This window comes from Thamnophis elegans, chromosome 6 (assembly GCF_009769535.1).
Source record: "Thamnophis elegans isolate rThaEle1 chromosome 6, rThaEle1.pri, whole genome shotgun sequence".
In the NCBI taxonomy this organism is placed as follows: domain Eukaryota; kingdom Metazoa; phylum Chordata; class Lepidosauria; order Squamata; family Colubridae; genus Thamnophis; species Thamnophis elegans.
In genome coordinates, this window is record NC_045546.1 from 72310801 (window position 1) to 72599158 (window position 288358).

At 39.2% G+C, this 288358-nt stretch overlaps 1 protein-coding gene across 1 annotated transcript; it reads right to left on the minus strand.

The window, feature by feature from the left end:
* Window positions 1-5879: 5879 nt before the first annotated feature.
* On the minus strand, window positions 5880-200736 carry RALGAPA2 (Ral GTPase activating protein catalytic subunit alpha 2). Its single transcript, XM_032219499.1, is given in 44 exon segments — window positions 5880-7801; window positions 18046-18085; window positions 28264-28385; window positions 72232-72359; window positions 81149-81307; window positions 89294-89449; window positions 90583-90706; window positions 92162-92233; window positions 96424-97195; window positions 102030-102213; window positions 102677-102814; window positions 103133-103201; window positions 105441-105551; window positions 106500-106608; window positions 107074-107132; window positions 109598-109723; window positions 111520-111648; window positions 129536-129691; window positions 132515-132613; window positions 133589-133782; window positions 134596-134754; window positions 134917-134989; window positions 138292-138383; window positions 139571-139738; window positions 150839-151003; window positions 152300-152537; window positions 154906-155017; window positions 158321-158469; window positions 160308-160341; window positions 160343-160397; window positions 160400-160433; window positions 166141-166277; window positions 166280-166313; window positions 173051-173263; window positions 174573-174723; window positions 174725-174770; window positions 175931-176069; window positions 176550-176662; window positions 181985-182162; window positions 186470-186513; window positions 187931-187988; window positions 189115-189164; window positions 192764-192877; window positions 200472-200736. Coding segments are annotated over 43 exon segments (5574 nt in total). The 5' UTR covers window positions 200578-200736; the 3' UTR covers window positions 5880-7801; window positions 18046-18080.
* Between the last annotated feature and the right edge of the window lie 87622 nt (window positions 200737-288358).

Here is a 288358-nt window from a genome sequence, read left to right on the forward strand (position 1 = left end):
TGTCAGGCTTAGCAATAAAACATCTCTTGACTTACTACAGCTGAACTTGGCCCTTCGGCTAGAACTTGCAGAAATATCCAGATTGCACCTTGGCTATGTAACAATTTCAATCGTAAAGAAGAATTAATAGAACAGTTGATTCCCCCTTAGCAGTATAAGGATGCAGCATGATTTACACTCATTGCTTTTATATCTTGCTCTTTCCATGAATTAATAGCTACTTTACTTAGTCCTTGGTGGCCCTGAAGCTAATGGGTTATTGAATGTTTACCTAATTGCAATTTTTGCTTCACTATTTTTGTCTGTCTTTCACTCTTGCAGATGACCAATTGTTCTGGCCTTCCACTGCCTTACCTTATATTTCTTTGAAAGGGATATCCCTTCAAAGTTTTAACAGGCTGCTGGGACCCATGTAACATCTATGTGGCTTCTAATTCCAACTGGAATTCTTCATGATTGCTGTTTCTATACTTCCAGGCAGACCTCTACCAATGTATCAGCATTCTTCATAGGTGAGCAACGTTCAGTTAAAATCTTATTAGATGTCCCACTGGATTAACCTCAAAATGAGAACAACTTTTGACTACCTTATTTATTAATCAGTGTCAGAGATGGACTGATCCAAAGGTATATAAACTTTAATGCTGTATGTAGTGTCTCATGCAATGCAGGTAAAATTATAGTAGTTTACAAGGTGGTTCCTAGATTAAAGGTCCTTATCTTGCATAAATAGGATGCTTGCGATAAATTTGTTGTACTTAAAAGTATGTTGTCCAAAACATACCCCAACTGCCTAGCACTCTTTTTACTATTAGCAGAAATACAAAGGGCACTTACTCTTTGGGGGAGGGGGGAATCTGGAAAGTCCTTAAGAATGTGGTTCTGTTCCAGGCCAGAGGTTAATATGTGCATGATCTGTTGGTGGGGCTTCTCGTATTTTTTATTTATTTTATGTGGTCCATAATTGCTTTAATCTGGGCTGCCTGTCTTTGTGGGTTTTTACTGTTTTATCTGTTTTAGTGTTCTTTGTGGATTTCGTAGGCCCAGAGTCTTTTGGAGAAGGCTCCTATATTATTATAAATAAATTCAATTCAATTAAAAACAGGGAATGCTGCATGTGGCATCAGTTTGATTAAGGCTGACAACTTATGAATAAAAGAAAAATAGATATGATTTATGTCTATAAATCTAGGAGAAATGAGAAGGTAGAATATATCTGAACATAGAATCATAGAGCTAGAAGGGACCTTGGAAGTCTTCTGATTCAACTCCCTGCTCAAGGCAAGAATCCTCACACCATATTGGATAAATGGTTGCCCAATCTTTTCTTGAAAACCTCCAGTAAATGGAGCATTTTCAACTCCAGGAGGAAAGCTGTTCCATTGCTTAACAGTTCTTAATGTCAGAAAATTCTTCCTTATTTCCAGATTGTATTTCCCCTTGATGAGGTTCCACCCATTGCTTCTTGTACTACCTTTAGGTGGTATGGAGAGTAAATAGATGCCATCTGCCCTGTGACAGCCCTTTAAACTGTTATCATATTTCCCCTCAATTTTCTATTTGTTAAGATAAACATACTTAGTTCTTTTAGCCCTTCTTCATAGTATTTAGCTTCTAGGGATGTCAAACTCAACTTCATTGAGGGCAGCATCAGGGAGGGCGGCTGGGGGAGGGGCCTGCCCAAGGGTGTGTGGCTAAGGTGGGCATGGCCATGGGCGTGGCACGGCACTTGAGGGGGCACCTGTGGTGTCCAAGTGCTGAGACCCTCCCTCGCTCTCATTATACAAGCAATCCCCGAGTTATGAATGTAACAGGGCCTGCCAATTACATTTGTAACCTGAGGATTGGTTTGATTGAATCATGTTAAATGAATGTGATCATTCCCTGCTTTCTCAAATGCATTTGTTAATTGAATGTGCAGGTCACTAAATGCACACGAGGTATCTCAGAATAGGGAAGAACATGCAGGGCCTGGTGCTGCAAGCAGGCCATCCAAGGCCTCCCCCAATGCACTGAGATACCTCAGGTCCCCCTGGGTCCCCACAATTGCTTTCTCTCCATTCCGCCCCGCCAGGTCTCCACAGACTGATGCTTTGCTAGCATCCCAGATTCCACTTACTTCTCCCCACCCCATTTCCTGTGGATTACTTACTTTTTGAAGATCTCCAGAGCTCCACAACAGGCTTACCCCACTGGCAGAGAAGCCAAAGTGTTTTATTCAGATGATTGCAAAGCTGTAAGAACATGAAATCTACGGAAAACATTTTCACCAGCTTCTGAGTAAAAGACTTCGGCTGGTACCATGTGACCAGCAGGCCTAGACCTGGACTGGGCCACAGTAGGGTTAGGATCTGGCCCGCAAGCCTTAAGTTTGACACCCCTGCCTAGAATATCTTATTTTCGATCACTATTAGAAATCTTTGAAGTGGTGTGAGAAGAATTTATATTATCTAAAAATTCTGAATGGCCATTGTTTAATTAAATATATATTTGTCTGTGCTATTTGGGCAGGAGACATTATCAGTGCCCTGAATTCTCGTTGGAAAGAGTTTTGGAAGATTTTTTAAAAAGGTTTATAAAATGTACGAGTAAAGAGTATTGCAACTATTTGCGACAGGTAATTTGCAAGATAGTTGGAATGAGGAGTTGGGAAATTTTATTTTAGTAAGTTAGTGAACTATCCTTTTGCAAATATTAAATATGAATCTTTCATCTACCCTATTATTTGCTATAGTAAAAAATATAACTATAAGAATGCTGAAATACATAGTTCTGACCCGAGGGAATTAACCATGAAGATGTTTCCTATCTTGTGCTGTCTGGTTCACTTCCTTCCTCTGCAACTGCTCTCAGTGTTGATAGGAGGAGAGATATCTAGCCCTCGCCCACTGCTTTGCGGGGTTCCGTAGGGCTTAATACTCTCTCCGCTCCTGTTCAACATTTATATGAAGCCGCTGGGTGAGATCATCCATCCCCATGGAGAGGTATCACCAATATACTGATGATACTTAGCTGTATGTCTCAGCCTATGGTAAGTTAAACGATGCCATAACCTCTCTCTCGCAGTGCCCAGAGGCTGTTAGGGGATGGATGGAGAGCAACGGTTGAAACTAAACACTGGCAATCTGAGTGGCTCTCTTTGGGGTTTGTTGGCTCAGGGAGAATTGCCACCTATGGTCTTGGATGGGGTGGCACTACCCCAGACACACCCTGTTTTAGGGGTTTTCTTGGACTCACGACTCCTGCTCAAAGAGCAGGTAGTGGTCGTGGCCAGGAGGGCTTTTGTGCAGCTGTGGGTTGTGTGCCAGTTACACCCTTTCCTGGATCAACAGTCCCTACTCAGTAACTCATGCCCAAGTCACTTCCTATCTTGACTATTGCAATATGCTCTATATGGGGCTGCCCTTGAAGAGCATCCGGAAACTCCAGTCGGTGAAAAATGCAGCAGCCCACATGGTTTTGTGGAGACCCTGGTGCTGATTTGCTTCCAGGTGCAATTCAATGTGCTGGTTGTCACCTTTAAAGCCCTTCATGGCTTGGGACCAGGTTATCTGATGGACTATCTCTTGCAGGTCACATCTATCTGACCCATCAGAGCGAGGAGGCAGGGAATGTTGCGGGACCCATCTCCTAGGGAGATACACCTGGTGGGACCCAGAAGGGTCTTCTCCGTGGTGGCCTTCTCCCTCTGGAACATCATCCCCTCCAGAGATTAGAATGGCCCCCACTCTAGCACTCTTCCAGAAGGTGCTGAAGACCTGGTTTTACCAGCGGGCTTGGGGAAAACATAGTAGTTTGGAGAAAATATGTCTACAATCAATGGCATTTTCCTTTACATGCTGCAGTGGTGTCAATATGTGATGACATATACGTCATGATGTCATTTTGCAAGGAACTTGGAAGTAAGTGCCAATAAATAAATATTTTTCATCATAAAATAATGCAGTTGCTGTGCTTCTCCCCCTCCTCCCCAAATCTCTTTAGGTTAAAGTCCTGCTGATGTCATTCTGGTCCACTAAGTATTTATAAACTGCCTAGTCACTTAGGTGAGATGGGTAGTGTAGAATTTTGATAAATAAATAGTACATGTAACCAATAATACTATGTGTTTTTGAAAAAAATAATCTTAATCTACTTGTAATTATAATTTATCACATTTTATTTATTAATTATATCAAAAAATAAATCATTTTATCAAGACAAATTAATTCTAGGCTATTTTGTTTAGTAATGAAAGACTTTATTAATCATTAAACATATTCAGTTGCTTTTAAGTAACTTTATTCCCTGAAGCCAACATATGGTTTGCTTTTTATCCCCTTATGTAGTTACAGTCAGTAAGCTACAATGAGCATATGAGAAGTTTTAGAGCAGTGTTTCTCAACCTTGGCAACTTGAAGATGTCCGGACTTCAAATCCCAGAATTCCCCAGCTGCTGGCTGGGGAATTCTGGGATTTGAAGTCCGGACATCTTCAAGTTGCCAAGGTTGAGTAACACTGTTTTAGAGTGTCCCAAATATCATTAAATGCCTACAGTTTGCTGGAAGGATGTGAGATTCTTAACCACTTAAACCTTAAACTGCTTTTAGTAGATTGTTGCAGTTTGATTCTGTTTGGTTTAACATATATACAAGACATTCACAATTCTACCTCTTATTTTACATGCCAAGCCAACTTTCATAATATGTTAATATATTTCAAAGATTCAATGCATAATTGAAAAAGTATTTTTGGGACAACCATGACCTGCATGACTGAGAATCTCCATAGACAACCATTGACCATTAATTAATTCATGATAATTGGCCCAATTCAAACCTCAGTCTATGATGACTACAACTTAGTACAGTAGTTATGAATTAGGTTTGTTATATCCAATTCTATGTCAGGAAAAGGGCTGCATTAATTGCAAATAGCACCAGAAATAAAATAAAATAAAGCTATGCCTTCAATCGTTTTTTTTTCTTCACTCGGTCCATTCCCACCAACATTGTTCCCAAATACTGTTGCTTCATCTAAAAGCTTTTTTGCCTGTTACCTATCATATAGATTAAAAAAACTACATGCTGGATTTTGACTTTATTGTAGATCCATATAAATTAATGGGGATTTGGGTGACTCATGTTCCCTCTTCTATCTTTATGGTGTTTTCCTTAAATCTCCTCTGAAACGCATTTAAAGAAAGGAGCAGAGAGAACCAATTTTGAGGACAGAACAAGAAAGAAGTATCCATCCTATCAGATTCCATGATATCAATATTGTGCAGACGCCAAGAGGAAATCTGCAGCAAACAAAAACTGATAAAATGACTGAAAAAAGAGTACCTTAAAAACTATTACTGCAGACATAGGCAGAGGTGGGTTCCTACCAGTTCGCACCTATTCGGTAGAACCGGTTCGTCAAATCTACCGAACCGGTTAGAAGAGGTTCCACCAGTGGACCCGGAAAGCAGGCCACACCTACAGAAGAGGTTCCAAAATTTTTTGAAACCCACCACTGGTCCTTGGATATGATTATTCTACACTATCATGCTCCTATTTATAAAACTCAGTGCCTCTGTGAAAGGTAAGGATGACTACTGCGTTTGTGGTGCAATCAGAACATTGCGCGTGTTGAAGTTGTTTTAATGCAAACCAAAGATGCCTTTTAAAAAACAAGTTTACATCATATTCTTATGCATGCCAGTGCTGTGTGTGAGGTAATTTAAGGTGGTTCTGACAAGTGTCATCGGCATCTTCATATCCGGTCACATGGGTGGCAAGCCACTCCCATCCGGTTACATGGGTGGCAAGCCACTCCCACAAAGGAGGCCACACCCACAGAGTAGGTTTGAACAATTTTTGAAACCCACCACTGAGACATAGGGAACCTTTTCATGCAACTGCAGTGTTTTGAAAACAAGATTTTCATAAGTGAGACCAAAAGAAATGATTTTACAGATAGGGTATTTTGTCGCTCAGGTTGAATTGCGGGGTCCTTGGTATTCTGCTCTCCAAATTGCTCTCTAAGCTTGTGGTACCACCAAGTTCAGAAAACACAAGACTCCACAAACAAATGTTTGCTACTCTCTTGCATTTGAGTAATAAAACTTGGTTGTCTTCATTGTAGCTATGCATGGTTGGGACTGATTGCTATTTGAATAGGAAACAATCAAGAAGTCCTGGGTTTGGAAGTTTTGCTGGGAAGTCAAAAACCACCCCGGCAGAAGGGAAGGGTCAGCTATCTTCTAATCAGGTAATAAAAAAAAAAATTCCTGCATGGATGTTTTCAATAAAGTCCTCAGACTTTAAATTTAGTTTGGAGACTTTTTCTACTTCGGCAACTATATTCAGCAAACATCACAGAAAAATAAAAAAAAGGTAGCCCGTGTTCATAAGTAAGAGGTATCTGATTACTAACAGTGTCTATTGTGCAAGGACTTTGGTAGTTTGCACTGATATCCCAAACAACACTTTACAAAAAAGGCTCTGTATACCTGAATCAGATTGATTCCTCTTCATATAGAAATTATTCTGCTTGTAAATTCTGAGTGGTTTCATACCAGGAAATGTGTCTTGTGTAAACCTCAGGCGGTATCATGAGTTTATGATTCACTGTATATTGCATGAATCCAGGCAGATGGATTGAGCAAACCATAAGTAGCGTGCAGTATGAAATGAGTCATTATATTGATCCATATTTCCCCAGGTGATCAGTTAAGTAGCTGTTCTGTGTTGATAAAGTAGCCAGTATTCATAATAACAATGAATTAAAGGATTTACGGTACTTGGTAGTTTTGTCAAACAGAACAATCAGAAATAGGAACGTTGAATTGGCACGAGCCGCTGAACTACTCACTGTAAGATTTAAATGCCAAAGGTTCACACTATATATCTTGCATATGAAATAGTATTTTACCAGGCAATTTAAATGTAGGTTTTACTACTGTTGTATTTATTTAACTATATAAATATTTAAAAGCGCTATTGATTGTTAAGTAGGAATTCTCGGTTATATGCACAACAATAAAGTTTGGAAATAAGTAATATAAAATGATGTTATATTGGAAAAGATATTTTAAAGGCATAATCACTTATCATCTATATACTACGTATATAGTTTGTAGTTTACAGCATTTTTTATTTAATATAAAAAGGAAATTACTAGGCAAAAGTCCTTCATTTTGGTTAACTGTGGCTCTCCATCAATGAAATAAAAAGTACTTTCTTCTAGTAAATTTTAAATCACGCTGAGATTCCAGGGGCACGATGGCTCAGCGGTTAAAGATGCTGGAGCTGATCAGCTGATTTACCTTTACAATGATATTATTAACGTTACATTTAAGAAATTTTCGAGAGGAAGGGCTTTCAGTGACTGTTCTGAATTCTTTAGGTGACATATAATCGGCAAACAAAAATTAGATAAAGCAAGTATTTTAGCATAGAAAGATGGACTTCAATCTTTCATAGCAGCAAGTTATTAACTGAGTTCCAAGAACTAATGTAGGAAAATATCAAAAAAAATTAACTTTGAAATTTAAGGAATAATGATTTCATAGCAGAAACAGGGAAAAAAAAAACACCTTCATTTATGCAGTCTTCAAAATTACCACCTGGAAAGAGAGCAGATCAACATGTAGATTTCTTCTATTATTTCAAATTTCCAAAATGTTTATAGCTTGAAGATTTACTGAGAGTACTGGTGAATAAGTATAACCTCCAAGAATTATTTTTTTTGACACTTGCTGGTATTGGTGAAATCTGCTTTGTTTATTCGGTCCATCAAGGTGCAGTAAAATCATCAGTCAAACATGTAGTAATGTCTGCAAAAACGAAGAATATATTAAAACATTTACTAAAGAACCTACAACATAGGACACTATACATTTATTGGTTAAAAAGATTCTACCATGCATGGAAGTTCCAGGGGCTGAAATAGAAGCCACACAAGATTTAAAGCTGATCAGCTTGCTTTCCTATACCACCTCTTATGCCCAGTTTCTCCCTCTACAACAGTGTTTCTCAACCTTGGCAACTTGAAGATGTCTGGACTTCAAGTCCCAGAATTCCCCAGCCAGCGAATGCTGGCTGGGGAATTCTGGGACTTAAAGTCCAGACATCTTCAAGTTGCCAAGGTTGAGAAACACTGCTCTACAAGCAGATGGAAAGGGCTGTCAGGGAAGTGATATAAGACAAATGATATCTAAACCTGTTGCCCAGCTGGCACATCACTTTGCAGACTTTCAAACTGTCACCAAGGCTGCAAACTGAGGACCTTAAAAACAATTGTACACCTCCATGGACAAAAAGGCCAGATATTTTTCTCTCTCTCTTCTACAATGTCTTCACAAAAAATAAGGTTTGTGCTTCTGCTGGCAGCCCTAAAGGTCAGATTTCAAAACATCTTTTATGATAAATGAAATTATCCTCATGGATTAGGAATAATAGAAAATGCTATTTTATTCATATGACTTTCTGTGAGGCTAGGAGCTTGCATTTTTTTTGCAGAGACAATATAGCTAAAATTGGCAGCTAAACGTGATATAAAGATTGCCAAAATTCTCTCTGGAAGAAAGACAGATCTGAAGTTGTCCATATGTATTTTAGACAGCATTTTTGTGAGCGGACGGCAGAAACATTCATTTTGCAGCCACTGGAAGTGGCAGTCCCATCATACTCTGTTTAAATGTAGCCTTTCAGGATTCAAGGTTTGACAAAACTTCATCTTTTTATCTTTAAAAATTTGGAATTTTATCTTTAAGTTCGAAAAACCTTCAGAACCACGAGTCTACCAGTTGCTGGATGGGATTCTTCATCCCATCAGTTTTAAAAGAAAGAACAACAGCTTTGCAAGATCTTTAAATTTCTTCTAATATATAGGTTCTATCAAGAGTTGTTCCTGGGAAGCTTCATACATTGCTAAGGTTTGTGAAACTAACTTAAAGACAAACAAGAAAAACAAGAAAAAAAGTTTGCCTCTGCCTCCCAGCATCCTTTTGTTATTCATCTGGCTCATGTCCTTGCAGCAAACAGCAAACAGCCTGGTCAGCTTCAGCGCGTTATCAGAGCCCCAGCATGTGGCTCGTCAGGGCTCCGCTCCATTATGCCACCAGTGGTCAACTGAGCTGAGCTGCTCCTACCGCTGGGGAACACTGGAGCCCTTGCTGCTGATCAGCTGTTGGCAGTTGGATCGGCCTCCCAGAACACTGCCGATCAGCTGCTCTAGATGACGGTGATCACCGTCGTCATTCACTGCCATTGTTCACCACAGCCACATTTGGTGGTGGTGATTAGTGGCGGCAGCAATCCCTGCCGCCTAAAACAGTTGATCAGCGGTATTCCAGAAGGCCGATCCAACCGCTGCTCAGCAGCAAAGGCTCCAGCGCTAGCAGTGAAAGACGATGGCGAACAGCGCTTCCATCCCACCCCACCCCCTCACCCAACCACAATATTTGCTCTTTAAGATGCACAGACATTTCCACCCATGGGGGGGGGAGAATGTGTCTTATAATGTGAATAATATAATACTAGAATTTTTTTACAGGAACCAAAAGTTACCACTGAAGATGAACAAATCACTCTGGACATAACTAAAATGGATCTAGGGTGGATTTAAAGTGATAACTTATAAGACAAAGATAAGAGATATTGGATTTACAAATGTAATTGGGCGATCATTTAAAAACTGAATAATACATTAACAACTATCCTTTTAAACTGAAATATAATAGAATTACTGGAGTCAATTTCTTGAAATTAAAAATGGGCTTGAAAGCTAATAAGAATTTTGAGAAAAAAGGAAAAGATATTAAAAGAAAACAAGGGTTAGGATTTTATTTATGTGATCAAAGAGTAATTGGAAGAAGGAATATGATTAAACAATGAGTTCTTATTTTTGATTATGCTTAATGGTTATTTGAATTGGATAATTTGTCTTTTGAAAATGTTTAATGGTATAATGGATTAGTTTTTGATATCTAAATAAAAGAGTTATTATTTTGGTAATGTTTAGTAGTTTTTAATTCTTTTCTGCATGTTTAAGTGTTGAGAGAGGGAGGAAGGGAAGTTAGATTAAATGAAAAGGAAGATTATATACCTCCATTATTAGGCATTTTTGTTTATTTTTATTGGATATTTGCTGATTTCTAAGGAGAACAGAAGATTTAGATATTTTTATAGAAATTAGGGGGAGGTATGGAATGAAGAGGTATTTGACTGTGTTTTGAGAGGCACTGATAAATTATTAATGTTGAATATATATCTGTTGGGTATAAAATGTAAGTTTTTGAAAGTGGGTTCTGCGCTTTCTAATTTTTCTTCTTTTATGAATTATTTTTGTATTGCTTTTATATTTGTATTGTCTGTTGAATATAATCCATAATAAAATTATGTTGAGAAAATGGTACTTTAGGGTACCTTTTACAGAGACCTCATTACACTCACCCTTTTGAGTTTTCAAGGTTGATCACAGCAATTTTGTAAATTCTGATAAAAATCTTATTACATATAACGTCACAAAATTCCGTGCAATAGCACATAGAGCCTGACATGAGATACAACAAGGCCACTTTTGTGAATTTAATTTTGTCATATCAGTCTTGGAGCATTTTAGATTTTAAATGTTTTTATGTAGGTTGACTACACTGGTCAATTCTCTAACAAATAACTTACTGTACAGACTTACAAACAACACAATTGCTTAGTCATTATGCATTCTATCTTGCTTGCTTTGGCTATAATTTCTTTCTTTCTATTCCTTCTTGCTTGCTTTGGACTAAATAGTGGATTAGAAAAATTCATGTGGCTTGTGATTCTGAGTATCTGAATGAATTCATTTAAAGTTGATCACTGAAAGATGTACGAATTCTCAGTTACAAGAGGGTAATATGTATAATATGTGTATGTATTTGAAGGGTTTATTATAAAATTCTTCATTTTTCTTAGGTATTCTGATGAAATCCATATTCAGAAATGTATACACAATTGCCTTAGGACTATCTCATTTCAGATGGCAGACAGAATTGTATACCTCCCTAGATCTTTTTAGAAAATCCATACAAATAAAAGGTATATTCTAGGCTGTTTCTAGGTACATTACATACAACTACATATCACTTGATGATCATCACAACTGAATGTGTATTGTTATTTTAAAACGATTGAATCTGATGGAGGGCATAAATGTTCTTGCTAATATGTTCACCAACATGACTAATTATCAGATGTTGACAAGCACTTTGCATTAATTCAGGGCTAGAATCTTTGTGATTGACTTCCTTGCAGGGAAGTGCAGATTTTAGTAAAGTTTACATCTGGTGTGATGGAGGTCTTGTTGGTGACTTCGACTTCAGTGTTCTATATTGCATCTGTGCTATGGCTGGGCCACCTTCCTCTGATTCTTGGGGGCAAAGTGTGCTCTCCAAAGATTTACTTATTTAAAAATGTCATCAATTTTCCTACTTTAAAAGCATGAGTGAATTTTATGCTATGATCTCGGAGTGGTGTTGGAAAATAAGCAGATATAATTAATATTTTAATAATAAAATATGTAACATTTATTTATTCAACATCAAGGCTAATATATGTATTTGTAAGGCTAATATATGATAAAGGTAATTTAGAAATCTTTTAATAAAGCAAGATTCCTTGGCTTCAGATACTGACATGAAAGTTCAAAATCTGGAGTGACAAACACAGCAAAGGGGTTTTGGGGTAAGACAAAGAAATGAATGCCATCCATTTTATATTTTTGTATCAAAATACAACTGGCAATAGTCCTCAGATAGTTTGGGAAATTATATTGGCAGCTATTCCAGACAAACATGAAAACGTTAAGAAGAAAAAAAGGAAACTAGCTGCTACTACATGATGCAATTCCTAGAAGAGTAACATGCCCACACTCATAACAGAGACAGCATCACCAGCAAAATTAACAGTTTACCTGTGATGTGTGTCTCTGTGTCTGCCAGCTGTAAAAATGTTTGGATCCAGGTGAGCAGTAGTAAATTGATAACAGCTTCTGAGTTGGATTTTTTAAACAAATACTTCGGAAGGGAACCTCCAGGGAAACATAAAATAGCTATGATACTTCTAATAGTTATGCTTCCCATCTAGAGCTTTTAGTTTCTATTTTCACTATATTGTTGATCCAAGAAATCTGTTTTTTCTGTTTACATGAACATTTACCTAAAGTCAAATAAACTTACAGTCACATAAACAATTTGTGCTGATGTAAGTTCATAATCTTAGGATGGAGGATAAATGTGAACATTATGGAATAACAATTGTTCCTTATGTTCTATTTAAGATGTATATTCCTCTATATATAAACAGTTCATTTTTATATAATACTAATTTTCTGAAAGAGATAAAGCAGTTTCTGTTTAAATTAATATTTCTCTTGTACAGACATAATAATTTACAATGTCTATTTATTTAGAAATACATTCTAGGCTATTTAAAATGGCTGAGATTTGTATGTAGAATTTCAGCTAAAAATTGCATCTCTTCTAACTGAAGAGAAAAAGTTACTTAATTCAAAGGCAATCAAATTTATTTAAAGCATATATGTGCATGTACATAAGACAATGAGGATGCAAGATCTCTAGTTAGTTCCTTAGCATAATTATCATCAATGCTCCCAGGAACAGAGAAATGCATGTTGCAATCAAGTACAGTTGTTGCTACTGTGTCTTTCATCTGCCCCATGAGACTTTTGTAAATGCAAATGCCATTTCATCAGCTCTCTCCTAGTAAAGAACTTTTAAACAACGTTATCCATTTCCTGCAACGTCATGTGTGTGTCTGTATATGCCAAACGCAATATACACATTCTTTTGAGAATACAGTTAGTTGTGTGACTCCCATAAACAGAAGAAAAAGATGGACAAATTTGTATCTAACACTGCTGGTTCCTCTGGTTTTTTAAAATTATACACAGGAAAATGCATTCTTAAGTGAAAAAGTTTGCATTGTACATAATGCTTCATCTTGATGGAATGACCAAAGGAAATTTATCATCAGAGTGGAATAGTTTTCAAAGTGGCCTTACATGTTCCTCTGATACCACTTTAAGCAGAACGGGCTGAATCATTTAAACAGAGCTGCCCATCCAGTTCTCTGGGGATGTGACAATCTACATAATCGGTTCACACAATCCATGACAATCCACACATCAGCCCATTTTCAGATAAGCCAACCCTCACACTGTTGGCATTTTGGTTAAAAATGTGAATTTCAGCTTATCTGCAGATGGATTATATCTGAGTATATACGGAGTATTATCGTATATACTTGGAGATAAGCCCATATGTAGATAAGCTGAACTCATCATCTAAAATTCTATAGACTTATCTGCAAGTATATATATATAATTATATCTTGCCATTCTTATCAACCACAAAAAAATGTTAATAAAGAATTTTAGCTATGCTCAATTGAATTTGTTCTTTATTCTTTTCCAGGGGTACAGTACGCATGCTTTATCTTCCGGAGTGCCTCTGAAACCTTGGGGCTCACGAGGATCCACATGTATTGGGGGTCTGCACAATTGTGATATGACCTGAGCCCAACATCACCTCTGCATTCTGGACAGCAACTATGGCCTCCGTTGATTTGTCATCAAAAACAGAAATAATCCCAAATTCCCTTTGGAAGTGAGCAAAACATCAAGCACCCGGGATAAACTGATTGAATAGGAGATTCCTCTATTACAGGAGTCTGCTCTCCCAAAACACCAACTCTCTCCCACTTTTACCTATCACATCCTCACGTCAAAAGGCTTCATCATGTAACACAATCATGGAAAAAATCTATCTAAATAAGGCCAACAATCAACTGACATACTAAGAGAGGAGCAATTTTGCTCCCAACACTATCTCCCAACAGTGGCACTTATTGCCAATATAGCTGAATCCAGCTAGTGTGCACCTGGCCATCCTCTTCTTTTTCTTTACATTTTTCTCAGGATCAAAGCCTTTTCTAGGGATCTAAGTCTTTTTATAATGTGTCTGAAGTAGGATAATTTGAGCCTGACCATTTGTACCTTGACTAAGAATCTGCGTTAATTTGTTAAATAATTATGATAATGTACTTGCTAAGAATCAATATGAATTTGAGAGCACATAATCAACCAATTATTGGGATTATTGATTCTTATGTCTCTTATGGTATTAAATTTTATCTTGGTATTTAAATTATTGATTATATATTGCTGCCGCTTTGTTTGTTGTTGTTTGACAAATTACTGTGAATCCATAGATAAAGATAAAAGTTTCCCTTGTTCAACTCGTGGGGTGGTGCTTATCTCCATTTCTTAGTTGAGAGAACCAGCATTGTCTGAAGACACTTCTGTGCCAAATGGCCAGCATGACTATATGCCAAAGGTGCATGGAACCCTGTTATCTTCCCACTAAAGTGATACCTATTTATCTACTCACATTTGCATGCTTTTGAATTCCTAGGTTGGCAGGAGCTGGGGCAAGTAATGGGAACTTACACGCAGCACTTGGGTCTCAGCACTCGGGTCTCAAACCCGGGCTGTCAGCTTTTCATCTGACAAGCTCAGCATCTTTAACCTGTGAGCCAATGCATCATTTCTGAATCCATACTAGCTGTCTAATAGTAAGCTACTCCTCCACTATTAGGAAGGAGAGAAGGTGCCACTCAATATACACCTCTGAATGTCTGAAAAAATATAATTGATAATTCATGGCATCCACTCAAAGCAAATTCTAAGCCAAGGCACTTTGTTGCCCTGTTTGTTGATTTAATAATAACTTGAGACAGCCTCCTGATTGTCATGGATTTCATTAAATTTGGGTTCACCTTCATCTTCAGCATGGATGTTAAAATTTCCCAAGAACCATAGTCCTGGCAGTTCTGCACCATTGGATTAGCTCCATATAACGCAGATGCAGTGCATTATGTACGACAAGTATATCTGTCATGCTTTTCTATGCATGGTGCTTTGCTTGGATATAATTTTTTTTTAATGAAAGTGATTATTGCTTTTGAACAAGCCTATTATTGATCACCATGATGGCCAATGTTGCAGGTATCCAGTTTCTTCTTAATCGATATATCACATTGGTTCTCCTGTAGGTTTGACATTATTTATGGCATTTGGGCCATCTGGTTACAGCCTAAATATTTCAATTATTTCAGATAAGCAGGGAAGTGTTTTTGCTATTACTGCTCTTTATAAATGTGTGAGGAACAGAGATTGTGAAGAAATACTAAAACAGACTATTTAATTTGCTCTTCTGAGGATTCATCTCCAACCTACTCTACTTTCTTATCAGATGTTCTACAGTTAAACTACCTTTATTTCAGTTACTATGAAAGCAAATCAAATGGGAATTTATGTTGTGACATGTTTGCTGGTGAAGAAATTGGGCTATTTCCACCAAAAATTATTTTGGGACCAAGTTCTCTGTAGATGTGCAAATACAAATCTGTGAATGTGTAAATGATATTGAAGCACAATTCAAGGCTAGTAGTCGGTTGCTAGTTCTTTTGCATTTTTTTATCCTGAAACTTCTTTGTTGCAGATGTGTTAATTTAAGCAATTTAACATGGAATACTTTTTTGTGTTTGAACATTTAGATATTTCATAGAATTAGAAGAATAATTTCAATTCAATCTAGTAAATGCAAGATGAGTGGTAGAGAGTTAAAACAATACTTTTCTCCCTCCAAGTAAGGAAACTCAAGCAAAGCTCATTCAAAAATCTGGCAAGAAAAGTTCAACAAATATGGAAAATATTGCAGAACAAATAAGGAAAGATGGCCACAAATGAGACATTCCATTCAGTCATAAAACAGGCCAGTCACATGATTTCACGGTCTTTTTTGGAGCAGTTGTTAAGTGACTGCAGTGGTCGTTAAGTGAACCAATGCTTTGCACCGGGGGCAATTTTTGCTGAAAACCAGGAATAAATGCTGGCTTTTGGCCAAACCATCATAAAAAGCAGATCGTGTGACAGTGGGACCCTGCAAATGGCTGTGAACGCAGCTCAGTTGCTGAATGCTATGTTTGGTCACATGATTACAGGGAGCGGGGGACTATTGGAACTTAGAACGGTGTTTCTCAACCTTGGCAACTTGAAGATGTCCGGACTTCAACTCCCAAAATTCCCCAGCCAGCGAATGCTGGCTGGGGAATTCTGGGAGTTGAAGTCCGGACATCTTCAAGTTGTCAAGGTTGAGAAACCCTGACTTAGAACCTCAGTCATAAGTAGACCCAGGTAGGTCCATTGCAAGTTAAGGACTGCCTGTATTTCAAAAGCAGACATTTAATCAGTCAGCATTTTCTTGTGTCATGTTAATAGGGAAGGGTGGCCTAATCTGTTGAATTTGATTTTGCCTACTTTCTTATTTTTTTCAAACTTAGCGCCACAGTCTCCTGTTTAATTCAACTATCCTTTTTCAAAATTCATATGTAAAGGTTCTCATACACATTTACATATCACTATATTTTTCCTAATGAACACTCTTACACATTGTGCTTTCCTTTCATAATGCACTCTTGTACTGTTTTCACTTTCCACACATTTTGAAATATTACTTCATTCTGTTTTGGAAAACGCAAATACATTTTCCCATTTGATTAACGTGTATGAAAAAGTTGCAGAATTTAGAAATAAATGCAAGTAATGTAGCCCTGTTATATAAATATTTCACCTATAAGTCACATGGCACAATTTTCAGCTGCTCAGTTTTTTTCCTCATCATTTGGAATGGAATCTTATTCATATTCCTTTGTCACTATATAGAAAAGAATAGTGCAAATACTATTCCCATAAAATAATTCAAATGTTACAGTGAGAGATTATTATAGTAAGAGGCAGATAGAATGCATTTTTGCCTGGTGCAAACTATGTAAACCATTAAAAATGTATTTGGTTGGAAAGTATATCTCAACATCATTCATCTTTGAATAATACAAGACACAGTCTCCAAATAAAATATTAGGAAATTGTCTGATTTAAATGGAATCACTTCCAAGGAAGGCAAGCAAAGTTAAATCGATGAACCATTTATAGATATGCTATTCCCTGAAACATAAATGGCTTCCTTTCCTTGGGGATTGTTCATCATAGAAATTTGCTAAACGAGTATGTAACTCTGATACAGAAGGCTAGTTTTCAGTTGAGGCAGGGATATAATGCTGACTCATTGACCAACCTGAAGAGTTGGCCATTTAGGTTCTTTGAAAACTCCGTTCTCTTTATCCGCAGGCTGGTTTTGCAAGAGTTAAATCAATGTCCCAGCAACCCATTGAGTGCATCTCTCCAGCAATGCTCTGCTGCCCAGCAGCTTCCTCCTTCCTTTTCAGGATTGCACTGGAAATTGCCCAAACAAGCAGAACCAAGCAGACTGCAAAGGTCACACCTGGCGTGTGGCCAGCTTGCTCTCCGGCTCCAAAACTGTACCCCCAATTGCCAGGTTCAGGGCAGCCTATGTTTTCCCTCTTTTGTTTCCCTTTTCTTCCCCCAGCTGTTCCATTCATAGGCCCGAGCTCAGCAATCTGCCCTTCCCAGAAAAAGAGCCCCTTATTAAGCTGAGCTAACTCAAAGGGCCAGCACAGCACGTGCCACTCCTTATCGGCACCATCTCAAGATCCTATTCCATGGTGCTTAGGCAACAAAAAAAAGTAAATGGTTTTAACTCTCATTGGCTCCCCTGCAGCAATTCAAACAAAAGTGGAAAGCAACAAAGACATTTTCCACCATGGCAGGTGTTGGTGTCAAATTCTGCCTGAAGCAAACAGGCGCAAGAAAAAGAAAGAGAAAGAAAGAGAGAGAGAGAGAGAGAAAGAAAAGAAGGAAGGGAGAGGGTTTTTCTAATAAAGCTTAGACATTCAGGGCCAGAGGGCTACGAATAATATTCTTCTTAGTACTCCTTAGCGAACCAGACATAAACAAGAACCTTTTGATCTTAGAACAAACCCAGTGGAAAAGCAAGAGACCAATCAAAATTAAATGACAGCTATTTCAGCTTCATGCAAGCAACAGAAGGAATCTAGTTAGTAAATTGAGAATGACGCCATGTGAGCAAACTCTTACCTTTCTCAATTACCGTAACGAGATCATTACATATTTTAATCTAAAGGGAAAGAACACAAATGTATGTAAATATGGGAATAGTGCACCTGCTGCTCTGATGACAGTCTTATACACATATTATTACAGAGTTATTAGAGGAGAGGAGGACACAAGTTGGAAATAAACCTAATGAGCATCAGCAACATTATGAAATAAGATGTAGATAGTAATAATTCTACAGTGCTGTTTTTGCTTACTTGAATACATTGTCTAACACAGTTTATTAAAAGTTTGAAAATTGTACCTGGAGTTATCATGCAAATAGAGTAGAATATTGGTATATTCAGCTTTATTACAATCTTCCTCCAAAACTCAGAGTAATGTTTCTCTTTATACAGTTGTGAACTTGTAAATAAATATTTAGAATAAATGGATATTGCCCAATTAAACAAACAAATCCCTCCTTACTGTTTTGTTTTTACAGAATGGTGGAAGTTTGTATTTTTGACAAATACGATAGAATATTGTTGTACTTGTTATATTTTCCCATCCCCTCAATTTTTAAAGGTTTTACAGGTGGTCCTCAAGTTACGAATATAATGGAGTCTGCCCATTCCATTAGTAACTCGAGGATTCGTGGGGGTAAATCTCATACCGTGAACGTGATCACTTCCTTTTGCTCACACATTCTGTAATCAAATGCACGGGGTGTCTTGGGGTGGGAAAGGCCATGGGGGGGGGCTAGTGATGGAACAGGCCACCTGCTTCAGACCACCCAAGGACTCCCCGACCCACAGATACCTCATTCTCCATCTCTGGGGTCCCCACAATTGCTCCCCCCTATTTTGCCATGCCAGGTAACTTACCTGATGAGGTTCTGTCTCCTCTCCAGCTTCTTTCTTTGCCTGCTCTCTCCTTTTTCATCACCAAAACCTTCCTCAAGCAGTTTGGCGGCAAGAAAGGAGGCCTGGAAGGGCACGCATGCCCTTCTGGGCCTTTCTCACTGCTGAAGCACTTGAGGATGATGTCGGTGATGAAAAACGAGGCCCAGGAGGAGTCCCTGTGAAGACCTAGCAGGGGGGTGAATAGGCAGGGCAAATGTTGCAGAGCCTCCGCGGTTATTCAAAAGGGTGAACAACTGCCATGGTGCTGCAGTATTACTAATTTCAGGATTTGTTCGTAAACCCAAGGGAGCGCTTATCGCGTAACTTCGAACGTTCACTAAGGGAATGCTTGTAGCCCGGGGATTACCTGTATAAACTAGGTTTTATACTAAACAATCTAATTCAGAATGAAGTGTTTCTTTACCACTTGATTTTTGAACATGTTCCATGACATATAATAACTTTTAGAATTCTGAATTTTGATGAACTAGCAAATCATTCAAAGGACGTAGCTTGGCCCTCTGATAATCTTACGATATGGAAAGTTATATATAGAGTTTAGAAGATTAATAAAATACATAATGTGGCACACAATCACATTTCCCATACTTTCTATTTCTCTAGCTCATCATTTTCAATCTTTTGGGTTATTAGCAAATCTACCCTTCAAGACACAGATGGCAAAACATTACAGTGTGTCAAAATGATTACTCTTTTGCTCATGATGTTATAAATACAACGTTATAAAGATATCAAGGCAGGAGTGAGACATCTTTAACTCTCAAAGGAATGAAGTATAAAGGGAACTGGTTGATATCCTTTTGTAATTTAATAATCCTAATATATTGACTGAAGAACCATTTGGCACTATCAAATCCCATCCATAACAGTACAGAAGATGCAAGGCTGTAACAGGTTAAAGCATAATGTAAACATTTTCTTTGGACCATTTTATCATTGTAGCCTGCACTAAGTATTTTTGAGGACTCCAAGAGCTTGAGACATGAAAAATAACTCCAAAATATATAAATATCTAAAATCCCCCCCTTTTTTTGCCAATTTTGTCCTGGTCTCTTTGCAAACCCTCCACTGGTGGAGGATAGTTAATAACCAGGTTCTCATCTACACAGTAGGAAATAATGGCTCCCAAAGTTCTTTTTATCCAATACTACAAACTGAAGTTCAGCAACAGCACAATAAAAGATTTACTTATTTGATTTTGCAGATGAAATTCCTTTATCATGAGTCCCTGCACCAAATCGTTAATAAAAATTAGGAAACATTGGATCTGGAATACAAGCTTTAAGACAGGAACTAGGGTAGGCAACTGCCCGTTGCTATTGTTGCATATAGATATCTTCATGCAACATCTAAAATTAATACCAGAAGCCTCTGATCCACGATCTCTCTTCAGAAGCTTATTCCATCAAAGAACTGTAGAACTGAAAGCTGATTCAAATTTTACATTTAAGATTTTTCAAGGTGCGTGTTTGTGAGTGTGTACACACAGAATATTTATTTATTTATTTATTGGTCTTGTATGCCGCCCACTCCCGAAGGACTCCGGGCGGCTTACAATAAACAGAGGAAGGGGATAAATAGACAGACAGACAAACAACAGTTTAAAATACACAACATTCATAGTTACAGTGGGGCTGGCTATTTCAACAGCCCCCACAGCCTGCCGGAGCAGCCAGATCTTAGTGGCTTTGCGGAAGGCCGGGAGAGTAGTAAGGGTCCGGATCTCCACGGGGAGCTCGTTCCAGAGGGCTGGAGCTGCAACAGAGAAGGCCCTCCCCTGGGGAGTCGCCAGCCGGCATTGGCTGGCAGATGGAATCCGGAGGAGGCCTAGTCTGTGCGATCTAATCGGTCTATGGGAGGTAATTGGCAGGAGGCGGTCTCTCAGGTACCCAGGTCCGATGCCATGTAGGGCTTTATAAGTAAATATATATACTGTATGTTGTAAACCTGGACACTAATCAGTTGCAACTAACAGGCCTGGTCCTCAGCTAACATGTTCTGCACAGATATTCTATGAGTTACATATAATTCCTTTACAAAAGTTACATTAGTCAGTTATCTTGTACTACCAAGCAGCCTATTTGGTGAGACCCTATTGTAAACATCTGGTTGATTGCGGTGGGGGGAAAAATCAGCTGTGGGGGAAAAAAAGAGAGCCAAAAGCAGCCCCTGAGCTACAAGCATGCCTTTTGCCTTTGCTGCTTTTGCATTTTTTGTTTTTGAACAGTCCCCGCAGCCAATCCGGGCATGCCTTGACAGCAATTGGATAAAGACACCAAAGGTCAGTTTTTGGTGAAGCACAGGGCAACAGGGGGTCAAAAGGGCATAGATGGGGAGGAAGCTAGGTAACTGGGGGGGGGGGAGCTGAAGTGCCTTTGTAAGTGTGTTTGGACTGCCCCGTATCTGAAGTTCGATCATATATTGGGGGTGCTGGAACAGTCATAACTTTGGGCACAAGCTGTAAGTTCCTTAAGAGCTGCTTAACTCATTCCTTGCATCAGACTTCACACAAAAAGAAACAATAGCCCAGCCCAGGGGTCACCCACTTTTCGGACTTCAGAGACCACTAAATTCATAATTTTAAATCCTGCAGGCCACTAATATGATTTGCCTAATGACCGGCTGGGTGGGCGTGGCCAACTCGATGCACTCATGTTGAGGGGGCACCTTGCCAGCCTCTACTCACCACTCCTCACCTGCCCACCCGGGCTCCTTAGGGCCCCAACAGGAAGCAGTTGCTGGAGCTAAGCAGCCACCGTGATAAGCAGTTGGAAAAACAGCTGGCTCAATTCAAATTGGATCTGACTGAGAAGGAGGCTCAGCAGAAGCACCTCACTGAGGATTACGAGCATAGGCTTTCCAAGCAGAGGGAAGACCTGCTGGAGTACAAGGCCAGGTACCGGCACTTGGAGGCTCAGTGGGTTGAGATGGTCAGCCAGTTCCAGGCCATGATGCTGTTCCCACTGGAACAAGGCCCTCTTCGCCACCAGCGGCACTTCCCTTCAGCCTTCGCCCAAAGCCCCACAGCAGGAGGCTGAAGCAGACCCCAAGTCTGGGTCTTTTTGTGCTGCTCCCCACAGCACAAAAAGACCCAGAAGGGGAAGACTCTTTGCAGCAACACGAAGATTCATTGCACATATTTGGCTCAGGGGCATAGTTTGAGGACCCCTGATTTAGTGCAATATAGAAAAGGCAAACAATTTTTCTGTGGACCACCGAAATTTTCTCGTGGATCACCAGTGGTCCATGGACCACCGGTTGGTGACTATTGGCCCAGCCTACCAAAAACAATTACGTAAAAGACGGACTAGAAATAAAAATTAAAATAAGCAAGAAAATGGAAAGAAAACACCTGTCTGATCTTGATGAATATAAATCACCAGGACTTGATGTATTACATGCCAGAGTTCTGAAGGAGCTAGCAGATATTTCAGAACCATTGTACCACATCTTTCAAAAATTTTGGCGCACTAGATAACTAACAGGATTGGAAAAGAGTTGATGTGGCTCCCATCTTCAAAAAATTTGTGTGTGGGGGGTGGGGGTGGGAACAGTCCCAGGAAATTACCAATGAGCCTAATATCAATACTTGGGAAGATACTGGAAAAGGTAATAAAAAAACATCTGTGAATATCTAGAACAGGGGTGTCAAATTCGCAGCCCCCGGGGCAGAATGCGTCACATGCCAGTCTTGCCCACCCCCGGTTTAGCGAAGGGGGAAAAAAGTCAAGATACGTCACGTGATGACAACGTGACGACACAAATTTGTCAAACTAGAAACTAGATCGTGATTATGATTAAGCCCAATTAGAGGACTGAAATGATATAGTTTCCAACATCTCTATCAAAGTGGCAACAAGAAATTACATTTAGTATACAGACTTTAGTATCACAGAAAACAGTATGCTACAGAAGTAGGACTGGATAAAATGTTAGGAGGCAACACAATAAAGCTGATATTTAATTACCCTTTTTGTCCCAACATGGCGTGGAACTATATTGTAATAAATGTTAATAAGGACTAGGATCAGGGTGAGGCCGAATTTTGTCTAAATATGATACCAACTGTTCTAATCCCTTTGTGGGAGATGTATAATGAAAATTAGATGGGTGATATTTTGCTATATCTCATGAATCTCTTGGTAGCTTTCAACACCATTAACCACAGCATCCTGGCTTGTCTTGTGGGCACAGGGCTTTGGGGGAGGGCATCCTTTCAGGAGATGGTGGTGGAGGATGTCTCTGACATCTCAGGTTTCTGTCTTGTCTTCTTTGCTTTTTAACATCTACATGAATCCAATAACGCAGGTCATTTAGGGCTTTGATACAGAATGCCATCAATATACTAATGCAGCTCTATTGTTTCTTAAATCTAATTCTGAGAAAACAATCACTATCCTTGAATGTTGCTTAGATTTAATAATGGTCTGGGTAAGGGAGAACAAGCTGAAAATAAATTCAAGTAAGATTAGACAACTCATGACCTGTTCAGTCAGAGATATTTCCTTTCCAGATTCCTCAATGCCTTCAATAATGGCATTGCTTCTAATCCACTTTAAAAATAAAAAAAAACAGGCCTTAAAAATTCAAGGACATATTCAGAGATGTATCTGCCTTGAAAGTCGGAATGGTATAATTTGCTGATGCCACCTCGCCACCACCTCACCTCCATCATCTAGCCATGGCCATCTCGCCACGGGACCTCAGCCAGGCCAACACACTGTGGGGAACAACTTGCTGCAATCCTGGCCCTTCCACTCTGGTTTCCAAAGCCAGCCTGGTTTAAGGGAAGCAAAAGTTCCAGCTATCCTCTAAAGGCTCACTTTCCAGCAGCCATCAGCAAATAGCAGGCTAAGTGGGAGTTATTGTCCCATGCACACATACACACACCACTCCGAGCTTGGGGCCTTTTATCCGCACCCGAACTGGATCCTGACGGCTCCCAGGCAGGGAAAAGGGCAAACAAGGACAGTGATAGGACCACTATACCTGGAACAATGACTCCCACTTAGTCCACCTTTCCCGGTGTGCGCATGAGCCCGTGCACTGGTAAGTGAGGTGAGGAAGCCTTTGGAAGAGTGCAGGTGGGCCACGGGAAAGTTATTGTTCAGTCTTTGCAGCGATGGCTGTCGGGAGTCAGTAACCCTATTACCGTCTCTGCTTGCCCCTCTCCTCGCCTGGGAGCCATCAAGGTCCAGCTCAGCATGCTGAAGAAGAGTTTCTTTTTCCCAAGCCTGGGCACAATTGGCAGCTTGGCAGCTTAGATGCTGATAAAAGTCCCCAAACTTGGAATGGTGAGTGTCTACGTGTATGTGGGGGACAATGAGTCCCACATATTTGCCTTTTGCTGTTTGGAGGGAGTTGCCCTGTCACCATCCCTGCTTCATTCTCTTCCTGCCTGGGAGCTGTCAGGGCAGCACACCAAAGGAGAGTCCTTCTCCCCTAGTCTGGGCAAGAGTGCCAGCTTGCCAGCTTGGATGCAGATAAAAGTCCTCACCTGAGAATGGTGCGTGTGTGCAAGCACACGGAATCATGACTCTTCCTTAGCCTGCCTTTGCAGGGGGACTCTGGAAAGCGAGTCGAGGGAACCTTCAAAGAAGGAGTGGGAAATTTTGCCTCTCAAGCTGGGTCAGCTTTGAAAACCAGGCAGAAGGCTCAGACTTGCAATGAGTTCTCCTAGTGGCAAGTTGGCTGGGAGAGGTGCCAGGGCCAAGTTGTCACAGACCTCTTGAAATTAGCCCATATTGAACTGTATAGCCCACTGAAATATCAGGATTTTCCCCTAGGAAATATGTTATGACATTTGTATGTCATAATATGTTTTATAAAATTTGTCAAATTTCATTTTTTTCATGGGACTAATGGATCCCAGATTTTGGTTGCATACTGCAAATTAGCCTATTTGAGGTATCTTGGTTAAAAAAGGTTTCACATTATAATGCACCATTTCACCCTATTAAAGATTACAGACATGAAGGTTTTAGTAATATATGGCTAGAGATGCTGTTGGTAAGGAGACAGGACTCAAACACTGAGATAACCCCTGATTTGATGAGGTTGCACTCTTCCTGCATGTACAAGTTTTTCGTTTGGGACCACTCTAAACTTGCAACTTATTCCTCCTGCTTTTCTCTTTTTTAAATTCTCTCTATTGCATTTTTTAAATGTAATATTTTAGTATTTAAAATTTGCTAAACTTATTTGATTACTGTAATGCGCTCTACATGGGGCTGCCCTTGAAAAGTGTTCGAAGACTTCAGCTAGTCCAGAATGCAGCCGCGCGAGCGATTGTGGGTGCACCTAGGTACACCCACGTTACACCTATCCTCCGTGAGCTGCACTGGCTGCCCATTGGTCTCTGGACTCGCTTCAAGGTGCTAGTTATTACTTATAAAGCCCTGCATGGCATCAGACCTGGGTACCTGAGAGACCACCTCCTGCCAATTACCTCCCAAAGACCGATTCGATCACACAGGCTCGGCCTTCTCTGGGTTCCATCTGCCAGCCAATGTCGGCTGGTGACCCCCCTGGAGGAGAGCCTTCTCTGTTGCTGCTCCGGCCCTCTGGAACGAGCTCCCCGTGGAGATCCGGACCCTTACTACCCTCCCGGCGTTCCGTAAAGGTACTAAGTCCTGGCTGTTCTGGCAGGCTGAGGGCTGTTAAAGTATCCAGCCCCGCTTCAATTGTGATTGTTGTGTATTTTAATATTGTTCGTATTGTCTTATTTATCCCCTCCCCTGTTTTATTGTGAGCCGCCCGGAGTCCTTCGGGAGTGGGCGGCATACAAAACCAATAAACGAAACGAAACGAAAGAATTTTGTTTTAGTCCCTTTTTCTTTCCTTATCAACATGTATAAAACACATATATCCATATTCATTCATACACATACCCCCCCCCCCAGTAATAACACAATGTAGATTAATATAAAGTTTTTTAGACTAGGACATACATCATTATTGGAAAATAAATATCTCGATATATGTTTTTTCCTTAATTTCTAAATTTCATTTCAAATGTTCTACTTAATTTTGAAAAAGTCAAATAATCATAATATGTGTAATATTAATATTCACAACTATAATATTGGTAGAAAATCTACTTTCTCTTATCTGTATACATTATTTTAAGACACATAATTGAACATTAAGAATCTAAGTATCATATAAATATCACTGTTGAAACAACATATTTCATTTAATTTGAATCATGTACATCCATTTATTCTTTATTACTTTTGTCAGCCAATCTTCAACTCCATATTAATCAAGGCATTCTATTATTCAATTCAATCCAAGTTTATTATATCTTTTTTTAACTCAACAATTGTAAAATAATTTCATTCTCGCGTTCATGAAATTTCAGTAACCTGTTGAAGAGCAAAAACCTAGTCTGACATCCTCTGCCCAGCATAAAACTGCACTGATCTTTCCAAATTTTGTCCATTCTAGTGCTTGTATTCTTTCAACCAAAATTCTATCAGACACTTTCCCAGCTACACTTAATAGATTTCTCTGTAGTTTTTGCATTTTTTCTAGTACAAGGGAATACAGCATGGACACACCATAAGTACACTTGATCTTAGCCAAAAGGCTGAGGACCAATGACAGGCCATAAATAAATCACATCCATATTTTAACTTTTTCCCAATTACATCACCTGTACCTGCAGTCTTACCATTAGGCATGGTGGATATTATCTCACTGTATTTAACAATGCTGGTTGAAAGGGAGAGAGATTTGATTGGCTCATTAAATTGAATTTTATGAGATTTACTGCCCTCCATTTAAACTGACTAATTAACTTTCATATCTAAATTGCTGGGAATGTTTTCTCCCCGTTCATTACATGCATGAATTCCAGAATGTCCAACTAGAATTATGTATAAATCACATGTATGTATCTACATTTCAGCTAGATGCAGGCTGAATCTCAGTTCTCCATAATCTAGGGACACTGTTTCATAAAATTTAACTTTCATGAATGGATTTTTAAATGTATTCTTTGTAATCATTCTACTACTATTGTTACATAAACAGTTCAGTTGTTCACAATGCTCAAACCATAAACTGTTCTATAAAATTATGAAACTCTTTCATAAAACAATGACAAATAATCTGTGTTTGATAGAATATATAAATATATACAAATCAATTCACAGCTGCACATTTTAATAGAGAAAAGATTAATCAAAGCTTTATTTATAAGCTTGCCTAGTGTTGTTTAGTATTCCAGTTCAACAAAGATCAATAGAGGCCATTCCCGTCTCTTGACGCCTCTCCAGGAAACAGAGGTGCGATTATGTAAATAGCACTAGTTCCTCTATACTTCTGCCAGCTTGCTTATCTCCAAAGCCTTCTGCCTGCTGCCATTGGCGACCAATACAGTATGTGCATCTATCCCATATCTCTTAACAAAGCTCGGGAAGTACGGCTAGTCATGTTAAACCGTGATGCATGTCTGGTTTTATTTGTAAAGTGATTCATTTCAATACCTTTAATCTCTGTTGTATTTAGTTCATATATAAAAAATAGCTGATCAGTTAGAATAAGAAAGAAAACAGATGCATCCAGGCATTCACTGGTGCTAGGGATAATCCATTGACTTAACAATGCAACACAGCATTGCAATATAATTAGGAAATGTCAGTGTCAGAAGATGGACACTGACTATACGGAATAAAGGAATGTTCTTCTAGAACGGCACCTGGTTGGCTTGCTATTCTTTGCAAAACAGCAGTAAATCATAAATTCAAAATAAAACAATTATGTTTTAAACACTACACAATAATTAAATAAATTTATCTCATAATAAAAACAGGGCTGCAATAAATCAAACATCTAAGCACTGATATTGCCTGACAAAACATTGTATTTATCTTGCACTCTCCTAGCCTAATCTCCATTTAACATTACTAGCAATGGCTCCTACTGTGAAGGAGTGCTTTTTTTATAAGAATGCACTGATTCTCAAATAGCTTTTGCACAACGTATTCTCAGCTCAGCAAGAAGTCTACACTCTTGAATGAACCAGAACACATTAGTGAGAGAAAGTTCATTAACCTTGCTAGATTCAGAGGGTTAACATGGTACTGAAAAAAGGAATTGAGTGAAAAGCTCTGTTGCAAAACAAATTAAAACGAATGTCATCATTCCTTTTGATATTCATTAGCTAATTCACAGGGAAAGTGGGTTTTTTTTTTAAAAAAAATGCAGCTATTTATCAGTGAAAAACAGGTGTACACCTGCTGTTTAAGTTGTTCTTAGTAATGATAATGATAATAATAGTAATAATAATAGTAACTGCAGTACTAATAAATACAATATAGAGACTTACCGCATCCACTATGGGAGTAACTGGGAGAAGGGGAGAAAACCTGGGCAGCAAAATCTTCAAATGACAGTAATTCTTTATGATTCCGGATTATTTCATCAAGATATATTGCTCTTTCCTCATAACTGTTGGAAATAGGCTAAGGAAATACATTCTGTTACCAAGCCTTAGCTATTCAACTTTGTATTTAATAAATAACATACAGAAAGAAAAGTGTACCACGGATGCTATGGTATATTTCCAAAGCCACAGAATTCTAAGTGTTGCAGTAATTAACATTTAGATTTTTTCACATAAATGTAATAGTTTCAGTATTAAGCAAATTATAGTATTACAAACACTGGTTTTCAAATTAAATATAATGGGTCTTTATCAGTGATAAATTGATAAATTAAAATTATATAATAGTGAGGAAAAGTGTTTTAGTAGAGATATACATGTAGACATACTCTACCTTAATATGAATATAGACATGCACATACATTTGAGATACGACACGAAAAGAATTAGAAATGTTAATTATTTAAATTAAGAATATATATAGCTATCAATTATATTCTTAAAACATGCTAATGTTTCATTCCTGAGATTTTCCAGAAAGATTGGCTAGTCAATCTTTAAAATAGTTAGTCAAAATTTTAAAATAGAACATGTGTACCCTTTAGTCTTAAGCATCAAAATTAAAGATGTTGCCTTTAATTAAAAATCAGCAACCTGGAACACACCTCGTATAAATGCATAATCAAAAGCCAGTCACCAATAAAGCTTACAAGCATAACAAGCAGAAGCAACTTTCCAGCTGTCTTAACAGGACCCCTGCTTGTGATATCTTTTCATAGGGAAGACAGCAAATCTCTCTCTTTGTGTGCAGTTTCTAATTTCTTTGATGATGAGTATAGTATTTTGTACATATCTGGTGCAGACAAATTTATCTTATATTGGACTTTATGACTTCAGTGGTAAGTCATTATGTGGTCATATATATATAATCATATATATATGATTATCATATATATGGCTATTCAGATTGAAAATATGTCTTCAGTTGAAAAATGAGAAAATTGCTTACTTTTGTAAGACTCCTTCAGGGGTTGGAACAAATAATAAACCTTTTACTACACTCTTATCTGTGTATTTGTTACTCCTTAATATTTTACTCCTTAATATTTTACAAATGTGTTACTTACATAGCACATTTCACTTTAAAAATACAACAGAAGCAACTTGTAAACTCTTTCTAAAAGGAGGGAATAACTTCTTTCTTGGTCATTATTGTTGAAATCAACTGATTATCACATAAAACAAAACAAGGTCAACATGGTTTTTAAAGGTTTTTTCCATCTCTCTGAGTCATTATTGTGCAGTGATAGAAACTAACTTCACACTGCATACCTGTTTATTTTTATCCCATTCCTCTGGTTTATCTATATGCCATTCCTAGGTATAGTTAGATACGCATTTCTGTTATACGCTGAATTGCTGATGACTCGATGCCAAGCTTCCTAGGAGAGAGCGCCATACGCCTAGAACCTATTCTAAAGGGACTGACGGATGCCATTCACTTCTCATTATGAACATGCTTATTCTGCCTGGTGCTTGGCTGTTGCTAGGGATCTCAATTCCACCCTGACACAGCAAGTGCTGGTCCTGAACAGCAGGATGTTAGGCCTGAGTGGCCGTCTGGTGCACAGACTTTCTGACACTAAGCTGGCACGTGCTGGCGCAGCAGGGGAAAGCCAAGGCGTGACAAATTACTGAAAGAGCTAAGCTAAACTTATGGTTGAAAACCACCTGAGCCTGTGGACCTCTGTGGGCTTGCCATCTCTTCTCAGTCCCTTTCCCCTTCACCCTCTAGGTCCATGGTCTCTATGCGGCCTCACTTTTGTGGAAGCAGTTAAAATGAACATTTGCTTCCATGCTATGTCTATAAACATAATAAACGGAAGAGAAGACATAACAATTTGGAAGGAAGGCGGGGATGCTTGCATATCAGAAAGTCTGATTAGCCAATTATTTTAAACAATGAAATCAATAATAGTACCTCACAGGAGGATAAATATTCACCCAATAATAACTGCCAATGATTAGCGACAACATCTGGAAATTATTAATAGATTTGCAAAATAATATGCCCTCCCCTGCCCTGGACATACACCGGGACAGGCAAAGATGCCCTTCAGTGGAGTTAATGTCATAAACCGCCAAGCTCTATTCCAAGTAGTTTTATTGGTAACTATGTGGAAGTGTTATTGCTACTGTCATCTGATTTACATTTAATTTTCTCAGTCTAGCATACAACGATTGTATTTCTTAGTTAACTTTCATCAAACTAAATTCTGCTCTGCTTAGGCAGTTTCAAAATCTAAGATCAGCTAAGTATTTCCAGTGGTAAATTATCTGAATAATAATAAACATAATATATTTTAAAAGTTTCCTTAAGTGTAATATAGGGGAATTTTCTAATTAGACGGTAATTAGAGAATAGGTTTAAATCGGTATTCCCTGCATATTGAAAAGGCAAGAATGTAAAAAATATAGCTACATTTACTAGCAGTGAAGCCAACAAAATTTAAAATCCCTGTTCATTTTTTATCCTAATTTTAGATAATTTATAGTATTCTTAGGTTATTCTAGATCAGTGTTTCTCAACCTTGGCGACTTTAAGTCCTGTGGACTTCAACTCCCAGAATCCCCCAGCCAGCAGCTAGCTGGGGTATTCTGGGAGTTGAAGTCCACAGGACTTAAAGTTGCCAAGGTTGAGAAACACTGTTCTAGATGAAGTAATTAAGTAAGACATAGGATAATAAAGTTTAGTTTGCTTTCATTTTAATTAAGTCAATTTAATGTTAAATTTTTAGGGAAAGTAAGATTTCAGTGTATTTGGTGTAGTAGTTAAGGTACCAGTCTAGAAACCAGGAGACTGGGACTTCTAGTTCTTTACAAAGACAACTGGATGATTTGGACCAAGATTTCAAGGCTCCTCATAAAATTATGCCCAATTTGGCTAAGTTATTTTTTGAGTGCAGATCAATGCTAGTGATTTAGAACTGACTGCAGTGTGGATGCTGCCTGACCAGGCATATCTTTTAGTATCTGAGAACTGTACTTGGAAATCACTACCTGTCTTTTGGACTCACTTCCTTTCTGGTTATTAAAAACTGTTAAAAGAATTACCTTCGTCAGGGACGGATAACTTTTTTCGGCCATATTTTTTATTTGCATTCACATGTGTATAACATCCTAGGAGCTGCGTGCTAGGAATGATTAGTATCTAAGCAACGTTCTGAGTGGCTCTTTCTTTCTCTGACAGCATTAGTCATTCACAATTTCCCTGGAATTATTTGCTGCCTGCCAGGAAAAGAAGCAGAGGGGCTTGATCATAGGAGTATTCTAAAACAAAAATGGGCAACCTTTTTTAGTTACCGCAGCTGAATCAGTTGACAGATTGATGACAGTACACATGTATGTGCATCCATTTTCTCTCTCACTCATTCACCACTGCATTGCCCTTCTCTTTCCAACAATCTTGATAAGGGGCATTAGGAGGAAGTGGGGAGAGTTATGTATTTTTGATTTATTAGATGTACAATCTATGTTTTGTTTGGAAGTCAAGGCAGCCAACACCTTCATCACTACACCATGCTCCACTGGTTCTCAGTGGTGAATAAGGAAAAATTCTCCCTTCAGGTAGCTGACATCATGTTGTAGGAAACCAGTGATTATAAGTCAGATAGCTGGAAAGAGGGTATTTGTATTTGTATTGTATTTATTTGTCTTGTATGCCGCCCACTCCCGAAGGACTCCGGGCGGCTCACAATAGACAAGGGAAGGGGGAAGACTAGACAAAGACAACACTTTAAAAACAAAACCACAACATTCACAATTTCCGCGGGGCTGGATGTTTCACAGGCCCCCCGGCCTGCTGGAGCAGCCAGGACTTGGTGGCTTTGCGGAAAGCCAGGAGGGTCGTAAGGGTCTGGATCTCGACAGGGAGATCATTCCAGAGGGCTGGAGCTGCAACAGAGAAGGCTCTCCCCCGGGAGGTCGCCAGCCGACACTGGCTGGCGGATGGAATCCGGAGGAGACCTAACCTGTGAGATCTGATCGGTCTATGGGAGGTAATCGGCTTTATAGGTAGCGACCAGCACCTGGTGAACTCCCCCCCCTCGTTTTGTGAAGTTTTGCTCAAAATACACTGAATACCAGTAGCAGCAGAATCAGCATTCTTGCATAAGGATACAATAGGGGGAAGCAACAAGTTTCCCCCTAACATCCTATTTAACATTTCCTATTGTCAATAGCAATTGAAAATGAATGATCTATTCTTTACTGGCGCCTATATTGTTGGATTGCAATACTATCTTTGATGTTTTGAAAAGATTTACACAAATAGAACGGATCATTAAAGTTAACATAATACACATCATGCATAACAACAAAACAGCATACACCTGCAAAGTTTTTGCTTTATTGTTTTGTGATAGTCTCTACCATCTTAAGCAACATCTGCCCTGGGCACCCTTCCATATGAAGCACCATGGCAGTGTCTTTTTCCAAAACAGCATTACTGCTTACTAGGCTTACGATAAACAATACTATATGACAGCTGCAATATTCAAAATATGAGCACAAGTTATACATTTGTAATTGCAATATTATTGATATTTTGCTGTAGGAAACTTTTTCTGAAGGTTTTTTCTGGGGAGCAATGAAATATTGTTAGTGATTAACACCACTGTGGTTGCAAACCCTCATTACTGTTATCTATGAACATGAGTAGATTTTCAAAAATCACTTCAGGTAATTTAAATTTTGCAAGCATATATTACCTGCAAACTCAGTAACTTCCATAATGTTTCTCAATGATTGTGTTCAGATAACCTAGCTAAGCCATTTTCTGTATTTGTACAATACTCTGAATTATAAACAAGTCAGATGAACTTGGCTTGCAAAACCAAGTGTTATAAACAACAGCAACAACAACAACAACCCTAAGGTTAATACCATCAAAATCTAATATGTACAAATCTAGCTGCTAGGTTTAAATTGATCTGGTTAGTATGTTGTGCAAACATAGCCAATGTCTACAGAAAATTTCCTATAAAAACAATAATAAATCTTTATAAAAATCAAAATGTTGAAGGCATGGGGAAAAATATTGTGGAAGGAAAACACTGCCACAATGACTGGTTAGAACCTGTATTGCTCTAAGTGGAAAGTAATGCTAACACTGATAGGATATTACTCCCTACAGATCCAACTTACAGGTGAAACTCGAAAAATTAGAATATCATACAAAAGTTCATTTATTTCAGTAATGCAACTTAAAAGGTGAAACTAATATATGAGATAGACTCATTACATGCAAAGCAGAGGTGGGTTCCTGCCAGTTCGCACCAGTTCGGTAGAACCGGTTCGTCAAATCTACCGAACCGGTTAGAAGAGGTTCCACCAGTGGACCCGGAAAGCAGGCCACACTTACAGAAGAGGTTCCAAATTTTTTTGAAACCCACCACTGACAGACAGACAGACAGACAGACACAGAGAGAGAGAGAGAGAGAGAGAGAGAAAGAAAAAAAGAAAAAAAGAAAAAAAGAAAGAAAAAGTGAGAGAGATATGAAAGAAAAAAAGGAAAAAGGGACAGAGAGACAAAAGGAAGGAAAGAGAGAGAGAAAGAGAGAGAGAGAAAACACATGGCCGGCAAGCCACTCCCACCAGGTCACATGGCCGGCAAGCCACTCCCACAAAGGAAACCACGCCCACAGAGTAGGTTCGAAATTTTTTTGAAACTCACCACTGATGCAAAGCAAGATAGTTCAAACCGTGATTTGTCATAATTATCATGATTATGGCTTACAGCTCATGAAAACCCCAAATCAACAATTTCAGAAAATTAGAATATTACATGCAATCAATAAAACCAGGATTGTACATAGAACAATATTGGACCTCTGAAAAGTATATAAGCATGCATATGTACTCAGTACTTGGTTTGGGCTCCTTTTGCAGCAATTACTGCCTCAATGCAGCGTGGCATGGAAGCTATCAGCCTGTGGCACTGCTAAGGTGTTATGGAAGACCAGGATGCTTCAATAGCGGCCTTCAGCTCTTCTGCATTGTTCTAATCTTTCTCTTGGCAGTAGCAATAGCAGTTAGACTTATATACCGCTTCATAGGGCTTTCAGCCCTCTCTAAGCGGTTTACAGAGTCAGCATATCGCCCCCACAGTCTGGGTCCTCATTTCACCACCTTGGAAGGATGGAAGCTGAGTCAACCTTGAGCTGGTGAGATTAGAACCAATGAACTGTAGATAACAGTCAGCTGAAGTGGCCTGCAGTACTGCACCCTAACCACTGCGCCACCTCGGCTCCAATGCCCCATAGATTCAGGTCATCTCTGTCCCCTGCCTTTTATCCCCAGAGCTAGCGTGGGGCTTCACTAGCAACGGTGGCTCTTCCTTCCCCAGGATCGGTCCGGGACTTTCCACTGCTCTCCTCTCCTCGGCTTTCTGTGCAGCCGCACATCAGGCACTAGACCCAGCTGTTCCTCCTCTTCTTCATCAACAACAGGGGTGGGTTTCTCGCCCCGTTCCAACCGGTTCGGTTGGAACGGGGCCAGCGGCGGCGGCGTGCACGCGCGCGGTGCACGTATGCGTACTAGCGTCTGTGCGATGCTCCAGCTGCTCCTGGAGGATCGCGCAGGCGGTGTATGCGTCCTGCGCATGCGTGGAAGCGCAGAACTCATCAAAAACAGGTAAGGACCATGGGCGGGCGGGTGGGCCTTTCGCCGTTCCCGGAAATTACTTACTTCCGGGTTCGCCGACCAACCGGTTCACAGGGACCGTCGCGAACCGGTTGAAACCCACCCCTGATCAACAACCTCCAGACCTGGGGGCTGGTGACTCTCCATCTGAGGGCTGATGGCTGGCCCAGGCTCCGCCTCTGTCTCTCTCTGCCAGCTCCATTCCCTCTTCCCCCTCGGAGCTCTCAAGCTGCCTTGATGCTGACCCTGACTACCATGCCTCCTCTTCTTCTGATTCGGCTGCTGGAGGGGCCAGCAGCTGACAGGTTACAACACAGTGGAACAGCTTACCTCCAGAAATCGTGGGTTCTCCATCACTAGATGCTTTTAAGAAGAATTTAGACACACCCTTATCTAAAAGGGTAGAGGTTCTCCTGCTTGAGCAGGAGGCTGGACTAGAAGACCTCCAAGGTCCCTTCCAGCTTATTCTATTCTAAAGAACAATGTCAGAGAGAGTGTAGACATTATTTCTATATTGTTTTGTAGCTAATCAAGAGATTTTCATCTCCTAGGTCAGTGTTTCTCAACCTTAGCAACTTGAAGATGTCCGGACTTCAACTCCCAGAATTCCCCAGCCAGCGGATGCTGGCTGGGGAATTCTGGGAGTTGAAGTCCGGACATCTTCAAGTTGCTAAGGTTGAGAAACACTGTCCTGGGTAGTTGAGATGTGAAATACCACATATTATTATAGCCACCAAAAACTATAGCTATATAATTTTAAAAAATGATGTAAACAGAATTATTTTCACTGCAAAACAATTGTTACTTAAGAAATGCATTTCCAAAGGAGTCTGCAAAGGAACTACTGATCAAAAATCTAAACTTATGTAATTACATAAAACATTAAATATGTACAGGCAAAATTAACATCATGAAGTTACTGTACATATCAGCATTTTACTATAATTTGCTGCAGATATCTGTAGTTATATCTCAACTGACTTAATCACTGCAATGGCACCCGGCATTGAGGTAATGCTTTAAAATGCTTTCAACCAATTACTGTAAATCGATAGCACAAGATTAATACATTAAATTTATAATCCATTTCCATTACCTGGTTTTAGATTTTTCTGCCGTTACTGTATATGCTCCTAAAATCTGCTGATGCAGGCCTACTACTGCAGGAAATAAGAAGAAAAGTGTGCATGATTTTAGAAGCTGTGAATGACTTTGATATACAGGTAGTCCTTGACTGATAACAGCTCAGTTAGTGACTGGTTGGCACAGAAAAAAGTGATTTATGACCATTTTTCACACAATCATTGCAGCATCTCAATGGTCACTGTCAGGCCTGCAATTATATTCCTTTTAGAATTTTGGCCTGCCACACTTTCTCTTATTTCAATATGCTGTTTCATTAGTATAGTCGATGGGAGGGGGGACTAGACAGGAGTAGGATTGTGGAATGTATTGTTTTCATTCCTTTCTAGAAGCTCAAGGTCATCTTTTGTCTCTGTACTTTTACACCTGGCCAGAAGTAGTTGGCCGTAGGTGCTAGCGTGGAAGAAGAAGATCCATGTGATGGATTGTGGGTGTGGGGACAAGACCATGAACTTTTAACTGGGTGGAATTCTGATGTTATTTCCAGAATTGGGATTAACAGAGATGTGCTAAGATGTCTGCTTTATTAAATTGGAACTTTAAGGATCGTTTTGCCTTGGACTCTGATTTAATTCTACGTGATACTTGGAACACTGACAGTCACACGATCAAAATTCAGGCACTTGGAAATTGACTCATATTTATAATGGTTCAAGGGATCATTTGTCACCTTTTGTGAGTTTCTAACAAGCAGTCAATGAGAAAACCAGATTCACTTAACTGTTACTAACTTAACAACTACAGTGATTCACTTAACAACTGTGGCGAGAAAGATCGTAAAATGGAGCAAAATTCACTTAACAAATATCTCAACAAGAAAATTTGGGGGCCAATTGAGGTGGTGAGTCCAGGACTCCCTGTATAAATCATTATTTTTTTATTTGGTATAGTTCCACTTAATGGGTTTGGTGAACTTGACTTTCTTCTATTATTGGGCTCATAAGCATAGAAAACTTTCTCTTTCTGTTTGGTGCGTACCAAAACATCTGCACTTTTCTTTTGGTAACTTATAATTGAAAAGTGAAAGGTATAATCTTGCTTGTATAAATCCTGTGTTTGCGTGGCTGAAATTTGGTAATGTTTATACAAATACAAAATAGCAATTCAAATTCTGAATCTCAACTAGGTTTAGACGCACTTTCCTAAAATTCTCCTACCACGTGTGCAGTATGTCTCACATGTTGAGCTACGTTTAATCACTGGAGGGGTTTAAATTGTTCAAAAGAAACAGACCCAGTAAAAGAGGAGATAGAGTTGCATTTTAAGAAATAATACATCTGTATAAAAATGCAAAAAAAAAGTACACAAAAATCTTATGTGCATATAACATAAAAGGAAAAAGGAATGACATCACCTTAGGTGTATACTGCAGGTCACACAATCAAACAGAATAGATGAAAAATAGATGAAATTTTTGCTAATGAGTTAGCTAAGTTGTGCAGGAAGCAAACTTCAATAGTAATGGGAGAGTTTAACTACCCTGACATCAACCTGGAAATAATCAGTTTTGGTCACCATGATACCCAAAAATATGTTGCGACTCTAAAAGAATACAGAGAAGAGCAACAAAATTGATTAGAGGATTGGAGGATAAAACATATAATGAATGATTTCAGAAAATGAGGGGTGATTTGATAGCAATCTTCCAATATTTCAGGGGTTGGCACAAAAGGGTTGACCTATTCTAGAGGTTTTTAGCCATTTGTTCAGAATGGTATAGAGTTTCCTGCTTGAGCAAGAGGTTGGACTAGACAATCTCCCAGGTCTCTTCCAACTCTGCCATACTGTTATTATGTTAAAAGAACAGGATTGTAAGGTTCATAATGTCCCCAATTACTGATTCCAACAGGGAGTGGCAACTCCATTGCTAAGCAGCATGATAGTTAAGAGTGATGTCATAAGACCACATTGACTTATGTTAGTTCTGTCAATTCTGGTGCTGTCATCAAGCAAATCATTGCAGGTTGTTAAGGATAATGTCATGTAACCACAACTTATTACTTCCTACTAACTTCCCTATTGACTTTGCATGGTGGAAGTCAGCTGTGAAAGTTGCAAATAGTGATTACATGATTGCTGGATGCTACAACTATTATAAATGTAAGTTGGTTGCTAAGTACTCACATCATGATCAAGTGACTGCAGGGATGTTGTGATGGCTGCAACTTCAAGGACTGGTTGTATGTTTTATTTTTCAGTACTGTCACTGTAAATGGTCACTGAACAAATGGTTGGTAAGAGAGGACTACCTGTATTGAAGTACTCTAAGCATGAATTTACTGTTAATGCTTGTAAACTAGTTAGTTGTTCTTACAGGTAGATCTTGACTCACACTATAATTAAAAGTGGAGTTTTTGTCATAAGTCATTATGGTCAGAAGTTGAGTCATCACACCAGAGGTGGGTTCCTACCAGTTCGCACCTATTCGGTAGAGCCAGTTCGTCAAATCTACCGAACCGGTTAGAAGAGGTTCCACCAGTGGACCCGGAAAGCAGGTCACACCTACAGAACAGGTTCCAAAAATTTTTGAAACCCACCACTGGTCCTTAGATATGATTATTCTACACTATCATGCTCATATTTATAAAACTCAGAGCCTCTGTGAAAGGTAAGGATAACTACTGCGTTTGTGGTGCAATCAGAACATTGCGTGTGTTGAAATTGTTTTAACGCAAACCAAAGATGCCTTTTAAAAAACAAGTTTACATCATATTCTTATGCATGCCAGTGCTGTGTGTGAGGTAATTTAAGGTGGTTCTGACAAGTGTCGTCGGCATCTTCATATCCAGTCACATGGGTGGCAAGCCACTCCCATCCGGTCACATGTGTGGCAAGCCACTCCCACAAAGGAGGCCACAACCACAGAGTAGATTCGAACAATTTCTGAAACCCACGACTGCATCTCATGACTATCCAATTTTACAACAATTTTTATGGCAGTTATAAATTGAGTCACTGTGATCCTAAATTGAGTCGTATATTCCTAAGTGTGAATCCAGCTTAATCAAGACTGTGCTTTTCTGGAAACTGGCAAAAAACATTGCAAATTGTGATTGTATGACTATGGGGCATTGGATGTAAATGTGAGTCAGTTGCCAAGCACCTGAATTGCGATTATGTGACCGTAGGAATGGAGTAATGGCTGTAATTTTTATTTAAGTTGTGACTTTTTTCATGATTAATTTAAACTGCCATTCAGTAAACAGGTCAAAGGCCACATAGTTTTATCCCAAATATTGGCAATGAGCTAACTGCAATTATATTTTATTTATATAGTCAGTAATTAAGGGACAATATAAAGTGTGATTAGGATTAACACCCCAATTATCTAACTGATATCCTATCTGTAAATAGAGCCCTCAACAGAAGGTACTATTAATTATAGGTAAGATTAAGTCATGGAACTAAGAGAAGACAACTTTTATACCTGAGAGGAGGAAAAATAGGAGGAATGAACAAATGTTTACAGGTGATCTGTGGATAATCTTGTAGACAGAGAAGGATTTCTTTTTTTATAATTTGTTAGTAATACTAGTGGTAGAATAGTGAGTTCCCCTCTCTACCAATTATATTGCTGAAATAATTATAGCACAGATGATAGGTAACAAAAATGCAAGATTTTGTTTTGCTTTTGTTCTTCTATGGAACACTTCAGGGATGTGCAGTCAGGGGAGGCAGGGCCTCACCACTGTCATCATGAAAAGAAAAAAAATTAAAAGGAAAGAGGCTGAGGTAGTTGCTGCCAGAGTCACAGTGGATGACTCTGCTTAGTGCTTAACTGTTTAAAAAAGCCTCTAAAAAAAGTGCCCTCTGCAGGAGGAGGCGAGAGAACCACGTGCCTCATTTAGTCTATCTTTATGATCACTTGAGCAGAGTTAAGCAAGGGTTAAAAGGCGAAAAATTCCTTATGTAGATGAGACACGTGGTTCTCTCGCCTCCTCCTGTAGAGGGCACTTTATTTACTTTTTTTAAACAGTTAAGCAGAGTCATCTATTGGAGGCTCTGGCAGCAGCTAACCCAGCCGGGCTGGGGTTATAAGTGCCCCTGTATTCAGTTAAAACAGTATAGCTTTTGCACTAGGGCTCTCTTTCACGGGATTCATGGCTGTTCCAACAAAGTTGATCCTGTGATCCATAAGGTTGCCTACTGTTGATAAATGGTTAAGACTGCCGTCTTTCTCATGGTAACATCACAGATAGGTAATTACTAAAATAGCATGGACCTCTCTAAGCTTTACCAAGCAGATGTTGACTCCCAACTAGGGCTTGAAAGGATTCCATTGTAATAAAGAGGCTCTATCTGACTTCATCTAGATAATGTAAAATAAAAGCAAACTAAATATAAATCAATGTATTTACAGCAGCTGCTGCTTGTATTCTGCAATTACAGACAAATCAAACTAAGTAATTATAATTTTATAATTGCATGAAGATAGAAGACATATCACACAGTAGCCAATATTTATTCCTTGGCTGAAAAAAAAATCTGATCCATTGAACTCCCAGTGAGATAAGGCAAGCTAGTGCCCACATTTTCTCTGCTCCATGCAGATTGCAGAGGCATTTCAGTGAAAAAGGCAACTGGATGTAAGATCTGCATTGCTGAAATTCTCTCTGGAGGAAGAGAGATCTGGAGATTGCCCACATATACTTCAGACAGTTGATTTTTATGAGCAGACCACAGAAACCATCATTTTTATAGTCGCTTGTGATCAGCCATAGTTGCAGGTTCAATTATGCTCTGAGCCATATATGCAACCCTAACCCTTCATGGACACAAGGTTTGATAAACTTAACTTTTTAATCACTCTGGACTTTGTTTTTTTGTACTGCCTGTTTAAGATTGAAAAAACCTTAGGAACTACAAGTCTACAAATCAATGGATGTGGTTCCCTTCAGTCCATTTAAAATAAGAAAACTAGTCTTTTCAGTTTTTTTAAGTGTTTTGGGGATAATGTTTTGCAATATACAGCAAAGGAATGACTTGAATTATTTCTAAACAGTTTACATGCTAAAGCTCTTTGAAACTAATTTAGATATTTAAACAAAGATTTTGAAATTAACTAAAATCCCCTCATGTGAGAAAAATCTGTTTTGTTTACATTTCAATGCAAAACAAGACTCTGAAGTTCAGTTCTAAGACATACTATATGATGGCTATCTTAAAGGAAACCTTTGATCTATGGGTATATGAAGTGCTTGAGGTGTTTTTTTTTTACTTTACTGGAACTAAAAGTTGTTCTGGAACAGGAAAAAAAATCTTTTGAAAATGACTAAAATTGACTAAGGTGGATTCCATCGCCATTTGTCTTTGAGTTCATAGGAAATGATACTGGTATGAAATCTGCCGCCCAACAGACCAACTTTTTCTGTCATAACACAAGTTTAATGTTGTTTTTAAAAATAACCAAATCAGAATAATAAAATGAGTCCCTTGTGATATATTATAAGAGTGTTTTTTTGTCACATCATTTTACTGTTCAGCCTTGCACATAACTAATAAGGGCAAAGAAAAAGTACTCACAATTCCCATCTTACACATTTGTCCCAAAATAAATAATTCTAAAGTTCTCTCAAATAAGATATATGTCAGGCCACCGAATTGCATTCTAATGACCAAATGGCTGTACCCTGATATTTAGATTAAGGGCATGATTGGGAGGGAATAGAGGAAGTGTTCTGATCTAGGCTTCCCCAAAAAGCACGAAGCAGATTCTTGGTCCCAACAAAATCCCTTTTAAGGGAATTCCTCTTATTCACATTCAGCAAAGGCCTGGTAAACAGTCTTTCAAAGGTGAATTTATGATCACAGATTTTATCTAGCTTGGAAAGCTGCCATGTAAATATTTTCCAAACACAGTGCTATGCAAGGAAAGACTTGGCACAGAGTCTCTGAGATTCATGGACAGATCTTCACACTCCTGAAACGAACGAACAAGTTGTTTCCTGCAAAAGCCACCACCCCTTTCTCTCCTCTTTTATTTCCTATGGGAGTTGCCATTCACCATCCACCTGTGGCTTTACTCCCAAGTCGACCCTGATTCCTTAGCTGTTCTTTTCTTCTGGCAGCTCTGCACATGCGCACACTGGGAACAGGCTCCAGCTGTTCCTCTGCCTCACTGCTGTCTAGCGCTGAAGGCAACTGAGAACTGCCAGACGGCCTTGGCCCCATCTCTGCCTCTGATGCAGACCCCTCATCTGAGCCTTCCCTAACCTCCAGGACTGGCCCATGTTCCTCCCCAACCTCCTCATTGTCCGACTCTGCTGCAAGCTCCACTGGCTCCTGCCAGGCCACAACAGGAAGAAATAGTGACCTGAGATTAGTAATCTTACTGACAAAAAGCAGACACAGATTAAGCCCTTAACCTTTGATCTATACCATACTACCCTTACAGTCGATAGATTATGAGATGCTGAAGAATCAGTGCTGAAGTCACACTTTCAACTAATCTGTAATTTACATTTTATCAGTTTCCTCTGCAGATGCCCATGATGTTATACAGACATCCCACCCACCCAAAACCACCTTGATTTTGCCAGGGCGTAGATGGGCAAGGAACTACTTAAGGGCATAGCTTTAATATATGATGCAATTTCATTTGTCCTCAGGTAATAGATGGACGATTACATATAAGAACAAGAGAAGAGAAAAAATAATTCACATATAGTTGCATCTTTCATTTGAAAGTGGGAAACCCACATCTACTCTGCAATAGAAAATAAAATAGCTCATAAGAATGCAAAAGTAGCATGTTTACTTCCCTGTAACATTCAGTGAGGCCTAGGAGAACACCTGTACTCTCATATTTAATGGCTTTTTGTGGTTGTGGCTGTGGCACAGGCTGTGGCTGCATTTTAATTATATCTGATACTCATAAACAAAACAATAAATTCTCCAAGAATGTTTAACTTTTATTCATTATTGAATACTTTAAACTATTGCTACTCATTTGATAGTATGATTGCTAACAGGTATAAATAACTATCACAATGTACCCAATCTTTACTATAATCAGATTTGAAAAGTTAATCTTTTATAGATTTGCTTATGGATAAGGGATAGGAATGTGAGATGAAGAGATATTGATAACCTTATATAGGCTGAAGAGTTACTAGCTTCGCCCTTTACTTGTTATAATGAAGGTTAGAAGTAACTTCTTTATATTAAAATTCCCAATAAAAATTATAAATAGAAACTTTATTTCTATTTATAGAAATAAAGCCAAATGCCTGGGGGCAAAGAGAGTTTATCCACCACCAGAAATATTGAGCCCTTATAGATTGATGATGGGCATGGGGTTTCCTTCTAAGTTACTTTCCCCTCTGTCTCCATGCAAAAGGGAAAATTAAACTATTAAAAATAAACATACATTTGATTGCTATGAATAGGCTGCCTGTAACATTACAAATTAAATGAGAATTGCTGCTATATCTTTGATTCATATTTGACATACATCAAAACTTTCGGAAAACAGTACTAAAATAATTTTGTTTTGGGCTTAAGAAGGTTCTCCTGAATTAATTTCCTAGCATGAAGCACATTGGTAAGAGGCTATGTGCTGTATTATTTATAGCCTGGTCAACATGATCTTATTTTATATAGCAGGAAAGGATGATAGTTCGTGTGCAACTGTGCAAAAAATAAAACTGTAATTGCTGTAACAGTACTTACGCTTGTATTGTTGGAAGTAAAAGCCATGTTTTATCCATATCCATTAAGCAAAAGATAAGCCATGCATATAGCAATCCTCTCTTGCAAAGACTCACTTTCTTCTCCCCCCCCCCCCCTTGAACACACAAACACATAAATCCCTGAAAGAGATGAAGACAACCAAAACAATAAGAATGCCATGTGGAAGGAGAGCTGACAAAAAAGCATCAGTGTCCAGGATGAACTTTAGGAATGCTGCCCATCTTTCGCCAAATACTTTAGGACAATTGTTACTATTAAGCCAGTGTACTTCAGAGATCTGTTGTGAGGATGGAAATGAAGGAGAGCTTTTGTTTCCCCAAGAAGATGCTGGATACAAGCATAATAAATAAATACACTATGTTACTGAAGTTCAAAGTTGGACTGATTGGCATTTAAATTGCCAACTATATAAATCTGATGTTTAGAAACAGCAGCTTGAGAAACACCTCGTTATAGAATGGGTGGCTTCGGAACATCCACCACTTTCCTTTGGGAAGCTGTCAGCTGTTTACACTCCATCAGAGCAATCACCATTGTGTTGCATTTGCTTGATAGCAAGGAAAAGCAGATGGACAACATTTCGGTTAAGAATGAAATGGGGGGAGGGAGAGATAAAGATTCCTCCATGTTCACCAGGTAACACAGAAGGAGTCAGAAAAAGGGATAGGCTAAAGTGAGATGAGAAAGCAACAGGTCTTGTTGAATACATATCATCTGGCAGGTTATTTATTTTATTTGAACGGACATGGATAGCCACTGGCTCAGTATTAGAGACAGAAACCACAAGAAGAAAGCTGGCTTCCACTTCCACATTTCATTCTATAACTGACAGAACGTAAATCGCATGGCTTCAACATCAACCACCCCTCCATAGCTTATATTATCCATCTCATCCTTTCAAAATAATTCAAACAATTTCACATTATTTTCTGACACTCTGATTAGCTTAATATGGAAATAAGCAACCTGAGCTTTAAATAGCTATACGGCAGGGCTGGGTTTCGACCGGATCGCACCGGTCCCTGCGATCCGGTTGGTCGCCGAACCCGGAAGTAACTTCCGGGAACGGCGAAGCCCCCCCCCCGCGCCCGCGCGCGCCCGCACACCCGCGCCCGCTCCTTACCCGGTTTTTTTGAATTTCGCGCTTCCACGCATGCGCAGAACGCCTGCGCGATCCTCCAGGAGCAGCTGGAGCATCGCGCAGACGCTAGTACGCATGCGCGCGCGCACGCGATGACGCGCGCGTCACGTGCGTGCGTGCGGATGCCGCATGCGTGCGCGCGCGCGCCGCGTGCGTGCGTGAGGACGCCGCCGGCCTCGTTCCAACCGATCCGGTTGGAACGGGGCGAGAAACCCACCCCTGCTATACGGGTTGTTTTTTTTTTGGTAATATAATATAATCATTCAAAATTGACAATATAAAGAAACGTGTTGTAACTTATAACATTTTCAATTTTCTTGACATTTCAAGGCTCAGGCAGCATTGCTTCCAACAACATCCCCTATCAAGGATGTTCTTTGATTTGTACTTTTGTGTTCTGGCTACTATTTAGTGCTAACATATTCAAAGATTAACTAGGATCACACATTTATATTTTGCCAAGCTCAAGCAAGAACTATTAAAATTAGACCAACATTTCTATATGGAGAGACAATCTTCAGATCAAAACCAGGATGGGCAGTTCTCAATGAAAAGAGTGAAAGTGAACATTAGCACATCAAAGGTACTTGTCTGTAAAAATAAGACATGACACACACTTTAATCTTTTTTGACAACCTATTCATGAATGGAGAGACTTCTGACAAAACTGTGAATGCAAGGGAATCTTTGCCAAAATAAAGGTTGTGCAGAGTCCTACAACTTTCAAACAAGTAAGACCACAGCTTGCAAATACCCCAAATTAAAAATTATTTAATTGCAAACATGTATCAGAAATTTCAGTTTCCTTAATAAAAATATGCAAAAGACACAGAAACATACAGACACACACACACACGTATTACAACTGCATTAGTATGATTAAATAACTCGAATACATGGAATTAAAAGCTCAGCAATAGATTTCCTTTCTGTGTTGCCAGGATCGATATTGTACACTGATCATAAACACAAGATTCCTTCCTAGTATGCCTGCTCATTTCCCAGAAAATTATTGCCCTGTGATTTGCTCATACAACAATGCTTGTTAGACAAGCATGAGAAAATAACATATTTATTTGGAGTATTAATCTTTTTATTTCAGTCATGGTTGATTTAGTGCTTTTATAAATTGTTACATTTTCTTAATTTTTTTAAAAAATATATTGCCATACTTTGATTTTTATATTACTGCTATCATGGCAGAAAGTAAAGTTTATTGGCAAGTCTTCCAAATTATTTGCTGTTGGTTCTTCTAGTAATATCAGAAGTTTTATTGTGCTTATGGCACATACACTGACATATAATGTCAGCCAAGGTGGCGCAGTGGTTAAATGCAGCACTGCAGGCTACTGCTAGATCAGCAGTTCAGCGGTTCAAATCTCACCGGCTCAGGGTTGACTCAGCCTTCCATCCTTCCGAGGTGGGTAAAATGAGGACCCAGATTGTTGGGGGCAATATGCTGACTCTCTGTAAACCGCTTAGAGAGGCCTGAAAGGCCTATGAAGCGGTATATAAGTCTACTGCTACTGCTATATAATATTTCTGCAAAAGAAACAAAGATATTCATTATTTACCAAGTATTGTGTTTAAATGGTTAGTTTTATAACCGGTGCTAGTAGCAAGTATAAAGTCTTTGCTTTATAATGAAACTGTGTAATAATAGCTTTGGAGATAATTTCTATTTTTATATATTTAGGATTTACAAGATGAAAGCTTGTACTGAAGCAGAGTAAATATCAACAGTTTTTTAAAATATGTAATCTAAATTCACAATTTTACTTAATCATCTTCATTTTGTTCTTAGATCTCTGAATTGTCATGTAGGGTGGTATCATAGAACATGGGTAGGCTCTCCCCTCCCCCCCCTTTAACTTCAATAGGAAACTACTGTTGAGGAACCCCAAAGACAGAGCCAGAAATAGAAGCACTCTTTAAATATTGTATTTATGTAATTAACCAACATTGATTGCATAAATATTTAAATCACTATATCTAAAACAGTGCTTCTTTATCTGTATTAAAGTAAGGCTTTCCCAATTAAATCCCAAGATGTAGTATTAGCAGACTTTGACAAGTAATACTTGGCTGTATTATTAATCATCATTACAGAGATAATGCTGTCTGCAGAATGTAGCTACAGAATTTTGTATTCAGCTTTATATACAAATTCTGAAGATTGAAAACCAATTATTTTTGGTCAATAGGAAAAATATGGCCTACTTCCTATGATACATACTATTGGATAGTGTTTATAGGGAATCAAGAGTTGACATACATAAGACAACCCAGTTGCCTTTCATGCTTAAAATGGGCCTACAATTCAATCTCCATGTTTCTCACCCAGCACTTTAACCATTATGCAAAACTGGCTCTCTTCCCAAGAACCTAGGATGTTCTAACATTGGCGTAATATATGTGTGGATTCAAGCACTGTGAACTAACAGGTGGAAATTTTGCCAATGTGAATATTTTCTGGATGCCATCCAAGATTTTTGGATATGGCACCCAATGTGCTGATAACCATTGGGACCACCATGTTGGTTTATGTCATAATCTTTCAATTTCTATTTTCAGATCTTGATACTTTTATGACCTTCTCCAACATTTTGTCTTCCATTCTACTACCTCTTGGCATTATGTTTATCTACTAAGGATTTTGTCTGTTTTATCAGAAGCTGACTTAGCAGAATTATGATATAAAGGCAACAGATGCCTTTAGGTTTTCATGCAATGGAAGCCGTATTAGATAGGGCAAGATATTGTTTCTTAATGACCTTTAAGAGCCAATGAAATGGTTGGGATAAGAATCAATGTAACAGATGAATCCCAATATTGTGCCACCAATTAACTGAGATGTGACTTGTAGTTTTTGAAAAAACAGGGGAGGGGAGAGATTAGTAAAAAAAAATCACCAGATGTAGACCCAGTAGGAAATATCAGCAGAATACTGAATTAAGCAGAGTTCTCTCAAAACCATTGTCACATATTGGTCCTGGAAGGTGAAAGGGATTATTGGACACTATTGTTCTGGAGTGCCATTTCTGGCCAGAGGGAGCCCAGAATGCTTCCTATTTTTGAGAAGATATGTGCAGTGAAGCAGACTGATAGATTATTAAGAGTGCAGGTGGCATAAATCATGCAGCAAATACAACCGAGCAGAAGTGGGAGTGCATAATCATATCTGCCACATGGCAGTGGAAGTACTTAAGAGGGCTGACTTCTATAGTATTACTGCATGCTCAGTGAACTGCCCAGTAGTGCTTTCTTTAGTGGTGGATAGCTAATCAAGATTAGGTTAATCCAAAAGCAGCTGTCTACTTAATTAAAAATGCAATAGACAGAATGCTTACCTTCACACCAAATCAATTGGCACACTTCATACAGAACATGCGGAGATCATGGAGATACTACTAGATTTGACTCTGGAACAGTTTGTTACTGCTGCTTAAAGAACGGGGCAAGATGCAACTTAAAGAACGGGACAAGATGCTGAGGTTGGTGGTCTATTACCTGATCCTTTGACCAGCTTTTCTCAAAGCTATGTGTCATTCAGATGATTGCTTATAAACTTTAACTCCCATAATTTTCAGTAATGCCCATTCTGGCAAGGAAATTCCGGAAGTTGAAATTCACATGTCTGGAGGGCTCTAGGTTGGGGTTCCACCACAAAACCGCGTTCGACTAAAGAGCGCTCGACGAAACCGCGTAGCTGACGTCATCAATAGGGCGACAACAGCGCGGAGACAGAAGCACGCTGTAAACGCTAAACCTAAAATTAACCCCTAAACCTAAACCTAACCCCCCCTAAACCTAACCCTAAACCTAACCCTTAACCTAACCCTTAACCTAACCCTAACCCTTAACCTAACCCTAAACCTAACCCTAACCCTTAACCTAACCCTAACCCTTAACCTAACCCTAAAGCTAACCCTAAACCTAACCCTTACCTTAAGTTGAATCGGCTTGCTTTCAAAGTGCTATTTAAAGCGCCCTTCTTTCTCCGCGCTCGCTGTTGTCGCCCTGTTGATGACGTCAGCGACGCGGTTTAATCGGGTGCGCTTTAGTTGAGCGTGGTTTTATCGTGCCACGCTAGGTTGGGGGGCAGCTACTTCAACTCTTACTAATAAAGAGTGGTAAAATGAAACAGAAAGGGTTTAACTGTGTGGATCTAGATAGATTAGCATTGGCTGATCAGTGACATCTTTAGAAGAAGCCAATTTGTAGTTCTACTTCTATGTGCTAGAAGGAAAGTGTTATCTACAATTAAAACAAACAAACAAACAGACATAAACATAATAATAATAATGCTCCAGAATGATATCCATCTATCATTGCCAAGATTAATTTCACTAATATTGACCTACATCTAATGAATTAATGATTTCAGAAAGTAGCTCATCATCTCCAGAGAATTAAATGAAATGGAAAACCAGATGTGAATTTTCTCCAAGATGATACCACATACTTCCCTCCATCTGAAAAAGATTTAACTCTGGATAATGTTAAAATGGCACAAACCCTCAATGATGGCAAAGATACTTGGAGAACTATGAATGATACCTGCTAGTGTTTGAAGAAATTGGTGAGGGAACATACACCTACATAAATTGTTTGTAATTTTTAAACCACGGATGTATAAGTATAACATATTAAATAGTCTATTTTTTTAACATGACGCAACTTTACCATATCATCCTCATTTTTCTACGGTGTAGCCAGTTAAACATAAACAAGATTAATATTCCTCTTTCTCTTTTGGAAAGGGACTATCAATATATAAAAGGAAATATATATATATATAAATTTGAACTTTTAAAATCTTCAGTATGGATCAGAACAATTATCCATTTTCATTCATGCCTCTCTTTCTCAGTAATGACCATTTATTGCAATGTCAAATTATCATAAAGACAAAAATAAGAACATAAGAATTTACATTGGTGTGTTCATGCTAGAAAGACTTCAAAAGATTGCTTTTTCAATAGAATTTGCAGCAAAATATGACTATAAGTATTTTTAAAAAAATCTGTACAAATGTTCGCAAGCATGTTCTGTCTAACAGTTTTAAATAACATTATATGCCTTTTACAGTGTTCAGGAACATTTAAGAATTTGTTAATTAAACTGCTCATGGAACAGATGGAATGGTTATTTGTGATCTAATTATGTTAAGTTGTCCAGAGTTTGCAGATTTTAACAAGCTCAATAAAATGAATGATTACATATCAATCACAATTAGAGATACCAATAAGATAGACTGAATAATAATGGTAACATGTCAAGCATGGAAACACAAAGAACAACAGGCACTGGAAACTCTAATTAGGAATTAAACAACCCATCTTTACCCCTGGGAAAAAAGACTGAGGATATTTGCACAATTTGTTTCATTCCATGTATGTGGATCAATTCTTGCATTTCCCCTCTTCCATTATTTTATCCATAACCTGAATCCACCTGCACAAATGAACAGACTGTCATTTTTTTAAATCAGCATTAAACATATTGAATATACTGGCTAGTAATTACCATCTGACTTCTTAAAAGATTATGTTTCATAGGTCTAAAAAGGCCAGTGTCAGTCAATTATCACTTTTGGGGGAGCCCTTGAAGAGCATTCGGAGACTTCAGCTTGTCCAGAATGCAGCCGCGCGAGCGATTGTGGGTGCACCCTGGTACACTCACGTCACACCTATCCTCCGCGAGCTGCACTGGCTGCCTATTGGACTCCGGACGCGCTTCAAGGTGCTAGTCGTTACTTTTAAAGCCCTACATGGTATCGGACATGGGTACTTGAGAGACCGCCTCCTGCCAATTACCTCCCTACGACCAATTAGATCCCACAGATTAGGCCTCCTCCAGATTCCATCAGCTAGCCAATGTTGACTGTCGACCACCCGGGGGTGGGCCTTCTCTGTGGCTGCTCCGGCCCTCTGGAACGATCTCCCCGTGGAGATTCGGACCCTCACCACCCTTCAGGCTTTCCGCAAAGCCGTCAAGACCTGGCTGTTCCAGCAGGCCTGGGGCTGATGAGTTCCCAGCCCCACTCAAATTGTTGTGGCTGTTGAGAAGTTTTTTAACCTGTTTTCTGTATTTTGTTTTTTTGTTTTGTCTGTTTTTTTTTTTATTGTCCCCATTCCCTGTTGGTTTGTTAGCCGCCCCGAGTCCCTTTGGGAATAGGGCGGCATACAAGTTTAATAAACTGAACCGAACTGAACTTTTACTCGTGTATTCTGGTATATGTTTAGATACGCTAAACTCAAACTAATCTGCTTTAATATAGGTTTTTGATATCTGGAAATAATGTGAACAGTGACTAATGATAATCGCCTCATTGAAGACAGGTAGGTCCAGTTACTTTCTATTTAAAAAATATGATTTTGAAAAATTGTATGCAATAAAATTTAACTTATTCAATTTAGGTGCCATCTGACTTAAGACAAGTCTGGGTAGCTCACCATGTAACAAAAGATAAAAACGCAATATGAATAATCAACGACAAAAGAAATAAATATAAGTAAATAAATAAAACACACTAGGAACAAAATGGTGATTGGCAACCACTCACATAATACACTCCACAAGGGCTCCATCTACTGAAGCTCAATGCTGGGAAAACAGCCATGCCTTTAAGGTCTCCTGGAACACCATCAGGGTGGGAACTACAAAAATTTCCAATATAGTTTTCAATTCTATTGTTAAGAGTTCAGAGAATAATCAAAAACTAAAAATAACTTTATAGCAAGAGTCTAAAAAAAAAGTGTTATAGTATTATGATATGTGCTGTTTGTGAAGAGTTAATATAATTTTTTTTAAAAAATTATTCTATAAGCCACAGCCTTGAATATCTAATGTCACAACAGTGCTGCCTTTCTTTATTCCAGCCATTAAGCAACATGGCTTTAAAGTAGGGCTTGGTTTGCTACTTTACATGAATGAGACACACATGGTCTTAATACCACATTTTGTTGGCCCTTATGATTGGAATTCAACATTACATTAACTGGTTTCCACTAACACTGATTATTCTTTCTTTTCTTCCATCCTGCCCATTCTCAATACTGAAAGTGCAAGAGTATGTGTGTGTGTGTGTGTGTGTGTGTGTGTGGGGAGGTGTCAAGGTGGTAAGGGGCACTGCCCCCTCTTTTCTGTCAATTAAACCTTTCCCATTACTGGAAACATGGTATTAGATTTTATTTTTAATGTTTAAACATCACAATAAAACTACATTTTTTTTATTTGTATGTCCTCCACTTTTTAAAGAATCTTTCTCCTCTCTCAACTGTGTCTATTCTCTATTCTGTCTCAGGAATTAACATGCATATCCCCAGATTAAAAAAAGCTGTTAAGATGCCTCTGTATCACCACTTCAAAACACCAAAATGCAGGCAGTGCCGCTTGTCCTTCCTAAGATATGTACATAGCCCAAGGCTCAGAGGAACCTTTGCCCTCGCTCTTACTTTGCCTATTGTTTTACAGCAAGCCCTTAGAAACTCTTTCTCTCTGTGTTTAGGGTAGTTATATGAAAAAAAAAATTAAAACATCCAGGGCATATTTCGGACATATGGTTAAACTATGCATTGTGAATTAATTTGCTTACATATAGTCCTCAGTTAAAGATCATTCATTCAGCAAGTGTTCAAACTTCTGAAAGGGCTTAATGAGTAGTCCTCAAGAATTCCCATCGCCCCAGCAGTTCCAGTCACATGATCACGATTTGGGAGTTTGGCAAACAGATGCACTTAACAACGGTTGCAGCATCCCATGGTCAAAAGGTTTGCCATTTGTGACTTTCCCTGTCAGCTTCCCACAATCAAAGTCAATGGAGAAGATGGCAGGGAAGACTTCAAGTGCTGTTAAGTCACACTCCTGCAGTCTTTTCTCCTGATCAGCTCCGCTGCAGAGTACAATATCAGCACACAAACCACAGCAACTTTCTACCTGTAGCAGCCACCTGCGCAACCCTCCCTCACTTGGCTGCAGCCATCCCTGGCTCCACTGCACTGATGCCGCGGCAGCCGTTTAATTGCCATCGGCTTGCTTGCGAGCTCCTGGGGCTTGCAACTTTCTGCCAGCTTCCTTGTTGACTTTGCTTGTTGGAAGTTCTAAGGAGTTCCTCACTTAATGACAAGGACTGCTATCACTAATTCAGTGCTTTATGACCGGATTGCTTAACAAAGAAATTCTGGTCTCAATTACCACTGTTAAGAAATGACTATCTGTATTGTTTATGTTGTATATTTCAGTTGTTAATGATAAAATGGTTTGTTTTCTTCACTTTTAAGGACAGATATTGAGCAATGATGGCAAAGTATGATAAATGGCACAAGCTTAAGATTTTACACTACACTATTTGGAAGCACTTGACTGACTGCAGGGAGTTATTACTATCTAAATGTATTGTCTGTTTACTAACCTGCACTAAAACAATTTTATTCTAGAACTTGTTATTTTTGAATGCTGTTTTTAGTGTTCACATAAGCATGTCATACAAGACTGAACAACCTAACTTTGGTTTAAAAGGGCTAGGCATCCATCATGTCTAACGTTCTGGTTTTGCAACTATTGATAATGACAAGCTATTTCATTTCATATTGATTATGCTTTTGTGTATTCACCGTTGTTCGGATGCAATTTTAAGTGGCAGAATACTTGAACTTCTGCAGACATAAAAACAAGGATTTTAGTATGCATTTGCATATTGATCTGAAGGCTGTTTTAAGCAACACTGACTTTTCAAATCCCAATTACTGGTAGTTCTTCATTACTTTGTATCGGGTGTATGCAAAGCCTTTTCCTATTAATCAGAACAGAATCATTTTAGATAAGACTGCAATATATAAGAATTCAATTAATTACCCAAGTCTAACTATATTGCTGAAAACCAGACTTTTAACAAATTTATTTTCAAATTTATTTTCATTCATATATTATTCCACTCAATGAAATTTATGGTAAAATATTTCTCATACATTTTAATCCACATTTTGTCTCAGAAGTTATTCTTTAGATTTCCAAAGATCTGTGACTGAAGCAAAAGATTTTCTCCCCGAGGGGCTAAAAGTATGGGTGTGGAAGAGGGCTTTTGTTTGAAAAATTAGCAATGCTATGAGTCATTGTGCATTAGTGCTAGAATAGTTTTGCATCTTGTATGAACCCAGACACCATATGTCATGCGAGGACCTATTACTTTATTCGGTGCTGTTGCTGACAGGCAGACACGTGGATATCCCCAATGGAAAGACTGTCTCTTCTCTGTAGTGAGTACAGGAACCCAGTGATCTGAACACATCAGACATTGTAACTAGCAGCAGGAACAGCTGGTAAGCTAGGAAGAAGCAATAGCAATACCGAACTAGAATGTTAATGAGAATGTATGAGCTAAACCACAGGGCTAGCCTCAAAGGGGGAAAAGTCAAATTCATTTTATGTTACTTGTTCATGTAACATAATCATTTGGATTTCTCTATTTTTGAAAACATACTCTTCCATTCTGATTAAAGCATTAGTTCATATGGTTATAAAACAGGTAAATTATTAGTGAAGATTCTCAAGGCATCTTTAAATGTACTAAGTTACATTTTCCTCTAAAAATAGGAAGGTACTTTCTGAAATGAAGAACATAGCTTATTTGTTTTCAACATCACAGAACCAACACTATTTTAGCTTAGCTGAGTAAATATCAACATGACACTAAAGGCTGCTACAAGTAGAAATGCATTTCTGAATTCATTTATGTATTTATATAATTAATATAATTATTCATTTGGAACAGCAATGCTTGACTATTACTAACTTTATAAAAACCAAAGGATAACTATTTCCTTTATATATGTTCCTGTGCATGCGTGTATATGTTAATGTGAGTTACCTGCTTTGTAACAATAAGCCCACTAGTGTTTTCTCAATAATTTGAGGTGGAAGAACTTTGAACTGCAGTTTCCAATAGAGAAACCAGTGGCTCAGAGACAGAAAAAATATTAATTCAAAAACACAATACAATACAAAGAATAGTGTATTTCAAGCCAGGCACATTGTTTGTGACAAACAACGGCCCCTGCATTCTATAGGGCAGTGGTCTCCAACCTTGGCAACTTTAAGACCTGTGGACTTCAACTCCCAGAGTTCCTCAGCCAGCTGGCTGAGGAACTCTGGGAATTGAAGTCCACAGGTCTTAAAGTTGCCAAGGTTGGAGACCACTGCTATAGGGCATTGCCATTGAGAAAGAGAAGTTGCAGCAGACCTTTTGAGTACTGTAACGCGCTCTACATGGGGCTGCCCCTGAAGAGTCTTCGAAGACTACAGCTGGTCCAGAATGCAGCCGCGCGAGCGATATGGGGTGTATCTAGATACACCCATGTCACATCTATCCTCCGCGAGCTGCACTGGCTCCCCATTGGTCTCCGGATGCACTTCAAGGTGCTAGTCATTACTTTTAAAGCCCTACATGGTTTAGGACCTGGCTACCTGAGAGACCGCCTCCTGCCGCTTACCTCCCAACGACCAACAAGATCACACAGGTTGGGCCTCCTCCGGGTGCCGTCAACCGGACAATGCCGGCTGGCAGCTCCCTGGGGGAGGGCCTTCTCTGTTGCTGCGCCAGCCCTGTGGAACGATCTACCCGCTGAGATCCAGACCCTTACCACTCTCCCAGCCTTCCGTAAAGCCGTCAAGACCTGGCTGTTCCGGCAGGCCTGGGGCTGTTGATTGATATCCAGCCCTGCTTAGATGGAATGGATGATGTGGAATTTTAATATTGTATTTTCTATTTTTAAATTTTAAATGTTTCTTGTCTTGTTGTGAGCCGCCCAGAGTCCCAATGGGAGTGGGCGGCATACAAATTTTATTAAACTTGGAAACTTAAACACTGGGAAAATGAGGTAAGGGAGCATTCTTGTCCCCCTGAAAGTGCAGGGGTATACAACAAAGAAAAGAACAGCAGTCAAAATAGGCAGAGATGTTAGGTGACACAGGCTGGAAAGCTTTACATTCAACTTGGAGCAGGAAAACGTGGGTGGATGGCTGGAAGTGAATAGAAAATGGCAGGGTCCATTCCTGTCCTCAAGAATGTTGGGGAGGCCATGATGGAATAACCTGGCAGTGTGTTCATATGCCTTGCTGTAGGAACACGGAAGTGCAATATTTATTCCATTTTGCCTATTGGTATTTTAAGGGAAAAAGAGTAGTTGAAAAAAAAAATAAGCCTCACTATTACATAACTGACTGCTATGGCCTGGCAGGAATGCATCTCCCAACCACGGCTGAATGTAGCAGCCAGGCTCTAACTAATGGTGCCTGACTGATTAATGGGGAAAGGGGGTTTGTAGTATCACAAAGCCTTGCCAGTATTCCCCTGGTGCAAAGACTCATTGGGTACTAGGCACTTCCCTCACAATCCTCTCTGTTATGAGCATCCATGCCCTGCTGCCTTTGCTGCTCTTCCATCTGTACTCAACAGAAGTAGCAGCAAAAAAAATGGGCATTTGAGGAATAAGGTTGAAATTTTCCATCTGCTGAAGCTCTGCCCTGAAAGTGGAAAAAAGGGCCTGCTTAGCAAACTTTCAGTAATTCAAGATCTATTGCCTCATTCTAAATTAGCTTATCGTTATATAAGCAAACCTAATTTGTTTCATGCTGAAGTATTGGCTGTTTCACTATATCATTCCTGATTGGATAGAATTATCAACATTATTTCTAATGTTTGTAAAAAAAAAAATGGCACTAAAGCAGCAGCAAGAAAATAACAATTTAAAAACATGAACAATTGCTCAACTTATTTTTTCTTCTCTGAAAAGATTTGTGCTTGGACATGAAGCCATACAGCCATAATAAAAATGCTTTAATATCAGGGGAAGACAATATCGCTTTTTAGGGAGAGTACTACTACAGGGCCTAGGTTTTCTTTTCCTGGGTCTAAACAAGTGGTCCCCAACTTTTCCGGCTTGGTGGCCTGATGGGGAGGAAGAGGAGAGGGTTCCATGTGAGTGGTAGACACTTGCAGAAATGAAACTGCGTGTGTGAATGCTCACACTCACTGCTTGCACAAGTGGGGCTGCGAGTGTAAGCTTGCCTACAACTTCCACAGCCTAGTTTCAAATGGGCTGCTGTTTTTAATACAATACAATAGCAGAGTTGGAAGGGTCCTTGGAGGTCTTCTAGTCCAATCCCCTGCCTAGGCAGGAAACCCTATACTGTTTCAGACAAATGGCTATCCAACATCTTCTTAAAGACTTCCAGTGTTGGGGCATTCACAACTTCTGGAGGCAAGCTGTTCCACTGATTAATTGTTCTGTCAGGAAATTTCTCCTCAGTTCTAAGTTGTTTCTCTCTTTGATTAGTTTCCACCCATTGCTTCTTGTTTTACCCTCAGGTGCCTTGGACAATAGTTTGACTCCCTCTTCTTTGTGGCAACCCCTGAGATATTGGAAGACTGCTATCATGTCTCCCCTAATCCTTCTTTTCATTAAACTAGACATACCCAGTTCCTGCAACCGTTCTTCATATGCTTTAGTCTCCAGTCCCCTAATCATCTTTGTTGTTCTTCTCTGCACTCTTTCTAGAGTCTCCACATCTTTTCTACATCATGGCGACCAAAACTGAATGCAGTATTCCAAGTGTAGCCTTACCAAGGCATTATAAAGTGGTATGAACACTTCACGTGATCTTGATTCTATCCCTCTGTTTATGCAGCCTAGAACTGTGTTGGCTTTTTTGGCAGCTGCTGCACACTGCTGGCTCATATTTAAATGATTGTCCACTAGGACTCCAAGATCCCTCTCAGAGTAACTACTATTCAGCAAGTACCACCTATACTGTACCTGTGCATTTCGTTTTTCTTGCCTAAATGTAGAACCTTACTCTTCGCCATTAAATTTCATTTTATTAGATAGTGCCCAATGTTCAAGTTTGTCAAGATCCTTCTGTATCTTAAGCCTATCTTCTGGAATGTTGGCTATTCCTGCCAACTTGGTGTCATTTGTAAATTTGATGAGTTCCCCATTTATTCCCTCGTCCAAATCATTGATGAAGATGTTGAAGAGTACTGGGCCTAAAAGGAAAGGAATGCTGAAAGGAATGACAAAGTTTTGGTGCCTCATTGCAAAACTAGATAGTTGATACACTGTTGCAAATTTTCACAAAATATCTGGATGCCCCAATGTTCTACATTCAATGGGAGTGGGCATGGATGTCATGAACGTAGGTAGTGATATCTGCAGTAACTTCCAATTCTGGCTCTAGCTGCTGCATTCTGTAGCCCTGTCTAAGGATCTTATTAGCATAGTTTAAACATTACTCTAAAAATATTACAGAAAAATATTCTCATGGAAGCTTGACAACCTGGCATAAGCTTTTCAGATTGCTCATGGCAACAGATTTCTAAAGCAACTGAAATTGAGAAACAAATTATACATAATTCTAATCATGTGGCTGATTCCCTTGAGTGCAGTATTTTCTTTTTTTGCTCATAATGAAAGCAGCTTCACTATCTGGAGGACCACATTTTTCTACCTTTCAACAAGAAAATAAATTTTTTTTCTCTGTCATTCTCCTTTGAGCACATTAACAGTTTGTACCTTTTAGTCATCCAGAGAAAGAATCCAGGCAATTGATTCAGCCTAGGCAGCACTGGGCTGGATTAGATAGCTGAGATGAATTGATGGACATTGCATGGAAATGAATGGGAAGAATGTTTGAGATGAGATAGATGTAGCAAAAGAAGGAAAGAGAACATAAGCAGAATGAGTGGAAGATGTCCACAGGTGGTAGAAATGCTGACAGACTTGTAAGAGTAAAGTGAATGAGAGTCGGATGAGGAGGAAAAGTCAGAAGACTGACACCAAACATGAAGTCACAACCAGCAAAATGATGAGGACTAACAGGAAAGCTGGGAAGAATTGCTTTTGCTACAATTTGGTGGAAAACTGTTGCAGGATTAAAGTAGAGTGAAGTCTCTATTTTACTCTACTTCTGAGGCTATGAGAATCAACATGGGTCATTCATGCCTGTTTCAAGCCCTGAACTCCTATCACAGGTTCCATGTGAGCAGTTTTGACATTACAGGACCTGGCTAAACAACATAAGAAGTATGTACCAATCAGTGGTGGGTTTCAAAAATTGTTCCAACCTACTCTGTGGGTGTGGCTTCCTTTGTCGGAGTGGCTTGCCACCCATGTGACCAGATGGGAGTGGCTTGCCGCCCATGTGACCAGATATGAAGCTGCCGACGACACTTGTCAGAACCACCTTAAATTACCTCACACACAGCACTGGCGTGCATAAGAATATGATGTAAACTTGTTTTTTAAAAGGCATCTTTGGTTTGCGTTAAAACAACTTCAACACACGCAATGTTCTGATTGCACCACAAACGCAGTAGTCATCCTTACTTTTCACAGAGGCACTGAGTTTTATAAATATGAGCATGATAGTGTAGAATAATCATATCCAAGGACCAGTGGTGGGTTTCAAAAAAATTTGGAACCTCTTCTGTAGGTGTGGCCTGATTTCCGGGTCCACTGGTGGAACCTCTTCTAACCGGTTCGATAGATTTGACGAACTGGTTCTACCGAATAGGTGCGAACTGGTAGGAACTCACCTCTGGTACCAATCTTCCTTAGAGGTTGGGGATAGTGTTACCATGTGATGAAGACACCTACTTGTGGAGAATGGGAGAGGGTAGCCTGGGCTCACTTTTCTTCAGTAAGGAAGAAACAGTTGCGGGAGGGTGGGTGGGAGAAGAAACAGGAATAAGGAAAAATAATTGGGATGATGGGTGAGGATGAGAAGCCAGACACAGAGGAAGATGATAGAATGGCTATGATGGACACTGTGTCTGAATGTCTAAGAGGCTGTACAGATGAGGAAAGGATGTGATAGGAATGATTATAAGCTATAAGATCTGGTTGCAACTGTCAAACCTGGAACAGGAGTCTCAGAGATAGGATATTTATTCATTGCTTTTATTATTATTTTTAATAAATTAAAGTGCCAAAAATACATAATATTCCTTCCTCCTTCTATTTCCCCCCCAACAACTTTATGAGATATGGCATATTGTTTAAGACAAACCTATTGATGTAGTAACAAGTCAAGAAATATAATGATGTGAGAAGTTGGACAGGCCATTCCAGAGAAAAGAGCTTGACAATTTGATTCCTATCTCCCCTTCTTGGCCAATTATTTCAACGCAACAGCATCACTGGCATCAAATTACTGCTGTTAAATGCTAGATTGATGTGAAATAAGATCAAGTAGTGTCCCCAATTTGGCCATTATCCTTAACTGGGAAAAGGTAGCATATGTCCTCTTTCAAATTCAAATTCAAATCAAATGAGCAAGGCAGGATCCCAAAATGATTCTGCACCAGACATATTCCCAAGGTAGGGAAAGTAGAGGACAAGATGTAAATGTCTGTGATATTGGGCCACAGGCACAAGCCCTGGGATCCTCCTTGGGAACTCTTATTCTCCTAGACCTCCTCTTGGGAGTGGTGGTGGAATATTCTTTATACTCTGGGGGAACAGTCTCTGGAAAAATCTCTTCCCCCAGAATATAAAAATAGAATAAAAATATATAGATAGTACATATACAATGAGAGTTATTCTAACAGAACACAAACTTTAATATATACAACACTTAAAAAATTCTACTGCTCTTTCAGCACGAAGCCCTCAAAAGGAAAAAAAAACCCATATCCATGACCTACTTTGTTTTTGAAATTTCTCATATTTTTAATTAAATATGAGAACTTTTATTATATATATATATATATATATATATATATATATATATATATATATATATACACACACACACATATATATACATACATACATACATACATACATACATACATATATTAGATTTCTTTTACAACCCCCAGTATGCCCAAATATGGAAGATCACTACTTCCATTCTCTGTCCTTCGGGTCGTCACAACAGACCATCCAGGCAGAAACCCAATATTTTTACTGTTGCCTTTTTGTTACATTTTGTTGTGTATGTATGTATGTATGTATGTATGTATGTATGTATGTATGTATGTATGTATGTATGTATATATATAGCATTTGTGCTGATAAATAAATAAAGGGAGACTAGTATAGATCTATTTCAGGCTATTTAGCTCTCATCAGCTAGCCATATTTTTTATTTATCAGCACAAATGCAACACAAATGTAACAAAGGCAACAGTAAAAAATAATGGCTTTCTGTTGTGAAGGTCTCTTGTGATGAGCCGATAGACAGAGAAAGGAAGCAGTATGTTTCCTCCCATATTTGGGCATACCAGGGGTTGTGACACTATATGTATGTATGTATGTATGTATGTATGTATGTATGTATACACACACACACACACACACACACACACATAAACAAAATCTTGTGGACACATGGTACCATAATTTCAGAATTCACAATTAAGAACATGTAACTAAGGAGAAAAATCTAATACATTCTGTAAAGTTTATAATTCGGCTGCATGAGATTCCAAAGTCCAAAATGGAACAGAACTTAAAATAAGAGCAACTAACATGTATAATAATAAAAGGGCTTCATATCTCTGAGGGATATTAATTTCTTTATGGTACCTATGAAATATATTAATTCTTTGTAAACCTATATCACTCACAAATAATAACCCAATGTTAATGCTGCTCTGAAAGCTTCCCATATTATTTACAGGTTGGAAGAGATTACAGCTATTGATTTCTGCCTAGAGAATGTTCTTTCTGTGAGAAGCCAGGCACATGGAAGTGACAGTCAGCTGAGCTATTGATCTACTCCAACAAAGAAACTGCACTCCAAAAGGAGGACAGTACTTCTTCACACCATTTATTAAACCTTCAATAATACTTATCAAGACACTACAGAGATTGGTATGATAGGACTGAGCAATCTTAAGCCTAGCACCTTATAAGTACCATTCAGAGTTTTGGGCTGACAAGTTCTATTTCTTTTCCTTTGGTGAGATAAAACTAATAATTTTGAAAGACAAAAAACTGAGGCTATTTCAATGTGCTGCATGGGAAAGGTGAATGCAAAATTTTACAACTCACAAAAGAATTATGAAGTTTTTATTGTCTCACTATGTTAATGTATTTTTGCCATAAAATTTATATTTCATAATTTCAATCAATTCAATCCTTGAAGCACAAAAGTCTACATGGACCATTTATTATAATAGCCTGAAATTCTATAGGAACCAACTAACTCCACTGTTCTGTCCCCCCTTCTCCGCTCGTTAACAGACGACAGGTAAACAAACTTAAAAGGAACTCTCTTTATCAGTTCTCGGCTCAGACTGGCTGCGAGCCCAAAAATAAACAGAAATCAAGTCTCTGACCAGAAAACAAAATACAAAACAAAAACTCTTACAAAGCAATGCACTTCTCCAAGTGCCTCCTTGAATCGGGGTTACACAAAGCAAATCACTTCTCCAAGTGCTCTCAAATAAACCACGATCGATGATCAATGAATGTTAACCGAACGAAGGAACGTTGACTCCTGCAACCAGGGCGTGGCACCATCTGTCCTTTTATCCCCAGAAGATGCCCCTAATGAGCCCCAGCTGCATTGTTAATCTTGCATCCCGAAAAGACTCACAGAAGACTGCTGCTGAGTCACAACACTCCACCAACTCAGAGCCTTCCCAGAAAGAGATCAGGCAGACCATGGGAATAGCAGTAGACTTAGCAGTAGACTTATATACCGCTTCATAGGGCTTTCAGCCCTCTCTAAGCGGTTTACAGAGAGTCAGCATATTGCCCCCAACAATCCGGGTCCTCATTTTACCCACCTCGGAAGGATGGAAGGCTGAGTCAACCCTGAGCCGGTGAGATTTGAACCGCTGAACTGCTGATCTAGCAGTAGCCTGCAGTGCTGCATTTAACCACTGCGCCACCTCGGCTCTTATTAATATTAATAAGATTAATATAACCACACCGTAGAACCTCTTAGGATATATCTAGTAGGTTAGGTTATAACTACAGTTTGGCAAGATTCCGTCCATTAGGTGCAATCAAATAAAGAGTTAAACTCCTCTGCCTAAAGACAGTGGATCTCACTGTCTAATCTCTGAGCTTGGGCCTGACACTATCCCATTCTTCCTGCATACACTGGACCTTGGAAGGCCTCCAATTATCAGGTCCCTGTTGAAAACTTACTTCTTACCTTCTTTATGTTGAATAGCTTACACAAGGCCTTTACCAGTCTTGCCCACTCCAGAGAGGTCATCTCATTCTCAATCTTATTATTATTTTGTAAAGTTTTCTTTTTTGCTCAGTAAAAATACAGTATCTGGGTGAAAAAGATTGCTTACATTTCTGCAGAGAAATATTAGCAAAAACCTCTAAGACGGGGGGTGTCAAACTAGTGGCCCATGGGCCAGATGAGTCACACGCAGGCTACACCCACCCCGCTCCATAAAGGGAAAAAGTCGTGAAACGTCACATGAAGGCAACATGATGCCGTGAGTTTGAAACCTGTGCTCTAAGATCAGGAACCTCAATATGAACTACAGGAAGTGTTGCTTTTTTGTTGTGGCAAAGAGATCCATATTTTTGTAGCCTTTGAAATATTTAGGATCCATTTGATATTTAATTCCTGAATGGCTCTCTTCCCCAGTTCCCAATGTTGTAGTTTCCTTGCTGGTTTTCTACTTTGATGGGCAAGTGATAACTTTTTGCCTATTCGTATTTCCTTGTTCAAGAAACTGGATTTTTTTTTTGGGCCTAATGATTGACATAAGGCTTCACAGAAATATAGTATATCTGAAGGAAGACAACTCAGAACTGACTTTAATGGCACTTTAAAACAAATTCATCCCTTTACAGCCAGACATATTATAGCCCTGATTCTGAACTAGGTAATCTTTAGAAAAGCTTACAGATAAGATGAAGTGCCAGAAAATTGCAGAAAAGTGAACATACTTTCAATATTCCAAAAAGAGAAGAGAAAAAAAACACAGGAAATTATGGACCAGTTTTAAAAGAGATTACTAAGTAGAATGCCTGCAACTTGTACCAGGAACCAACATGAATCTGTCAAGAAGCTATGCCAGAGCAATGGTATCTCCTTTATGACAGAATAAGATAGACTAAGAGAAAATTATAGATATAAATACCTTGATCTCAATAAAATTACTATGTTTTTCATACTATCCTTGTGGACAACATGGATAAAAGTGGGGTAGAAGATAGTGTGGTCCACTGGATTTTCAACTGCTTCAATAATCACACCCATGTTATAAATGGCTCTACATTGAAGAGGATGAAGTACTGAGTGAGCTCCCCAGTTCTCTGTGACATGGAGACAGCAGCCAGACTGTCCAGTGACCAATTGGACTGAGTCTACATTTGTGATGTCATCGAACCCTGGTGACTTCTCCCAGTTTAGATGAAGTAGACTATAGACTCAAGTGAGAATTGTGAAACAAAAAGATAACTACCAACTGCATATTCTCTCCTCCGCACAAAAATGTCCCGTTCAGAGTGACTTACACTAGGGTGGGACTGGCTGCTGTCTCCACGTCACAGAGAGTGAGCGTATCAGGTAAGGACCAACGACCATTCTCCTATGATCATGGAGACAGCAGCGAGACTGGGACATACCAAAGAAAGGGCTGTCCACTAGGGTGGGGACAATTGAGCAAATATTCTTAAGGCACATGTACTTGTTGTAGTACTTTGCGGCCAAAAGCTGCATTAGCTGATCCATACTTGTCTAAATGAAGGCCGTGGGAGATGTCCAAGTGGCTGCCCAGCAAACTTCCTCCAAAGAAGCCTGTGTAGACCATGCTGCCGTAGTTGCCGCACTTCAGGTAGAGTGGACTGTAATGTCCCGTGGAACCTGTAAAGACTGGAGTTCATATGTTAATTTAATACAGGCTCTGATCCACCGGCTCAGACTCTACAATGAAGCCTTGTTTCCCAAGGACGCCTGGCGAAAGAAGACAAAGAGAGATTCCGAATGGTGCAGCGAAACAGTTGGTCGAGATAGATTTTAAGAGCTCATCGTACATCAAGGGTGTGCCATTTGCGCTCCCGGTTGTGGCGAGGAGCTGGACAAAAATCAGGTAATGTCAATTCTTGGCCCCTGTGAAACCGGCTGTCGACTTTGGCAAGAAGGTAGGATCAAGGCACAATACAACTCAGTCTGGGTGGAATTTGCACAGATCGTACCTCACAGACATGGCCGCCAGGTCTGAAATACATCTGGCAGACGTTATAGCTACTAGAAACAAAGTCTTGAAAGAGAACAATTTCAATGTCATGGACCTTAATGGTTCAAATAGAAGAGAAGTGAGAGCCTCCAGGACCCGTGGTAAATCCCAAGTCGGGTATCTATGGATGACAGGAGGTCGGAGGTTCGAGACATCCTGGAGAAATCTCCGAACCAGAGGGTGAGTTGAAAGATGCTCTGGGGATGAGCTGTCTAGGACGGAAGACAAGGCAACCACCTGTCGACGTAATGTGTTTGGGGTGAGACCCTGATCTAGCCCTCTTTGTAAGAAGTCCAGCACTTGAGAAATGGAAGCCCTGAGTGGATCAATAATGAGGGTAGAGCACCAGAGAGCAAACGCTCGCCACATGGCATCATAAATACGGTTCGTTGAATTTCTACGAGATGCCTGAATAGTAGCAATGACATTAGGGGGGGATGTTATCAGCTGTTAAGGGTTGCTGCTCAATCGCCATGCAGTTAGTTGTAGCCACTGGGGGTCGGGATGTAGGATTGACCCCTGATGAAGAGAAAATAGTGACCGTGGAATGTGCCATGGTGGGGAGATTGACAGTGTCATGAGGTCGGCAAATCAAGGTCTGCGCGATATTTTGGCTCGACTCAGCCAGTCCGCCTGGACATTGGAGATGCCCGAAATATGTTTTGCCTTGAGGGATGCTAGATGAGATTCCACACAGTGGCACAATAGATGGGTTTCCTGCATCAGCGGCCAGGACCGTGTCCCGCCCTGCCTGTTGATGTGTGCCTTGGTAGTGGTGTCGTTAGTCAGGACGAGTATATGGTTGGAAGTGTATCAGGGCAAGGCGGACTGCCCGCAGTTCTAACCAATTTATGCTGTTTTGGCTTTCTTCTAACGATCACTGACCCTGTGCCATCAGATTCTGCATGTGTGCTCCCACCCTGTCAAGCTGGTGTCCGTCGTAAGAGTGAGACAGCCCAGCTCTTTGAATAACATCCCCTGCAAGATCACTGGGGACTGCCACCACCTCAGAGATTGGGTGACCTGCCTGGGGAGAAGAACTCTGGGGGGGGGATCAGCTCCTGTTGTTTTTCTGGTGCGAGAGCATGAACCACTGCAGGGTCCTGCTATGAAACCTGGCCCACAGTACTACCCCAAAACAAGACACCATTTTCCCTAATAACTGGTACAGCAGTAGAATGGACACTTTGAGTAGGCGCAGGACCCTCCTGAATATCTCCCTGAGGCTGAGAATGCGGTCTTGGGAAAGAAATACCCTTCCTGCCCCGGAGTCCATGACGACTCCGAGATGTAGAATGTGAGTCCCAGGAACAAGGTGGCTCTTCTTGAAATTCCGTGATCTCGCAGAGTCTCGATGGTTTGGGTTAGATTCTTCTCCGCTTGAAGGGGCAACCAGGACAATAGGAGAATATTGTCCAGGTAACAAAGGATCCTGATGTGTGACGATCAGATGTGGGCGGCTAGAGCTGCCAGCACCTTCGTGAAGACCCTGGAGGTGGAGGAGAGGCCGAACGGGAGAGCCCGGTACTGGAAGTGCCTCCCCCCATAGGAGAACCGGAGATATCTTCGGTGATCTGCGAAGATGGGAATGTGAAGATAAGCTTCAGTCAAGTCTACTGAGGTGAGGAAATCGCCCTTTCTGACTCCCTCCAGGATGGTGCAGAGGGAGTGCATTTTGAACCGCTGATAAACAATGTGGTGGTTCAATGACTTTAGATCCAGGATCACTCTCCAACCCCCAGAAGCCTTTGGTACCACAAAGAGGTGAGAATAAAAATCCTGACCCCTCTGATGCGGAGGGACCAGTTGGATGGCCCGAATCTCTAGGAGATGCTGTATGGCTTGCTCCATCAGCAGCCTCTTGCGAGGGCATTGGGACATCAGGCATGGCACAAAGTGCTTCTGAGGGGTGGAGAGGAACTCCAGAAGAAGGCTGAATTTGATTGTTTTGATTACCCAATTGTCTGTCATGGTCTCCTCCCAGCGGTCAGCGAAAAACACTAGGCAGCCCCCTATTGGGAGAGAGTCCATTTAATCACTTTCACTTTTGGAATTGGCGATTACCTCCCACCCCTGATAAGACTTCTTGGAGGGGAAACGCTGGGTGTTTCTATTAGACCTGTCCTGATTGGATCCCTGTCTGGGTGGGAAGGACTGGCGTTGTGGTCCTTCTATAGAATGGAGAAGGACGGTTCTCCAGCTTCTTGTATATAGAGGAAAGGACCTTGTGTTTATCCTTAGATTCCATGAGGTAAAGATCCAAGGGAGCTCCGAAAAGCTGAGTGCCACTAAATGGGGAGGCTGCAAGGCGCCATTTGGTCTGGACATCCGCCTGGCAAGGCTTAAGCCAAAGCAGGCGCCTGGCCATGACCGAATTGGCCATGGCTTTTGATGCAAAATGGGCTGCGTTTAAGCAAGCATCTGCTGAATATTCAATGGCCGCCTTAATTTTGTTCAGATCTTTGTGTGACCTAGTATCAGTGGTTGCTGCCCTGGAGAAAAATGAAGTGGCTGTGGAGGCCCGTACTGCCCAGGCACGTGCCTGGTAACCCTTCACTAAGGTTTGATCTGACTTTTCTCCTCAGGCTTGAGGACTTCCTCTGGGGCTCCAGAGACCACTGCGGGTGAAGACAGGGCTGCAACCAGCGCGCCCACTGGAGGTGTCTCAAGAAACTTGGTGAGTTCTGGAGCGATGTTGTAGAGGCTTTTGTCCAAGGTGGTTGGCAGGGGACCTGTGTCAGGGGAGGCCCACTGTTGTTGAACCACATTCCTAAAGATCTTTGGAGATGGGATGACCTCCTTTTCCACTATATTGTAGGTTCAGAGAAAAGAGCATTAGGACGGTCACTCGAAGTTGACTCAGCAGCCTGGGTCTGAGTAGACGAAGCAGAGGAAGAAGAAGGTAAGCCGCTTTTATTGCTTTGAATAGAAGAGATTTAAAGCGATCAGTTTTGAAGCAGGGGCATCTGGGATGATGCCCTCATCATCTGATAGATCCGAATCCGAGGGTATCTTGGTCCCCAAAGATGGAAGCCTGACTGACTGAAGGAGAAGGTGTAGTTTGCCGAGTGCCCCTTGATGACTTATGCCTGTGACCGTGGGATGACCTAGATGATGGGCGCTGCTGAAGCCCGGCAGCAATGCCTTGTTTTATAGCTTCTGAAATTATGGCAGCCATCTCTGTAGGACAGGAGATTGAGGTCTGGGGCACCCCAGTGTTCTGAACTGGAAGGGGACCAGCCTGTTGAGGGGGACATCAAAAAAAATTCCCCTGGTGTCAGACTCTATGGAAGACAATGAGGAGGAGAACAACTCCCCATCTGATTCATCTAAAGATGGACAAGGCCCAATAGGTGGTAGTTCAGTGGGTGGGTGGGTGGGTGGTTAGGTGAGGTAGCTTGATCCTCCATGGGAGGGGGAGGAGAGGCCTGGATGTTCTGGCTCACCTGTTTTTGGGCCTGCTGAAACTCCTTTTCCAGGGCCTTTTGTCTTCTTTCCTCAGCTCTGAGAGAGGTTTTAGAAGCTTTAGTAGCTTTCCCTGTGTCAGGAGCCTCCTTTGTTGTCCTTTTGCGGCTGCTCCTTACCCCTGGTGGCCCTGCCTCCAATTCCTTGTTGGGAATAGCCCCCACCATTGAGTGTTCAGCCATGCCTGCCAGAAAGCTAGACCCCGAGCTGAGAAGGGATTGACAACGATCTCACTGTTACAGTCAGAAGGAGTGCCGCTGCAGCCTGGGACGTTGGTCGGCTCAGCGATTGCCTCCGCAACGCTGGGCACCCAAAATGGCGAACACTGCTTCTTCGCACGCTTTTCCAAGCTGCAAGATGGCCACCGCTGGTCTTTGCATGCTTTTTATGGCTGGCAGACTCATAAAATGGCGGCTGCTTCTTCCGATGCCAGCCGGGGAGCGAAATGGCTGGTCGTGAGGCTTCTGAGACAGCAGTCACTTCCAAATGGTCAGGGGATGGATGCAGCACGCTTCGTTAAAATAACCCCAGAGCTGCAGCTTGTGAGCTGAGGAGTCAGCGCCGCGCTGACTGCGGCTGGAATGCGTCCCGGAGTGAACTCGTGCTTGCAAGACAGATAGGCAGCTGAGGTGAAGACCGAAGGTTGATTTTTGAATCTCCCGCCCAAATCAGAGCATGAGACAAGGAGAAAATATTCCAAACAAAAAATTTAATTTTGAAAAATGCCAATCTAATAAAATAGCAATAGCAATAGCAGTAGACTTATATACCGCTTCATAGGCCTTTCAGGCCTCTCTAAGCGGTTTACAGAGAGTCAGCATATTGCCCGCAACAATCTGGGTCCTCATTTTACCCACCTCGGAAGGATGGAAGGCTGAGTCAACCCTGAGCCGGTGAGATTTGAACCGCTGACCTGCTGATCTAGCAGTAGCCTGCAGTGCTGCATTTAACCACTGCGCCACCTTGGCCAATTTAGAACAATTTAGAACAATTTAGAACAATAGCAAGGAGGAGAGATCAATTCTCACAGCTAGTCCTAGATTGGACTGAGTCTAAACTGGGAGGAGTTACCAGGGCTCGATGACATCACAAATGTAGACTCAGTCCAATTGGTTACTGGACAGAGAAGCCCAGTCTGGCTGCTGTCTCCATGATCACAGGAGAAACATATGGCTGCTTTAACAGTTTGAAATGTTATTCATGAAAACACACTATACAATGCAGCAGCTAAAAAGATCAATGCAATTTTGTGCTTTATTAACAGAAACACAACATCCAGCTCATGGGACATAACCGCCAAAGTGTACTCAGTTACAACATAGTTGTATCTAGTTCTAATTACCAGAGTAAAAGTGACATGGGAAAGCTACAGCAGGTTCAGAAGAGAGCTACCAGGCTAAATAAGGGACATATAAATCAATCCCTTTGAGAACTGATTAAAAGAGCTGAGCCTGTTTAACCTGCATATTAGAAGGCACGATAGCAATTTACAAATATCTAAACAGTTTTCATGTATAAAAGGAGGCTGGCTCCTTGTTGAAACTGAAGATATTCAAAGCTCTAAGAGTCTGAAATTAAAAAGTTTAAAATTAAATTTAGAATTAAAGAATAGAAATTAAAAGGACAAGATTAAAGCTGAATATTAGAAGGAATTCTCTGATGGTACAAGTTTCTTTTCTTTTTTTTACATTAGCAATGGATTCGTTCTCACTGGAGGTTTTCAAGTAGGCTGGATGACCACTAGGGATGGTTTAGTAAATTCCTTAAGTAAAGATGACTTTCAAGATTCCTTCCAACTTATTTCTATGATTTGATCATGGCAGATTACTCTAATATATAATCTTTAATAGTTTCTACAGCTAACTCAATGGCTCAAAAGTTTAGCCATTTTCTGGAATTCATGTACTGTATGTGCCAGTGTAGAAAATCAATGATACCCTTGAAGAAATTAATCAAGGCTGTTAGAAAAAATAATTTAAATCCAGAAGATGAAGAAAATGATAGAAATTCAAACAATCTTTCCCTTAACTTTCTTGAGCATAAGAAGTAGAGAGTTAGACTTTCATATACTGTTAGGCTTTCAAAATTATATATTGATGATGTTCCACTCATTCTTATGGAGTCTTGTTTTCTGATCTGGCTACCTTTAAGAGCTTATAGCCAAACATCTCGATCATTTTGTTTCAGAGAAAAGTTCATTATTTAAAAGATTTTGGCGTTCAGCTGTAATCATCATCACTTGTAATCTATCACTTGTGATCTATGATAAACAAATACAAACATCAACATAGCTCCTGCATGATTATAACTGGATTTGAAGAGAGCAGTGATATGTTATTTTTTCTGATAGGGAAGAAGACATCAAGTCATGAAGATGATGGCTTTTCACAAGACAAGGTATCGGGTTTTATAGATCCACAATGTGCTCATTGAATTGGAGGAAATTAGGCTAAGAATCCTTATTCTCCTGTTTGAGCAAAACTCTAAACCAAAAAATGTCCAGAATTACTTCCATTTGTTTGGGGGAGGGGGTTTCTTTGTATTTATGATAATGTATTTCAATGTTTAAACAATGAATTGAATACTATTCAATACAGGAGCCGAGGTGGCGCAGTGGTTAGGGTGCAGTACTGCAGGCCACTTCAGCTGACTGTTATCTGCAGTTCAGCGGTTCTAATCTCACCGGCTCAAGGTTGACTCAGCCTTCCATCCTTCCGAGGTGGGTGAAATGAGGACCCGGATTGTTGTTGGGGGCAATATGCTGACTCTGTAAACCGCTTAGAGAGGGCTGAAGGCCCTATGAAGCGGTATATAAGTCTAACTGCTACTATCATGACATGATTATTCAGGAAAAAATTTGATTAATATATTAATCAAATATGAAATATGAGAATTCCCTGCAATAATAGATAAGCTTTCAAGCAATGACTTCCTTGAAGTGAAAGTTTGAGTGTCCAAACTCCTGCATACATTTTCTCTCCTTCTAGTGAAGGAGGGAAGGAAAATGAAATAATTTTGTTTTACAAGTATCAGAACAAACTAGTGTTGAAGCCTTTGGTTTGCTATCTGATTTTCAGAGGCCCATGCCAGATTCTGGGTCTTAGTTATTATTAGGGGATGCAAACAGGAATATATTAAACTGAAAAACTCTCAATGATGTTCAGAGCCTTTTGACTCCTAACCAGAGACTATATGTATGTCAAATATACAAACAATAGTGACACTGTTACATTGTTACCAAAAGTGATTCACACACAAATTTGCATTGAGAATTTTGCCAGATTTCTTTCCCTTCCACATATCACCTACATATTTTTCTTCAATATCAGCTTACCAGTTTTGAGGAAACTTTGTAATCTTGAATTCAGCTATGTTTTTGCATTCTTCATCCTTTATGCATTAAATGTATCAGTAGGTTTAAACTTGAATGAATCTAAAAATGCTGTTATTAAAGAGGTTGATATATACCATATTTTTCAGCACACGTACTCCAAAGATAGATGAATTTTTCCATCCTGATATAGAAACAAGTGAAAAAGGATACAAGCTCTGATAGAGAGTTATAAGAGATTTCACAGCTCTGCTGGCATTGACACATGTGGCCCGTATAAGATTTGGCAACAGTTTTCCAGTCACAATTGCTCCATTAAACAGAGGGCCAAAAAATGGGACCTGTCAATAAACAAACAACATGAATATAAAGCATTAAAGAAGTGAAATAAATTCCTGTGGAAGAATTTGTATTATATTTGAGTTTTTAGCAGCAAAAGTGTAACACCTATGTGCACACATACTATGTAAAAGTTTAATTTCTGTATTTTTGGTGGAAATCTTTGTTAAACTTGACTGCTATTACATAAATCAACCAATATTTACAGCATTTAAAAAAAATCTTTAAGAGTCTCAACAGAGTTGCCTCTATGTACTAGTTTTAAAGCAAAATCATTATGTCAGAAAGAACGAATATAATTATATATTATGGTAACTACATAGCCCATTAAATATGAAAACATGAATTCTGAATTTAGATGAAACTACATCTCTTAATAATCATTTTCAACTTTCGACATGTGTGCTAGATCAATGAGAAAAATGTAAAAATCGAGTTTCCTGTAATTGAAGACATCCCTTTCCCTCCTTAAATTTTCTAAAATGTTCCACATATGTTCCAAAATATATCTGAGAGGAATTTGAGATGGTTTTCCCTTTGCTGCTTTTGAAACTAAAACAATTTTATTGTATGGCATATATTAAAAAAATTTTTTGCAGAATGTTTCCATTCTCAAAATTACATGAGATAAATCTTTTTTTTTGAGGGGGGGGAGGTGTTATTCATAATATGTGAAAATAACTTTTTGGATGCTATTGGTAATGGATTTAATGGGCTAGGATATTTCAGGATTTCAAAAGCAGTGCTTCTAGCAGCCAATAAAATGTACAGATATTTGAGTTTTCTTCAACATATTATTTCTATTTACATATGTGAATATATTATATGTAGTATATGTAGTATATGTATTATATGAAAAGCGGAACCGAAAACCTGTGGTGACAAACCACCTGAAGGTTACAAGCAGATTACAAGCAGTTTGGTGTCGAAACTGCCCTCTAAATTCTAGGGATGAAGTCACAGTAATTAAAATAACTAGGAGATTTCAGTTTGACAATCCATCAGATAAAATGGACCATGTTTAATAAACTTATACCATTAAAACATATATGAAAAATATGAGAGTGTCCTATAGATTTTCAAAATTCTTGTGATTGTAAAGCAATATTATCTTCATTTACATTTTTGCTTAGTTGGTAATTATTGAGCAAAATGAAGTAGTGCTACAACTCAATTAAAATACAGTTCAGTTTAAAACAAAGCATTTTAGTTCAGAGACCTATCTTTGATAGTAAGCAACATAGTTTAAAAGCTTGTGAATGAGAGAATTATTGTACCAAATGGCTGAGCATTAATCTCTGATGACTGGCTTCAATATAACGAGGCATCTGTGTCCCAGGGACCTCTCAGTGTTTCCCTGGTGGTAGGCACACTGTATTGAGTCTATGGCATTCTTTGTCTGCTTTTACAGGCAGCTTTCCCCCTCATTGTTTAGAGTATCTTAATGCATCTGTGATGGGTGGTATGCATTCATACTAAAAGACCTACTATTGTTTTCTCTCAGAGGCTTTGTCGAGCAAAAGACTTGAATCATAGTTCCCAATAATTATATTGGTTAATTAAACAGACAAAAAAGTTTGTTAATCATTGCATGGTTACCAAACAGGAAGATAAAAGTGAAAACAATATAAAGCTGTAGCAACAACAAAAGTAACAGTTACTGCATCAGAGATTCTTATATTATGTAGTTATTAATGCAAAATTGGTAAATGTTAACGTTACTCCAGGTGTCTCTACTTGGATGCAAACAAAAAGGCTAACATTATGAATGTAAAAGGCCAAACGTTACCATGGATCCTGGAAACCTGAAAAAAGAAACGACAGCTTTTTCATTTGATTAGAGAACTCAGTTTAAATACCAAGAATTGCAACCAGCCAGTATTTATCTCTACAAGACACTTTCATTCATTCCATGGTCAGTAGCTGATTGACCAAAGGTCGGTCACATTTGCCCCTGAAATGTGTTGAATAGTTGATTGTATCACTATAATTATATTTTTAATAGACAATAAATTCCATTTTGGTCTTATTTTTTCCAGAGGATTTTTAAAAAATGCTTAATGCATAACTTAAACAAGCTTCTTCCTATCATATATTTGCAAATACATTTTAGATTGTACTTAAAAGTTGCTTTAAGAAAGTTGCCTAGAAATTGAATAACAGCAACCACTTTTAATATAAGCATTACAAAAGACATGGTGTTAGAGGGGGAGAATCTAATATTGAACTATTCTCTTCCAACTGGTTCCTTCCAAGAGTGAGAAATCCCAATGTTGGAATATTAATATTGAGGGGTCCTGGGTGAATTGAATTGAATTTACTTTATTTGTATGCCGCCCTTTTCCCTGAAAGGGACTCAGGGCGGCTCACAATTCAAGGGAGGGGGAAACAAACAAAGTTACAAAATATAAAGACCACACACAGTTAAAAAACACAACAATCATACCATTCGAAGTGGGGCTGCAAGTCTTTAGCCCCAGGCCTGTCGGAACAGCCAGGTTTTAAGGGCTATGCGGAAGGCCTGGAGGGTGGTGAGGGTACGAATCTCCACGGGGAGTTCGTTCCACAGGGTTGGAGCAGCCACAGAGAAGGCCCTCCTCCGGGTAGTCGCCAGTCGACACTGGGCGGCTGATGGAATTCGGAGGAGGCCTAGTCTGTGGGATCTTATTGGTCTAGTGGAGGTAATTGGCAGTAGGCGGTCTCTCAAGTACCCAGATCCAATACCATGAAGGGCTTTGTAGGTGACAACTAGCACCTTGAAGCGCTCTCTAAGCTTGATTGTCTTCTTGCTGAAGTTTCTTTACCCAAACTAGATAACATCATCATATTTTGAAACATCTACAAGAAAACAATCAAACTCAGAGAGAACCCAGGACCCCTCATTTCAACCCTCAGCTACAAATATTCTCCTTTATTGACATTGATTAAAATATTGGAATGAGATGGGAAAGAAGAAATTAGATTCCGAGAATCTATACCTCTCACAACCCTATACAAATGGCCTTCACTTAGTGACTGCCTTATACAACAGCCATTTGCAGGTATAAATATGATCACTTACCGCCAGTCCTAGAACTGACAACCTTCACAGGTTTATAAAGGAAAGCTGAAGGAAGATTGCAAGCACAGTTGCAGTTCACCAACTAATTACTTAATGAACAAGTTTCCAGTCCCCAATAAAGGCTACCTACATCAAATTACTGGTTTATAGAGAGGTAAACTGCAATAAAATAAAATGCATATGCTCTGGCAGGGCAACATACTATGTATACAGAGCAAAACTTATACTAACTTGGGTACTTGAGAGACCGCCTCCTGCCAATTGCCTCCCATAGACCCATCAGATCCCACAGATTAGGCCTCCTCCGAATTCCATCTGCCGGCCAATGCCGGCTGTCGACCACTCGGAGGAGGGCCTTCTCTGTGGCTGCTCCGGCCCTTTGGAATGAGCTCCCCGTGGAGATTTGGACCCTCGCCACCCTTCAGGCCTTCCGGACAGCCGTTAAGACCTGGCTGTCCCAGAAAGCCTGGGGTTGAGTTCCCCCACTCTACTCGAACTGTCAGGCTTCAGACCTGGCTGCAGCACAGAAACCGCTTTGGTCGCGTTGACCGATGATCTCTGGAGAGCCAGGGATAGAGGCCATGCCTCCATCCTGGTGCTCCTTGACCTCTCGGCGGCTTTCGATACCATCGACCATGGTATCCTTCTGCGACGACTGCGGGAGGTGGGGGTGGGAGGCGCTGTTTTACAGTGGTTCTCCTCTTACCTCTCGGACAGGTCGCAGTCGGTGTTAGTTGGGGGGCAGAGATCGACCCCTAGGCCCCTAACGTATGGGGTGCCGCAGGGTTTGAGGACCCAGATTGTTGGGGGCAATATGCTGACTCTCTGTAAACCGCTTAGAGAGGCCTGGAAGGCCTATGAAGCGGTATATAAGTCTACTGCTATTGCTATTGCTATTTGGTCCTGTCCCCCCTTCTTTTCAACATCTACATGAAACCGCTGGGTGAGATCATTCGACGGCACGGGATAAAATACCACCAGTATGCGGACGATACTCAATTGTATCTGTCCGCCCAGTGCCAACTCAACGAAGCGATGGATGTGATGAGCCAGGGTCTTGAGGCTGTTAAAGACTGGATGGGGGTCAACAAGCTTGTGCTCAATCCAGAAAAGACCGAGTGGCTGTTGTGTTTCCCTCCCACGAATTGGCCAAGTGTTCCATCTCTCAGTCCTCCTGGATCCACAGCTGACCTTCGAACATCATTTGTCAGCTGTGACCAGGGGGGCATTTGCCCAGGTTCGCCTGGTGCACCAGTTGCGTCCCTACCTGAACCGGGAGGCCCTCACAACAGTCACTCGTGCTCTTGTGACCTCTAGGCTGGAATACTGCAATGTGCTCTACATGGGGCTGCCCTTGAAGAGCATTCGGCGACTTCAGCTAGTCCAGAATACGGCCACGCGAGCGATCGTGGGTGCACCTCGCTTCACCCACGTAACACCTATCCTCCGCGAGCTGCACTGGCTGCCTGTTGGTCTCCGGGTGCACTTCAAGGTGCTACTTATCACCTACAAAGCCCTTCATGGTACTGGACCTGGGTACTTGAGAGACCACCTACTGCCAATTACCTCCACTAGACCGATACGATCGCATAGATTAGGCCTCCTCCGAGTTCCATCATCCAGCTAGTGTAGACTGGCAACTACCCGGAGGAGAGCCTTTTCAGTGGCTGCTCCGACCCTCTGGAACGAACTCCCCGTGGAGATCTGGACCCTCACCACCCTCCAGTCCTTCCGCGCCGCTCTAAAGATCTGGCTGTCCCGGCTGGCCTGGGGTTAAGATTCTAACCCCACTCGAATTGTGTGACTGTTGTGTTTTCTTTTTAATATGTTGTATTGTCTCCATGTTGGAAAATTGTTTGTCCTTCCCCCCCGCCCTTTTTTGAACTGTAAGCCGCCCTGAGTCCCCCCAGGGAAAAGGGCGGCATACAAATAAAGGGAAAATGAAAAAAAATGAAATGAAATTGTTGTGTTTTTTAAATTGTTGTATTACTGTCTTGTTTGTCTTACTTTTCTGTATTTGTTCCCCTTCCCTTGGTTTTTTGTTCAGCCGCCCTGAGTCCCTTTGGGGAATAGGGCGGCCTACAAATCGAATAAATACCAAATACCAATACCAAATACCACTGATGATTTACCCAATTGAGCAATGGAGGTCTACAAGCAAGCAACTAAATTCAGAAAGCAACTAGGTAAGCAGTTACACTGAAATCTCCTGAAACCTCTTCACAAAGAGGTCTTCAACAAAACTTTCAGCAAGTTAAAACTGAAATTCGATTCTTCTGCTTAAAAGCACAGTATTCTCTCTCTTCTTTTTTAGTGCTAGATTTTTTATTGGTCAAAACCAATCTTTTTAATCAAGTTATACACCTGAATTTTAATAACATAAAAGAGGCTCTGGAAACCCCCTGCTTGAAAACAGGGCAGGAGGTTCAGTTTAAAAACCCACATGACAAATTGATCAACTTTAATATTAATAAACTTAATCTAAAAGTGTTATGTAAAATACATTTCAATGAAAGAGATTTCATTACGGAGTGCCAAAACAGATGCTTGATTTCAACAAACTTCAATATGTCGGATATTACTACTCTTCATTCTGATGCAAATTTCTAACTGCAAAATGTCTTTTAATTCTCTACACGTCATCTGCTTCTGAATCTGAGCTCTTTTTCCTTTTTTTCTCTGAGTGCTTTAGTGCCTCAGGGTAACAGCAAAAACTATCCCAGAAGGCTGACTCAGTGTGCTATTCTGACATCATCTTAAAATGAATTTATTAAGCAGCTGAACATTTCTCCCACACCAAACAGTGCCACAGGATGACATTAATAAACACACACTGAAAAATTTGTGTAAACTGTGAAAAATTACAGCAGCTGAACAGGTGAAAATTAGATTCATCAATTTTGCTACTGGATATGATTGAAGGCATTAAAGATTAAAGAAAGAGAAGGGAAAATAAGAGCACATGATCATTTTTGCTCATTGTCATTTGATATGAATTCTTACATCAGATCTTTCTAAGAACATAAGCAGGCATTTTGAGGTTATATAACCATGTATTATTCAATCAAAAATAAAACTAAATAAAAGCACAAGTTTTTCTCTGAATGTTACCCCCAAACTATGGAATGTTCTTCCTTTTTTGTTCCTTTTTATTGAAAATTAAGATAAAAATGAATACAGAATTAAATGGAAAATAAAAAGCAACGGCAACTCTCTCCCCAAAAAGGAAAAAAAAGAAAGAAAATAAAAAGAAAACATCTTGAATTTATTTTTGGGATTCATTATAGCTGTGAAGGGTTTTTTTCCCAAAACCTTTTGATCAGAATGAATAATTAACTGGGCGATGATATGCTATGTAAATTTGCTTACTGCCAATACATTGTAGAAAGGTTCAATTTAATGCATTTTAATGCCACATTTGGATTATTTTCATAGATTTAAATGACTTAATGAATCAATTAAAAACAACACTATGCCACGAAGACTTCCATTGAGTTTAAATCCCACACTCTCATTTTTTTTCAAGATTTCCAAAAGAACCTGTCATAATTGATATATGGATTTTATATAATACTGAAAAGATTCTCTTAATTTTAAAAGAGCTGGATGTGTATAACTCTTCAAAATATGTTAATGGTTGTAAGTTATGAGTTTTAGCAAGCTTAAAAAAGGAATGATAGAACTTGACTCATCTGAAATAAAGCTGAAACATGACTAATGCTTTCGCAGAACAGATTTAACAATATGAATGTTCATAAATAATTAAACGTTTAATTCTATTTAATTCACTTCCTTTTATTAAATATATCTGCCTTTACAAGAAAACTATTAAAAAACAGGAACAGAAATCAGGAGAGCTTTCATTTTTCAGCTGTCCAAGTTTTAACTATCAATGAAATGACTGCCTAAAAGCAGTAGTTTTTTTAATTACTAAAAGGCTGTTGAATATTTTTATTTCATCAGATCTTTGAGGCTTTAAGGATCCCGTGAATACCATGGCTTTTTATTGTTTATTCAATTTATTTTTATACATTAAATGCATTTATTATTATAACACACAGCAGTACTGAAGGACAATAGAAGGAAGATAAAATCGTAGTATAAAATGCAGATAGCACAACTAAATGATAAATGGTATAGTTCTTATTCTCCAAATACTGCTGGAACAGTTCAGTATTTAAAACTACCATTCTAACTGGGGGGGGGGGGGGAGGCATCTCATAGTATAGGGGCAAAACTGAAAAACATTGATGTCTCCTCCCTCCGCTTTATTTACTTCATGGACTGGGACTCATAAGCCATTCTGAAGAGGTATATGCATTTTAAATGGGTTAAACGAGCTGCTTCCTTACAGAGAAGGCAGCCTGTAAGCATCTGTCAGGGGAAGAAGACAGGCAGGTGGATGCCAGATTCCCACAAGGAAACTCAATGTAGAAGCCAGGAGAAAGTCACAATTTGCTCCTTCTTTTACTGCTTTTCTGTCTGCCCTTGGTCATTCTGTTTCTCTATTTAGCTAAGGAAGTATCTCTGAAACAATGATCCAACAGGTCATGGATTGTCTAGGTTTTTTAAAACAACAAATCAAAGAAACTTCACATCCTCGCTTAAACCATGACTATGGTTTTGATTGCCCTGCGTTTTCTGTGAAAGATATGTCAGAAACTTTCATCTTAGCTCCCATTTCTGCTATCCTTAACTACAAGGGAACTAGCTATACAGTCCGATCTCCATTTTCATCAACTATACCTGGTCCTTACAGCCACAGTAATGATAGCATCCTTTCACCTCATCTTCAAAGAGGTGAGAATATTACCAGTACTATCTTGGACAGTTGGCCCTGAAGCCACTTCTCAGAATTTTAGCTGGCTTTTTTGTCCCAATATAACTGAGGTTTCATTGAGTTAAATCACTCCATACATCTCCATTCTATGATTTGTATTTTAATTTCTTAATTTGTTCCTGAATAAAACAACCCCAATTTTCTTATTCCGAAGGAACTTTTCTTTTCTGGGTAATTCTAAAATGACATGCCAATTACAGGAGATAAAAACCAACACAAAGAGAAGGCAAAATTTGATTTAGCTACAGCACTTACAAGAGTAGTAAGAATCTTTTGAAGAAGTACAGTATAAAGACACTGGAAAAAATACTGTGCATCAATACTAGTATGAATGTAAAAAAATGCCATGAGATGTTAGTTTCAACTACAAAAAGAATTCAATATCATTTTAAACTCATTTTAACATCAAACCTAACTTTTGCATTTTTTTATTTTTAATCTGATTTTACTTTTGTAATTGCTTTAGATTCATCTTGGTGAGGAGAAAAAGCAGGAATATGTTATTAATTTAAAATTTAAATGTTGAACTTCATTTTTTGTACACTTTGAAGCCATATATATACATTAAAGGAAGTAATTTTATTCTACTTTCTCTCATTTTTCTACTGTTCCTGAATGACTTCATAATAAATGAATGCATGTACGTGTATATGTATGTGTGTATAACACACATACTTTTTTCTGCAAAGCTTCTAAACAAGTACAAGTTACACATCTGTCAGTAATTAAATCAATTCACCTCCACTTATAAATATGCCAGACTACTTAACATGAAAGTTTCCATTTCATTAAGAGAAAAAACATTTTTTAAGAATAAATTTTCTTTAGAATTAAGAATGATTCTACTATTATAAGAACCTGACCTTGTTATATTGAACTTCAGGACTTACCTGTGGTTTCTTCATAATCTCGATATAGAACATACGATTCCTCATTGGATAAATAACAATTAAAACATCACCAAAATCTGTTGGTATAATGCCTCTGCGATAATTTCTGGTGTGTTCAGACCAGATAACATGAACTTCATCATTTCCCAAGTGACGAAGCTGTAACAGCAAATGGATTTGCTATTAATCAGAATGACAGAAGAGTTTGAGGATGTAGGCTATAGGAATGAAATTATAATGCCAACAGTGTATCTGCTTCATCAGAGAAAATTGTATAAAAATTATTTTCTGCATGTTAAATAACTTCCTTTTTTCAAATATCGTGGGACCTCACATGGATTACCTTTTTGTGACAAATGAGTAAAAACATATGAATGACTGGAACATCAAGAAAATGGGACGAGCTTATAAGAGATAATTCACAGTAGATATGCTTTGTATCCATGGCAATTCAATAATTTTCATTAAAGTTTTAGTAGCTACATTCAATTAATCAAAGATAAAATTAACGAAGTGGACATTACAAAAAGAGTTTACAATTTCAAAAGCTGTGGCAAAACCAATGTCCTCTAAGACTTACTGTATTTTTCGGAGTATAAGACGGACCTTTTCGGCATGCCTTTTTATGGTACAAGGGAACTAAAACACAGGGGTATTTTAGAAGAAATTACCTATGGGAGGCTTTGCTGCTAAATTGGGAGAAAATTAAAAGACAATATTGTTTAAAAATTCCAGTCTGGCTATCAACTATCGAAGCCTTTTCATACGCAATAATACACAAAAAGGAACAAACAGTTAGATATGGTGAAATATTGAATACAGAGGTGAACTTAAATCTATGCAAGATCTGGAAAAGGAAGGTATAAAGATGAACTGGTTTTCATATGTGCAAATACAATCTAGATATGACAAGGACCGTAAAGAGGAAGGTTTTTATGATAAAATGACTGAGTTAGATAAAATTTTGGTGGGTACTGATGAAAAAGTAATTAAAAAACTTTATGGACACTTACTAGAGGTTAAGTTAGAAGAAGAATAAGTTAAAGGAACTATGATAGCTTGGGGGGGAAATTTTGGCCATGAGATTAATTTAGAGAAGTGGCAGAAATTGTGGTCTCAAAATGACAATGTCAACAGCATATAAAGAAAATTTGTATAAGGTGTTTTACAGGTGGCATCTACCTACGATGAGAATAGCAAGAATGTTCAAGAATAAATCAGAAAAGTGTTGGAAATGTCATCAGACACTGGGTTCATATTACCATATTTGGTGGACTTGCGCCGAAGCTAAAAGATATTGGACCAAGATCCACACGTGGTTGGAGAAAATGGCACAAAAACGGTATAGACTTTAAACCAGAGACTTTTTTATTGGAAATTATACCAGAAATATATAATAGAGACTTGAAATACTTGATTGTAAATGTTTTAACAGCAGCTAGAATTGTATTTGCAAAAAAATTGGAAAAATGAGAAAATATCAACGCAGGAGGAAACTATTCAAAAAATTATGGAATGTGCAGAAATGAGTAAATTGACATTTGAAATCAGAGAACAAGAAGATGAACAATTTTACAAGGTTTGGGATTTGTTTTTATTAATGGTTAGATAAAAAATCATGGTAATGGAAAAAATGGGAAAACTTTTTATATTTTAAGAATAATAAAATGATATATGCAATACTATAAGGGTTTAACACTGTTAAGCAGATTAGAATGATGTAATGGAATAATGTATGTATGATTTCAATATATAGAATATTTTGTTTAAAATGTAGGAATAATAATTGGAGTTGAACTACTGAGGCAAAATGATGTTGTATGTATGGATTCAATATTCAGAAAATCTTGTTTAAAATTAAGGAATAATAATTACAGTTGACATTTAATAATAATGTACTTATGTTTATCTAATGAACAATTTGTGATTCAATATATAATTGTAAGTGGTGACCATGTGAAGGATGCACAAAATCTTGTAACCAAACGACACGCTATATGAAATGGAAGGAGGTTGTATGTGTTTTATTTTTTTTGTTCGTTTTTGTTTGTTTAAAAATAAAAAAAAATATTTTGAAAAAGACAGACCTTGCCCCCCCAAAAAAGTGGGTGAAAATCTGGGTGTGTCTTATACTCTGAATGTAGCTCTGCTGGCCCCCACCCTTCAGGCATTTTCAGCCTCCGTGCGTCATAGTTTCGGGCAGTTCCAGGGGGCGGGAATCCTCACTTCCACTCGGATTTTAATAATGAGCAGCACAGGTCTTTTAATCCATTTAAAACAAACCCTATCACCCTACACGCATTTAACTGGAGCGGGTGGGGTGGGGTATGATTTTCATGCGGGAAGAGGGAATTGATACCGAAGGCTCCACTCCCGAGATGCTCCACTCCCGAGATGCTCCCCATCTTCCAACAAATAGCTGTCAACATTGAAAACCAGTTTTCTTGCAGCAAAGCCCGGTAGACATGCAGCACTTCAGTCCTCCTGGATGCTGTCATCTTGTAAACAGGTTGCTGGGCTTCCCAGCAAGCCCCCCTGTGCCTTTGCTGCCTCGGTTGGAGCCTGATTCCCAAAGGGGCCTTGGGAGTGTGGAGGCTGGGACTCTGTTGGTGAAGCGGACACTGCGCAGGAGGTGTAAAGCAAGGTGGCTCACCGTTCTGCCTGCCCCTTTTCCAGCCAACCCAGGCGGAGGGTGGTTGGCTTCTGCTCCTGGCCCAGGAGACAGGTCTGGCCAGGAGGAAAGAGAAGGTGAGTCTGCAGAGAAGAAGGGTGCATGGCTCTGCAATGTGCAACGGGGGACGAAAGCATTTTTGGTGGCGGTGCCAACTACACGGCCCATTTTTGGAATCGGGGAAGGGATTGTGGAACTGCCACTAGAAAATGCTTTCCTCCCCAATTCCAAAAACGGAGGCCAAAAAAGTGTATTGCATTTCAGGCAACAGATGGTTCCAGCCTGCATTGCAGCCTGAATATGCCTCCTGGTGAGATCTGCTGCTCGAAATGCGATGCACTTTCATGGCCTCCACACAACCTGTTTTTGGAATCGGTGAGGAAAGCGTTTTTGGGCAGCAGCACCATGATCCCTTCCAAAAACGGAGCGTGTGGCTGGCACTTCTACCAGAAAATGCTTTCCTCCCCCAATACTCATCGCAGAGCCTCCTTCTCCACCTTCCCTTTCCTCCTAGCCAAATCCATCTCCTGGACCAGGAGCAGAAACTGACCACCCTCCACCTGGGTTGTCTGGAAAAGGGGCAGGCAGAGTGGTAAGCCGCCTTGCCTTATACCTCCTGCGCAGTGCCTGCTTCGCCAACCAAGTCCCAACCTCCGCACTTCCCAAGGCCGCTTTGGGAATCAGGCTCCGACCGAGGCAGCAAAGGCGCAGGGGGCTTGCTGGGAAGCTGGGCAACATTTTAACGAGATGACAGCACCTAGGAGGAGTGAAGTGCTGTGTCTCTACCGAGCCTTGCTACAAGAAAGCTTGGTTTTCAATGCCTACAGCTATGGATAGGAATTTTTTTTTAATGGATAAAAAGTTCTGTGCTGCTTGCTATCAAAATCCGAATGGAAGTGAGGATCCCCGCCGCCTCAAACCACCCAAAAATGCGAGGCACAGAGGAGGCGATGGTCTGTGGCAATCCCTGCAGCCTGGAACATCTGATTGGGGGGTATTCCACCTGCCAATTAGCTGCTCTTGCTGAATTAGGCTGCAATAACGTGCTAAAGCTGAGCAGGCCATTTGCTGTTTGCTTCAAGTATGCTAGCCAATGGATGCTGGCAGACAGAGGCAGAAACTTTTTCCCCTGTTTTCCTCCCCAAAAATTAAGGTGCGTCTTATACTCTGAAAAATATGGTAGGTTAAAATGAAAGTTGGGTTCTTTCTGAAAATTATTTATTTATTTATTTGTGCAGCTACAATCTGATTTTCACTTACTTAAAATTAGTCTTACACAATGGGACTTAACGTAAGTAATCGTATATATTCTTGCATAATGACAACGGCAAGTAAAAAAAAACCCTACAATTAATATTCAATTATTAACTTGATATACCGTATTTTCCGGAGTATAAGACACACCTTTTTTCCTCAAAAAAGAGGCTGAAAATCTGGGTGTGTATACCCTTATGGAGGCTTTCAGAGAGCTCTTAGGGAACGGGGAGGGCAGAAATGAGCAAAAAAAATGGACCATTTTTGCCCCCCGCCCCCCAGCAGCACTCTATAAACCTCCTAAGACTATGCATGCAATTTGTTTGACAAAAAATGGCCCATTTTGGTGAAAAATGGACCATTTTTTTTTGCTTGTTTTTGCCGCCCCCCCCCCCCCGGAGCATTCTGCAAGCCCCCCCAAGGCTATTCATGCCTTTTTTAAAAAAGAAAACAGGCTTGTTTTTGTGAAAAATGGGCCATTTTTGGGAGGTTTGCAGAATGCTTTTTTCCCCCTTTTGGACAGCTCTTTAACTGAGTGATGAGAATTACATTGATCAAGTGCTGTGCCAGCAGAAACAAAGTCTTATGTGCTGCAGATTGTCAGTGATTTCCTTCTCCAGCACATGGATAAATACACCTGGAAACATTTACCTACCTACCTACCCTCTCTCTCTCTCCCTACCTATCTACTATATTTCTCTCTCTCTCTCTATCGCTCTACCTACCAATCTACCTACTCTCTTTCTCTCTCTCTCCCTACCTATCTATTTCTCTCTCTATCTCTATTTCTCTCTCTCTATCCCTTTATCTATCTACCTACCTAATTCCCCCCTCTCTCTCTCACCCTACATACCTACTGTATTTCTCTCTCTTTCTCTCCCTCTCTATCCCTCTATCTACCTACCTACTTTTTAAAATTTTGCCTCTTCAAAACCTTGATGGGTCTTATACTCCGCTGCGTCTTATACTCTGAAAAATACGGGTACCTCAATTTTACCCACATCTACAAAATCATAAATTTGGGAGATATTAAAAGGTATAATTATAGCACACATTACATCTTAGTTAGCTTACTACTGTAATTTTAACAGTAGAAACCAAAAAGCGCAGAGAAAGCAAGTAGAAAAAATACAATTTCTTGGTCCAATATTGTCAAAAGGATACAAAATAATTTCTTACTTCTAAGTTTTTCTATGAGTATAAATTTTTTAATGCTTATTGCTGTGTAAGTATGCAAAGTTAGTACAGATAGTCCTCAAGTTAGAACCACAATTGGGCCTGGAATGTCAGTCATTCAGCAAAGTAGTTATTAATCACCCCTATGACTGCTGCTGCTCAATGACTGCAATCCTGGCACTCCTGGTTGCGGTCATCAAACAATCTCCTGGGTCATTCAGCGGACCTAGTGAAAGAACTGCATGTCAAGTTCAGCTCTGATGTATGCATGGAAAGGAACTGCTGTAATGAGCTGCAGGAATGGTGCTGGGATCTTTGGGATCTGACCTCTATTTTTGCAGCCTTACAGAGGAGTTAACACCCCACACATGCGTGGAAGAGAACGCCAATGGCAGGCTGCAGGAATAGAGTTCTTTCCTGCAAGTTTGTTTCTGCAGCCCTTTGAAAGAGTTCATTAGTGGAGAATTCCATTGAAGGCCTGAGAATCAGAGGTCAGCTCTCTGAGATCTGAGTTCCATTTCTGTAGTCTACCGGAGGAGGTCCGCTCTCCTTGGCAGGCAATACTTTCATTCTGAAAAGCTGCCTACCAGGGCGGAAGCTTAGTTTCATGGCAGGTGAAAGCAGTTTGCAGCCTTCCCTGTTGTTTTCCCCATTAACTTTCTGGGGAAGCTGGGAGAGAAGATTGAAAAAGGTGATCACATGGGCACTTGGAAACTGGTTGTGAGAAAAGATTGTTAAGCATCCAGAACATGATCATATGATCACTCTATGATAGCTGAAAGTGCATTATGGGTCGACAAGCACCCTTTCAAAGGCTATTGTAACTTCAAATGGATGTTAAACTGCCTGTCATAAATCAAGGATTACATGTATTTACCTGTATTTAAGGATTATCTGTATTACCTGGCCCAAGCTGTTAATATTTAAGAAAGCAACAAATGCTTATACTGGAAATAAATGAACTTAAAATACTGTTTGTTTATAATAAATTACAGATTTTATATATAAACATTTTCTGTGTGTGCATTAAAATGCCAAGGATTTAAAAGGCAAGTCTCAGTTTTTGATAACAAATATTGAGTTCTAAAATGCAGACATTAAAATTAGAAACTGGATCCATATTTTAAATGATCCCAAATAGAAGGACATCTTCAAAAAACAAAAGTTAGTAAAGAGCCTAACTTAAATTTTGCTATCAACCCTATCGAGAATGATTACATTTCTTCAATGTATTTGCATAATAAGATACCCTGTAGATTTTGAACATTTGCTGTTTTTTAAAGCCTTTTAACAAGAATTCATGTTTGGGCATGCAAGTCTATGTGTCATTCGGCAACTACTGTTTAATAAATAGTGATAAAAGATCTTTAGCTATTCTCCTTGTCTGCCAGGCTTACACACACTAATGCGGACTGTGGTCATGGTATAAGACACCTAATAGTCTGACCTTTTTTCCCTACTAATTGTATTATGGAGCCAGCTGGCTTCAGAAAGGAGTTGTCTGCATGATTGAAGAACTTCTGCTAGGGTTAGGCATGGGTGCTACTTTTACTGAGTAATAGCCCATCCTGACATCCCCATTGTCTGCCTGACAGAGTGCCCATCCTAAAATCGAAGTTTTATTTGTAAATTAACCAAGAAACTTCCTGCCAGAACAGTGCTGCCTGGAGACTGATAATGTGTGCCTTTCATTCCCTTTCACTCTTACTGTATTCACTGCCAATTTGTTTTCTGCTGCCAGCCAGCCTTAGGCTATAAAAAGCCTTGTAAGACATAAGTGCAATTATAGTCCTGGAGTCAAATGAATTGAACAAATCCAATAGCGCAGCTCTGTCTCCACTTTGCAAACCCCTACAGCAGTTAGATTAGCTGCTAAAAATCTAATCTAGCTATAACTAATGAATTTCTTGAGTAAAGAGCAAAGGTTCATATGGGGGGGGGGAGAGCCGTGTTTCTCAGCTGATTGGCTTTCTGTCACTAATTGATTTTTTAAATAAAAAAGCTACATATAATTCTGACAAGGAGCTGTTAGTTAGCTACGGTGCATGCATCTCTACTATGGTTACAAGATGATTGGATTGAAAACCAAAATGAAAGACTGCACATAATGACAAATCCTTAAGACCAAAAAAAATACCATCAAATGGTTATTTCACAAATCTGCCAGCAATTACAATTACTTTACTGTTTTTTCATCAGAAAATAGAAAACTGAGTTGTCCTGCTAGCTGGTATTAAGGAAACATGCCTTTAATTATTTTATTCTAAACCAACTAGTAATATTCCTCAATAGTTGTCAAATTTATGACACTTATTTTAGATGTCATGTGCAGGTGCAACTATTTTACATACAAAAAAGCCTCTCTTATCATTAAATATTTCTATGACATCTGTTTTACTCTGTGGGTCAAAAAATATACTGCCTGCCACAGAATGGTCATATTTATAGGCAGTTTTTCTGGACAGCAGGTGGTATGACCTTCTGTCATGCTATTGAATTTGTCAGCTAAGCAAGTTATTCAGCTTTCTCCTTCCAATGCTTGGAAATTGGCAAATTAAAAGGAAGGGGGAATGATAATAGCAGGAATACAAGTATCACCTAAATAGCTGAAGAGGCAAAATGTATTGTTAAACAGAGAAGCAATCTTAAAGTGTGTATTTTTTCTGACAAGAGATTTAAATATACAAATTTATATAAACATGATCTAGAAAATAAATATTAAAAATGCCTGCCTCTATAGATAGACTTTTAAAAGATGTTATGGAAGAGAATCAAGTTCTACCACACAAGATCAAGACTGATTTCAAAGTGGATTTAAAAATGATAATGCTACACATTGGACATGCAAAACAAACCAGGTGATGTCTTAATAATTAAAAGGGATATGCAAATAACATAGCGAGTAAGTGATTGTAATTGTAGTCTTTAATAAAATTACTTCACAAAACCCCCAAACACAATAAACAATCATGCTGCTAACAGAAGGCAACAGGCACTTCTGAAAAGATAATATTATACTATTTGTATTTAGGTTTATATTTTACCTTTTTGGTCAGTGAGTCATCTGAGTCAGATGGCATTCGTGTAGATACATGAAAAATTACTTCTACAGTTGAAGTAGCATAATATGGGGCTGTTTGTCCTGTGCTACCGTTACGCTGAAGACCACCCATAAACCCACAGTGAGTTGAAAGATCAACCTTAATCAAGCAGAAAATAAAGATGTTAGCCTTAATTTGTAATTAAAAACAAAGATAAAGGAAATATCCTCTGAATTTACTGGAACACTTTTACTAAACGAACTTAGCCCTCTCTAAGCGGTTTACAGAGTCAGCATATCGCCCCCACAATCTGGGTCCTCATTTCACCCACCTCGGAAAGGATGGAAGGCTGAGTCAACCTTGAGCCAGTGAGATTTGAACCGCTGAACTGCAGATAACAGTCAGCTGAAGTGGCCTGCAGTACTGCACCCTAACCACTTGCACCACCTTGGCTCTTAAAAATTAATGTTTTATTTTTGTTATTTTAGCTGACTTGTAAGTCACTTTAATTGAAGTCCACTTTGATGACATGTATCTCAGTTTTTCATAAATTGGTATAAAACAAGACCTTACAATAACATACACAAATCTTAAAGTAACACTAAAGCAAAACACATAGCACTAGGCACATAAATCAGTTCATTTTATAATTATTCCTACACAGAACACTTCAGATAAGATATCCAATATATTACAGATATCATACATGTTATATTATAATATATGATATGCCATTCATATGTATTAAAATGACAGTTGGTCTTACCTGAACTGTTATTTTAAGAGGTGTTTGCAGGATCTGCAAACCCACTCTGGAAAAAAGTAAATTGTTTCACTGACAACTAAATAATGAGGTCTGGAATCAACTAATGGGTTGTAGAATATCCAGAAGGGTGCATAAAGTTCTCCTTATAATAAACATTTTATGGTAGATTTTTCTGAATGAGGGTAACTAAGTGCTCAGAACTAAAATTCTTGCAGTAGCCATTGGTACTATATTATTTGGTAACATGACGGGCATCATGTTGGGGTTCATAGATGTTCTGAGTAAAGAAAAATTATAGGATTAGCTCTCCTGGCTTCTTTGCTAAGTAGTAACCTAAGTGATATTACATGTCTGTTGAGAACATGTGAGAGTTGAACTCAGGCTCAGTAACAAAAGAAATGCTGGATTAAATGGATTGGACTAGACCAGTTAATCTAAAATGTGGATAAATTAATATCACAACTCAAATATTCCATTACCACCATTAATATTATTATTTGAAACAAGACATTTGGGCAATATTTACCTCCCAACCCAATCCAGCAATAAAATCTTCATATGCTTGGCTTCCTTGTGGATTGGACAATATTGAGCATTTATCTTCTTGTCCTTCAGCAATGTAAACTACTGCAATCTTGTGAGTTTCACGACTGCAAAAACGAACGAAAATATTGTACCTTTATATAATGGATTTTTATTCTGAAGAGTTACATGCAGTGTAAAATAGATTTCAACAAAAATAATGAAGAATGTATAATTAAAAATATACAAACAATAATTTTGTTGACAACTGAAGAAAATATATAACCCGCTCCCACAAGTTTAGTTGTTGGCACTTCACATTTTTCTTAAAAATAAACAATTTTTTAAAAAATTAAACACTTCTCCCTGCATGGATTGCATTCTTCTCTTCTACTCATTAAACTGACCCTTTGGAGCTAACATTACTTTTTTCTTTTACTATCTGTTTTCCTTTTGTGAATTTGACATGTCTGTAAGCTATGAAATATAATGTTACAAATATTCCTACAACTACTGAATTCTACTTCATTTGGCATTATTTTAATCTTGGCTAGGAATGTAAACCAAAGATCATTGCAAACCATCTATTTAAAAAATCGTAAATTTGTTTCCCAACATTCTGAAATAAAGCATTACAATGATTTAAATATATGTCTATTGAGTACTGATTATATAAACTCAATTTATAACCACATTAATTTTGTCCATTTTATTTTATCATATGACCACAATTTACAATATTTTTTGCTCAAAACTGCCATTTACTTCCAGTTTATAGCAAAAAAGACCTGAACAATGCAATTTTTTTGCACTGGGTTGCAGACAATGGGTTTGCTTAATGACTGTGATGTTCACTTAATGACTGCTGCAAAGAATGCCATTAAGTAAAGGGACTCACTCAGTGACCACTTCAGAAAAGGTCATAAAATCAGTCACAGCCACATTCTCACTTGCTTAATAACTGGCCTGGTTTATGGCCATAATTCCAGGCTCAGTCATAAGTCAAGGACTACTTGTAGGCAAAACCAATCCAAAACTGTCCAAGAATCAAATTGGTGTGGATAAGTAAATTTTATTTATATATGTTCAAGACCAACATGGTTTTTAATGGAATTTGTTCATAACGATGGATTTATATTTTGTAATTATAAAGAAAGAGTAATATATGTATTTTTAAAGGTAAAGGTTCCCCTTGCACACATGTGCTAGTCATTCCCAACTTTCGGGGACAGTGCTCATCTCCGTTTCAAAGCTGAAGAGCCAGCGCTGTCCGAAGAAGTTTCCGTGGCCATGTGGCCGGCATGACTAAATGCCAAAGGTGCATGGAACGCTGTTACCTTTCCACTAAAGGTGGTCCCTATTTTTTTTACTTGCATTTTTATGTGCTTGGCAGAAGCTGGGACAAGTAACAGGAGCTAACTCTGTAACAGGATTCAAACTGCCGATTTTTCTGATCAACAAGCTCAGTGTTTTAGCCACTGAGCCACTGCTTCCCTATGTATTTTTAGAAAACATTAAAAAATATTGCAGCTGATACTCTAAGCATATTCATGAATTGTAAGTAATTAGAATGTTTAACTTACCATTGTCTAGAGTCTAAATTTTTCAGTTCTCTCAATAACTTAGAATTTTTCTTCAAAATATTAAAACTTTTTCTAAAATAAATAGAATAAAATTATGGTAGAATATCTCATAATACATAACTGGTATATTTTGTAACTAACAAACTGGTGTATTTTGTTAATTTAGCTACTCTGAAGTCCTCCTATCTGACTGCTTTTGGCTCTCAATAATTCCTCCCTCCAAACCTATTAACTTCTGTTTAATGGTCTAACATCAGGATCTAGAGACCATTTCGAATAATGCACCTAAGAAAGTGGGATAAAACATAACTTTCTATAACTATTTATGCAGCTTAGTCAGAATGGAAGTATATTAGTTACTTGATTTTTCTATAAGCATGTTATCAAGTACATAAATTTTCTATTTTCAAATTATATTTTCTAACTTACTTATAAAATTTCAGTTTGGGAAATTCATTAAAATTGAAATATTTCCTGCCAAAATAGTGTGTGTATGTATTTATGGATACACACCATGCATGCATACATGCACACACACAAACGTATCTGAAAGGAAAAATGAGCAAATTTCAATTAGGTGATATCTGACCTAAGAAAATCGTGACACTTAAATAATAAAATACATTTTATGGTATAAATTCTTAGAGCAGAGGTTCTTGGGTTATTGTTGTTTTGCTGAAAAAGGCTAAAGTGGCAGTGCCTATGCCTCCGTAACTGAGAGTGAAAACCTAGGATCTACTTTTAAAGATCTATTATAGCAATGGTGACTTAGTTCAAACGTGATAATTTTAACTTTTGGGGTACTCTGGTACTTCTAGGAGATAGAGTTCAAAATAAGCATTTTTCAATAAATACCTTTTTATACTGTATTGGAGTAGGGAAATCCTTACCATTGAAGAATAAATTGGAAAATAATTATTTCCTTCCTCCCCCGATGTATTACTCATAAATGCTGAATGCTGAAGCCAAATGGCAACTATAGTTCATATCAGAATTTTAATTAGTAAATAGCAACTTAAGCATGCCTATTAGGTTGACTATAATAAAATTTAATCCATTTAGGTTGAATTACTGTCAAACTAAATTCAGGAGAGGCACTGAGATTATTTTTAGAAGCCCCTATTATCACCCTTTAACCACATGGATAGAAGTAGCAATCTCACTTGAATTACACTAATTATTGCAATTTATTTCCCACTTTTGTGTCCTTCATTAAAATCTGTCCTTCATTAAGGAGGCCAAGAAAATATTAAATTGGAAGGGGAGGAATGATTTAATTTTTATTCTTGAATTAACCAGGAGGTATTTTCCACCTTGTGGGTAGCATTCCTTGTGTTTAAAGACTCCAATCTTTAAAACCTTCTCAGAGGGAGGAGCTATCTGTCTCCCAAACCGGACTGAGAGGAAGATTAGCCCTCAACCTCATATGTTTTTTTAAATCTGTAATTTACTTCAGTGAAATCCAGAGAGTCAGGATGCATACAGTTAAACTATGAAATTCACTGTCAGAAGTTGTGGTAATGGTAGCCAAATAAGTTTGTAGGGGATCAAACTATCAATTCCTATTCATAATTGATATTTGTTTACTATTTTCTAGTACGCAGAAAGCCTTAGATACTGGCTGCTGAGAAGCAATCTAGAATAGAATAGAGCTGGAAAGGAGCTTGGAAGTCTTCTAGGCTGGCCCCCTGTTCAAGCAGGAGACCCTATACCTGGGATGGCAAACCTATGGCACGTGTGCTACAGGTGGCACGGGGAACCCTCTCTTCAGTCACGTGAGCCGACACCCAGCTCAGCTCTACTGCGCATCTATGTGCACCTCCCACTGGCCATCTGATTTTCAGGTCTCTGCTGCATATGCAGGAGACATGTGTGCATGTACAGGGGGGTCTCACATGCATATGTGCAGGGGGTAGCATGGGAGGGGGTGCCCCCCACACCCCATGTTTGGCCCCAGCAGCCTAGCAGAGAGGCCTGTTAGGCCCAAAATAGCCTGTGTGTGTGTGTGTGTGTGTGTGTGTGTGTGTGTGTCGCACGGGCATTGCATTATGGGTGTGGGCCCATGCGTGTGCGCTGTCACACGCACACACATGCTTTTGGCATGCAAGGACAAGAAGGTTAGCCATCACTGCCCTATACCACTTCAGACAAGTGGCTGTCCAGCGTCTTCTTAAAAACCTCCAATGATGAAGCGCCTACGATTTCTGAAGGTAAGCTGTTCCACTGGTTAATTGTCCTCACTGTTAGGCAGTTTCTCCTTAATTCCAAGTTGCTTCCCTCCTTGATTAGTTTCCATCCATTGTTTCTTGTCCTGCTCTGATGCTTTCAAGAATAATTTGAACCCCTCTTCTTCGTGGCAGCCCTCCAAAAATTGGAATACTTCTATCATGTCTTCTTTTATCTAGACTAGCCAAACCCAAATTCTGCAACAAAGGCCTTTTTTAATTGCTCTTAGTTACTCTTCTCTGAATTTTTTCCAAAGTCTCAACATCTTTTTTGTAGTGTGGTGACCAAAATTGGTTGCAATATTCTAGGTGTGGTCTTACTAAAGTTTTGTAAAGTGGTACTAATACTTCACGTAATTTTGATTCTATGCCTGTTTATACAACCCAGGATTGTATTAGCTTTTTTTTGGCTGCCACAATACACAGCTGGCTCATATTCAAGGACTCCAAGGTCCCTCTCACAATTACTGTTTTTGAGCCAGGTCTCACCTAATCTGTACTTATACCTTTGGTTTTTCCTGTCTAAATGTAAAACTTTGCTTTTTTCACATTAAAATTCATATTGTTGGATAGGGCCCATTGTTCAAATCTGAGGTTCTCTTCTGGGGCGTTGGCTACGCCTCCAACCTAGTGTCATCTGCAAATTTGATGAGTTCTTCTAACCCCTCATCTAAGTCATTTATGAAGATATTGAAGAATACTGGGCCTAAGTCGGAAGTTTGTGGTACCCTACTGCTTACTTCTCTCCATGTACCCCTTTTCCAATCCTCAAGGATTCCTTGATGCTCTGGGATTTTTGAAAGATATGGTACAATGGTTCTGAGATGCTGTGTTTCCCCAAAAATAAGACAGAGTATTATTTTCTTTTGACCCTTGAAATAAGCGCTTGGCCTTATTTTCAGGGAGATCTTATTATTTTTGAGGTGCACGAAGCGGCGAGCGTGGTCACCTCATGGCTGCTGCTGTGTTGCAATATTTTGGGAGAGGGCTTATTTTTGAGGAAGATCTTGTTTCAGTGCATGTGCTCAAAAGCCCAATTGGGCTTATTATCCAGGGAGGTCTTATTTTGGGGAAAACAGGGTAGTATCTATTTAGATTGTCCAAAAATAGGTATAAAAACTGGCCCCTTGGCCCCTCCAGTTGAATTTAGTCATTTTACTGGTCCCAAAAACTTTGCTTTTAGACATTCCGGTTCTTAGTTGTTCTACAGAACCCTTATTTTAAGACAGGGCTTGCCTGCAAGTTCCAGGAAGAGATCATTCCAAGGTGGAAAATGATCCTGCACAACTCAGGAAAATAAACAGAAAGAAAGAAAAAGGAAACAGCAGCAGCAATGAATAATAAAAACGTAATGGTACAGAAAGCTCTGAAAAACTCCACAAACTTAGCAGTTGATACTAGCTGATGAATTATGTTGAATTACAACAGGGAAATAAGATTTTTTCTTTTCTTTTACAGGGAGTAGAAGATCTGATTGGAATTCTGGAAAGGCACCAAATATATCCCCCCACTTTCCACGATAAAGAGCTCCATGTACCCTGTTCTGCAAGTGATGGGAGAGTAGTCCTAGTACTTCTTTCAAAATAGATACTGAATTCCTGACCATTTAGAGGCAGCTTTTAAAAAAATAATACCCCCCCCCCCTTTTGCTCACTGTACAAACTGAGTTGGAAGAAGAGGTTGATTTGGTTCTTCTCTACATTAAAAAAAGGCTTAGCTTTCCTCTTTTCTTCAGAAATAAGTATTACTTGAAGATCCAACCTTACCTAAGATAACTCTTTACTAAGGAAGAATAGGGAACCTTTAGGAAACTTGTGACTAAACATTGCATCTTAAGGGAGAGAGAATGTAAACAAGGGCAGAATGACCTCTCCTACTCCATGGATACTAATTAGAAGTTGGACCTTAACTCAGTAAAAATTGCTCTCTCCCATTGGGTAAGGAAAAGTAAATAGCCTTTTAGTCCATGACTACTGGGAGAGGCACTAATGTTCCTCCCCACCCCCTCAAAATTCTTAGAGTACTGTGAATGCTTACCTTTTTTCCCACGAATTCATTCCTAAGTCATTTAGCAAAAGCCTACATAAATGAAATGGTGACTGTGGCAGAGCAGATCTTGGCATCTTCTGATTTTCGCTTTTTGTGTTGTGATTCAGATGGTATCCATGAGCATATTCATTTTCTATGCAACTTTGCTGCATTATTGCTTCAATTATATCATTAGCTTGGGCATGACTCATGACAGACGGGGATGGGGATGGCTCATTTAATTTTATTTGTGGATGTAAAAGACACTCAGGACTACTACTGCCAATCTTTTCTAGCAACCTATCAAGAGCATCTTCTCCATCATCTATCTGAATGAAATCAGTTGGAGACTCAAAGTTCTGCTTATTTTTTTCCATAACCACAGAGAAGTTTCTGTTCATCTGGTCTACTGAACAAGCACCTAATGGTCCATACATCAATTGTCCATCCCATGAATATTTTCCAGAGATATCCCTAACAATTACTCTTACTTCTGAGAATGAGTCTTCCAATTCATCAGCCATTCCCCTTTTTGAAGGAATCTGGAGGTAAGAAATGACAGCATTGTCATTAAATTCAAAGATCTGTAAATTGGGGCTTCGGAAGATTTCAGGTGAGAGTTCAGAAGATTCCATACAAGAATTGCTGTGGTTTTCACTGATAAGACTATGTAGAACAGCAGGTCCTTCAGTTAGAGGATAATGGCCCAAATTGTTAACTAGATGTGTCATAATCATTCTTGCTGTCAGTGGTATTAACTCCAAGCTTCTCCGCTTCATTTCTGAAAATAGTTAATCATAACAATGATTATAATTTTAAAAAATAAAACAGCCTACAAAGACACACACACACACACATCCTTCTCAATTTTGAAATTTAGGAAAAGATACATTCTCAATTTTTATAAATATCTAAAATGAGAAGGTACAAGTTATACAGTCTGACAAGAAATTAACTAATAATATAATTTTAAGAATAGTATCTAAAGATATGCTAGTTGTGGATTTGAAACTAGATAGGTTTGCTCCAAGTATATTTAAAGGTACCACATTATTTAACCATAAATTGAAAACTGAAGAATATTAGAAACTACATAAGAGAGCAAAAGATCAGGAGCAGATTATTATTTCAAATCATCTGCAATAACTGTTTAATTTGCTCCTCTCTGTGATGCTGTGATACTTTGGCAACAATATGGAAGGTGTGTGGTCCAGACTGAAGTCTACTGAAGCAGTTCCCAGCCTTTCCAGCTTGGCATCCTGGCTCGATGTGGGGTCGGGTGACTGGCAGGCACACACACACACACACACACACACAGCTCCATTTATGCAAACAGTGGGCGCTGGTGCCTTCCACTAATACAAATGGAGTTTTGCACATAAGCAGATGGTGTTTGTGTTCGCGCACAAAGTTCCCGTCACACGAGCAGAGGGTGCTTCTGCTCATATGCAAAATTCCTTGCAAGTGGAGGGCACTGCCACATTCATGTGAATGGAGTTTTGTGGACGACTGCAAACGCCCTATGCTCGCATGAGTGGCATTTTATGCGCAAGCACAAGTGTGCTATGCTCGTGTGAGATGAGCTTCAGGCATTGTGGGCTCCCCATCTCTGCTGCGGCCTGGTTTCGAACAGGCTGCTGCCCGGTAATGGGCCCATTGGACAGTTATCCTATTGCTTCCGACCTTTCTGTTCCAAGAAAGCGGCAGCCAATTGTTTTCCTTCCTGTAGGCAAAGCTTAATGCACATAAACAGTTATTTTTTTAAAAAAAATATTTATTTACATAAATTTATTATGTCAATTTAAATTTGTTAACATAAAATAAAAGAAAGGAGATGGAGCCAATCAAATGATAAATTTGATTATATTGCTGCTGCCATGGGGCAAATGGAAAGGAAGGAAGGAAGGAAGGAAGAAAGGAAAGAAAGAAAGAAAGAAAGAAAGAAAGAAAGAAAGAAAGAAAGAGAAAAGGAATCAGCTGGCCAATTGGTCTTACAAGTCACATTATCCTGGGAGATATATATATATATATATAATATATATATATATATATATATATATATATATATATATATATATATATATATATATATATATATATACATACTTAAAGTCACAACCCCTGGTATGCCCAAGTATGGGAGGAAGGTCACACTTCCACTCTCTGTCATTAGGCTCGTCACAAGAGACCATCCAGACAGAAACCCAATATTTTTTTACTGTTGCCTTTTTTGTTACATTTGTTATATTTATGCTGATAAATAAATAAAGGGAGACTAGTATAGATCTATTTCAAGCTATTTAGCTCTCATCAGCTAGCCATACCCAAGTTTTTGGGAATCGAACCTGTGCTCCATTGCCTCCCAGGCAGTGAGTTAACCTTTTGAGCTACAGAGAACGACTCCTTTATCAGCCAGCCAGGGTGACTTTAAGTATATACCTCCCACCCTGGCTGGCTGATAAAGGAGTCGTTCTCTGTAGCTCAAAAGGTTAACTCCCTGCCTGGGAGGCAATGGAGCACAGGTTCTATTCCCAAAAACTTGGGTATGGCTAGCTGATGAGAGCTAAATAGCTTGAAATAGATCTATACTAGTCTCCCTTTATTTATTTATCAGCATAAATATAACAAATGTAACAAAAAAGGCAACAGTAAAAAAATATTGGGTTTCTGTCTGGATGGTCTCTTGTGACGAGCCTAATGACAGAGAGTGGAAGTGTGACCTTCCTCCCATACTTGGGCATACCAGGGGTTGTGACTTTAAGTATATACCTCCCACCCTGGCTGGCTGATAAAGGAGTCGTTCTCTGTAGCTCAAAAGGTTAACTCCCTGCCTGGGAGGCAATGGAGCACAGGTTCGATTCCCAAAAACTTGGGTATGGCTAGCTGATGAGAGCTAAATAGCTTGAAATAGATCTATACTAGTCTCCCTTTATTTATTTATCAGCATAAATATAACATACATACATATATATATATATATAATAGTAGAAGTGGATCAGAGTTTGACAAAAACAGCTGAAGTAATAAGAATAAGTAGTTGAAATAACAAAAATGTGAAAAAGTCCATCCTTAACTTTATAGCCAGTCAGAAAAAAATAATAATATTCTAAAACCTTATGCTGGATTTGGCGCTGGGCTATGTGAAAAATTATAGATTTGGTTTCCATATCATATAAAAGTTGGTATGAGACTTATTTTTAAGATATAAAATTATACTTGATGTTGATGCATAAATCTTAATTTGCCAAATTTCTAATATTGGGATTTAATGTAATTTTCAGTGAAAAGCATAAAGAATTCTAGCAGTATTTATCATTTATAAAGCCAAGTTCCCATACTCCATAGGAATCTAAGGTTGGATTATACTTAAGAAGAAAAAAGAACTGGCAATAAAGCATAAGTAAGTATTTAAATTTTGTTTAAACTTATGATGAACTGGTTTCTAAAGCTGTGAGCTTTGTACATTGCCCTCAGATAGGAAATAACAATCAAACCTAATTGTTATATTTCCAACAGTGTTTTGAATATGTATTATATACTTTGACGATCAACACTGGATAATATACTAACTAAAGAATTCTCATGCCAGTTTTTCCTAACTATAATATTCACAGTAAATTAAATATCCACCTTCTACCAATATTTCCTTTATTGCACACCAATTTTCCTGTAACTAATATTTCTCTCAGAATTAATAAGCTCTTATTAGGTAAAGCTGTTCGCCTCTGTGCTATTTTGCTTTTGATGTTAAAGGGAAGGCCTAGAAATTATTACAGAGCAAATGGTTCACAAACCAGGATTTTTTATTTTAAAAGCAGTTGTGGTGCATTTTGATGCATTTGGATATATAACTTTTTACTATTACATGTTTGTGTGTTTAGGTATATGTCCCTTACAGATATGTACTATACATACGTATATTGCATGTATGAAAAAGGATATATAGGGTGACATATTAAGAAATTTATCTGAATTTGAAATGCTTCTAACATAGAATATACACTAATGCGAACACGCACACATTATCTATTAACTATTAATCTCTCCCTGTTGCTTCTTTAACTGCAAGCTCTCTACATTGATTTAAGATTAATAAGCAAACTGTTAAGATATCAGCTATCAATTGCTTACTTTAAAAGTGGAATAGGAAAAAATCCTTGCACCAATTTCAATTGCATTTGTAGGAAGGGAAAGTTGACAGGTCTGACTATTTTAAAAAGGAAATACACTGAAACAATGAAAGACTAAAAGGAAATGAACTTTATGAGGTGGCAAAATTTTAATATGTATTTATGTTAATAAGGAAAATATATATGAATTGTACTGTGAATTGTCTAAGTAAAGGCATCTTTTATACCTAATAATTGAGTTTATCTATTAAAATAGTGGATATATTTTATTTGTAGAACAATAATAACCAAATTATTTCTGTTATTTGTTTCAGATAAGAGTTTCATTTATGAAATCTGGTTAAAAAGAAAAAAAATCTTCAAATTTATAGAGATACAGTATGAGAAACCTGTTGTTTCCAATTTTTTTTATGCAGATATCTTCTTCAAAAATATTTGAAAACCACTACATAAGCTAGAAATTAATTAGCTATGCAGTAGTTATATATAGGATTATACACGTGTCTTCTCAGTAGGTGCGAATTCTCCAATTTAAATGAAAGTGCAGCAAAACACACACACACACACACACAACTTAAATCTCAAAAGATTGACAAACCTCATGGTGCTCTCATCTTAAGCCTTAATTATCTATTCATACATTTTCCATTAGACCTTCTTCTCTGGGAGCTCAAGATGGTATGCATGGCAACCTCCCCTCCCCCTCAGATTATCCCCAATTAGATTGGGTTTGGTCACTCGATGAGCTCCACAGTGCGGTACGGATTTAACCTTGATCTAAATATACTACACTGGCCTTCTGGAGATATGGGACAAAGAATGCGAAAACATAGTGAGGTTTGATTATCCTATAATATTTTGATTATTTTAAACACAGCTTTGATACCATACTAATACCATACTATACTGCAGTTTTCTAGTATGGCACAAAATGTCGCTGGAGGAGAGACTGAATGACACCATGAAATATTATTCTTGAGTTTTCTTCTGGGTTATTATAAACCATGAACCTCAGCACAAACACAACTAAAATTATTGGGTTCTAGATTATTATTGGAAACACCCTCTATGAAACTTCGTTGCCAAATATTATAATGAAAGAATGACTAGGTTTCCCGTATTTGCATATGTCAGCACAGGATTTTATCTAAGTATGAAAACTATTCCAAAAGTAATATTTATTGAAAAGGAAGCTTCTTCCTTTTCTTGTTGTAGCTCTTTCAGAAAGTATTGCATGATGGCCCTCAAGGAAGATTTGAAATGTGGACATGAAATTATAGTGACAGAAGAGAAAGAAGTTCAGGTGGAAGCAACTTGCATCAGAACATACTCCAACATGCCGCCTCCAAATTAAAGATTTATCGTATCTTAAACATAATGCTTACATTTATTAGGGCTCAGTTCTTGTAAAATATATATTTTTCTTTTCCAGAGAGTTTTCAATGAAAAATAAAAGATGCTGTTCCCTTTCAAATTATTTGTTACCTTCAGCAACAGTGAGCAAATTATTCAGGTCTGCAGAAGACTGAACCAGAATCACTTCAGAATTCCTGACATTTCCTAGAGGCATAAAGGGATCATATATCTCACTGGAGAGATCGGCAAGACTTAAAAGATAATGGCTTTGCTGGTTGTACAGGCTTGAACCATAAACACAACAATTCAGGATCTGCAGTAAAACAAAAACCAAAACCGTATATAAAATGAAATACCATGAAGTTATTCAAGAGAAAGCACCTTAGGGATGTTGAACTTGAGCTTCTAATTGTTATGAACACTACTAAATTAAACAAAAACTGCTTGAGTAATTCCTAAAAAAATACCTTTTAAAATGGAATATATAGATATAGATATATAATCTCAAATAAGGAATTGAAATGATACTGAGAACTTGTTCTATTTCACATTTGAAATACATGAATATAGAAAATAAATGGGACAACGATACATTTGAAAATGTATCTTATACAAGAGCAATCGAAAGGAATTAATCATGTCCAAAGCACATATGTTAAAGACAAAACTGGTGTTAACAGTATGGGCAGGATCGATCAGTTTCGATTCAGTATGTTATTATTCATATACATAGTTATCAGGAAGTGAAGTATTTAGGTACGACCATTCATGCTTACCCTATAAATATAATCAAGCAATGGAGTATTAGAAGAATACTGATTTTCAAAATTGGAAGTAAATACAGGCTCCAACAGTATCGTCACTGGCAATGTCATGCACCAATCCAATAAACAAAGTAACAATGAGACTATAAACTAAAACAGAAAAATGTCCAAATATTAGTTACACTTAGAAAAGTTGTAAAACCTGATTAAACAAAATTAAATTTACCAGGAAATATATGATATGCAATCAAAAGAATATGATCTGAAAAATCTATGAACAAATACCATTCATTCATCAACACTAAAGTTATTACCGATAATCTATTTGAACTCTAAGCTGAAATTTGCTCTCTTCCCTGAAAACAGCAATTATCAATTATACAAGCCAAATTGTCCAATTTAAACATTAGCTCTTCGTGCTAACTATGCAATATTGAGACAAAATGAAGCCATCTAATCATTACACACCTTTTTATCACTTTCCACAGGAGAGTATTCTGCGCTTGGTAACAGAAATGCAATAGTGGCAACAAGGACCTGTGACAAAGCAATTTTAAAATAAATTTACAGAAATATTTAGTTTCCCAGTCAAAGCATAGGGCAGTTCAAAAATATAAGTGAAATATGAATTATTACTTGTCATTATTTACCGTTTACCTTTTTTTCTTCAACTCTATTGCCTAAAATGATTATCAAGGTTTCTAAGAGGAAAAAGAAAATTTGGTACTAATGCGATTTTCTTTTCCTTCACAGATTTGCAGTCAGCTAAATCTCTTCAATTTGCAAAGATCAGCTTAAAGCCCTAGAACCATGATATAGCAATATAGCAATAGCAGTAGACTTATATACCGCTTCATAGGCCTTTCAGGCCCCTCTAAGCGGTTTACAGAGAGTCAGCATATTGCCCCCAACAATCTGGGTCCTCATTTTACCCACCTCGGAAGGATGGAAGGCTGAGTCAACCCTGAGCCGGTGAGATTTGAACCGCTGACCTGCTGATCTAGCAGTAGCCTGCAGTGCTGCATTTAACCACTGCGCCACCTTGGCAAACCTATGGCACACGTGCCACAGGTGGCACACGGAGCCATTTGTTAAGGCAAACAAGGCGATGCCCTGTCAGCTGCAGTGTGCATGCACACTGGCCAGCCGACTTTGGCCTTCTTTTGAGGCCGTTTTTCACCCTCCGGAGGCTTCCTTGAAGCCTCCGGAGTGTGAAAATCTGGCCCTATGGGCAAACCGGAAGTTCAGGAATTGACTTCCAGGTTCTCCGTAGGCCCATTTTTCACCCTCTGGAGGCTTCCCTGAACGTTCCGGAGGGCATAAACCGGCCCTACCAGCAAACCGAAAGTCACATTCCCAAACTTTTGAGTTCCCCATAGATCTGTTTTTCGCCCTCTGGAGGCTTCAGGGAAGCTCCTGATGTCTCCGGGGGCCAGCGGGGCTGTTTTTGCCCTCCCTAAGCTCCTAGAAAGTCTCTGGAGCCTAGGGAGTGCGAATAAAACCATGCTAAAAGCAGGGGGCGTTGGTCGCGCGCATATGCATGCGCTGGGTTGGTGGTGTTGGTGCTGCATGCATAGCATTATGGATATGGCATGCCCATGCATGCCCCCCCCCCGCTTTTGGCATGGGAGTCAAAAAAGGTTAGCATCACTGCCCTAGAACATCCTGCAGAAACTTTTTATCAATGTTGCAGTAGCTGATGATATGATTATAATGAATAATGATTGTGTGAATGGACATATGAGTAGCTAAAATAGAAAAGGCAGTCCCAAAGATAGTAGACTATCTCATCCCTGGCTAATGAAATGAGTAAAGATTCCTCTGACACTTAATTTCTGATGCTTTGATATACTTGGAATGTTTGCAAATGATGGACTTGCATAAATTTTGTCCAACATTCTCCTCTTAAATGAAAGCAGGCGAAGTTTTATACAATCTGAAGAGAAGGCAGATTAAGAAATAAGTTCCCAACTTTCTAAATGCAGATATTCTGATCTAAAGAAATCTATGTGCAACGTATCAGCACTGGTCCTCAGAATGAACTAAATTCATTGTCCTCCAGAAGGAAGGAGGCAAAGTTTGGTATGACAAAAAACCAAATTAACTTTTGGCAGAAAGGAAGGATTTGGATGCAATTCATTGTCATGAAAATGCAACCCTGAGATAGAAATATAACTTTAAAAATCTGTAAGTAGATGCAACTGCCACTAAAATGAGAATGAACTGTTTCTAGAAATGTCCAAAGGCTAGAAAGAGCTAGCACTATTAAAATCTAGCTGAAGTTCCAAGTAGAGAACTAATTAATCTAATAATTCTTTACAATGTTTTAAAGATTAAGATATAAAAGAAAACTGTAAAAAACCTCCATTGTAATTTCTGAAATAGGTATATTTAAAAATGGAACCAGCAAAATATTGGTTCCTGCACCATATTTTGTGGGTTATTAGAAAGAGAATAAACCCTAATTAGCTTATATGCTTTGTAGTAAATTGCAGCCAGATGGCTTTGGCAGCAGAGGGAGAGAGGACTCAAATACACCACTACAGAATTACTAGTGCTATATCTGCTGAGAGGGACATAGAACATGAAGTGGTTTGTGTTTTCTAAAAACATTTTATAATTATTTTAAACAGCTACTGAAGTGCACAGCATCTCCATTAGCATAGGAGGATTAAAATGTGTCTGCTCCAAATAAGGCATTACATTTCACTTAAAAAGCAAGCATTATAAACAAATACCAATTTCCATATATAACTATTTTGGAAATGAAACATACTTCAATAATTTTTTGAGGTAGAGAAATGTTGTATTTCTGTAGTTTTTCCCAGTAAGATGTCAACAACTGGAAGATGTCACATGCTGCTTGTGCAATCTGCTTGTTAGAAAACTGCAAAAATGAAAAACAAATTAATAAGAAATAAAGAACCAATACCATCACAAGTGGTTTGCTGTATTTCTAAAAATTTCTTTCTCACTATCATTACATAAATTAACATTAAAAAACAAAGTAACATTAAATTGGCCTCTCTACATTATGTGACTTTATATCCAAGGGTAAACGATGTTACAATCTCAATCAACCGTGATTTAGGCCAGCAGGTGGCTTTTCCCATTTGATTCTGTAAACAGCTTAGAATGCTGTAAAACAGTGGTCTCCAACCTTGGTAACTTTAAGACCTGTGGACTTCAACTTTGCTGGCTGAGGAACTCTGGGAGTTGAAGTCCACAAGTTTTAAAGTTGCCAAGGTTGGAGACCACTGCTGTAAAACACTATGAAGTGGTATATAAGGTGCTAAGTGCTATTTTCCTTAGAATACCTTAAGAAGGAATGGAGTTAACCATTCTCAAAACAGTTGTGTTCCTAATAGAATTACTATGCTAAACCCATTTGCTAAAAAAAAGAAATCTCAGTCACAGAGGGCAAGGAAGTTTTTTTGCTTTGTTTTTAAACATGAGAAACTGAAATTAGTTATTATTTTAATAGAATTACATAATTCTTTTTGCTATGCTGTAACTCAGCAAATAATGAGTATATAAAAAATCCAGGTACATCATCCCAAGGCTTTTATGAACTCTACAAAAGCTTAAATTATAACAGTTTTATTTAGATATCAGAAGACTTGTTGCTCTAAAAGCTTATTCATAGTAAATAATTTGTAAATACATAATTCACTGTCTCTAATAAATGACAAATGTTTCTGATATTTTCAAAAACATAATAATAGACCAAATAAATGAACCTTCTGAATAACTTAAAGAATTCTAAGTAAATACTCTTTGTTTTTGGTCAGCCCACACAGTTGAATACACTTAAAATCATTTGCTCTGCTTGTACCTTTAGTGTCACACCAAAAACATTTATTGCATCTTTTACTTGAGGATGGTTGGTACAGTTCACAAGTTCTTCACATATCCAAAGCCCAAGACAGCAAAGGGCTAAATACCTTTAAAAAAATTACTTTGATAAGTCACAAAGTTATCTATATTTTCTTACAGTAGTAGGGTCTTTAAATTGAATTATAAATAATCACCATGCATAAGGTTCAGATTGTCTCTATTTTAGAGTAAATGTTTTTCTTTTGTTTTTTTGTTTTAGTGCTAAATGCAAGCCTTAACATTTCTGCCACAAAAAGCAATGTTTGGTCTTTTGCCAAAGTTGTATTCATTTTTTATATTTATAGTCTAGCTTTATGATGTTAAGGGTCTTATTCTACATGTAAGGACAATGAAATTACAATTACTTTTTGCCCTCTTCTGTGAGCCATTGGCTTTACTTTTTTGTCTGTAATTTACTTTGAGCCGAAATAATTTTTACCTTGGACAGCAGACATGTCTTTCTTTCACCAATATACTATATGTTCTTTAATTATATTTTGTAATATTTTGTTTTGTTTCATTCAGGATTTTACCTTGAAGCTTCACTTGGTTCCTCTGTGGCATTCTTTAAAAGAATATTTATGAGGCAAAGCTAGAAGAAGAAAATACAATAATAAAGTATTTCTTCTGACAGACATATTTTAGATTTTTGCTTTTTTTCAATAAAATTAAGTGACAAAACTTAAAGACAAATAAGGTTAATAAACTCACTGGACATTTCTTAAATCAATAAATGAACAGTATTTGACATCAATCCTGAAAACTGCTACTTAATAATTACAAAATAGAAAATATTATTCTATTTAAACCTTGTTAACATTTGTTTTCGTGGGAAAATGGCAACATTGACCCTCAAAATAGCACACCTGACCTCACCGTAACTATTATTTCTCTGCAAAGGTGTAAACTCTTCTGAAAGCTACCAGCCGCTTAATTAAAAGTATTTTTTTCCAAATTAAGGAATACATAGTGTTATCCATTAGAAATTCATTATGCCTGTTATAAATGATAATACATATTTTTTAAAATACAATTTCCTTAAAGAATCAGGAAAAAGTAGAACTTCCAGGTGGATATTGGCGATGCTACCAAATAAATACATTGTGCAGTTTTTTTAAAGTTCTTTCACTTTTCTGAGCCAAAGGATAAACAGGGACTGGATGAGGGCTAACAAGCTTGTACTCAACCCGGAGAAGACCGAGTGGCTGTTGTGTTTCCCTCCCAAAAATTCGACCAGTGTTCCATCGCTCAGGCTGGGGGGTCAAATTTTATACCCCTCAGAGAGGGTTCGCAACTTGGGAGTCCTCCTGGATCCACAGCTGACTTTCGACCACCATCTGACGGCTGTGACCAGGGGGGCATTTGCCCAGGTTCGCCTGGTACGCCAGTTGCGACCCTACCTGAACCGGGAGGCTCTCACAACAGTCACTCGGGCCCTTGTGACCTCTAGGCTGGAATACTGCAATGTGCTCTACATGGGGCTGCCCTTGAAGAGCATCCGGCGACTTCAGCTAGTCCAGAATGCGGCCGCGCGAGTGATTGTGGGCGCACCTCGGTTCGCCCACATAACACCTATCCCCCGTGAGCTGCGCTGGCTACCTGTTGATCTCCGGGTGCGCTTCAAGGTGCTACTCACCACCTATAAAGCCCTCCATGGTAGTGGATCTGCGTACTTGAGAGACCGCCTCCTGCCAATTACCTCCCTACGACCTATAAGATCACATAGATTGGGCCTCCTCCGAATACCATCCACCAGTCAGTGTCGACTGGCAACTACACGGAGGAGGGCCTTTTCAGTAGCAGCTCCGACCCTTTGGAACGATCTCCCCATGGAGATTCGTACCCTCACCACCGTCCAGACCTTCCGCACAGCCCTCAAGACCTGGCTATCCCGTCAGGCCTGGGGATAAGATCACAATCTGTCCCCACCCAAATGAAGAATGAATGTTGTGTACTATTTTACTCTTATGTATTGTTTTATGTTTATTGTTTACACCCCCCTCCCTATTTTATGTAAGCCGCCCTGAGTCCCCGCGGGGAAAAGGGCGGCCTATAAGTATTAATAAAATAAAATAAAAATAAATAAATAAACTTAAAATTTTGAGATGATGGTTTAAGTAATTTCACACAAGAGCTGCCATAGGAAAATAGCATACACCAGCAGGCAAACAAGGCATCAGTGTATACATTCGTCACCTTATTTTCTAAGATAAAATCTAGCAGTACTATTGGCGATAAAGTTATGCTGGAAGCTGTACTTTGAATGCTATGCAAAACATTTAAAGGAAAACTTGTGGGAATATTATTGAAACATCTCGATTATATTATTAAATTTGTATCATGAAAAACTGTCCCCATCAAAACAAAAAGACTGTGCAGAGATAAGTCAACCTGTGGATGAAGGAGAGCAACTACCTGATTAAAGCTTTGGAAGTATTCTTTGAGTATATCTATACTCACACTCTAAGCCTAACCCTAATTTTAACCTGATTTATATCCCAAACCCACTGGATAACACTAAGCCTTAACTATATATTACATTGAGAAATATTTTATTTTATTTGTCCTATAATTTCATTAAACTAGTTTCAGTAAATAAAACTAAACACTGAAGGATAAATATGCATACACACAAAACCATTTTTCTTTAATTTTCCCCCATACTATTCCTGATTCAATTTCATTCCAAAAAACATTTAAATTATTTGGCATTTTCTCAAGGGGTAGCTGTTTCAATGCCTTAATCATTTTGGTTCTCCTTTGTCCCATCTTTTCCATTTCTAAAATATCATTTAAGATACAACTATTCTGGCTCTAAGTTGCCAATAAGCTGTTTATCACATGTGCATTAAGAACTAAATCCCTTTTTGTACCTCAACACAAATATTTTTTAAAAAAACATTTTCTATATCATTTAAAAGTAAGAGAATAGCACAAGTTGGATTTGCATGGCACTCTAACACACAGTATACAGTATATTAAATGCAACACTTATTTCAGGAAGGCAGCCTGACTACCTATTACCATATAGATCAGCTCACAAAGAAAAAAAATTACTTTGACATCTGCAGTTCCCGTTGTGATTCCTGCTTCAGTAACAGATGACAACATTAAGATGTCTTGGTAAAGGTTAGGGAAGCAAATCAGAGATCCAAGAATAGTATTTGCTTCTAAGCGAGGAGCCTGTAACAAACAAATGCATATGTTTATATTGCTATATTAATAAAAAAAAATAGATCCTGGTAATATCAAAGCAGAAGCCAGTGATTAAGGCCCTAGTCTAGAAACAGGGAGACTGTGAAGTCTAGTACTGTCTTAGGCATTACAGGCAGCTGGGTGACTTTGGGCCAGCCAGCCTCTCTCAGCCCAACCACCCTCACAGAGATGTTGTAGGGAAAATAGGAAGAGCTTTAACACTAAAGCTTTGATGTGTCTCTTATATATAATGATAGTATAACTAGAAGAGCATCCAAAGGCCACAAAAGGAAGGATTGGGGTCCATAAATCCCCTTCCCTTGAACATTCTCAACAACAGTCAACATACCATAGAGGGAAGAATTCACAATTTCCAGGTACAGTTTGATACCATTTCATTTATTCATCAATGTTTTGCTTCTCTTAACGAAATTGGTTTGAATTAACAGAAAGCTTCAGTAATTAACAAAATCTCTAATTACATAAATATTCATGAATATTCAATCTTTGATGCTTGAAGACACCCACAGAACATTGAATTCCACTGCCAATTTCTGATATCACAGACAGTCCTTGACTTAGGACCCCAATTAGGACTGGACATTCCACCATAAATAAGTGCAATATAAAGTGAATCATCATGTAAACTGGACCTGATTTTATGACCATTTTTAAAGTGGCTGTTAAGCGAATCTTTCTTCCCAATTGTCTTTGCTTGTGGGAAGCTAGCTAGGAAGGTTGCAAAATTCAATTACATGAGTACAAGATGCTACAATCATCGTAAATGCAAGCTAGTTGCCAACTACCCAAATTGTGGTCGTGATTGTGGGGGTTGTATGACCGATATAACTTTGTGAATGGATCATAAGTATTTTTTTCCAAATCACTGTAACTTTGAACCATTGTTAAATGAACAGTTGTAAGTTGTGGGCTTTCTGTACCCAGAGCCCAAGGAAACACCTTTGCTATACAGCTCATGCTGTTCTGGTAAGCCACTGATTACTCAGAAAAACAATTCAGGGAACAAATATAATTTGAGGGAAGAAAAAAAAAATATTACCAGAAAATAACTTTCAATGAACAATTTTTGAATTCCTTATATGTTTGACTAAACTGCATGATACAGAAGGGAAAAAAAAGTATTCATTTTTTCTTTAAATGGTATTTTTCATCAAAATGACATAACATTTCCAGATGCTCTTCTGCAACTACCAAAGATTGCACCTGCAAATGTAAGACGGACTGCATAAATTGCTATTTTTGAAAATTTATCTTTCTCAATGCACAAGTGATTAATTTCTAACCCGATCAGAAATTGAAACACGAACATGAAAATGAATGAATTAAAAATGAGAAAAATATTCAGATCTCAATCAAGTATATTATCATTTATTTTCATAGCTAAAACAAATGAAATCTAGAAAGCTCGTTTGTTCTACTTATATTTATTTTCAAAAAGAATGCATTTCCTAGCATTCAACTTAATATTATGTAATAAAAATATCCTACTTCAACAACATGAGTTCTGGCTTCACTATGTACCTGACAATGGGAAGTGATCAACAAGATATCAGTTCGTACTGTCAATCAGAAAAGAGAAATCATAATGAAAAATATACTGCTACCTTGAAATTTGAAATGTTTGGCAAGTTCTTATTTGGAAAAAAAATAATCCAAACATAATTCTGCTCCAATGCCACACTGCACTAATGATTCTTTTCTTACTAAGAGTAAGAAAATCTGCACATTGTTAACAATCGTACACTGAACGCTGACTTACTCACCTCCAACATGTTTGTACTAAGAATTCTAGTTGTCGCTGTTATGAAGTCTCTTATTAGCAGTGTAAAGCCGGGTAACCGCAAAAAGAAAAAGAATGGGGAGCAGTGTTTGATGATAGTGTTCAAAACATCCTGAAAAGGGGAAACAATGGAATGTATGAATAAGTTAAGAATTTTTCATTTGTCCTTAAAATCAGTATCCTTTTCTTATGTAATAGGCGAAAGATTCTCTGGTTCATGAGGACAAATGTACTGCATACTGCAAGAAACCTAGTTTTTTTTTTTTAATACAACTGGCTGTTATGTGTAGAGTACAGGTAGGGATGGGCAGCTGAGATCATCTTCATTTTGGTTAAACATATAGATATAATGCCTACTTTGAAGTAAATATATTTCAATATTAAAAATGATTCTTTCAGTATTTATATATGAATTTTAAAATTCACACATGCATGAAGGGTCCTTGGTGCTCTCTGAGCTTGGCTGTTTTCTTGCAAATATTTTATTATCAAACTAGGTAACATCATCAGACAAATGCTGAAGATGTTACCTGCTTTGGGTGATGAAATATCTGCAAGAAAACAGCCAAGCTCAGAGAGCACCAAGGGTACCACTTAGGGACCCTCATTTCAATTCTGAGCTACAAATATTCTCCTTTATTGGTACACATGAATGTATCCTCATTTCAAAATAACATATTGTCTGAGGAAATATCAGCAATACACAGTAAACATAAAAAAATGGGAACCTACAAGATTCCAATAATGTTCAGAGGTGCAAGAATTTATTAACATGAAGAGGAACACAACCCTAATTGACAATATTTTTCTTATGTTCTCCTATCTCAGTCTAGTAAAGGAAACCCAAAGGCAGGAAATCCATAGTAGCAGGACACCTCCACCCACCCCCATCCATGTCTAAAAAGCTACCACAATAAAAACTTTTTGCCAAATAAACAATAAAAATAGTAATGAGATGTTACTCCTCTTTTTTTGCCACCATAGACCAACACAGCTGTCCCCTGATGTCTAAAACCTGAAAGGCTTATTTCAGATTTTTGAAGATTAGTCTTCCAGCTTCTTTCACAAATGTAGAGCTATAGATGACATGTGACGTGTGTTATGTCAAATGGAAGTGCTTTTCCAATTCTGTCTGCTTTTCCCACAATCAGAATACCATGTCTTGGTCTGTTGGATTAAATTTGGGTTTGTTGCTAGAAAACTGATCAGATCCTGCTTTAACAAGAGTGACTGTTAGAAATAATCTAATAATCTGGCTCTACAAGATTTTTTCCACTTCTGTTCTGCATTTATGCTATAACTATTCTCAAGGCAAGTTCTCCAAATGGAAAAGGAATGCTACTTCTTCTAACCCTATAGGCAAAAGAAAATAATAATTTATTAGACAAAAAGGTAGAAAACAGAATAGACAGGAGGCAAGCTTCATAGTTAAAACCTTCATATTAAAATAATTTAAATCAAAGAAAAAAATTAAAATATTTTTGATTTAAATTCCATTCCTCCTCCTCTATGTTATGCTTCCACTGTGGATTTGTAAAAGCCCTACAGTTTTGTGGGTTTTTTTTCTCTAATAAGACTGATATTCAGGAAATATTAGATAAAAATTTTTACTCCGTTATGACTAAAACGTTACGGTTTTATTCACTGATAATAAACACGAAACAGATTTTTCTCAAATATTGACTAAAAGGTAAATAAATGTTAGCATCACAACACACAGCATTTCCCCATTGAAACATCACTTCAGTTAATGTTCAAACTGGTTTTAATCACTTCCCATGTTACAATTTAAAGGCAGTATCAGTCAATGCAAACATTCTAAAAGAATGAGCAGATGGAGACTGGAGTCATGAAGTGGCTGGTAAACTCCTGTTCTGAAGGCAGAACAAAAGACCCACCTTTTCCATAATTACTGGACTGATTAATGCATTGCGTTTTCTCACAGCACACCTGTAATTATTGAGAGGTAAGCATTGTGCTGTGTGCCTAGTGTCTGAACCAGCTCTATAGCAGCAGATGGGGCTACATCTCTGTTGACATATGTTACAATAAAATGACTCATGAATCTTGGCATGAAAGGCAGAGTGCAGCATTTTAAAAGATTAATAAATTCGAATTGTTAATCTTGCTGGCTTTTTTCATTAAAGCCATGTGTCCATACAAAGATTCCAGAGTATTTTTCAAGTAGAGGCTAAACCACATTGCATGAATGGACTAAAACTTCACTTTCCTTCTAAAGTGAAAGGGGTTTGGGTCTGGGCCCTTTAGGAGTCTATGAAACAAAGGGCACAAGACACTGTAAAGTTCTCCTATGCAAGTCTTAATTGAATGAATGGAACTTGAGCAAACACATTCATGGCACATTGCTTCTATAGCTGAACCAAGTTATCATCTAGGCTGTGTATGTTTAAAATCATTCCCTGGTAGCATAAACAGGTATACGTTATTTTAAAAATAAATCATAATAAATCATTGTAAGCTTTTTAATTTCTATGGTTCAATATATTGACTTTCTTGAATTGCAATATTGTGCTAAATATAATAGAACTGATTATATAAAATTTAAGAACGGCAATATATCCAATTGTGAATCTCCTCAAAATCTCTTCTTTGAGATTAAACTGAAGGACCAAATAACAAGATAATGAACATGAACATGATATTCGGTATCAATGTGTTGGAAGCACACTATTGCTGATATATGCAAATCAGTTAAGTCATTAGGGTGTCACATGATCTTAAATATATATTTGTTACTCATTTGTTCAATTAAGTCTGATTCTTCATGACCAAACAAGCATCAATTATCTAGTTTCATTTGTGAGTAATTGCTTAGGTTCTTATAAGCTCATGTTTGTTTCATCAGTAACAGTTTGTAATTACTTCATCTTCTGTCAAGCTTTTTTACTTGTTGTTGATATTTACAAGTGTTAGGGTCATCTTCAATAACTCTTTTTTCACATTAAATGCCCAAAATACCTAAGCTAGCTCCAATATTCATGCTTCCAGTGAAAACACTACTTCTTTTTAATCTAGTATTAAATTATTTATTCATCTAGTAGTCCAAGGTGTTCGCAACAATTTTTTCTAGCAGAAGAATCCATTTTTTATTTTGGATTTTCTGTTACTATATGCACAGAGAAATATGTATGAACAGCAATGTGAATAGTGAATCCAATTTATAAGACTACTCTCAGGGCTCACATCTCTGTTGTATTTGCATTTGATAAAACAGCAGCACTGCTTTAAAAAAATGAATGATGTTGAAGAGAAAATAATGTGTTACAAGTTCGTAAGCCTTTTTGAATTTTTACATACACACACAGACACAAACACACACACACGTTTTTGATTCATTTAATTGGGCTCTTTATCCAGTGTTAAGACATGTGGATCACCAATTTTTAATCCTCATTGCTTATGTCTGGAAGTTTTTATATTACATTATATATTAAAAAGCTGAAAGAATTTAAAAATAAGTCCCATTAAATTCAGTAGGACTTATCCTTGATACAACTTCCCCAAAGATACAGTATTGAAATCAGTGCCATTCCCATTGATCTCAAAGCAGATCTATAGCTGTTTAGAGGGAGTAGGATGTTACTGCTTGAAAGCTTGATTATTCTTTATGGAAGATTCCCTTAGATCTGCTCTCTCTAGGGTAGCCGGAAATATTCCTCTGGGACTAAATGATTAACTAAATTACTGACCAAATCCAGAAGGTATAGGAAACAGAGAATTTAAACCCAGAAAATGGTTAGGTGGACTAATGTTAGCTTAAACATACACAGTTACTTGTGGATGAAGATCTAGCTAGAAATAAGAGTAGAAATATGTAAGAGTAGAAATATGTAAGAGTAGAAACTATGTAAGAATTTCTACAGAGCTTCTGTGAACTGGGACTCCTAATCATTGGAAATTATGCCATTCTACAACTCTCTGATCTAGCTATGCTACTATGGTAGTTCTAGCCACGTATATAGATTTGATTATCCAACAGATTTTGTTGTTCTGCATTTAAAAACAAATTCCACAGCTCAATCCTCTCTTTGAAGCGGATAACCTCAATAAAGATGGATTACACAAATGAACCTTGGCCTGCCTACTGACAGTGTGTGAGTAACTGACTGAATATTTTTGCTAATTACTGTTTCAACCTGACTGTGTTTTAGATAGAATAACTACCTTTCAACAAACTTGAAAAATGGCTGTCTATAATACCAATTTAATAGCCATGTCTGATCTTGTCTCTTATACTGAAAATTAGGGCCTTGTTTATAACATTATTTCCAAACAGTCTGCAACATTTACTAACTTAAAATGAAAAAAAAAATCCTAGCTACAAATACAGGTAAAAGTAAAGGTTCCCCTCGCACATATGTGCTAGTTGTTCCCGACTCTAGGTGGCGGTGCTCATCCCCATTTCAAAGCTGATGAGCCAGCGCTGTCCAAAGATGTCTCCATGGTCATATGGCCGGCATGACTAAACGCTGAAGGTGCACGAAACACTGTTACCTTCCCACCAAAATGGTCCCTATTTTCTACTTGCACTTTTACATGCTTTCAAACTGCTAGGTTGGCAGAAGCTGGGACAAGTAATGGGAGCTCACTCCGTTATGCAGCATCTTAGCTACTGAGCCACCATAGCTACAAATATAGGATCCTGTTCTGACCCCCCTCGTCCCACACCAACACACACTTCGAGCCAGAGATAAGTTACGGCATTTAATTAACAGACAGACAGGTCCTTGGAAGCAAACTGGCACAGACAAGCTTGGGCAGCAATAAACACAGATAAGGCTTGGCAGCAATCCAGCCTGCCAAGCTCACAGTAATGTCCTCCGACATTCAATCCTGTGTTGACTTCTGCAAAGAGGGGCGTGTGCACAAGGAGTCTTTTTATAATCTGGAAAGGAGCCTAATGACCACAAGCTGAGTGCAATTACCTCCTGTAACTGCGCAACTGTTCCTGACACCTAGTAGCTCTTCGATGGCGTGCATCCAGGAACAACTTACTACTGGCATCCGGCTCACTCTCCCTTGTCTCCTCCCCACTTGTCCAAGGCTCAGGTACCTCCTGGTGGCCAACCAGCCTCTCTGTGCCCTGCTCGGAGACGGAACCCTGTCCAGGGTCTTCCACATCCTCCAGAGCTGACTCATCGGGCCCCTCGCTGTCAGAGTCTGGTGGCAGCTCCAACGGCTCTTGCTGGGCCACAACAGGATCCTATTATATTTTACTTTATATTTATCATCTTGTTACCTTTTCAGTTCAAAAATATCTTTAATTTTGTTTTTTAAATCATAACTGCCAATACTTTCTTGAACAACTTTATCTAATATGGTGCCAGTTGTGTTGGATTTCATCTCCAGTAATGCTGAATGAGGAGCATAAGGCTGGATGAGCCAAAGCTAACCAAGCTCTGTCGTCAAAGTTAAATGTTAGAGAAAAGTAACATTATAACTGTAGTTTTGCTATCTTTTCCATAGCCGTATGATGCCAAATACAAAAACAATTCAAGGAAGCAGGGGAAAACTGCACTAGAAAACAAATTGTGTTAAGAAAATGAGGGGGGGAGGATGCAACTCTATATATTCCAAGTCTTATGTCAGGTTACAGCATTAATGTACCTGCCAAAATCAACAGAACAATGTAAGACAAACATGTTACTGAAATATTCTTACAATAATCAAACTGGGTAAAATGAAACCACAAAAAGAATTGAAAATCGGATGTAGCTAGCTATTTCCAGCATGGTTTGTTAAATACCTAATCAGAATGTATTTTCTCTTGTCGTATCCAATTCTCAGAGATTGCCCGGAGAAATCTCTTGAAGTGTTATGGCTTTTTTTCAGAAGTGGCTTGCCATTACCTCTTTCTCACAGCTGACAAAGAGTGGCTGGCCTAAAGTCACCCACTGATTTTATATCTAAGGCGAGACTGACTATACTGCTAAAAACAAGATGTGCTATAATTTTCTACTACCGTAATCTTAAGTATCATGAATCATATTACTGGCTTTCAGATTTATTTATTTTTTAGAATTTTATGAAACTATATTTGCATTCCTGTTGTGGCCCGGCAGGAGCCGTTGGAGCTGCCACCAGACTCCGAAAGCGAGGGGCCTTATGAGTTGGCCCTGGAGGATGTGGAGGACCCTGGACAGGGTTCCGACTCAGAGCAGGGCGCAGAGAGACTGGTTGGCCACCAGGTGGCGCCTGAGCCTTGGATCAGTGGGGAGGAGACAAGAGAGAGTGATCCAGAAACCAACAGTGAGTTGTTCCGGGATGCAGGCCATCAAAGGGCTACTCGGCGTCAAGAACAACTAGGTAATTACAGGAGGTAATTACGCTCAGCTGATGGTCATTAAGCTCCTCTCCAGACTATAAAAGAGACTGCTTGTGCCACGCCCTTCTTGCAGAAGTCAACGCTTGGACTAAAGAGAAACGAACTTGGCAGGCTGGATTGCTGCCAGAGTTTGTTTGCATTGCTGCCAAGGTTTGTTGGACTTGCTGCCAAAGTCCTTATCTATTTGTTTATTTGGCTTTCAGCCACCAAGAGTCTGGACTTGCTATTAAAGGACATTCTCATTAAGCGTGTCTCGGCTTTAATTACTGGATGGAGGAGGGGGGTCAGAACACATTCCCATCTTAGCTTAGTGAATCTTTATTTTTCTCAAGGTTGTAGGTTGAATCTAAAACTGGTGACCTGCGGGCCGGATGCGTCACACGTAAACCATGCCCCCCCCAACTCCACAAAGGCAAAAAACATCATGATACATCACATGACATCAATGTGATGTGGCAAGTTTGATACCCATGATCTAATACATATTGCTTCTGAAATGTATGGTTAATCAGTAATTCTTTAAAAATTCATTTTGCTGAATTTGAATTTCCGCATTCTCAAATCAGTACTCATAATTTGGTGAGTTTTGAATTCATCCCATTTGGATTAACCTTGATAAAATACCTGTAAATATGACTTTTGTTAATGGAAAAAGCCTACTGGTGAGCCAAATTTAAGCAAATTGCTATTGGCAGTAATATTCCTTTTTTTTTTAAGCAATTAGTTACCCAAAGATTTGTACTAATAATTTCTAAGGGTCAAAGGTAAATATCACCCACATGTCATCCTTCACTGGAGCCTTTTCAAAAATAATCACTGATGGCTTAGATTTATGTAGCTTTTTCACCCTGTGCCTAGCTAAGATGAATTCAAGGTAACCAAATATTTTTGACAAGCTGTTGCTGTCAAATGTTTGAAATCTTCCCTTTTATAAAGCAATACAGAAAACTGCCAATTTAAGAAGAGAATTCACCTCCAAGGAAATTGCAACATAAGAACTTCTATATAATGTCAGGGAGTTTACAAATACAAAAATAAATAAGGTAGTTCAAACATAGTAGGTTGTTTCCTTCCTTCAAAGTACAGTTCTGTAAATGTAAATAGCATTCAGCAGCCTGCAGCCTAGCAAATCAATCATTTTAATTGAATGCTAAGTACACAGAAAGAGCAAAACTACAACCAATAAGAAAAGCACAGAAAAACAGCAACAGAAATAGGTTTATAACTAATCCTGCCACACACATCCTTTGCCACGTTCATAGCTGATCTATAAACATGCAAAATGATTTTGGATTATTATAGTTCCAAATCATTCTACAATTACCAAAATGAAAACTTCAAATGAGAGATTGGTTCTGTAAGCACTTCCATTGTTTACATAATTGCAGAATATAATTTAGTGTCAGTGCTGTTATAGAAAAAAATAGGAAAAAAGCATTGCAAACCATTGCTATACAAAATGTTGCAGAATCAGAAGGGAGAGTTCTGCTTGTGATTAAATATCACAATTTATGTTGATAAATTTACATTTTCAAAGTACCCCAAAAATTATACTGCATATTTATTTAAATATCTTCTTTTACCTCTATCAAATTTACTGAAAGGTTATAAAATACCTTTCTCTTATATTCATTATTGACTATTGACATTTTATACAAGTAACGTGATAGTCTGCCATATGTCTTCAGTTAGATTGAGTTGTTCCTAACCAGAAAGAAGTTAACAGATTAATTCCTGCCTTTAATTATGTAGAGCAGGTTTGAGGTACTAAAGAGCTTAACATCATTTTCCTTTTTCAATAAAAAGAGTTATTTAAATAATAAACTATAGTAGTATGGAAGGCAGCTAAGCAATATCATTATTTAATGAATTATTTTGATAAAATACTCAGGTACACCCAATTCAAATATTTTTTAAAGACTACTGAAAGGTTTATTAAGAACAGTATATAGCACTAATAAACTAGTGTTTGCACTAAGAGTTTAGAAACTTCCCTGCATATCCTCTTAATTGTTCTGAGCCATTAGATTTCTCTCTGCATCCCAGAGTAGTATTTAAATTAGGCTTTCTGTATAAAACATCAAAACTGCAAACTCCATGTCCAAACCCCCATTAATTGCATGCTACTGTTTCTAGTGGAAATACAAATAATTAAAAGGTTTATAGGAAGCTACGTTGTTGAAATATTTTTGGACTTTGTCAGCTACACTATTTTCCTCTCTGAACGTAATATTAATAAATATATAATCGCAGGAATGCTGTTTCTAAAACACAGCCTAATTCTGATTGCATCTAGAGTATGCAAAAAAATAATAATGATGATGATGCAACTGTTGCATGATGTTGCTCTTTTAATTGGGAGATGTTGCTAGAATAAACTAAGGGAAAAGAAGAATACAAGACACAATGAAAAAGAAATCATTCTCAATTCTTACCAAATATCAGAACCCAGAAAATTCCTAAAGTATAACAATAAAGTAATACCAACTTTGAATTTATATCAAATGTCTACTTTATGAATTACATCAACATGAAATCTGGAAGAATGAAATGGAACATTTTATTTCAATCAATTGCACTGAATTCCCAGTGTATTTCCCTTGCAACCATACAATGATTTCACTTCAACCTTATCCCTATAGCAAAATAGTAACATATTTTTTTTAACTTCAGTTAGCAAAACCTGTGTGTTCAGATGTCTTCCCACATTGATGGGGTCTACCCTCCTCCCATTTTGTTTTTCCAGGTGGTGGTAATGGCACCTTGCGTGCTTGGTCTCTGATACTTCTAGGCAAGCCTCTTCACCAGGGCTGTGTTACTGCCCGTCTCACCACATATCTGAGGAAGGTTGCCCTGTGCTTTATAAATAACATGGTCAAAATTAGTACCTGTTTAAGGACATGGATGATGCAGAATGCTGTCTTCCACTGCTTGCACAAAAAAAATAACTAAGCGTATTTTCCTATAAAGGATTCTATTCAACAAAGGGCTATAATCAAGTGAAACTCATGATTACTTCAGAAGTTTCATGTTTTTGTATGGCAAAAAATAAAAAAGAACATGAGAAGTTGTATGGAACTAGTGCCATGCAGTGACTATGAAGCTGAACTAGAGCAGGGATGGCGAATGTTTTTTCTATTCAGGTGCCAAAATGCAATGCCCTTCCCCCTGGCACATGTGTGCACACCTCTCCCGCCCTCCCCCCTGCACATGCACCCAGGCCTCACTGAAGCCTCCAGACTTCCGATAGGCCCGTTGGGCTTTTTCACACCCTCTCCTGGCTTCAGGAAAGCCTCCGGAACATGTGGATGGCAAAAAACAGGCCCAACTGGAAGGCCCAACTGGAGAGGGGGAAAACGGCCTCCCTTTGCTTTCTGGAAGGCCGAAAATCAGCTGGCCAGCTAGCAGATGCGCGCCGGAACTGACATAGGGGAACACCTCACGTGCCCTCAGATATGGCTCCATATGCCACACTTGCCATAGGTTCACCATCATGGGACTATAGGTTGAGAGATGCAGATAATAATTGTAAACTTTGCTGCTGATCTTTAAGTTTATTTGTGGGCGCCTCAAAAGTTGATTTCCAGAAAAGGAAATATCAGCATACATATACAGCACTATCTTTTAATCTCAGCTATCTCTGACTGGGACACAATGGCTCAGTGGCTAAGATGCTGAGCTTGTCGATCAGAAAGGTCGGCAGTTCAGCAGTTTGAATCCCTAGTGCTGCGTAACGGATTAAGTTCCAGTTACTTGTCCCAGCTTCTGCCAATCTAGCAGTTCGAAAGCAATAAAAAATGCAAGTAGAAAAATAGGGACCACCTATTGGTGGGAAGATAACAGTCTTCCATGTACCTTTGGTGTTTAGTCATGCCAGCCAACATGTTTTTCATCTAGGTTTTGCAGGACAGTAGAGGAATTTTTGACATTGACAAAGGCACTTTGAAACAAGCCTTTTGCTACTCTTAAATATATACAGTACATAACATTATCCCTGTTTCATATAGGTGATCATTTACTATCACCAAGTCTCAATGCTTTACTATCAAGTAGTAACCTCCTATTGCCAATTAGATCTGTCACTGCCTGGAGGATGCATTTGAATCAATATGACCTGTTTCACTGAGCTGTCCACGGTACTTTCATGGCAATCTGGATTACTATCAACCCCCACTCCATTGTAAATCATTCCAGCATTCTCTGGAAGAGAATACTTTTTCTTAATTTCTAAGACTCCACAAAAGGGATTTTTTTTTTACTATTTCTGAAAGAGTTCTGTGGATCTGCGATATCAGCAGGAAAATACTGTCATAGTGGCAGCCCTTTGTAGAATTTCAGTAACAGATCTGTATTTATGCATGGGGAGGATTGCAACTGTAGGTCCTCTGCAAATACTTTACTCTGACATATATTTACTCAGTGAGAAGATATATTCCTCCTCTGCAAAGCAAATAGCATTTAAGTATGCAGAAATTTGCTTTGCATGGAGTATAGTGAATGTTTTGATTTCAGGGCCCAAAGTAATGCTTTATGAATCTAACTATTCCAACAAAGGTTTGTTACCAACAATGCTGCACTGTTCTATGCTTATTTATAGCTGTCATATCCCCATATCGGCTGATTTTGATTATTAATACTACCCAAGAAAGGGCTGAAAAATGAATCATCTGCCTTTTTCTATGTAATGTTATCGTAAGGGGAAATAAAGTTGATTTATCAGAAAGGCAATGCTTCCTAAACAGATTAGGTTCAACACGTGACCTCTCACAAATATAATACATAGGAATTAGCTGAAGCATTTTTTCTTTTGAATCAGATGTAATTCATGTGCACTGATCCAAAATGTCATCAAAGTATATGTTGCTTGAGAAGACCCTTTAATTATTGTCAAATGTTTGCAAGTTATCTTCTTCTTTAAACCCCCTGCTTTTATCTAACCCTTAGAGGTAAACATATTGTAACTTTCCAGAATGTTTACATATATAGTCTTAAAAGTCTCACTAGCTTTGTTCAGATTTAGATAAAATTCAACGTATTCAGAATGGAAAATAATACATGAAGAATCACAAAAGCAATTCTGTCTCAGAATTGCATGTTCGGCTTACTGAAAAATCTGAAGCCAAGTCTGCCACCAAGAGGAATAAAAGAGAATTATATTTATGTTGCTTACTAAAAAATTTAGAAATACTGATTCAACTTCTTACTCTGGTTATGCATGGTTTAAGGTAAACCAAAGAAAACACTTTGCTATCATGCATTTGATAGCATTATATATTTTGTATGCTTACATACTAAGTAAATTTATTTGGAAATGGAAGCCATGTTAATAGTCGAACTTGGAATTTTCATGTTTGGACAGTTATTACATTTAATATTTGACACAGTCAATCGACTTAATAAAATTATCTTCCTCTACTTTACCTTATACTATTTTATCATACTTTTTATCTACTCTATATTTAATTTTATCTCATCATAGCTATTTTATCTAACGTCACTATCTTATCTCATTTATTGTATTTTATTAAGGCTGATGCTCATGTCTGATATGATCAGTTCTAATTGACTAATCAATAAAGTATATCATATTATGTTTAATAATAATTTTACAATAAAATACAGATATTCCTTTTAGTTCTAATTTTTATTGTTGCATTCATTCAGTCATACTAAACAAAAAGTCAATATGCTAACTGAGTGGATTTCTATTTAGGAAGTTATTCAAAATGCAAGATGTCAACCTACACTATATTTATGAGTGACTACCATTTTAGAGTTATCTGATAACAGTATAATTCACATCATACAAGTAAAAAAAACCACCAAATATACCATATATAGGAAGCAAAGAGATAACAGCAACAAATTAGTCTGTATAAAAGTAGAGACAGATTTTTTAAAAGTTTGGTTTGTTTATGTTTCAACCTTTTTCTGCATGGTTGGAAGGCATACTTTATGAACAATATACATGATCTAGTCTACACAATAAGGAAAAGGAAAGGAAATAGGGAAACTTCAGAGACATTATATATGCTATCTTGTTGGGCTAGAACAGAGAAGAGGCATTTTCAGTGAAGCCCTTGAGACCAGCAAAGATCTCTCTGATAAACTAAAGGACAAAAAAGATAGGTACAAAAAATGGAAAGAGGAACAAATAACTAAGGCAGAATATCAGCAGATAGCCAGAATCTATAAAGACAAAGTCAGGAAAGCAAAGGCTCAGAATGAACAAAGACTTGCAACAAAAGTCAAAGATAATAACAAAAAGTTTACTTCAACAATGGCAAAGAACAGGCAGCAGAGAGAAAGCAGAGCTGCTTAATTCATTCTTCACATGCATCTTCATGAAAAAAGAAACTATAGTGCCCAACATACCAAAAACGCAACTGTAAAAGACAAACTAGAAATAAAAATTAAACCAAGCAATAAAATGGTGTCTGATCTCGATAAATATAAATCGCTGGGATCTGACGGATTACATCCCCAGAGTTCTAAAGGAGCTGGCAGATGTCATCTCAGAAGCACTATACCAATGGTAGTAAACCTGGTCCCTACCGCCCACTAGTGGGCGTTCCAGCTTTCATGGTGGGCGGTAGGGGTTTATTGTAACTCTGCTTTATAAACTTTATAAAGTAAAGTTACTTCTCTACTTTATAAATCACCATTATTGTGGAACCAGTGGGCGGTTAGAAAATTTTACTGCTAACAGAGATACAAAAGTGGGCGGTAGGTATAAAAAGGTTGACTATCCCTGCACTATACCATATCTTTCAAAAATCCTGGAACACCGGGGAACTACCAGAAGACTGAAAAAGACTTGATGTGGCTTCCATCTTTAAAAAAGAGGGGGGGAAAACAGACCCAAGGAAGATACTGGAAAAGATCTGCAAACATCTAGAAATAAATAAAATAATAACTAGAAGTCAGCATGGCTTTGTTAAAAACAGATCATGCCAAACCAATCTTATTTAATTCTTTGACATAACAACTAAATTAAAAGACCAGCGAAATGCTGTGGACATAGTACACTGTACTTAGACTTCTGAAAGGCATTTGACAAGGTAGACCACAACCTACTTCTTGGTAAGCTAGATAGCATCACCATCAGAAGGATTTGTAACTAACTGAAAAACCGTACTCAATGAGTAGTCCTTAATGGTCCTATATCTATAGGGAGAGAAGTAAGTAGTGGGGTACTACAAGGTTCCATCTTAGGCCCAGTACTTTTCAATATCTTCATAAATGACTTAGATGAGGGAGTAGAAGGGGAACTTATCAAATTTGCAGATGATACTAAGCTGGCAGGAATAGCCAACATCTGAGATGATAGGCTCAACATCCAGATGGATCTTGACAGATTTGAATCCTGGGCCCTAACAAATAAAATGAAATTCAATGTAGAGAAGTAAAGTAAAGTAAAGTCTTACACTCAGACAAGAAAAACAAAAAGTACACATATAGACTGGGAGAAACCAGGTTCGATAGCAGTAACTGTGAGAGGGATCTTAAGAGTCTTAGTGGAGAACCAATTAAATATGAGCCACGGTGGAGCAGTGGTTAGAGTACAATACTGCAGGCTACTTCTGCTGACTACTGGCTGCCTGCAATTAGGCAGTTCAAATCTTACCAGGCTCAAGGCTGAATCACTTCCATCCTTCCAAGGTGGATAAAATGAGGACCCAAAACTGTTGGGGGCAATATGCTGACTCTGTAGGCCTCTTAGAGAGGGCTGTAAAGTGATAAATAAGTCTAAGTGCTATTGCTATTGCTAACAGTATGCAGCAGGAGCCCAAAAATCAATGCAATCCTAAGTTGCATTAACAGAGCAATTTGATCAAGACCACACCTAGAATACTGCATCCAGTTTTGGTCACCACAATATAAAAAAGATGTTGAGACTAGAAATAGTGCAGAGAAGACCAACAAAGATGATCAGTAGACTGGAGGCTAAAACAAATGAAGAATGGTTACAGAAACTGGGCATGGCTAGCAGTGGTGGGTTCTGGATCCCGGTGCAACCGATATGGTGAAATGGGGCCAGGCATCCACCACATGAATGCGCACAGCACGTGCACACACATGTGCACACACATGTGCACAGCGCGCGCAGGAGTACTTACCGCCCACAACACTCCAGCTGCTCGGCGGAGCTTTGTGCAGGCGCTGTATACTCCATACGCATATGGAAGCCCTGAACAGATGAAATACAGGTAAGGAGCAAGGGCGGGCAGGTGGACCCTCCAGAGCACTGTACCGGAACAGTACCTGGTGCTCCCAGCAGGCACAGGTACACCTGTACCAGGGCGTACCAGCCGAATCCCACCACTGGTGGCTAGTCTAGTGAAGAGAAGGACCAGAGGAGATATGATACAGTGTTCCACAGAGGCTGTCACAGAGAGGAGGTGGTCATCCTATTTTCCAAAGCACCAGAAGGCCAAATAAGGAATAATGAATGGAAATTGATCAAAAAGAGATTCAAGCTAGAAATAAGGAGGAATTTTCTGATAGTGAGAACAATCAATCAATGGAACAGTTTGCCTTCAGAAGCTGTGGGAGTTTCATCACTGGAAGTTTTCAAAAAGAGACTGAACTGGCATCTATCAGAAATAGTGTAGTGTAGGCCTCCTGTTTGGGCAGGAGGTAGACTAGATGACCTACAAGGTCCGTTTCAATTCTGTTATTCTGTTAAGAGTTGGATATAGTGTATAAAGAAGAAAGTAAGGAGTGTATGAATTTATATCCATAGAGGAAAATTGTTGTTCTGAATCTTGATGGATAGAGCAATATTTACACTTCCATATATATGTTCTTATATAACAGACAGAAATGCCTTATTTCTTCCTGAAACAACTGATACCATTTTTGCCTACAACAACAACCCTGTGGGGTGGGTTGAAATGAGATTGAGTGACTTACCCAAAGTCACCCAGCTGATTTTTCATGCCTCAGGAGAGACTAGACTTTACAATTCTATTGTAAATTGTAAACAATCAACCATAGAGCCCAGACAAGGAATAATGGATGAAACCTGATCAAGGAGAGATTCAACCTAGAAACGAGAAATTTCCTGACAGTGAGAACAATCAACCAATGGAACAGCTTGCTTTCAGAAATTTGGGTGCTTCAATCACTGGATGCTTTAAAGAAGAGATGGGCAGCATCTGTCAGAAATGGTATAGTGTCTCCTGCTTGACCAGGGGTTGGACTAGATGACCTACAAGTTACCTTCCAACTCTGTTATTCTAATTCTTGGTTTCTAGCCTAATGCCTTAATTATTAGACCAATCCATATATGTATGTTTGATCATGAGATTGTCAACAAAGGAAGCTTAAGTAAGAAATTTAAACATTTGGATTCAGAAACTGAAGGAGTTAATCCAAATTGTAAGAGCGGCAATTAGTTTTGTTGGTTTACAAAGAGTGTTCTCTTCCTCTGGAATAATTCACTGAAAACTGCAAAGCAATTTGGAAACTGAAAAGCAAGACAATTTGTCTTTCTTTTGCCAGTCTCTGAAAAAAAAAAGGAACAGATGAGCACTTTATTTGCCTTTTACCAAAGTTTTAAATGTTTTGTGCTGACTTGATTTAAATTGTCTATTCTTTATTTTTAACAAAATGTACTTTAAATCAGAAGAGCACGTTTTAAGTAATAATCTATTTTTATTGTTTGCTGGAGAAAATTAGTGAGAACAAGCCAATTTAAAAGCAGCTGGTGGTTATGCTGTTATAACATGGCAAATGTATCTCTCAAATACCCACAAATAATTCAGCTGAAGCTGGTTCATCTCCTAATGTCTTCACAACTACATGCTAATTTGCTATTAATATTCTAATTTTATTTTATATAAAAATGATTTTTTTTAAAATCTGACAAAAACTGTATGAAATGTAAGTACATTCTAAAATTTATATATATCCCTGAATAAACCATTGCATTCATACTGTATCAAACAAGCACTTTTACTAAAAATGATGATTGCAAAATATTCCTGGTAAGTGAAATTATTCAAAACATTAAATTGGCTCTCCCTGACTAGTGAATTAAATTATGAATTGAATCAATTTGACTTAAACCAAATCCATCCTATTTATAATTATTCAGATCTTCAGGATCCATTTTTTAAGGAATGCTCTCATGGGACCTCTTGTAATGAGGCTAAGATCATTCTATGTAAGACCAAATTTATAATTCCCAGATCCAGCTGAGCATTCTATTCAGTGGTGGGTTCCGGATCCTGTTGCAACCAATATGGTGCGCAGGGCCTTGCCGCCTGCAACGCTCCAGCTGCTCGGCGGAGTGCCATGCAGGCGCCGTACGTTTCGTGCACATGTGCGCAAGCCCTGAAAACCTCAAATACCGATAAGGAGCGTGGGCAGGCAAGTGGGCCCTCCAGAGCACCGTACCCGAATGGAACCTGGTGCTCCCAGCAGGCACTGGTATGTCCGTACCGGGGTGTACCAGTCATAACCTACCACTGATTCTATTCTTACTAAAGATTACATTACATATAATACACTGAGGGGGATTATATAAATTAGCAATAATTTGTTCCAATTCCAGCTTCTTTACTTTCCCTCTCCTCTCATTTCCAAGAAAAGTGCAATACTTTGCCTAGCCCAAAATCACATCTTGCTCTGATGCAAGGACGGCCCATTAACCATTTCCCAAACATTTGTCCACATGCTTCTAGCTGTAATTCCGTGTTAGTCTGCAGGGGAGCTAAAGATGCTTTAAGAAATTAACCACTCTGAGTCTGTAATTGGAAGCATAACAGAAAAACATTAGAACCCATTGTGGTGCTCCTAGGAAGAAATCTTGTGAAATTTCCCAACCCCACAAATTACAATTGGTTTTCATGAACAGAGATATTTAGCTATATAATATCTGATATATTCAAATCTTATATCTGAATAAGGCAGAATTTCTGAATAAACTGTAAGAAGTAAAGAATAACTAGAAAGGTCTTTTGCTGAACAATGTCAAGTATTTAGTTCACATCTTTAGGCCTTTAAACCTGTAAGTCATCCAGAAGAATTCAATCAGATGCTTTTGACACCTTTATAGTGTAAGACAGGCTTTCTCGAAAGTTTGCAATACTAAAAGCCCCCCAAATCTTTCTTTCTTTACATTCATCTGCTGAAGTTGTAATCTAAAAAAAAGTGTTTGGCAAACCTTTCATGAACAAAATCAAACAAATAATACATAATACATTAATAAGTAAACCAGAAAACGTCTGTGATTGTTAGATACTTCTAACAAATGGCTAGAACCGTGACTTTAACCATCTCACAAAGCTATAGGCTTTGTGTTTCTTTGCTGCCTGTGGAAACCCACTTTGGCTTCTCCAGGCAAAGTGAGATTGTAGAAGAACTGCTGTTTCTGGAAAAGCAACTAAATGCTCTTTATACTAGGGATATCTAGGACGACCAGTTTTCAGTAAGAAATGAAGTGAAAATGGTTTGAGGTGGAAGCCCTTCTATTAAAGGCTGTATCCTATGTTGGAAAAAAAGTTATTCATTTTTTTCTCTATTCATTCTTCCCCTTAGCCTCATTTCAATCTACTCCAGAATTTCCTTTCATTTACACACAAAAAAAATCTTATGATCCAAATTAGGCAATTCAGTTTTAAAATTAGAACAATCTCATTAATACCTGGTCTTTGTTAGTTAAGCCAATGTGCATGATAAGATAAAAATGCACCAGGTAGTCAGGATTTGGCATAAAATCTTGACGTCTTGTCATCATAGCACATATCAGTTTGTAGGCATGAATCTTTCCTTCTTTATATTCATCGGGTAAAGTTGTAGCCTAAAAAAAAAACATTTTGTTAAATCATTTGTGAACTCTGAAACTACCAGACCATTATATATTAAAATATGTAAATATCCTCACCAGGATCGTTTTGATTCTATTTCTGATGCTAATCCAAAACATTTTTTTAAACACTCAAAAAAAAATTAAATTGTTGATCTTAAATTGTTAATTCATAAATAGATAAGTTTTGAAATCTAGTGCAAACCTCCAGTAATACAAAGTGTGATGATACAAGTTTTATATATTCCTTCTCAACAAGGTTTCAGCAAATCTGTTCAAGTCCCCACAATTCCTACCTTCCTGTGGCCCACTACCATTTTTTTTGAATTTGTTTTTATTTTTAAACATAAAAAACAACATAAAAAAATTCTCAGCCATTATATACAGCATGTCATTTGGTTACAAGTGTTTTTGCATCCATATTCTCAATTACATTTACAATCACAGATTTTTCATCTAATATAACTAGGTACCTCACTTTCATTGTACAGTGTATATTCAATTACAATTAATTTTTTTCCCCATAAACCTAATTCCCTTACATTCTTGATTGTCTGTTTAATAACAATATACCTTTATATAATCACATATCCTGATATGAAAATTTTTTACCAACCATTGCCACTACATTTCTGTGGTCACCTATCACTGACTAGGTGGCTCAGTGGCTAAGACACTGAACTTGTCAATCAGAAAGGTCAGCAGTTCTAATCCCTAGTATAGGTCTCCTGCATGAGCAGGAGGTTGGACTAGATGACCTCCAAGGTACCTTCCAACTCTGTTACTGTACAGGGCAACGGTTAAGCCTCAATCATTGATTTGCCTGGGTAAGCAGGATTCATTGCCCCTGAGGTCACACCCCACAAAAACATGCTGCACTGTTTCCATATAGGTGATTCTGGATAACCAACCTTAGGCTACACATAGTAAAAAAATGTTCACAACTATCTTTTTAAAAACTTTGCTATGGGGAAAGTAGAATTTATAGCTTATTTGCATGTTGGTTCTATAGCATACCTTCTTGCACACAATAGTAGACATTAGGTAAAATACAAAGTTATACGCATGCATTAAGCTATAGATGTAGTCCTCATCTTACAACAGTTCATTAAGTGACCATTGTAACGGTCACTTTAAGTGAACCATTAAGTGAAGTTAAAATGGCACTGGAAAAAGTTACTTACGGTCGAGTTTCACACTTTTGCAGCATCCCCATGGTTACGTGATCAAAATTCAGACCTTTTGACAAGTAAAGTCAACGGGGAAGCCACATTCACTTAACAGTTGTGTTACTAACCTAACAACTGCAATGAATCAATTACTGTATATACTCGAGTATAAGCCTAGTTTTTCAGCCCACTTTTTGGGCTGAAAAAAGCCGCCTCGGCTTATACTCGAGTCAGTGAAAAATTTGCCCGAAATGGAGGAGAAAAAGGGGTGGGGCCATGCCGCTGGGTGACACTCGTGAATGGCCCAGTGCCCCTGTGAGTTTCCCCTCCCTCTGTGTCAGTTTGCCGCGCAGCGCGCACCGCACCATCCCCCCTCCTCACGTTCTAATGTAATGCAAGGCTGTCTTACGATTCCCCTTCCTCCCCCTCCTGCCGCTCTGCAACGATGTCCCACCTCCTCCTTGTTATGGCAAGCAGCCACATAGCGATGTCCCACCTCCTCTGGTACAGTGATCCAATGATAGGAATCACTGTGCCGTGTGTCATAGGAGGCGGGACATCGCTCCCGCGGCTGCACGGGACATCATCATCACAGCGGGACATCAGCATCATGAGGTGAGTGAAGTATTTCATTGAATACACCGCTAGTTTACTGTTTTTCTTTGAAATAAATATTCAAAAACATTATTGGTATCTATTTTTATTTTTGAAATTTACCGGTAGCTGCTGCATTTCCCACCCTAGGCTTATACTCGAGTCAATAACTTTTCCAGTTTTTTGTGGTAAAATTAGGTGCCTCGGCTTATATTCGGGTCGGCCTATACTCGAGTATATACGGTAACAACTGTGGCAAGAAAAGTCATAAAATGGGGCAAAATTCACTTAACAAATGTTTTGCTTAGCAACAGAAATTTTGAGCTCCACTGCGGTCATAAGTCGAGGACTACCTATAATTACTATGTTGGCTTTGTTAACTTTTGATTTAAGGACAGAATATAATCTTCATGCTACAGTGGTTATATTTTCATTGGAGCTAGTATAACTTAGGAAATGATTGAACTTTTTATTTTTTCAAATCATACCGAATACAAATAGATTGGTTTCTGGAGTTGTGGTAAGAAGATCACTTAAAAAAAAACACAATGTATTATAATTGCTGCTTCCATTGGGTGTTAAGAGACATTTTAATTTATTTTTATTATTTCAACAAAATATGCCCTTCACTTTTTTTTTTAGATTGCATAGTAGGAGCAGTCATCATACAATATAACCTACATTATTTTGGGAGGTCTTTTAAGTTCTCATTATATTATGTGGTCAGAAGATTCAGAAAGTTTGGAACGTGGATCGCTCAATATGTCAGAGTGGTATATTAGGATACAGCTGACTCAGAACATGCTGAGTAAGGCTACTTTACCCAGTTTCAAACAGAAATACATTTTCTGTGTCATGCACACCTCTTGTGGAATGTTCAAAATGTTTCTGACTTTCTTCACCTGGAACACAAGAGACTAAAAGCATTCTGAGTAATTCTGGAAAATTCTAAGTAGGGCATCTTGTTTGGCAATAAAAAAACTTTCCCTCTGTTCCAAGCCCATCCACGAACTATTTGCATTTTCATGCAAAAGCAAATAAACAACTAACTTACCTTGAACAACCATGATGCAAATATTCTAAGTGGTGGAATTAAAACAGGAGGGCATGGGGTAGACTGGTTATCCAGACTTATTGCCAGATTATCTCTTATCTAAAACAAATAAACAAGAAACAATTTAAGTGTTTTACATTTCATCAGCCTTAATAAAGTTAGTTGCATTCTTCTTAAACATTTACATGCAAAATATTGGTTCTCAGTTATTTTCTAATTGGTTGGAATAAATTTAGCTGATGAGACCAAGACGTGAGATGGTCTATACATGTTCTTTCTTTTCTTCATTTTACAGGAATCAATGGAATTTTAAATAATGCATTTCTCCTATTGCTTTTTTTCATCATTATTCTGTGATGAACAGGGTTCGGAAATTGGAGCAGTTGTTTGCAAATGTCTCCATTTTCTATGGAACAAGATCCATTAGCTTGCCAAAAAGAAATATACATTAAAATTGTTCTAAACACATTAGTGGAATGATGGAGAATCCATCGCTTTCTAGATATTGTTGGATTTTAGTTCATTTATTCCTTATTTAGTCCAGTATTCGTTTAGCAAATGTCTGCTATTGGAGACCATCATGCTAGCTAAAATACGGGGTTCCAAAATGTTTGACATAGGGACCACATCTAGCAAGTTAGCCTCTGTTTTTTAACATGTGTGGGGCAAAAAAATGGGAGTGCTTTTGTGCCTTTTGGGTGGCTTACTACAAATAGTCAAGACATTCATTTCATAGCTTGAAACTTTCCAAATTTGTGCCCATTTGGGCGTATGGCCTTCATCATGCCATGAAAATTAACTTGTGGCTAAGTAGCAAATGTTTAATATAAGAGGAGAACCTTATGAAGTCATGAGTAGTCCTAACAATAACTTGAATCCACAATTATCCCTTAATATTGCATATCTACTATAATATATTAATTTGAATATATCACTTTCATATAAATATTTCTATCATTAAATTATACTGTTAATTATTTTTCAGGAACTATAATTATTTGATTTGAATATATTATACAATGTTTATTTTAGCTGCTTACCTCACAGTAAATTTATCATAACATTCAACCTTACCTTTGCTAATTTGTGCCATAACTCAAAGAGATATTCAACAACTCTGGCATGTATTTTAGGAGACTGGATATTGTTCACATCTCCAAGAATTCCTAAAGTTCTTCTCCACAGTACAGCTGCAGAGTCAGGATGCCATCCAGTAAGAGTGCCACCAGCAATTATGCTATAATCATCAGCAAGGAATTCACTGCTGTCTAAAAGAAAGAATGGTTTGCATGAGCCTTTGCACATATTAACATATGTGCAAAAAAGACATCAAATTTTATTCATTTAAAATTTAGAAACAAAAATACAAAGATATAAATTTCATTTTCTCCTATCTTTAAAGGTGTAAAGATAGACCTTTAACGCATCATCAATGCTTAAATACCACTTTATTGAAATCATATACATGTCTTATAATGATGAAATATAAAAATATTTTTTTTAAAAGAAACCTGGTTTTCCATTTAGTTATACTGGAATAAAATCATGCAAATTTCTAGAGCAATTGAAATATAAAATACAACATAATAAGAAAAAAGTAGATGATAAAGACAATAAAACCAATAAAAGCAGCAGCTTGAATAAAATGTTTTTGAACATCAGCATGATAAAAATTAACACACTGATTAAATTTCCCGGGAGAAAAAACATATTGGACTTGTACCTAAAACCCAATCAAGGTATGCCAGCTATTTCTCTCTTTAGAGGATTATTGTGTCAATGGAAAAGTAAATGCAAAAATAAAAGTTTACACTTATACAGACATACACCCTTCTATTACATATATTAAAGTTAATAGAGTTTAGGCACTTAAGAAATATGACTAATCACTAGGGAAGGCAAAACAGAAGACTGGTACAAGCCTCTGAGCATGGAATGAATGAATGATGTCATGTCCTTTGTTTGATCTCCAAACAAGATGGTAGAAAGCTCAACCATTTCATAACTCAGTTTCCTTAGCTGAAGTATAATGTTACGATTAATACCAATTCAGTTTATCTTTCCCTTTTAAGACTACATACCTGAGAAGTTGGTAGCCAACCACTGATGGGCTTCTGGATCAACGGAAATGTCAGCGTGCATGGATATATCATTATTTTCTTCACATGTTTGCCAGGTAGCCAAACTCATGCCCATTTCATGGTTGTATCCAATAGAAGTATCACTGCTAATACTTTCACCTAAATAAAAAAGTGAAATATAAAATAGGCTACAGTAATACAATCTGAAAATATGACTGAAGTAATTAAAATAGAAAATGTTACTATATGAATCTGGTGACATCATTATACAGTATTCTATTTCACCAATCATTTCAATAATGATTTTTCTGAAACACTCACATTTTTCTTTCTCTTTCTGATTTCCATGCTGTATGTCTGTCTTGAGATTTAATTCAGATGGAGTGTTGCTTTCCTGCATGATTTTGTGAAAAAATGTGTTTTATGTATTAATATAATAATTGCAATATAGCTTCATAATTTGTCTCTGTCAAAGCACTGATCAATCTCACACACTATTACTGTATAAGCTTCACAATATTAGATATCATTCCTTAATTATTTGATTTCATTTATTTTTCTATGTTCAGAGATGAAAAGAACAGCAAAACTTGTTAAAATAATTAACAGGGATAAAAAAGAAAATAAAAAGGACATGTGAATGTATATGTTAAAAAAAAGAATTGATAACACTATGTTAGCTGCTGTAAGGTGTCAAATTCTATTCTTGTCAAACCCAACATTATCTACCGTATTTTTCGGAGTACAAGACTCACCTTTTTTCCTCAAAAAAGAGGCTGAAAATCTGGGTGCGTCTTATACATTAAATACAGCATTTTCCCCCTCCCGAAGCCCCTCCACCTTCACCAAAATGGCCCTGTATAGCCTTATGAGCCTTAGCTTCTGGGGGCTGGGGAGGGCAGAAACGAGCAAAAATGAGCTGTTTTTTGCCCCCCCATCCCCCAGCATCCATAAGGCTATGCATGCAATTTGTTTAACAAAAAACAGGCCCGTTTTTTGCTCTTTTTTGCCCCCCCCCCCACCCCCAGGATCACTCTGCAAGCTGCCCCAAGGCTGTTCATGTCTTTTATTTGAAAAAAACCAGGCTCGTTTTTGCGAAAAACTGGCTGTTTTTCGGAGGTTTGCAGAGCGCAAAAACTTTTTTTTTCCTTTTGGAAAGCTCTTTAACTGATGAGAATTACATTGATCAAGTGCTGTGCCAGCAGAAACAAAGTTCCCTTCTCCAGCACATGGATAAATAAACCTGGAAACATCTGCCTACCTACCTACTCTCTCCATACCTTCCTACTGTATTTCTCTCTCTCTATCCCTCTACCTACCTACCTACCTACCTACCTACCTACCTACCTACCTACCTACCTACCTACCCTCTCTCTCTCCCTACCTACCTACTGTATTTCTCTATCTATTTATCTCTATTTCTCTCTCTATCCCTTTATCTACCTAGCTAGCTAGCTACCTACTGTATTTCTCTTTCTTCACTCCCTCTCTATCCATCTATCTACCTACCTACTTTTTTTAAAAAAAAATGTCTCTTCAAAACCTTGGTGCGTCTTATACTCTGAAAAATACGGTAATTGTAATTGCATACCGTGTTGCATACTGTATTTTTTGGAGTATAAGATGCACCTTTTCCCCTAAAAGGTGAAAATTTGGGTGCGTCTTATACACTGAATGTAGTCTCACCCACCCATCAGACCCAACCCTTTGGCCTCTGCCTCCCAGCAATTTATCTCCTTGCAGCAAACGGTGGCTTGCAGAGGCTGCAATATGCTATAGCAGTGGTTCTCAACCTGTGGGTCGGGACCCCTTTGGGGGTCGAACGACCCTTTCACAGGGGTCGCCTAAGACCATCGGAAAACATATATTTTCAATGGTCTTAGGAAACAAGACACAAATTTTATGGTTGGGGGTCACCACAACATGTGGAACTGTATTAAAGGGTCGTGGCATTGGGAAGGTTGAGAACCACTGGGCTATAGTAATCTCTGCAGCCTGAAACAGAGGTCGGCAGGGAGATAAGCACCATCCGAATGGTTGCTTATCTGTTTCTCTCAATTCGTGCTGCCTTGCCTCTCAACCTCGGAGTCTCCCTAAGCACTCCGCTAGTGTCACTGGCAAAGCCCGATCTCGAAAGATCAAAGGGCTGGCGCTAGAAGCAAATGGGTTGCTAGAAGCAGCGTGACAACGATCCGACTGCAACGCCTCTCTTCGCTACAAGCCTCTCTCGCCGTTAGAGGGACAGTTTACGGGTGGCCTCAGCGGCCACAGAGCCAAAGTGCTGCCACCACTTTGGTACAAGCCGCCCCCAGAACAACAACTTCAAAATGTCCCAGCCACAGTGTTTCCGGCTGCCTTTCAGCTTCTATTTAATGAAGGACGACATGGTTTCGCAGGTAGAAATTGGTGAGGCGCGATAGTCTCAGCTGGAGGCCAGCAGGGATCTGAGTCACACTGAGTGACCAGACAAAGAGTACTCCACTCTCTCCCGCCCTGTCAGTTTGCTTTGGACAGGCAGAGGTGCCTCAGGGCGAGCTGTGGCTCAGGTCCCTTTTGCTCCAGCCCCAAATGACAGCTCAGATCCAATCCAACTCTCACTACAGCCAAAGTCCAGAACTGAGATTAATGATAAATCTTTAAAACCACACTGAAACCAATTAATTTCAGGAGATAGCAATGATACATCCATCCTCTGAAGTGGACTGAGTCGAAAAGCTGGGTGAGGCTAGCAACAAGGGGCGTGTCTTAACTATCTTTCATCAGACTCAGTCCAATCAGAAGGTGGACAATGTCAACCCATGCATGGATGCTATCTCCACCTCTATTGAGAACTTGCTGTTTGCTCCACGTGGCAAATTGCTGGGAGGCAGAGGCAGATTTTTTTTCTTGTGCTAATCAAGCTGTTTGCTGCAAGGAGGTAAGTCAATAAATATAAATGCCTATAGAATGTTTAAATTATTAAACTTATTTTTTAAAGACTGCTTTATTATTGTTCAAGCCAGCTTAACAAAATGAAGAAGCTTTTTAAAATAAATGCTTGATCTGAAGAGGGCCAGTGCTATTGTATCTTCTTTTAAATAGCAGAGAATAACTATACTTAACTATTCCTTAATATAACTATTCCTTAATTTTGAAGGAATCAGGTTAATCTCCAAAACTGAACACTTCAACAAGAGAATAATTATGGAAGTTATCAAAATAGAGAAACACCCCCACAACATGAATAAATGGGACGATACCTCCCGCCTACCAGACATCTGGAAACCAGCCCTGGTAAACAAATGAACCCCATCCACCACCCAGACCCACCACCCAGACTGTTACAACACAAAACAACAACGGACCCACAGCTAGCACCAATCAGCACCAATCTACCAATCATGATACAGCCACACATCCAATCAATCCACTTACTGAAACAAAGCCAGCACTCCACACACACACACCACCCCAAACCAAGATTTATAGAAAGACAGCAGCTCCGGCCACACTTTAAACCAAAAACACCAGCCTGAGGATATATATATATATATATATCTTAGTTCTACCTTTTTTCATAACATGCTTCCATTATTTACACTGTCAGTTGTTAGCATAAAACATAGCATAACAGCACAACACATTATTTTAATATAATGAAATTTAAACATATGTCTTCTTTTAATATGTGTTATGATCCTATTTATTTGTACTTACTTCTTGTAGTGTATTTTCCTTGTTCATGGTCTCATTTTTTTGAACAGATCTGGATCCTGAAGTTAAATTTTGTGAACTTTCTGTTTTTCTAACTGTGAAATACGAGTGGAATGTTATGGATTATAAAATTAATAAATTGATTTGAATATGTTTATTTCATTATTTAAAATATACAATTTTATAAATTATGAAAATATAAATCTGTGTATTTACATTTATATAATAACATATTAAATTCATATCATAAGTATTATTAAACATATTTAATTAATTATTGGATATATTAACAATCATAAATGTATAAATAAAATGTGGTGTACTCTTTTTAAAAGGTTTAAAAAAATAACTGGTAAAAATTAGTGTGTTGAATGTAGGTTTAACTGAGGTTAGTTACTTTGCAAACTGCAAAATCTCATTAAGTATTTAGGAAAAGAGCTGGCTTTGAAAAATGACAGTTATTGCCTTCTGGTGATTAAAAAATACTACATAAAATATAGGATCACTGAATATCAAGATCTTGCATAATGTAATGGTTTCCAAATGACTGCAAATCTGCTACATGTGAAGGATGCCCATTTATAAAAAGTCATTTATAACATGGTTGATTAAAATGCTTCTTCTGTTTTTGCATCCGTTTCACAGAGGCAGTTTGATGTAGAGATGAAGGTGTTCTAGTCCACCCTTAGGCAGGAAAGCGAGCTGTATAACTTTGGACCAGATACACTTTCTCAGCCCAATCCATCTCTTAGGATTGTTGTTTGCCAACTTCAGTTGTACAAACTGAAGTTTATACAAGTTCAGTTGTATAAAAAAGGTGAGATAATAATATATATGTTGGTTTATGATTGTAATGAACATTTGTTTTGCTTTGTTTTTTTATATCTGGGGTTGTTGCCTTGTATGGGACATTTATATTCCAACAAGGAAAGCTGTTTAAATATGAGTAATCTGATTCATATTTATTTAAAATAAATTCTACTGAATTGACTGGGTTTTATTTTTGCTATGTTAGTGTATGCTTTATATAAATGGGCTATATTTAAAAATCGCCATCAGTCTTACTGGTATAAATGTAAAAAATGAACTTTTAAATCATTGTTATTATAAAAATTAATAATGAATTGTTGTATTTTTAAAATGCTTGGACAGATTTGTAAACAATAGAAGACAGAAAATGGCATAGTAAATAAATTTAGCACATGGTATGAATGTTTCAGATGTTGTTACATGCAGCGATTGCATATGAAAATAATTCGTTCTCAAAGTGTTTCTAGGTTACCTTGGAAAACATCGGAACTGCACTGATCTCTAATATCAGAGGTACTACTGCTTCGAGTTAATTGATCCAGGTCTGAAAAAGGACTCTTATATTCTGCTCCCAATAAGTTAACTGGTTGCTGATTCACAATTCCTGATCCATTTTCTGATAGTTCCTGTTGTTCACTTTCTATAGGGATTGATATAAAAGTTTTATCAATTACATTTTTAAAATGTCTGTATCTATTTCTTATAAAGGTCTTTGACTTATTAAAATATTTACATACTGTATATACTCGAGTATAAGCCTAGTTTTTCAGCCCACTTTTTGGGCTGAAAAAAGCCGCCTCGGCTTATACTCGAGTCAGTGAAAAATTTGCCCGAAATGGAGGAGAAAAAGGGGCGGGGCCATGCCGCTGGGTGACACTCGTGAATGGCCCAGTGCCCCTGTGAGTTTCCCCTCTGTGTCAGTTTGCCGCGCAGCGCGCACCGCACCATCCACCCTCCTCACGTTCTAATGTAATGCAGGGCTGTCTTACGATTCCCCTTCCTCCCCCTCCTGCCGCTCTGCAACGATGTCCCACCTCCTCCTTGTTATGGCAAGCAGCCACATAGCGATGTCCCACCTCCTCTGGTACAGTGATCCAATGATAGGAATCACTGTGCCGTGTGTCATAGGAGGCAGGACATCGCTCCCGCGGCTGCACGGGACATCATCATCACAGCGGGACATCAGCATCATGAGGTGAGTGAAGTATTTCATTGAATACACCGCTAGTTTACTGTTTTTCTTTGAAATAAATATTCAAAAACATTATTGGTATCTATTTTTATTTTTGAAATTTACCGGTAGCTGCTGCATTTCCCACCCTAGGCTTATACTCGAGTCAATAACTTTTCCAGTTTTTTGTGGTAAAATTAGGTGCCTCGGCTTATATTCGGGTCGGCCTATACTCGAGTATATACGGTACTTATCAATTAACATATAAAACATTGTCACTTAGCTACAAGGTAAACATATAATACAATTTAAGCCATTGTACTATTGACTTGTGATGGGAATGTCCTTTGATCTGAAGTATGAAGGGATATCTAAAACTACTAAGAACTTATCAGAACACCCCTTTCTTCTCAGCAAAATTAATTTTTTTCCAATAAAATAAATTCCTTTATGTAAGAAATATGGTAGCTGTAAAGAAATTTCAAATATCAGCTTTTGTTTCATTTATCCTTTTTAAAAAAATGTATTATGTTTTGAACTCTGTGCAAGAAATACTTGTACAATGATTGAAATTGAAACAGTTCTAATTATGAATCTGATATCCCTGTATGTGATTGGAAGTACATCTGGCCATTTACTACAAGAATAGCTGGAATGCCATAATGGGAAAACAAGGGCTGACAAACTGCTGCTGCCATATGTTTGATTGTTTGAGATATGAACTAAAAATTACGCTACCATGAGAATGCAGACAGAGTATGTCTCAATATTACACAGAGCTATCCATAATTCAAAATAACTCTACTGGCAACTTTTAAGAAGTGCACTTAAAAGTACTAACTACATTGAATTCTGCATTTATACTCATTGTTATTTATTTATTTATTTATTAGACTTATATACCGCTTTATAGGGCTTTCAGCCCTCTCTAAGTGGTTTACAGATTTTTAGCAAATTGAGTCAGCAAATTGCCCCCATAGTCTGCGTCCTCATTTCACCCACCTCGGAAGGATGGAAGGCTGAGTCAACCTTGAGCCGGTGAGATTTGAACCGCTGAACTGCAGATAACAGTCAGCTGAAGTGGCCTGCAGTACTGCACCCTAACCACTATGCCACCTCGGCTCTTGTTGTTACCTATTCTTTGTTGTGGTATCTATGATTTACCCATAAAGTGAAAGCACATAAGAATATATTAAACTGATATATAATATACAATTGTAACATAACATTGACCTCCAATTTTTCATATTTATTTAGTAAATCTAGTTATTTTTTTTTGTATTGGTTGAATCTTCATATCTGTGTTCAATGATATTTCCTCAGACTACATCTGCAAGGCTTTCCTCCTGAAACATTCACACCCAATATTTCAGTGTAGCATTTTATCTTACTGTGTGCAGTCGTAAAACCCAGAGACATGAGTTTTTTTGAGAAATGCAATAATTCTGGACCTCAAGATAAGAAGGATCAGTTTTTAACAAATATATATTTTGAATTCCTCAGATGTCAAAATGTTATGTGGACAAATGAACAAGTTGGTTTGTGAAACCAGCATAAGCCTATTTACCCCCCATATTTTTCATAACAAAATGTGAGTTTCAAGTTATTTAATAAAATTTTCCTTGGGAAATTGGTTTATAGTATTCTGGTTCCAAAAACATGACTCCTCTTATTGTTGCCATGCTTCCAATACTTCTAAATTTAAATGGGAACGCCTGGCATTTGTAGTTGTGTCCGAAAACTGTATCAATCTGGGAAAGACAAGAATCCTTGCAGACATGATTCCTAGTTGATTTGTAACTATCAGTCCACAAGAAGAGCAGGACAGCCTCCTAGCCTCTCCATCTATGACAAAAGTGGAAGAGGCAATAATAGACTTGGCAGCTCTTCTATTGAACAGCAGCATTTCTAAAGGGGAATGAAGGTATTAATGGAAAAATAAAATCACATCAATGAACTCAATGCTTCTGCCATATCACTCAACAAAAGCACTCTCGAGCCTAGCAGCAGGTAGCATCCCTGAAAGGGGGACAGACAGTGGAGATGGCAGCAAGAGCTGGATGATTTAACAATGGAAGCAGAACTTAAGTGCGCAAAGAGGACTTACAATATCAGCCATCTTTTGATAGATCTCTGGTATCATTTAGTTGCTCTGCTTGTGGTAGAGCTTGGAAATCTTACAGTGAGGACTTGCATCCAAAAGAAGCAGAACAAATAAAGTATTTGCATTTCCCATTTGCCCTTCCTCTTAAAATAAATTCATCTTGCTAAGATGATTGACCTCCAGTTGACAAACATGGGTAAATCAGTGGATATTGCCACCATTCTCTTAGCAGGCTATCCAATCCAACTCCAATTCTATAAAAAATTGTATCACGATTAGGAACTAGAATCATAGTTAATTCCCTTTCCTCATTTTCTCAAATACAGTTGGCTAAATTGGAAAAGAAGCTTAAAGATATAAGGGAATTGGAATATGTGTGTGTCTATGATGTGATTTACTGTGAGCTGGGGAAAATCAGCTGCTGATTTAGCTACATAGTGAGAAAAGGAAGGTGTCAAGAATAGGTAGTGTGAGGATTTATCTCATTCAAACTGTACTATATATGTATATGTGTATGTATGTATGTATGTATGTATGTATATATATATGTGTGTGTGTGTGTGTGTGTGTGTGTGAGAGACAGAGAGAGAGAGAGAGAGTTGCATTTGTGCTGATAAATAAATAAATAAAGGGAGACTAGTATAGATCTATTTCAAGCTATTTAGCTCTCATCAGCTAGCCATACCCTTACTGGGATTTGAACCTGGGCTGTATTACATATTAGGCAGCTGTATTAGCCACTGGGCCACAGGTTCTCCTCCTTTATCAGCTACGCCAGGGAAATAGGTATGTATTGTGTCACAACCCCTGGTATGCCCAAATATGGGAGGAAGCATACTGCTTCCTTTCTCTGTCTATTGGCCCATCACAAGAGACCATCATGACAGAAAGCCATTATTTTTACTGTTGCCTTTGTTATATATATTCATTGACAAGTGAGTATTGTTCAAGGGAAATTGGTACATGTATAGAAAATATTTGGGTTTCAGTCTCAAAGAAACATGGGAATCTAAACAAGATTTCAGATTGTTAATGCTTACTTTCCGACATACTTGGAAAAACACCAATGTATTCTCAAAATACAAAATCAAAATGCAATATTATGTAATATTAGGATGTTGTACGTAAGATATAGGGTAAAATAAAGAAGAAAACAATCTTGCTAAATTATAACAACTGTATAATATCATACCTGAAAAAGTGCAAGAGTAAGAAGTGTAAGAGATATCAGGGAAGAGAGAGCTCACAGTATGAAGGAGAAGAGGCACACTTTTAGTGGCTGGCAAAGCCTCACAGAGACGAGCACAGTTGTTGATAGACAGACTTCGCTTCGCTTATAGGGAAAAATAAATTAATAGAAGTAAAAGAGTAATTTTATTTTACTTGGCAGAATGATGTTTTTTCCACATATAATAGAAAATAACATGTTTAGAATCTCACAAACATGAATGCTGTGCATATACAATTCATTAAGGTAAAAAAGCAGTGCAGAAGAAATTCAGTAAAGTGTATCTATTTCCAAGGTTATCAGTATTCAAGGTTTTTTTTTTAGAAAGCCAGTTTATTAGAAAAAAGAACTAGAGGACAGATAGAAAATCTCGCTTTTGGAGCTTCTGTAGCATTAATGTTACTAATCATCCTTAATTCTCTGTGTTACTGATTCTATAGAGGGGCCGCAGTGGGTCACGTGGTAAGACGATGAGCCTGCACACCGCTGAGGTCAGTGGCTCAATTCCCATAAGTGAAAAAAACGTGTAGGTGTAAGGTGTATGAGCCTCCCCCCGATTGCCTATTGACATTCACGCATCCGGCGGGTAAAAGTAACACCACCCGAAAAAATTCCTTTCACAGACGCAGCCAGCCACCTCGATGATCCCTGGCGTGCCATACGCTAAAAAAAAAAAAAAAAAAAAAAACACCCCACCCTAATTCTATAAAAAGCACATCTTATGATTGCACGTTGTATTACTAAAGAGAAAATGGCTACATCATCATCTAGGAATCTGTTAAGAAGATGGCAACGGTACAGTTGTGGCATAAAAGTAAATATAGTTTACCTGGTGATATCAGCATTGACAAAATCACCATCAGTCAATTGGAGCTTTACCTGTTACATCCTGCAACAATTTAATACTTAACACCATCAAATAATCTGCCTATCCCAGATCCTTGAGAAAGATGACTAAAAATGCCAAATCGAGTCTAAACATTTGGCTGACTTTGCAACAAATAATAATCCATCAAAAACAACATCTGCCTATCCCGGGTCCTTGGGAACTACTCGCTAAAGGGGTTAAAACGCCAAATCCAGTCTAAACACCTGACTGACTGTAATCCTCATCATCATCAAGTTATCTTTGCTAAAGCCTAAAAACTGCATTGGCAGTGGTGCAAAATAATTAGACTTCAAATAGCAGTTTTGAGTATTCTGAACACAAAACAACATCGAGAATTTTGTTCCTTATTAGTTCAAGTTTCTCAATGTTCCCAAGTTTTATTTTTAAAGAATGAACTGTTTTCCAGTACGCTGCTTGGAGAGTCCAAGCAATGGGTTAAACTCAGCCAATCTGCCCAGGACTGAATCGAAACTTTAGCCATGCCTCTGGTGTTGCCTTGACTTGCCAGATTTTCAATTCAATCAAAGCCCAGTGGACGCATTTCTCAGTTTCTAACACCCTCAGGTGCCAAGTGGCTGCTCTATCCACAATTCTTGCACCCGACAGTCACTCATCGCTTGGACGACACCCCGTCATCCGTAGCTTCCTGCGGGGTGCCACCAATCTGAGACCTCCAGTCGTCCATAGATACCCGTCATGGGAGCTCGAGGTGGTGTTATGGCCCTTATATCAGTGCCCTTTGAGCCTCTACATTCTGCCAGTTTGAAACCTCACCTTTAAGACAGTTTTCTTAATTGCCATTACGTCTGCTCGACAGATCTTGGAGTTGGCAGCTCTATCGGTGAGAGAGGAACTTGTGTCGGATTCATCCTGATAGAGTGGTCCTCCATCTGGACCAGACTTTTATTCCCAAGATCAACTCCTGGTTTCACTGTGCCCAGGAGTTCGTTCTCCTGGATTTTTGTCCTCATCCCACACATCTGAGGGAAAAGAGATTGCACATGCTTGACGTCCGCCACACTCTATGCAAGTACATCAAGCGTACGGCAGCTTTTAGATGTTCTGAATCGCTTTTCATCTCATTTCAACCTGCATCTCAAGGTCGCAAAGTCTCTTCATCCACCATCGGTTGCTGGCTACGGGCTTGCATCTCCCTCGCATACGTCTTACAATCCAGACCAGTGCCTCATTATATCACCGCACATTCCACGAGGAGTGCTGCTACCACAGTGGCCTGGGCGACCCAAGTGCCAATAGAAGAGATTTGCAAGGCAACTACTTGGACTTCCTTATTTCAATTTGTTCAGAACTATAAATTGGACAAATTTGCTTCTGCGGAGGGGGCTTTTGGGAGGCGAGTCCTACAGGGGATCCATAACAGCAGAGAGACCCTGGACTCTTCTGCTTCCCACCCTAGTGACACTTAGCTATGTCCCATTGCTTGGACTCTCCAAGCAGCATACTGGAAAATGACCATTGGCTTACCTGAAGGGTCGTTTTCAGTATGCTGCAAGGAGAGTCCAACCCCACCCTGGGGTCTTCTCCGCTATCACAGTTTTTTGGACCTTTTGGGGGTTTTTTGGACTAGTTTGGACTTCTTATCAATCTGTACAGTTCAACACCTTCATTGAAAATCTGGAAAGTCAAGGCAACACCAGAGGTGTGGCTAAAGTTTCAATTCAGTCCTGGGCAGATTGGCTGAGTTTAACCCATTGCTTGGACTCTCCAAGCAGCGTACTGAAAACCGTGACCTGACAAAACTGTGTCGCTAAAACCGCGATGTCATCAACGCGTCGCTAAAACCGCGACATCATCAACGCGCCGATAACAGCGCGTCGACAACAGCGCGTCAACAGAAGGGCGATTTACAACAGCGCGTCGGCAGAAGGGACAGTTCAGTTAAGGTAAGGGTTAGGTTTAGGGTTTGGGTTAGCGTTATGTTTAGGGTTAGGGTTAGGTTTAGGTTTACAGCGCCCTTCTGTCGGCACGCTGTTGTCGGCGCAATTCAGCGTTCATTCTTCGGCGCGGTTCAGAACTCGCGGTTTTGTCACTGCAGTTTAGTCGGGCGTGCTTTTGTCGGGCGCGCTTTTGTTGGTGAACCACTGAAAACGACCCTTCAGGTAAGCCAATGGTCATTCTAAGTTACAGAAATGTGGAAATATTCATTATCCAATAAAATAGCAAGCACTAATTCAGTCTTGATGCTACCCATTGAAGGTAGCCGAAGGACAGAAAGAAAACAGGTTGAGGGGAAGCCAATTAAACACATAGACTAACAATTGCTAATGTTTTGGGTATAACAAATAGGCTGCATTTTTAAAAAACAATTCAAATATAATGTATTATCTCTACATATCTTCATGTGCTTTCATTTGCAAAGAAATGATGCCAAAACCAAAAAATTATGTATATTGGTAATCTTGGCTTATGGGGGAAGTTGGATTCACTTAATGACAGCATGATTAACTTAACAACCACAACAAAATGGTTGTAAAATCAATTGCAACTCATTTAACAACCACATCGCTTAGTGATGAAAGTGCTAGTCCCAATTGTGGTTGCAATTTGAGGACTATCTGTGCACATACAGTAGTAATGTGTAATGAAGGCTATGCAGCTGAGCCTTTAGATTACTAAATGCAAGAACTATTGTGAAGTTGCTTGATGAGCTTTACATATTGGACAAAAAAAAATACACTATGCAAAATTTAAGAGTACTTGGTTAAGCGCATAGTTACTGTTTGTTATTTATGATTCATCCATTGCTGTTGTTACTTTAAAAACATTCAGGAGGTTTGACAGTAAGCAGCATTCAGCGTTGAATACAACTGTATTTTATCTAATCAAGGAATTCAAGCAACTGCTGTAATTCAAGAGCAAGCACTAGATACAAAAAGCATATTCAAAACATTTGCCTCTCATTCCCATCATATGAAATGAATTATCAAGTTCCTTCTTTGTTTTGGAAGATCTACTTTTTCACTAATTATAAGAAAATAAACTCTCACAGAACTCTTTCTGTTCTGGGTTCCTTCCTATAACAGAAACACTGACAAAAATGATTCTGAGTGAATTGGAAAAGATAAATAAAGGGATTCTTTCACAAATTAAATATTGTGCTTGCTACCAACAGATGCAGTTTATAAGAGATAGAAGTGTGAAAACAGTCCCATTCAATTAGTCTTCTTGTTGCCAGATCCTAAGAGGCAGATAGCTACCAGTATCATACAAATGTTATCCAGTGGCAGAGGCATCAATCTCATCTGAAAAAGCTTAGACAATGCATGCTACATTATTTATTGATGTAGAAAACCATAATCATGTTGTTAGCAGTGACCTGATAATTTTGTTCCAAAGGATGGGTTTGAATGTAAAGCTTTGAGAATTTCAAAGGTCCAAATAATTAACTTGATGTTTTCATTTGGAGAGCAACCATATCTCATTTACTCTAATAACTCAAGAGAGAAATCCAAATTCTATTAAAAACATTTGTTGATACTGTCATAAAAAAAGGCTCGGATGTGAAGGGAAAGCCTTCTATCAAAATATTCACTACAGAAGAGTGGCGAGTTACCTGGAAGATTTGCAAATTAGGTATTTACCAAGAAACAGAATAGAAAGAAAATGGGTCCCTTTGTTTCTTGAGGAGCTACATGAAATTGTTGGAGCATGGGGAAAGATGGAGAGTGGTTGTGCACAAGAACTCAATACAGGTAAGTCCTTAGTTAAGAATGGCAATTAGGATCAGAATTGCTGTTGCTAAGCACTGTGGTCATAAAGCAACATGCCACGTGAAGGTCCTGCTTAGTGACAGCAATTCTATCATTCCTGATTTCCATAGTTAAGTGAGACATTACATGGTTGCCATTTGCAACCTCTTGCCAGATTCCCCATTAGCTTTGCTTGCTTGAAGTCATGAAAAAAAGGCAACCACAGGCAACTGAGACATTATAATTGCAAGCCAGGTGTCAAGATTGTGATCATGTGAATGTGGAGTCTTACAGCAACTGAAACTCTGAGAACTAGTTGCAAGTACTACTTATTCAATGCTATTCCAAGTTTGGACTGTCACTAAATGTGTGGTTGTTAACTACCTGTAGCAAGCTAAAGGAGACTATAGTAAAGAACGATGAATTTGATACAATAGTTTTCCAAGCTAAGCAATAAGAGGAATGTTTTTGTATTATGGTGGAGAACAAGAAAACTATTTTCTCCTGGACAAGTTTCACAACTAAGATTAACCATATTTGTACACAGGTGGCTGATAATAGAACTAATTCATTCTGCTTAGTAATACTTTTCAACTGTACATCTTCTCCAAGGCGCAATGTTTCTGTACACTGATCAAATTCTTATCATATGGGAGATGCTAAGTTCTTGTCTTAACCTACTCCAACATTCCTATAGAATGGAACCAGAAGTAACTACAGGGGAAAATTAAGCTTACTATGAGAGTAGGGGTACCAGTGAATTTATCTTCTCATTATAAAGCTGTTACTTTGAAACTGGGAAAAATACCCCCAAAAGTCTACGTGATGAGTTATAAAACCAACCCTGTCTAACTATAAGTAGCTATAGCTAACAAAAATAGGGAAATGAGACAGAACTGAACCAGTGTATTTTGGATAGTTGAAACAATAGCTGCAGTTCATGTGAAGGCAAATGTTACCAACAATTTTAAAAACTATTTGAAAATCTTCATTCTAAAGGGCCTCTGGCTGCAGCCAGAATATTTTTGCAGAGAGTTGGTATTAAGAAAAGTAATTCTTCCTAGCTTGCTGTTCAATTTTTTGCAATGAATACAATTTTGTACTACATGCTAAAGGTGTGATGGGTAAGGAGAATGCCTGTCAGTAGCTGGCAATTTGTAACACATTTAATAGATGCCTACACTCATTTTGATGCTGTATGCCAGCAGTCTCCAACCTTTCTAGCTCTAGGGATCGGTTTCATGGAAGACAATGTTTTTGCATGCAACCTACATCCTGGGCATGTACAGATGAAGTTTTGTGGTTCCTAACAGGCCATGGACTGGTACCAATCTACAGCCTGGGGGCTGGGGAACCCTACTATAGACCATATCTCCATTACAAATATAGAAATCTTTGCAAGAATTTATGAGAAGTATCTGGAATTGATGAGTAGGCAACATATGATGTTATGAAGCATGAACTCTCTGGCGAAAGTCCTGTCCCATTTAAAAAGGTTTTCGGGTCTAAGCAGTGTTTCATCCATGTGTGACAAACAGAGACCTCAAAGATATAATTAGGAAGTGGCCAGCTAAACATGAGTTCTCTGTGGAAACTAACTCTGGATTTTTCAAGAAACCACGATTAAAACAAGCCATGATTTAAATTAGTAACGATGAATGAAGAAAAGTGAAACACCACCATCACCACCTGGCAACACTGGAGTTGAAAATGTCTTACTAGGAACCCCAGAAAACTTGTAAAAGAAACTGGGAAAAAATCAGAGGAATATATTTTACAGTAGAGGTAAATCAAAGTTGCTGAAAAATTTCAAGCATTTTCGAACATTGAAAGAATGCAAAAGTATTTGTTATGTATTTTACAGGAATTTTGTTTTTACTCTTAGAGCTCCAACCATTTAAAACTATATAACTTATAACAACACTGAACCTGCCAGTCACAATAATCTTGTAGTTTAATAGCAAAGGCCTTTACATTATACATATACAATCTTTGAATCTTTCATAAAATTAAAGAACCAAATTACATTCTTGAAAACATGTGCACACATATACAGTAAATACAGGTTAAACCATACATATAGGAATTTCAAAGGTTGTTTCAATCAATACAATGCAACTCTCCACTGAATAACCAGAATAAAAAACCAAGTATGTGCTGCCAAATTATAACATCATGATGATTGCATGAATAACCCAACTATTTTTAGATACAGATATGTGAAATCTCAATTAGTTTGCAATCCCAACTACTATTTTCTACCATCCTACAATTTAAAAATGTTTAATTTACATATTGATTAATTCTATATAATTAATAATGAATAACCAAAACAGAAAGTTCGCCTTGCTACTCCCATCCAAGTTAAGTGTCTTTTACTAACTGGACCAGAAATACGCACGCCAATATTTGATTGACATACAAATTCTAAGCCAAAGGAAGGGTTGCTAGATCTTTAGAAGAGTCCTAGGGAAATAAAAACAATTTATATGCAGAATTATATAAAAGCCACAACAAAAAACAGGTTGTTTAAAAAGCAACTCAACAAATCAAAAGAAATATAAAATGTTAGAAATTAATTTTTTTTTAAAATCACTGACATTTTTATTATTAGAACACAAAATTTCCTGTTTCTAACCTGTTGTTCTCTGGCGCACTATATTTCTTGCTTTCTCCATTCCTGGTATTCCTGAGGTGGTAGCACTCCTAAACCTCATAGGTTCTGCAACATCAGGATGATCTCTCCAGCTTAAAGAAAACGATCTTCCAACTGCAGCTCCTTTTTGAGATTCCAAAATGCCACCTTTCAATAACGGAATGTACAGCAAAATTAACCTTAATGTACTTTGAGAATTCAAGAAGATCAGATTGTAAATAAAAATCCAATTGACAAGAACAGTTAACCAACTGATTAATTTCCAATACAAGTGCCTAAGCAGGAATTGCCATTTAAATTGTTTAAAATGATTTCTAGCACCAAAACTGTAAACAAATTCTGATTTCAGGAATGTAATTAAGGAATAATTAGATAATGAACACAACCCATTGGAAACTTCTCCAATAAATGAGTTTTTCTAAGAATTTGCTGAAGCAGGAAGTTAATGCTAGCCATGTCAATAAAAACAGTAAAAGAAAGGTATTAGAAGTTAATACCACTTTATAATGCCTTGCTAAGGCCACACTTGGAATACTGCATTCAGTTTTGGTCACCATGATGTAAAAAAGATGTGGAGACTCTAGAAAGAGTGCAGAGAAGAGCAATAAAGATGATTAGGGAACTGAAGACTAAAGCATATCAAGAATGGTTGCGGGAGCTGGGTATGTCTAGTTTAATAGAAAGAAGGACTAGGGGAGACATGATGGCAGTATTCCAATATCTCAGGGGTTGCCACAAAGAAGAGGGAGTCAAACTATTCTCCAAAGCACCTGAGGGTAGAACAAGAAGCAATAGGTAGAAACTAATCAAGGAGAGAAGCAACTTAGAACTGAGGAGAAATTTCCTGACAGTTAGAACAATTAATCAGTGGAACAGCTTGCCTCCAGAAGTTGTGAATGCCCCAACACTGGAAGTCTTTAAGAAGATGTTGGATAGCCATTTGTCTGAAGTGGTGTAGGCTTTCCTGCCTAGGCAGAGTGTTGGACTAGAAGACCTCCAAGGTCCCTTCCAACTCTGTTATTGTATTATTTTTCAGACATTAAGAGTATTTCTCATGACACTGCTAGGATAGGTATTTTTAAAAAAATTATCATTCCAGAATTATGCAAATAAATAACTAATAAACATTTCTTAGATTTCCACTAGGTTCTGCATTGAAATAAAGTATTATCTATTTTTGAATTTGATCACAAGAAAATAAACCGCTTACACATGTTGGAGAATGTCAAATTCCCATGAGTAGGTAAAACAGGTACTTTTTAGGGGAAATCATATATAGAGACCTCATGTAAACACATTATCTCCTTGCATAAGAGCCCTTTATATATTTAGAATAAGCTATAAAATTGCATTGGAATGCAATATTTGTCTTTAGTAAATAAATAGCATTTACCATTTTTCTCATTTTATACAAATAATTTCATTCATTTCCTTATCAGTTACCTCTTCCTTTTTGTATTTTCTCTTTTTGTTCACTTAGCTTATCTAGTGGCAAGTTGGTCATTTCAACACCGTATACTGTTCTTGCTAAAACAGATGTTAGAGAATCCATTATATTAGCCCATTCCATTATTAGTTCTTCCCAATCTGTAAGGGATGATAGTACACGTAGCAACTCGTCCCAGAGCTCACGAGAAATATAAACACTCAAATTTGCCCGGATCCAAGCCACGATGAGAGTCTGTGGTTAAAAGATAAGGAAGAAAAGAGAACAGATTGGATTATCATCTTGAAATGAATGAAATTCAAATGAACTGGTTTCTAGGTAATCCTTGATTTATAACCATTAATTTAGTGACTGTTCAAACGTTACAATGGCACTTAAAAAAGTGATTTATGACAGTTTTCACACTTATGAGAGCTGCAGCATTCACCACAGTCAGGTGATCGAAATTTAGATTCTTGGCATTTATGACAATTGCAGTGTTTCAGGAATCATGTGATAACCTTTTGTGACCTTCTGAGAAGCAAAGTGAATGGGGAAGCTTACTAACTGCTACAGTGATTCACTTAGCAACTGTGGCAAGAAAGGTCGTAACGTGGGGCAAAGATCATTTAACAACAGTCTTGCTTAGCAATGGAAATCTAGAGCTCGACTGTGGTCGTAAGTTAAGGATTATCTGTGCATATTTCTAAAGAAAGGAGAAGATAGATACATTTATACCGGATTAAAGTGTTATTTCAGGTTGATTCTCTAACTTGAATAAATATACACTCCGCAAACCATTCTGTTAACATAATGTTCCCATTGTAAAACAGTTTAATCTGACAACAGAAAGACCTGTTGCAGAGTTGTGCTACTTCCAGAATTGTATCTCTGAATATATAATATATAGTAAGATCAATACCTATAAGCCTATCCCTAATTTATTTAATGGGAAGTAAAATTGTTATTTCAAATAAATTCTATCTAGTTTTGAGAAACTATTTCAGTCTTAGAGCATGAAGAGGCCTATATTCAGAACAATAGATATGTCATTTATTCCACCTCCATTTTCCTGTTCTCTATGCTGAAATCTCAGGAATAAACATTGGTTATATTGCAGTATTAAAACTACAAATTTAATTGCAGGAAGTGACTGACATAGACAAGGTGTTTAATGATGATTCAAAATTATGGAAAGGGTGCCTTAGGGCCTGTAAAGCACATCTAGCTGTTGTAAAATGTTGCACACACACACCCGGAGTCACATGATCTCAATCTGGGTATGTGGCAACCTGTTGCACTTACGAATAGTTGCCAAGCAGCCTGCCACGATGTGATCACCATTTGTAATCTTATCTGCTAGGTTCCCCAGACAGGCAATGGGGAAGGTAGCAGGGAAGGTTACAAGTTGCTCCCTCCTGCTGAGGGGACTCCCTCTTACCTCTGTGGGCTGGCTGAAAGAGCTGCCTGCTGAGGGGAGTGAAACTCCTTTTAGCAGGATGGAGAAATGGAGCATAGATCCCAAAGAGCTAAGCTCCATTTCTCCATCCCGACGAAGGTGTCCCCTTCTGTGCAAGGCGAATTGAACTCGTTTAGCAGAAACAGAACTCAGATCCTAAGTTCATGCAAGGAAAGATGTTCCTTTCCCTATGTGGAGAAGAGCTCAACCCTTTCGCCAGAGCTGAGAAACACAGCTCAGATCCTGATGATTTGAGCTCCATTTGTGCACTCCACATGACTTACCTGTCAGGTGCAAAGGGCAGCTGGCATCCTTCAACAGGCAGCTCTTTTAGCAAGTCTCTAGAGATGAAAGGGAGGCAAGATCCAAGCAGGATTCTAAGCTTTTGGTCAGAGAGGGAGCATTATAAGGTAAGAGTGTGGGATGCTCAGGCAGGTGGGGAAGGCCCTGGGATGCCTGGCATACACCATACTCAAGTATCTCTTTGCTCAGGGACTGAAAATTGTCCTTGCATTTAGCCAGAGAGCCTTTTCATCTTCTGAGTGGAGCATCCTAGTGTCCCGTCCCCCCAGAAGCACCCTGCATCCCTGGCGTGGGACTCCCTCCACTTAACAACCTCAACTGTGAGTACTGGGACTGCAGTCTTTGAGCAAAGCAGTCATGTGGGTAGTCATATCACTTAATGACCACTTCACTCAACAACTGAGATTTCAATCTCAATTGTGGTCATTATACTTTTACTTTTTTACTTTTATTAAACATTTATAGGCCGCCCTTTTCCCTGAGGGGACTCAGGGCGGCTTACAATAATAGGGGAGGGGAGTGCAGGACAAAACACAAAAAGAAAATGTGAGTAAAAATAATCAGCGGTAAAACACAACATTCACTCAACATTCGGGAGGGGCGAGAGTAAAGTCCTATCCCCAGGCCTGACGGAATAATGAATATAATATACTACAACATTTAATGTTCTTATCATTTATATGCTTCTAAATGTATGACAAATGTATGATCTTGCTATACCTTGCTATATTGTGCTATAAAATATAACTATGCAATGTAATTATTTTCTGTGTAGCTGAGACTAGGCGGTGTATAAATTTAATTAATTAACTATAGCACTTAAAACAATGTTTAAATTGCTCTACAAAAAATGAGACATACCCGAAATAGTGAAGCCGCTAAACTTTGACCAAATGCATCCTTTATTTGATCATCTTTGGAGTTGCTCATGACAGCTTCTGTTATGCTAAGAAGTATTTGCAATATATGCTCCCTAGGATAAAATTTAAAATATATATTATACCTATGAAAAATGTAGGAAAAAATTACTAATGGCATTTATCTTAACATTTTCTCATAATAATGTTGACACTACCATCATAGGTACTTCTAACACTCTTAAAAAGTTGCAAAGTAAGAGAAGCAAATATTAGGATTGTGCACACTTAAAAATTAGTCCCAAGGAGACTCCTTGTCCTCCGTTGTTCCCCTCTCCTAACTGCTCTGTGCATAATGCATCTGGAAGAGGCCCCAGCTGTTCTTCCTTCTCACTCATATCAGCCTCCAAAGCCTGCTGCCTCTCTGGTGGTTGGGAAATGTCGGATGGCCCTGGCTCTACCTCTATGTCTGACCCAGAGCATCCATCAGAACCTTCCCCAGATTCCAGAATTTCCCCAGACTCCAGGCCCAAGTTCCTCCCCAATCTCTTCACTGTCTGGGTCTGCTGCCAGCTCTGCTGGCAACTGATGGGCCACAACACAAGGTTGCAAAATGGGGCAAAACTAACTTAACAAATATCTCACTTAACAACTCAATTGTGATCACAAGTTGAAGACTACGTGTACCAAAAAAGGATTTGGGCCTTATATAAACACAACATCCCTTTACTAGTCATTAAAGGAGCTTGTCTTGTTTTGAGGCATCAGTACCAGCTTAAAAAAAAAAAAGATTCCGTTGATTTAAGACGCCTGCTCCTTAAAATTAGTGCAAGTCTTAAAGCAGTGTAACTAATCTTTCATTCAGACCCATATGGAAAGCACTTATTTAAATACCAGCAGAAAAATATTATAACCACAAGCATTTTAAGTATCTTATTATTCATTTTCTAAGAGTGCACAACCCCAAATAATATTTTAATCCTAGGTTTCCCCAACTTAACTATCCTAAATACAGGCAATCTTTGTTTAATAACCATTTTTGCTTGGCAACCATTCAAATTTACAATGGCACTGAATGAGTGGTACTTATAAGTGGACCTTGCACTTAACTAGCACCGTGTTCCACAATCATGGGATAGCAATTTGCTATTTTTCTTGTCAGTTCCCAACAGGCCTGGGGATAAGTCTCTAATTTGCCCCACCCGAGTGTTGAATGGTTGAATGCAAGTTGTGTTTTTATTACTTTATTTATTTTGTTCACATATTGTTTGTTTTGAATTGCACCCCCTCCCTAATGATTGTAAGCCGCCCTGAGTCCCCTCAGGGAAAAGGGCGGCCTATAAATCCAAATAAAATACAAAAAAAAAAATAGTTCCCACAAATAAAGTCAATGGGGAAGCTGGCAGGAAATTGAAAATTTTGGTTACATGAGCTCCTCGGTTAATGACCTGTGTGGTCCTTGCTTAACTGTGACAACCTGAACTGTGGGAACTGCTGTCACTAAGTGGCACAGTCACCTGGTTTCTTGACGTATTACAGCACTGCTTAATGACAGAGTTTCCAGTCCCAATTATTGTTGGTAAGTGGAGTTTACCTGGATGTAGTTTTTACCTTTTAGTATTCATATTAATGTCAATGCCAGGGAATTCTAGTAGGTAAAGTCTACATATTTGGACAACACCCATGTTAGAGAAGCTGTATGATTTTGTATTTAAAATATTTTCATTATGACATGTAATAATTTTACTAATAAATCTAAACATAATGATCCCTTTATCAAGATATCTATTTTTGTTAACTAAAGAAATAGTAATAATATAACAAATCATTTAGATTCAACATTATCAAAAGTTTTCAATTGAAATACAATTAAAAAACCGTAAGTCATTGCGGAATGTCAGAAGTGAAACTTCAAGTCAAAAGTGTATTATGCCTTCTATAGCAGGGGTCTCCAACTCCCAGTCTGTGGATTGGCAGCGGTCCGTGGCATGCCAGCAGTCCGTGGCACACCAGCAAGCAAACAAGTGAATCCCCATCCATGGGATGCAGGCAGCATGCAAAATCACTACCCTGCAATCCACGAAGAAACCTTTCTCCATGGAATCAGTCCCTGGTGCTGAAAAGGTTGGGGGCCACTGTTCTATAGGGTACAGACCCTCTGAGGTCTTTTTATAGAAGCTCTTTATGCTATGATAGCACTTAGAAATTAAAAAAAAGAAAAATTAAAGTTAAGGTCTTCAATAAGAAATATGATAACCACCCCTGGTTCCTGGCTTCTTTGCCTTATTTTTTGATAGTTTTGGCCAGGAGAAGGCTGCATAGAGGATTAGAACCCAAATGGGCAGAACTTGGTAGATGCAAACTATTCATATGGATAAATAAAAGCTGTGTCTCTCTAATATATTCTATCTGTTACTACTGTGATTTGCAAACCTCATTATAAAGCATTTGCTTTATTTTAAATATATTTACATTACTTAAATATTTAGTATTTCAAATCAGGTCTTATCTAAACCAAGTAATAAAACATGTTTTATAAAACAAAGTATAAGTGTTGAGTAAATTATTTTTATTAGCCATTAGTTTTATTTTTTAAAAATTCAATTTCTATAGCCACCCATCTCAATCAATGGCAATGATTTCAACTATACTTTGATTTTTTTAAAAAAATAATGTCCTAAAACTATGTCCTGAAAACAAATACAATCCATCATGGAAGCTTTTCATTCATTTCCCCATGATTTGGAAAGATCACAATATAATTCTGCATTTTTTCCTTATGGGCAGAAAAGCCCAATATAAATTAAAATTGAAGGGGTAAGAATTGACAGCATTCTATTTGTTCAGCAATGAAAACATGTATTTCAAATCATCTTGCCCTATAACAATATGTTTTTTTTCCTAGAAAACAAAACAAATTATCAGTGGAATATCCACATTACATTTGTGCTCTCAGAATTAAGAGGTGTCCAACTTATGCACTACCTGTCTTTTCAGATTTGTCGAAAGTCTGGACATTCATTCCTATCCATTAACTGCTCTCTAGAATTCCAGTTTGTACATAGATAATTTACAAAGGTGTATGTAAGTTATGAAGATATACCATATCTTCATAACTCAGATATAGCAATGAGAGGAGCAAGAGTCAGCCCTCCTAGGAAAACTAGAAAGGAAACTGGATAAGATAAACTAATTCTACTATGTAAGGTTATATTAATAGAAACTTGAAAATATGAAGGCACAAGCTTCCTGCCTCCATTATTAACTATTTGATTCATTTGGGCAGGTCTCTCCTAAATTTCTTTCTCTGATCATTAATCGACTGCCAGCTCCTACCACTCTTGTCTGATTGTTTCCTAGGCAGCATTTCCTCCTCTTTCCCCAAGGTCATTAACACATTCTATTTCAGATAAACATACCAGGTCTTTTTATTCATTGGAACTTCCATTATCATGCGCCTATATATACTCAAAACTGCTCTGCAAGAATTTATTTGCTCTTTAAGTAGTTCAGGGGCTTCACTGCATGGTTCCAATAAAAATATGTTTGCAGAGTTTGTCAAAAATACCTTTATATTTTGAAAGATAGAGAGGAGGAAGAAGAGGGAAAGGGAGAGGGAGGGAGAGAGAGAGAGAGAATGAATATGAATCTATTCAGGTTATTTTGAATAATTTGAACAATATATTCTTCATGAAATTTAGGATTAAATTAATCTATTTACAAACAAACATCACCCTTACAATAAGTTCATACTGAAGTTATAAAGAGCAGAATCTCTTGCACATTTTAAATGATATATTTAGATAACTGCCATTTTTTATCATTCTGAGTTAAGAGAATTATAAATACATTTTATAATAGCATTTTCCTTTCTAATAAAAAGGCAATTTGCCCATTGAGCTGTTTTAGATTAAGAAACCTGACGGCCCTGAATTGAAATGAGAGCAAATATAGTCCTGGAATAGATATGCTATGGAGATGTGCATTAAATATCTTTTCTAAAAATCTACACACTAGGAAATGATCTGTATTCCAAAAGTTAACAGAATTCACCATAGTTGCAAACTAACCTCATTATAAAAAGTCTCTGGTGACCCCAGTAACTCTGAAAAGCTTATATAGCCAGATTGTCCCTCTGTATAAAATAAATTTCAAAAACATTCTACAATTTCGTGCCTTTCTGCTTAATTTAGACTGTCATAATAATCTGAGAACAGGACAACTGTTGGCAGTAAAGGGAGATGTAGTGTATTATAAACAAAAGTTGGATCCAGAGAATTATGCAGTGAAACAACTGAAAATAGTACCTTATGAACAGACTCTTATAACACAGAATTTTACATAGATGACCTGTGACTATGTGCCTGTCTTGCAAAAGTTAGGAGAATGCTTGAAAAAGGATGCAATGATCATGGGAAAAGGCCCTGATCAACTACAATATTGAAGAGCCATCATAGAATTCATCATAGCAATCATACAGAGAGACAGTTGTTGCAATGACTCATGGATATTCTCAATCTTGGGTTACATAGAAAACATTATTTATTATTCTGGGGTTTAAAACAGTATATATTCAAAATGTTTTGAGTATAAAATTTCTTGCCTCAAACATGAATTGATTATTTTCAGCAGCAAAATGGGCTGCATCTGAGTACTCTGGAGTGTACAGAGAATTTCTGCTTATCTTTTAAAAACCACCTCTTAGAAGCCTTTTGATCTTGGTTCCTTTGATTTTTTTGGGGGGGGAGGGGAGATCACGTTGAGGAATGTGAAGGAGAAAAAGGACAAAATACAGATGCTGATCAGGGATCTTCATATTTCTGGGGCCTTCTTTGTAACTGTGACTGTTGTGTATTTTAAAGTGTTGTTTTGTTTATTTATCCCTTCCCTTGTTATTGTAAGCCGCCCGGAGTCCTTCGGGAGTGGGCGGCATACAAGATCAATAAACTCAACTCAACTTTTATGATTTTTTAAGTACATCTGGAGCTATTTGTGTTTCTTTTCTACTTCCTTTTAATTTTTTGCAGCTCAAATATGGTCTCTGAATATTTTGATTTTTTTTATACTTTTGATCCACCGCAGCAGTCCACCCCAAATTTAGAATAATTCTAGTTACAATTAAGATAACATCAAATGTATCTTTTGCTTTGCATTTATATCAATTCTAAAGGAACAATGTATTTCCTTTTGTCCAAAGCAAAATTTCAGTTTCAGTTTAATTATGGTAACAAATATAAATACAATTAACAAGTACAAAATATATTATACAAACTAAGAAAGCGATTTCTTTTGTATTATACAGTATATATATTTGTATATGTTATATGTATGTATGTATATATATATGTTGTATGTATGTATGTATGTATGTATGTATGTATGTATGTATGTATATATATGTAATACCTGCAGTGTAGCTTGAAGTCCTGCTTTAACATTTCATTTCATCTTCTAATAAGCATCCTCTGGTAACAGCACTAGAGAAGGAGTAACTTCTCCCCAACTTGAGGATCTTCTATGTCCAGACACAAGCTTTAGGAAAACGTATTAATCAACATATGAGCACCCAGAATGTAACCACAGTTTGCTCACTGTAAATTTTAACAAAAGAATTAGCAGCTTTAATACTTTTCAAAAAAATAAACAAGCACTTAGTGGTTTAAAATATTTTAAATACTCTTTATACCCATGATGGCATGGGGAGCCATATTTGCTGGCACGCCAGCCGTCAGCTCCTGCGTGCATCTGATTTTTGGCCTTCAGCAAGGCCAGGGAAGGCTGTTTTCATCCTCCCCAGACTTCAGGAAAGCCTCCGGATACTGGGAAGGCAAAAAACAGGCCCAACCTCCAGAGGCTTTCCTAAAGCCTGGGGAGGGTGAAAAATGGCCCCAATGAGCCACCAGAGGCCCTCAGGAAACCAGAATGCATAGGGAATGAACTTCCGGTTGGCCCGTTGGGCCTGTTTTTCACCCTTCCCAGCCTCCGAAGGTTTTCCTGAAACCTGGGGAGGATGGAAAACGGCCCCAACAGGTCAACCAGAAGTTCAGAAACAATCCATTTCCGGCTTCCAGAGGGACTCCGCCGGGGTCGGGGGAGGCTGTTTTCACCCTCCCGAGGCCTCAGGAAAGCCTCTGGAGCCTGGGGAGGGGGTCGTACATGCATGCGCAGGTAGGTGGGGGGAATTGTATTGGTGGGGCACGCGTTGCACGTACGATAGCGTGCACACACACACAATTTTTGGTACGCCCTAAGACAAAAGTTCGCTTTCACTGCTTTATACCATAAATTATTATGTGTGTGTGTGTCTGTATGTATGGTTTTGCAATATGTCACTACTAATTTACACATGCTTTTTTACAATACAAAATACCATTTTTACTTGAATACTACTATTGAGGAAAAGGCAAGGGAGATAATCTCCCAAGTATATGGGCCACAGAGTCTATAATTGTCCACACAAATTTAGGGGGCTTTTAGAAGGAGAGGAACTGGTTCCATTTACAAAAATCTATACTAGATTAATAAGACTTTTACCAACAAAGAGGTGATGATTTCATTACTATTTAAAATCAGATACAGTAATAATACAGAATAGAATAAAGATTGATGCAGCCCATTTTGAATGGGCTAAATTAGTGACCCTGGCATTAAAACTCTTTATTTGCTTAGTGATATAATATACAAGGGAATAAATATTTCAGTGGGGGCAAAACTGTCTGACAAACATTTGTACAACTTGAAAAAATTCTAATTTTGTATTGGGATCAAGTTTTACTGATTCATTTATTATCAACAGTTTACAGAGTACCTATAGTGATGAATAAATATGATTAAAACTATGTTAACTATTGGAAATACAGTTTCAATTTTCTTGACATTCCCTACCAGTTTAACATTGTGGCCTGTGTATCATTATTGAATTAAATAAAGAATACTGAAGGATTGGATTCCAAAATTGACTCACTATACATAGACGGATAGAAGGGCAACTCATCAAATTTGCAGATGACATTAAACTGGCAGGAATCGCCAATACCCCTGAGACAAGCTCAGGATCCAAAGACATCTGACAAACTTAATGGGCCCTATCTAACAAAATGAATTTTAATGTGGAGAAAGCAAAAGTTTTACATTTAGGCAGGAAAAATCAAAAGTATAAGTACAGATTAAGTGAGACCTGGCTCAAAAACTAGCCCTAGAGCAGGGGTGGGTTTCGACCGGTTCGCAACGTCCCTGCGATCCGGTTGGTAGGCGAACCCGGAAGTAAGTAACTTCCCTGGGAACGGCGACGCCCCCCCGCGCACCGCGCGCGCCCGCACACCCGCGCCGCTCCTTACCCGGTTTTTACGAATTCTGCGCTTTCCACGCATGCGCAGAACGCATACAGCGCCTGCGTGATCCTCCAGGAGCAGCTGGAGCATCGCGCAGACGATAGTATGCACGTGCACGCCACGTGCATGCACGCGCGCGCCACGTGCGTGAGGACGCCGCCGGCCTCGTTCCAACCGATCCGGTTGGAACAGGGCGAGAAACCCACCCCTGCCTGAGAGGGACCTTGGAGTCCTAATGAATGATCACTTAAATATGAGCCAGCAGTGTGCAGCAGCAGCCAAAAAAGCTAATACGGTACAATCCTGGGTTGTATAAACAGAGGCATAGAATCAAGTTCACATGAATTATCAGTACCGTGTTTCCCCGAAAATAAGACAGGGTCTTATTTTCTTTTGACCCCCCAAATATGGCTTGGGCCTTATTATTGGGGGTGGGTTTATTGTTTTGGGGTGGCTGCTCTCTTACGAGCAGGCTCCCAAAGAGCCGGGCACAGCCTCAGGGGTGAAGCAGCAGTGCAACACAGCAGCCATGAGGTGACCATGCTCACAAGCAGCCACCCGGAAAGCCCCCTTTCCAGAAGGGCACAGCGCCATTCACTGACCTAGGGATATCCTAAAGGCACCAAGCCATGTGAGCGCCTGTTCCCCGCCCCATGGCTCCTGTGGCTGGGCGTCTTCGGAATACCCCTAGGTCAGTGAATGGCGCAGAGTCTTCCAGCAGCTAGCCCACAACCATAGAGCAGACTCCCAGAGTGGCCACTGCCGGAAGACTCGGCAGCCAATCTCCAGAGTTTGGAAGCCAGAGAAGAAGTCATGCTAGGATGGCAGCGGCAACAGCGGTGCTCTGGCCCTGCAGGGAGAGCTGGGCCAGTGCATGGTGAGGCTGGGAGGCGCGTGAGTGGGGAGCGGAGCAGGTGCGCATGCTACCCCCCTCTCCAGCTATGCAGAGCACCATTCACTGACCTAGGGGTATTCCGAAGGCGCCCAGCTGCGGGCATCGGGGCGGGGAACAGGCACTCACATGGCTTGGTGCCTTTGGGATTTGCTGAGACTTTGGAAAAAGTTCAGAGAAGAGCAACTAAGATGATCAAAGGCCTGGACACTAAAACATATGAAGAATGGCTGCAGGAATTGAGTTTGGCTAGTCTAAAGAAGAAGAATTAGAGGCGATATAATAGCAGTATTGCAGTATTTGAGGGACTGCCAAAAGAAGGGGTCCAATACAAAGCATCAGAGGGCAGAACAATGGTTGGAAATTAACCAAAGAGAGAAGCAACCTGAAATTAAGGAGAAATTTCATAATAGTGGGGACAATTAACCATTGGAACAGCTTGCCTTCAGAAATCAGGGGAGTGCCATCACTGGAGATTTTTAAGAACAGGCTGGGGGATCACTGGATTTCTTCTTCACCGGATCAGCATTGTAGTTCTCCTCCGCAGGTCCACGGAGGGGGGGGGGAAACGGGACAAAGCCTCATGCAGCACTTTGCTGGCCACAACCTTTTTGGCTGGCAGAGTGCCGTCAAGGCTGAAAACGGGCCATTGAGGGGCCTCATGGGGCCTCTGTGCAGCCTGTTTTTGGCCAGCAGAGTGCTGCAGAGAGCCATGGAGGCTGAAACAGGCCAGTCCTTCGATATATCCAGGCCGGCCCTGCAGACCACCTGCAGGCCAGATCCTTGAGTTTGACACCTTGTCTAGACAATGACTTAGATCTGATGTGGTTCCCATCTTCAAAAAGGGGAAAAAATAGATCCAGGAAACTATAGACCTATCAGCCTCACATCAATACCAGGGAAGATTCTGGAAAAGATAATCAAGCAACAAATAAGCGAAGACCTAGAAGTAAACAAAGTAATAACCAAAAGCCAACATGGGTTTGTCAAAAACAGATCATGCCAGACTAATCTTATTGCACTCTTCGAAAAAGTGACAAAATTAGTGAACCAGAGGAATGCCGTGGATATAATTCACTTGGACTTCAGCAAGGCATTTGTTAAAGTAGACCATAACCTACTACTAGGTAAAGTAGAAAAATGTGGGTTAGACAGCATCACCACCAGATGGATTCATAACTGGCTGACCAACCACACTCAATGTGTAGTCCTCAATGGAACTGCATCTACATGGAGGGAGGTATGCAGTGGAGTACCCCAAGGCTTTAGGTTTTAGGCCCAGTACTCTTCAACATCTTCATCAATGACCTGGATGAGGGGAACTCATCAAATTTACAAATGACACCAAGTTGGCAGGAATAGCCAACATTCCAGAAGATAGGCTTAAGATACAGAAGGATCTTGACAAACTTGAACATTGGGCACTATCTAACAAAATGAAATTCAATGGTGAAAAAAGTAAGGTTCTACAATTAGGCAAAGAAACAAAAACAAAATGCACAGGTACAGTATAGGTGGTACCTTCCTCAATAGTAGTAACTGTGAGAGGGATCTTGGAATCCTAGTGAACAACCATTTTATTATGAGCCAGCAGTGTGCAGCAGCTGCCAAAAAAGCCAACACAGTTCTAGGCTACATAAACAGAGAAATAGAATCAAGATCATGTGAAGTGTTAATACCACTTTATAATGCTTTGGTAAGGCCACACTTAGAATACTGCATTCAGTTTTAGTTGCCACGATGTAAAAAAGATGGAGACTCTAGAAAGAGTGCAGAGAAGAGCAACAAAGATGATTAGAGGACTGGAGGCTAAAACATATGAGGAACGATTGCAGGAACTGGGTATGTCTAGTTTAATGAAAAGAAGGTCTAGGGGAGACATGATAGCAGTGTTCCAATATCTCAGGGGTTGCCACAAAGAAGAGGGAGTCAAACTATTCTCCAAAGCACCTGAGGGCAGAACAAGAAGCAATGGGTGGAAACTAATCAAGGAGAGAAGCAACTTAGAAATTTCCTGACAGTTAGAACAATTAATCAGTGGAACAGCTTGCCTCCAGAAGTTGTGAATGCCCCAACACTGGAAGTCTTTACGAAGATGTTGGATAGCCATTTGTCTGGAACAGTATAGGGTTTCCTGCATAGGCAGGGGGTTGGACTAGAAGACCTCCAAGGTCCCTTCCAACTCTGCTATTGTATTGTATTGTATTACTTATCTGAAATAGTATAGGTTCTCCTGCTTGAGCAGGAGCCTGGACTAGAAGGCCACCAAGGTCCCTTCTAGATCTATTCTATTCTAAAATTGCAAACAGGTGCTTTTGGAAAATTATAACAGGACATCCTAAAAGTACTTTTCTTAGACAAAAGGATTTATACTATCAATTTTAACGTATCAATCTTTCATTTGGGTAAAAGTGTATTTAAGGAACAAAGAATGAACATAAATAAACGTTTCTTCCAAATTAAAAATGCAATCCTAAGAATGATATGATTTTAAGCCCAGTCATTTCAGATTTAAAGATCAAAATTAGTTCGCATATTTTTATTTTTTGACAAAAGAAATCCTCTGAAATGTAATGATCAGGACCAAAAGAAAAATGTTTACATCATTATAAAATGTATTAAACAAAAGCTTTAGAAGAACACTTTAAGATTTATTCAACTTGTGCATGAATATGATACTAAGAAGGTTTTTAAGGAAAACAAGATCTTGATTCTGTTATACTTTTCATACCCAACCTTCCATGCTCAAAGCATATAATTAAATTTTTATGATAACTTATTCAAATACTTTATGATAAACAACAAAAGTGATAATTGTCAGAATTCCTCTGAAATTTGAAGGTGACTAAGAGAAAAAAGAGTACCTGAGTAGCAATAGATTGTTAGGGAAAAAGTGGAACCAAGTTTTCTATACTATTTACATTACACTGAGCAACATCTCTGCTTCCATTATACAACTGTTTACACACTTCAATTGATTACATCACACAAACCTACAGACTATTCAAAGACATACCTGTTTGCCATCGGTCTCTTCTGTTGAGTGTTCTGTAATGACATCATCATCTTGAGTAGTTTCCTTTGCATCTGGTTCTTCCATGAAGACAGGTTTTTCATGTAGTATCCATTTCCTATAAACTTTCACAATCTTTCAGTTAAGGATATCTCTGATGGTGGCAGCAAAAAAGCCTAAAGGGGGAGATAGATATGAGGAGATTGAACTCAAAGTTCTCCATTTACCTACTTTAATCCATCAAGCTGTCATCCATAAAAGGAAAAAGGCGTTGGTACTTACCTGATATGCCTCTTCTCATAGTGGGGGGAGGAGTATCCAGACTGGGTTGAGTTTGTCCTCTCATTGATTGCATTGAGTCAGATAAGCTCTTTGGGACACGCCTCTGGCCACCAGGTACTCCCCAGTTATCGGCGAAGAACTCTATCCGACTCGTTGCACCATTCACCAGATTCTTATTCGTTATTAGCTTTTATTGGTTTAAACATCAATATATAACTTTCTTTAAACAACGAACATAACGTTTAATCACAAAACACTGTCAGGAAGGGCTGGATACTCCTCCCCCCACTATGAGAAGAGCCGTATCAGGTAAGTACCAACACCCTTTCTCCATAGTGAGGGGGAGGAGTATCCAGACTGGGATGTACCAAAGCCTACACGTCCCTAGGAAGGGAGACCCCTGAAGCAACATGCCCCCAACTCATGCCTGGTGAGGCGGGCCCCTGCCCTGTGAGCCGCCTGTAACACCCTGCGGCCGAACGAGGCTTCTGCTGAGGCAAAAGAGTCCAATTTATAGTTCCTAACAAAGGGTGAGGGAGAAGCCCACGTGGCTGCCCTGCAGATTTCAGCCAAGGAGGCCTGCGTGGCCCAGGCCGTGGAGGTGGCTGCGCTACGCGTGGAATGAGCTGTGATATGACTTGGTGTTGGCAGACCCTGTGATTGGAAAGCAGTGGCAATGCAGGTTCGCAACCACCTGCCTATGGTGGTGGAAGTTACCTTGTTTCCCAGAGACCCTGGCTGGAAGGAGACAAAGAAGGCTTCGGATTTCCTCCTTGGCCTGGTTCTCCTGAGGTAGATCCTCAGAGCCCTCCTTACGTCCAGAGTGTGCCACTTCTTCTCTAATGGGTGAGAAGGATCTGGACAGAAGTTGGGCAAGATCAGTTCCTGTGCTCTATGGAAGCAGGAGCACACCTTGGGGATGAAACACGGATCCAACCGTAACACCACTCTGTCTTGGTGGAACATGCAGAGATCCTCCCTGGTGGAAAGTGCTTGCAGCTCAGATATCCGCCTGGCGGAGGTGATGGCCACCAGGAAAGCCACCTTAAGAGTCAGGAACTTAAGAGAAACCATTCTTAAAGGCTCAAATGGAGCGCCTGTTAGAGCGTCCAATACCCTGTGTAAATCCCAGGAAGGGTACTTATGTACCATGGGCGGTTTGAGATTGGAAGCCCCCTTGAGGAATTGCCTGACCATGGGGTGGTGAGTCAAACTCTGGTTCCTGCCACACAGGAGAACTGATGAGATGGCTGAAATCTGTCTCCTAATCGTGTTGGGAGCTAACCTTCTGTCCAGGCCCGCCTGGAGGAAGTCCAGAACCTGTGGCACCGTGGCCTGGATAGGATCGCTCCCCCGGGAGTTACACTATGTGGAAAAGGCCCGCCATGTAGAGCTGTAAATGCGCTCCCTGGAGGGTCTGCGGGTGGCCTGGATAGTCTGTATCACCTTGGGGGAAAAGAGGTCTTTCCTCAGGATGCTCAGCTCAAGTGCCAAGCGGCCAACTGGAGCCATTGAGGGTCTGGGTGCTCCAGCGACCCCTGGCTGAGGGATATCCTCTCCTGGGAGATTCTCCAGGGCTTCTCCACTGAAAGTGACTGGAGATCCGCAAACCACGGCTCCGGGGCCAGTGAGGGGCCAACAGAACCACTTCCGCCCCCTTCTGAAGGATTTTCTGAATGACCCTGGGGATCAGGGGTAAGGGTGGAAAAGCATACAGAAGACCCCTGGGCCAGGGGCTCCGCAGAGAGTCCGTCCCTTCTGCCCCCCGTGTCTGGTACCTGGAGAAGAACCTTGGGAGCTGGGCGTTGAGGGGAGTGGCGAATAAGTCTACTTCTGGGCGCACAAAGTGCTACGCCACCTCCTCAAAGATCGACGGCTGCAGCCTCCAGTCCGAGTTGTCCACCTCGGCCCGGCTGAGCCAATCAGCTCTGGTGTTGTCCACCCCCGCTATGTGTTCTGCCCTCAAAGACCGGAGGTTCCTTTCGGCCCACTATCCCAGACGTTTGGCCTCCTTCATGAGGACCCAGAGTCTTGACCCCGGGAGTAGGAGCGTCTGGGGTATCGAGCCATCCTGAAGCTGCCCTTCTTCGGGGCAGTGGGTAGGACCTTCGTCTTGTCCTTGTTCTCGATCAGGAAGGGCTCCAGTGCTGAACCAAAGAGGAAGTCCCCTGTGAAGTGGCCCAATGCCAGGCGCCACTTGTGGCGTACATCCGTCTGCCAATGCCGTAGCCACAGCCGTGACACACCAATGAAGCGATTGCACCGGAGGCAAGCCTGGCTGCAGCTAAGATGACATCAGATGAAAACTGGATGGTTGCCACCAGCTTGTTGATGTCCTGATGCGATCGGGCATCCACTATGGGGGTGCGCTGCTGTAGCTCCTGCAGCCACAACAAGGATGATCGATGATGAATGGCTCTGGTGGCTGCTTTCACTGCACAAGCAGCCACTTGATGACCCCTCTGCAATGTGAGGTCCGCCTTCTTGTCCTCCAACCTCAGAGCATTCTCTGGCACCCGGGCATGTTGGTAGATGTATGCAGACCGGGGCATCGATGGAGAGCTGTGCCAGCACCTTAGCCAACTCCTGGTCCACGTTAAAGAACACCGTGTCCGTGGATAAGGGTGAGGGACCAGTGGTAGGAGATGCCCATTGGCACCTGACCAGATCAAGGAAGGCCTTGGATGTGGGTATCGTGTCAGCCTCGATGGCCTGCTCGTTAAAGATGTTCTCTGCTGAGAAGCCCTGGCATTGAGGCGGCACTTCTGTTGCTCTATTGCCTAGCTTGGATTGCTGTCTTGGCTTTGAAGAACAGAGACTTGAATAATGAGGGCTGGAACAACCCGGTGAATGTCAGTTTAGGAGGAGGCATGCCTTCCTCCTCAGACAGCTTGTCCTCCCTGATCTTGCCTCCTCGCTCTCCAGATCACTGTCCTCCTGGGATGAGGCTGAGGAACTGGGAAGGTCTTCCTCGTGGGCTTCCAGGTATTCAGAAACCCTGGGGGGAGGGGGAACCTTCTGTGGGTGTGGCTGTTGGAATGCCACTGCCATGCATTGCTGGAAGGCCCGCATCATCAACTTCTGAAAGTTGGGTGCCTCTGTGGGGGTATCTAGCTGGAGCCCATGCCCCCTGAGCAAGGGGACTACCACACTTGGTAGTCTAGTGGGCACGGCTGCCCCCACCACAGAATGGGGGGGGGGTTGCCACCCCTGAGCAGAACCCCAAAGGCCTGAGTGTCTATGGGGATCCTTGCTGGCATGGCTGGGTTCTCCTCTATGGCTCCACTGGGTAAGGGAGTGCCTGGAGTCTTCCCCTCTGTGCCCAGTCTTATGGCTGCTAGCCTTCTTGCAGAGCCTCTCCAAGGTCTTGTGCCTTCACCTCTCGTACTTGGAAGGGGACTTGGAAGGCTTTTGACCAGTCCCTTCCTCTGGATCTGCCCTGGGGGTGAGGGGCTTCCTTTTGGATTTGGCCTTTCCTTCCCCCGTCCCCCGGGGCGGTCTCTGGGAAGGCCACTGACCTGGGTAGATGCTCCTTTGCTCCTCCGGTGGGGCTGCTGACCAGGCTTGCAGCTGCCCGGGTCCTTTCTTCCTGGGAGCTACTGGGTGCCGCCATCTTGGATCACGCGGATCCTCCTGGCTTCAAAATGGCGCCGCATGGCTGGAAACGAAGGGCGTGACTTTTAAAAATACTCACAAAGAGGTGTGAGCTACGCGCCCCTGCAGTCGGATTCCTTGCTTCCTGCCTCTTTCCGACACCGCTGCGGCCAGGGAATTCCTTTTTGGCTTCTCCACAGTCTTCTGGCCAGGTGGATCCAGCGCGGGCGCTCCGTGGCATTTGGAGAAGCAGCAGTTCGCTGCGTGACTCCTGAGGGGTGCTCCTATGCCTGTAGAGCCTCCGCGGCAGGGCTTGCCTCCAGGAGGCTTGTGCCCTCTCCTCCTGCTTGCCCAGCAAAGGTCCTCACTGAGTGACTACGGTCTCACTCAGTGCCCAGGGGGCTTGTGGTAGTCCAGTCCTTGGAGGAGGAGGCTGTAACACGGTACAGGGAAGCAAAATTCACGCGTCCAATTATTTTTCATTTAATTCTTTGAGATTTGCCAGAGATCCAGAATGGTGAATCGTCCAGTGAGTGGATTGAGTCGATAACTGGGTAGTACCTGGTAGCCAGGGGCTTGTCCCAAAGAGCTTATCTGACTCAATCCAATCAATGAGAGGACAAGGTCAACCCAGTCTGGATACTCCTCCCCCATCACTATGGAGAATTCATTATGTCATCATACAGTAATGTAACAAAAGCACATCAAGATCAAGAGTTTACAGATTGTTAGACATATATATATTAATACTTATTTAAAAGTATAGCTTTTTCAACTTTTTTCAATGTCTACGTGATGCCTGTGAGTTTCATTACTCCTATCATGAGAGGAGCTTTAATATTTTCAAAAGGCACGTGGTGCAGGACAATATTATAGGTTGAAAAACTAAGACAAAGGAATTCAAATAATGTGGCAACAATTCTGGTAGAAGAGATATGTGGAACATTGTGTCTACATGTAACTCTACATCTGGATATAGGTCTTTTCTGCTGTGGCATCAGCCCTATGGAATAACATTTCCTCTGGAGATCAGACTGGACCATCCATGGTAGCCTGCCAGAAGTTCATCAAAATGTAGCTCTATCAATAGACTTGGGGGGGGGGGTGTCCTTAGGAAAATGGAGAGTTAGTGAGATGGCTGTATGGTTTGTAATACCAAATATGCTCTTTTCTAGTCTTTTAAAATAATATTATATTCTTATTGTAGAGTATTTTGATATTTATTTTAATGGTTTTTTATAGTATACATTTGTCAGATAGGTGGCATGAATAAATTAATTAAGTCTTGAGATAAAATTCATAATACTATATTAAAGTACCTAAAATAAGCATTACTGTACTATATCTTATTAGGTACTTATTAGGTTGTGCAATTTTTTTAAAACTTAAATACTTTCAACCAAAATGATTTAGAGATTGGTACCTGTTGTTATTATCTGATTGCAGAATAGAGTACTTTCAATACAATCTAGAAATATTTGTATTATATAAATGCAATTTTATGCTACATTCCTATATTTATTTATTCACTGAAAAATTGGAATTCAATACATCATAGGAAAAGGAGACTTTAGTGGTTGAAAAAGATTTCCACCTTTTTCAAACTTCTACAGATTGGTTTCATGGGTTTGGGAAAAAAGATAGCAACATGCTAAACATACTGTTGATCTTCAGACCTAAACAAGGGTTTACTCCTGTACCTAAACAGTAAATTAAAGCACTATTTGCCCCAAAGATATATACTCCAAAGCTGTTGCCAGACTGTCCATAAAGTTAGTGTTCCGAGACCTTGTGGAGAACAAGTGGCGGTTGTAGCTAGGAGGGCCTTTGCTCTTGCTTCCAGATCTAATTCAAGATGTTGGTTATGACTTTTAAAGCCTACATGACATGGTGCCAGATTACTTATGGAATCATCAGACTATCCTCTCTCAGGCAGGAAAGGTATATTGCAAACCCCGTCAATTAAAGAATACTGACCGATGGGGTCCAGAGAGAACCTGTTCTGCCATTGCCCCCAACTATTAAAACATTCTCAGAGGTGAGACAGTCTCCTGGCCTTCTGGAAATGTCTAAAGACCTGACTCTTCCCGTGACCCGTCAAAACCGCGGTCCACTAAAGCGCGCCGACGAAAGCGCGTACGTGACGTCAGCAGCAGCGCGACGAAAAAATTAAAATAAATTAAATTAAAATTAAATTAAATTAAAGCAAGCCGATTCACATAAAGGTAAGGGTTAGGGTTAGGGTTAGGTTAAGGGTTAGCGTTAGGTTTAGCGTTAGGTTAAGGGTTAGGTTTAGGGTTAGGTTTAGGGTTAGGTTAAGGGTTAGGTTAAGGGTTAGGTTAGGGTTAGGTTTGGGGGGGTAGGTTAGGTAGGGTTAGGGTTTAGGGGGTTGGGGGGTTAGGGTAAGGTTTTCACTTTAAATTTAAATTTACTGCTCACAGTGCGATGTTTTCGTCGCGCTGTGATGACGTCACGTACGCGCTTTCGTCGAGCGCGCTTTAGTCACCGCGGTTTGTGGTGGAACCGACTCTTCCATCCGTCTTGGGGCTCGCAAAGGAACACACAGCTATGACGCTGGTTAGCACCCTGAAAATTCTCCCCCTTATCTTTTAATGAACTTTTAATATTCAATTTTAACTAGCCTTGCCTCTATTTTAAATTTTTATGTTCAGTTTTTATGTTTTAATATTTATTTGTATACAACCCAGAGTTCCTCTATGAGAAAGATGAGCACTTGCTAAATTTAATGAAATATCAAAATATGTTATCCTTTTTATCGACCGACATTTCATAAGATTGTCAAGTATTATAAAGATTGGTGTTGCTTTTGAAAATTCCACAGAATACAAAGTCACAATTAACTTAGGTTAAACACTTAATGACACTATCTGAAAGGATGTGTGCCATGAAAAGCATAGCTAATATACTGTTAAGGGTTGATTCTTAAAATCTTTCACAGATATTACAGATTCCCACAAAGAGAAAGATATGGAACTGATACTCTACAACATATAATCAGATGTTAATTTATACCAACCTGATGAAATACTTCATTAACAAAATTCACATAATCTCTTGTAGACAAAAATATTTGTTGCACGATTTCATATGCAGTTCGGTGCTGCTCTTCAATGCTGCAAAAACTGGAATCACTGAGTATCCCGCTGTGGTTGATATGATTTTTCTCCTGATCTGATGGGACACTGTTTTCCACTTCAGGATTTTTATCTTGCGCTGTATTACCCACTGTCTTAAGAAGATATGAGGAAACAACTATGATAATTTATGGAAATTACTTAAGATAATTTAGTTTAACTTCTAATTATTAGCAACTAATCCCAGCACCCAAACCCCAAACCATTGAATAAAAAATTCAATAAAAAGACTGAATATATGTATGTGCACACACACACACAAAAAAAACCACACACACACACACAGTTTTTTTTCGGAATATAAGAAGCTCCAAAGTATAAGACGCACCTAGCTTTTGGGGAGGAAAAGAAGGGGGGGGGAATCTGCCTCTGCCTCCCAGCAATTTGCCTCCTTGCAGCAAACAGCTTCACTTTCAATTTCAGTTTCAGCACTGGCCTCCCGATGATCAGCTGTTTCAGGCTGAAGGGATTGCCATAGCCCATTGCCTTCCACAAGCCCCATATTCCCCATTTGCTGCAAGGAGATAAATTGCTGGGAGGCAGAGGCCAAAGGGTGAGGGCCAGTGGGTGGGCAGGGCTACATTCGGTGTATAAGACGCACCCAAATTTTCACCCTCTTTTAGGGGGGGAAAGTGCATCTTAGACTCCAAAAAGTATGGTGTATATATACACATATATGTACACATATACACACAAACACACAATTTTGCTTGGCAACCTTTTGCAGAGGTGTGATATGATATTGTGATTATGCAGTGATTACAGCCTAGTGGCCACTATTTTATCAATGGAAGCCTCTGGACAATCCTAAATGGTAGCCTGCAATTAAGTGGCGATTGCCATAACCTGGCCACTATCCCTGCTACTTTCAGTGATTCCCTTTGATCAGGGGTGTCAAACTCGCATTGTCATGGCGTCATCATATCGGGACATATCGGGACTTTTTTTCCTTTGCTAAACTGGGTGTGGGCATGGCCAGTGTGTGATGCATCCGGCCCCCGGGCCACGAGTTTGACAGGCCTGCCTTAGATTATGTAGTATGCTTATCTGGAACAACAGATACTTATTAATTAGACATATTTCTTTACTTGCTATTCTTTATTGCAGCCAGTGAAATGCATGTGCATAGAACTTAGACATTCAGTCCTATTTTTCCATCTCCATTAGTTTAAGCTAAACTGAAATAAATGTTTAATAATGCTAATTATTAAAAGGATGTCATTCTATTACTAAAATTGATTACTAGGTACATGATACTTATTTAAGGTATCAGGACTCAAAATATGTAGTATTTTACTAAATGAAACTTAAGTTCTCAAGCTCATGTAAGTTATAGTTTAGCTAATGTAATTTGATATTGATTCAATGTCAGAAATGCTAAACCAAGTAACACTCGCAACATACTTGAATGGTTCTGGGTAGAACCTCCACACCATTTTTGAAAGTTTGTGCTGCTGTAGGGTATTTCTTTTCCAGAAAAAAATCTACAAGCCATTTTATAAAAATTACACGAGCATCCAGGTATGGAATTTTTGTATTATAAACATTTCCACCCACAAGTTGTACTAACATACACGGATTTGGGGCGCATGCCAGGAATCCCTGTAAAACAGAAAACATTAAATTGAATCTTTAAAAGCCTTATAAATGGAAGTTTACATTCCAGACATTGTAAACTGGGATATCAGGGCAGATGACAGAAATACAAATGAAGATAATAATGTGTGCTTTCATAGGCAAAAATGATCAAAGCATGGTTGAAGCATACAATAAGAATTGTACATAGTGAAAGTAATGTGAATTAAGCGAGATAAAATAAGTCCCATGGGTGGGTTTGTAAAACAAACCTTGACCCTAAATATTTTTTTTGTAACCTTAAATTAAATTTTATAAGTTAGATCAATTTTTTATTAACTTTAAGTTGCAGGTCAGAAGCCATAATTTTTTTAAAAAATTAGCTTATCTAGTAAGCCAGTTTCTGCAATTATCACTGTTCTCCAGAGTGTTATTCCAAATGTGGTCTTAAAGGTAAGATTCCTCTCGCACATATGTGCTGGTCGTTCCCGACTGTAGGGGGTGGTGCTCATCTCTGTTTCAAAATCAAAGAGTCTGAAGACATCTCCATGGTCATATGGCCGGCATGACTAAAACCCAAAGGCGCACGGAACGCTGTTACCTTCCCACCAAAGGTGGTTCCTATTTTTTCTACTTTCATTTTTTACATGCTTCCAAACTGCTAGGTTGGCAGAAGCTAGGACAAGTAACGGGAGCTCACTCCGTTACACAGCACTAGGGATTCGAACTGCCGACCTTTCTGATTAACAAGCTCAGCGTCTTACCCACTGAGCCACTGCGTCCCTTTAAATGTGGTCTTACCAAAGCAATGGGCCTAATACTTCACGTGATCTTGAATCTATTCCTCTGTTGATGTAGTCTAGGACTATGTAGTTTTTTCTGCAGCTGGAGCACACTGCAAGTTCATATTTAAGTGATTGTCCACTAGGACTCCTAGATCCTTCTCACAGTTACTGCTATTGAACCAGGTAGTATCTATACTTATGCATTTGTTTTTCTTGCCTAAGTATAAAAACTTACTTTTCTCACTACTGAATTGTATTTTGTCAGATAGGCCCAGTGTGGAAGTCTGTGAAGATCTTTCTGGATCTTGAATCCATCTATTTACTAAAGATTTCAATCTTAATATTAGGAGAAAACTTTTATTCTAATGTTATTAAAATAATTGAGGTAAAATAGTTACTTACCAAGCACAGGATTGTAGAGGTTGGTTAGTTTTATAAAAGAAGGGAATAAATGAGGAAGATAATACTTTCTGAAGAGGGCAAAGAGAAACTTAAATCCTGTGTTAAGGTTTTCCTTATTCTTCCATTCCACCTTTGCAGCCTTTGCCAGAATTTAAAAAAATAACTCAAGTTAAATGAAAGAACACTGAAACATTTGTCTAATGAAAAATTCTATGTATACTTCTTTAATGCAATCTTTTTCCTAAGCCTCAACTTACGTTAAATATTATGTAGGGGATAGGATGGGAGGGGATGGGGCAGGGCAGGGCAAGAATAAGAATTAGAATAGGCTGGGCTAGGAATAGGAATAGAATTCTATATTGGCCAAGTGTGATTGGACACACAAGGAATTTTCTCCAGTGCATAACCTCAAAGTGTATCTATAAACAGCAAGTAATAGTCATGGGTCATAATCATAGTTACAATCATTAATCATAAGTTATAAACAACAATTGATAAATCATAAGAAACCAATAGAAGATAGTAGGAAAGATGAGAAATGAGACAGTGCTGTGGAATTAATACGTGAATACATGAATAAGTTAAATAATTTTAATGAAATTACTATATAAGTGCTCACCTGAATTACCATGAATTTTAAGAGTATCTGAAGAAAGTAGCAAGTTGGGTCTTCACTCTTTTCCCCAGTAGCATGTGGTAAAAGTGGTGTTATATCTTCAGGATATATCTTCCCTAAAAAAACATATAAAGATTTTAAATGATCACACCATAAAATTTGTACTTGAAAAATCTGCCTATTCCATATCCTTGGGAAGACTTGATAGGTGAATAAAAATTGGCAAATCTAACCAAAACATCTGGCTGACTGTGCAACCAACCATTGCCATCACCATCACTACCATCATGAGAAATGTGCTACAATAACAGTACAGTGCAGTAAAATTACAAACAATAATGGAATTGAAATGCCGAATGGCCAAATGGCCAAATCATCAGAAGCCATCTGTCAGGCCTCCAGTCATATTCCTTTTAGGATCTTTGGCCTGCCACACTCTTTCTTATTTTACTATACTGTTTCATTAGTGGGGAATTGGGAGGGGGGATAGTAAGGAGTAGAATATTGTTGTCAAAATAAAACATTCCTTTCTAGAAGCCCAAGGTCATCCTTTGTCTTTGCACCTCTGCACCTGAAGTGGATGGGTGGAACTGCCAGCTTGGCAGTGGAAGATTGGACCATGTGATGAACCTGTGGGTGTGGGGGCAAGGTCTTGAACTTTCAACTGGTGGAAAACCCAGGAAGCTTTCAGATTCGGGTTTCCCACAGATGTACCAACATGTCTCTCTTAATAAATTGGAACTTGAGGAAAGCTCTGCCTTGAACTCTGATTTAATTCTGGATGATATTTGGAACGTTGACACCATCAGGATGAAGTCTGGGCATTTTACAGTTGGATGATAACATCAAGCATGGGCAAATTAAAAATGTGATTAGTAAAGAATGCATTCAAAGAGTGAGTAAAATATAAAGGACAAAATTGAAATGGTGAAAACAATATCAAAGCCATCAACACCTGGGCCATACTTGTGATATGATATACAGCTGGAATTATTAATTGGACACAAGCTGAACTGGACAGTTTGGACCAAAAAATAAGAAAGCTCATGACTATTCATTATGCATTACATCCTTGTAGTGATATTATACTGGTGCCACAGAAATGGAGCCAGAGATTTACTTTCAAGTCAAACAAACTATTGAAGAAGAACATCATGCATTGGCTATAAAAGATCACCAAGACCAAGTATTGATGCAACTTAAAAATTGGAACTTGGACAGAATGTAGAGGAAACAAAAACATGAATATCAAGCTAAGTAATAAAAACATACATTGCTATCAAGGAAAGCATTACATGATCAATTTCTACAAAAGACTGTGGCAAAAGTTATGCACATAAAACTAGGCAATGGCTTACAACTGGAATGTTTTTTAAAGAAACTGAAGGGTTAAGTTTGGCTGTTCAAGAGCAAGCTATTCAAACTAATACAATCAAGGCCAGAATTTTAATTAATTTAGTAATTTAATAAATTTATATGCCGCCCAATCCCGTAGGACTCTGGGCGGCTTACAGAAACAAGATAAAAAGTTAAAAGTTAAAAAGAAAAAAGAAACAAATTTAAAAAACAACCCACCATACATTCCGTCTAGGTGGAGCTGGACATTGTTCGTGACGTCAACAGCCCCAGGCCTGCCAGAAAAGCCAGGTTTTAGTGGCTTTTCGGAAGGCCGAGAGAGTGGGAAGGGTCAAATGATTCAAAGTGCTGACTGTACAAATAAGCTGAAAAAACAATAGCTCATATACTCAACTTGTACAAGATGGAGGAAATTGACTATAAACAACAACATAACAAAGTCACCAAAACAATTCACTGGGGCATCTGTAAAAATTATCATATGCTAATAAAAAACATTAATGGGAACATTGTGTTGAAAAAGTAGTAGAAAATGAGCAGGTTAAAATATTGTGGGCTTTCCAAATACAAACTGACAAATTCTTGGAGCAAACACACTAGATTAACTGTGATTGAAAAGAAGAAAGTAAGGACAATTGGTGTGACAATAAGGAGATAGAAGAGAAAGAATTGGAGAAATATCAAGCAATGCAAATGAAAGTTAAAAGATTATGCTGTAATTTTTAAATTTGATTTGCGTATTTTGATATTTCTCCAATTTCTCTAATTGGCAGCAATGGTTCCCATGGTTGTTGGAATATTGGGTGCCGTATCAAAAAGCCTTTAGATCAGTGTTTCTCAACCTTGGCAACTTGAAGATGTCCGGACTTCAACTCCCAGAATACCCCAGCCAGCATTCAAGTTGCCAAGGTTGAGAAACACTGCTTTAGATAAATCTTGGAAAATCTTTGCATTGACGAAATTTCCATCTTACATTTGCATATACCCACACATACATTATGATATCCCAGGCTCTTGGAACAAACGCAATGCATATGAAGACCAACATTAGCTAATGAATTGGCAGCTACGTATTATTTCAGACTGGTGTGTATTTACTGTTATTATTACAACTGACAAAAGAATCATCAATCTAGTAAAGGGCAACTTTTCTTGGAACAGAATACATCCTGGGGCCTTTAACACCACCAAATAACTCTGCCTATCCCAGATCATTTGGGATGGATTTGATAGGTAGATAAAATGCCAAGTCCAGTCCAAACACCTCAATCATTGGGTGGACAACAACAACAACAATAACAATAACAACAACATTTTATAAATGTGTATGCCACCAACTCTAAATAACTCTGGGTAGCTCACAACAAAGAAATTATCAAATCAATAAACATAATGCATAAGGATAAAATATGGCAAGCATGATGAAGCAAGGGCCCTTACTCTTCCAAATGGCTCTTCTAAACAAGCAATATCTAGCACTTCCCTTTGCATATTTTATGCATATTTAACAGGAGACTTGTGTTCTTAGCAATCCAATCACAATTTAAATCACTAGGCTTGATTTAAATCATAATTTTTAAAGCGCAACTATCATCTGTATCCCACAGTGGCTCCTCCTCTGACCTGCTGCTGACAGTCCCATTCACTTTAATGGTCATGGCTGGTGATGCGGCAGTGAACAACAAGGTGTGGGATGTGGCAGGCAGCAGGTGAGTGGATGCGCGCTAACAGGCGCTGCTACCATGATGGATCTGAAATGACAGGTGTTCTTTAATATTATATTTATAAGCTGCTTAGAAGATTTCACTTTCATTTTTACTGCTTGCCCTTCCTCCTCACACTTAGAGCCTGATGGTACAGATGCATTTCTCTTCAAACAATCATAGAGTTTGTAGTGTACAAAGAATTGCAAAACAATGGAATAAAGGAATATTCCTGAACTTTGTTTGATTTATCTCATGGTTACTGTGAAATTGTGTGAATGCTTCGATGCAGCCCATGCTTGCAGAGCTTGGATTCATTGAATGAGTTTACCAAAATATAAATATTGCAGAACATACAGTCTCATGCTATATAAGAAAGCTCCATTTCATGCTGAATAAACTAAATTAGTAATGTATCTTAAATAGAAAACTATCTTTAGATAGATTTTTACTCCAAAAGCATTTTATTAAAATAAATTTGATTTTTAAAAATCCTATTTAAATAAAAAAAAATATCGATTTTTATCCACCTTGCTTCCCTCTCTATGCTTTCTTTTTAATCATGACTTTCATCCTGATTTGGGAAAATCTACATTACTAATATACCACCCTAAACAGTTCAGTCAAAGATTCAATTATGCTATATATCAAAAACAAGATCTATTTTAATCTTTAATATAACATTTCATATATCAAAAAATTATGTATGTAACAAACCTGTCTTAGCAAGCTCTGGTCCAGTCCAAACTTTAGCAGGTGGCATGATTCAATTTTCTACTTTTAAGATTAAAGGCAAATCAATTCAATTTAAGCAATTCTGAGTTTCAATTAAAAGCTTGGACCATAGAATGTGGTGGTGAAACATCCTTTTAATGACTGCAGCTGCTTCATTTTTTGGCATAATAATGGAATGAAATTATGGGACAGTAACTCCTGCCAAGTTTTAGCTAGGCACCTTCAAGGATTTCACTTTCATAAATGCATTCCCTGTTCAACTTTTAAGGCATTAGGAATGAGGAACAAATAGCACAGCAGCTTCAATTGTCCAGCAAAGACCCTTTAAAGAAACTGCATAGAATAAATGCAAAGTACCCTACTGCAACTTAAAAATAAATGCTTTGAAAAACTGTGAAAAAAAAGCTATTGCTTTTCCACCTGCTTTTCTGGGCTAGCCCACACATACTGGCATAAACATTGGCAAGGACACAAAGTAACACCAATTTACACTCATTGGGTAATGTACCTTATATGCTCTATACACTGTCTTTTGTAATGGCCATAACTGGTTAGCAAGCTTAACATCTTAAGTGTTTAATTCAAGCAATTCTCAAACTACAATAACCACTCAGTGAAATACAAAAAAGTAATAGAGTTCCCAAAAATAATCTTCTATAAGACACAAAGAACAGAATAGTGTTTCTTAATTTATTATTTATTTATTTGATTTCTACAGTCACCCATCTCAGTAAGTGACTCTGACTCTGCATCATAAAAATACAAACAATTTTTAAAAATAAAATACAAAATAAAATATCTGCTTGCTATGTAATTCACATTCCTTGGCTGACAAGACTTGTAACATGCCCAACCTGTTGAACCAAATTGGACAATTAGAAAGACCAGAGAACAGTCTCTTATGGCTCCCAGCAAAAACCAGAAACATATAATCAAAGGTGTATCATACTTCCTGGACAATGATATTTCCCTTTCAAAAACATTGCACAATTGACCAACTAGGTACTATAATCATGCACCAATATTGAAACCAAACTCTATGGAAGATATATAGATAGCAATAGCACTTAGACTTTATAGCCCTCTCTAAGCGGTTTACAGAATCAGCATATTGCCCCCCAAAAGCTAGGTCCTCATTTTACCGATCTCGGAAGGATGGAAGGCTGAGTCAACCTTGAGCTTGGTGAGATTCGAACTGCCAAACTGCTCGCAATCGGTAGTCAGCAGAAGGTAATTCTGTCCACATAACTTATTGCAACATTGTATCAGGGCCTAACAATCACCCACAAAAATGAAAAGAAGAATATTTATTTAAGTAAGTGAGTGGGACACAGATTTCCTAAATCAGTGGTTCCCAAACTTGGCAACTTTAAGACTTGTGGACTTCAACTCCCAGAATTCTCCAGCCAGCTCTGCTCTGGAGTTGAAGTCCACAAGTCTTAAAGTTGCCAAGTTTGGCACCACTGTCCTAAATGAATAATTAAAAGTGTTTTAATTACTGCTTAAAACTTTTTTCTATACAGTAATTACAACCATTATTTAAAACTTCAATTGATGTCAATTGACTAATATTTCATTAGCAGAGCAACTAACTTCCACTTGCGAGAAACTTAATAAAAAAATCAGAAGAGTAGAATAACTAACCATTAGGAAGACTAGAAGGAGGACTGATGAGGGTATCGAGTGTACATGGACCCTTTGAAGATAGAACTGCAGGAAAACCAGGCACAAGGCAAGCAAAAATTAACAGCTGCTCTTCTGCACAATTAGTCTGGAGGGCTTGCAGCCAAAGAAGAAATAGCCGTATTCCTTCACATCTTATCTGAAAAGAAGGCATATTTTTTAAAAAAAACAGTATAAAATAAATATTCACAAAACATCTATTAGAAACCATCAAATTTTAAAATAAAAATGATGAAAATACAATAATCAGTTCATAATCAGATTTCAGATCTTAATGAAAATTGTATCAGAAGGCTAATTATGTCAGTTTAGCAGATTTGCAAACTACACAATTATGTGTCATCAACGTCAACACTAATTTCTTTGATTTCCTAATTAATGTGATATGATTGCTTTTCTTCTTGCACACAACATATACACCTATATGCTGTATATAAAATTTAAGTAAATACCAAATCTTCCTTTTGTTTATCAATGTATTTATTTGAAAAATTGCAAAATCTTTGTTAATTAGTATATTATGGATCCTTTAATAGTGACATATGAAAATGCCAACTTACACCAGCTTAACATTTGTTACCAAAAATCATAAATAGTCATGATCAAGATAGAGAACACAGCACAATTCTTGACCTATTAACTATGGATCAAGAAAGTAGTAAAAAAAATCCAAATATGAACATTTGCCAGGATAGGTTTTTACAAGTATCTTGAGTCTTTTATCTCCTTATACAGACCAAATTAAATTCCTTAATAAACATACTTTCATCTTCTACTCAGTTTTTCTTTAAAATATTACAGTCAGCTGAAGGATCCAATACCAAATTAGAATTCCCAGTTATATAGAACAGCTGTAAACTAATGAAAAAATTCAGAACCAAACAAAAACCAGGCTTATCTCTCACTGGACCATAAATTCATGAGAAACACCTGACATTCGGTCCCGCATAAACAGACTGTGCCACAAGTCATCAGACTCCTCAACGCAAAGAAACTGGAACCATAATACTTGTGTATTTAGCTTGTGTATTTTTTGTGTATTTAGCTTGTGTATTTTTTTAGCTTGTGTATTTTTTCTCTCTTTTAAGTTTTTAGATTTAGAGTTATATGTAGCTCTGTTTTTTTTTTAAAAAAAAGTTTAATCTATGTTGTCTGATGTAGCACCTTGGTCCTAGGAAAACGTTGTTTCGTTTCACTGTGTACTGTACTGTATATTGTTGAAATGACAATAAAACCTGACTTGACTACCACCACTGTTTCAAAACTAAAAATTAAAAAAAAGAAAACTATAGAGATTATATTAAGTGAAGATGAAAATAAAGGTAAAATAATATAACAAACAATGGCTATAGGAAAATAAAGTCCTGGATTTAGTTTAGAATAACATTGAAATCTTACTTGGATTTCAGGCTGTACAAGTACAGTTTAATCGTTCAGCTTTTACTCTACTAAGTATTTCTCTGTAAGAGCCACTAGAGGTTGCTCATTCTCTACACATATAAGAATATTCTGCAGAGGTAGTTTTGAATCTGTTCTAGCTGCTCTTAACAGGTTGTCAATTTTTTTCCAAACGTTATGTCTTTTATTTCTGATGACATGATTTTTTTCTCTCTCACAAGATTTAAACAGTTATTATTTAGTTTCCTTCTGCACCAAATCAAATTTTCTTTTAAGTATATCAACTTAACACATATTTTGTGATCCTTCTTATGGATTGCATTACAATAAGGAATTCAAAATTAGTTTTTTCTCTTGGCTCAATTCCACCAGGAAGTTCACCGGTTATATTTCTTTGCTGAATGTTGCCAACTGACATTCAATGGGATTATCAGCCAATTGCCTCTTCTAAATGCCTTTTCTGATGCAATCTAACTTTCAGGAAGAGAAATAAAGCTGTCTTTTTTATCCCATGAGTGAGACATTTTAATGGGTGAAACTGAAGAGGAAGTCTGTTTTTTATATATTTACAAAGCATACTAGCTTCCCAAATATTGACTAATGTTACTGCTTACCAATTCCATTTAATAAGCAATTCATGTGTAGTTTTTATTAGCATACAGACAAGAACAAACTGCAAATCAGTATACATTCATCTTTAACGAAAATGCACAAAAATTGTTGGACAGTCAGCAACCATAAAGTTGGGGGCCATGACTTTGTAAGAGCAAGAATAAATCTATATACCTGAATCTCTCGATTTATATAAATCATATGTCCCTCTAACCATGCACTACCATATAGGGGCAAAAGTTAGACCTCCTCTACCCACTCTCCAAAAACATCAATTTAATCATTTGCAACTGATCACTCAGAAAGAAGGTAAACAACCACAAAACAGTCTCCTCAACTCTTAAATCTTAAAACCATTCTGAAGAATACCATGGTTGATGGTAAACCAGCAAGTGATCCAGGAGAATCAGGACAGCCTCCAGAGATTATTCAAAGGGGCAACTAATGCTGTCTCAGTACTATCCACAGAAGCTTCTTGGATGAGAAGTGAAACATCTTCAAGCAAAACAAAGAAAGTCTGGTTGCCTTTTGAAAAAAACCTTGGGATGTAAAATCACTATGCTGTTTTAATCACAATAAGTAAATCCTATTATAGTACAGATATCCTGCAGCCACCCAGAACACCAGAAAAAACCATCTATACAACATCATCCAACAAAAAGGAGACTCATATAACTTTGCTAAAAATGATTATGCAAATTATACAGGATGATCAACACAAGCTCTTCATCTTTCGCCAGCAGTGCTATAGACATCTCTTCCATTGTTTCATCTTCTAGAGCAGTGTTTCTCAACGTTGGCAACTTGAAGATGTCTGGACTTCAACTCCCAGAATTCTGGGAGTTGAAGTCCGGACATCTTCAAGTTGCCAAGGTTGAGAAACACTGTTCTAGAGTTTCTTGGTAAACTAGGAATCTTGCAGTATCTGTGATCACAGAAGTACACACACTCCAAGGGGCCTTTGTCTCATGTTCATTCCAAGCCATTACTAGAACCTTGGACAAACTCAGAATCAGAGTTTCAAAAAAACCCTCTGAGTTCACTCTAAAGCTCACTGGGTTCATTAGTCAATGGGGAGGCTGACTGAATAGGTCCCACCTCCCTGATAGGTCCCACCTCCCTCTGCAATTGCAGAGAGCTAAAGGACCAAGTGGGTGTGATCCAGGGCGAAGGGACTAATTTATTAACATATGTGAATCTCAGATAATGATGCTATTGTCTCAAAACAAAACTTATGCAAAGTGAGTTGGACTCTGAATAAGTTGGATCACTTCTATAGGGACGGTGAACTTCTGAGCCATCTCATTCTGGGGTCAGAGAAAGCAGGTTGAAGAACTATGAACTGGGGAACTCAACTGCTAAATTAATTGCAGGTCAAGGAGTTTGGGCAAGGGCACTGCTACATTGCAAGAAGGAAGGTGGAAGGAAAGCAAACCCAACTAATCCCTGTGACCCAACCTTGCAAATAGTGTCGCACATTGAGCTTTATCTGGAGCAGCGTACTTAAAGGTCATCAGAGACTTGAGCAGAAGAAGCTTGAGGAGCAAAGGTGACAAAGAATTAATGGATGAAGAAGAGGAAGCTCAGAAAGAAAATGAGACAAGATTTATAATAAAAGGGGTAGAAGAGAGGCATGTCCAGGAGACAATACATTGTCCAAACTCTCCTGGAAATCCAATTGGACAATTTAAGTTTTTAACCATATTTTCTCATTAAAGAGGGAGTAACAGGAGAAATATTCATAGTTGGAAAATGACAACCAAATATTATTTATGATGCTGTATATTTTGATTACACCCTGTTTAAACCATTACAAATCAAGAACATAATTAATAAGTTTTACGACTAGATCAGTTTGCAAATAATACTGTTGACCAAATGCATAATTCCATCCAGTAACAAGTGAAACGTTTTGAATAGATTTTAAACTATGGAAATTTGACTTTCCATAATTTAATAGATCACAAGTAGTTAGATAAATAAGTATTGCTAGAAATATATTTGGCTAGACTAAGCCTACCCAAAAAATAGGGCCCATAAATCTTACTAATCTTATTGCTATTAAATAGCAGTAATATCAGCAGCAGCCAGGTGTATGTATGACAAAAGGAGAAGATGGCAGTTACACTTTGTATAGCATTTGTACACACACAAATGGTGTGTGTGTGTGCTCAAATCACACTGCTGCAACCGCCATCTTGCAATGTTTTTGAGCCTCCTCCCGCCACATGCTTCTACAAAGCAGATTGCTTCTACAAAAAATACAACCAGATATGACTATCAAAAGGGCACAACTAGGACCAAAAAGCAGTGAAATATATGAAAATAGTATATCACATGTTGCCTTGTATTTAACAAATCATTTTCTTCTAACAAACAAAATGTTATGAATACGTATTTAGAGAAATGCAGAATTTTAAGCAAGCACTAAAATACCTTAAGGCAGTTTCCAGTGTGCAAAAGTTTCTTCAAAATTGACCCTAAAATAAAGAAAAATGGATTAGGAAAATTTCAAATTAAAGATTAGTTACAATTAGTCATGGTCGATAAAAATAAATATAATTCAAGAACTAAAATAGTAATGCCTTCAGTGGCCAAAAATGACTATATATTACTATAACTACTATTAATAAAAACATTTACATGCATATGGCTTAAAATTTTAATTTGTTCAAACTTTCTAATATGTCGTGCAGCTCTCAATGCAGGAAATACAATAGAATTATGGCTAAAAAATTTCCTACCTTTGTACGATGTTTTTTTAAAAAAAACCTAAGACTTGTCCTTGCTATAAAAAGTTCTTAATATTTTATAAAACCATTTAAAACAACTTTCATTTGAAGTAATTCAACAACATACTGATCCCCACTTTTATGAATTCCTGTATGCTGTAGGGCCAGGATATCCGGGGCGCTGTCTTCCTCTGATTGTCTCTACCCAGTTTGAGGTCCTATCCATAAAAGAAGGTCATCTAGTGGGACCACCAAGAAGCATTCCTTTTCTGTTATTGCACTTGCCATTTGACACTATTCCCCCAAGTTTAGACTGACTGCACTCTTGCTGTCTTTTGGCTGCTCTTCCAAGTGTAAAAATTGGGAAGTTAAGTGAGCCTGTGGCACAGTTAATTGTTGATGGCTATATAAATTATACTAAATAAATAAATACTGTAAGTTAAAATAACTACCTCTAAGAAAACACACTGATCTTGAAGCAATGCTCATTTAATTATCTGTTCTCATAAATTTATTACCCACATTTATTTTCATTTGTGATTTTAAAAAGATACCTTGTAGGGTTTTCCATACAGGTATTAGAACCTACTGGCACCCAATAGAATTCATTCCAGTTAAGTAGGCAACCATTTCAACAACAAATACATTTCCAGACTGTTGATTAAAACAATACAATTTGGTATAGAACAGTGTTTCTCAACCTTGGTAACTTGAAGATGTCCGGACTTCAACTGCCAGAATTCCCCAGCCAGCAAATGCTGGCTGGGGAATTCTGGGAGTTGAAGTCCAGACATCTTCAAGTTGCCAAGGTTGAGAAACACTGGTATAGAATCTAGCTGATGCATCTTATCATCACGTAACAGTTTAACAATTCAGATGCAATGATACCTGAACTACCATTGGTTTCTCCACTACAGCAAACTAATTGTTCAAATATCAACTTAAAGAGATAAAGACAAGAGATTATAAAGATTACTTCAATATCTTTCATTCAACATTTTAGCATACCAAAAAAGCAATCTAATATGCAAAGTGTAAAATATCACATGTCAATCCAATTTGTTGTTTCCCATTAAGAGAAAAGATGACAACATCTTTTTGCCTTAACTGCACCACAAGGCAAAATAGGAAAGCTTATTAATCTGGACTTTAAAAGTATACTTACCTATGCTATGAAAATGCCATCGATAGAAAATTCTCTCAGGTAATAATTGTAGTATCCTCTGGAGAAGTTAAGAAAATTTGTTGTTTTACATTTACATAAAGCAGCTTCTTAGATCTAGTGATTTAGTCTAATTTGCATAGCGCACAGTATAATCTAATATACTCAGAACAGAAGCCACAGAATTCAATATGGATTATTCTGAAGTAAAGAGCCACAGAATCATCAACTGCAAAGGCAGTTTAAAATTAGAGATCAAGCATCACTGACATCTAGTTAGAGTCACTGACTAGAGTCACAAATTGTACTCCATGATAGTTTCATAAAGCATTATTTATTAAATAAGCAAAACAGGGTTCATACGTAGTTTAGACCTCTATATTATAATTCATGAACAACAAAGCAAGAATCATATAATATTCTAAGCAGAGCCAATTAACTTTATTATAATTAAACATGTAAATCAGTCTCCCAATCAGTTTACAAATCAGTGGAACCCTAGACTTGATCAAAATCTGAAGCTTTAGGTAACCATAGGTAAGACTGCTGACATTTTCCTAGAGCTCATCAGATGCTTTAATTCCTAAAAAAAATACTACAATATTGTTTTTTTTTAAGATGAATTATTTATTATTTACATTTGTGTGCTGGCAACACTTCACAAAGGCAGCCAAGTGACTAATTTGTCATATCTATTACTTTGGTCAGATTCAGATGCAACTTCTAATTAATGAACCAATCAGTCTTGTCCTGGTTAATTAGAGGCAAGAATTTCCACTTAACTTCTTCATTTGATCATATCACTATTCATGTCATTGCCTCACATTTTGACCATTTAGGTATCTACTTTAATGGATATCTAGAACTGCTCACAGAGCTGGTTGACAACTTCATAAATGTTTGACTAGAATCTGCAAAATGGAAATCTATGTTCTTAAAATAGTAAATTGTCTGCGTCCAAACTTTCGTCTTTGCTCTCCTTCTTTGCATTACACATCTTGTCTGATAGCAGGCTGGTCTAATTAAATTGCTATATTTTTATCATTTATTTAAACAATTAAAAGGGAGGGGCCCCACCTCCGCTATTTAGGGTCATACCATTGTGCTTGTAAACAAAATATGTGTTTATTATTATAAAGAACCATATAACTATAATGCTCAGTATATGTTGAAAATGGGTAACTTACTTCAAAAAGAAAAAGAACGGAATCCAACTCTTCCCTTTGGGATTTATTTCCTGAAGGGCAAAGAAAAAGAACATTCCTTCCCATTATGCATAATGAGATATTATATAATTATAATAAATTCCACAGAAGGCCTTTATCTACTTGAAATAAGGATATATTTTTTGCAGTTTAGCAGTAAAACGGGGTGGCAGATTGTCGCATTCACTGAGATTAAAGTAAAGGAAGCAGTTAAACATTTTTTCTAAAGTTCTCTTGATTCCTTAGGAGGTAATACAGGACAGAGAAATACTTCAGAGATGCTACAAAAATCTTTAAAGATTAAAAAAACACTTTGAATTGGCCTTGGAAGCAAACTGTCAATCCATGGAATAAAGGTGTAACATGTGCCATTCTAAGGGTACCCATAGCTGCATATCCCACTGCATACTGCATAAGCTTGCAAACACTTTTCAAGGACAGCCTCGTGTAAAGTGCATTACAATAATTACATCTGGGAGATCACCCAGGAGGTCATCAGGGCATGAGTGACTATGAGCAAAACTTCCCAATCCAGGAACAGATGTAACTGGTGCACAAAACAGAACCATACAAAGGCCTCCTAGCCATAACTGCCACCTATTTGTTGAGCAGGAATCATGAATCTAGGAGGATCTCAGATTACACACTGGGTCTGTTTGGGGCAATGCGACCCTGTCCAGTACCAAAGATTGCATAGTCCCTGAAATGGAGGGAAATCTATAGCCATTCAGTCTTGCAATTCCAGGGTGGCAAGTTAACATTAGCTGTGGTCTCCAATTCAGAGTAAGGCTCCTATCATCTTAAAGGATATCCAACTCATTTTGTCACTCTAGACCCAAAATCTGTAGTTTAAATTCTACTTTAGCTTGCTCATAACTCATGGACAAAATATTTATAGGTCCACACTTTGACCAATAGAGGCTTCTCTTCCAGACTGATGATGGCCTGGATATTCTATTCATCTTGGAGTTTGGGGCAATCATTCTAATCTTCTGGTAATTGTTTAGAAAATCCACTCCAACACAATATTGAACAAAGGCTAACCAGTGTCTATAAGAGGATCATAGCAACATAATTATATGTTTAGGAACATAAACATAACATATGTTATGGTACAGCAGTTAACAAGCTCCACTCTACACATTTTTTAAAAAATTGGCCATAGTAACTAGTAGCAACTTATTTTTGTTCTTTTTCTTTTGTTTTCAAATAGTCCTTTAAATTACCGTATTTTTCAGAGTATAAGTCGCACCGGAGTATAAGACGCACCAAGGTTTTGAAGAGGCAAATTTTTAAAAAAGTAAGTAGGCAGATGGAGAGAGAGGGAGAGAAAGAAAGGGAGAGAAATACAGTAGGTATGTACGTAGGTAGGTAGGGAGAGAGAGTAGGTAGGTAGGTAGGTAGATAAAGGGATAGAGAAATAGAGAGAGATGGAGAGGTAGAGAAATACAGTAGGTAGGTAGGGAGAGAGAGAGAGTGTGTGTAGATAGGTAGGTAGAGATATATATAGAGAGAAATAGAAATATATAAAGAGAAATACAGTAGATAGGTAGGGAGAAAGAGGGGGTAGGTAGGTAGATAGAGGGATAGAGAGAGAGAAATACAGTAGGTAGATAGGGAGAAGAGAGTGTGTGTAGGTAGGTAGGTAAGTAGGTAGGTAGATAGAGGGATAGGAGAGAGAGAGAAATACAGTAGGTAGGGAGGGAGCGAGAGAATAGGTAGGTAGATGTATCCAGGTGTATTTATCCATGTGCTGGAGAAGGAAGTCACTGACAATCTGCAGCACCTTAAGACTTTGTTTCTGCTGGCACAGCACTTGATCAATGTAATTCTCATCAATCAGTTAAAGAGCTTTCCAAAAAGAAAAAAAAAAGTTTTTGCACATTGCAAAAACTTGCCTTTTTTTCACGAAAATGGGCCCATTTTTTAAAAAGGCGTAAGTAGCCTTGGGGGGGGCTTGCAGAGTGCTCCTGGGGGTGAAGGGCAAAAAACAAGCAAGAAACGGCCCATTTTTCATGAAAACGGCCCCTTTTTTGTCAAAAAAATTGCATGCATAGTCTTATGGAGGCTTAGAGAGTGCTGCTGGGGGGGGGGAGGCCTGTTATTTACTCATTTCTGCCCTCCCCAGCCCACAGGAGCTCTCTGAAAGCCTCCATAAGGGCATGCACGGCCATTTTGATGAAGGGGTGGAGTTTCGGGAGGCAAAAATGCTGTATTTGATGTATAAGACGCACCCAGGTTTTCAGCCTCTTTTTTGAGGAAAAAGGATGCGTCTTATACTCTGAAAAATACGGTACTTATTATAGTTATGCTTTCATTTTTTTGAGGTGACTAAACCTGAATAGGGTATTTCCTAGTTTTCCTCAGCATTTAAATGTGATAAAGGATTAAATTAAGATCTAAAGGACTAAATTACACACTTTAATTTAGCTATTAGTGAAGTAAATATACAGACGTAAATCTCTAATAAAAAGCATTTTACACAATGACAGAACAGAGAAAAAGCTTCAAGGATAAAATTGACAAATTTGATAAAAAGCATCCTATATTATTGCTTAGAATTTGACATGAAATTAGAGTCAGCAATGATGATTATACAGTTACAAATCTACAGATTTCAGGAAAATGATAGAAAATTGTAAAAGAAAGCAATAGATGGGTATTTCAGACACTGGAAGTATCATGCAACCTCATACTGATACATTGACTGTTCAAGCTTTGATATAGAGACGTTCATTGCATAAATGCTATTCTTTACTAATTTTATTTTAGTTTGTTTTAATGAAGAAGAACCCCGCCCTCTCCCAAGCCCAGATCATGATTTAAATACAAAATACTGTATGTCTAAGATCCTCACTTATTTCCAAGATAGTTTTGATGGTATACTTAAAAACTGTGGTTATTAATATAGGCAACAATGATTTAATTCCACTGAAGTTCAAACTGAATGTATATTATAGATCCAGCTTCTCCCAAACCGGTGCCCAAGACTTAAAACAAAACACTAAGGCTATGTGGTTATCGTGATATGCTCATGCTGAAACAGATTGGTGCACAGTAACTCCTTACTATATTAAAAAACAACAAGCTTTCCGTAAACTAGACTAATCAAGCATATTAAACTGCTATGTACTAGCCATTGCTTGGATCAGCAGGAGAGGCTATGTTAAAGATTCTCCTATTGCCAGAAATTTACTAATCTAACAGGTCGTCACCTGCATGGAGTCCAGATAAAGAATGCATTCATCAAAGAGATTACATGGCTCTACACTACCAGCTTCTTTGAAAAATGGTAGAAATTTCACCAAGCTTTTAATTGTTAAATAAAATTGATTTTAGTGACATTCGATTTTTAATTTTTAATACTTTTAATTGTGATGAAAAAAATGTTAAAATCTCTGTTATTGCTGTATCCCCGTGAGCATTATATGGATAGAAAGGCAGGATAGAAATTTTAATAATAGCTAAACCACTTGTAAACAATCTCAATGACAATTTTTGAAATGTTAGATAGACATTCCTAATTTTTAATATCTACTGATTAATTACTAAAGGTTATTTGAAATATACAGAGATTTATACAATACTGAAAATAAGCAGTATTAAGCATCTTAAAAGACAACATTCTTACCTTTTTGTTTCAAAAACGGGTTTCCAGTGTTACAAAAACTTTCATAGAAGATAAGATAAATTTGAGAATAATTGATCTCAAAGAAACTGTTGAGTTCACTTCCATCCACAGCATCTATATAAGAAAAATTAAAACAAAAAGTTACTGTATGTGAAAGTTATAAGAATACATAAAATATTATTAAAATGCACAAACAAAATAATGTAACAGAAAGAAAAACACTGCAAAAACAACTATGTGATACGAACACTAGCATTAAAGGACAGTATTTAGATTATCTGGATTTGGAATTGTCTAGGTACGTCTATATTTATAAGTAAATTCCATTTTAAAGATAAAAAATTAAAATACTTGAAATTTCTGCTCATACTATGAAGGAATCACAATTAAAAATAAGATATTTTAACTTTAATTCACTTTTATATTGCTTCATAAGTTAGTTCCACGTATTCAGTTTGCCTTGGTATTTCAGCTCACTAACGGTCTGGTGAATGAGGCATCCAACGAAATTTTCAATGGATGCAATTTATTCAGTGATCTGAGTCATGCCTGGTGTATCTCTACAAATGTGTACAGCTTCTTCAAAGTTCCACCTGTTATAGTGGTACCTTTCACGTTCTTTCACACACCTCTATCAACAAAAAAAGGGAAAAAGTAAAGTCACACTTTATTAAAGTTAGGGTTCCTACTCCAAGCAACCGGGATGAAAAGAGTCCTGGAACCATGCCAAATAACCACTATCTGAGTCTCAGTTTAGAAGAGATCAAGTTGACCATGATCTTAACAGAAGATTTAAAAGAAAACACAATGCCTCTCTTTTTGTTTTAAATCAGCTGAACTAGCCCCCAGAACAGGACACTTAAGGAGGAAACTGAGGGACTCTGTGTAGCTCAAGGCAGCATTGCCAAGCTTGATATGTTATTTCAGTGTTACTTGGAGGGATAATTTCAGCCTCACCTCTTCATTCCTTTCCTTGCCTGAACTAGCTTTCTATTTTCACAAGCCATAATTCCAATTCTAATTCCAATTTATTGAATCCTCTGACAACAAATAGAACAAAATACAAGCAGAAGTAGAAATATATTCAGTATTCACGCTTATTTTTCCACTTATTTTTCAGCCTAATTTTTCACTGTGGATCCCTTGCCTTAAAACTGGGTAACAAAGCCTTGCAACATTCTATGTTACATAAAATTACTTATCTGTGCAAAGTAAATCAGCACAAAAGTCCTCTGAATGGTCAGAAACTGCTGTTAAAAGGGCAAAAATAACTTCAGCTATGGTGTGGTTTAAATATGTTTAATATAAATAATATCTAGTCATGTATATCTTTCCTTTCTATCATGTTAAATTTTGCAATTTAACAAATTGTGTACTTTCTTATAAAACATGTAGATCTGCTGGAGGATGCAATCAAGAGTGTGATTGGTAACAACTCAGGTCATCTATTATCATAAACATAATTTAAAGAGCAAGCAGAATGAATAGGTAATTGCTGCAAATTATAGGAACAATGTTCTATAAAAGCAAAATGCATGTTTTATTAATCAATCTAAGTAATGCCCCATAGGACATGAAAGTATTCAAGGAAGAAGTAATAACGAAAGAAAAGGAAGTTCATCTTGACTTTGCTAATAAGATTCTGCATTTTTACAGGATTCCATTTGTCTGAATAATTCACGACTGCTAACAAAAAAGGAAGTAGATAGTACTTCCTCTCCTTTTACAGTAACTAAAATGAATGGAATAAGAGGATCAACCAGTCTCATAAAGTTCGGGTGAAAAATATTGAGTGAGAATACCAAAAATCTCACCCCAAAATTTGATGATCTCTCAGATATCAATGTTACAAGTGACTACCATACAAAAATGTTACGCACCATACCGTATTTTTTCAAAGTATAAGACGCCACCTATTTCCTTCAAAAAAGAGGCTGAAAATCTGGGTACATCTTATACAATGAATACAGCATTTTTTGCCTCCCGAAACTCCACCTCCTTCACCAAAATGGTCGTGCATAGCTTTTAGGAGGCTTTCAGAGAGCTCCTAGGGGCTGGGGAGGCAGAAATGAGCAAGAAATATGCTGTTTTTTTGCTCAATTTTGCCCCCCTCCCAGCTCTAGGGAGCACTCTATAAGCCTCCTAAAGGCTATCCATGCCCTTTTTTTGACAACAAACGGACCATTTTTTGCTCATTTTTGCCCCCCTCCCCATGAGCACTCTACAAGCCTCCTAAGGGCTACTCATGCCCTTTTTTTAAAAAAAAATATGGGCCCATTTTTGTGAAAAACGGGCCGTTTTTGGGAGGTTCGCAGAGTGCAAAACCTTTTTTTTAAATTTGCCTCTTTAAAACCTTGGTGCGTCTTATACTCCAAAAACACGGTACTCTTTTCTCTCTCTCTCTCTCTCTCTCTCCCTCCCTCCCACCATACATGCATGCATGCACAGACATACACATACACATGTAGTCAAGCAACCATAATTTTATAATGTGATCCTCAGATTACATATTGGACCTATCAGAATACAGTACACTAAGAAAATAGCTGAGTAATAAGATAAACCATTCTAATCATAAACACGTAATTTTACCATCAGATTAAAATAATTTAGGATACAGTTAAATTCTTATAAATTATTTACTAGAATTCTTTTACAAAAATCTGAACATGTTATCATCAGACAAATATGAATTGTTACGATAACTCAAAAGGAAGGACAATCAAAATCTGTTTGGGGGACAACTATTATTTACAATTCTTTACTATTCAAACCTTTACTTAATCTGCCTAAAATTTCTTTTTCTTATTGGTTCATTATTTTCTGAACCACGTTTCTCTCAAAAGGAGGTAAAACTAGTTTGAGTTTGAGTTTTATTTCATTTGTATGCCGCCCTTTTCCCTAAGGGGACTCAGGGCGGCTCACAACTCAAGGGAAGGGGGATACAGACAGTTTAAAACTACATGAACAAATACATGGTTAAAAAGCACAACAATCATACCATTCGAGATAGGGGCAGCGAATCTTTAGCCCCAGGCCTGTCGGAACAGCCAGGTCTTAAGGGCTATGCGGAAGGCCTGGAGGGTGGTGAGGGTACGAATCTCCATGGGGAGTTCGTTCCAGAGGGTTGGAGCAGCCACAGAGAAGGCTCTCCTCCGGGTAGTCGCCAGTCGCACTGGGCGGCAGATGGAATTCGGAGGAGGCCTAGTCTGTGGGATCTAATTGGTCTAGTGGAGGTAATTGGCAGTAGGCGGTCTCTCAAGTACCCAGGTCCAATACCATGTAGGGCTTTATAAGTGACGACTAGCGCCTTGAAGCGTATCCGGAGACCAATAGGCAGCCAGTGCAGTTCGCGGAGGATAGGTGTTACGTGGGTGAACCGAGGTGCATCCACAATCACTCGCGCGGCTGCATTCTGGACAAGCTGAAGTCACCGAATACTCTTCAAGGGCTGCCCCATGTAGAGCACGTTGCAGTAGTCCAGTCTGGAGGTCACAAGGGCGCGAGTGACTGTTGTGAGAGCCTCCCAGTTCAGGTAGGGATGCAACTGGCGCACCAGGCGAACCTGGGCAAATGCCCCCCTGGTCACAGCTGACAAGTGGTGTTCAAAAGTCAGCTGTGGGTCCAGGAGGACTCCCAAGTTGCGGACCCTGTCTGAGGGGCGTACTGTTTGACCCCCCAGCCTGAGAGATGGAACACTTGGCCAATTAGTAGGAGGGAAGCACAGCAGCCACTCGGTCTTATCTGGATTGAGTACAAGCTTGTTAACCCCCATCCAGTCCCTAACAGCCTCGAGGCCCTGGCACATCACGTCAATCGCTTCATTGAGTTGGCACGGGGCGGACAGATACAGCTGCGTATCGTCCGCATACTGGTGGTATTTTATCCCGTGCCGTCGAATGATCTCACCCAGCGGTTTCATGTAGATATTAAATAGGAGGGGGGACAGGACCGAACCCTGCGGCACCCCACACGTTAGGGGCCTAGGGTCGATCTCTGCCCTCCGACCAACACCGACTGCGACCTGTCCGAGAGGTAAGAGGAGAACCACCGTAGAACAGTGCCTCCCACCCCCCACCTCCCGCAGTAGTCGCAGAAGGATACCATGGTCGATGGTATCGAAAGCCGCAGAGAGGTCAAGGAGCACTAGGACGGAGGCATGACCTCCATTCCTGGCTCTCCAGAGATCATCGATCAATGCGACCAAAGCGGTTTCCATGCTGTAGCCAGGTCTAAATCCCGACTGGAAGAGATCCAGATAAAAACTACACCATCAATAACTGAAATATAATATTGTACAATAATTTATCCATAGCTTCTTTCCTAACGTACAATGAATTGGTACAGATGCCACTTTTAGTACAAGTTAAAAATAATGGCACTAATAACAACAACCACCATCTTATTTTCAGGAAAACTTGTTTTCCAATATACAGGATTAAAAGAAAATATGGGTATATTTTAATCACTGAATTACATGGTAGGAATAAAGAATAAGATTTGAATTCTAAATGTTTAAGCTCAAACACTCAGATCTTCCGACTTGGAATAAAATCTGAGCTCCATACAAGGTCAAGTATCAGCTTGCAATTAAAAACAGAGGTTGAAATATTTTACATGCCCCTCTGACATACCGTATCTTAGTCAGCAGATAATAAACATTAATTACAGTTCAGTTACAAGTCCAGCCACTTTAGTATGGACCGGACCTCCACTGTGTTGTTCTTAGCATTTATCTCATCTGACAGCTGAGGCTGCTTGTTTTGCACTGCACTCACTTAGCTCTTAGGGTGAATGTATCTGCATACTTTATATGACAAGGAGTTTGTTTCAAAAGACGAATACTGATTAGGGATGAGGAGGAGTGACAGACCAAAGATCACCAAGATGCTTCCATACCTCAGGGAAAACTAGACCTGAATCACCTCACTCATAGTCTAACACCTTAACCACTACATGATGAAGGCTTCTCAGGAAATAGAATTCAATAACATACAACATCTAATTCTTGCTATTATACCAAAACAATGCAATTTGCATTTGATGAACAGATCCCAGCATTTTACTAAAAAGATGGGGCAGTTCTTAACTCATAAAAATGTATACATCTGTTTCAAAATGTTGCATTGTTTGGGGGATCTCTAAAAACAATTGTTACTTTTATGAGTCACATCTTTTACTCAACCTATTCCCTCTGAAGAGATTATTAATCCAAAAATGGACAGATTTCAGATTTATAGAGTTAATACTGCTTTTAAATCTTTAAGAAGTCAACAATTATAAGATTATTTATTCATTCATTTTATTCATTTCATGCCCTTTGATTCCAACCAACTCTCTTTCCTGGCAATTTCCAGGACTTTGTAACTTTCAAGTATATACTTAATAGTGAGTGAAAACAGGGGTTCTGATGGTCTGTCTGTCACCCTTATCACTTAGCAGAATGAATATATATATGAATAGTCAATGACGATGATAGTGGAGATTCAAGATTTTGATCTTTGGACTAATCAACCATTTAATTCCAAGATTCTCCTGACAAATGAAATCCAGACTCTTAAAAGCTGTCATGGGACTTTACTACGATTGTTTTAGCATCTACTCATGAAATAGATAATTACTTGATCTGGTTTTCAACATGGAAAGCAATAGTTTATATAGAGAAGTATTAGAAAAGTTGTCTTTTACCAGGGGCTAACAGTATCTGAGACATTTAGAATTGTCCATTGCCTCCCTCTGCAGGTATGAGACTAGATTAAATCAGTTTACTCTAGGGATGGGTGGATCATGTAGCTTTTAGATCATTCTGAGGGATATTCTCTCAGGCCTGGCCCTTTTAGCAGTCCCCCAGGCATTTTTTGAAGCAGCATCTCCTAATTGCCCTCTGTCCAATGCTAAAGCCATACATTTTGCAAGCTGCAAATAGACGTCAAGCAATTTGGCCTTCTATATTTGGCCCATATTATAAAATCAATTACCTCTAGAGTTTAAAGCAACTTCATTCAGTACAACTCAGACAGGGTAGCAAAATATATTTATTATTTCAGGTCTTTTGACACTACTTCTATAATTTCTATTTTATATATTGTTTTAATAGTGTTTAATTAGTACTTTTCTCCAAAGCTGTTAATGGTGTGTAATAAATCTATCTCAATTGTATAAATAAACATGAGCAAGATGCTAGATTATATAGAAATGAGGCTATCGTAATTACATTTCCAATGCAATGTGAAATCAGAAGTAAGGAGACAGTGAGGCTTGTTCCTTGAAAAGATTTTAGTTTAAAATTTAAAAGGATTTCCACAATGCAAATTTTAAAAGGTCAAAATTAAAATGTGCAAAAATAAATAAACTTCAAATATCCTTAGAAGCTGCTACTAAAAGGTAAAGCTATAAATAAGATGTATCACTTCAGTGTTGAGATGAAGAACTCCCACGATGGAATGTTATCTCACTACACAAAGTATTACATTTTTGCTTCCCCTTTAATAGTATCTTGTGTAACTTCCTGGAAGATCACTGCTTTATTATTAGAAGCAGATAAGGAATATGCTGCTTTTTGCTGCTTTTAGTCACTAGAAGCATTTGTTTACAATGAGAGAAAATCCTCAAAACAAAGTTCGCACTAAAATTCACCATTTTGTTCAGTTTTCAAGTATTGGAAATCATAACACTCACCATACTGATACTTCCTGACACAAATTATTTATTTGTCCAATATGGTCCCTGTTAAGAATGTGTGTGTGGGGGGATCGCTAACAACTTCATATAATTCTTCATGAAACAATTTCCTATATTCTCCAATGATTCCCTGCACCATTATGACACTAGTCATCTTATCCAGTCATCAGAGGACTGAGAAAATAAATGAAAATTCTGGTTTGGAATTTGAGACCATGGAGGATCTTTTACTATGGCTTTAAAATTTTACACTGCTATCACTAACTTGGTAATTGGCACAGCTTGAACTGCATAAATAAAAATACATTCCCAATTCTCCAGGTTATTTTGCTGTATCTAACCTTACCACTTAGGACTAGTAAGTAAGATCTTTATTACGGTCAAAGTCCAGCAGTATACATTTGTCTTTACACTATATTAAAAATACTAACATTAAAATATAATTAAAAGTATTTACATTAAAAGTGGATAATAACATTATGGTCCAAAGATTGTTAAATCGCCTTACCACTTAGGACTGAATTTTAAAAGCTGCAATATAATATAATAATATAATATAGCTTTTTTTTAAAGCTGCAATATAACAACTTCTGGAGCTGGGCAGTTTTTTTTTTTTTTTTACAGGAAGCTGGACAACAATCCAAAACCAGGGAGAGGAACGAGAGAGGCAACACAAGCGGCGCACTGAAGTGGGTTATAAAGCAATGCTTCAGGCATGAAGCTTTTTTGAACCTGCAGCAAATTTCACGCGACGATTGCTTGGCTCCTATTGCTAAGGTCCCTGAACATTTAAAGCGCTTCCTGCAATCCCTACAGTACTATCAGTCGGCTAGACCAGGGTAACTGCCAGCTGGTGCAAGAGGCGGGAGAAGACACGGTCGCACCTGAGACGGCCGCCTCCTGCTCCCGACCTATCTTTCAGGCCCCCCCTCCCCCTCCCTCTCCGTCTCCCGGGCTCGGAGCTCCTGGCGCTGCCGGCGCGCGCTCGCTCGCGCCACGCCACGCCACGCCACGCCACGCCACTCACCCATCAAAGCCCGAAGGTGCTTGAGGCGGGTGAGCGGTTCTTTGCGCGGGTCCAGCGCCTTCTGCGCGGACTTCTTGACATCCGCATGACCCCTCCGCGAGAACATCTCGAGGGCGCTCGAAGGAGGTGCAGCTGCAGCGGCGCCACCCCCCCCCCCCCGCTTTGTCTTTGCTCGGCTTCTTCTGGACTGACCCGAGTTTCGCTCCCCTGGCCAGTCTCGGGGGCTGAGAGCCGAACGCGCAGCAACACAGGGAGAGCAAGGTTGCGAGCGGGGAGGGGGGGAAGGAGGAGGAGCTAAGCCCCGTGAGGGGAAATGGGCGGGGCTTGCCGCCGTCGCTGGGCGGGGCATAAAGTAGTGGTCAGAGCAACCCCCCCCCCCCTCCGTTGCCTTTGTGAGAGGCGGCGCCTTCAAGGGACGGAGGTGGTTTGCCTCCTGTATTGCTGGAATATGTTTCATTTACTTTTTTTTATAAATAAGTGGTTCCTCCTGCGGGGCTGGAAGCTCTAGCCACGCTCATACGCTTGACTTAAATTTGAGAACTACAAAGTCCAGAGGGCTGGGTGGGCGGCCATCTTGGCGGGCGCGAGGTTGTCCAGAAGGCGCAGCCTCTTGCAGCAGAGTCCAGGGAGCGCCCTTGCGTGTTACGTTGCTCCTGCGGGCGCCGGCAGCTTCTTCTTGTGGCCTTGACATTATGAGCCCCGCAAACGAAGCCAGGATGAAGAGTACTAAATTACAGGGATTTTCTGAATGGTTAACTAGATATCATGAACTGTAAATTCAAGAGTTGTGCGGAGGTTGTTGAAATGGATCTAAAATTGCACTTTGTTTTTTCTAGCTGCCTCTGTTGGGAATAAAGTGCTCAAAATCATTACATGCAATCGGATTCATTTAGACGTCAGAAGCAGCTGAGCTCCCGGCCAGTAAATGTTTGCTTGAGAGGAAGTTTACACCGTATTATTTTGCATTACAATTCCCATGATTCTCAATTGGTGTATCTGGAGAAGGTTGTTTTTCATTGCAAAGGTGAACTGTACTGGGCATTCAAAGACCTCTAAGGAATTTAGAACTCTCTAGGACTCTTAAGAAGGAATCTGATTTCATTTCTAGAAATTATATATCATTCCTTTTTTTTAAAAATTAAAAAGCATTTTTTTAAAAAAATGTAGTTTGCAAATCAGCAATGATGAGAAACTGCTCGTTACCCATCACCATGAATCAGTGTTTCTCAACCTTGGCAACATGAAGATGTCTGGACCTCAACTCCCAAAATTCCCCAGCCAGCATTTGCTGGCTGGGGAATTCTGGGAGTTGAAGTCCAGACATCTTCAAGTTGCCAAGGTTGAGAAACACTGCCATAAATAAACGTTGAGTGACTCAGTTCCTAGCTAAAGGAGGAAGTGGATCCAGTGCAAACAGTTCTAATTACCTGACTCGACAATCTCCTGCAATGATTGGCTTCCATAACAGATGCACAAGCCTGATGGACTCCGTAAATAACTTTTTAAAAACTACCTGAGGTTAATTTTTTTCAATATATTTTTATTATTTTACATTTAAAACAATGCAGTACAGCGAAGTCGGGGTGACTATACATTCACATTATATACAGCTAGCCACAACCATTGACAATTAGCCTACTTAATACATTATCAATCCTTCTGTCTAATCACAATATATACAGTTCGTTCCAATCTTGTCACCTTGTCTTATACCAGTCATAAAATCTGTTCCAGACGTCAAAATATTCTGATTCCCCTTTATTTTTAAGTTCAAAGAGTGAGCCTATCTGCTTCCGCACAGGCCAATACTTTTATGATTATATCTAGCTCTGATGGTGTATTTTCTTTTTTCCAATATTGTGCATAAGTTATGCGTGCCACAGTTAGTACATGTATAATTAAAGTGTATCTTTCTTAAACCCCTCCGGTATTATACCTAGGGGAAAAATTTCCGGTTTAAACAAGATTTGGTCTCCCACCATTTGTTCTAATTGAGGTTAATTTTTAAACGTATTTTTCAAGGTTTGATGTCTGTTTGAGGAATAAATGTTGCTACAATCATAACACTCAGGAGTGTCAAAGTGACAGCCTGCAGACTGGATGAATCATGCACAGGACATGCCCATCTGAGCTCCGTGAATGGAAAAAACAACACAAAACATCACAGGACGGTGACACCCTGAGTTTGACACTTGTGCTGTACATCAAACTCTCTTGGCTTCTTCCCCCCCAACGTAACATTTGTTTAAAAAATATCATTATCCTTGGTAGAAAGCAATCCTGTGCTGCCTCAGATTTTGTTCTAGTTTACTTGGACTTCAGTAAGGCATTTGATAAGATAGACCATAACCTACTACTAGATAAAGTAGAAGAATGTGGGTTGGACACCATCACCACCAGATGGAGTCATAACTGGCTGACCGACCACACTCAATGTGTAGTCCTCAATGGAACTGCATCAACATGAAGTATGCAGTGGAGTACCCCAAGGCTCTGTTTTTGGGCCCAGTACTCTTCAACATATTCATCAATGATTTGGATGAGGAAATAAATGGGGAACTCATCAAATTTGCAGATGACACCAAGCTGGCAGGAATAGCCAACACTCCAGAAGACAGGCTTAAGATACCGAAGAATCTTGACAAACTTGAACATTGGGCACTATCTAATAAAATGAAATTCAATGGTGGAAAGAGTAAGGTTCTACATTTAGGCAAGAAAAATGAAATGCACAAGTACAGTATAGGTGGTACCTTCCTCAATAGTAGTAACTGTGAGAGGGATCTTGGAGTCCTAGTGGACAAACATTTAAATATGAGCCAGCAGTGTGCAGCAGCTGCCAAAAAAGCCAACACAGTTCTAGGCTACATAAACAGAGATAGAATCAAGTTCATGTGAAGTGTTCATACCACTTGGTAAGGCTACACTTGGAATACTGCATTCAGTTTTGGTCGCCATGATGTAGAAAAATGTGAAGACTCTAGAAAGAGTGCAGAGAAGAGCGACAAAGATGATGGACTGGAGACTAAAACATGTGAAGAACGGTTGCAGGAACTGGGCATGTCTAGTTTAATGAAAAGAAGGACAAGGGGAGACATGATAGCAGTGTTCCAATATCTCAGGGGTTGCCACAAAGAAGAGGGAGTCAAACTATTCTCCAAGGCACTTGAGTGCAGAACAAGAAGCAATGGGTGGAAACTAATCAAGGAGAGAAGCAACTTAGAACTGAAGAGAAATTTCCTGACAGTTAGAACAATTAATCAGTGGAACAGCTTGCCTCCAGAAGTTGTGAATGCCCCAACACTGGAAGTCTTTAAGAAGATGTTGAATAGCCATTTGTCTGGAACAGTATAGGGTTTCCTGCCTAGGCAGGGGATTGGACTAGAAACCTCCAAGGTCCCTTCCAAGTCTGCTATTGTATTGTATTGTATTGTATTGTATTGTTCTATCTATATAGTAGTATCTGCATTTCAGCATCACAGGTAGTCCTCAATTTATGACAATTATTGGGACCAAAACTTCCATCACTAAGAAAAATGGTTAAATGAGTCACATCCAATTTTACCACATCTTGCTGCAATTATTAAGGGAAGCATGGTGTGATGATACGGGGCACGGCACAGAGATAACATAGGCAACTGGCAATTCAAACCACCACTTTATTGCTCCAAATTTCCCCAAATGCTCCCACATTTCTGGCAAGTCCAGAGCAAAGAGATGACATCTCAAGCAGCCTCTGGCTGCAAATAGTCCAGCCCTCACTGTATACACTACGGCTGCACAGCAATAAATCCATCGGCGCAAATAAAAGAATTCAGGAAGCAAAGGATCAAGGTAATTGGTTCAGAAAGCCAGAAAGAATGCAAGGAATCCAGGAAAGTTCCAGCATAGGCACTCAACACTTCATGAATTCAGCGTTTGTTCCCAACAAATGCCCCTCCCCACATCATCTCCTTAAGGAGGGCCGGGGCGCTCTTCTCCCAAGTAGCCTGCTCAGTCTGTGGTGTTCTCACCTTCTCTCCACTCTCCATGCTCTCGGTTCAGGAGGTGGTGGTCCTTGCTCATCACCTGAGCCCTCTCATGTTCACTGCTTAGCTTCTCTTGGTCATCCTGCCTCCGTTCCTCCCTGCGTACAAGCTGTCCTAATTCTGAAAGACCCTGCCTGCCTGGCTCTGCCCTTCCCCATTTTCCTCTGAAACCAATGAAGCCACCCCCTCAATCTCTGTATGCTCCAGTTCCAGCTCGTCTTCCCCACAGAGTCATGCTCCAAGGGGCATGACTCATGGTCATTAAGTGAATCTGGCTTCCTCCTTTGACTTTGCTTGCCAGAAGCCTGCTGGGAAGATCAGAAATAGTGATCACATGAGCCTAGGATTCTGCATCCATCATAAACGCATACCAGTTGCCAAGTACCTGAATTTTGATCACATGACCATGGGCGCGCTGTGACAATTGTAAGTACAAGGACTGGCCCTAAGTCACATTTTAATGCCGCTTAATTTCAAAAGGTTAGTAAAAGAATGGTTGTAAATCAAGTACTACCTGTGTATTCTAAGTAATATCAATATTTCTTGTGATCTCTGAAAAATAATATCAATTAAAATATGTTGTATTTCTTTTGATTTCTAACAATTAAAAAGGATGTTCACAAAAAGGCTTAATGGACCCTCAACACAGATCTCACTGGAAATAAATTCATGGTACTTTTTAAAACTGCCATGTGCATATTACATCATCACAATACAGCTACAATAAAACAGCCAACTTTAAATTCCGATAAGTGAATGGGTTACTTTTGAAATTCAATGTACATATTTTGAATGTCATTGATCAATTGATTTATGTTTAGAATTAAATAGCATTCATGTGACCTGTATTTTTACAATATTCTCTTGTATTCCTTTAAATGTAAAACAAGTTTTACAATATTTACAATATTTTGTTTTTGTATCATATGTAATAGTTTAATCTTTCTAGACTGCACACAGATTTTTATTTCAGCAATATAGTTTAATTGTTGGTCATTTTCATCCTAATTTTAAATTGCAATATTTTATTTTATTGTCCTTTAGAAAGTTACTTGCTGGTTTTCTTCAATTTGTTTCCTTTTGTGTCCTCTTTGTTGTCTTTTATGTACTGTTAATAAAAGTTTAATTTTCGCCATGTTTAAGTGTGCCATAGAAGCATACCTCTATGCTTACACTAGTAATAGAGACATCCAGGTTTGCTCACTCAGGCTTACTGTATGATATAGGGTCAGTTAGTCTCAATCCAGCCAACCGTACAGATTTCTGGTTGTGGGGAAAATGTGAATTATCTTTTGCTCTGGAATGAAAAGTAAAATAGGAATCAAAGAAATACATACATTTTTTTTTGTATCTTTAGCTTTCTTACAAATAAATTATTCATACTAAACTGTGACTTCCTGATAAACATATATACATTTGTTAATTTAATGACTTAAATATTTTCTAAATAATAAATGTTAGCAAATGTACTTGCTAAATCTGAAAATTAGTTTGCGATTATATATGGACTGCCAAGCTTTACATTTTCAAAGAAATGTTCTTATTGTCCAGAATTGCTACTATTCATATTTTGGTGCGGACATTTTTATATTTGACAAGACGTTCTTACTTAAATCAGTTTTCTATCACAGTACAGGCCTGGAAGACATGTTTGTTGACATTTTATATAAATAAGGTCATTAATATTTGCTTCAAAGAGGAACTAGTTCAGCACAATTAAAAGAAAAAGGTTCCATTACAGCAAAGCATACCACATGAGGCGTTTGGTCAAGATGGTGCTTTTTGGAAATTGAAATACTTCCACACATCGTTTCTATTTCCAGATCCATCCAAACCTTTCTGAAGCTATCCATGTAATTGCCTTTACTGATGGCAATTGCCGAATACTGAGAACAGAGAGGGAACATCATGACTCAATCTGTGGTCCTTCCAAATAGTTAATAGGATTTTTTTAAAAAAATAATAAATTATTCAGTGACCTGTGCTTGGGGCTAGGCAGCTCCTGTAGTAATAGTCGGTTTTTTCCAATAGTTGCAATCATAATTATTTTTACATTAGGTTATAGCTAAAGCCTCTTGAATTGGACTAAGAGAAGAAAGCCTTGGTTGAACCCAGAGCCTGGAAGTTGGAGTGAAGTTATACATTGGTACCTACTCCTTATGTAACCAGAGAAAATCAATCAGGCAGCTATTAATGGGATATAAATTTAGAGCCCACCAACCACACCGTTGTTTTTTGATAATGATTTCTTCAGGCAGTCGGGTCAATTGTTTTCTGTTATGCAATGCTGAACCTTTGCAGAGCCTACAGCAGTTATTGAACTGCTTATTTCACCCTACTTCCTGTAATGATGTGTATGCTTTGTGTTGTAGGAAGTTATCACCTAGCCCTCTCCCAGAAAAATGGACTATCCTAGGAAATATTGAAAAGACAGAATATTTCTCTGGATGTGAAAAGAAAGAAACATGTTTTAAAAGACAGAATAGCTGCCTGTAGCTTCCTGCCCATCCCCACTTTGTCAATGGTCCATTAAGAAGGCCAAGCTAGTCCCTTTACATAATAAAGACTTCTCCACTTCAGCTCCAGGGGATGGGATTAAGGCATGATAATATTGGCCCTTTACCCAACTCCCCACATGGCATCTGAGAGCTCAACCAAACCTGGATTCAAAACGCAGCCTAGAGAGTTGCCCCTGCATGGCCCCATGGGAGTCTGATAACCAATCAGAATACAAGAACAAGATCAAAGGCCAGAGAGGGCATAAAACTAAGGACTCAGCATCTCAGTCCTTCCTTCTCTTCTTCTCCACCAACATTGAAGCATGTGATCACCTTTTCTGTTCAGGACTCAAGCCATGTGGTCCTGTCCACCAATAAACCATCTTTCCAAGCAGCCTCCATGTCTCCAGTGTCTTTTTCCCCACTTGGAGCCGAACCCAGAAGGACATTTTTTCATCAATTGGCGACCCAGATGCGACTCCAAGCTAGCCTAACCAATGGATATGGCCCAGGTAAGCCTCCCATGCCGGCACAGACCTCATTGAGTCTGTGGGTGGACTTTAGCTTGGCCTTAACCATTTTGATCTAGGTTTTAAAGGTTTTGAGGTTTTGAGTTTGAGCTCAAAGGCTGCCTGGAAAGAAGGTGAGTACCTCTAAATTTTAATTCTCTAAAATTTAATTTTAAAGCATGGCAAAGCGTGGAAATGTCTGTATGCCTGCATGTGTGTGAGTGATGAAATCTTTCTCCCAATCACAGCTGGATCTTGGTTCCTCTGTGTGTTTTCTAGTCATGTGATATGGGGGGCAGGAAGTTGTTTTAAGATGGATGTTGTTGAGTAAAGACAAACCTCTGGTTCAAGCTCCTTGCTGTCTGCCTTTATATTGTGTTAAATCATCCCATGCTATCAGGAGTGGGGTGAGAAGAGTCATGGCAACAAACAGCAACACAAAGAACATTCCTTCCCTGGATTTGGAGTCAGGGAACATATCTGAAAACTGGTCAAAGTGGAGGGAGCTGATAGACCTTGTGTTTGCAGAACCTGATGCAGATGATTGTGGGTGCACCCCGGTACACCCACATTACACCTATCCTCCGCGAGCTGCACTGGCTACCTATTGGTCTCCGGATACGCTTCAGGGTGCTAGTTATTACTTATAAAGCCCTACATGGTATTGGACCTGGGTACTTGAGAGACCGCCTTCTACCGATTACCTCCCACAGACCCATTCGATCCCACAGATTAGGCCTCCTCCGTATCCCATCTGCCGGCCAATGTCGGTTGGCGACTACTCGGAGGAGGGCCTTCTCTGTGGCTGCTCCAGCCCTTTGGAATGAGCTCCCCGTGGAGATTCGGACCCTCTCCACCCTTCAGGCCTTCCGGACGGCCATGAAGATCTGGCTGTCCCAGCAAGCCTGGGGTTGAGTTCCCCCCACTACTCAAATTTGCTGTGTCTGTTGTGCTTTTAAGTTGTTCATATTGTCTGATTGTTTCTGTCTTACTTTTTGTAATTTCCCCTCCCTTGGCTTTTGTTCAGCCACCCTGAGTCCCTTCGGGGAATAGGGCGGCCTACAAATTGAATAAACTCTAACTCCAACTCCAAATGGACTGACTGATCAGCAGAAAGCTGCGCATTTTCTGATATATGTGGGACAGAAAGGACGTGATGTGTGCAGAGCACGGCAAGCACGTGAGGAGATCACTGCGGAGGACAAAAAGAAAACAGAGGTACTGTTTGCAAAATTTGAAGCATACTGCAACCCAAGGAAAAACTCCACAGTGCAAAGAAAACTTTTATGAGAGGAACCAATGTGGAGGTGAATCTGTGGATGAATGGGTGGCACAGCTGCGCTTGCTTGCCAAAGTCTGTGCTTTTCATGATGCTGGAGATATGATTAAAGACCGAATTCTGATGGACAGTAAGTTTAAGGAAGTTCAGGAAAAACTGCTGCAGGAAGAAGATTTAAATCTGGAGAAAGCCGTAAGGATTGCCAGAGCATATGAAGTGTCAAGGAAGGACATGCAGGTGCCGGAAGGAACACAGCACCAGATCAATGCTATAGAAACTCAAAGCAGTAGATATGGTAAAGAAAGGGCACACAAAGGAACAAAAGACACCTGTGGCACTGGGACAAGTAACAGAGAAGCAGTTTGTGGATATTGTGAAAACATGCACCATAAACCAGAGGTGGGTTCCTACCAGTTCGCACCTATTCGGTAGAACCAGTTCATCAAATCTACCGAACCAGTTAGAAGAGGTTCCACCAGTGGACCCGGAAAAAGCAGGCCACATCTACAGAAGAGGTTCCAAAATTTTTTGAAACCCACCACTGGTCCTTGGATATGATTATTCTACACTATCATGCTCATATTTATAAAACTCAGTGCCTCTGTGAAAGGTAAGGATGACTACTGCGTTTGTGGTGCAATCAGAACATTGCGTGTGTTGAAGTTGTTTTAACGCAAACCAAAGGTGCCTTTTAAAAAACAAGTTTACATCATATTCTTATGCATTCCAGTGCTGTGTGTGAGGTAATTTAAGGTGGTTCTGACAAGTGTCGTCGGCATCTTCATATCCGGTCACATGGGCGGCAAGCCACTCCCATCCGGTCACATGGGTGACAAGCCACTCCCACAAAGGAGGCCACACCCACAGAGTAGGTTCAAACAATTTTTGAAACCCACCACTGCCATAAACATAGTGTCTGTCCTGCAAGGGGGCAGATATGCAATAAAGGCAAGAAAAGAAGACACTTTGCCAGGGTGTGTAAACTGTCTTCACAAACCGGAAGATCACAAAGACGGTCTTTGTACGCCATAGAGGACAATAGTGACAATGCAGGGTCAGATTTGGACTGCTCCCCGATATATGTTGCAGCGGTACAGAAAGCACATCAGTCTGCAGATGAAGCAAATGTAACATTATAGATAGAGGCTAACCTAACTCCAGTCACATTCAAAATAGATGCTGGAGCACAAGTAAATTGTGTGCCAAGCCACATATACTTGGAATATCTCAGGAATGAATCCCCCTTAGAGACTCTGGGCCTACCGAAACTAATGGGATATGGTGGTGAAAAGCTAAAAGTAATGGGTCGCTGTCATGCAAAATGCTTTTACAAGGGATCTGAAAAGGATTTACAATTGTTTGTGATAGAAACGCAAGCCCCAGCCGTAGTAGGCCTGAAAACAAGTAACAAGATTGGACTTGCGAAGATCATAATGACTGTGGATGGTGGGCATAGAGGTCTGACGGAGGCTGACATTAAACGTGAGTACTGCGATCTACTCAAGGGCCTGGGGTGCTTCCCAGGTATAAGCCACATACGTATAAAAGGGTTCCACCACAAAACCGCGCTCGACTAAACCGCGTCCGACTAAACCGCGTAGCTGACATCATCAACAGGGCGACAACAGCGCGGAGACAGAAGCACGCTGTAAACCCTAAACCTAAAATTAACCCCTAAACCTAAACCTAACCCCACTAAACCTAATCCTAAACCTAACCCTAAACCTAACCCTTAACCTAACCCTAAACCTAACCCTTAACCTAACCCTAAACCTAATCCTAACCCTTAACCTAACCCTAACCCTAACCCTTACCTTAAGTTGAATCGGCTTGCTTTCAAAGCGCTATTTAAAGCGCCCTTCTTTCTCCGCGCTGGCTGTTGTTGCCCTGTTGATGACATCAGCGACGCGGTTTAATTGGGTGCGGCATAGTCGAGCGCGGTTTTGACGGGTCATGGTATAAAAGAGGGTGCACAGCCTGTCATTTATGCCCCAAGGAAAATACCTCTAACTCTTGTGGATAAAGTTAGGCAGGAACTCCCTAGGTTGGAGAAGCTGGGAGTAGTAAAGAAGGTCACTGAACGATTGGAATGGGTCAGTTTTATGGTTGTGGTGGAGAAGAAGAACACAGGTGCAATTCGCATATGCATTGACCCACGTAATTTGAACAAAGTGATAATGAGAGAACACTACAAACTTCGCACCATGGAGGACATAACACACAAGCTAGTAGGAGTAACAGTGTTCAGTGTACTAGACGCCCAGTCTGGTTACTGGAAATTGCGTCTTGATGAAGCCAGCAGTTACCTCACCACTTTCAACTCCCCTGCGGCTCACAAGAGTACCTTTCGGCATAGCGTCTGCACAGGAAATATTTAAAAAGAAATCACACGTACTGATTGCTGGACTACAGGGTGTTGAAGTAATAATTGATGAATTGTTGGTCTATGGAAAGGATCAAAGAGAGCATGACAGAAACCTTACTGCTTTGCTCAATCGATGTTGTGAGAAAAATCTTAAACTCAATCCAAACAAAATGCAAATTGGGGTAGAAGAAGTGACATATTTTGGACACCTACGAACCAAAGAGGGCTTGACGCCTGATCCAAGGAAGATTACAGCAGTTCTTAACATGAAGGCCCCCAACCTCCAGAAAGGAGCTGAAGACATCATTGGGCATTTTCAACTATCTATCCAAATTCTCTCAGGGCCTCGCTCAACAGACAGCACCACTACGTGCATTGCTTCAGAAGGATACTTATTTGGTGTTGGGATGCAAACGTGGAAAAGATATTTCACGAAAGTGAAGAAACTGATCACTAAACATCCAGGGCCAATACTGAAATATTTTGATGTAAATGCTGACACTGTGCTTCAAGTGGATGCATCCCAGTTTGGGTTAGGTGCTGTACCGACTCAACTAGGACATCCTGTGGCATATGCTTCACGTGCACTGACCACGACACAAGCCAATTATGCTCAAGTTGAGAAAGAGATGCTGGCCATTGTGAATGGATGTGAGAAATTTCACCAGTATATATAAGGTTGCCCAATAGTTGTGGAAACTGACCACAAGCCATTGGAATACATACTACAAAAGCCGCTCGCTTCTACACCTCCACGCTTGCAACAAATGATTATGAAATTGCAGCAGAATGATCTCACAGTGAAGTATAAGCCTGGAAAGGAAATTCCAATGGCAGATAGCTTGTCAAGGGTATTTCCAGAAGGACATGAAGCCAGGGATGAACCTAAGTTGGAAGAGCAGGTACATACAGTACTAGTGAACATATACCAGCGAGACCGCCTACTGCCACATTCCTCCCAACGGCCGGTGAGATCACACAGGGTGGGCCTCCTTCAGATGCCATCAGCCAGACAATGTCGGCTGGCGGCTCCCCGGAGGAGAGCCTTCTCTGTGGCTGCTCCGACCCTTTGGAATGAGCTGCCCCCAGAAATCCGGACCTTACCCACTCTCATGGCCTTCAGAAAAGCTGTTAAAACCTGGCTATTCCGGCAGGCCTGGGGCTGTTGACCTCATTGTTGAGGTCCAGCCCCGATCATAACGAATGTATGTGTGTTGATTTTAACCTGTCTTTATTTTCATTTTTTGTTATTTTCTTTTCCTCGTTGTAAGCCACCCGGAGTCCTCCGGGATTGGGTGGCCTATAAATCATATAAACAAATAAACAAACAAACAAACAAACAAACAAACAAACAAACATGCCAATATCAGATGTACGGCTGGAGAAGATAAGACAAGACACCAAACAGGATAAAATACTAGAGAAACTAACTCATGTCATGTGTAATGGCTGGCCAGAAAAATGCAAGAAGCAGTGTCCTGAGCTGCAGGAATTCTGGTCTGTGAAAGATGAACTATCCATTCATGAGGATATCATATTAATGGGTGACCATATTCTTATTCCTAAGTCACAGCAGGCAGTAAGTAATAGAACAAATTCACCAGGGACATTTGGGCATTACTCTGTGTAAGCGCAGAGCACGGGTGGTGGTCTACTGGCCTAATTTGGACTCTGATACTGGGACACTTGTGAAGAAGTGTGACACCCGGCAAACATTTTAAAAAAAAACAATGCGGAAAAAAATATGCGAAAGAATGCTCCTTCACAGGCGTGGCAGAGACTGGCTACAGATATTTTTCATTTTTAAGACATCCACTACCTGATGGTAGTAGACTGCTACAGCAAATACTTTGAAGTAGTGCAGCTGGGAAGTCTAAAAGCGTCAACAGTCATATTAAGGCAGGACATAAAGCGAGATTTTGGACATAAGAATGAACATGAAACTGGGTCAGACTAGAGGATCTCCTGGGGGCCCCATGAACCCAGGAAACTTGAATGTCAAACCACAACACCTGCTTGTAAGTACATCAGGTCAGTTGGAGGTCTCGCTTATGAGTCAAAGCTTAACCACATATGTCAGAATGAAACTAGTGTTTCCTGTATGCTTTTCTGCCTAGAAATAAGGAATTTAGCCAATAGAAATTATTTAGCACATTTCCCTGTTAGCTGCTTCGAGGAAGTTATAAGAACACACTTCTCCCTAAGAACCTCGCTCAGAGGTCAATTGTGGGTTTACACAGTCTGAACCATTTGGCCAAATAAAGCTATTTCTTGATCTCGCAGTCTGAGTCTCCTGATTTTCTGCAACAATATGGGCTTTTAAGACAATACTTTCAAGACATGGAGTCTGTGAAGAACTTGTGTCTGACAATGGGCCACAATTCTCATGTGCTGAATTCCAGTGCTTCCTGCGTGAATGGGGAACCGGGCACAAACCCACAAGCCCTTATCACCCACAGGCCAATGGCCTAGCAGAGAAGTATGTTGGCATAGCCAAATCCATTATACAGAAAGCATCATCAGGGCAGGATGTGTACTTAGGCCTGTTAAACTATCGTGCAACACCCATTGAGGGTTTGTGATCACCTACACAGTTGCTAATGGGGAGAACGCTGAGGACCACAGTGCCTACTGCACCACATAAATTGCAGCCTCATTCTATCCCACATGAGTGGGTAACAGTGCAGAGGATCATAAACATGAGAAAGCAAAAACTGTATTTTGATAAATCTACCAAGTCTAAGGTGACCAGATTTTCAGATTGGTAAAGAGGGACACCTTTGACCGGGCCGGGGGGGGGGAGGGGCTTGATTAAAACTTTTATATGGAGCAACAAAAATTTTCATACAATCAAAAATAGTATTGTAATATTTTTTTAATTTCAACATAACTACAATTTACAAATATAAATTGTAACTGTTGCCAAATATCAAAATTTTGATCACCATGAGGATGCTGCAACGGTCGCTAAGTGTGAAAATGGTCATCAGTCACTTTTTTCAATGCCATTGTAACTTTGGTCACTAAACCACCTTTCTTGCCACAGTTCTTAAGTGAATAACTGCAGCTGGTATTTTGTATTTTGGATAGAATCTTTTTTTTTAAATAGTCTAAGACAATTTAAAAAAAGAATCCACACAGAATAAATTGAAGTGAAACATTTCAAACTATTCCACACAGAATAAATTGAAGTAAAACTATTTTTAAAAATTCTATGCACAATATATTTCAAGGTATTGTGCATAGAATTTTTAAAAATTGTTTCACTTCAATTTATTTTGGATAGAAACTTTTTTTAAATGGTCTAAGACAATTTAAAAAAAGAATCCACACAGAATAAAACTATTTTAAAAAATCCTATACACAATAAATAAAATATTATTTTAAAATACATTAAAAAAAATAAAAGAAAAAAACCCAGCTCACTTACCAGCAGGCAGGCACTACAAGTCAATCCAGAATGATGTAGATGTTAATACAAAGAACTGAGCAAATTAAAATGGTGAAATTAGTCAGGGAAATATTTTTCAAAGAAACTTTGCCACCATTTTTTCCACACGAGCCGACCTCCAACCTCTGTGCCCCTTCCCTCCGGAAAATCCAGGAAGGAACACTCGCAACTTCTCTAGCCAAGTATTTCCTGGAACTCAATGGTACTGGATCATCTTTTCTTATAAAAGTAAGTAAAATGGGTGGGGTGGGGGTCTGTTTTCTTGCTTTAACGTTTTAATATCTTCAATGAGACATAGAGAGGGTTTAGACAGAGTGTCTTTTGTCTTGCCCCGGTTAGGATTTCTTAAGAAAATCAACTGGGCTTTCAACATGAAGCCAGAAAATCAGGACTTTTTAAAAACGCCCCGGGACACGGGACAAATTGTTATAAATCGTGACTGTCCCGCCAAAATCGGGATGTCTGGTCACCTTATTCTAGAGATACACAAAGTGTCTCACAAACTTTTCTCCGACTGATGAGTAGCTGTATTCTGGGCCTTACCCCTCATGAAATCCTCATGAGGGATCCAATATATGCTCTCTTAGGAGCATAGGTCATAGTCCTAGATCCCATTTTAGAATTTGAGGCTGCTTTTGTCTTCTTGTGTGCTTTGATTTCCATTTAACAGGCCACAAACTGCCATGTGACCAGAGGTGGTATTCAGCAGGTTCTGACTAGTTCTGGAGAACCATAGCAGAAATTTTGAGTAGTTTGGAGAACCGGTAAATACCACCTCTGACTGGCCCCACCCCCATCTATTCTCTGCCTCTCGAGTCCCAGATGATCAGGAGGGAATGAGGATTTTGCAGTAACCTTCCCTGGAGTGGGGTGGGAATGGAGATTTTACAGTATCCTTTCCCTGCCACGCTCACCAAGCCATGTCCACAGAACCAGTAGTAAAAAAATTTGAATCCCACCACTGCATTTGATGTGCATTCAGAGATGGACAGAAAGGAGAAGGCGACAAAGAATCTGAAATTTTGGTTGGAGGTTGGGCATTTAAGATGCACCATCAGAAAACTAATTTAAAACAAAATGGAACAGTTCTTATCACATATTGTTGATCATCCTGCAGTAATTAAATGCTCAGGACTTTTGAGATAGAATAGATTCACCACAGTGGTGGGTTTCAAAAAATTTTCGAACCTACTCTGCTGGCCATGTGACCTGGTGGGAGTGGCTTGACGGCCATGTGTTCTCTCTCTCTCTCTTTCTCTCTCTCTCCTTCCTTCCTTTTGTCTCTCTGTTCCTTTTTCCTTTTTTTCTTTCATTTCTCTCTCACTTTTTTCCTTTTCCTTTTTTCTTTATTTCTTTCTTCCTTTCTTTCTCTTTCTCTCTCTGTGTGAGTCTGTGTGTGTGTGTGTGTGTGTGTGTGTGTGTGTGTCTGCCAGTGGTGGGTTTCAAAAAATTTTGGAACCTCTTCTGTAGGTGTGGCCTGCTTTCTGGGTCCACTGGTGGAACCTCTTCTAACCGGTTCGGTAGATTTGACGAACCAGTTCTACCGAACTGGTGCGAACTGGTAGGAACCCACCTCTGATTCACCAGTTTCTGGGAATCATGAGAACCCTTCATTATACTTGCAGTTTATAACACTTAGACAGGTACAGGTACTCTATTTGTGCACATGACAGAACCTTATTAAGAGAATAGAAGAGAACAGGCTTTCTAAGTCCCAGTAGGACAAACTATAGGATGCATTACTGTAATATCGACATCCTTCCTAATGGAACGGAGAATGCAAAAAATCCAGATGTATTGATCCAAAAATATCTGTATTCCTGTAACTGCCTTAGATTTCATTCCCTTAGCTCATGATGACTGCTGAATTTGAGTTTCTTCATAAATTGTAAAGAGCCCTGTTCTAATGCTGATCACACCAGGACCATGCATTGAGATATGGTATGGCAGATATTATGGGCAGCATCTTTGAAAATATGATCAAGAAAGATGGTTACAGACAAGAAAAAAATGACACTCTGATAATTGCACTATTTAAACTTGAAGCTTCAAACAGACTTCTTGGTCACCTCCAAAAGCACTCTGGCTCTCTGGGTGAAGCTGGGTGCCAAAAGACTATGGGCCCACAAAATATTACCAGGTAATCTGGAAGCTAATTGCATTTTGGGGTGTGAGTGACCTCTTTTCTATGATGAGACTGGTAGTCCTCAGCATTTGTGGTTTCCTAGAGATGTTGAAAAATCATTTCAAAGAGAGAAAGCATTGATGGTCTCAGTGACGATGAGAATGCCTAAGATGAGGATCTATTACTTGGAAACCTGACAGTTAGTATATTATCTTGCAGGTCCATGCTTGGGGTGTATGATCTCCAGAAGTCAATTATTAATGTGTCTGCCAAGCAGGAGCTAAGTTTTTAGGCCACAGCTGATTTTATCCATATCTTTTAGTACCCATTAGAAAATGTTGGGCATATCGGTATCGACAGCACAATGGCCCTGAATTATTTGCTGATATCGCAAGGTGGGGTTTGCAAGCTAATCAACTCATCCCATTTTTTTCTAAATAAATTGACATAAGCCTATAAAGTCTGATAGAGTCTTCCATATGAAGACTTATATGCTACATGGTTGAATCGCAGATGTTGGATGGCCATAAATTAATGTAACATGTTTTAGATTTCATGTCCTTTTGGATTTGTGTTGAAGGGCTGCTTTTTGTTGGATTTGTATTATAGCTATATAACCTATCCCTCTTTTGCTTTTAGATAGCAATAGCAATAGCAATAGCAGTTAGACTTATATACCGCTTCATAGGGCTTTCAGCCCTCTCTAAGCAGTTTACAGAGTCAGCATATTGCCCCCAACAACAATCCGGGTCCTCATTTTACCCACCTCGGAAGGATGGAAGGCTGAGTCAACCCTGAGCCGGTGAGATTTGAACAGCCGAACTGCAGAACTGCAGTCAGCTGAAGTAGCCTGCAGTGCTGCATTTAACCACTGCGTCACCTAGGTCCACTTGGTGTGATAAATCGCACCCACATTTTCGGTGTTGGACAAACCGGTTGTTACATTATGTGATGCCCACCTCTGTCCTAGCCACTCTGTGATCCATTTAAGATGGTGCTTTACTTGATTGCCATATCTTTGGAGACTTATCTGGCTCCCAGTCCCACTATGCTTTTAAAAATTAAATACAGTAATATAATTAAATGCATGGGAAATTAGAGTATTGCAAAGCAATAACATTATTTTTTCTTTCAAAGTATAAGCCCTATCGTAGGACTTCCAGATCTGATCAGCAAAAATCTGGATGTTCCTTAAATACACAGAAAACACTTCTTGTCATTCTTTGCTCCACCTAGTGGTCATTCCATTTTTAGACCCTGCTTCTTGTTAGCCTTACCCTATAACCAGTGATCCCCAACCTTTTTAGCAGGAGGGACTGATTTTGTGGAAGACAATTTTTCCACATATGGAGAATAGTTTTGGTTTCATTTGGTGCCACTCATCTCCAACTCAGGCTCAGTTCCTAACAGGCCATGGACTGGTACCGATCTGTGCCCTGGGTATTAGGGACCCCTGCCCTATACAATAGTCACTCTAGGAGAATAAAAATTGTGCATAATTCTAGCCTGGCATTTTGTTTAAAATGTGTCTGTATACCAAAAAGAAAACCAAATAAACCAGTGCAGATTGAAAGGAAAAGTTAAAGAAATGTCAGAGAATAAATTTACCATTGCCCTTAATAAATGGATGCCAGTTAGATACATAAATACTTTTTTTTTTCATTTTGTGTAAGGTTCCACCTCCTGTGATGACCATTAAAGAATTTTCAACATAAATATATGTATAAATGTGGTATTTGACAGAATAACAGAACAGAGTTGTAAGGGACCTTGGAAGTCTTCTAATCCAACTCCCTGCTAAAGCATGAAACCCAATGGTGGAATTCAGCCCGTTTGCACCAGTTAAGTAGAACAAGTTGTTAACTGTTTGCTCATTTCGGCAAGCCAGCTGAAGCCTCGACCCTTCCTCCCGGTCTCTCTTCATCACAAGGATTGTCTTGCCACCTGGCTACTCTTCTGAACTTACTAGAGCCGCTTTGTGCCATGACAGCCGCTTTGTGCCGGGAACCAGGTATCACACATCAGTCACACAAGAAGAGCAAGGTATGCAAAAAGAGAAGTCACCTTCTGGTTGGTGATTCAATCATAAGGGATGTAAATTTAGGAAAGGATATGGAGGTTTTAAAAGAGGTCAGGTATCTGCCAGGTGCTACTGCCAGCAGAGACAAGAGACGTATTCTTAAGATAGTCAAGAATGTAAGTAAGGACTGTGATGTTGTACATCTTGGCACAAATGATCTGCCCCAAAAAGATGTACTTTCTGTGAAGAATGATTTCCAGAGCTTGGGGTATGAACTTAGTACTATAGGTTGTAGGCTTATCTTTGCAGAGGTTTTACCAGTACATAAGGAACAAAAAGGGAAGGGCCAGTGTGTAGCAGAGTTTAATGTGTGGCTAAAGGAGTGGTGTAAAAGGGAAGGCTTTGGTTTTATTAGTCATGATGTCTGCAGCTGGTCCAATGAAAAACTGAACAAAAGAGATGGTTTACATCCATCCAAGAAAGGGACTGAGTTACTTGGCATTAAATTCACAGATTTTCTGGATAAACATTTAAACTAAACAGCAGGGACAGAGAATTAATTGATACAGAACATTTCTGTCCCCAGTAATCTAAAATTCATAAGATTATCAGTGCATGTAACACAGATGTTTGGGCGGGTAAGATTATCACTCCTGCTGTCAAGCAAAACCAAGCATTTAATAGTGAGTGCCAAACCATGTGCATGAATCATACAAGTGGCAAGAAAATAGGGGCAGTCAGGCATAACACAGGTTATGTAAACAGTAAACACAGGGTCAATCAAAATGGACTCAAATGTCTATACACCAATGCACAGAGTATGAGGAATAAACAGGGTGAATTAGAAATTCAAGTAAAAGAGGGGAGATACGATATTGTTGCCATTACAGAAACTTGATGGGATGAAACCGACAAATGGAACATACAGCTAGAAGGATTTAAATTATTTAAAAGAAATAGATCAAATAAAAGAGGAGGTGGAGTTGCACTATATATAAGAAATAATTACCTCTCTACAGAAATAGAGCACAACAATGATGAGAACTATCTTGAATGCATAATGTGACATTGCCATAGGTCTATACTACAGGCCACCCAACCAAGCAGAGGAAGTAGATGAACTTTTTGCTAGTCAGCTAACTAAGGTATGTAGGAATCACACCACAATAGTAGTGGGGGATTTTAACTACTCTGACATCAACTGTGAAACAAACTCTGCACCAAGTGGAAGATCCAACAGGTTCCTAACAAACCTAGCAGACAACTTTGTTTCCCAAAAAGTAGAGAAGGGAACAAGGGGATCAGCCATATTGGACTTAATTCTCACAAACAGAGAGGAAATGATAGAAGGTGTGACCATGCAATATTGGAATTCAACATTATGCAAACACAAGTAGTAGAAAAAGTGAAACTAGAGTCTTGGACTTTAAGAGAGCTAATTTCAATAACCTTAGAGCTTGGGAAAAATTCCATGGATGAGAATCCTCAAGGGGAAAACAACTCAAGAAGCTTGGGAATTTTGAAAAATGAGATTACAAAAGACCAGTGTAGCACAATACCAATGAAGAAGAAAAATAACAGCTCCCAAAAGAAACCAGCATGGCTGCATAAAGAACTCTCTGACATATTGAAAGACAAAAAAGATAAGTATAAAAAGTGGAAAGAGGGGGACATAACTAAGGCAGAATATCAGCAAGCCTCTAAAGATGAAATAAGGAAAGCTAAGGCTCATAATGAAGAAAGGCTTACTACAAAAGTAAAAACAACAACAACAAAAGTTTCTTCCCACATGTTAAAAACAAGAAAAAGGTTAAGGAAACAATTGGTCCATTGCTGGGAGAAAGTGGCAAGAAGGTGACAAGCAACAGGGAGAAAGCAGAATTATTTAACTCATGTTTTCCATCTGTCTTTACACAAAGGGATAAAACAGTCCAACCTATCAAAAACAGCACCCCAAAAATCAAATTAGGAACACAAATTGAAATAGGGAAGAAAATTGTAAGTGAGCACCTGTCTACCCTAGACAAGTTCAAATTACCAGGACCAGATGGATTACACCCCAGGGTTCTGAAGGAACTGGCAGATGAGATCTCAGAAGCACTGAACTATATCTTCCAGAGATCCTGGAGCACCGGGGAACTACCAGAGGACTGGAAAAGAGCTGATGTGGTTCCCATCTTCAAAAAAAAAAAAGGGGGGGGGGAGATCCAGAAAACTACAGACCTAGCAGCCTGACCTCAATACCAGGAAAGATTCTGGAAAAGATAATCAATGAATTAGTGAACACCTAGAAGCAAACAAAGTAATAGCCAAAAGCCAACATGGCTTTGTCAAAAACAGATCATGCCAGACTAATCTTATTGCATTCTTTCATAATGTGACAAAATTGGTGGACCAGAGGAATTCCGTCGATATAGTTTACTTGGACTTCAGTAAGGCATTTGATAAGGTAGACCACAACCTACTACTAGATAAAGTAGAAGAATGTGGGTTAGACAGCATCACCACCAGATGGATTTGTAACTGGCTGACCAACAATGTGTAGTCCTCAATGGAACTGCATCTTCATGGAGGGAAGTATGCAGTGGAGTACCCCAAAGCTCTGTTTTGGGCCCAATACTCTTCAACATATTCATCAATGATCTGGATGAGGGGAACTCATCAAATTTGCAGATGACACCAAGCTGGCAGGAATAGCCAAAACTCCAGAAGATAGGCTAAAGATACAGAAAGATCTTGACAAACTTGAACATTGGGCACTATCTAATAAAATGAAATTCAATGGTGAAAAGAGTAAGGTTCTACATTTGGGCAACAAAAACGAAATGCACAGGTACAGTGTAGGTGGTACCTTGCTCAACAGTAGTAACTGTGAAAGGGATCTTGGAGTCCTAATGGATAACCATTTAAATATGAGCCAGCAGTGTGCACCAGCTGCCAAAAAAGCCAACAGAGTTCTGGGCTGCATAAACAGAGGGATAGAATCAAGATCACGTGAAGTGTCATACCAATTTATAATGCCTTGGTAAGGCCACACTTGGAATACTGCATTCAGTTTTGGTCACCACAATGTAGAAAAGATGTGGAGACTCTAGAAAGAGTGCAGAGAAGAGCAACAAAGATGATTAGGGGACTGGAGCCTAAAACATATGAAGAACGGGTATGAGGAACTGTTTATGTCTTGTTTAATGAAAAGAAGGACTAGGGGAGACATGATGGCACTGTTCCAATATCTCAGGGGTTGCCACAAAGAAGAGGGAGTCAAACTATTTTCCAAGGCACCTGAGGGCAGAACAAGAAGCAATGGGTGGAAACTAATCAAGGAGAGAAGCAACTTAGAACTGGGGAGAAATTTCTTGACAGTTAGAACAATTAATCAGTGGAACAGCTTGCCTCCAGAAGTTGTGAATGCCCCAACACTGGAAGTCTTTAAGAAGATGTTGGATAGCCATTTGTCTGAAACGGTATAGGGTTTCCTAGGCAGGGGGTTGGACTAGAAGACCTCCAAGGTCCCTTCTAACTCTGCTATTGTATTGTATTGTATCACCTGAAAGGAAGAGAGCAGTGGGCAGCTCACTTACTCCCTTTCTCTGTGCCATTCAGCCTTTCGTTTTCCTTTTTGGAGTCCGTGCCACGTGACTACCGCCATAGGTCACCAATAGCTGTACTGGAGCCACCTCAGGACATTTGGGTAAGGCTCGCACTCCTGGTAGGTCTCTGACTCCCCACCCAAATCCCTCTTTCAGCCTCTGTGGGCCCAGGACCAATGCCTTCTGGCGCACACCAACCTCTGCAACCAGGTCTGGCAGTTGAGGGAATATGGTCCCCGAAGGCTCCAGAGGACTAAAACACCCCTACAAGCAAACCGGAAGTGACTTCCAGTTTGCTCGTTGGGTTGTTTTTCATCCTCCAGAGCCTTCAGGGAAGCCTCCGGAAGGTTCTGGAGGGATTAAACCGGCTCTACCAGCAAACTGGAAGTCCATTCCTGAATTTTTGGTTTGCCTACAGGGCTGTTTTTTTTGCGCTCTGAAGCCTCCAGAGGGCCTCCTGTTTGTACCCTCCCCAGGCTCCTATAAAGCCTCTGGAGTCTGGAGAGGGTGGGAAAAGCATGCAAAAAATGGGGGGAGCGCCTGTCATGTATGCATGTGCCAGGGGTGGGTTTCAGGCGGTTCGCGGCTGTCCCCACGAACCGGTTGGTTGGCGAACCCGGAAGTAAGTAACTTTCGGGAATGCCGAAGGGTCCACCCGCCTGCCCACGTTTCTTACCCGGTTTTGACGAGTTCTGCACTTCCACGCATGCGCAGGATGCATACAGCGCCTGCGCAATCCTCCAGGAGCAGTTGGAGCATCGCACAGACGCTAGTACGCATGCGTGCACTGCGCGCGTGCACGAGGACGCCGCCGGCCCCGTTCCAACCGAACCGGTTGGAACGGGGCGAGAAACCCACCCCCGGCATGTGCGCTGGGGGGGTCGCACATTGCATTATGGGTGCAGCACAACTGCGCACAACCCCCCCTGCTTATGGCACACAAGCCAAAAAAGGTTCGCCATCGCTGACTTAGAGCAAAAACTTCATGCAGTATTAAAAAGAATAGAAAAGGGGGCTGCTGTGTATTGTTTAATGGACTGCTAAATTGGCAAAATGGACAGTTAAATTGGCCATGCCCACCCAGTCACATGACTGCCAAGCCACTCCCACCCAGTCACATGACTGCCAAGCCACACCCACAAAATAAGACACACCCACAGAACTGGTAGTAAAAAAATTTGAAACCCACCCCTGCTACAATGGATACCACAGCACCAGGGAGGGTGGGCGGCCACCCTCAGGTCGTCACTACTGGTTCACACGAACCGGTCCTAACCGGCTGAATACCACCACTGGTGTAGCTATAGTTCCACTAAGGACTGTTCATTGAGTGTGGTTTATCAGGCAGTTACAAAACCATCTGGTGACAATACTGTCTATCCACATTTCTTGGCTTACCAAGAAATAATTGTGATCTACTTTGTTAAATGTCTTACTGAAATCCAAGTATATTTTATCTACAGCATTTCGCTGGTATGCTAATTTAGTTACTTTTTCAAAGAATAAAATAAAATTTATTTGGCATGATCTGTTTTTCCCAAAGCCATGTTGGTTCCTGCTTATAATCTTGCTGGCTTCTAGGTGTTAACAGATCTGTTGCTTGAATATCTTTTCCAAGATCTTCCCAGGTATTGATGTCAGGCTGATTGGTCTGTAGCTACCTGGATCTATAGTTACCTTTTTTTTGAAGGGAACCACATTAGCTCTTTCCAATCCTCTGATAGTTCCTGGTGCTCAGGATCTTTGAAAGACATAGTCCAATGGTTCTAAGATCAAGTCTGCCAGCTCCTTCAGAACTCTGGGATGTAATCCATCTGATCCATCTGATTTGAATTCATCTAGTGTGGACAGGTGTTCTCTTACTATTTCTTAAATATTTTCATATGGATTCTTAGTCTGTCTATTACAGATTTATAATTGAATTGAATTATAATTGAACTATAATCAAATATAATTGTTTATTATTGAATAAACAAACAGCATTTATAAGTTGTTTATTTGTTTATTCAATTTAGATGCCACTTGACACCAAATTTATTATCCAGTTCACAGAAAAAAATAATATAAAAACAACAATTTACCAAAAAGAGTAAACAGGCGACATATCTGATCAACACATAAGAAATCATACAGCCAAGAGGCTATAGCCCAAAGCCTGGAATATTTTTCAGAGACTATCCACATAAGAGAGAGTTCTCAAAAGAATCCAAAGAATTTTAAAACTCTTTAAAATGTTTATTACATGCATTACATAAGGAGTCCTTCCGGATTGGGCGGCATATAAATGTGGTTAATTAAATTAAATTACATTTGGCAGAAAATCCTGGGAATAAGGTTTCTCCAGGGTGTTTTAATGAAAGCTGTATTTATGGTCTATGTATTACAAATAGTGACTAATCCTAAATTTCATCTGCTGGAAAGATGTTTGGAGGATTCTGCAAATGCACTCCTAGTTCACCAGGAAGTCAGACATAAGGTGTCGGATGGTTTGTTAAAGAAAATATTGTCAGTTTAAACAATGTTGTCTGAAACAAAAGTTATGAAAAGTTCACCTGTTCTTGTAAAACTGGAAATTCCAGGTGAACAAAATAAACACCATTCCTGATGCACGAGTATATTACTCATTATTATTACTGTAAAGGCACCTTATGACCAACTTTTCAATTGATATTCTCAAAAAAAAACCAATGTAACCATTTTAAAAGAAAAGTATACTGTAGAATCATAAGAAAGAAAGTAGTAAAAAAATATTAAGAATCGGGAGATCATACAAAATTGAAGAGCTGCCAATTACAAACAAATATTAATAATAAAAGCCTTTCTTTTTTAAAAAAAGACAACAGGCAAAACAGAAAACTGATGGCACAATGGATCCCAAATTTGCCATCCTAAATCTGTACATTGGAACTGCCTCTAAAATTTAAAAGCCTGAAACATATAGGTAGGTTCACTTCTGCTCGTAATCATTAGTTTGTTCCCTTTTTTACTGCTATTTCAAGAATAGATGCTTTTAGTGTTTACATTTTACAACTATTTTACATTTATTTATTTATGATATGCACATATCCTTTACAGATGGCTTAGTGAAAGAAAAGGTATTGGAAAAAATGTCCTTCTGGGTTCAGCTCCAAGTGGGGAAAAAGACACTGGAGACATGGAGGCTGCTTGGAAAGATGGTTTATTGTTGGACAGGGCCACATGGCTTGAGCCCTGAACAGAAAAGGTGATCACATGCTTCAATGTTAGGTTAAGAAGAAGAGAAGAGAGAGAAGGGCTAGAAGTTCCTGGCTTTGTACTCTCTGCTCAACCTCACCGCTCTATTTCCTGTTCCTGTGTAAGAAATTTATTCTGATTGGTTGTCAGACTTCCATGGTGCCATGCAGGGGCAACTCTCTAGATTTTGTTTTTGAGTCCAAGTTTGAATTTCCAGTTGCCATGTGGTGAGAGGGGTAAAGGGCTAATACTATCATGCCTTAATCCCATCTCTCTGGAGCTGAAGGGGAGAACTCTTTATTATGTAGAATAGACTGGCTTGGGCATCTTAATGGGCCATTAAGAAAAGTGGGGGCTATTAAGAGTGAGTCTGTTTCCTGCCTAAAAACATGTCTCTCCATTTCTGATCCATGGAAATGTAATATTCTGCCTTTTCAATATTCTTAGGATATTTCATTTTTCTAGGAGAGGCCTGGGTGGTAACTTCCTACAAAGGAAAGTGTGCTTAACAGTTGCTCATCTTCTTTCCTACTTGCTAGGTGTGGAAGCAGGATTCCTGCAGTATCCTGTCCTCAACTGTGAACTTTTTACTCAGAATAGCCAGACAGGATTACATCCTGGACTAGCTAGGATGATCTTGGATAATGTGCTGAATTGCCCTTTCGCTTTTTGTCATGGAGGTTTTCAAGTCCATGCTGGAGTTGTCCAGACAGCTACTTAGGATTCTAAACAATTAGTCCCTTTTAATAATTTAAACAATACAGCCAAAAGACAAACCGATGTAGATGCAAGCATTTCATATTGACTAATCAGTACCTACATTACAATAACGCTGTTAAAATCAGCCTCAAATATAAGATCTAGCAAGAGCATTAATTAAGCCTATAACGTATGCAGGAAAGCAACCAATGGCAAACCTTACGCCCACAAGGATCATAGATTGACATAAATATGTTTCTGCACACACAAGTTTTGTTTGTTTGTTTGTTTTATTGGTCTTGTATGCCGCCCACTCCCGAAGGACTCCGGGCGGCTTACAATAAAAAGGGGAAGGGGATAAATAAGACAATACAAAAATTAAAATGCGACAACATTCACAATTTAAAGCGGGGCTGGATATTTCAACAGCCCCAGGCCTGCCGGAACAGCCAGGACTTAGTAGCTTTACGGAAGGCCGGGAGGGTCGTAAGAGTCCAGATTTCAACGGGGAGGTCGTTCCAGAGGGCCGGAGCTGCAACAGAGAAGGGAGGCTTCAAATGGTTAATAGCAACCGCCTCAGCAAACGGAAGGAAACAAGGGTTCCTGTGGCACAGTAAGACTTTAAACGCAGAGTTCGGATCCACCTGCTGGCCATTCCACTTAGGAATTTACTTCTTCCATGATGAACATGGACCTGATCCAACTAATCTGTCCATGAATACAACAAATCACACATTAATTTTTGTTTTTTGCTGTAATTGGTGATATAAAGGCCAAGAAACCCATATTTGGAAATATCATCATAGACCAATCATTCTCTAGTGAAGATTAGAGTGGTAGCTGGGATAAACCCTACAAAAGTGGAGGAGTGCTTAGAATGGCCTGACCTAAATGCCTGATGGATCTGGTTTCCTTAAATGTATTCCGTGGTATCAGTGGTGGGTTTCAAAATTTTTAAGAACCTCTTCTGTAGGTGTGGCCTGCTTTGTGGGAGTGGCTTGGCAGTCATGTGACTGGGTGGGCATGGCCAATTTGTAAAATGTGGTGAAACTCACTTAACAACGCTCTTGCTTAGCAACCAAAATGTTGGCTCAGAAACTGGCATTTGAAGCACGCAAGTCTTAAAGCTGTCAAGTTACAAGACCCTTGCACCCCTAACCCTTTAGAAAAAAAACCCCAGGGGGGTTCAAACTTGACAGCTTTAAGACTTGTGGACTTCAACTCCCAGAATTCCTCCTCTCGCTCTTCATCTTGATGATGTGCGGACGGGTGGGGGGAGGGAGCTGGAACCGGTTCTAAACAGCACTGTAGATTTGTGGAACCTCTTCTATAGAAGAGGTTAGAACTGGCAGGAACCCACCCCTGCGTGGTATACTGTGGAATATAGTCTCTGCCTGGATTATTGAAGCTGTTGTTCCTCAGCTTGTTCTTCTGATTTGCCAAGGCTTTGTTTAAATGGGAACTGAGAATGGCAAAGTGAATTGGACATCAACTGAAGTGCAAGTGAATGAACTCTAGGGATAGATCAGCTCAAGGAAAGAGTCAAGTGCATTTCAACTGCTGTTCTGCTACAATGGAGGAATCAGAATGTTTATTTCTACACCACCACTGATTCTACATGGACAAGTTGATGTTGCTTTCCCATATTATGCAGTATTTTCCAAGGTTCAATGATGTGAAAAGAGGGAATTGGAACAGTCAATGGCCCGCTATGATGAGGGAATTGCCAGCATTTTGTGATGAGCACACTTCATATATAATGTTTTAGCCTTGCTATGCCATCCAGTTTCACTCAAGTAGTATTACTGGATGAAATGTTTTATTTGAATCAAGATACAATAAGTCTTCTGAGGAAGTACTTGAACAAAAATAATTAGTCAAGCAAAACGTATTGTTGACAAATCCATGCTGATTTCTTAGATTTATTGCACTGTCTTCAAAGTTCACACAGATGATTCTTCTTGTCAGCGTTCCAGATAGCATCCAAAATGAAATGAGAGTCCAAGGCAAAGTATTGCTCAAAGTTTCAATTTATTAAGAGAGCTATGTTGGCACATCTGGGAAAACCCGAATCTGAAGCTTCTCAGTTTTCCCCACCCAAGTTAAAAGTTCATGATCTTGCCCCCAAACCCACAAATCCATCACACGGTCCAATCTTCCACTGCCATGCTGACAGTTCCACCCATCCAGTTCCGGTCAGGTGCAGAGGTGCCAAGACAAAGGATGACCTTGGCAATCTAGAAAGGAGTTTTATTTTGGCTACATAACATTCTATTCCGTACTATCCCCCCTCCCATTTCCCCACTATAGAAACAGAGACTTCTATTATCTGTTCTAGGATCTTAAAGCAAATAACATAGATATCAAGATATTGTGGACTTTTGTTTTTTCCCCACTTTTTCCCATGTTTGAAAACAGGCAAAATATTTGTGTTCCTCCAGTCACCTGGCCCATCACCAATTTCCCATATTTCCACAAATTTCATATATAAAGTTTGGTTACATCATTTTTGACTTCCTTCAATATCATTGAATTCAATTCATTTAGCCCTGGAGATTTAAATTAATGTAAGGTAAATAGATAGATATCCCCAATGGATATCAAGTTTCAATTCTGCTGACTTATCATAATTGTCCGGTGGAATACATATCTTTTGGTAGAGAATGAAGCAAGTAAATGTTGAGTATCTCTGTATTCCTTTATTACCTGGTAGCCATTGATAGTCAGAGATCGGTTCCTACCAGTTTGCACCTATTCGGTAGAACCGGTTCATCAAATCTACCGAACCGGTTAGAAGAGGTTCCACCAGTGGACCCAGAAAGCAGGCCACACCTACAGAAGAGGTTCCAAACTTTTTTGAAACCCACCACTGGTCCTTGGATATGATTATTCTACACTACCATGCTCATATTTATAAAACTCAGTGCCTCTGTGAAAGGTAAGGATGACTACTGCGTTTGTGGTGCAATCAGAACATTGCGTGTGTTGAAGTTGTTTTAACGCAAACCAAAGATGCCTTTTAAAAAAACAAATTTACATCATATTCTTATGCATGCCAGTGCTGAGTGTGAGGTAATTTAAGGTGGTTCTGACAAGTGTCGTCGGCATCTTCATATCCGGTCACATGGGCGGCAAGCCACTGCCATCTGGTCACATGGGTGGCAAGCCACTCCCACAAAGGAGGCCACACCCACAGAGTAGATTCGAACAATTTTTGAAACCCACCACTGTTGATAGTGTATTAATTTTTCTTCCCTTACCCTTACTTTTAACATCTTTAAAATATATATTTTACTGTTCATACTAAGTGCTGCCAACCTCAATTCATTCTTAATTTTCAGCTATTTTATATACTCTCACTTGCTAACAAGGGCTTTTTTACAACTACTGTTTATACTCTTTTTTGTTTTGTTCACTGAGTTTTATGTGTACAATAGAGACAATGGTCATCATTCTTTTATCATTAGAACTGTTTGTTTCTATGGCTTTTTTCAAGGGTGGGCTTCAAAAATTTCAGCAATGGGCTTTCTGCCCGGTTGCTGGGTGGGCAGGGCCTAGTTGGCCTCCTGCATCACGGCGGTGCGAGTGGCGTTTTTACCTTTCCCAGGCTCCCGAGGCTTTCCTCGAGCCTCTGTGAGAGCGAAAACGGTCTCCCTCAGGCTCTGGAGGTCCTTCGGAGGCCAGAAACAGGCCCGTATCTGGCCCTCTGGAACTTCCAGGAAGCCAGTTTTTTTCCCTCCCTGAGCCTCCACATAGGTCCTGTACTTACCTCACATCCAAAATGGGCTGTGTGGAGACTCCTGGGAGGGGAGGGGTGGGGAGGGGAGGGGTGGGGAGGGATGGGTGGGGCCCGCCAGTAGTGGGATTTGGAGGTTCTCCGAACTGACCATAAGGTTAGCTACGGGGTCTCCTGAACCTGGGCGATCCTGTAGCAGCCCGCTCCTGGTTTGTGTGTGTGTGTGTGTGTGTGTGTGTGTGTGTGTGTGTGTGCTTTCAAGTTATTTATTCTTGACTCCTAGAACTGTTTGGATAGGTTTGTGCAGTTTTCTGGCAGCATTTTTGAAATTGTTTGCCTTTTCCTTTTCCTTAGGGCAGTGGTTCCCAAACTTGGCAACTTTAAGACTTGTGGACTTCAACTCCCAGAATTCTCCAGCCAGCACAGCTGGAGAATTCTGGGAGTTGAAGTCCACAAGTCTTAAAGTTGCCAAGTTTGGGAACCACTGCCTTAGGGATTCGTGAAAATGACTGGCACAGAATTACCCAGTTATGCTTAAACTGAACTGGAACTCACAATCTCTTAGCTTCTAGCCTTAACCATTATGCCAAAATAATTAGAATCAGAATAGAGCTGGAAGGGACCTTGGAGGGTTTTCTAGTGCAGCACCCTGTTCAAGCAGGAGATCCTGTATTATTTCAAACAAGTGACTGCCAGTCTCTTCTTAAAAAACCTCCAGTAATGAAGCACCCACAATGTCTGAAGGCAATCTGTTCCGCTGATTAATTGTCCTGGAATTGTCAGGAAGCTTCTCCTCAATTTCAGGTTGCTTCTCTCTTTAATTACTGGTAGTTTCTATCCATTGTTTCTTGTCCTGCCCTCTGGGGCTTTGTAAAATAATTTGACCCTCTCCTTGTGGCAGCCTCTCAAATATTGGAATACTGCTATCATGTCCCCCAGTCCTTTTTTTCTCTAACCAAACACAAATCCTGCAACTGTTTGTAGGAAGTTATCACCCAGCCCTCTCCCAGAAAAATGAAATATCCTAGGAAATATTGAAAAGGCAGAATATTTCTCTGGATGTGAAAAGAAAGAAACATGTTTTAAAAGACAGAATAGCTTCCTGTAGCTTCCTGCCCATCCCACTTTGTCAATGGTCCATTAAGAAGGACAATCTAGAGAAGAAGGCGGGGCTTAGCAGTGAGAAGATGGAGTTTCAGGCTACTCCTGAAATTCCTCTATACAGAAGGATTTTTGGATGGGTTCTTTGAACCCTAGCTGTCCCGGAGATGACAGTGAAGGTGGGGAGAGACCCAGGACCTCAGAGATAGCCGCAAATCTCTGGGGGGGGGTATTAACTCCTCGTGCCAATTCCTTTCTGGATTAGCTGCGTGCTAACTGAAACTGCAGGTTGCCCCTAAGAATGCTAGAAGTGATGTCATCTGGTAAGCTGATTTTATTATCCAAGAGAGACTGTTCGTGTTAAAAACTTAAGATAATTGAAACCAAAGAACAGGGAAATTTAGCGGCGAATTGGCTTTTTCTAATGGATTTATGGCTGGTGGTTACTTTACTTCTTAAATGCTTCAAGAAACTCCTCGACACCCTCCCCCCTCTGAATCTCCTTAAGTGGATCGTAAAATTTATTTTCTACTAATTAGCCCATCATGGTCCGACACTTTTATTACTTTACTACTCGGCTTTGTTTACAATCACAGCCTGTGAGAGACTAAGAAGTCTGTGGAAAAAAAAAAGAGTTTGCAATTTTTAACTGCGACACACATCATGGCGTCCCAAAATACCTCTAAGATTTCATTTCAGAGACTTTTTTCCGCATGTAGAGGACTTTTTGATTCTTATCAAAGACTGGAAAGAAAATTGGACCATCTGATTCTAAAATATGAAGCAAAAACTGAGATTGTTGAATGTTTAAATGCTCCTGAAATACAAACGGAAAATGTGAGAAATGGTGTCTGGTTTATCTCAGAGGAAGAAAGGAGGGGGGAAGCTATAAAGAAGACTCATTTAAAAAGACAGAGTGCAGGAGGAATGGAAAATCCACCCTTGAGAATTAAAGTTAACTTGGAAAATTTTACAAGCCCAGGACAACATTAGGTGGCGCAGTGGTTAAATGCAGCACTGCAGGCTACTGCTAGATCAGCAGGTCAGCGGTTCAAATCTCACCGGCTCAGGGTTGACTCAGCCTTCCATCCTTCCGAGGTGGGTAAAATGAGGACCCAGATTGTTGGGGGCAATATGCTGACTCTCTGTAAACCGCTTAGAGAGGTCTGAAAGGCCTATGAAGCGGTATATAAGTCTACTGCTATTGCTATTGCTATTATTATTTCATTACTGATATTCAGAGTCCAAAGGTGCCAAAATATCTTTGTCTGGATTTGATTATGGAAACATTTGGTAAATTTATCCAACGCGTGGCAATTGGCTGGAGAGGATCTTGCTATTGGAGAGACACTGGCTGATAGATGGAACAACGTAATTTAAAATTTAGCTAAATCTGATTACCTTAATGTGTAATAGATATAGCTGAAAAATGACTGATATGGATAGCAATATATATAATTTGGAACCGGCTGATAGATTGAAGAACACAATTGAAAACTAGTTAAACCTAATTGCTTTTTCTTGTAACAGATATAGTTGAATAATAATTGATATTGATAGTAATGTATATAATGTGGAGTTGATATGATAACTAACAACTGGAAGATTATACATAAAGAGTATTAAATACAATAATTATCACTATTAAAAACTAAATAAAATACATACAATCAAATGTTAATCAATACTGGGAAAATGTTATGATATATGATATAATTAAATATTATGGATGTCCAGCTAAAATAGGATATGAGGATTGGATGATAATAGAGGATTTTATAAATAAGTAAATGAATTGTCAGCATGTGTTATGGATTAATTCTTTGGCATAGTTAAGGATGAAGGATGTTTAAATAACCATAGGTAATTAAAACTGGAGGTATAATGATGTTGATATGGTAAATATTCGAGTTAAGATATCTGAATTAATATGAGTTAATGGAAGAGAAGCACCAAAGCAGGTTGTAACCAGTTGATATACTTTTTTTTTTTTCATGATAGACACCTGTGTTTTGTTTTGTTTTCCTGCCTTGTCTCTTGTCGTTTTTGTATTTTTTTGTATTATTTTTATTCTTTATTTTTTATTCTTATTTTTATTTTTTATCTGTCCTTTTTTTTCCTTTTTTTTTCTTTTTTCCTCTCCCACCGGTGTGGGCAGGGATTGGTCAAGATTATTACTCTCATCAATATTTCTAAATAATAATTACAGTTAAATGAAAATGGATATATAATAATGCTTGAGTTAATATGAGTTATGTTGGTTGATTGTGGAGGAGATGTACCAAAACTTATCTGTAATTGATTGATGTATTTTTTACAGATGTAAAGAAAGATGTGTACCTGTTTTAAACTAAAATTAAAAAACATTTATTAAAAAAAAAATCATGTCCCCCAGTCCTTTTTTTCTCTAACCAAACACAAATCCTGCAACTGTTTGTAGGAAGTTATCACCCAGCCCTCTCCCAGAAAAATGAAATATCCTAGGAAATATTGAAAAGGCAGAATATTTCTCTGGATGTGAAAAGAAAGAAACATGTTTTAAAAGACAGAATAGCTTCCTGTAGCTTCCTGCCCATCCCACTTTGTCAATGGTCCATTAAGAAGGACAATCTAGTCCCTTTACATAATAAAGACTTCTTCACTTCAACTCCAGGGGGGATGGGATTAAGGAACTTTACCCAATTCACCACATGGCATCTGAGAACTCAACCAAACCTGGATTCAAAACACAGCCCAGAGAGTTGACCCTGGATGGCCCCATGGGAGTCTGACAACTAATCAGAATACATTTCTTACACAGGAACAGGAAACAGAGAGGCGGGACTGAACAGGTTATAAAAAGCCTAGCAAGCCCCTCCCTCAGCCCTTCTTCTCCACCAACATTGAAGCATGTGATCACCTTTTCTGTTCAGGACTCAAGCCATGTGGTTCTGTCCACCAATAAACCATCTTTCCAAGCAGCCTCCATGTCTCCAGTGTCTTTTTCCCCACTTGGAGCTGAACCCAGAAGGACATTTCTTTCATCATGTTCTTCATATGTTTTAGTCTCCAGGCCTTTAATAATCTTAGTTGCTCTTCTTTGCACTTTTTTTTCAAACTCCCTCTTAGTGGTCTTACTAAGGCTTTGTAAACTGGTACTAATATTTCATGTGATTTCGATTCTGTGCCTCTGATATACAACCAAGGATTGTATTAGCATTTTTGGCTGCTGCCACACATTGCTGCCACATGTTTAAGTGATCATCCACTAAGACTCCAAGGTCCCTCTCTGTACTTATGCTTTTGGTTTTTCCTGCCCAAGTGTAAAACTTTGCTTTTCTCCACATCGAACATCATTTTGTTGGATAGATCCTGAGGCCATTGTTCAAGTCTGTCAAGATGTTTTTGGATCCTGAGCTTGTCTTCTGGGCTGTTGGCTATTCCTGCCAGCTTAGTGTCATCTGCAAATTTGATGAATTCCTCTTCTATTCCCTCAATTAAGTCATTTATGAAGAAAAGTACTGGGCCTAAGATGGAACCTTGTGGTACCCCACTGCTTACTTCCCTCCATGTAGATGTAGTACCATTAAGGACTATTCATTGAGTACGGTTTGTCAACCAGTTACAAATCCTTATGGTGATGATGCTGTCTATCCCATATTTTTCTAGCTTATCAACAAGTAGATTGTGGCTTCCGGATGGGCGTGGTCTGAGAGGAGTCTGTTGTTTTTAACAGCTCTGGATCCTTGGCTGCGTTAAGCTGTCTAAACAGTATCCATCAACTGTTTGACAGTTTTTTTACCTCTTCTCCGGGTATAGGAGAAGGAGGCGAGCATGGTGTGTTTGGGCAGCGCTCCATTTAACACCCCCCCCGAATATAAATCTGGGGGTGGAAAGACAGAGCCGCCCAATAACATAGTGAATTCTCTGTGTCAAGGACTTCTTCTGCCTTTTTTGCAGAACGAAGGCATACGTCCACCCTCAGCTGAAGGATTGATTTATTACTGATTACAACACGGGCAGGGCTGATACTGGAGAACTTCTAATTGTATGTATTAAGTCTTTAACTCCATTTTTTAAAGAATTCCTTCTGACAAACCACTTGCTAGGAATACACAGAAAATGGCGCCGAACAGCTTTGTGGGAAGGGTCAGGCTCTGACGGCATGATCTTTTTTTTTTTAACCAACTACTAGTTATAATTATTTGTTTCTAGATGTTCACAGTTCTGTTTTGTGATTATTTTTTCCAGTATCTTCCCAGATATTGATGTTAGGCTGATTGGTCTGAAGTTTCTTGGATCTGTTCCCCCCCCCCCTTTTAAAGATGGGAACCACATCAACTCTGATAGTTCCCCAGTGCGCCAAGATTTTTTAAAGATATGGTTCGATGGTTCTGAAATCAAGTCTGCCTGCTTTACACCTTCAGAACTCTGGGATGTAATCCATCAGGTCCCAGTGATTTACATTCATCAAGGCCAGACAGGTGTTCTCTTACCATTTTCTTGCTTATTTTAATTTTTATTTCTAGTCTGTCTTTTACAGTTACGTTTTTGTTAGGTTGGACTAGTTTCATTTTGCGTGAAGACCGATGCAAAGAATGAGCTAAGCAGCTCTGCTTTCTCTCTACTGCCTGTTACTTCCTTGCTATCTTCTCTCTTAAGTAGACTGACTGTTTCCTTGACTTTTATCTTGTTATTTATATGTTGAAAGAAACTATTTTTTAAAATTATCTTTGACTTTTGTTGCAAGTCTTTGTCCATTCTAAGCCTTTGCTTTCCTGATTTCATCTTTGTAGATTTGGACTAGCTGCTGATATACTGCCTTAGTTATGTGTCCCTCTTTCCGTTTAGTTATCAAATTTCCCTCTTTTTGTTATTTTGTATTTTATATATTTTTTGAAATTTAATAAGGTTGGTGGCAACCCCGATCTTTCTCTTTAATCACATGCTGCTAGTCTTGCCTCATTCCCAACCCATGAGTTAAACAGTCACATACATTATATACCAGAATAAAATAATGAATCATTTTTATTTTTAATCCACCACTGTCTCATCAAACCTGCCATGTGTATAAAATCTATGATATTTTCCCACTCATTGTCTTGCTGATAAAGCCAAATGACCTGTTGTGAGTGTGACCCAATTATATTTCAAGTATGTTTGAAGGTAGAGGCATTCTTCCTTCCTGCTGAGCACAGGCTAACCTTCGCTGCAGCACCAGAGCTTTTGTTATGGCAGCATGCAGAAAATAATGAAGTGTGGATGTTGAGCTTAGCTTCTACTGACTCTTTGCCAGTTTCCCAGTATAAATCACTTTCTGTCGTGAAGTAAAAAGGTGGCTGCCTAAAGCACAGTCAGATTCTGTCGTACTATTCTCCAATTAGCCCGGGACTAGGTGCCCATTTTCAGCATGTAATCGGCCAGTGGAAGACATTCAGTTGTGGGTTTCAAAAATTGTTTGAACCTACTCTGTGGGTGTGGCCTCTTTTGTGGGAGTGGCTTGCCACCCATGTGACCGGATGGGAGTGACTTGCCACCCATGTAAAAAAGCCCTTGTTAGCAAGTGAGAGTATATAAAATAGCTGAAAATTAAGAATGAATTGAGGTTGGCAACACTTATTAGGAATAGCAAAATATATATTTTAAAGATGTTAAAAGTAAGGGTAAGGGAAGAAAAATTAATACACTATCAACAGTGGTGGGTTTCAAAAATTGTTCGAACTTACTCTGTGGGTGTGGCCTCCTTTGTGGGAGTGGCTTGCCGCCCATGTGACCAGATGGGAGTGGCTTGCCACCCATGTGACCGGATATGAAGATGCCGACGACACTTGTCAGAACCACCTTAAATTACCTCACACACAGCACTGGCCTGCATAAGAATATGATGTAAACTTGTTTTTTAAAAGGCATCTTTGGTTTGCGTTAAAACAACTTCAACACACGCAATGTTCTGATTGCACCACAAACGCAGTAGTCATCCTTACCTTTCACAGAGGCACTGAGTTTTATAAATATGAGCATGATAGTGTGGAATAATCATATCGAAGGACCAGTGGTGGGTTTCAAAAAATTTTGGAACCTCTTCTGTAGGTGTGGCCTGCTTTCCGGGTCCACTGGTGGAACCTCTTCTAACCAGTTCGTTAGATTTGACAAACCGGTTCTACCGAATAGGTGCGAACTGGTAGGAACCCACCTCTGCAGACATTCCACCAAGTGGGGCATTGTTAAGGTGACCAGATTTTCAGATTGGTAAAGAGGGACACCTTTGACCGGGGGGTGGGTGGGGGGGCTTGATAAAATTTTTATACGGACCAACCAAAATTTTACAACGCAAAAATAGTATTGTAATTTTTTTTTATTTCAACATAACTACAATTTACAAATATAAATTGTAACTGTTGCCAAACATCAAAATTTTGAGCAGGTGACCATGAGGATGCTGCAACGGTCGCTAAGTGTGAAAAATAGTCATCAGTCACTTTTTTCAATGCCATTGTAACTTTGGTCACTATACCACCTTTCTTGCCACAGTTCCTAAGTGAATAACTGCAGCTGATAAGTTAGTAACATAAGTGAATCTGGTTTCCCCATTTGACTTTGCCAAAAGGCAATTAAAATGACCCCAGGACACTGAAACCATCATAAATACGAATCTGTTGCCAAACATCAAAATTTTTGATCGTGTGACCACGAGTATGCTGCATTGGTCGGTAAGTGTGAAAATGGTCACTAAGTGTGTAAAATGGTCATCAGTACCTTTTTTCAATGCCATTGTAACTTTGGTCACTAAGCCCATTATACCACCTTTCTTGCCACAGTTCCTAAGTGAATAATTGCAAGTGATAAGTTAGTAACATAAGTGAATCTGGTTTCCCCATTTGACTTTGTCAAAAGGCAATTAAAATGACCCCAGGACACTGAAACCATCATAAATACGAATCTCTTGCCAAACATCAAAATTTTTGATCGTGTGACCATGAGGATGCTGCAACGGTCGCTAAGTGTGAAAATGGTCGCTAAGTGTGAAAATGGTAATCAGTCACTTTTTTCATTGCCATTGTAACTTTGGTCACTGTACCACCTTTCTTGCCACAGTTCTTAAGTGAATAACTGCAGCTGGTATTTCTTCTTCATTGGTATTTCCTTTATTGGGCTTTTGTAATCTCATTTTTCCAAATTTCCCAAGCTTCTTGAGTTGTTTTCCCCTTGAAGAGTCTCATCCATGGAATTCTTCCCAAGCTCTAAGTTTATTGAAATTAGCTCTTTTAAAGTCCAAGACTCTAGTTTGTTTTTGTTCTACTTGTGTTGGCATAATGTTGAATTCCAATATTGCATGGTCACTTGCCTCCAGGATTCATGTGGCTTCAACACCTTCTATCATTTCCTCTCTGTTAGTGAGAATTAAGTCCAATATGGCTGATCCCCTTTTTCCCTTCTCTACTTTTTGGGAAACAAAGTTGTCTGCTAGGTTTGTTAGGAACCTGTTGGATCTTCCACTTGGTGCAGAGTTTGTTTCCCAGTTGATGTCGGGGTAGTTAAAATCCCTCATTACTATTGTGGTGTGATTCCTACATACCTTAGTTAGCTGACTAGCAAAATGTTCATCTACTTCCTCTGCTTGGTTGGGTGGCCTGTAGTATAGACCTATGGAAATCTCGTTTCCTCCCAACCTTTAATATTGACCCAAATGCATTCAAGATAGTTCTCATCATTGTTGTGCTCTATTTCTGTAAAGATGTACTTATTTCTTATATATTGTGCAACTCCACCTCCTCTTTTATTTGGTCTATTACTTTTAAATAATTTAAATCCTTCTAGCTGTATGTTCCATTTGTGGATTTCATCCCACCAAGTTTTTGTAATGGCCACAATATAGTATCTGCCCTCATTTACTTGAATTTCTAATTCACCCTGTTTATTCCTCATACTCTGTGCATTTGCATTGGTCTATAGACATTTGCGTCGTTTAAACTTTTTTTAACCATAGCTTTTATTTCTAACAATATAAACAAAATTTAACAATATAAATAAAATAAATATAAATAACAATATAACAATATAAATAAAATAACAAATAGAAGAAACTAAGAACAAACAAACAACAACGACAACAAAAACAACAATAGTCATGCAGGGCTTTGTGGGTCGGGAGATTCTGTCCTCCAGCTCCATTACTGAAGGCGTCCTGTAGGCAGAGAATAACAGAATTAGAAGGGATCTAGGAGGCAATTCCTCTTCCTCCTCCTCACTAGCAAGCTGGCAGCTGCCTGCTTTCCCCACCTGAAGCCTCAGGGCTGCCATGTGGCAGCTGTTGTTTCAGCCAAATCACTCTTGACAGGCTGCTTGGGACTATTGACCAACTCACCTCCCGAGGTGCCTGCGGCTGGTTCCTCCTCTTCCAAGCTGACCTCTGGAGGGGAATCTGAGGAAGCATCTGGGGGAGAAATCAAAGACTATTATTAGTACCACGTTGCTCTTTGTAGAGCTACTTGTACTTGCCCTCCGCTCTTCCCAGGTAGCATATTGGAGACCTTCCTATCTGTGGGGCTCATACCTCTTCTTATTTAAGAAGGTGGTCCAGGGAGTCCAGGATGTCCTCTTCCAGGCTGCTGAGATCCTCCAGAGTGTCTTCTTCCTCTGGAGAATCCTGTGAATAACAATGATTCCTCTTAAGCAATGAGAGAAACGAAACTCAGAATTCCTTAAAAAAGGGACTATTGAATGGGGATCACATTTCCCATTTAGAACACTGGTCCCTGATGCTTTGCAGCAAAGGAACCAGTCATACCAGAGCTCGGGTGCATATACTGTAGTTAGACTAAGTTGTAGGAATTGAGTTATATTTGTCTCCTGGTTTGTTTTTCCTGCTTCAGTGCTTCCTATTGGGCTTCAATAGGCAAGAACAGACCAGCATAGATACAACAGCATTTATAGACTCAAAACTGGAACTGTGGAACAACAGACAAATCCCTGCAATTTATACTCTGGGCCCACAGGGCCTTAACCAATCACAGTACTTGAAAAAGCCCGCCCAAATATGAATGCTCTAAGTTTCCCTCCAAAACCGTTGCAGTTAACGGTTAGGGTTATCTAAAGGTTACTTTCACTTTAGCAGGGCGTAAAACACAACTATATATATTCAATACATAACACTTCCCCTACCCCAGTGGTGGGATTCTTTTTTTTACTACCGGTTCTGTGGGAGTGGCTTGGTGGGCGTGTCATAGCTTGGTGGGTATGGTAGGGGAAGGATACTGTAAAATCTCCATTCCCTCCCCACTACAGGAGAAGGATATTGTAAAATCTTCATTCCCTTCCCACTTCCGGGGAAGGTTGCTGCAAAATCCCCATTTCCTCCTGATCAGCTGGGACTTGGGAGGCAGAGAATAAATGGGGGCAGTGCCTGTCAGGTGGTATTTACCGGTTCTCCGAACTACTCAAAATTTCCGCTACCGGTTATCCAGAACTGGCCAGAACCTGCTGAATACCACCGTTGCCCTACCCTGTTGAGGCACTTCATAATATGAAATAAAGGGAGATACGAGAAGCTTGTATCCGCTCATAAAGAGGTGGCTAAGAAAAATATTAACTGAAAAGTACTAGATTTATTCAGGCAATATAGTCACACACCAGAGGTGGGTTCCTACCAGTTCGCACCTATTCGGTACAACCGGTTCGTCAAATCTACCGGACCGGTTAGAAGAGGTTCCACCAGTGGACCCGGAAAGCAGGCCACACCTACAGAAGAGGTTCCAAAATTTTTTGAAACTCACCACCGCTAAAGGGTTAGAGGTGCAAGGATCTTGTAACTTGACAGCTTTAAGACTTGCGTGCTTCAAATGCCAGAGTTCCTGAGCCAACGTGACTGGAGGAGGAATTCTGGGAGTTGAAGTCCACAAGTCTTAAAGCTGTCAGGTTTGAAGACCCCTAGTTTATTTTTCTAAAGGGTTAGGGGTGCAAGGATCTTGTAACTTGACAGCTTTAAGACTTGCATGCTTCAATGCCAGAGTTTCTGAATAGCTACTTGGACCGACCTAAGTACTAATTCATAATTTCATATCCGATCACATGGGTGGCAAGCCACTCCCATCCGGTCACATGGGTGGCAAGCCACTCCCACAAAGGAGGCCACACACACACACACAGAGTAGGTTCGAACAATTTTTGAAACCCACCACTGTCACACACGTACACACAGATACAAGGGGAGGGGGGGAAGGAGAGAGAATTAAAAACAGAAGAGGTAGTCTATCACTCTATCACCTTGCCTATAGTACCTGGTATACCCTTAAATCTGGATAGCAACAATCAAAAGGGAATTTTAGCAAAAAGGAGCAGGGGTTGGCAATTATGTAATTTTATAATGACAAAATGTGCAAAATAAAAATAGGTTTATTATTATTATTGGTGGTTATATCCTGTAGTTCTCATTTACTGATCATATTTTTGAATGATCAGTCAGAGTCTACTGAGTCTGTGATTGCTGGAAGGCATAGCTGTCTAATTGCTTATCTAATCAGGAGGCCAACTAGGCCAGTTGATTGTATTATGTGTGAGTTGCTTAGAACTTATCCACCTGGCCTCCTTGCCCCAGTGTGACTGCTTCTTGATGTGTCCGCTATTAAAGCAGGCCATCTATAATTGTCTAGGGTGGCTGAGATAGAAGGATGGTTGTTACATGCCTTTTCCATTTTAAAGAGAACGAGAGAAGGCTGTCCTTTTGTTGTCCCAATGTTTTAATCTGTTTGGAACTTTTGAACTGTTTGGAATATTTCATCTGTTTGGATTAAATGTGCAGCTGAATTATTCATTATGTTATGAAGGATATAATTACAGGTTAGATTTTTTGGGTTTGGTGCAATCCCTAAATAACTAACTAACCCATTTATCAGGTAGAAGATGCTAAGAAAGGAATAGCTGCAATATTTAACTAGGAATTTTTCTGATGTCCTACTTTTGGAGCAGGTAGTTTTCATTTTTACCCTATCTGAAATAATTAAAAAATGAAATCTCCAGTGACTCGGCTTGGGAAAGAAATCTCAAAGGCAAAATAGAAGAAGACGTGGCTCCCTCCTCATTTTTCTGTTCCTATTTCATCCTCTTGTCCCTTGCTGGGAAGGTAAAAGAAGGACATAGATTTCTACAAGTTACTCATATTTTTCGGCTTTGAAACAGAGACCAGAAAAGTGAAATAGCTTGTCGAGTTAACTCTCTTTTTCAGATCAAGGCAAAACATAGGTTGAAATGTGATTAAACTTGGTTACCAAGCAGTGGTGGGTTTCAATTTTTTTTTATTATCGGTTCTGTGGGCGTGGCTTGGTGGGCATGGCAAGGGAAGGATACCGTAAAATCTCTATTCTCACCTCACTCCAGGGAAAGCATACTGTAAAACCTCCATTCCCTCCCCATTCCAGGGGAAGGATGCTATAAAATCCCCATTTCCTCCCGATCAGCTGGGATTTGGGAGGCAGAAAATAGATGGGGGTGGAGCCAGTCAGAGGTGGTATTTACCGATTCTCTGAACTACTCAAAATTTGCACCACCAGTTCTCTAGAACTGGTCAGAACCTCCTGAATACTATCTCTGGTACTAAGGGCACATTTAAGGTTTAACAGCCAGCCTTCCTAACCTCCAAAATGTTTCAGATTCAGGCAATATGGTATCAATTTTCAGTACTTTTGAGGTTTTTTTTTTTTAAAAATAACCACTTATGATAAAATGTTCTTTGTTTATTGTGACATTTGTATTTCATGATTTACCTACCTTTGTAATGATTGATAGAGTTATGTACCTTCTGTAAAATATTTTATACTAATTTTCCCTTAGATTATTGCTTGGGATGAATTGTATTGATTTTTTCCATAATTCTTCCAATTTATAAGTTTATATATACATTTATGTAGATGGTCTTGATTGTATGTAGATTATTTAAATTCTGTCATCTTTCTTAAAATCTCTCCTTTTTTCTCATTATAACTTTTTACATTTCTGGCAATATGTAAGCACATCAAGCATGGTAAATTCCTGCCCTCATTGAATAATTATTTCTGTGTCTATTTCTAAGATCTGAATGCACCCTATTTACATATGTAGTTACACGTTTCCCTAATTATCCCTAAAATAGAAAGTACTTGAAGGTGAAACGAGGTATGAAGTTGTTGAATTTATTATTTTTAAAAAGTTCTGTGTTTTTATCAAACTTTGTCTTATGATCTGTCCTTTAAAATGTTTGTTTTTTTTCCATTGTATTATCCTTGGCAAGCAACTTGCATGGCAATATAGTTTAAAATTTGGAAATATCAGTTCATTTCTTTCCTTTGAACCTTGTAAAAAAATATTCTCTGGAGGTTTTCTCACTCTCTGTAAATTTATTGTCTGTCCTTTGCCAATCGTATCTGGGACTGAAATAGATGCTATTTAAATAAAAAGTTTATTTTAGGTAGCATGTTAGCTAGTATGTTTATTTTGTCAGTTGCTATGGATCCTAACCAGGAGAATTAATAAAAGGAGAGATGAAAGGTAAAAAAAATGATGGGAAATTTTAATAGTGGCTCAAAGGAAATTTGACATGAGTGGGATATGGATCAGTAATTGAAATGAATATCCTCCCATAAGTTATTTTTTACCTGTGAATCTGCAATAGGGAGGTTCTCAATGGTGGGATTAATTTTTTTTCCTACCAGTTCTATAAGTGGGTTCCACCACAAAACCGCGGTAGACTAAAGCGCGCTCGACGAAAGCGCGTACGTGACGTCATCACAGCGCGACGAAAACAGCACACTGTGAGTGGTAAACTTAAAATTAACGCGTAAATCTAAACCTAACCCCCCCAAACCTAACCTTAAACCTAACCCTAAGCCTAACCCTTAACCTAACCCTAAACCTAACCCTAACGTTTAACGTAACCCTAAACCTAACCCTAACCCTTAACCTAACCCTAACCCTAACCCTAAACCTAAACCTAAACCTAAACCTAAACCTAAACCTAACCCTTACCTTTACGTGAATTGGCTTGCTTTAATTTAATTTTAATTTTAATTTAATTTATTTTTAATTTTATTTGTCGCGCTGCTGATGACGTCACGTACGCGCTTTGATCGGGCGCGCTTTAGTGGACCGCGGTTTTGACGGGTCACGCTATAAGTGTGGCTTGGTGGGCATGGCAGCGGAAGGATATTGTAAAATCTCCATTCCCCCCCCCACACACTCCAGGGAAAGGTTACTGCAAAATCCCCATTTCCTCCCAATCAGCTGGGACTCAGGAGGCAGAGAATGGATGAGGGTGGGAACAGTCAGAGGTGATATTACCGGTTCTCCGAACTACCCAAAATTTCCACTACCAGTTCTCCAGAACCTGCTAAATACCACCTCTGGAGGTTCTTGAATATCTGTAGGAACCCTTGTACAGAAGCACTATATTGTGTATAACCCAGTGACACTAAAAAGATGTCATTATTTGTGAATGTATTACATATAATCCATAACCATAGGAGATATGAGGTACACTGCCTTTTAAAACAGAATTTTAAACTGCATTGATGGGAGCATCCAGAAAGATGGCTCACTTTGGCAGAATAGGATATTCTGCTCCACAATGCCTACGCAAAGAGCCTGCAGATGCCACTTCACAAGGAGACAAGAGGCTCCCCCAAGAATTAGAAGGCAGACAGCCTAATGCAAAAGAAGAAAGCTGCATCAGTATGTTGGTGATTCACAGCTCTACTGCTCCTTGCCAGCTGATTCCAAGTGGTACTTTTAAACATTACCTAATAGGCTGGATAAAAGAGAGCAAACTGAGAAATCCAAACACAATGGAAAAGTGATACAAAACAGGAAAGTGGGCTTGGGGATTGAGGTTCAGGTGGTTTTGAACAGGTTTGCATTTTTAGTAATCTATTAGCTGGTGCAAGGTAGTGGGTTTATCTAAAGAGTTCATATTGAAGTTTAAATCCCAAACCACTTATGGCCTGATGATTTAAGGGTATGCCTCCCTCATTACAAACCTGTCCGCTGTCCAGACTGCTTGAAGATACCTTTACTACGGAGTTTTGTCTTTCTGACTCCTAGAATAGAGTTTCTCCTTTATTGTTCCCAAGCTATGCAGTGCACTCTCTCAACAACTGCATTTGATTCTCTCTCTCGGTATAGCAGAAATCTATAAAAACCTGCATTGTTTAATGGGTTCTGTGGGTAGGAATTTAAATAATTGCCCCTGAAGATTATTGGATTTTTTTTTTAAGAAAAGATCGACTTCGCTTTGTTATTCTGAAAATAAATTTGTTTAAGGTTGGTGGGAGTTGTAATTTGAAAGAACTGTGAAAGTGAAAGGACTGTGTGGGAGGAGGTGCTAGACTAAGGGTGGCTGGTACAGAAAAAATGTTTATTTTAGATGGTGAAGTGCAAATCAGTAAAAATCCTGTTAACTTGTTAATTATCCAAATTAATAAGGCAATAAAGTATTCCAGCCTGGAACATCTTCATCCTATGGATAAAACAGATGCAAAGGTATTATACATACATTTAAATCGCATACATGGCTTAATGGCTGTGGGTGTGGAAGCTTGCAGCTTTGTAGGGTAGGAATAAGGAATTGAGATTTCCTTGACTGAACTGAGATGAACTTTTAGCAAATTCAAAATACTGGCAGATGTTCTCCCAAATATTGTTTATTTGTGACTGCCCAATGGCCACACTTTTTTCTTGTTCTCAGATGGATACAAATCAGGGGTGGGTTCCGACAGGCACTACTGCCAGTTTGCTTGTGTGCGCGCATGTGCATGTGTGCAGTGCAGTTAAAATTGTTCCACGCATGCACAGAACCAAAAAGCAAGAACCCGGAGAATCGGTTCGGGGGTGGTGGTTGCATGCCTGGATTGCTGCCTGTTTCAGTGACCCAGGCCGCCAAACCAGTACCGGTAGGAACCCACCACTGATACAAATTGCTTATAAGAGGGTTTTGCATAATAGCTTTGTAATTTGTCCTTTCTTCAGAATTACAACTTTCCTGTGCTAAGTGATGTATAGTACAGGTTGCAGCCTCTGTTTTGCTGCTTGCTTTCGGCTGCCATTGAAACGGGGAGGGGAGGGCATGGTATTTGGGTGGGGAAGTATTCAGTACAGGAGTGATTGTAAAAAGGGAGTTGTTCTCCCATGGTGGCGCAGTGGTTAGGGTGCAGTACTGCAGGCCACTTCAGCTGACTGCTATCTGCAGTTCAGTGATTCAAATCTCACTGGCTCATGGTTGACTCAGCCTTCCATCCTTCCGAGGTGGGTGAAATGAGGACCCAGACTGTGGGGGCGATATGCTGACTCTGTAAACCGCTTAGAGAGGGCTGAAAGCCCTATGAAGCGGTATATAAGTCTAACTTCTATTTCTATTGCTATTGTCACCCACTACTGTGCATGCTGCAGATAGAGGATTTGCCACCAAGGCCAACTGTCCGGTATACCAACCTGATGATGCTTTTTGAAGATGTCTTCCACATGACACCTGTGGGATGTGCAGATTGGACTATGGGATGGGGTTACCATGGGGAGGGAGTTGGGTTCACATATTGATAGCTATGATTACGCGCGCTTTTGCCTCAGATCTTGCTTTGCTTAGCTGCTACCTACTCATGACCAGTAAAAGTACTCTCAATTCTGCAAAATGGAGTTGAGTGGTTTCTTTCTTGGTTACTGAGGGAGGCTGCCTTGACAGTCCTCGATTTACAACAATTCATTTACTGACTGACTAAAACTATAATGGCCCATGAAAAAAAGTGACTTATGACAGTTTTTCACACATATGACCATTGCAGCATCCCCATTGTTACGTGATCAAAATTCAGATGCTTGGCAACTGATTCATATTTACGACCATCGCAGTGTCCAAGAATCACCTGATCTCCTCTTGCGACCTTCTGACAAGCAAAGTCAATGGGGAAGCCAGATTCACCTAACAACCAAGTTACTAACTTAACAACGGTGGTGATTAATTTATCAACTGCGACAAGAAAGATCGTAAGATGGGCAAAACTCACTTAATAACTGTCTCTGCTTAGCAACAGAAATTTTGGGCTCAATTGTGATAGTAAGTCCAGGTCTACCTCTACATCTAATTCTCTGCTTTTAATGTATATTTTTTTGGGCTATGGACTTTAGTTGTAAAGTAAAGGGCAAAGAGCAAAGTAATAGGAGCAGTTGCATAACCTTCTCTTAAACTCACTTTTTGTGTAGCTGCTGTGTTGTTGCCTATTGTAGCAAAAATGAGATTGCAGAATGACAGGTTAGGATAAGAGTTCCCTGGAAGATTTTGAACTGCAGCAGCTGGAGCCATCTAGAGCAACTCCTGTAAGTACCGTATATACTCGAGTATAGGCCGACCCGAATATAAGCCGAGGCACCTAATTTTACCACAAAAAACTGGAAAAGTTATTGACTCGAGTATAAGCCTAGGGTGGGAAATGCAGCAGCTACCGGTAAATTTCAAAAATAAAAATAGATACCAATAATGTTTTTGAATATTTATTTCAAAGAAAAACAGTAAACTAGCGGTGTATTCAATGAAATACTTCACTCACCTCATGATGCTGATGTCCCGCTGTGATGATGATGTCCCGTGCAGCCGCGGGAGCGATGTCCCGCCTCCTATGACACACGGCACAGTGATTCCTATCATTGGATCACTGTACCAGAGGAGGTGGGACATCGCTATGTGGCTGCTTGCCATAACAAGGAGGAGGTGGGACATCGTTGCAGAGCGGCAGGAGGGGGAGGAAGGGGAATCGTAAGACAGCCCTGCATTACATTAGAACGTGAGGAGGGGGGATGGTGCGGTGCGCGCTGCGCGGCAAACTGACACAGAGGGAGGGGAAACTCACAGGGACACTGGGCCATTCACAAGTGTCACACAGCGGCATGGCCCCGCCCCTTTTTCTCCTCCATTTCGGGCAAATTTTTCACTGACTCGAGTATAAGCCGAGGCGGCTTTTTTCAGCCCAAAAAGTGGGCTGAAAAACTAGGCTTATACTCGAGTATATACAGTAAGAATTTGTCCCAAATAATATAATCTATTCTGGAGTTGAACTTTATGCCAAACTGGTGCACAACCATACATGTATTATAAATATATTAATGTATTCTACTATCATGGGAAGCAAATCCATTGCCTTCAGATATTGCAGCCAAAGTATGCCTCATCTATAAAAGTAATATATATATATATAAGTAAGAAACAAAAACCCATTCTGTGACAACATCTCTAACTGTTAAAACCATTGAGAGACACTTCAGTATCACTGCAGCTTCATTCTTGGCCTAAGCCAGGGGTCTGCAACACACAGCTCTGGAGTCACATGTGGCGCTTTCATCCATCTAATGTGGCTCCTTGTTGCTCAAAATATGCACCACAATTGCCAATGTGCACTGGCACACGATTTATTGAGCTTTCCAACCCATCTTTTTTTTGTATTTCAAAATGTTTTTGTTGCATGCAGAAATAAAAATTTGTTTTCTCTGTAGCAGTTCATTGATTTCATAAATGCAACATGCTATAGTTTCTTTATACATAGCACAAAGGTAAATGTATGTATGTATGTATGTATGTGTATGTATGTATGTATGTATGTATGCATGCATGCATGCAGTGCTATCTTCATTTTAGATGTCAAAAGGATTTTGTGGCTCCCGGTCAGGGGTGGGTTCCTGCCAGTTCTAACCTCTTCTATAGAAGAGGTTCCACAAATCTACAGTGCCGTTTAGAACCGGTTCCAGCTCCCTCCCCCCACCCGTCTGCACATCATCAAGATGAAGAGCGAGAGGAGAAATTCTGGGAGTTGAAGTCCACATGTCTTAAAGCTGTCAAGTTTGAACACCCCTGGGTTTTTTTTCTAAAGGGTTAGGGGTGCAAGGGTCTTGTAACTTGACAGCTTTAAGACTTGCACACTTCAATGCCAGAGTTCCTGAGCCAACATGACTGGAGGAGGAATTCTGGGAGTTGAAGTCCACAAGTTTTAAAGCTGTCAAGTTTGAACACCCCTGGTTTTTTTTTTCTAAAGGGTTAGGGGTCCAAGGGTCTTGTAACTTGACAGCTTTAAGACGTGTGTGCTTCAAATGCCAGAGTTTCTGAGCCAACATTTTGGTTGCTAAGCAAGAGCGTTGTTAAGTGAGTTTCACCATATTTTACAAGTTGGCCATGCCCACCCAGTCACATGGCTGGCAAGCCACTCCCATCCAGTCACATGGCCAGCAAACCACTCCCACAAAGCAGGCCATACCTACAGAAGAGGTTCTAAAAAATTTTGAAACCCACCACTGCTCCCGATGTTTTTTCTGTGGGAGATGGGTCCAAATGGCACTTTGAGTGTATAAGGTTGCCAACCCCTGGCCTAAGGAAAGCCAAGAGACTTGAAGGAATTGTCAGGTGTCATCTCAGAATGGTAAATGTGATACTTATCTTTCGTGTGAAGCAGAAGGAAAGCCTGAGCAAGTCAATAATGGTTAGTTTGACGCCAATTGTAGGTAACACTATGGAACAGACTGCTACACAGTCAGTTTCTGAGCATGTATTTTATTTTTAAAAAGAAAGCATTTTGTCTTATCTTGTTGTTTTCCTTTACATGTTTCCCTCTCTTGCTCAGAACCTTTGGTGATTACAAGACTGCTTTGCCTCCAGATGCATTCAAATCCAGAGATCCTGAGAATTTATTCTCATTTATTAGGATTTCCTGAAGCAATGGACAATTTGGAAATGAATTAACACACCAGACACTTCCGGTCATCACATGCATTCATCTCACATCCTTCTGTTTCCTATGAGGTAGATAACCTTATGTCTCTTTATGTACTTTATTTATTTATATTCTTTGCATCACTTTCTATCTTGCCCTAAACTCTAGGTGAATATTTGTGCTCTTGAACTTTTTACATCAGTGAAGTGGCCTAATATGCCAGCAACCACTGCAATAAACAATTTCCGGGATGTGGCCATTGTGTTCCCACTGACAAGGACTCACAACAATCGGTCAAAGTAGATTGGATTGAAATCTGCAAGAACACAAGATCAGGCTTACTCTGCTCTCTAACTTTGGACATTCCTTATTCTGTGTGGATTGCTGCAAATATTTATCCCTACTTTGTAGAAGAAAGGACTTGAATGCTACATGAGTTGCTCTTGTTTTCACAATCAGTTACACTGCAAGAATTCTCTAGGAGTATACCTAAACATAATAAAAAATTGAATCAGACAGTTCAGTTCATTTATTGGACAAGGGGAAAAATTCATTTCAGATTGGGAATATAGAGAACTGAAAGGGGTGGCAACAAGAAAAAGTCTCATTTCATGAGCAGGCTTTGTGACCCGTCAAATGCGCGCCTGACAAAAGTGCGCCGACAAAACCGCGGTGAGAAACCCGCAATGTCGAAAGCGCTCCCACAAAAGAGTGCCGACAAAACCGTGCCCACAAAAGCGCGATTAGGGTTAAGGTAAGGGTTAGGGTTAGGGTTATTACGTTGTTTTCGTTGTTTTTTGAGGGCGTGCTTTCGTCGGCGCGCATTTGTTGGTGCGCTTCTGTGCGCTTCTGCGCGGATTCGTCGGTGCGATTTCGACCTCGCGGTTTTCTCACCGTGGTTTTGTCGGCACGCTTTTGTCGAGCGCGCATTTGTCGGTGAACCGCAGGCTTTGTTTATATGATGTTGAAAACTGTCTTACAAATCTGGAATTCTAGAAGATGCGCCATCTGTTAATATCCTGTACCCTTATAGTTGTTATACTATGTAAAGGAAGAGCGAAATATTGATCAATGTAAATACAAATCACTTTTAAGCCAATAGTTAAAGCGGGAAAGCAGAAGGCAACACCCTTTAATATGCTACAGTATCCTAAAGACAAAGCAAATAAAATGCCTATCTTTCTATCTTCAGAATATTACAGTCTTAAAAACCTGATGAAAGGGGGAAAACGATATCTCTGAACATTAGCAAAGTGGATTTGGGATGACAAACTAAATCAATCTTCTTAATTATAGCTGCATGATAATTCTTCACTAAATAGAGGTAATAAATTACTCTGAGTTACCAGGAGAGGGAGCTACTAGTTCACAAATGGTTTATCACTTCTCCTGTTCCAATAATCAAAGACAGCTCCAAACTATAAAGGAAGAGATAAAATCTAAATGTTTTTTTACTTTATTTACAAAGTGTTGCAAGGAACTCCACTATTGATAAGAATAGTGGTGCTGTGATTAGTATTCTTATTGCTTTTCCCTACACTATTTTCTAGATTTCAACCACTCTTCCTGATTCCATTATTAATTTTCCTATATAGCATTGGGGAAAGATATTGTGCACTCATTCAACTAAAGAATAATCTGTTTCTAAATAAACTTCAAAGTCTTTTGCAGGGACCAGGGCTATCATATGTGGCCTCCAACATCTGGAATACTGCTACCATAATTTTCTTTTTTTTTCTTATTCATTTATCACACTTATATGCAGTGGTAGGATTCAGCCAGTTCGGGAGAACCGGTTGGTAACTTTCTAAGCAGTTCAGAGAACCGATTGTTGGAAGAAATCTCCTTTTGTTTTTTTCCGTTTTACAGGGCTAATCCTGTAAGGAAGGCAGGAAGGAAACAGTCTAGTGTTGTTTCTAGCCTGATGTTTATTGCCCTGCTTACAGAAACTGCCTCTCCGGTTAACCCTTATTACATTGTAACCGCTAAGGCGAAGTGTCCATCAACCTGAGTGACCTTGAGTTGGCCACCCCCACCCAGTCACATGACCACCGAACCCCACCTACCCAGATGGTCATTAGGGCAGAGAACCGGTTGTTAAATTATTTGAATCCCACCACTGTTTATATGGCTGCCTATCCAATCTATTAAACCAAATCAGAAAAGACGAAGCGAAGGGCAAGAATCTCAACACCTCCCTATTCACCCTGGAGCTGCAAGAACTGAGTGAAGCGCCTGAAGGGAAGAGTTTCAGAGAGTTTATTGTTATTTAATTATTGCCTGATTTTTGAAGGCCAGATATAGGACACCTCAAAGAGACAATATGAACAAAGAGTTGCTATTATTGGAGAGATGAGTATTCCATAGATATGGATGAGCGAAACATGGGAAACTAATAATATTTCACAGCGTACTTTATAAATTGACATGCTAAGCCTGATTTGTTTCTATTGAGACAGATACCCAGGTAGACAAAATCTTTCGCCTCGGAGAAACTACTTGGTAGTAGTTTCTGCTTTTTTGCTACATAGGAATTTAATTGCTACATAGGAATTAAAAACAATGGACAACCCAAGACAAACCAAGAGTTGAATAGCTAAACAATAAGTAGCAATAGAAATAGATTTGGGGTGTGTAGGAGGTCTTAGAGGATTCACAAGACTTTCAATTCCTATAGTATGGTGCCAGTGGTGGGATTCAAATAATTTAACAACTGGTTCTCTGCCCTAATGACTATCTGGGTAGGTGGGGCTCGGTGGTCATGTGACTGGGTGGGCTTGGCCAACTCAAGGTCACTCAGGTCGATGGGCGCTTCGCCTTAGCTGTTACAATGTAATAAGGGTTAACCGGAGAGGCAGTTTCTGTAAGGAGGGCAATAAGGATTAGGCTAGAAACAACACCAGAATGTTTCCTTCCTGCCTTCCTTACAGGATTATCCCTGTAAAGTGGAAAAAAACAAAAGGAGATTTCTTCCAATAATCGGTTCTCTGAACTACTTAGAAAGTTACCAACCGGTTCTCCCGAATAGGTGCGAACTGGCTGAATCCCACCACTGTATGCTGCCCAGGGCCGGATTTTCCTATAGGCTAACTAGGCTTCAGCCTAGGGCCTCAAGATCAAGAGGGGCCTACATTCAAATTGTTAGCAAAATTAAAATTACACTATTCTAAAAACAGTGAACACTAAAACACTGAACCGAAAACAAGGAGAAATTCTACGCATATGACTAATAAACAAACATTAAAATGTATTGGTTAAGATCGTTCCAGCGCCGCGGCAGTTGGGGAGCCCGCCCACGTTCCCGGCACCGGCGGTCGGGCGAGAGGTGCGGCCGCTCCCAGTAGCCACCCCGTCGACGTGGAGCTCACCAGCGGCCAGGCAGGTGAGGGTGAGGGGGCCAAGCCGGGCAGCTGAGCGCAGCAGGGGAGGTGGCTGGCCTCACTGCCTTTGCCGCAGAGCAGAGCCGCCCTCCATTGGGAGGCCCGCTATATATATTGATATATATTGATATATATCACAGTAATGATGTATTTTATTGTCTCTCATGTAATTTACAAACTTAAAAATGGGAGGTGAAAGGGCCTCATAAGTGGAATAGCCTAGGGCCTCTTTTCATCTAAATCTGGCCCTGATGCTGCCTTCCAACTCATGTTCCTTTTTATCATCTCAAGTGAGTGAATGCAGAAGTCTGGATATAGCAGGAACATCTAACATCTTTCCATGGTTAAAAGCAATTATTTCGCCCCAGTCTACTCTGCAGAATTGAGGAGTTAAATTTGTATTTATAATGATCCCAATGCATTCCCCATCCCCAAGTAAGTTTTAAATGAGTCCTATTCTTCACACAGAACTTCTCATGCTGATAAAGTTGACCAGATTAATTAGGTCTCCACGTGTGTTTGTTCCAGATGTGCTAAATTGCAGCTATGTTCAGGGCATCCTTCAGAACAGAGCTGTGGGTTTCCATTGATTCCAGGGTTGCTATTTTTTTCTTTCTTCCTTGCCTTATTTTTGGTAGACTTTTTCCCCATTTCCATTAGTCTTTTGATTCCAAGCTTGTTTTCTCATTTTTCAAGAACAGCCTTTCAAAACAGTGCCTTAGCAAAGCAATAGATGTTCTTGATGCTTGAGCAGCCTGTTTTTTAGCTGGACAAAGTCCAGTGTTTTGTTTTGTTATTGCTGTTTTTTTTTAAAAAACATAGCTCTTATGCAGTCAGTCAACTCTACATGGGATTGCGCATAGTTGAAGAAGAACCAAGAAAGTTTCCTGAAAGATGAATGACAATAACTTCTCTTTGTGGGCAACCGCCACAGGAACTTTCCTCAGGAGGGGAAAGGCTGCAACGCAATAGGCCAGTGACGTGCAGTCAGGGGAGGCAAGGGAGGCAGAGCCTCACCACTGTCATCATGAAAAGAAAAAAAATATAAAAGGAAAAAGGCTGAGGTAGCTGCTGCCAGAGTCACAGTGGATGACTCTGCTTAGTGCTTAATTGTTTAAAAAAGCCTCTAAAAAAGTGCCCTCTACAGGAGGAGGCAGGAGAAACACATGCCTCATTTAGTCTATCTTTATGATCACTTGAGCAGAGTTAAGCAAGGGTTAAAAGCTGAAAAATTCCTTATGTAGATGAGGCACGTGATTCTCTTGCCTCCTCCTGTAGAGGGCGTTTTTTAGAGGCTTTTTAAAACAGTTAAGCAGAGTCATCCATTGGGGACTCTGGCAGCAGCTAACCCAGCCTGACCTCAGCAGCTCTTGCCTTTTTCCTTTTACATTTTTACATTTTCATCATGGCAGACAAGAGCAGAGTTGAAATCCTCTGTGAAACAGCTGGAAAAGGTATGTGGGTCGGAGGGAGGGGGAGGAATTCAAAATTAATGTAATTTGTAAGTAATTGTATTATTGTAAGTAATTTGTGTGTGTGTGTGTGTGTTTTACCTGCCTCTGCTGGCGCACAGGCTGGCACTTTTTTTTATGTTGGACATAGCAAAAGGGCTTTTGGACATAGCAGCAGGGCTTTTGGACATAGCGGGACGCCTCTATGTCGGACATAGTGGCAGGGCGGTTTTTGCCTCTAGCGCCGGGGCGGCAGGGCAGCTTTTGCCCGCTTGCCTCACCAGCCATAAACCTCACCGCACGTCACTGCAATAGGCCATACAAATTCCATAGGAAGTATCTGCTGCCCCCCCCCCAAGATCTACGCTATCTATTTTTCTTTGGCGTCTTACTTAGTGACATATTCCACAAGACATACTAGCACAAGCAAGTGCAAGATAACTTTTCATAAATGTGACAATTTCACAAAAACTGTCTGGAAAATATTATTTACTGTACTTTGATTTTGTTTTTCCAAACTCCAGAGAGGGAGGGAGGGATTAGTTTTCAGTTCTAAACTTCCCAGAAATGTTTAGGAGTCAGCTGGCCAAATTCATAAAAGTTCCTGGATTATTATTATTCTTTTCCATTGAAGTTATATTACAGGTTAGGATATTTCAGAATTCAGTTTTATCTTCCATAGTGCTTAATTTCTACATGAAAGTGCTATGGGAAGTTGTCCAACAGTAAGGATGATGATGATGATGATGATGATGATGATGATGATTGTGATTGTGATGATGATTGTGATGATGATGATGATATTATGCAGAGAATTGTGTTGGGATCTTACAGTATACAAATGATACCTCTAATACCTGCCTGAATGGTGTAATAGACTTAGTTTCCATAGGTGAGTGGATTATTTACCTGGTGAGATGTGTTCATTTGTTTTGGAAGGAGCTGCATCTCTTTGAAGGCTTAGGTGCACAGTTTGGGGATATTTCTGAATCCTAAATTTTACAAGACACTTATAAACTCTTATGAACTCTCCATTGGAATAGTACAGTTGATGTCATCTTTGAAGATGGTTCGAAACTTCAGCTAGCCTAAATTAAATCTGCTACATTTCCAACTGGGGCTGGATGAAGGGATAATAATGTGTAAAGGCCTTGAGATACAGGGTGGAGAAAGGCTTTTGCCTGGGGCATCATCAGATCAGAGACAGCAGTGGCCTGATGCAGAGTTCGACCTGGATCTGGTGAACCGGTAGTAGCAGAGGCAGGAGGCTCTGCCCACCCACCCAGCCGCTTCTGCGCATGCACAGAAGTGTTGCATGCACGACCGCACCCGAACCAGTAGTAAAAAAATTGGCAACCCACCACTGGCCTGATGGGTGGATAAAGAAGCTCAGGAGGTACTTTCCCTAAGTTCTTGAACGGTAGAAGTGATGGAGGAGAATTTCCACTTCCAGACTTGCAAGATTCTGCTAATGTAGCTTTACAATAAAGTTGAATGTGTTTAGCTGGTCATGTTTCTTGCCTGGTATACCTGGAAAGTCTGACATAATTTAATACTAGTTGGACTGACCACTGGTCCATTTTGGGATCTAATTTAGAGAGTGGGTATTGACTCCCCCACTCTCAAGTGAAGTGTTGAACTATTTAAAAGCAGATAAATTTAAAGGTGGGCTCTCCAAAACTGTATGTTTCTGTCCCAGCATCTTGCTCATCTTGAAACATGTCCACTACATGAAATGGCCATATGATTCCAAAGGACATTTGCTGAACACTTCCTGAATGAGAAATTCCTTTTCTTTCAAAGAATTTCACTGTCTTTATTTCTTTTTATTGTTTTGTCTTTAAGGATCCAGTCTCTCTCTCTCTATGTATATACATATCAATTTTTTCCCTGTAGTATTTACCTCATTTACTACTCTTTTTACTGATTTATTGCTTTTACACTTTTATCTTTTTGCATTTTCAATTATTTGTAATCTGCCTTGAGAATTCCAGTTGGAAGGCAGTTTTAAAAAAATGCAATATGTGAATAATTCTCCGTATTAGTAATATCTCAAAAATGTTTGAAAATGTTATTTGAAAGGAAAGGAATAGTTATGTTATGTTATCAAAGTCTATGATGGACTGATTATGCATCAACAAGTCTTTGACAATTCTTGGCAACCGGCATAGATTTATTTATTTTATTTTATTTAGTTAGTTTGTCACTCATGTACAAGGTAACAGGAATAAGAATAAACATGAATAAGAACACAGGAAATGGGTACAAATAAATGGTGTGCTTATGCATGCCCCTACTGACCTCTTAGGAATGGGGTAAGGTCAGTGGTTGGATCCAGCCAGTTCGCACTACTGGGCGAGAGTCAGTTGTTAAATTTCTGAGCAGTTTGGTGAACTGCTTGTTGGAAGAAATCATTAGGGCAGAGAACGGTTGTTAAATTATTTGAATCCCACTACTGGATGAGGTCAACAGTAGGCAGTTTAAGGTTAAAGTTATGGGGTTTTGAAGATGTAACAACAGAGTCAGGTAGTGCATTCCAGGCATTGACCACTCTGTTGCTGAAGTCGTATTTTCTGCAATCGAGTTTTGAGTAGTTTACCTTGAGTTTGTATCGTTTGTGTGCTTGTGTATTATTGCAGTTGAAGCTGAAGTAGTCATTGACAGGTAGGACATTGTAGCAGATAATTTTGTGTACTATGCTTAGGTCAGACCAAAGGAGGTGTAGTTCTAGGTTGTCCAAGCCCAAAATTTCAAGCCTGGTGGCATAAGGCATTCTGCTGCGAGCAGAGGAGCAGAGTACTCTTCTCATGAAATACCTCTGGACTTGCTCAATTGTGTTAATGTCCAATATAAGTGTGGATTCCATACAGGTGAGCTGTATTCGAGAATTGGTCTAGCAAAGGTTTTGTATGCCCTAGTTTGCAGTACAGTATTACCGGAGAAGAAGCTTCGCAAGATTAGGTTAACAACTCTGAATGCCTTTTTGGCAATGCTGTTACAGTGATCTCTAGTGCCTAGATCATTTGATATGAGTACTCCAAGATCCTTGACGGAGTGAGAGTCATCTATGAGGTTGCATCCGCCTAGCTTGTATTTGGTGTTCTGATTTTTTTTTGCCAGTGTGTAAGGCAGAGCATTTGTTGGTTGAGATTTGGAGTTGCCAGTTGTTTGATTAATCAGACACCTAGTCAAGGTCATTTTGAAGGGCGACAGAATTGTCGGTGGGGTTGAATAGTTTTACTTCATCAGCGTAGAGGACCCAGCTGCTATTGAGAAGATCCCAAAGGTCATTTGTGTAAAGCAGAAAGAGTGTGGGTCCTAAGACACTGCCTTGGGGGACACCACTGTTAACTGGTGCAGGGTTTGATAGAGTTCTCCCTATTTTGACTATTTGTTGCCTGTTTCTCTACAAAAACTTGTTTTCCTAACTTAACTTGATTTCAAGTCTCCCAGCAGTACATTCATTGCGATTGTAAATGAGTCCATCCACCTTGTCCCTGGTTGTCCTGTTTTTCTCATTCCTTCTACCTTTCCCAGCAATATTACCTTTTTCAGAGAACCAAAGACTTTACTTTCAGTTTATCCTTTTATCAGGTTTCCTTCAATGGAATATTTTAGGTCATCCATATGACATACTTTAGCCACCAGGTGTCAGTATTGCCCTGCTGATACTGCAATGGAATACAGTGAAACTTAATTTAGATCTCTAGATCAGTGATTGCTAACCTTTTGGAGTGCCAAAAGCGCGGGAACCGTGGGAGGGGGGGGTTGTGTGCCTACACCCATAATGCAATGCCCTCCCCCGCGCATGCACGCACAACCCCTCCCCCAGCGCATGCACGCAGGCTCACTGAAGCCTCCGGACTTTCGGTTTGCATGTTAGGCTGTTTTTCGCCCTCTGGAGGCTTCAGGGAAGCTCCTGAAGCTCCAGAGGGAGAAAAACGGCCCAATGGCCAATCCAGAAATTCATTCCCAAAATTCCAGTGGGCCCCGTTTTGCCGTTTTTCGCCCTACCCAGGCTTTAGGGAAGCCTACTGAAACCTGGGGAGAGCAAAAAATGGCCCAACACGCAAACCGGACATTTGGGAACTGATTTCTGGGTTGCCCATTGGGCCGTTTTTCTCCCTCCCTCAGGGAAGCCTCAGGAGGGCGAAAAACGGCTGAAATTCAAGGCTGAAAATCAGCTGGCCAGTGTGCGCATGCTGATAGGGCAACACCTCACATGCCCTCAGAAATGGCTCCGCATGCCACGTGCCACCCACATGCCATAGGTTCGCCATCATGGCTCTAGATTGTTGGTCAGAGTTACATAACTGACCAGGATAGAATCACAAGGCTGGAAGCAGAGGTGGGTTCCTACCAGTTCGCACCTATTCGGCAGAACCGGTTCGTCAAATCTACCGAACCGGTTAGAAGAGGTTCCACCAGTGGACCCGGAAAGCAGGCCACACCTACAGAAGAGGTTCCAAAAATTTTTGAAACCCACCACTGGTCCTTGGATATGATTATTCTACACTATCATGCTCATATTTATAAAACTCAGAGCCTCTGTGAAAGGTAAGGATGACTACTGCATTTGTGGTGCAATCAGAACATTGCGTGTGTTGAAGTTGTTTTAACGCAAACCAAAGATGCCTTTTAAAAAACAAGTTTGCATCGTATTCTTATGCATGCCAGTGCTGTGTGTGAGGTAATTTAAGGTGGTTCTGACAAGTGTCGTCGGCATCTTCATATCCGGTCACATGGGCGGCAAGCCACTCCCATCTGGTCACATGGGTGGCAAGCCACTCCCACAAAGGAGGCCACACCCACAGAGTAGGTTTGAACAATTTTTGAAACCCACCACTGGCTGGAAGAGACCTTGGAAGTCTTCTAGTCCAACCGTCTCTGCTCAAGCAGAAGTCCCTATATCATTCCAGTCAAATGGCTCTCCAGTCTCTTCTTAAAAACCTCCAGTGATGGAGCATCCAAAACCTCTGAAGGCAAGTGATTCCCCTGAGTAATCAACACTGACCAAAAATATCTCCTTAATTCTAGGCTGGATCTCTCTTTGTGAAGCTTCCATTTGTTACTTTCTGTCCTGCCCTGAGGTTCTTAGGAGAATAGGATGACCCCTTCACTTGTATGACAGCCCTTCAAGTACTGAAAGGCAACTATTATGTCACCCCTCATCCTTCTCTTTGGTAGGCACAGACATAGTTCCTGTAACTATTCATCATCTGCTTTGACCCTTTATCATATTTGATGTTCTTCCCTGCACACTTTCTTGGCCTCTTTTTTTGTATCGCTATTGGATGGTTTTCATAAAATATAAATTCAAAGATTGGGGATGAACTTCCTCCTAATATATCAGACATCATGTAACTGATCCTAAATGGGGTATCCAGACTTTCGTTTTCACTGCTTGTATGGTAGAAGTCGATCTGGATTCTTATTATCTTAAATTCAAGTAACTAATTTTTATTTCAATTCCTTAAACATTTGAAGACTATTAACCTCCATTTGAATTTTCCATTTCACAACTGATACATACGTCCCCAATAGACCTTAAGATTTGTAAGTATATGTAATGGACGGAACCTGTAGTAATATCAAAATAGAGGAATCCCATCACTTTTTCTTATTTTTAATATTGTAACAAAATATGGAGATCTTTGAACAAGGCTAACTCTTGATGTTGTCTTCTTTCTTTTCCTTCCTTCTTTGATGAATTAAATAGCAATACCACTTAGTATTTAGAATTATATTCCACTTCATAGTGCTTTATAGCTTACAGAGTCAGTATATTTTCCCCAACAATCTGGGTCCTCATTTTACCGACCTCAGAAGAATGGAAGACTGACAACCTTGAGCTGGTCAGGATTGAACTCCTGGCAGTGGAATGCACAGTCAGCCTACGAACTGCATTCTAGCCACTGCACCCCCAGGGCTCTTGTTCCTAAATCCAGCATACAACAGTAATACCACCAATAGAAAAGTGGAAGAGAGGAAGGTATATCTGTAAGTCAATATCTTTTATTCACTACTTCATAGCATTTATGATGTTAGATTACTGTTGCATTTATTCTCCACTCTGTTTTATCTTTATTCCAAACCTATAAACCTTTTCTTACATACACATTACAAATAATACCTGCTTTGCCCCCAAAGAACCAAACTTGTAGGCAAATACTCTTTTAGGCCCATCAACAACACCTATGAGATGCATTTTAGAGAAAATGTCCAAGCCCTCACTCAATCTATTTTATGCCTTTCCCATAAACTCAGGCCTCACTCCAGCCGTAAGTTAACCTCTGGAATATCTCAAAGTCACTAGGTTGCCTTCCCTTGATTTAAAATATGTTTACAAAGCAAATTAATGCATGGCAGGTGACAGCAGAATACAATTTATCAGAAAGCTCAGCAAGTTTACAGACTTAAATCTACAAATTATGGAGCAAACATGACATTTTGTATGTTTTATCCAGCAGGGGGAGAAAGTGCTACACCATTAGGCTCAAGATATTTGCTATGTAGTTGTTAAGGGAGTGGTTTTAATTTTTTGTTGTTGTTGCTCTCTGGCATTACAGTATTCATGCAGAGGGAAAAATTCCCCCCAAGGCAAGCCCAGGTTGATCTCTGCTCAGACTGATTTTTAGCATTTTGTCTCGGTGTTTCCTCCATCTCTTTTCAGTCCTTCAACTCTGGTTAATGAATAGCTAAAGAGGGGTTTGTGTTCTTAGGACAGATTTAAAATGTGTAAAAATAGTCATTGAGCTGCTGCTGCTTCTTTTTTTAAAAAAGAATTTTTTTTATTTTTGGTTAAACAAACACAACACAAAATAAAATAAAATCATATTTCGTTACATATTGTAGAAGTGTGTTGATTGGTTACAAATAACTTACGTGCATCTCTTCCACAGTCATTACTTATAGTTCATATCACATTGTATATTTTAAATCAAAAATCTTTATATATCTTACTATCAACATCCCACAATTCTCATTTGACTATAATTGTTTTAACGTCCTTTTGCATAAAATAATCCAAAATTGAAAAACACAATCACATGACATTTCATTAATTATTTCTAAAATCATCCAATAACATTTCACCTTTATAACATTTCTAAGAAAGAATTAATTATGTTTGATAACAACATTTCTAATCCTCTTTTCAAGTTGCTGTTTACTATTTGTATCCCAATTGCTTTTACTGAGCCAGTACATATATATATATATATATATATATATATATATATATATATATATATTGTTAAGTACATCCCTTGTCATTTCATTGTTATTATTATAATTATTAATAGAAATTCATTCACTAATTATATCAGGTTTCCTCTCTTCAAACCAACACGTGTGTACCTTGTTATCATTATCAATTATTTATTTAACATATCACTCTAAAGATTACTAAATTACTAATCACTAATCATATTGTAGAAGTGTGTCGACTGATTACAAATAACTTTCATGCATCTCTTCCACTGTCATTGCTTATAATTCAAATCACATTATGTATTTTAAATCAAAAATCTTTATATATCTTACTATCAACATACCACGCTTCTCATTTAACTGTGGTTGTTTTAACATCCTTTTACATAAAATAGTCCAAAATTAAAAAACACAAGCACCTAGTAGCATTTCATTAATTATTTCTAATATCATCTAATAACATGACCCCTTTATAGCATGGTCTAAGTAAAAATTAATTATGTTTGATAACAAGGTTTCTGATCCTCCTTTCCAAATCGCTGTTTACAATTTATATCCCAATTCCCTTTATTAAACCAGTATATATATATATATATATATATATATATATATATATATATATATTGTTCACTATATCCCTTGTCATTTCATGGTTATTATTATAGATATTATTTATTAACAAAAACATAGCACTCTAGAAATTAATAAATTACTAATCACTAATTACTAAAATTAACTATTTTTTATTATCAACTTTCATATATCCTTCCAATAATAATACAATCTTATTTCTTTTGTCATTTGTGGAATTGATTTTCTATTTATTTCCTTAATAAAATTTTGTGGACTTGTCTCCGCAGTTTGTTGCTTGTAGCATCACTTAAGTAATCTCGATGCCCTCCATCTGCTATTTTAATCAGCTTATCTTTGGTTGTCAATCTTGCTTCTGAGAAGTTATCTCTCCTTAAATCCATTGTTTTTCCTCTTTTTTCTTCTTCCATGCCTTGAAATCCGAGGTATAGTTCCTGTCAATCTAATTCCCTTTTCCATACTTTTCCCACTTTCAACCACATTCACTCCACTGGTAAAGTAATCAGTTGTCTTGTCTTCATAATCATTTTCCCCTTCAATTTTTGGGACTCTGACCCCATCATTTTTTGCTGTTATAAACTCTATTTTTTCAATCTTCTTCTCGATTCCCTCTGTTATTTCTAATAAATTTTGAATTCCAGCCAAGATGTTTTGCAAAGTTATTGTTTCTTTTGAATATTGTGCCATTTTAACAAACTAGTAGATACTGCCACTCTGGCTTTCAAGGCTTCTTATATTAAATTAGCTTAAACACAAGTTCATTTATAATCTTCAAAAAAGAAGGTTCTGTTTCTTTTTCTCTCCCACTGCCAGTAAGACTCTCAAAGTGCACCTGTAAAAACAATTCGTGCCCTTGCTTCTTATCACTGTCTAAAAACAAGTTGCCAAGCCTCGAGATACAAAGTCAGTGAGATCAAAAAGAAAAGGGAAAGTACATTGTTTCAAGAACTCAAGCCTCCAGCCTCCAAGTGGCAGTATTGCTTCCCACTCTCTAATGTTATTTCAAACTTAAAAGAAACAGAGGTCTTAAATGGAATTAATAGCAAGTAATAAAAGTCCTTGTTGAAATAAAGAAGACTTTAATCTTAAAAAATAAAAATAGAAGAAGAAAAACTGGTCTGTTCTCTTTAAAAAAAAGTTGCGAGCACTTCAATCCACAAAGTAAAATTAAACACACTATCCAAAGCAATCCAATATAAGTTAATTTTGCCGCTTATTTTCTTCTGCTTTCGGATTCAATTTAACTTAAAAAATTTTTTTGGGGGGCAGTCTTTTTCAAAACAATAAAGTTTCCTCACCAGATGGACACACTTTCTCTTTTCACTTCCCTTCCATTCTGGAGCTGTCCCGACTTCATCAGCCTGGGGCTGGACTTTTTGTCGCCAGCTTGAAGAACTTCTCTTGGATCGATCAGGGACTTGCGGTGTCCCTGCGATCAGCAAGACATGTTCTTCCTGTTCACGATCTCTACGGGACGGTTTAGGTCCGATTAGATCACCCAGCGGCAAAAGTATCGGCAGCAGTCTCGGAGCATCGAGACTGCACGTCCGTATCATCGTTATGTTGGCTCCTCCCTCAGTCATTGAGCTTCTTAAATTACTGAGGCCATCAGGTGCGTATGCCTTCATGCATACACACATACAGACAGACACACCCACAAAATTGGGAAAATTGTTAATCAGGATTTTGTAGACCCCAGCTTTAAAAATATATGTGTAACTCAGAAATGGAATTAATAGTAGCAAGATGGGATAGTTAAAAAGGAAAAATACGAATCATGGAGGAGGTAGGAAAGAAGAATAGGCTAATAACGCTTTCTTGACGCCCAGGGTGGTCTGCCGATTAGTATGTTTGACCAGGACTGAAGTTGGCCTGGTTATTACTTATCAGCACAGTTTAAAACAGAATTATTGTGAAGGAAAGAAAATAGCTGGTTTGATATCCTGGAGAAAAAGTTTAAACTGATTTTGACTTGCAGCGAAGGATCCTGAAAAAACAAGGTAAGAAATTACCACATCAGAAGAACAGAAGTTAAAGACAAAGATTAAATAACACAAGGCATAATTATTCAGGCAATGTAACCTTAAATATAATCCAGCGCTAACAACAATTGAAATTAAGCAGAATTTAGCAACCTTCATGGAAATTTTGACAGACTAATCTGCTAACAGAAAGAATAGGTACAGCTCTGTTTCAAGCCAACCTGTGCATTTCTGGGTAGTTTTAAATCAGCAATTATGACATAAGGAGCAGCATGGCAAGGCATTGTGAGACTACTCTGATGACTTCATCCAAATATGGACAAAGGCACCCCAAGTATGGGATGTAACTGAACCTTCTCTTCAACCAGAGGTGGTATTCAATAGGTTCTGACCAGTTCTGGAGAACCAGTAGTGGAAATTTTGTGTAGTTTGGAGAACCGGTAAATACCACCTCTGACTGGCCCCACCCCCATCTATTCTCTGCCTCCCAAGTCCCAGATGATCGGTAGGAAATGGGGATTTTGCAGTATCCTTCCCCTGACACACCCACTAAGCCATGCCCACCAAGCAATGGCACACCCACAGAACCCACAGTAAAAAAAATTTGAATCCCACCACTGTCTTCAACATACTCAAAGATATTCAGCCTTGCTAATAAAAATGCCTTTCTACATAGAATAGAAGAATAGTTGGGAGATAGTTGGCACAAAGAAAAGTCTGTTATAGATGCCCTCACAATAATGGTTTGAAACTTTGGATCCTGCAATCCAAATCTCTGTCTGACTTCTCCATGGCTTTTTTCTGGCCTAAGTATTAGTGCAGAGGATTTAGTAGAAAAATCTGAGATGACACTTTATTTCCCAGGTGGAGGTAAACTTACTTATGAGTATTAATCTGCACCTTACAAAATTAGTTTTGGCCAATATTTCAAGCAACAAATTCTAATTTGTGGCACTACAGAAGCCAGCCCAGAAAAAGACAGACAGACAGACAGACAGACAGATAGACAGACAGACAGACAGACCCACCCAGTGGTGGGTTTCAAGAATTGTTCAAACCTACTCTGTGGGTGTGGCCTCCTTTGTAGGAGTGGCTTGCCACCCATGTGACCGGATGGGAGTGGCTTGCCGCCCATGTGACCGGATATGAAGATGCTGACAACACTTGTCAGAACCCTTAAATTACCTCACACACAGCACTGGCATGCATAAGAATATGATGTAAACTTGTTTTTTAAAAGGCATCTTTGGTTTGCGTTAAAACAACTTCAACACAAGCAATGTTTTGATTGCACCACAAATGCAGTAGTCATCCTTACCTTTCACAGAGGCACTGAGCTTTATAAATAGGAGCATGATAGTGTAGAATAATCATATCCAAGGACCAGTGGTGGGTTTCAAAAAATTTTGGAACCTCTTCTGTAGGTGTGGCCTGCTTTCCGGGTCCACTGGTGGAACCTCTTCTAACCGGTTTGGTAGATTTGATGAACCGGTTCTACTGAATAGGTGCAAACTGGTAAGAACCCACCTCTGGATAGATCTAACAAATAAATACATAAAATAAAGGTTTATCAAGTACTTTGAACCTTAAATTAGAAGTTCTGTTTCATGTGTGTGTGTGTCTGAGTGTTTGTGTGATATCATACACACACACATACACACACAATCTATATATAGTCCAACTTCCTCTCCTGCCCCTTTACTCTTTTTCAAATATTCCCATTCCCTTTTGAAACAATTCACGGTATTGTAAGATGTCGCTCTATGCTGATTCTCAACAGATATGTTCCTCTATGGATATTATGGCTCTTCTTACTACTGAAGAAAAGATTAGGGAATTCAACCAGGTTAGTTTGCTGAAGAGAAACTAGTTGTAATCAGTTTGCGGGATTGTCAGACTTAATTTATAAGGGTCTTTTTCAATTGGGTTTCCTCAGATATGATGAGATTACAATCTCCAAGCAGCATTTCCAAAGAAAGGTATCAGGTCAAGGAAGGCAATTGAAAAAGGAGGATACTCACTTGGAATGTAGAAATCTGGTATTTGTTATCTTAAAAATGGTTTTCTTCCTTACTGTCAATGGTATCATCATTCATTTTTAATCTATTGAGATAGTATCTTCCATAAGCTTAAATGAATATTTTGACTGGTTGCAGAAATTAATGAACCTTATTTAAAGAAATTAGACCTTTCATTTTGAATCTTGTCTTCGGGGTTAGTTCAGATCTCTATTAGGACAAATCTTGGAGGGAGAAAGTATCTTCTTTTTCCACTCAGAAACAAATCTTTACATTGGCCATCCAAATTTCAATACATTCCATTTGTATATTACTCAGAGAATATTCATTGGAATCATATTCCATAGCCATGCATTCAAATCCCTGATTATAGAGTTATAAGCCCCATCCATCTTTCTGGCAGAAACAACTCCTTATATTATTGAACCTTACTTTCACAAAAGGAATATAATGGTGAACAACATCCATGTGAACTTATAGGGGGAGGGGAGTTAGTTGATGTGGTAACAAAATTCTAGACTCAGTATTATTTTGCTATAAATCAATATAACTCCTTTATGTTCTCATGTTCTGATAAATAGCAACGCATTCAGTACAATAACTCTGTAGTAAGTTGCATCATAATTATTCATTTGTTGATCAGGCACCACCCAGGCTGCAATATTTTGCTGCTGTAGTAGAAGATTATGTATTCTTTAGCAGATGACTACAGCCTATGCAATTAAGTAAAGTTAATTAGAAATTATGTACAGAAAAGGACTATCCACCCCTTAACTGCTCGTATCTAAGTTCATTAATAAGAAAATCAATATTAAACTGGACAGTGTTCTTAATCTTTTAAGAATACAGTAATGCTTGCCTGTAATTAATTCTGACAATGTCCTGCTTGATCTCCGAAATAGAAATACAGTACAGTTTAGGCTATTGACGAAAACATTGCAAAGCACCTTCTCTCTTTTTTTTAATAAGAGGTCAAACTGGCTTATTGGTCTGCTGGGAACTTGGTGATTATGGGATAGCAACACAATACAAATAGATGTTATCCGGACAAGATCTCTGTTTCAAAATCCAGAAGAGCTTAATGCTTTATCCCTGGCTCCTTGCAATGCTCTCCCCACAGCAGTGCTACAAGGGAAAATAGAGGAAAATCCCCTTTGCTATATGATGGTGCCCCTGTGATGAGGGCCAATGCAAACCACTGCCATTTCCATAAGGCACTGCCTGCAGCTGATCTCCCCTTCCCTCTCTACATTCCCCAGGCATTCTGATTTATTTTATTTGCATCACTAACTAGATAACAAAGGCAATTCTCTATCCTTAAATGTTGCCAGGCTTTGTTACACTGTGTGTAAATTCCACCCTACTATGAATTGGAACTCCTAATAATTATGTAATATTTTATTATAGTGGTTTTAGTTTATGAACATAATATACTGTAGTGTTACTTATCATTTATAGAATAGGAAGAATAGTAGCTCAGCAATGGCAGTGGGAAAAAGTTCATAAATCCAAATTTTAAGATGCGTTCTGAAGAAATAAAACTTTACATAATCTGTTATGACATCAATACACTGTTTCATTTGTATATTACCAAAACTGCTGAGAAATCTCATCTTCTGTCACTCTAGCTCTAATAAAATCACCTTTTATTATTATTGTCAAACTCAGTAATATCAAAGGGAATAAAACAAAGTGAATACATTAGTTAATAGAATAGATTCAGGTTGGAAAAGGTATCCTTTTTATATGAATTGTTGCCATGTTTTAATTGCAGCCAAATCAATTTTGGCTACTGCATGATTGGAGACTGAAAGAAGAAAATCAGACAGTATTCCTTTGTGGTTTGGGGTGGTGTTGCAGCAAGGGCAATACAGCATATAATTTTCGCAATGAAGCATCACAAACTGGAAACCTTCTATTTCCCCTGAATCAGGTGCATTCCGAGTGGAGTTTTGGTAAACATGCTCTGTATAATACTGATAGTAGCATTAGTGCCTCATCCTGAAAAAAGTCCTTCTTCAACCTGAGGAAAGTTAGTGTGAGCAAGTCACTTGCAGATGATCAAGTCCCTTTACCTACCAAGGTTTTGCTATTCTAGGGTGCTGACTTAGATTAGGTATTCAGCGTAATTCAGTCTTTGGAGGACTGTCTTCAGTGGTGGGTTTCAAAAACTGTTCAAACCTACTCTGTGGGTGTGGCCTCCTTTGTGGGAGTGACTTGCTGCCCATGTGACTGGATGGGAGTGGCTTGCCGCCCATGTGACCGGATATGAAGATGCCGACGACACTTGTCAGAACCACCTTAAATTACCTCGCACACAGCACTGGAATGCAAAAGAATATGATGTAAACTTGTTTTTTAAAAGGCATCTTTGGTTTGCGTTAAAACAACTTCAACACACGCAATGTTCTGATTGCACCACAAACGCAGTAGTCATCCTTACCTTTCACAGAGGCACCGAGTTTTATAAATATGAGCATGATAGTGTAGAATAATCATATCCAAGGACCAGTGGTGGGTTTCAAAAATTTTTGGAACCTCCTCTCTAGGTGTGGCCTGCTTTCCGGGTCCACTGGTGGAACCTCTTCTAGATTTGACGAACCGGTTCTACCGAATAGGTGCGAACTGGTAGGAACCCACCTCTGACTGTCTTCCTAGTAAGGTCAAAACTGGAGAACAATAGTAAACCTATGACAAACACAGAGACCCTTAGTTGTGATTAACTCCATGGGGAAAGGGATCCATACATCAGAAATAACAGGACCAGGCGATTGGGGAAGAATATTTATCCAGGAGGAACTTGACCTTGCCCCTATTTGGGACATTCTTGTCTTGATCCTGGGTATTCAGAATGAGATTGAGATTTATTAGATTTATATGCCGCCCTTCTCCCAAGGACTCAGGGCGGCGTACAACAATTAAAAGAAACACATGATATAAAAGTTTAAAAAAAATTAAATGGAATATCCCAAACCCAATTAAAATTGACAATACTTTTTTTTTTTAAAAAATTGAATTAAAATTAACAGTGATCAATACTGTATTTTGAATGGAGAGTGGAGACATTCCTTGGGGATATAAATATGGACTTCAACATTTTTGTTTGTATGGGATCAGAGTATAAAGTCCAAAGCCTCTATACACACTTTGAATAAGGGTTTTAGCTTTAAACAAGTTTAGGGTTACCAATATTAGTTCCTCTTATTTGGTGTAACACCCCATCCTTTAATAGCCATTGAGGATTTTGAAGCCATTTGGATAATGTGTTCTTGATGGGCTTTCCAAGTCCATGAAAGATCCCTTTTGGTGTATTGGCAAGTTTATCTTGCTGAATTCTCTTTCTGGAAGATCTTATCTAGAAGGAGCTCCAAATTTCTTCTGTTCCTTCCAACTGTGTTTCTTTTGGTCTTGAGATTAAAGTACTTGAAACTAGTGATGTATAATCGGTGGTTGTGAACATAAAGCACGATTATCTAATTTAATTCAACCTTAGAATTTTCTCAGGTAGCAATATAGTCCCAGTGGTCTGCAGCAATGTTTGCTAAATTTATTTGTGGCCTATTTACTATAGATCCTCCATTGCCCCTTCTTGATGATATGGATGTTGCACAAATATTCCATGTCCTGCCTTGTGGAAACACATACCCTTTCCTTGGAAGAGGCAGAGATGAAACAGAATTAATTAGCTATGGCTTTTCTTTTTCTTCAGTGTTACATCATTTTTATAAAGCATCTGATATATGTATCCTTTTCTTTTTATTTTGATGATATCTGAGGTTTTCCACCTGCATCTTAGCACCCTTCACCAAGCTCGGCTCATTCCAAAGTTTAGCAGAATTAAGCAGAATTTAGCAACCTTCATAGAAATTTTGACAAATTAATCTGCTAACAAAAAGAATTGGCACAGCTCTATGTCCAGGGCCGGATTTTCCTATAGGCTAACTAGGCTTCAGCCTAGGGCCTCAAGATCAAGAGGGGCCTACATTCAAATTGTTAGCAAAATTAAAATTACACTATTCTAAAAACAGTGAACACTAAAACAATGAACCGAAAATAAGGAGAAATTCTACGCATATGACTAATAAACAAACATAAAAATGTATTGGTTAAGATCGTTCCAGCGCCGCGGCAGTTGGGGAGCTCACCCACATTCCCGGCACCGGCGGTCGAGCAAGAGGCGCGGCCGCTGCCAGTAGCCGCCCCGTCGACGCGGAGCCCACCAGCGGCCAGGCAGGTGAGGGCGAGGGGGACGAGCCAGGCAGCTGAGCAGCAGGGGAGATGGCTGGCCTCGCTCCCTTTGCCACAGAGCAGAGCCGCCCTCCGTCGGGAGGCCAGCTATATATATTGATATATATTGATATATATCACAGTAATGATGTATTTTATTGTCTCTCATGTAATTTACAAACTTAAAAATGGGAGGTGAAAGGGCCTCATAAGTGGAATAGCCTAGGGCCTCTTTTCATCTAAATCCGGCCCTGTCTATGTCAAACCAACCTGTGTATTTCTGGGTAGTTTTAAATCAGCAATTATGACATAAGGAGCAGCATGGCAAGGCATTGTGAGACTAGTCTGATGACTTCATCCAAATATGGACAAAGGCACCCCAAGTATGGGATGTTACTGAACCTTCTCTTCAACCAGAGGTGGTATTCAATAGGTTTTTTCTGACCAGTCCTTGAGAACCAGTAGTGGAAATTTTGTGTAGTTTGGAGAATTGGTAAATACCACCTTTGACTGGCCCAGCCGCCCGCCCGCGCTTCTTACCTGTTTTTGACAAGTTCTGCGCTTCCACGCATGCGCAGGATGCATACAGCGCCTGCGCGATCCTCCAGGAGCAGCTGGAGCATCGCACAGATGCTAGTATGCATGCGTGCATCGCGTGTGTGCACGAGGACGCCGCCAATCCCGTTCCAACCGAAACGGTTGGAACGGTGCGAGAAACCCACCCCTGCCCCACCCCCATCTATTCTCTGCCTCCCAAGTCCCAGATGATCGGTAGGAAATGGGGATTTTGCAATATCCTTCCCCTGACACACCCACTAAGCCATGCCCACCAAGCAATGGCACACCCACAGAACCCACAGTAAAAAAAATTTGAATCCCACCACTGTCTTCAACATACTCAAAGATATTCAGCCTTGCTAATAAAAATGCCTTTCTACATAGAATAGAAGAATAGTTGAGAGATCGTTGGCACAAAAAAAGTCTGTTGTAGATGCCCTCACAATAATGGTTTGAAACTTTGGATCCTGCAATCCAAATCTCTGTTTGACTTCTCCATGGCTTTTCTCTGGCCTAAGTATTAGTGCATCTGATAAAATTTCCCTAATTTGGGGCTATTTGGGGTGTACTTCACCTTGGTGATTACTCTCTTTTTTTTTACTATCTATATGTGCTTCTTAACTGGTTTTGAATCTTTACTAAATTTAAAGTGCAGAAATAATAATTCCATTCTCTGCCTGCCTTGAGTAGGCCCTACCTCGAATACTTTTTCCATTTTAGGCAATATTAGGGGATTCAGAGAAAGGCAAGAAAGGTAAAGAGGGCACTATAGACTAAGCCTTATATAAAGATGTTGACATTCTGCTCTTCTTGTAGAAGCATGAGTACAGAGTTTTTACTTTCTGTTGTAGGCCGGATATAATAGTATAAGTTCTGCCACACATCTGGAGAGGGCATCAATAATGTTAAAATGATATGTTTGTCCTGTCAACTGAAGACCTCCCCTTTTAATATGTGTTATAAATGTCACAGAGATTTAAAAAGGGCCAGGATTTTCATAGCCCAGGGAAGCCTGGCTTTTTTAGTACCATTTCAGATACCATTTTACACTTATTTTAGCCCAGATGATCCGACACAATCATATTTTGGATTTTTATTAGCGGTAGTAAATATTATACTCCAAAATAGCTCTATATATAGATGCTAAATATACAGTACAATCAGAGGTGGGTTCCTACCAGTTCGCACCTATTCGGTAGAACCGGTTCGTCAAATCTACCGAACCGGTTAGAAGAGGTTCCACCAGTGGACCCAGAAAGCAGGCCACACCTACAGAAGAGGTTCCATAATTTTTTGAAACCCACCACTGGTCCTTGGATATGATTATTCTACACTATCATGCTCATATTTATAAAACTCAGTGCCTCTGTGAAAGGTAAGGATGACTACTGCGTTTGTGGTGCAATCAGAATATTGCATGTGTTGAAGTTGTTTTAACGCAAACCAAAGATGCCTTTTAAAAAACAAGTTTACATCATATTCTTTTGCATGCTAGTGCTGTGTGTGAGGTAATTTAAGGTGGTTCTGACAAGTGTCGTCGGCATCTTCATATCTGGTCACATGGGTGGCAAGCCACTCCCATCCGGTCACATGGGTGGCAAGCCACTCCCACAAAGGAGACCACACCCACAGAGTAGGTTCGAACAATTTTTGAAACCCACCACTGAGTACAATATAATCCCTCCTTTCGCTGCCTTTGGGCTTTTGCTCATTTTCATCCATACAATTCATGAATTGTATGGAGTCCCCCCCACCAGCTATTACAAAAATCATATTTGCATTCCTCAACTAGAAATTCAAACTCATTTTATTTATTTCCTACCTTAATGTATAGATAATGAAGTCTAAAACTTTGGTTTTTCACCTAGTTGTTTAAAAAATGTATAACTACCAGCAAATCTACCTGAATCTGCAAGGACAAAGTTAGGAAAGCTAAGGCTCAGAATGAACTAGCAAGAAATGCTAAAAATAATTTAAAAAATGTTATTTCAACATGTAATAAACAAGAAAAAAAGTCAAGGAAATGACAAGTCCACTAATGGGAGAAGATGACAAGGTGATGATGGATAGCAGGGATAAAGCAGAGCTTAATTCATCCTTTGCATCTGTCTTTACCCAAAAGGGAAAAAGAGTCCAACATATCAAAAGCAGTAGCATAAAAGACAGAATAGGATCACAAGTCAAAATATGCAAGAAAATGGTAATAGAACACCTATCCACACTAGACAAGTTCAAATCCCCAGGGCCAGATGGGTTACATCCCAGAATCCTGAAGGAGATGACCAGTGATGGGTTTCAAAATTTTTTGGAACCTCTTCTGTAGGTGTGGCCTGCTTTCCAGGTCCACTGATAGAACCTCTTCTAACTTGTTCGGTAGATTTGACAAACCGGTTCTACCAAACCGGTGCGAACCAGTAAGAACCCACCTCTGGAGCTGACAGATGTGATCTGAAAACCACTGAACCATCTGTTTCCACACTACTGGAGCACCATGGACAACCAGAGGACTGGAAAAGAGCTGTGTGAGAGACCTATTGGTCTTCAGATACGCTTCAAGGCACTAGTCGTCACTTATAAAGCCCTTCATGGTATTGGACCTGGGTACTTGAGAGACCGCCTGCTGCCAATTACCTCCAATAGACCCATCAGATCCCACAGATTAGGCCTCCTCCGAATTCCATCCGCCGGCCAATGCCGACTGGCGACTACCCGGAGGAGAGCCTTCTCTGTGGCTGCTCCGACCCTCTGGAACGAGCTCCCCGTGGAGATTCGAACCCTCACCACCCTCCAGGCCTTCCGCAAAGCCCTCAAAACCTGGCTGTTCCGACAGGCCTGGGGCTAAAGAGTTTTTGCCCCCCTTCTCGAATGTGTTTTTTAAATTTTTGTATTGTTATGTCTCGTCTTTTTTATTCCCTTGTCTGTACCCCATTCCCTGATTGAATTGTGAGCCGCCCTGAGTCCCCTTCGGGGAAAAGGGCAGCATACAAATGTAATCAATCAATCAATCAATCAATCAATCAATGTGGTTTTAATTTTTAAAAAGAAGAAAAATGGATCCAGGAAACTACAGACCAATCAGCCTAACATCAATACAGGGAAAATCCTGGAAAAGATAATCAGATTTGCAAGCATCTAGAAATGAGCAAAGCTATTACTAGAAGCCAACATGGGTTTGTTAAAAACAGATCATGCCAGACAAACCTTATTGCCTTCTTTGACAAAGTGACTAAATTAGTGGATCAAGGAAATACTGTGTACATAAATCTTACTTAGACTTCAGTAAGGCATTTGTCAAAGTAGACTGCAACTTACTCCTTGGCAAGACAGGAAAATGTGGGATAGACAGTATCACACTAGATGAATTCACAACTGGCTAACCAAATGCACCTCAATGGAACTACATCTAAATGACGGAAACATACAGAGGGGATAGGCTCAAGATCTTGACAGATTTGAATATTGGGCTTGATCAAATGCACGGGCATAGAATAGGTGGTACTTGGCTTAACAGTAGTGACTGTGAGAGGGATGAGCCCGTACTATGCTGAAGCTGCCAGGCTTCAGACCCGGTTACAGCACAGAAACCGCTTTGGTCGCATTGACCGATGATCTCTGGAGGGCCAGAGATGGAGGACATTCCTCCATCCTGGTTCTCCTCGACCTCTCAGCGGCTTTCGATACCATCGACCATGGTATCCTTCTGCGACGACTGCGGGAGGTGGGAGTGGGAGGCGCCGTGTTGCGGTGGTTCTCCTCCTACCTCTCGGACAGGTCGCAGTCGGTGTTAGTGGGGGGGCAGAGATCGTCCCCTAGGCCCCTAACTTATGGGGTGCCTCAGGGCTCGGTCTTATCCCCCCTACTATTCAACATCTACATGAAACCGCTGGGTGAGATCATTCGCAGGCACGGGATTAGATACCATCAATATGCGGACGATACTCAACTGTATCTGTCCGCCCCGTGCCAACTCAATGAAGCGGCAGACGTGATGAACCGCAGCCTCGAAGCTGTTATGGACTGGATGAGGGTTAACAAGCTCGTGCTCAACCCAGAAAAGACCGAGTGGCTGTTGTGTTTCCCTCCCAGAGATTCGACCAATATTCCATCACTCAGGCTGGGGGGTCAAATTCTACACCCCTCAGAGAGGGTTCGCAACTTGGGAGTCCTCCTGGACTCACAGCTATCGTTTGACCACCATTTAATGGCTGTGACCAGGGGGGCATTTGCCCAGGTTCGCCTGGTGCGCCAGTTGCGACCCTACCTGAATCGGGAGGCTCTCACAACAGTCACCCGGGCCCTTGTGACCTCTAGGCTGGAATACTGCAACGTGCTCTACATGGGGCTGCCCTTGAAGAGCATCCGGCGACTTCAGCTAGTACAGAATGCGGCCGCGCGAGTGATTGTGGGTGCACCTCGGTTCACCCGCATAACACCTATCCTCCGCGAGCTGCGCTGGCTACCTGTCGATCTCCGGATGCGCTTCAAGGTGCTATTAGTCACCCATAAAGCCCTACATGGCAGTGGATCTGGATACTTGAGAGACCGCCTTCTGCCAATTACATCCCTGCGACCAATAAGATCACATAGATTAGGCCTCCTCCGTATACCATCGGCCAGCCAGTGTCGGCTGGCAACTACAAGGAGGAGGGCCTTCTCAGTAGTAGCCCCGACCCTTTGGAACGAGCTCCCCGTAGAGATTCGCACCCTCGCCACCGTCCAGGCCTTCCGCACAGCCTTGAAGAACTGGCTCGCCCGTCAGGCCTGGGGACAAGGATAATTCCCCTCCCGAATGATGAATGTATGTTGTTTATTATTTTATTATATGTCTTACCTTAATGTCTGTATCTCCCCTTCCCCTATTTTATGTGAGCCGCCCTGAGTCCCCTCAGGGAAAAGGGCGGCCTACAAATATTAATAAATCTCTCTTAAAAAAAAAAAAAAAAAGTCCTAGACTGCATCAACAGAGGGATAGTATCAAGATAATATGGAGTGCTAATACCACTTTATACTGCATTGGTAAGACCAGGCTTGGAATATTATATCCATTTCTGTTCATCACAATGCAAAAGTCATCTTGAGATTCTGGAAAGAGTGCAGAGAAAGAGGATAAGGGATCTGGAGGTGAAACCATACAATGAACAGTTAAGGGAACTAGATATGTTTAGTCTAGCAAAGAGAAGGACTAATAGCAATTAGTCAGTAGAATGGTTTGCCTCCAGAAGTTGTGGGAGGTTTTCAAGAAGAGGTTGGTTAGCCATTTCTTCAGAATGATATAGGTTCTCCTGTTTCAGCAGGAGTTTGGGCTAGAACATCTTCAAGATCCCTTCAAACCCTGTTATTCTATTTGTAGGAGCCATTTGTAGCAAAATACGTTGCACCCCCCGCCCTGCAGAAAATTCAGCTTTTTCAGCTGTGTGAGAATTCCCTATGCTTATCTTATTTTTCTGTCATGGATTGATAAAATGGATTATGTTTATAAGGGAGACAATCAACGCATTTCCTAGTCAATGCTGGTGACCAGGAATTCTATTCTCTTATGGTATTTTGGTGTGCATGTTTAATTGAACATCTTAGTTGCTGATTGCTGTAGAAGCCCGTGAGGTTTTCGAAAGGCAGTTTAGAAGTAAATGAGGGATACTGAGCCATCCTTTTGTCCTTTAGTCGATGCATTCAGAAGGGAGGGGGGAGTTCAGTAGGGGTGCTGTTTTTAATGGTTCTAGTCATGTCTTCAAAGCTGATGAACAATTTCAAAGGAATGAGTAAAAATAACATTTAAATTAAATGTCCAACATTTTGCTAGCTAGTGAAGCATGTTTACCCAATAATTCCAGGTTGTTTTGAATGAATATAAATGATATCTTGTGCAAATTGATGCTTTGGATGGATCTGAGATAGCCTTACTGTGCTTACTTCTAAGCCAGGGACATATTCAGACTTCATGCCAGAGAAATCCTTCAAAGAAGCAAAAGGGCTTCTCTTCTCACCAGCCCTGCTGCTCTTTTTCCAGAGCACAGGAATTCACGCTGTGAATGTAATATGACATTGTGGCTTCTCCATCTGCTAACGGCTCCAAATCCCCCCTTGAACTGATATGAAAGATGAAACTTCAATTTGTTTTAAATCAGCTTTGAAATCTGCCATATATATTTTTTTTAATGACAAACACCCCCCCCACCCCCGCCCCCAATGCATTTACTTTTGCGGTTGTTTTCATGTAATATATAGCAGACAAGCCTCCCCCAATTTAGACATGTTGGGACGACAATGTCTGTTGAGCTGATTGCCTGGACATCAGAAGCTCATAACCCTTTTCTGGGTACAGCCAGACAGCTGCATTAAAGAGTTGTCCCACCATTCATTGAAAGAGCAGAAAACTGGCATAAATTTACTGATCTAATTGTGGAATCCTACCTACAAGAAAACAGCTACCAATCATTTCCCCATGTACAGTGGGGCAGAGTTTTGCAATTGTAGTTGGCTGATAGAAGTGGCATTAGCCACTTGTCAAGTGGCATAACTAATTGGTCACAGTTACAGTACATATAAACTACTGTCTCACTGACAATGCAAATCCTGGGATTTGTGGTAGTGGTGACATTCAGTGGTGGGTTCCGGATCTCGGCGGCGTCCACATGGATGTGCACAGCGCACAGACATGCATCTTAGCACCTCCGTGGGCCTCTGTGATGCTCCAGCTGCTCCGCAGAGCGTCGCACAGGTGCTGTACGCACCACGCACATGTGCGGAAGCCTTAAAAGACAGGTAAGGCGCTCGGGTGGGTGGGTGGGCCGTCCGGAGCACCGTAACAGTATCTGGTGCTCCGGGCATGCTCCGGTACTCCGGTACCAGGATGTACCACCTGCAACCCACCACTGGTGACATTAGGTGTTGTGAACAAGGCATGTGAAGGGCAAGAATTGGTGGATTCTCTTTCCTAACAAAGTCATCTGCCAATAGGAACATATACACTGACCATTTTCTTGAATGGCCATGAAATAATAAGTGAGATATAGATGTTCTAAGATCTTTGATCTTTTTTTAGTACTGAAAAGTGTTGAATAACTCAAAAGCATACAGAGTCCTCCATCTTTACTTTTTGCTGATTTGAGAGGCAAAGCAAGAAAACAGTTTTTTCCTATAATAAAAAAACCTCTCTAGTTTTAAAACATCTCTTGGTGCTTTAGCAAAATAACATGTTTGCAGCCTAGAAGTGCTCTCCCTCCACTGCATGGGTTTCTGTTTGATTGATTAATTACATCCAGCTAACAAGTGTATCTGATTCATGTATCTGTCTATCTACAATCCCATAGGGAGGTGACATCTGCTACTGTAACATCAGCTGGAAGATCAAAGAGCTGGTGAGACAGACTGATTATGCAGATGTAATTAACATGTGAAACAATTTACCGGTACCTTATCAATTAGCAATTGTAATGTAATGTATATTAAAAAGCTACTATGTTTATGGAGACCTGAAATTATCTGAAGTCTGGTTATGTGTATTCTAAGGCAGTGGTTCCCAAACTTGGCAACTTTAAGACTTGTGGACTTCAACTCCCAGAATTCTCCAGCCAGCTCTGCTCAGCTCTGCTGGCTGGAGAATTCTGGGAGTTGAAGTCCACAAGTCTTAAAGTTGCCAAGTTTGGGAACCACTGTTCTAAGGAGTAAGGATCATGACTGAGAAGGCCTGTTATCCATACATGCTATAAATGTCCCATAGGCCTCATGAAATGAGCACACCCTGAATGGGACCTCCTTATATGTTCCTATCAGCTGGGCAGAGTCTATGATACCTATTATATCCTGGGACAATTCCATTAAGAGATTTAAAAGTGCTGTCCAGTATTTTGAACTGAGTTCTGAAGGCAGCCAGCAGCCAGTGCAGGGACTTGGTAGGATAGGAGTAATTCTACACTGATGGGGTTCCTTTTAAAGCAGCTGCAGCTTTGAAGTGTCTCCAAAGGCAGTCCATGTATAGTATATTAAAATAATTTGCATGGTGGCCAAGGTAACCAAGACATCCTAGTCGAGGATAATTGATGATTGAACCTAACAAACTACATGCATCTTGGGACTCACTTAAGGACAGTTTTTGGCTGTCTGGAGATGAGACGAAAGTATTGATATGGGGATCTACCAGGAAAAAAAGGTATTGCTAAAGCAGGCTTAAGACATAATTAGATGCAAGTGGGGAAGGCCATTAGTTCTAATTTAATGCAATGAATGCAAGAGAACTTAGAAGAAGACCGGTTACTAAAAATTAATCATGTAATTGCTATGACTTTATAATTCTGACATCTAACATATACATGCTTTGAGAGGGTAGAAATATCTTAGTTATAATGAGCCCTTTGCTTGAAATTTTTTTAAAAGATCAATAAGCAATAATACAAACAGTTCTTTGTATTAAAAGATCAAAGTATTCCAATCTTATAAATTAGTGTTACTCAACCAGAGTGATATGCCTTGCTGGCAGTGGGCACAGAAACATTTTCTCCCAACCAGTCAAAGCATGTCTGGGGGTTGGGAGGGAAGAAAACAGGAGGAGGTAAAAATGGAAAAAAGCTAAAGCCTTTAGCTAGGGTTGAAAACGTGGTCACAGATTGCTTGTCTCCAGAAATACTTCTGAAGAGCAGCTGCTTCTAATCAAATGCAACACTGGCTAGTTCTGAATGGCCATTAGAAGCAAGGACGATGCCAACCCACAGCCTGGCTCAAAACATCAGGATCCAAGTGTTGGCCTGGCTCAGAGTTTCTTTGCTTGTTTCATCAAACGGGGTAGGCAGCAGAGAAGAAAGTCGTCTATTTTTACTCGCTTGTTTATATCCTGTCTTTGTTATTTTTTTTACAAATAATTGAAGGTAGTGAGCATACCCAACATAACTTACTTCTCCTATTTCCCCCACAATAACAAATGTGAAATGAGTTGGGCTGAGAGTGAGTTGCCCAAAGTCATCTACGTGGCTTTCATGTCTTAAGATGGGACTAGAATTCACAGGTTCCTGGTTTCTAGTCTGTTTCCTTAACCACTACACCAAACTAGGTCTTTTTTTCACCCACTTCTCTGTTTGGAGCTGGTTTTTCTTCACCTGTGGCTCTTAAATCAAAGCAGCAAAACAGGATTGATGAGCTATGTTGTGTCTGCTTTTGTGCACTGTTCAGATTTCAAAACAGAGTTGGGTTCCTGCCAGTTCGCACCAGTTCGGTAGAACCGGTTTGTCAAATCTACCGAACCGGTTAGAAGAGGTTCCACCAGTGGACCCAGAAAGCTGGCCACACCTACAGAAGAGGCTCCAAAAAATTTTGAAACCCACCACTGACACACACACACACACAGACAGACAGACTCACACAGAGAGAGAAAGAGAAAGAAAGGAAGAAAGAAAGAAAGAAAGAAAGAAAAAGTGAGAGATGAAAGAAAAAAAGGAAAAAGGGACAGAGAGACAAAAGGAAGGAAAGAGAGAGAGAGAGAAAGAGAAAGAAAGAAAAAGAAAGAAAGAAAGAAAACACAGGGCCGGCAAGCCACTCCCACCAGGTCACATGGCCGGCAAGCCACTCCCACAAAGGAGGCCACACCCACAGAGGAGGTTCGAATTTTTTTTGAAACCCACCACTGTTTCAAAAGCTTATAGTAAACACAGTTTTGGTGCTCCCAGTGATGATAACAGTTGCAGCAGTATTGTAGGTATGTATATTTGATATTGTGTGTGTGTGTGTGTGTGTGTGTGTGTGTGTATGTTTTAAATAGGCATTTCAATTAATTGCATATGTTTTTATTTTTATTCAGCTGGGATATAGACTAAAAAAAATGGTGAATTCATATGGTGAAATGGATCGGCTTGTGAGTAAAACTCTTTTTGTGTCTGCAGTTTAGCAGTTTGCTAGGCCACCCCTCTAACTAGTTCATCATAACCACATGGTTTTATATCCCTAGAGTTCATAGTCAGTGAAGTGGTGGTTGCTTGATAGCTCCCGCCCCCCAGCTTATAGAATAACCTTTGGTGAATGGCAGGCTTCAGATTGTTCATGTCCATCCTATCTTGATCTTCCTTAGGAACATTTGCCCTTTTGTCCATTTCTCCCCCTCCAGCTCTGAATAGTGGGAATTGCCTGCCATGCTGCTTTGGGGCATTTTCATAAAAGATTCTATCTCATGCGGTGACATTAAGGATAGCTACCAAGATTTCCCTTCAGTGTAGTGACATTGTGAGAGCAGGTGTGTAAATACAGCTGTAGCAGCTGCTCTGTATAACTTACATGAATTGCTACTTGTAAATTGCTATGGTGACCTGATCTATAGGAAGATCAAGACATCCAAGATAAAAGCAGTGTGGTGCGCAAACAAGCCTGATCTGCGTTATATAATGTAAAGGATGCCAAAGACAAAAGGGCCCTTTTCATTTTAAACAAAACATTATATCAGATGCTAGATTGGCAAAAAGGAACAGATGAAACAGCAGCAACAATTGGAAAAGCAGCTATTAGCAGAAAAAATTACTTCAGAGATATTTTTAAAAATGGGTTTTTCAAATTATAATTTATAGTGCCTTAACACAACAATCTTAAACATGTGTACTCTGAAATGCAACTGAGCAATTACTAGGGTGACTTTTTAGTAATGTTCTTTTGTATTACAAAGATCCCTGGCCTTTGTGTGTCATACCAGCGGGTACATTCCCAAAAAAGTGGGGTAGTTGGTTGGGAGCAGAACCAGGACAAAACTGAGTTTGGTTTGAATTAATTTGCTTATATTTAAAAGTAAATATACAGTAGTTAATATGCTTATTCTCTTTAATGAAAGAATGCTTAGTTTAATTTAATACGTAGGAATAATTATCCCCTTTTTGATTTATTAATCAATCTGCAATATCTTTTAATGGGTTTTTTTAAAGGAGGGAGGGAAGCAAGGAGGGAAGGAAGGAGGGAATGTAGGAGAGAAGGAAGGGGGGAAGGAAGGGGGAAAGGAAGGAGAGAAGGAGAAAAGAAAGAAGGGAAGGAAGGAAGGAGGGAAGGAAGGAGGGAAGGAGAGAAGGAGGGAAGGGGAAAGAGGAAGGGAAGGAAGGGGAGTAGGAGAGAAGAAACGAGGGAAGGAAAGAGGGAGGGAGGGAAGAAGAAGTAGGACCGTTGTAAGATAAGATGGATCTATGGGATGTTAAAAAAGCAATCTTCAAGTATATTGTCAACAGTAGGGAAAAATTGTTATAAATACATATTATTAATAACAGTTATGAGATCATATAATTGTGAATGTATATATGAAATTGATAAAATTAAAATAATGAAAAAATCTTTTAATGGATTTTGGAAGCTGCATCAGAGACCCTTAGTTTCTGTTTTAGATATAGGAGAGGTTGGTTTGCACCGTTGATCTGATTAAGACTATGCTGAAGAGGGCAAATGGGAGGTTCATCGTCAGGTTCTCATCTCATTATCACCATACTTAGGAAGACAAGTACAGGCAGGAACATTGAATGAAAGATTATATCTGACCACGTCTGAATGTTATATTTATTTCAGCATGCATTTAGGAAAAGAAGGGACAAAATGAAGGGTCTTTGTGGAGGAGCATAGACACATGTGCAAAAGCTATATGCATATATAAATATGAAATATTTATGAAAGGCTGATAAACATACTTTGTTTGCATGGGGTTGCATGTGGGTCAATTAACTCAATGTCTTGGAATCCGTTGCACTGGGGAGTTACTTCAGCTTTATCAAGAAATACATTAAGCCTACGCAAGCCCAAAATCTGAGAGAGAATTTTTACAAGATGTTTTATAGATGGCACCTGGATCCTAAAAAAAATGACTTCCATGTATCCAAATTTACAACCTAAATGCTGGAGATGTGATTGTGTTGATGCTACATATTACCATAAATGGTGGACTTGTAAAAAGGTTAAAGCATTCTGGATAAAAATATGGTGGATTATGCAAAATATTTTTAAAAAGCGGACAAAGTTTACCCCTCAGTTATTCTTGTTAGGTATAAGTACTGATTGTACTGTTATAGAGACTAACTTGATTTTGAACCTAACAACGGCAGCAAGACTGTTGGTGGCGCAATACTGGAAGAAGGAAGACTTGCCTACTATTCAGGAATGGACATTAAAAGTAACAAACTTAGCAGAGATGGCTAAAATATCAGCATATCTTAAGGATCACTCAGATGAGAAATATAAACTGGAGTGGAGAAGATGGATTGACTATATTCAAAATAAATACGGGACTAAGAAATTCCAGATAGCTTATGATTGAAAAAGCGAGGAACGATATAATCTGTTTATCTTAACAAAAGAGGAGTTAAAGCACAAATGAAAGATGATACTAAGTTTCTTTTAGTTTATTTTAGAATATGATTGTTAAAGATTTATACCCTGTATTTGCTCTAGGAAGTCGGGGGAGGGAGGTTGGGGGGGGAATGAGTTCGGGTGGGGAGGGTGGGGGAGGGGAGGCAAATATTTGTAAAAGCTTTTTAAAATTTTCAATTTAAAAAAAAGAAATACATTAAGCCTATGAAGATAAATATGCTTAAGAGCATATTCTTTTCTGAAAGTCTTCACTGCTGCTAATGTTACGATTTTAAGTAAGAATGCATGGCTCTTGTTGGTATAACCAATGTCCATAGGTTTGGTATCTGTGATTTGATTTATAATACGAGTAATAATAAAAGCATTTATGTAAGATGGGAACTATCTGGGAATATCAGGGCTGTTCATTAGGCTAGGAAGTTGAAAAAATATTGTACAACGAGACAGTGTCACACAATGTATACCACACTGCCAATCAAAATTATATGGTAGCAATCACTACCAGTTGGCTCTGCTTGAGGGGCATCTTTACATTTTACCTCTGAATATTCATTTGAATATAGCATTTGAAATATATTATTTTCAACGTTCTTAACGAATTACAGTGCATATTGTTTTAAGTAATTCAGGTTTCATTGTCAATAGGACAATTACATCTTAAATTGAGAGTTGTGTTTTATTAATGCAACTTCTTAGCCAGTCAATTACCAGGGCCAACTAGAGGAGGAAGGATGAAACAGAACTTTTCAAATACTTGAAGGATTTGTCACTGGGGAAAAAAATGATCCTGTTTTGTGTCAACAGAATGTATTTATTAGTCAACTACTATATATAACAAAGTGCAAAAATAGAAAAATAAATAGGTGGGATTGGAGTGAGTGCAAATGGGTTCAAACACAGAATTGAAGATACAGTACGTAGGAAGAGCTCCTTGTAAAACAGGCTTGGATAGAACTGGTGAATTCACTTCCCTCAAGTGTCTGTCTGTAGTGGCATGCTTTCATGTGGGAGGAACAGTTATGCCAAGATGATTATGTGAAATTGTAACAATGAGGGCAAAGTCTATAATAATTTTCTGCAAGACAGTAAAAAGTAAGGGAGAAACCTTGGCAGAAGTATGCAACAACGAAGTGTGTTGTTACCTAGACAAAGAAAGATGAAACTTTAAATCCTCAGATTCAAGGTTGTATTTGGAAGTGCAGACAAACACTTCCCTGATTCACTGGGGTATAAGAAGGAAGGGAAGTAAAGTACAATCAGACTTGCAAGATTGTGTTATTATAGTTTGTCTCAATATAGTAAAATGTAATTCTAGTCTTCCTGTGGAGTAGAATTTTTAGTCTGGTCTACCTAATGGTGTTGATAAAAACTCCCTTGAAAGATAATTTTTTGAACGGAAGAAACTTCTGGGATGGAAAGCAAAATGTTTACAAGGGAAAAAACAAGGAAGTCTAGTTGCCTTTTGGAAAAGCATCTTTGAGATGATTCAGGTTTAGCATATAAGGAGAATTTACCAAGAGGAATAAAGAACCAGTTTAGTGTAGAATTAAGGTGCTGTGAGTTCTAGTTCTACATTAGACATGAAAACCATCTGGGTGATTCTCTCTCAGCCCAACCCACCTCACAGGAATGGCTGTGTGGGGAAAATAAGAGAAGGAACAAGTATTAGTTATGTTTGTTGCCTTGAGTTACTTGTGATGTAAAAAGATGGGATGAATTTTTTAAAAAAATGAAAAAGGACAAATAAGCAAAAGTAACTAGAAATTCAGGCAAAATAATTTTACTGAGCAGTATTATTACCTCAGTAATGGATGACAAATAGATTGAGACTGAATAATCCATAATATGGAGGTACTATGGATTGCCTCAGCATTCGTGATTTTGACAATCCTGGGTAAGATTGCATTTTTATATGGAGCAGGTACACAGTCTAGACCAGAGGTGGGTTCCTATCGGTTCACACCGGTTTGGTAGAACCGGTTCGTTAAATCTACCGAACCGGTTAGAAGAGGTTCCAACAGTGGACCCGGAAAGCAGGCCACACCTACAGAAGAGGTTCCAAAATTTTTTGAAATCCACCACTCATCTAGACCAGTGTTTCTCAACCTTGGCCACTTGAAGATGTCTGGACTTCAACTCCCAGAATTCCCCAGCCAGCATTCGCTGGCTGGGGAATTCTGGGAGTTGAAGTCCAGACATCTTCAAGTGGCCAAGGTTGAGAAACACTGATCTAGACATACTTATTGTTCCATCTTCTTAGGAGATACTCAAGTAACCCTATAGCTGAGAGTACCTTTTCCCAGTTCTGGTTATTCCTGGACAAGAGCAGTGCTTGCTTTGCAGACCATCTTGCTTCCAGCAAATCCATGCATATCCTCTCCTTTTCCCATGAGTTCTATTCAACCACAACTACCTTGGTTTCCCCCTTCCTCTCAATCCATTCAGTCTTGCTCCACATATTTGTTTTGCAATTCAATCATCATTCAACCTTTCTGCATTTTTCCACCCATGTCCAACAAATAATAAATACTGATCGGGGGAGCATGAAATTATGAAAGATTTAGAAATCAGAGAGGATTTCCCTGTTTCATTAATCCCACCAAAGTTTTTTCAAATATTTCTGTACAATGAAGACAGCTCTAGAAAAGTACAAGAGACAGTTCAAGGAAACGTTAAATAAAATGTAGCATTATTTACTTGCCTCTTACCTGAGAGTTACCTACATTCCCAACCTAATCCAGCAGATAGACATAGTCATGGCGGTATCCCTGAAATGCTTCTCAGTCACATCAGAATAATTGATTTAAGATAGTTGGGATGGGCATACCCTCATTATCCACCCATCTTCTTCAGAATTTTTTTTTCTTATCATTCATAGGAATTTAAGAAAGATTTTTATTTGAGCACAGTATAAGCCATCTTAAGCTAGTGTCAGCATTATTTGTATTGGGATTTTTGATTGGTTTTATACACTGGGTGTCCCCTTCTTTGCTTTAACAACTTCTCACAGTTTTATTAGAACAGGAGATAGTGTGATCATGTCATCACAGGTATGTGCTTGTAGTACATGAAACTATATAACCAGGCACTGTCCTGATAACTTGCATAGATAAAACGAATTCAGCTGAAAGGGACAATAAAGACTAAGTCGATGGAGGTTTTCTCTTAGGGCAGCTACCTTTCTATTTTATGTTTCAGATTATACCGTATCATTCATTTGTTTGTGCCCTCATCCACACATGCCATGATAGCTTGTTCTAAAATCCTCTAATCTGTATGCTCCCTCTTATGTTTTTTCTGTCACTTTTGGATTTCTTGTTATTTATGCTAGCATACAGTTATTTACCCCATTTCCTTCACATTATGGTCCAATGAATTTTAAGGCAACGATAAAGAGAGAAAGCATTGTGTTTTCTAGAGTCTCCCCTTACTGGCTTAATTGAGTAACGTTTATATTACAAGATATAGCTTATGAAGGTTATAATTTTCCTATCATCTAAATTGCAGGCTAAAATTGTGTTAAGAAAGGATTGTAGAGAATAAACTGCTGCTTTCAAAATGAGTCTTGTTCACTGACAGAATAACTGGAAAATGATTAGCAAAAATGGGATGGTTCTTATATCTAACATTTGCCAATTGTAGTATGGATTTCTAATTGCAATCCATTTGATAATGTGTACATTATAATTTTGAAGAGCAAATGACCACAGTTCATGAATATGAGGAAATAATACATGGTAATAGCTAAATACAGGATCCAATCCATTCTGCCAGAAGCATTAAATATTATGAGAATATAGCAGAAGCAGATTAAAATATATATTTATTCTTTTTCAGAATTTCTAAGTTGGTCCCAGAATTAACAAGGAAGGCGATTTAATGTTTAAGTTACAAATTCTTTATCTCATTCCCAAGTGACCATTTACTCTTCATCACTAAGACATACAACAGGCATATTCACCTGGACTCTGCACCTGAACTGTAGGATCTTATTCCCAGGATTTATGGCAATCCTTTTGGTTGTGTCCTCACCACAACATTAACCCAACTATTTAAAGACCTAGTGGCCAGAGCACCAGTTTATTGTTGTGATTTGTGTTTTACCATATTCTGAAAACCCTGTCTGTTTGGTAGTGGGTGGTGTAATCAGAGATGGTATTCTGCCGGTTCGCCCCAGTTCAGGTGAACTGGTAGCGGCGGCAGCGAGAGGCTCCACCCACCCACCCAGATGTCATCACGGGCGCTCTGTGCATGCGCAGAGGCATTACACGTGAGTGAAGCGAGCACACACACACACATGCTCCCAGTTCCAAACAAGTAGCAAAGTAAGAGAAAACCATTACTGGGTGTAATGTATTTGGGGTGTGGTGGAGCAATCAGGGGTACCATGTAAGATTTTTTGCTAAGTTTGCAGGGGGAGGGGTTATCCTTGTTAAGAAAAGTTGACCTGTAATAATGGAATGACATTAGGCAAGTTGACAAAAATTAGAAAGGAAGGAAACGGAGAAGGAGTATTGGAAGAGGGAAAAAAAGGAAGGAAAAAGAGGAGCAGGAAAAGGGGGTGGATTTTGGACATGAGAGGAACTCAGGGGAAGGGAAGGTTTTATCTATATGGTTAGACTTCAATTATGAAACACATTTTTATAAAGCAAGTTATTGTCATTTCTTAAAGCCAAAAAAATTCAAATCAACTGATCTGGAAGGCTGCAGACTTCTAGTCTACTATGCATTATGAATACAGTGGACTCACCTGTTATAGGAAACAACTCAACTGTGGTCTCAGACTCTTGGGGCCAAATCCAGGCCCAATATAACAAAAATTATTCACCATTGCAAACAAATACTGAGGTTAT